The sequence below is a fragment of the Chelon labrosus genome (genome assembly GCF_963514085.1).
Source record: "Chelon labrosus genome assembly, chromosome: 3".
Classification (NCBI taxonomy): domain Eukaryota; kingdom Metazoa; phylum Chordata; class Actinopteri; order Mugiliformes; family Mugilidae; genus Chelon; species Chelon labrosus.
Window position 1 is genome coordinate 23,504,497 of NC_140339.1, and position 272,851 is coordinate 23,777,347.

At 40.1% G+C, this 272,851-nt stretch overlaps 17 protein-coding genes and 1 pseudogene across 21 annotated transcripts; 11 read left to right on the forward strand and 7 right to left on the reverse strand.

Moving 5' to 3' along the window:
- Positions 1 to 23,619: 23,619 nt before the first annotated feature.
- kif7 (kinesin family member 7) lies at positions 23,620 to 35,748 on the reverse strand. Of its 2 annotated transcripts, none has more exons than XM_084540801.1 (20): positions 35,670 to 35,748; positions 33,393 to 33,785; positions 33,020 to 33,217; positions 32,525 to 32,924; positions 32,092 to 32,439; positions 31,050 to 31,230; positions 30,792 to 30,944; positions 30,513 to 30,671; positions 30,185 to 30,330; positions 29,836 to 29,957; positions 29,571 to 29,711; positions 29,276 to 29,481; positions 28,907 to 29,104; positions 28,646 to 28,771; positions 28,283 to 28,459; positions 27,972 to 28,187; positions 27,661 to 27,867; positions 27,264 to 27,462; positions 25,184 to 25,345; positions 23,620 to 24,865 (listed from the first exon to the last, which is right to left on the reverse strand). In XM_084540801.1, the coding sequence occupies exons 2-20, from the start codon at positions 33,721 to 33,723 to the stop codon at positions 24,477 to 24,479; spliced, it is 4,059 nt and encodes a 1,352-aa protein (XP_084396927.1). In that variant the 5' UTR covers positions 33,724 to 33,785; positions 35,670 to 35,748; the 3' UTR covers positions 23,620 to 24,476. The 2 variants fall into 2 exon arrangements, with proteins under 2 accessions (XP_084396927.1, XP_084396926.1); XM_084540800.1 differs by having other exon boundaries at positions 31,038 to 31,230.
- A 5,769-nt stretch (positions 35,749 to 41,517) lies between these two features.
- LOC311485736 (fibulin-7-like) lies at positions 41,518 to 47,153 on the reverse strand (the record flags this gene model as incomplete). Its single annotated transcript, XM_084541329.1, has 8 exons — positions 41,518 to 42,077; positions 42,250 to 42,385; positions 42,697 to 42,834; positions 42,941 to 43,126; positions 43,914 to 44,039; positions 44,641 to 44,811; positions 44,910 to 45,069; positions 47,085 to 47,153. The coding sequence occupies 8 exons, from the start codon at positions 47,151 to 47,153 to the stop codon at positions 41,714 to 41,716; spliced, it is 1,350 nt and encodes a 449-aa protein (XP_084397455.1). The 3' UTR covers positions 41,518 to 41,713.
- A 2,633-nt stretch (positions 47,154 to 49,786) lies between these two features.
- LOC311486147 (C-type lectin domain family 18 member A-like) lies at positions 49,787 to 59,958 on the forward strand (the record flags this gene model as incomplete). Its single annotated transcript, XM_084541908.1, has 11 exons — positions 49,787 to 49,910; positions 50,561 to 50,799; positions 55,676 to 55,909; positions 55,993 to 56,090; positions 56,211 to 56,332; positions 56,415 to 56,522; positions 56,653 to 56,745; positions 57,153 to 57,259; positions 57,388 to 57,517; positions 57,657 to 57,753; positions 58,339 to 59,958. The coding sequence occupies 11 exons, from the start codon at positions 49,787 to 49,789 to the stop codon at positions 58,454 to 58,456; spliced, it is 1,470 nt and encodes a 489-aa protein (XP_084398034.1). The 3' UTR covers positions 58,457 to 59,958.
- A 19,329-nt stretch (positions 59,959 to 79,287) lies between these two features.
- Positions 79,288 to 119,150, forward strand: LOC311509358 (heterogeneous nuclear ribonucleoprotein C-like 1). The gene is made up of 7 exons (XM_084574530.1): positions 79,288 to 79,391; positions 83,956 to 84,034; positions 110,483 to 110,533; positions 113,792 to 113,961; positions 115,014 to 115,127; positions 116,284 to 116,441; positions 117,364 to 119,150. The coding sequence occupies exons 1-7, from the start codon at positions 79,370 to 79,372 to the stop codon at positions 117,400 to 117,402; spliced, it is 633 nt and encodes a 210-aa protein (XP_084430656.1). The 5' UTR covers positions 79,288 to 79,369; the 3' UTR covers positions 117,403 to 119,150.
- Positions 119,151 to 119,966: 816 nt separating this feature from the next.
- uraha (urate (5-hydroxyiso-) hydrolase a) lies at positions 119,967 to 121,669 on the forward strand (the record flags this gene model as incomplete). Its single annotated transcript, XM_084574568.1, has 4 exons — positions 119,967 to 120,020; positions 120,778 to 120,917; positions 121,024 to 121,159; positions 121,329 to 121,669. 4 exons carry the CDS (start codon positions 119,967 to 119,969, stop codon positions 121,416 to 121,418), a joined length of 420 nt encoding a protein of 139 aa, XP_084430694.1. The 3' UTR covers positions 121,419 to 121,669.
- Positions 121,670 to 121,916: 247 nt separating this feature from the next.
- pdcd5 (programmed cell death 5) lies at positions 121,917 to 124,935 on the forward strand. Its single transcript, XM_084575047.1, has 6 exons — positions 121,917 to 122,080; positions 123,401 to 123,441; positions 123,739 to 123,800; positions 123,886 to 123,977; positions 124,069 to 124,140; positions 124,215 to 124,935. The coding sequence occupies exons 1-6, from the start codon at positions 122,015 to 122,017 to the stop codon at positions 124,260 to 124,262; spliced, it is 381 nt and encodes a 126-aa protein (XP_084431173.1). The 5' UTR covers positions 121,917 to 122,014; the 3' UTR covers positions 124,263 to 124,935.
- Positions 124,936 to 125,902: 967 nt separating this feature from the next.
- Positions 125,903 to 130,713, forward strand: mvda (mevalonate (diphospho) decarboxylase a). Its single transcript, XM_084575046.1, has 10 exons — positions 125,903 to 126,120; positions 126,326 to 126,396; positions 126,749 to 126,863; positions 126,959 to 127,105; positions 127,473 to 127,672; positions 127,789 to 127,863; positions 128,018 to 128,236; positions 128,589 to 128,704; positions 129,683 to 129,791; positions 130,080 to 130,713. Exons 1-10 carry the CDS (start codon positions 126,045 to 126,047, stop codon positions 130,158 to 130,160), a joined length of 1,209 nt encoding a protein of 402 aa, XP_084431172.1. The 5' UTR covers positions 125,903 to 126,044; the 3' UTR covers positions 130,161 to 130,713.
- Positions 130,714 to 131,750: 1,037 nt separating this feature from the next.
- Positions 131,751 to 134,319, forward strand: cyba (cytochrome b-245, alpha polypeptide). The gene is made up of 6 exons (XM_084541853.1): positions 131,751 to 131,864; positions 132,107 to 132,176; positions 132,729 to 132,803; positions 132,902 to 132,985; positions 133,123 to 133,204; positions 133,559 to 134,319. Exons 1-6 carry the CDS (start codon positions 131,807 to 131,809, stop codon positions 133,742 to 133,744), a joined length of 555 nt encoding a protein of 184 aa, XP_084397979.1. The 5' UTR covers positions 131,751 to 131,806; the 3' UTR covers positions 133,745 to 134,319.
- A 1,192-nt stretch (positions 134,320 to 135,511) lies between these two features.
- Positions 135,512 to 153,816, forward strand: tcf25 (TCF25 ribosome quality control complex subunit). The gene is made up of 18 exons (XM_084541594.1): positions 135,512 to 135,847; positions 137,629 to 137,775; positions 137,874 to 137,945; positions 138,226 to 138,350; positions 139,196 to 139,261; positions 139,338 to 139,420; positions 140,131 to 140,261; positions 140,409 to 140,508; positions 142,788 to 142,881; positions 143,019 to 143,111; positions 145,829 to 145,934; positions 146,034 to 146,193; positions 146,299 to 146,386; positions 146,478 to 146,636; positions 146,880 to 146,970; positions 147,342 to 147,421; positions 147,517 to 147,592; positions 151,252 to 153,816. Exons 1-18 carry the CDS (start codon positions 135,623 to 135,625, stop codon positions 151,417 to 151,419), a joined length of 2,064 nt encoding a protein of 687 aa, XP_084397720.1. The 5' UTR covers positions 135,512 to 135,622; the 3' UTR covers positions 151,420 to 153,816.
- A 2,997-nt stretch (positions 153,817 to 156,813) lies between these two features.
- On the forward strand, positions 156,814 to 158,119 carry mc1r (melanocortin 1 receptor; the record flags this gene model as incomplete). Its single annotated transcript, XM_084540896.1, has 1 exon — positions 156,814 to 158,119. The coding sequence occupies one exon, from the start codon at positions 156,814 to 156,816 to the stop codon at positions 157,789 to 157,791; it is 978 nt and encodes a 325-aa protein (XP_084397022.1). The 3' UTR covers positions 157,792 to 158,119.
- An 8,407-nt stretch (positions 158,120 to 166,526) lies between these two features.
- On the forward strand, positions 166,527 to 177,167 carry def8 (differentially expressed in FDCP 8 homolog). Of its 2 annotated transcripts, none has more exons than XR_014698992.1 (12): positions 166,527 to 167,151; positions 168,412 to 168,534; positions 170,390 to 170,484; positions 170,592 to 170,741; positions 171,653 to 171,794; positions 172,328 to 172,492; positions 172,799 to 172,926; positions 173,858 to 173,971; positions 174,257 to 174,337; positions 174,821 to 174,956; positions 175,092 to 175,201; positions 175,455 to 177,167. XR_014698992.1 is itself a non-coding variant. In XM_084542005.1 (12 exons), exons 2-12 carry the CDS (start codon positions 168,426 to 168,428, stop codon positions 175,546 to 175,548), a joined length of 1,329 nt encoding a protein of 442 aa, XP_084398131.1. In that variant the 5' UTR covers positions 166,527 to 167,151; positions 168,412 to 168,425; the 3' UTR covers positions 175,549 to 177,167. The 2 variants fall into 2 exon arrangements, 1 of the variants encoding a protein (XP_084398131.1); XM_084542005.1 differs by having other exon boundaries at positions 174,821 to 174,961.
- An 874-nt stretch (positions 177,168 to 178,041) lies between these two features.
- LOC311510114 (mitochondrial inner membrane m-AAA protease component AFG3L1-like) lies at positions 178,042 to 186,292 on the forward strand (the record flags this gene model as incomplete). The annotated part of the gene is made up of 17 exons (XM_084575059.1): positions 178,042 to 178,323; positions 179,737 to 179,827; positions 179,955 to 180,014; positions 180,110 to 180,228; positions 180,706 to 180,855; positions 180,949 to 181,023; positions 181,699 to 181,823; positions 181,935 to 182,193; positions 182,326 to 182,463; positions 182,683 to 182,836; positions 182,922 to 183,029; positions 183,883 to 184,008; positions 184,099 to 184,209; positions 185,026 to 185,141; positions 185,268 to 185,468; positions 185,648 to 185,842; positions 186,065 to 186,292. The coding sequence occupies exons 1-17, from the start codon at positions 178,096 to 178,098 to the stop codon at positions 186,290 to 186,292; spliced, it is 2,484 nt and encodes an 827-aa protein (XP_084431185.1). The 5' UTR covers positions 178,042 to 178,095.
- A 2,023-nt stretch (positions 186,293 to 188,315) lies between these two features.
- Positions 188,316 to 199,359, reverse strand: dbndd1 (dysbindin domain containing 1). Its single transcript, XM_084541615.1, has 3 exons — positions 199,274 to 199,359; positions 194,400 to 194,537; positions 188,316 to 189,569 (listed from the first exon to the last, which is right to left on the reverse strand). Exons 2-3 carry the CDS (start codon positions 194,467 to 194,469, stop codon positions 189,415 to 189,417), a joined length of 225 nt encoding a protein of 74 aa, XP_084397741.1. The 5' UTR covers positions 194,470 to 194,537; positions 199,274 to 199,359; the 3' UTR covers positions 188,316 to 189,414.
- Positions 199,360 to 205,458: 6,099 nt separating this feature from the next.
- LOC311509870 (lysosomal protective protein) lies at positions 205,459 to 211,030 on the forward strand. The gene is made up of 11 exons (XM_084574919.1): positions 205,459 to 205,780; positions 206,386 to 206,497; positions 206,577 to 206,714; positions 206,803 to 206,961; positions 207,077 to 207,168; positions 208,667 to 208,751; positions 208,830 to 208,970; positions 209,074 to 209,213; positions 209,785 to 209,947; positions 210,032 to 210,121; positions 210,208 to 211,030. Exons 1-11 carry the CDS (start codon positions 205,611 to 205,613, stop codon positions 210,289 to 210,291), a joined length of 1,374 nt encoding a protein of 457 aa, XP_084431045.1. The 5' UTR covers positions 205,459 to 205,610; the 3' UTR covers positions 210,292 to 211,030.
- A 145-nt stretch (positions 211,031 to 211,175) lies between these two features.
- On the reverse strand, positions 211,176 to 219,076 carry slc38a7 (solute carrier family 38 member 7). Its single transcript, XM_084574920.1, has 11 exons — positions 218,538 to 219,076; positions 218,067 to 218,120; positions 216,682 to 216,826; positions 216,047 to 216,191; positions 215,838 to 215,936; positions 215,601 to 215,658; positions 215,396 to 215,510; positions 214,934 to 215,081; positions 213,332 to 213,531; positions 213,191 to 213,242; positions 211,176 to 212,870 (listed from the first exon to the last, which is right to left on the reverse strand). Exons 1-11 carry the CDS (start codon positions 218,790 to 218,792, stop codon positions 212,768 to 212,770), a joined length of 1,374 nt encoding a protein of 457 aa, XP_084431046.1. The 5' UTR covers positions 218,793 to 219,076; the 3' UTR covers positions 211,176 to 212,767.
- Positions 219,077 to 220,356: 1,280 nt separating this feature from the next.
- On the reverse strand, positions 220,357 to 229,061 carry got2b (glutamic-oxaloacetic transaminase 2b, mitochondrial). The gene is made up of 10 exons (XM_084541785.1): positions 228,888 to 229,061; positions 225,224 to 225,380; positions 224,659 to 224,787; positions 224,515 to 224,574; positions 224,263 to 224,424; positions 223,663 to 223,767; positions 223,362 to 223,512; positions 222,629 to 222,794; positions 222,392 to 222,542; positions 220,357 to 221,560 (listed from the first exon to the last, which is right to left on the reverse strand). The coding sequence occupies exons 1-10, from the start codon at positions 228,968 to 228,970 to the stop codon at positions 221,438 to 221,440; spliced, it is 1,287 nt and encodes a 428-aa protein (XP_084397911.1). The 5' UTR covers positions 228,971 to 229,061; the 3' UTR covers positions 220,357 to 221,437.
- A 5,225-nt stretch (positions 229,062 to 234,286) lies between these two features.
- Positions 234,287 to 245,268, reverse strand: LOC311485732 (calretinin-like; annotated as a pseudogene). Its single transcript, XR_014699919.1, has 11 exons — positions 244,866 to 245,268; positions 240,226 to 240,302; positions 239,683 to 239,772; positions 239,337 to 239,417; positions 238,317 to 238,373; positions 237,792 to 237,869; positions 237,617 to 237,672; positions 237,493 to 237,532; positions 236,681 to 236,734; positions 235,287 to 235,358; positions 234,287 to 235,128 (listed from the first exon to the last, which is right to left on the reverse strand). The product of XR_014699919.1 is annotated as a calretinin-like (transcript).
- A 15,139-nt stretch (positions 245,269 to 260,407) lies between these two features.
- On the reverse strand, positions 260,408 to 268,180 carry cmtr2 (cap methyltransferase 2). Of its 2 annotated transcripts, XM_084541797.1 has the most exons (3): positions 267,795 to 268,180; positions 264,362 to 265,621; positions 260,408 to 262,469 (listed from the first exon to the last, which is right to left on the reverse strand). In XM_084541797.1, exons 2-3 carry the CDS (start codon positions 265,610 to 265,612, stop codon positions 261,414 to 261,416), a joined length of 2,307 nt encoding a protein of 768 aa, XP_084397923.1. In that variant the 5' UTR covers positions 265,613 to 265,621; positions 267,795 to 268,180; the 3' UTR covers positions 260,408 to 261,413. The 2 variants fall into 2 exon arrangements, with proteins under 2 accessions (XP_084397923.1, XP_084397924.1); XM_084541798.1 differs by lacking the exon at positions 267,795 to 268,180 and having other exon boundaries at positions 264,362 to 266,051.
- Between the last annotated feature and the right edge of the window lie 4,671 nt (positions 268,181 to 272,851).

Consider the following 272,851-nt stretch of genomic DNA (forward strand, 5'->3'; position numbering starts at 1 on the left):
GGATGTTTGAACCGTGTGGTCGCTTTCTGAACATTCGGTAGTAATTATGCGAATATCATCATTCCGTAAATTTAAAATATTATAATATATATAAATATATATATAATATAAATAAAATAAAAAAAACAATGTCGCAAAGTGCTCTGCAAAAAGCGAAAGATGCAAACCAAGTTACAGGGTTAAAATCCAGAAAGCAGTTTCATAACTACAAGGACTTTTGGTGTGTGTTTTATTTGCTCCTCCTACCTCTCTCGCTTCAACAGTTTAAAAACATGTAACTAAACTGAACCTTGTGATGATTCATCCATTTGTCTGCCAATACTAAGCTGAACATCTCCACAAAGCTTCGGTTCACTCTGTTTAAGCAGGGTTATCATATCAAAAAAACAACAAAAAAACAGATCTCAAACACATACTGTCTGTCTCAAACAGGTTTTGTTCTTTACTCCACAAGGTGGAGCTACAAGGTAATAAATACGAGGATGAGGAGATTTTTCTCTCAGAACCTTGACAGAAGTTTCAGTCCTCCCCCTCTGTTTTTAAATACTAAACACTTGGTCATAACTAAGCTCTGAGAAGGGTAAGATGAAGTATAAGACTGGGTGTAATTCGGCCCAAAGAAATTTAAGGATTAACATTAGTAAGTGTGTAGTGCATGTATTTAATTAGTACACACAAATGTACTCCATTTGTGTACTCCAGCCGGAAAAACATGAAACATCAGTTTTGCCTTTAGTCATCCTCACTGACTCATACTTTGGAGGATTTGCATATTAACACAACTGAAATTGCTGCCACGCATATTTTAAGGGAAGACACACAGTAACAGTATTGGGCAATTTTTGGAGATTATCCAACTGATACTTGATTTACTGATTGTTCAATGCAGCTTCCAGAGCAGCTTTACTGACTGTCACCTTAATTCATGTGAATCTGAAGACCCAAGACTCTCATGGAGTGTAAGGTTTGAAGGCCGCTTACTTTTCACAGTTTGGTAAAACTGATCCTTGAATGGTCAAGAAATATCTCCATCTCTGTAACAGTGGATCATGGCTTCATTTTGCCTTAATGTGGGAGTTTGGAGAGTCAAAGATCGTTAAGCTGGCTCCCTTCATGTCAGGCTTGTTGGCCCCAGGCCCCGGACCCCAGGGCCCAGGCCTCTGGTCTCTCTGCTCTCTTTATTCTGATGGTAATGAGGTCTGGACAGGCCAGTCACTGGGGTCACTTCCTGACCAATCACTGTGACAATAATGAACTCTAAACACACTGGGTGGACATGTGCTTTGTGCTGGTTTTACTAGGCTGGCTGGTGTCAAAGTCTTTATTGAGTGAAGAGGTCTCTAAAAAGGTATGACAGGGTTAAACAAGTTAACTGTGGGGTTAAACACCGCTGGGTGAATCCTACATGGTGAAACACCTGGTGTACTTTAGCTTTACTTTATGTAGCATTTGTTTAAAAAAGATGAGGTAATAGGACATTTACTGTAGTAGCTTTTTCATGAATATACAATACATACTGGTGCCTCTATTTATTAGGCAGCAGTCCCTTCATTCGCACCTGAGTGAGAGACATGAAACAACATGCGGTAAAGGGTGCAGGCTGGAATCAAACATACACCACTACAGTGGGGGACTATAACCGTCCCAGTTGCTCAACTACATGAGCTATTATTTAGTTCATTTTTGACAGTTTACACTGTCATCAGTGGTGCATGATGTTCTTCCAGTATCTTGCAGGCAAAATAGTTTGAATTAAAAATCATGCCACAACAGTCAATACCAAACTGTTACATAAAAGCACATGAATATTAGGAAGCTCAGAAACTGTGACAGTCTGAGATGAGAGTTTTTATGTTGAGAACAAGTTCCAGCAGGTGAGAGACAGAGTCTCAGAGATGTGTCTTTTAAATCACTGTGCTGACAGACCTTGCAGGGACCTGATGCCAGAGGAGAGTAAATGCACCTCATCTTGTGAATCATATGACCCTGGAGAGAGTGTTTGTGAAACCACTTGGTCCGCTATTGTCCTACTGAGACCGGCCTCCTCTGAAAAGCTGCGGAAACCCTGTAATCAGATTAAAGGTTGCTGGAGAGGGGAGGAGGGATTTTTGAGGAATAGTGAGGAGGTCGTGGAAGTTCTCTAATCAGTACCTGCCATTGAAGTGCAGAAGAGGGGCTAAATAACGCAGCAGGAGGGGAGGCGGGAGCCAAGCTGGAGGGACAAATTGGCCTGTTGTTGGAGGGGGATAATGGGACAATGAGGGAGGGGTGTATAATCAGTGAGTATAGAGAGGGAGAGAATAGGTGCAATGGGAAAAGGAGGAGACTGAGGAACTCCAAAGGCAGTGGCCTTGTCCCATCTTGCCCTGGCAATTATATCACCTTTGTGAGCTGATTGGAGCAGGCTGCAGAGTCCATCTGGGCTCATAGATGAACAGAACAACCTACATTTTCTCACTGTCCTCGCAAGTGATATCGGCAGGCCACTGAGAGAGATTTGAGAGGCTCTTGTGGTCTAAATAAAACTCATCAGCGCACTCCTTAAAAGGCTACAGGCCTTCAAGAGGTCCATGACAGCTAATTGCCACATGACAGTGACAATCACCAGCCACATCTCTCTGCTTTCTCTCAGACGGCTTCATTTTGTAATCTCATTTCAAAACAAGGCTAGTGGAGTTCATTGCTCTTTAGGACAGTTGTAATTTAAACAGGTTGAGAGGTAATCTAACCAATAAAATGAAACACCTCACTGTCCTGAGCTCGTAAAGTGAATGTCATATCACAAGACACCCCACTGAGTGCTGAGCACGGCAGTCTCTCCATCGAACCCTTTCTGTCATTGTGATCACTCATCAAACGTCCGTAGCCTGAACACCAGGCATCACTAAAGACCAATCACTACTTTTTTTTATTCACTTGACAAGAGTATATTTGTTGGGGTCAAAGGGGAAAATCTCAGGGGGGAAGACCTTTCTTGCCAGCAGTGACGAGGAGGAGAAGCAGAGAAATCACTATTCATAGCAGGGGAGTGCTTTGATTTGGGCACAAAGGCCACTAGTTCCCTGCCTCAACAGAAAGACGTAGAAACCAGAGCTGGTTTAAAACATGTGTGAGGGATCCAAACTGAATGGTTTAGCTCATTAGGAGCACCTGCCCCAGAGCTCTGATAAATGCCTGAGACATAAAGTATTTCTCTGCATGTGTGTTCCTTCTTGGCAATATTAGCATCTAATTTGACATGTAAAGACTACAACTAACAGTTATTTATTTTTTTTCTTTGCATAGTAAGAATCATAACAAACTGTCCTTATTGTATCTGCAAGAAAATGTCTCTTTACCAAGGACATTCTGGTTGGTTTAACATAATTTAATTATTAACCATACTGGCAGAAAATGCAAACAAATGAATTCTGTTCTCACTGATCCAAGAGAAATGTCAAAGTTGGCTATATCAGTTCTAGTTGCATTGGCATCTACTTTTTTCTTTGTGGACTGAGAACTCCTCTCTCCATCCGATGTGAATTTGAACACCAAAGTGACAGTCTATCACCTTAAGCAATGCAAAAATAGTTCCTACAAATGTTTGAAGGAAGTATCTACAGACTTTTTAAAGTCTCAAGGGCTCAAGCCTGTATGCACAATCGTTGTACATAGGTGTGGAGATGTTCAGGGATAACACAGAAGGGCCCAACCATGATATGTGATGGTGCTGAACATGCAAGACCTTACCAGCAGAAATTTAGTTTGCGTATCTCAACTTAACGTAGACACTTATTGTACACTCACAAGAGTAGATGCATAAATAAAAGCATAATGATTATGTATGGAAAAGTGGAAAGTGGAAAAAGCTACAGGTCGCTAACTGGAATATTTGTAGTGAACAAAATTATGTCTGTAATTCCATTAAAAGTCACTCTAGACAGTTGCCAGGTTGTTACTGTGTGCTCAGGTCGTGCACAGTTTTGCCCTAAATAAAGGTTTAACGTAACATTCTTCTTTGTCAGGAAAAGACAGATTCTGCTCGTCCACTTTTTAAAATCTTAAAGATCTGTGGACTTAATTTCATTTCTGTTGATGACTGATTGCTCTGCCGTTTGTTCTTTTGTAGCGAGAAATGCATGTCAAAGAAAGCATGCAGAGCCATGAGAACAAAAATGCTTTTGTGAGAGAAAAATTACCATTTTCTTAAAGTTGTATAAGAAATAGCACACAGACAAATATGTTGTCTTTTTCTTTCTGGTGCATAAAAGCAAAAGCATCTCTCCACACTATTCAGTCGATCATCAACACTTCTAATGCGAGGACAAAATCTTTTATACTTGTATGACATTAGCATACCATTTTCAGTTTTTTCACAATTGGCATTTCTATTTTTCAAAGGTGATATGTATCTTAACGTAACAGACAATCTAACGTCTAACATTCAGCAATGCCAAAACACTTCATACACAACAGGGTGAACTTTGGTAACAGGAGGGCGTTGACAACCTTTGTCGCCCGTCAGCAAACGTTTCACAAAGCAAATTAAAAAAACAGAATATCATTATTTTTAAATCTAGCTTCAGCTAGCTTTATCTGTTTATTCACTTTGCTATTTTTGAACAGAGTGGTTCCACAAATAATAACTTCGATCGATAAAAAACGAAACTGTAGCTTTTTATTTTAGTATTCGTACACATATCAGACAGCGACAAATAGGTCTATAGAAATCTTATGTTACCAGTCAGCCTTGTCTTATAACATGTAGCCATAGCTCATGTTCTCTCTTGAATCACACCTCAGTGAAAGAATCTATTTGTCTGATCATGTCGCTGATCATAAAGGAAGGAAGGTTCGCCTCTCGTGGTTGAGGAATGCGTGTGAGGTGGAATGAAAGGTGATTCTGTCCTGGGCGTCAGTCCAATCTGTAACTACAAGACAGCAGCAGAAAGTCACATTGTTACACACAATTGCAAAACACTGGAGTGCGCCTCTCTTGCCCTTCTGTCCACACCTGCCTCAAGTTTTCCCACAGGGGTCATTGAGGAATCAAAGAAGGCTATGTGGCGCTGCTACTCAATGTTAGGAAAATAGTTTTTCTCATTTAGATGTTAAATATATAGTTGCAGATTATATTACAATAGTATAGAGACATGACAACTGGTGCTTTGCTTGTAAGAAAGAAGCTTAATGAACTAGCCTTTGAATGTTTTAACTGCTGTTGTGCTGAAGAGTTTTGAAAAAATATTAACTCAGTGTGGAGAAACAAGTGTTAACAGTAAAAAAAAAAAAAAAAAAAAGGAATGCTGATGAGACACACTGACAGAGAGGGGGCAGTAATCTCACACTCCACACTGCGACAAATGCAAACGAAGGAGGGAAAGTCGTGGAAGGAGAAAAAAAAGGAGGGAAAGAGGGGGACAGGAAAGGTGGGGAGAGCAGTGATTCTCTTGGGAAGGGAGGGTGTTTGGGTGAAAAGCAACAGCATATGTATTGTTGGAGGCCCTGACTCGCCACCCTGGAGAGCTCCCTGTTCCCACGGTTTGCTCAACAAACAAACGCCCCCCACCACCACCACCACCGCCACAAAACACACACACACACCACACACCACCATGCTCCCGCACGCAGTGGTGATGTCATTAATTACCATCAAAATGAGCATGACAGCAAGCAAGTGTGCGTGCTTCTGCCAGTGAGGCTTTGTGTGTGTGTGTGTGTTTGGGTGTGTGTGCGTGTGTGTAAGAGAGAGCGAGGGAGATGTAGGGAAAGAAAGAGACCATTGTCCGTTGTGAAATAAAGAAATCTCCACTGAAGCATTGTAAATGGAAAAGGCAGAAAAATGGACCAGATTCTGGGATCTTTGAGTGAGAGCTGGGCTGTCACATCTCGTCAGAGTCTCACAAAACCTGACGCGCACACACTGGCCAGCGCGGCTACAGAGACACACTGTGGCCCTGTGGTTGTGTGCTCTCCTGATGAAATTCAAGCCTCTGAGCCTAACTGGCACAGGGAGCTCGGTTCTTAGTGTATGTGTGTGCACGTGGGTCTGAGTTAAATTTTAATTGTTTTATAAGTGAAAATTAAAAATGGTAATTTGACATCCTCTTTACAGCTGGCATTATTTTTCTTAGGTGTAAAAATTAAATTGTTGGGTTAAATGCCACATTTGGATCACGTTTTGCATGTAATCAGCCGCTAGAAACAAAACAGCTTCAGTCTTATAATGTAAATGCCAGTTTGTTTGTTTGTCTTTGTTCTTGTGATCCAATGTCCTCTTTATCGACAAATTAAGGCAAATTCAAGACCAGTAATTTAATTTGCACCTTTGCAAATAGTATGTTTATATACAGTATACAGTAAATACAGTACTGACTGTAGGGCTGTACCGTGTGTTTTTTTTTTATTCTGACACTAAAATCTGTTATTTCACTCGGCAGCCTGTAGATGATTTATGTCGTATCGTGATTCTTTTGTGATTTCTCTGATGTGTTGGCACTTTTAATTTATTTGCAATTGAACTGGCAGATGAACTTCATGTTGAACTTGATGCCCTGTGAGCGGCCTGAGGTAACACAATCATACGTATCATATTTGACTGTGGATAAAATCACCAATGAACCATGGCCAATTAAGGAAAAAATACTACATCTGTGCTAAGAGCTATGTGAGGCCCTGAGGTGCTTTGAGTTTAATGCTAATCTCAATGTGCTAACTTGCTGATGAGGTAGGAGGTATGATGGTGTGTTATCACTTTTACTAATTTGCACCAGAGGTGCCGAAACAGGGCATTAGCTTTAAATCATATTAAAACCAAAATATTAGACAAACTGACATTTTTATGTACATTAATGTCACTGTTCATCATGAGGGGAGCAGAGGTATTACATTTACTAGCAATACATCAAACAGGTATTTTGGTTTATTTGAAATATGCTGCCAATACAAAGCTCCTCCACTGTTTTATATCTGGCATGGTGATATGAGACAATGCTGTTTAATACTGTTGGAAATGTGGGATAAATTAAAGGATTATCTTATCTTATCTTATTTCAGTATTCATCTATAATTCTCTGCAATGTAATACATTTATAAAAATACACTTATGAGAAAATGATCAGATATGTGTGCTGTGTGTGTGTGTGTGTGTGTGTGTGTGTGTGTGTTTGTGCACTACACTGATCATTGTATGGCCCATCATTAGAGATCCTTTGGTTTATTTGGCAGAGTGGGCCTCACTAAGCTTTGGCTGTGCAGTGAACCAGACTGAGGACTGAGAATATTGTCGAATGTGCAGCCATAAATGCATGGCATTCCACCTCATCCAAGTTTGCACAGATAATTGCTACCATTTGATCTCCACTATCTGAAAAGAAGCCGTGTTAATTAGAGGCTTTGATTAGGACGTGAAGGGAACAGAAACAAATGTGTGCTTTGTTGTCCTGCACAAATCTCTCCTCTCAGGGGTTTATGCATCTGCAGAGCTGGAAGGCCTTTGTGTCCGAAACTTTGATGAGGTCCTCGTTTCATGACCAGTCCCATCTCTGTCTTTGGGAAAATATCCAACCACTCATCAGTTGTCCCAAAGAACTCAAACAATGCACTGCATTGACGACATGCAATGGACGGTTGAAAGTTTTTTACTCCAAGTGTTAATCTAATGTTTGCATGTGACAACTTTAAATTCAAATTAAAGAAAGGAGCCTGGTTTATTTTATTTTATGTATTTATCTTATTACATTTGAGTCACAAATTGGAGTCCTCTGAAGAACAGACATTTTAAAAAACAAAAAAAACCAAACAAGAAAGTCTTGAACCTCTCAAGCTTTAAATACACATTTTATCTGCAGGTTGATATTAGTAAAGTTCCCTCTACAATATTTTACCCATTAAATCTGCCACATGTGGAAAACTAACAGATAGAGTAGGTATTAAAAGCCGACAATGACACAAAACCAGTGTTACAAGTGTTACAAAAAAAAGATAAATCAAAAACTAAAGGCAACCCAACTTCATAGGTTCTGTGTTCAGACAGAGAAACTGCACACACCTCTCTTCACCTGATGTGGCCTTGATCGAATCGTGCATGCTTCTTCAAGAGCTTACGAAGCATCTACAGGTTCTAATTTTTAAAAGGCATTACTCAAATGAAGGCTGTCTATCTATCAATCCGAAGCTGATGAGAAAACTGGTCAGGAAGGCTGACTGGTCAAAAGGCCGACAGGAACGTTAAAGAACTAACTGCTCCACACATGTGACAACAAAAATGTATAATCTGTCTGATGAGACCAATATAGATGTGGTTGCTCAACATTTTAAAGGTATGTTTGCCACAGGAACAACACAGCACATCAACAAAAGAACATCATATCCACACTGACGTCTGGTGGTCTCACTGTCCTAATTAAGGTCAATTTTGGCACAGAACCGTTTTAGTGTCTGCTAAAAAGCTGAAAAAGAAGAGAACCTTTACACTTCAGCAATAAAAGATTGATGTTTTGGAAAAGCCCTGCCAGAGCCTTGTGGGAAAACTTGAGAAGGGCTGTCCACGGGAGATGCCCTCGTAATTTGACAGCCTTTTAATGTCTTCGCAAAGAAGATTGGACAAACAGTATATTCCCAGGTCGAGATGTGGCAAGATGATACAGTAGGCTCTTGACCAAACAGACAGTGCTCTAATAAAATAAAACGATGCTTCAGCTAAGTATTAGTGCAGGTGTGTGCTCCCTTTAGTTAGGGTGTTACATTGTTACATTGGTTTCCAGTGATTTTGCACAGTTAGTGATTTTTATATTAAATATGCAAAGAGTCATAACATGGGTTACAAGATAATATATTTAACTTTTAACTCAGTTTCTTTGTCTATATGTATTAAATAAATGTCCCGAGGATGGACAGAAGCCTAGTTTAACCAGAAACTAAATTGCAGACGCTTGAATTTAAAGTAGATGAATCCTACTCCCTATTTGTTAAATGAAGTAATCACTATAGTGGTTTACAATCATAACTTTCATCTGTACAGATAGATAATTGGTTGTATCGTGGACACATCTAGTTTTTTCATGGCCTTATCTATCTGTGGGAAAGGATACAGGTATGCGTGAAGGCTATAAAATGATGGAGCACATTATCATTTATTTCCAGCAGGTGGTGCCACAGAAACAGGCTGAAATGCACATTTCCCTCAGCATAACATATTTATTTTAATTTCACTCTACTTATTCAAAGCTTAAGTATTATACTGTCTTAAACTTATAGGTATGTGCTGCTTAAGCAACAGTGATGCTCATTTTTATTCCTCTTTTACATTTTATGAGTCCATCTTCATCTTAGTCGTACTTTTATTCCCATGGGCCTCATGCGAGAATCAAATGCTTTTACAAGTCTCAGCTGCATTTTCCTAAACTGCAAGTTCATCATCCTGCTAGAAAGATAATATTATAATGCACTACAAAGTCAAAAGATAAGGTAAGATAAGATAAGATGAGATGGGATGAGATGAGATAAGATTTGTCACATGCAGTTATACATAGTTCAATGCACAGTGAAATTTATTTTTGTACCTGCAGCCAGTAGTAAAAGTAACAGTAAAACAGTAATAAATGCACATAGCACACAAGGTAAACAATAGAAGTATAGATGTAAAACTGAGAAAAATAAAATAAAATATAGACTGTAAACTTGAAATGTAAACTTAGAGGGGATAGCTCGCATATACATACATTTACAATATTAGAAAGCAGCTATGTGACTAAAGTGCAGTGGTGCAGTGGTATTTAGGTCCGGTTCAGGCTCAGAGTTGAGCAAACGGGTGGCATGGGGATAGAAACTCTTCTTCAGCCTCTCAGTCTTTGTCCTCAGACAGCAGAAACGCCGGCCTGATGGCAGCAGGGAGAAGAGAGAGTGTCCGGGGTGACTGGGCTGTTTCAGGATCTTCTTGGCCCTTAACCTACAACGTTCAGTATAATGTCGCCTCATTACAGGGATGCATGCTATAATAAGATATCTACAGTATCTCCTCCAATGCAAACTCGGCTAAAGCGGTTGTCTATTTGAACTGCTTGCACTGTAGGACAAGCACACATTAATTCTTTTTTAAAGCTTTTTTAAAATTTAATATGAAATTACTTTTCTTTTTAAGTACATATAAAAAAGAATATAAGCTGCCCTGGACTCCCACCGTCAATGGCTCAATGAACCACAAAGGAAACTTATCATATAAATATCTCTTTGTTATCAGTGTTTCCAATATACACAGCAAGTTGACTTCTGAGTAAAGATGAAGCTATTCAAAGTTTTTATGGTACAGATTCCTATATCCTAATAAAACAAATGGAGAAAAGAGATGTGGCAACCCTTTTCAAACACCAAAGCTGGTGGATAATCAGGTGTAAACATGATTCAATTTGGCTACAAGCAAATAGTTTACTGTAAAGAGTTGAAACAATAAACTGAAGCCATGTGGCCTCTTGTCAAAGTCTGTCAAATAATTTGTGTGTTATTTTCTTTTATTTCTAAATGTCATCTCAGGAAATGAAACATTAGTGTTTACAGTCCACCTACATTTTCTGAACAATCAGTTATGTTGTGTACTCCAGTAAACAATGACTCAGTGAAATGGCATTTTTCATTTACAATCCAGTCAATGCTGCAAGCCCATGAATTTAGTTAAATATGTCTTCCTTATCAGTGCACGATACTCTTGTCATACATGTACTAAAGCTGCTAAAAAGAGCTAGTTCTGGTTAAAAAACAAAAAAAATATATCTTATTTTTGTTCATACTATTTAATCCTATTTATTTTGTCACTTTTTATTCGAGCTATCCTTTTTCCAGATCTTGACCTCAGATCCTCCGCCGCAGGTCTGACTTATTCTTGTGTCAATATAACGAAGTACCAAGTTAGCAGGAACCTGAAATAGAGGATAAATAACTTGCTTACATAAAAATGTATGGCTCCATGGTGATAATAAATATAAGTTCATTATTTTATCACAATTAAATTCAGTATAATTCTTTATATACAGACATGAAAGGTACAAGTTATAATGAATGTAATAAATGCAAATCTTAGATCCTTTCAAACATTTTTGTCCTATGTTAACATTTTATCTCTATATGACATATAAAGTTTTAAATATAAAATATACAACATGCTGGTTGAATATTGGTGGCCTGTTTTCATGTTGTTCCTCAGCTATCTGTCCTTGGTGAGAGTTCCTTCTTTCCTCTAAATAAAAAGAATGAACAACAAAAGGGAAACCTTTTTCTAATTACATGAAACCAAGGCTTATTTAGCTGCTAAAAAGGAACTTGTAGTGCCACAGCAGCCCCTTAAATTTAGCGCTGAGTAGCACTGATGAGGTGAGAAGCAGAGAATGCCTAAAACAAACTGTAGAGGAGCTCCAGCAAAACAGCCAGGGGCTTAAGATATATTAAATTACCATGATTGGGACTTAAGGCATGGTTAAAGCCTGTTTGAGAGGCTGGGGAGCCTCAAAGCAGAGCTATTCATGTCTGGGGAGCTGGGTCAATAGGTTGGGGAAGTTCACAGGACCTGATTCCATTCTTATGCAAACACGGAGAACAAGACCTAAAGCTCACTGAGTTGGAAGATATAAATGACTGGACAATCATCTGCAGCCCTCCACAGACACAAGCCTGGACTACAGCTGCCTACTCGTCATTCATGAGGCAGAGCAGAAACGTCTGAGTTCACGCTAAACGTCTCACTTCCTGCTGACAGTGAGGTGTACATGTTTTTCTTTTTCTTTTTTTTCTTTTTTCATGTAATGTCCCTGAGTGACAGATCTGATAAAGTTTTACATTCAGGCCTGTTTCATGGAAAATGTCACCCATCATCCAGATTCATCTAGAAGCAGAGTAATGAAAGGAAGGTTGCGATGATAATAATAACAGCACATAAAGGTAGGCTTTGTTCTCTACAGTGCAGCCTGAATTATTAATTTCTCATCTTTGGTGGGTAGTGTGATCCTTAACACAATATACAATATACAGCTATGCAGATCTGATGACTGGTAGAAATTTTGAGCAGAATTAATGAATGGATACACGCCAAGAGCCATGAGCTAGAGCACCTGCAGCCTGCAGCTCATCCTCTGATCAACTGTCTGACACAGGCTGGCATGCATCACACAGGCCAGTGGACAGTTAACGTGCTCCAAGACATCTTATACACATGTTTAACATCCATCATTAACACTGATGTGCTGCTTTAAGAGTGTTAACAAGTCTGGGCACTGATGTTGCATTTCCACTTTCTTTTATGAAAAATATTCAGTCATAAGTTGCTGAGAGAAGTGTAACTGAAAACTTGAAATTTTCTTCATAACTGTTACCAAGAAATATTCCCTCATAAAATTTCAAGGAACTGTGTTAGTAATGAATGCATACATTTACGTAAATTAACGATTTAAAAAGTCGGAGAACAACAATCCTATATTTATGAATCACAATTCTTAACTTTTAGAGAGGATTAAAAACTTCAGCTCGTGGTTTTCGCCGTTTGAGGAGACATGGGCGGAAATGGGCGACATAGTTGCTCGTTATCGTCAGAAGAACACACACGTGTCTGTCGGCTTGTGTCGGGTCAAGTTGTGTCCCGGGAGAGTAAAAGGTCAAGACTCTCTGACCAGCAGCAGACAAGCGCTCTCCGGACGTCCGATCTTGAAATAGCGTAGTGGGAGGCAGTTCCTCCTCATCAGAGCAGCAACCTGACCCAACATCTGCGGGATCTTGCGAGATTTGCGTGCGCAACAGTTGGTTTAATTGCCTGTCTAAATTTGAGATTAGCGCTTTGGGGACTCGTTGATTTTTAATCAGATTGCATGATGGAAAAGACTGAAAATAGTCCTTCCAAACGGGTGAGTGGCTGGATTCAGTCTTCATTCGTAAACCATTGTTTTTGTACTTTTACGCTGCCATTATTCGTGTTTTACTTGGCTATTTCATTATTGTGTCATAGGGTACATTTACAAATACATTAAAAAACACACATTGGACTCAATTAATATATTTGCCAAAAGCAAATTTTACTGAACTGTTAATACACCACAGTATGTTTTGTAAGCATGTTCGTCTCCTGTCCATCATCACCTTCAGTCTTATGTGCCTTTGGGCCAAAAACGTGCAGCGGTTGTTTGGAGTCGACTGTCTCTGTCCAAGGTGCTGACAGAAACTTTAGCTTCATGAACTGTTTCGTGTCAGTAAATAATGACAAGAGACATTATATATATATATATGGACCATTTTATTGAGTCAAGAGCGAACACGTTTCAATTACTTTGTTTTGACAATCTCAAATGTCATCTGAATAAATTATAAACGTTGAATAAAACGTTTCAAAAATTTCTTCGCAAAAAAGTGCATCATCGTCACCATCATCATCGTCATCGTCAAAAAACTAAACAAAACAAAACAAAAAAACAGGCAAACAAATATATGCAAATGTAGAAAAAAATAATTATTAAAAATAAAAATGCATTTTATAAAACCAATCTTAAAAAATAGGAACTTGAAGTAATATAATAATAATGGTGAATCAGAATGACATTTCTGTAAAAATTTAAAAAGACATGGGAGTTTGTTGGATAAAATTTCTGAGTTAATTTTACTTCTGGTCAGTGGAATCTGTACTAAGTTGTATTTGCAGGAAAGTTGGCCCTTGACTATTCAGCTCTTCAGATCCCCCATGGCACAGCAGCTTCAGCATCCTTTTGGTCTTCCTCTAGAAAAATAAAAAGACAAAAGCAACACAGGAAATTAAAATCAGGTCAAAATCAGCACAGATAGCTGTTGGCGTATAGATAAACAACAGTCGGGTGAAATTATGCAAACTGCTCTTAACATTTACACTATTCTTTTACTAGTTGCATCACCCCAGTGTGTATGCAACTCTTGTCAGAAGGTGGGAGCTTGCATGTATGATCAGGCCCTTGGGCCATACTGCTGCCATATTCACCAAATTATATATAAAGAGGTTCCTGGACAATTTAATCCCACTGGGAGACATGCTAAGGCCCTTTCTCTGTCAATTTTCACCCTCTCTCTTATTCAGACCTCCTCTTTCTTCCTGCTGATCCACAATGCTGGATTGTGCTTTCCTTTTTTTTCATGTTCTCTCATATCTTTTCTCAGTATGGCTGCCACCCCAAACCCCTCAGACAGCATGCAGTTTATGCAAATGATCAGCCTTTCATGCTCAAAGTTGAATGAGACCTCGACAAAATCTCCGCCTCTCCCTTTTCTCTGACGCACTCATACAGAGTAACTGAGTTTGAAAATGCACTCAGAAATAATATTTGCCAAAATCATTCTTCACATTTAAGTTTTTGCTGTTTTAATTAGAAATATTTTACTTGATTATTCAGTGCAGGTGGTATAGTGGGTGAATTTAGAGGAGACTAGAACAAAGAATTGTGTGTGTGTGTTGGAGGGATGAGGTAAGGAATGATGTTAAATGGTGGACGGATGTAAAGGATGCAGAGCAGAGTTAAGAGCTGATCGAGGAGGACTAGGAGGACAAGGTTAATCAGAGCATGCAGGGTGTGGGAGAATGATGAATGTGGAATTCTTGGTGTTCCCAGGGTCTGGGTGGTGTTTGAAAGGCCTGAAGGGGGTGACTGTGCCCAGCTGTTGGGGGGATCCTGAGTTTCTCTCTCTCTGACAGGCTGTCCTTTTCACCAGCACATAGCCGGGCCGTCCAGCCCGCTGCCATAACAACGCCCCAGCCCCTCTGTCATAGTAACGCCATGCAGTCACCACAGAGGGAGAGGGAGGGAGTTTGGGGGTGGAACGACAGGAGTGAATGAAGAGTCGAGACGTTTCTACCCATGTGAACTTGAACTTGACTGACAGACTGAACGACCGGCGGGGGAGAATGGAAATCCACTCCTGAGAGATTTTGTTCTGTGATTTAGTCAGATAAAATACTTTTGTGTGTTTAGATGAATATTAAGACTTAGTTTTAAAAATTATTTATGAGGTTTATTGAGATTAGGTCATTGTAATAATAAGAGTGTGATGGTTAATTTTTGAGAACATAAACTTTAACTCAAGACATTTTAAAAAAAACACTATAATTTTACCTGTTTCAATAATGTAAAGCTAAACTGAAACGATAATGCTTTAAATTGCTGTTTAAATTGAATTAAAAATAATGTAAATATTATAAGAAACTACCCCAAAATCTACTATATACAATACAAGAATACAACACACAATAATAATTAATGATGCTACCAGAGAAGTACTAATAAAAATAGTAAAATAACAAAAATGTTTTCTTCCTTTTTACATTATGCCATCTCATAAGTTATATGCATGGTGTCCTTACATACACACATGCACAAAATATTTTACCCACAAATCTTTTGTAACACAGATTTTGATTTCTCTAATTCCTAAGACATGGAAAAATTGTCATCGTTCATCGTCTAGCTGCCCCAAGGTCGGTGTCATGTACTTGTTTGGTCCAGCCTAAAGCTGATGAATGGCCACTGGTCCACATCAGGGGTCTTAGCCGCTCAGACCCACTCGACCATGGGAAAAAGGGAGCTGTGAAAGGTCCCCTGTCGCTGTTACAAAGCCAAGAACAAGCCATAGCAGGATAATCGTGTTTATCCCCAGATTAAGACAGGATCGCAGCTGCGGTATCCTTGTGGGGGGAAAGTAGGCTGCGGGGACGTAAAACATACAATGTCTTGCCTTCAGGAGAGCTCACAGTCATCCTTACTCTCACCAGAACAAGGCCGTGATTATACAGTAGTGGGTTTTCCAGTAGAGGAACAACCCTGGTCCAGACAGGACAGTCTCTCAGTACCAGTACCTGTGTAGATGAGGGTCTCACTGTGTTGTTTTTCAAGTGGCTGAGACTCTCACATGGGCCCATGACGAGTCTTCACTTACCAAATAAAGCACACCTCACTCAGATAGAGATCATCAGAGTCTGTATTTGGATCTTCCTCTCTACTATGCTGCCTGCCTCTGACTCATGGCAACAGGAACTGACCATCCAACCCCACAAATATAGACTAAATATGATACCAATCTCAGCTACCTCATAACAAAGCTCAAATCCAGCCCATATCATTTTTATGATTGCTATTGTGTCTTGTTGTATCGCAGTTATTGTCAATTTACAGGTAAATCTGACCTGTATTTGTAGGTTTTTTATTCACAATGGAAAGTCACTCTTGTATTATATATATACAATATATATATATATATATATATATATATATATATATATATATATATATATATATATATATATATATTAGGATAAAAAGGATTCAATATACACATTTGACTCAAAGTCCTCATTCTTTTCCATTAACATTAGCCGTAGCATGAGAACACACATTAATACACAGCCATATCACTGAGACAGAAAGAGAGAGTCAGTGGCAGACATAAAGAGGCACAAAGACAAAGGGGCAACATTTCCAGGAGACACTGTGTGGCTGCTGTGCTAATGCTGGCATCTGCCACTGTCTGGTCTGGACTGTTCCCACCTCAGTGCACATGGTTTAATGCAGCGGTCTCTCACATAATGTTGGGAAAAAGAAGTGGCAGACCTTTGTCAAGTGCGCCTTTCACAAAGCAGCCATTGTGGAGAGAAGCCAGGATCTGAATTATAATGTGGACCCTGGCCACTGTTTACCAACAGGCCAACAGGTCTCCTGCAGCTGTAATGCACAGCAGCAGCCTGCAGACGTGGAGAAAGCCGCACTGCTCTTTTACTTTCCATGTGTATAGGTGTCTTAGGCACAAGTCACTTTTTGTTTGTCCACTACAGATCTGAGAGCCCTCAAAATATATCTCAAGGCTTTCTCCAGTCATGTCAGATATTTAACTGCCATGAATTACTTTCACAAGAGGAAGATTTTGTGATTTTTTTTTCCTTGAGTGGCTACAAATGAATTGTCACCCACCATGTAATAATATTATTTCAGGAACTAGAAAGAATACATTATACCCATTCAGATCTACAAATCAAACAGCCACACGCAGCAACATTTGAAACAGAGAACAATATGGTTTATTAAAAAGCTAAGAAGCAGGGATTTACACATGTGCTGTGCCTTCATACTCCTATAATTAGCCAGCTTTACACCGACACCTCCCCCAAGCTGCATGTCTAATTACAGCCTGGCTTCTAATAAAGGAACAGTTCCCCTTTTATTTTTCAAGCAGTGGCACTGACTATTACAACCAATACTTGCCTTTGACATACGAAAAACACCAACAACACAAAATCAAAAGGCATGTTTCAACAGCTTTTTACCTCAACCATTAATATTAACACATGTACAGTCACTGAATATTCTGAAATTAAAAATGTAAAAAAAAAATAAAATATAAAACATTTATTCATGACATTTAGTTTAAGTTCTATGAATCTTGGAGGAAATGCTTAGAAATTAATACTGTATAATCAGAAATAAACTGGGAGTTTTAGGGAAAATTTGCCGTTCATATTCAAATTTAAGACATTATAACACTGGGTTAGACTCATCTCTCTTTAAGATTGCTAAAATCCCTTCTTATGGACCTGGTTGGATGTTTTTCTATTCATACTTTTAGTCATAAAATGAAATATGTTTATCTTTCTTCTACTTCATATGCATGTGTCTACAAACACAGCATTTCTAAATCAGCTTACGGATAAATTATTACATGAACAGCATTTTATGAAAAATATGGAAATAACTGAAACAGGATTCGACTTAAATGCCTCTAATACGAGACTACCTTTTTATTTAGACGACTTTTTTCTTTATAACTCAAGCATCCCCCTTGTTCCTGGAGGGACATGCTGGATGCTGCTGCTGCGCCTTTAAACAGGCCTACTCGCTCTGCTCTCAGTTTCTATGCAATTATGTTAATATGCAGAGCTTGTCTGCGTCCTATTCATGATCGACCGGAGTTGCGTGTTTGTTTCCTTCATTTTACGTCGGTGCCAAGCTTTCAAGCATTTTTTATTTTTTTTTGGAGCAAACCTGCTTCATCCCACACGCCGTGGTCTGACACAGAGAGCAGCAGAAAGCGCTAATGTCGGGTAAATGTTTGTTGCTGCCCCGTCTGTTTCAGTACTAAGAACAAAGCTCGCCGTTTAGTAAGTAAGCCCCCCTATTATCGCGATATTTTAAACCAAAACAACCCAAGTTGATTTCCCGTTTTTTAATTACACACACACACTTCTAAATCATATTGAACTGTAGGTCAGTGGGCCTTATAGTGTCAACTGACATGTCTCACATAAATTTTTCTTTTTATCAAAAACATCACGAGAGGAAACAAAAGCAGGAAGAAGCTCTTAAAAAGGTGGGAAAACTAAAAATAAGGAGAATTGAGCTGTTTTTATGACCACAGCATATAGTGCAGTGTTTTCACGGTAATAACAGATGATGGACAAATTGGTCTTGTGTTTGAAATGAAGGGAACAGAGAGACGGTATTTTTTCTATAGCTTGTACCACTATTAATTAGTCATTAAGCCATAGCCTTTTTATACAGGGGCCATGTGATAATAAAATACATTGCATTAGCTCCCTTAACTTTTTTTTTAATGTAGCCAATTTCATTTGTATTTATTCATTATTATATATCTTATTTTTATTCATGTTATATGCTATATTTTATTTATATATTATTAATTCAGCTAAAAATGTTCCAGATTTTTCTGTCACTTTGTTGCTCATCTGGTCGTTAAAAAGTCTTTTCATCCATGTTGAGAGTGCTAACTTGTGTATCTATATATCTGTGTATCTGTGCCTCTAATTATTATTAATATTGGAAAAAAAAATAAATCATGTGTCGGGTATAAGAAAGACTGATGAACTCATTAAGATTTTACCAGAGCAGGAGACTAAAGGCCTGTGTTTTGGCCTCTGATTTCATTCCATAAAAATCAGTTCTCAGAAAGATGATAACATGTTTCTGCTACATTTTAAAATAGCTACACTTTAATTGAAAACATTTACAAATGCAGAGTAACAATATATTGGACAATTTAATTATGAGATTTATTTATAAGCATAAACAATATATTAAAGCCTTTAAAAGCATAAACTGTTATTTGTTTTGTACTTAAATGTATACCCTTCTTTTAGATTACTTTTTGAAAGAAAAAAAAACTGACTTAAATTTCTCTTTTTTAGCATAGAGATGGCAGGACAGTGACAGTTTGAATCACCTGCATTTTGTAAATTATATGAATATATATATCTTTTAAAGTGTAAACTGGCAGGCTAACTCAAGATCACAGAGATCTCAGGTGCACGTTATGGTCCAGCAGCTAATCACATGTTGTGATATTGTCAGACACTGAATCAATGACGTATCCACTCTCTGTTCAATTACAGTAGCGGCTACATGTAGAGTGAGTCACTGAGTGACCTTCAAAAGGCCAAAGAAATGTGACCTCCCTAAGTGAGATCACACCAGAACGGAGACTTGCGACAGGAAGACTTGAAGACCGTGCTGACAGACAGCTAATGATCGACCAATTAATGCGGCCCTGCTTTGTGCCAACACAACCATTTTATAAATACAGTAGGGAGATACTTCAAGATGATTCCCTGGGTTTCGTCACAGTCAGGAATGACTTCTAACATGCACAGTCCTACATTTACTCCTATGCTTTAATCACAGGAGGAGGATTTTCATTCAAGTTTTTTTAAAAAAGGTGTTTCTTTATAATAATTTTGACAGTAAAAAAATGTAGTCCGTAACATGAGCAAAGGGATATTTGGGCTCCTTTCTGTGTGACATTAGGTTTGACAGTTTTGACCAGTTTTAGAGATTTTTGGGATTGGTGAGATTATGGTAAAGGAAACTTTATCAGCTTGTTTTACACTTTTATTTGCAACGAGGAGCCTGCTGAAAGGAGTTCATGTAAATTTTACTGGAAGTGAGGGACAACTCATGTATTCAGCCACTCACATCACATTATTTTTCATCACTCACACGATATGATCAGATCCACAAGAAAAATTTGATTTGGCGTTTTATAAATTTTGGCAAATGAAAAGAACAATATATTTTAGCTTATAACAGATGTGAAGTAGATTCAAATTACATAATTAAAGATTTTGGGTTCAGTCAAAGCCATATAAGCGCTTAATGTGGTAGATAACTTGGCCTGATGAATTGATGTAACATTGAAGATCTAGAGACTTTAATGGAAGGACAACTTGACACCAAGTACTTGTTGTTGCACTTACAACAAAAAAAAAATATATTTTAGATATTTAACTTTTCAGTTATATATAAGAGAATATCTGTTTAGTTTAGATAATTATTACCATGTCGTCTGAAACCACAGTTCTGTCTTTAGACAGCTCACAAAGAGTAAACAAAAATATCACCAAAATATTTGAGCTTATCAAAGGAAGTTTTATTTGTGTCTTGGCTTATACATGTAATTGAATATGGGATAGTGTTAATTATTGAGAGTATAATTATTTCTGAATGTTCTACAAGAGACCAAGAAAGACTGCCTCATTTTAACCAGGCCTGCAATTTAATTTATTGAAATAATTAGTTTGGTAAATGTCAGAAAACTGACGGGCACAGCTTCCCTGAGGTCTGAGATGATGTCCACATGATATTTATTTTGTCACACCATATTTAATAACACAAGAAGAGTTGCACATCCTCACAAATTTGGCAATATTTGATTGAAATATAGCAACCCCGTTACCAAAATCATGCTGATTCTATTTCTGTCAATCTCAAGTAATTGTTGCAGCTGTAACTGTAAAAATAAAATGCCAATAGTCTCAACAAATGGTTAAATTATTTTACTAAAAACTGTTTAGTTTGCCTTAACGTACCTGAAAAGACAGCATGTCCTCCTGTAAGGGTGTTTTTCTGTCTTGTAAATGCAGGAAGCTTTGGAGGTCATTCCTACTTTCGGTTATCTAGCTTTATGATGGATGATTAACACTCATACAGCTAGATAACCAAAGACAGGAACAGGCGCCAGTGTTTACCACAGCAGCATAAGGTACTGTAAGCCTGCGGCTTCCTGGGAACAAAGAGAATGATTATGATTTCCATGCATGTCTGACTGCTTCAGCTGACAGTTGTGAACAGAACAGTTAATAAATTAAAAATCTCATCCCAAACTTTCTCTCATATGACTATTCCAAAATGATCAAACACTTTATTTTTTCATCTTATTGATCGTTCTAGCACTTATTAAATCCACACCAACTACGTGTGTAACGTGGGGTCATACTGCACTATAGAGTATGTGGGCATTCTTAATGAACCTTACTTCACCACTTACCCATGTTGCATCATATTATCAGATATAGGATGTAGCCTATGTGTGCCTGTTTTTGTTCCTGCTGCACTTTCAAACGCACCCTTGACTCAAAGATGATGTTCGCCCATCTTCCGAGACAAATATATGCATAAAGCCTAGATGCTGTAATCTATTAAATGTGATCTTTGAATAGTTTTTGTTAATTTTACAGCTATTCATTGCTGCATTCTTCATTCGTATAATTATTTCATTATGTCAGGTATATGTTTACTGAATGTTGACTCTGTCACACTAGAAAAACATCCATCGATTCATGAAAAACCCATAGATCACCATGTCACATATCTACAAATATATATTACAATCTAAACTCATAATGACCTCACAATGACCTCACGCTTCTCTTTGTCAGTGCGTCTGACGTCAGTTGCTTTAATTGGGAAATAGATGCACTGACAAGGCTTGCGTCATTTTCTAGAAGAAAACACTGATAAATGGCATCACTATTATCACAGATTCTTTATAAAAATACATATTAAAAGATGGTTAGATAGCCTCTCCGCTGTGCTTACGGTCAAACTTTAAAGAAGCAAGAATCAGTAATAAATCTGTCATTAGAGGGTGTCAAGTTGTCTTCATTGGCTCAGTAAATTTGGAAGGTGTGTGAGGGGCAGCAGGCCTGTAGCTTCTTTGTCACAACACTATTCTTATATTCAAGGTTAGATATGTGTTCCATGTGTGATTCTGAGGCCAATAATGTGGAGTTTCTTGTTCCAGTGTAGATATAACTCTATTTTTGTCTATTGTTTGTTGGTCTGACGATGAGCCCCATTATTAGGCTTGAATATAACAGGGTTGAATGAATGCAGACTGTGAACCTCTGCTGGGTGAGAATGAGACAATTAAACACCCTCGTTAAATAAATATATGAGCAGACCTGATCTGAGGAAACTAATCAAGACCATCGAATCCAAAAAGACTCACTTTTCATCGATACCTCCAGATTTCATGGAGACTAAAACATCCAAATGTGCCAACGAGAGTGGTCGGCTGCAGGATCATTCAGGCTCCAGATGTGCCGGACGCACTGTTTGACGAACAGGTGAGAGCGCGTGGATCAGATCGATAAATCCCCCACCATCTGCCGAGGCTGAACGGCGGGCTGAGGATGAGAGATCCTCGTTGAACAACGTGTTTGTATCCGTGATCAGGAGGTCTCTGGGTCCACGCTCAGATCCCCGTCAGACGGACGGAGATGCGGGATGCTCTGCAAACGTGGCCCGTATCCGCCGAGTCCAAATGTGGTCTCCAGCCACCGGTCCTGAGGCTGGGATGTGTCCCCCTGACAGACACCCCAGTGATCTCCTCTCACCTCCTCTCTGCCTTTTTTTCCTCAATGCTTCCTCCTCCCTTTGCTGACGTCACGCACGCAGGTCGCTGAGAACCAATCACTCTCCCCGTGTTTGAGCGCGTGCGTGTTTTGGAGGCGCCACATGATATTGGGGTCGCACTGTTTAAAATCTGGTCTGTGTTTAATATAGAAACTGTGCTTAAACAGAGAAAAAAGGCTCAGGAAATCAGTTTAATTACTTTTTTTTTTACAATTAGTCCAAAGCCAGTTTTTGTCACGTGCCTCCTATAAGACCTATTAAATTGGTTGTGTTAATGCCAAGGGTTACATTGTTAAGAACCAAATCAGGCAACAGGTTGATCTTATTTCTCTGAGGATTTAAAACAGATATAACTATTCAGGAACTATGTCTGACATCCCAGAACCTACACACATGTTGGTTTTTCCTGCACCAAAAGCAGGTGATGGATTATCATCTATTACCCAATAATTAAAACAGTCATAAAGAACTGGCGAGTGTCTAACTTCAGCGCCCCCCAGTGGTAGTAAATCTGATCTTCATTTGCATGTGGTTTAATCCTCTCTGACTAATTGACACATTTTACACCATTTTATACACTCCAACTATTGATACATTTTAGCCACAAATGGGCTAAAAAACCCAATAGTTTTTAATGTATTTTCCTGCAGACATACAAGCCTACGCTTGTATGTCTGCTAATCTGCTCATTAAAGATTTGCCTTGAAGCTGCACGAGAGGTCAAAACTTCACAGGATTATTCAATATAGAAAAAAGGCAGCAGGCTGTACTGTATGCTTTATAGACCTTGTGAAACAATAGTCTCCTGAAGGTGTTTTCAGAGTACATTCACAAAATCTTTATTCCTGATTAAATAAACCAGGGTCATGAACCTTTTAAAGCTGGACCACCCCTAAAGAATACATTTTCAGACCCCATTAAGGACACTTGTTCTCTGATGGCGTCTCTTTAGACTACTTTATTTTTACTGTCCTGGAGGTGTGCAACTCATACCGCTAGTGAGTTGAATGGTTTAATTTTCTATGAGGATGGAGCACACCTCAAATTAGTTCCTGCCAAGAATCTGCCCTCTGTTACACAGGAGAGTCCTGAAACCGGCCTCCCCTCTTCGGAAAAGTTGTATTTTCTGTGTTCCAAGGATTTCATGCTGCTCTGTCTGTCTTGTATTCACTTTACAAGCCGCTTCTCCACTGCCTACAACACTATGCTAGTTTTATAATGAGAATTAATGTTACCATTAACATCTTAAACAGGTTTGTTTTTTTAAAGGGAGAGATATTTTACAAGGAATAAAAACCTGACTATTAGAGAGGAGTCTAGAAATATTTTAGACACGCTGTTATACTGCCATCTGGTGCTCAGATTGTGTCTGTCCACACCCCTATCTCAGAGATGCGTTATTCCCTGTACTCCATTGCAGGAAAACACCCCAGGCCACCAAATAGTGAACATTTCTCCATTACTGCATCTAAAGCTGTGGAAGTAATTAGAGCAACGTGGAAAATATGAGGATGTGCAGCCTTGACTTGAACATAAGCCACATGAATGTAGAAGGCAAAAACATTTTAATAGAAAATATCAATGAAGGCCAAAAGACTACACGATTAGAATGATGCAACTGATTTGTACCTATCAACCTAAAAACGTACATTTGACCTTGGTGAAAAGTGCTTTGTATAAAATCAGTGGATATGCATTTAAAACATTTTAAAAAAGTAAAAAACTGAAGTACAAATACTAAAAAGTCTTTCAGAAACCACAGAACATAAATCTATGTGAAAGGTCTTGAGTTGCGCAACACATTTACTTTCAGACAGGATTTCTCCGTACATCGATTAATGCATTGCCTGAGGTCAGTGGTCCGACGTTGAGGCTGGAGCGACGGGATTCCCGGCGAGATTTAACCACAGGCAGGGATGTTTGCCCACCCCAGGACCCCATACCAGTTTGAACTACACGGTTAAAAGAAACATCCCCAGCACCCTGAAGCTCCTCCATGACAGCAGGTTCTTCAGTGGGGAGAGAGGAGCGTCTCCAGGTGGATGGGAGAGGGGTGTTCACCAGTTCCCGCATTTCCTCCCTGGACCTAGAAGGTCGGTCAAACTGAGCCGCCCCTCTGCTTCCTGTGTTGTCGTCATGACAGCGTGTCAGCTTTTCCAAGCTGCCAACATTTGCAGGTTTACCATCAGATGGCACGACTGAAAGACAGCAAGCTCAGAACACTTAGAAGTGCTATTTAACAATACTACTAACAAACAGCTATTCTGGAAATTAATTAAAGTAAAGACAGAGCAAATAGGCCAAGGCCAAGCAAGTATAACAGCTAAACAGCAAAGTAAAGAAAGATAGCAAACGTGGGTTTGCCTCATTATTGCAACACAGAGCTGAAGGAAATCAAAGCAAATTTAAAGTAGGATTTAAATAGAAAGTTCAAATAGTTTCTGTAGCTACCAAGTCATGGCATCATTTTGCTGCAATATCTAAACACAATGATTATCATGAGAATAAAAACAAACCTTTAGGATGCTCTTTTTGTTGACTGGCCGAAGCACAGAGCTCCCTTAGCTTGTTGCTTAGTTCCAGATTAGCCGCTTTGTAGTGGTTCAGCTCCTTGCTGAGGTTATGGATCCATCCCTCATACTGCCGCTGCCGTCCTGCCAGGCCCTCATCCATTTGTTCTGTTGGGATGGCAGGACACAAACATGAGTAACCGATAAAAACAATCAAACAAATAAGTGAATACCTTTTGTGACTGTTGTTTTAATCTAGTGCAGACCTGGGCATGACACGGCCTGCGGGCCGTATACGGCCCTTTGGCTGACTCTGACCGGCCCGCGTAAAGCTTGTCATTTGTTTTCGACAGAACTTTTTTTTTTTTTTTGCGTGCTGTCCTAAGTTAGCATGCTAATGCCGTGTTAAACACACTGTTATTTGGCTATCGGACACTTTCAGTGTGTCTGTATGTTAGCGTGTATGTTAACAGACTGGTGTTTAGCTGCTGCAGTGATGTTGTCATTTATAGTAAGTTTTCTGTCTGCCGTGTGTGCTACCGTGGAACAGTAAGCTTTAGCCCGTTGTCTGCTAACTGGTCTGCTAACTGGTTACAAAGACATAGTGACGTTGCTAACCGGTACATCGTTACTTTGTGTCAGAATCTCCGTTAACGTATTTTAGTATTATTGGTCCACCGTATGAACTTCAGAGCGCCGCGCTGCCGTACCGATACGCTGAGCGGTTGCCAAGGCAACCATGAGACTCTGACAAGTTTGTCAATAAAGGTGGGAGGATGAGCTGATTGACGTTCCTGCTTGACGCACGCAAAATAAATGCGGGTCAGTTCTGATTCTGATACATCCAGAGGTGGACAGAGTATACACCTTCACTACTTGAGTAAAAGTACAGATACTCCTTGTCAAATATTACTCCAATACAAGTAAAAGTAGCTAAGTCAAAATATTACTTAAGTAAAGTACTAAAGTATGTGCTTAAAAAAATAATTAAGTAAAAGTATTTAAAAAGTATCTCAGGAAATACAGGAAAGGAAAGTAGCTTTATTGTCATTATACAATCCACTGATGCGATTCAGCTACAGATATGTTTATAGCTCAAAAATAAACAGATAAAGGCAAGAAGCCTCAGAACACAGACTCAGCTGCATTCATTAACAAATGCAATTTCTACATATTGTAGTTACATTTGAACACATCATGAAGTATATTTACCAATACCTAAACATTTATTGTAACATTCAGTTTTGTAACATTGATGGATAAACAACTTGTTGGCTAGTTTACTTACACTTATATCATGTATCACAGCCAAAAATGAGCCGGATAACCCACATACTCAAAAACTGTACTTAAGTACAGTACTCAAGTAAATTTACTTCGTTACTGTCCACCACTGGATACATCGAAAATATTATCTTGCGGGCCGCATACAATTATGGACCTTGAGTTTGACATGTGTGGTTTAGGATCGATTGAGTCGAATGAATGATCATTTATTTAATATACAGTAGTATTAGCCAATATAAATATTATATATGGTCATTTAAAAAACAAATCATACTAATAGATTAACAGTTAAATAACTAAATAAATTTTGTTTATATTTTAAAAGTTCATTGGTACAGATTTCATTAAAGATTTAATTAACTGCACTTTATAACTTAAATTGCCCCCTGGGGACAAATAAAGTTTTCTGAATCTCAATCTAAATCTGAATAATAGAATGTGTTCATTGTAAAGCATTTCAAGCTTTAAGTATGACTAATTGCTATCTTGATCATCCCTTTACTAAAAACACCAGCACAAAATAAAACATACCAATGTTGCAGGCGCAGGTTTGAGTTCAGCCTATTGGCACGGCCCTCCAAGATATTTACGATTTCTCATGTGGCCCCTTGAGAAAAATAATTGCCCACCCCTGATCTAGTGTATACTCTGGCTTCAAACCTAATATACTGTATATCCAGTGTAGATCATTGAGTAAGGAATTTATAATATATAGTCACAGATTCTAGAACACACATAGGCAACTTGTTTTTAGAGATAGTGTTTTTACTTTTGTAAATGCTCCGTGTATGAACCTCACCTCGACACTGCTGCAGTAAGAGCTGCACACTCCTCTCGTGTTCCTTCTGCTGCTGTGTAAGTCGTCGATCTGTGTCCAGTTGTGTGCGATCGAGGGCATTTTCCAACCACTGAACCAGCCTCTGCTGCTCATCTAGTTGCATTTCCAGCTCAGCCAGGGCAAGCTGCAGCTTACGCTCCTCCTCACGTAAAGACACCACCTACAGGACATGTCCACATAAATGCCGTTCAGGATACATGCTGATTCATACAGAGTTCAGTGTCACCTTGCGTGTTCAGCTTTCTTATGAAAGGGCACAATGCAATTAAACTTTAAACTGCATAGTAAAGTAAGCAACCAGCCAAAAATTAGGACCGCCACCATTGTCCATAGCTGATGTTTTGAGTGTTACACCAACCTTGTCAAAGTACTTGCACAGCAGAGCTCTCGTCTCAGAGGCGGACAGGTAACTCAGCTTGGCCATGAGGTTCATCTCCCACTGGGAGAGCATACTGGCAGACGCCCTTAGCTGTCTCTGTCTTTGAGTGATGGCTTCGTTCTTATACTCAATAGCTGCATCCAGAGCCTCAATTGCCTCGTCCAACTGGAAAAGGGTTCGCTCCTCCTGGTAAAGTCAGAGTGAAAAGATGGGCTTCATGAAGATGTGAACAAACAACAACATTGCTGACAACCACATTAAGGCACTTAAACTACAAAATGATATCTGACCTCAGGTGACAGCAGGTTACCCTGCCGCAGCTTATCGTCCAGCTCAACTCGCTGTTTAAGCAGTGAATCTTTCTCTTGACGTAGGTTGGAGATCTCTTGACGGATCTGTTGGGAGTCTTGAGCACTGCTGCTGCGAAGAAGACCATTCCTCTCACTCAGTTCTCGCTCTAGTGTCTCAATACGTCCAGTTAGAGTCACCAGGTCTTTACTTAGGGCCTAGAGCAAAGACAAAATTGAAAGAAAATCTACATTTGCCAGTTTCCTGTGTTTAATGTGTTTTAGTGTTTAATTATATATTATGTATACATTACCTGACTGGAGCGCAGTCTCTTGGTCTCTAGTCCGCTGCGTTCCTGTAGCAAGGCTTCTTTCTTGGCCAGGATTTGTTCGCGTTTAGTCAGCTCTCCCTCCAAATCTTCCAGGCCTTTCCTTTGGTCTAGTACTCGCTCCATTTCCTCATCCAGCCAGCGCTTTTGTTCCTCAATCTTCTGCTCACACAGGGTCAAGGCACAAAAGCACACAGACGTACAAGAACAGGACACATCAGTCAGGATCACTATTACTAGTTAACTTTTAGTTAATAGTTCCAAGTTTTTTATATTAGATTGATCCACCAAACTTATTTAAACAATCAAAATACACACTTAGTACATTTTAGACCAATCTCTTCTCACCTGTTGCTCTTCTAATGAGATGACAGAGCCATTGCTGCCACTGCGTCTCTGCCTCTGGAAGGCTGCGATCTCCTCTGTCTTTATCTTCAAAATCTTCTGCTGCTGCTCATTCTTTATTTCCAGTTCCTTCAATAGTGGCGGGGAGAGAAGATAAAGGTGAAATACACTTATTCCCCACTAAAATGTGGCATTAATACTTGTTCAACAAAACTTTCAGTCATCACGTATAACTGACAATGTCTGCTTGCCACTGAGCAGTACCTTGACTCTGTGAGTTCTTCGTTGCATTTCGGTCTCCAGACGTCGTTTCTGTTGACTTTCCTGACGCAGGCGCTTTTGCAGCTGCTCCTGCTGCTGCCTCATAGACTGGACACTTCTCTCCAGCTCTAACACACGGCGTTCACTCTGAACAGGAAGGTTGGCAAGACGAGCAGTATCCCGCTGACGCTGACTTAGTACCTAGTATTTAACCAGAAATATTTTTCCATTGGAGTTGGAATAACAATAACATCCTAGCTGCACAAAAATATTCTTCCAGAAGTCACACAATTCAACAACTTTCTATGAATAGCTGTTAGCTTCCTGTGTTTTGCACTATAATGCATGTGTTCAGAGGTGTGACAGTCGAACCTGAACTTTGCTCTGAGCAGCAGCTATCTTCCTGCGACATTCCTGTGCTCTGGTCGTGTCTGTTGTGCTGATTTCTCTCTCTTGCCTCTCTAGATCCTGCAGCTGCCGTTGGGCCTCCTGGAGCTCCTGTCGAGCCTGCACAGCTTCGCTCTCCAGAGCTGTGATCTTATGGCTGTACTGCTTGTTTAAGGCTTGAGCATCCTTACCTAAAAAACACAAACAACTGAATGACAAAAACACAGCAGAGAACATCTATTTGGAAGACAAGGAGGGGTAACGTGATTGAGATTTGTACCAGTTTTCACCAGTTCCTTGATGAGTTCTTCTTTCATGCGGATAGTGACTGACAGCTCCCTGATCTTCTGCTGTGCCTGAAGAAGACCCCACTCAGAAACACCTTCGAAACTTTTCAGACTTTCTCCAGTACTGGAATTGGCTACAGAGATTTGAGAGAGTGCACAAGAAGTCAGTGAGGTGGTATAATTAATAGAGAAAGAGAGAGATTTGAGGCAATACCCCAGATATGCCCACTATTTCTTCAAATACACTGCTAGACTTACATGCTTTTCTGGCTAAACAGGGACGTCGGTCTGGTTCAGGCAGCTGAGATACTGGCCCTCTGCCACCAGCTGCTAGTCCTCCTGACAACATGTCCCTTTTTGTCCAGGTCAGGTTTACCTGCCTGATACAATCAGGGCAATACAGTATATTACTTCACACATAACATGAGTGCCAGAGCAGTCAAGTATCAATCTGTAACATAGCTGAATTTCTTTTACACTTTTTTAAAGGTTTCAGGCTCTGGGTTCTGTAAATCAGCTTGAGATTATTTTGATTGTGAAAGTTAAACTCAGTTTAGACAGTGCAGGCTGCAAATTATGATTTGATATGATTTGAAGAACAACATACTTGAATCTATCCTGGCTAAGGGTGTAATGATACCACTCTTTTTCCCTGTGAAGAATTTCCGCTCCTCCCAAGGTGTCAATCTCCTCATAAAATTTCCCATCCTGATCAACACATGGCCCATTACCAAGGTGGGCCACTGGACTGAGCTGCAATCACACAAATAAACACACAGAACAAGACTTTAACAAGCTGCAGCACATTCTGTTAAATCGTTTATAAATTAATTTCAATCTGTATGAAGATGCTCAGAGACCAAATAAGTTCAAAATGATGCCTTTCTGGGCATCTTAAAGAGATTTCTGAAATAGTAGCTCTGCTGGTTGCTTACCTGTCTGAATGTGCCTCCATTCTGACTGCGCTGCACGGAGCCCATAGGAGCTGTGTGGGGCCGCAATTTTAAATTTAGGCCTAGGCCCATCATCCCAGGAGTAGAAAGCTGACACTGCAGGTCTGCTATCAGATCCTGTTGCTCCTGCAGCTTATCACTCTGAGAGAGAAGGAAAACAATCAAATCAGGAATATATCAAGTCAACTTTGTGGTGACTTCACAAACGAAACATCTTTAAGCTCTAAAGGAAAAACCACAATTAGTAAAACTGTGCCTTACTTGCTGCTTGTATTGCTCCATAGCATCCTCCAGAGCTGCTAGAAAGTCTGTGTTCTCTCTCTCCAAACGCTGGATCTGTGACTGAAGATCCGCTATACTGTCTTCTTTTTCACAGTCCTGCTCATGGCTCCACCTCTCCACAGATTCTGTGTCCTAGATGATAAGTCATCAACAATTTAGTACTCTAGCTACATAAAAGTTGAAAGTAATCCTCAGTAGTCACTTTAGAGAGCAAAAGAAATACACCTGGTTCCTTACAGAAGGCCTCCCTCTCCGCAATGCAAGACTGTCCTCAGTGGAACTGTTCTCGATACCGCTGTCTGGTCCAGAGGCAGTGGTCAGTCCGCTTCGTTCCTCCTCCACCGAGCAGAGCCACTCCTTCACTCTCAGACTCTGTTCTGCAGTGAGAGCACCTTCACTTTGCAGCTCCCGCAGCAGCCTGTGACAAGTCAGCACCACAGAAATTGAAGGAGACTCTAACCACTAATGCTTCTAAAATTCTAATGATTGTGTCAAAAGGATATCTCACACTGAGGATGACTGTGGACTGATACTCAGTCACTATATAATTAAAATGCATGCTTTTAAGAAGTGCTTTATATGCACTATACATCAAGTGAAGTCAGCTCCACCGTGGTCCAAAAACTATAGTTTCATAATATTTTGTGTCTAGGCAAACATAGAATAAAGAATGTCCTTTAAGCATGTCAACAAGACATAAATTAAGAACATTTTCTTAGTCTGGCCTTTTCATTCAACTTCATGGTAAATTGAACAATGATGGCCATATTATAATATCAAAGATTTGGTTTCAGTGTATACACCAGCGAATCCTCCTAACAACACATCCTTTTTGGTTAAGGTCAAATTCACATGCCTGGGCAGAATCCTGGGCATGACACTATGGTCACTTCACACATTAAGAGGTGCATAAGAGCAATTATATTGACTCTTTACAAGAATAACCAGTCTGTAATGTAGCAGGTTTGTTTAAGAACATCTTCATATCTGGGTTCTGTTATGTATCTTGAGACAATTTTGATTATTATAATAAATATAGTTGAATTTATAAATTTAATTTATATGGTGAAAACTGCGAGTTATGATTTCTATAAAACAACACACTTGTTTGTTGTTCATTCACCAATAAAACGTACCAAGAAATAGTTGAGAAAATGCAGATTTTCATAACAAGACATTTAAAAATTATAAAATGTTTTACATCATTTTCTAATTTCAATTAGTGTTAACTGATCTACTAAAAGACGTAGTTTAATTCCATTAATGAATGTGCGTTAACCTGTAAGCGGTGTCTGTGCAAGTCCTATAGTGAGCGCTCTGGGCTTGCAGTCTGCTGATCTCTCCCTCCCCGAGTCGAGGCCTCCTGTTTGGATCAGCGTGAGCAATGATGCGGGTCTCTGAGCGTTGGCGGTTTTCGAGGGCTCTGCGAAGGGCCTTGATTTGTTGCTCCAGGCCCTCCACACGATCTGGCTCACGTTTACAGTTGACTGTGGCCCGGTTCTGAATGTTTCTGGCTCTTGTGGCATAGTTTAGTGTATTCAGACTCTCATCAAAGTCTGAAGAAGATGGGCTGATGCATGCAATCATTAGTGTTTTTGAATTTCCTCCCAGAGAGTCTTTCAGTATCCTAGTAGAAACAAAGATGAAAAAAGTAAACCAAACTAATACTGTGAAACAATGTTTTGTTCACTCAGTATGTTAACTAAATTTACCTTGTTATTTTTGAATCTCTGTATGGTATGTGAGAGCCTTTCCTCTTCGGGTCCCCCAGTGCCCCGATAACATTTCCCAGAGCCAGAAGGCCGCTGTTGATCTGGATACTCTCTTTCAGTCTCTCTCCAGTGTTTCCTGTCTTTAAGATGCGCTCCGACCCTGCCAGGTCAACAAAGTGGAACTTGGAAGACAACATTTGTGGTCCAGAACTCGTAGCAGTCCCATAAAGGCGAGAGCTTCCCCGGCGCTGATCCATGTACACAGTAAAGATGGTGTGTGACCGGCTGGAGTTTGGATTCATCTGAGTTGCACCAGTGTGCCTGGCTGTGTTTCCTGACTCCAGTAGACTCAACACTTCATCAAGACCTTCCACTTCACACTCCTTTACTCCGCACAAAACTATCAAGACACATATACAAAGCCTTTTAAATAAGGAAAATGCTTCAGAATACAACAACAAACAAAAACAACAAACATGGTGGCGTACTGCATACCAATGTTGCCTTTATCCTCCCGAATGTGAATGTCCTTGCTGGCAGTCTCCACCTCCAGTAAGTCTTTGAACTCCTCTTTGTAGACCTCTAGATAGGAGACTCGGACAGAGAAGTCTGTGAGGTCATTTTCATCTAGCAGTTTGAAGACATCTGCAACGGCCCTGGGGATGATACCCTGCTCCTCATCTCTGAAGGAACCTGAAAATACAGTAAAACCGACTATGGCATGAAACTGGCCTCGTAAAAAAGACTTGAATAGACTATAGCGCAAATTCTTTCGGCAAATCCAAAAAATCCAACTGCCGTGTTGAAACTACTTACTAATATCTGAAATGAACAATGTTACATAGGCAAAAATAAATAAATAACTTACAAATATTAGCTTCTCCAATGGTGTAAGTCTTGCCTGAGCCTGTCTGTCCATAGGCAAAGACTGTAGCGTTGAAACCTTGGAAGAAGGCATCTATGAGCGGCTGAACAGACGCAGAATAAACCTCCTCCTGACAGCAAGATTCTTCAAACAGGAAGTCACAAAGAAAGTGACGGTCGTGACCCAGAGTAACCCGATGCAGTTCAGCATCCACGGTGATACAACTCTCGTGGCAGTGCAGAAGCTCTTTAGGCAGCAGGGGACGCACTCGAACAGCGACTTGCACTGCTGAATAGTCCCCTCTGCCTTGGCCACCGGGCACTTTGGGAGACATTTCTTCTGCACTGTTACAGGCCTTCACTCTTCCTCTGTTACGTATTGATCATCTTTGGGCAACTAGTGGGAACAGAAATCGTCTGTCATGTAATTTGCATGTTATAAGATCATTAGTGAGGATGTGACTGATGGTGTGCTGATGCTACAAACTAACCTTGCAGATCAAGCACAGATTTCTTTTCCATTTTATATGACAGCAGGTGTGATTTAACTGAAAAACCTTTATCACTAAAGGTTTACTTTTATAAATTGGTATTATTATATATAATTTAGGCTGGTCCAGAAAATTAAATACTAATAAATTATAAGTATGCAAAGAAATTCAAACAATTCAATTGTCTTAACAAAGCTATTACAGCCAGACATAGATGTATTAACAAAAAAGGAAAAATCTCTGATAAATGACAAATTGAAATAGTTTCATAGTCTTTGCATTTATTCACAAAACAAGTTGCATAAAACCTTGGTCACAAACCATAGCCACAGTGCTGTTGAAATTGCAGACAACAGCTGCCCAAAGGAAAGTGAGAGTATTTATCATGTTCACATTCTGCTCATGGAAACTAACACTTCCCAGAAGTACTTCTTATTAAAACCCTTACAGCGTGAAGAACTCACAGACCTGTGTAAATATAAATTTTACTTTAGGTTTTTTTTTTTTAGCTGCATTAATCTCCCAGAAGTGGTATGTAATAACTGAAAATCTGTAGAAACTTTTAATTTAATTTTTGATTAAAATTTTTTTTAAAAAAAGCTCTTTAAAGACGCAAGGACCAGCCAGTAATACTTTCACTTGCCAGTTCATTAGGTACACTAGTGACAGCAAATGCATCCTAATATCACAGTCCTGCACTAAATCTTCATAAAGGTACAACCATGTTTTCATTATGGAGGCTGTGGTTTGTAGTACTATTGAACTGTGTTGTGCCAACACATGTTTCTATTATTTTGACCACTTAATTTCAGTCAGTGGGCTAGACTAAATAACAGAAGCAATTTGTTTATGTCTGAAGGTTTTGTTAGAGAAAGGAAACTGGACTTGTAGAGTTTCTTGAAGACGTTTCATTACTCATCTAAATAGCTTCTTCGGTTTTAAAGGACTGGTGTTTAAATATTTGTGTTTTGGATACGTTTGTGTTTAATTCAAATCCAGTTTAACAGCACCACAAACGACATCATCCAAATTGATCATATAGTTCATTCACCACCTTTTTTTTTTTTTTTTTTTTTTAACTGTTGTTCAGCATAAAATAAACATAACATTTAGTGCATTACTCCTACATTTGACAGCATTCATTTTCACTAGTGTACCTAATGTTCTGGCAAGTGATAGTAAGTGACCTGTATTCTGGCACAGCTCACATAACAACAGTTAGTTAGCTGGATCAAAACAGTTAGCGGTGAGCTGTACATGCAGCGTCGCTTTGGTCAAATAACTCGGGGTTAAACCAACGAATTAACGTTACACATCGATTAAAAGTAAAGTTAAAGTTACTTCATCTGTATTTTGTCCGTGCGGATAAGCCAGCGTGTTACTGCCGTTGTCTCGTGCAAAAAAGAAAAAAAAGAAAAAGAAAAAAAAGAAAGACGTTAACTTGGGTTGACCAAGTTAGCTGGGTAACGTTAGCCAGCTAAGTTAAGTTAAAAGGTAAACCACTGTTAGCAGTGACTAACGAGCACACAGCAGTCCGACCTTTTCTCGTTTTCTTGCTGAAATGTTACACATCTTCCTGGAGTTCACACGGTCCTTTGGAGTGCTTGTTTTCCTAGTTAACTCCAGCTAGGCTAAAGCTAGCCAGAATCGGCGAACTCTAAAACATGAGGATGAGGAGGGGGACATAAAGATGTGATACCATGTGTTCCCGTACAGACTGAGGAACGTTAAATCGCATGCACTGGTTTAGGTAAGTACTCGTCGAGCAACTAACAGTTAACACAACTTACTTTGATGTAGCAGAAGTTACACCATGAATTCAGGATAACACTGGTGGAGAACTTTTTTTTTTTTTTTTTTTTTTCCTTTGGAGAATGGAAGTTGAGGGGCAGTCCAGAGGAGGAGCCCGGAGGTTTGGGCTGCAGCAACGGAAGCATCACTACAGAGAGGTAAAACAATACATACATAAGAGTACCTCAAAAGTTTAATATACGTGATATAAGGCAGGAAATATTATTGAAAGATACTTTTGCTGACCACATCCACATGCATTAAAAAACAGTATACAGTAGGTCGCCTAATTACCAAATATATTTTTAGCAGATTTTACAATAATATACTAGATGTTCAACATAATCGTTGTTCATCAAATGACCAATCTTGTATTGTTATTGCAAATAATCATCTGCCTGATCAATACCAGTACGTAACTTAAACCAGATCTGTGTCTGTTTATACTGACTGAAGTAACTTACGTATACTGATTCCATATACTGGCACACATGTTTTTGTCCTTTCCATGTTTTTGACAATTAAATTTCAAGTATGTTTTGTCTGTAAACGTACCTTCCTGACAATGTTTGTTAGACAAGGAGAAATAGGTATATCCCATTATTTTTTACACCAGCTGTATTCAGTGCAGCTGAAGATGTACTTAGTTTTACAGTTGGGAAATCTGACTTCTATGGGTTGGAAATCAGAAAGTGTATCCAAGTTCCCAAGTGTCAGTGAATGCAGCATAAGTTCATGCAAACCCAAATGATTACCTTTTATATACAGTCTTTGCTGAATACTTGTCATGTAATGTGAAAGTGTAAACTTCTGCAATGCCCAGCAACCAGATAACACAAGAAAGATAAACATCCATCATAAATATCAAAGCTTTTATCAATGAGAGCGGCTCAATAAGTATACAAATATGTGTATGTCAGTCTTCAAGTAGCCTGTACAGTATAAATACAGAGAACAATGTGAACAGTAATAAAAAAAAGACTAAGGATGTCAATCAGTATGAACACCCTTTGTGGCTACAGTGTAGGCACACCAACACCCATTAAAATGCGTTGTTTGTTCCATTGCACTAGGACCTGAACAACAGTATCATTGTATTTGTAACAGGTATGTTGTGATGTTTGTATACCTACAGCATCAAGTCAAAACATTTTATTCTATCAAAATGAAAGATGGAAATAGTTTATGGACTAGTGGTTTGAGTGGCAGACTTGGGCCTGTTGGGTCACTGGTTCCAATCCTGCTATTAGTATGGCTGAAGTTCCCACTGGGGGCTGTTCCTGGAGTGCCACACAGATGAATGCTATTAACCTTAATACTATTATTTTTTTTTAATTGTTTGTTTAAAGATTTGTGATTTATTTATTTATTTTAGTTTTGTCCCTTGATTTTTTTTTGTGTGTGACAAAAGCTCTGACATGCAGATTAGGTTAGTCCTATACTTGGTAGACCTGTTAAATAGTCCCTGCTTTATTCTTCATGATACACACGCCAGTAAGAAAGTGCAGCAGTGACACTTCAGCTCATGGATTTGAAATGTAACACTGACTTTGAGGGAAAATGCTGTCTCTCATTTTGGATTTGAGGATGTGTTAAATTGACAAATGAACAATGTTGGGTTTGTAGCTGTCCTGTCTTCAGCAGTAGTCTGACTATGTCTATCAAGAGATATTCATTTTCATTTTACTGAAGTAAGCATCCACACTAATATAGATCTTTTTTGAGCATCACATTTCGATTAGGTTGTACGAGTAGCGTATTCACAGCAACTAACATCATTATAGCTCCTGTACAGCATCAGTGGTTTTGTTCTCTATAGAATAATTCACTCAATGAAGAGAAATATGTGGTCAGTCAGAGAGAGACTGGCCAGTGGGGGAAAGAATTGATCCCTCAGTTGCTGGTTTTATAACCAGATTTTATAACCATTTTCTGCTGAGCAGAGCCTCATGCTTGCAGAGCTCCCATAAAAACATATTTGGCTTTTATGGCATAATATGGATTTACTCAAAAAGCCAGCGCATGATCTTTTTTAGGTGCTGGTAAGAAGATATTGACAATACATTGTCCAAATTAAAACCAAACAACCCTTAACCTATTACAGAATAAACGAGTAGAGAGAGTAAGTAAGCTTCTGCTTTCTAGTATTTTGGCACTGAAATCACAAGCTTCATAAAAGTTCACACCCAATTATGACTTTTTTTCTGGAAATCATCACATGATCTGGGATTGAGTGATATAACTGACATTTGTTCGAACTCTAAATTTCCTCATTCCGCCTGTTCAGTGCACAAAGTGTCTCCTGAATTGTTTCTTAAAACTCCTTTTCATTCTGTGTCATTTAATTTGGGTGATGTGGGGAAACTTTACCCGATTAACCAAGTAGGTAAATCAAATAATTGTGCTGTAAAGATAAACATTCATCATAAACATCAAAGATTTTATCAATGAGAGCAGCTCAGTAAGTATAAAAACATGTCATATCTTCAAGTGGCCTATAGAGATCACTGTGAACAGTGATAAAAGAAAAACTGAGGATATCAATAAGCATTAACCTACAGTGTGTACAGTGCAGCCACACCAACACCCATTAAAATGGATTGTTTGTTCCATTCCACTAGGATGTGTGAACAAAGGTGTTTTATTTGTAAGTGTGAACAGGTAACACAGTGGCGTTTAAAAACAGAAGTAGCAAGCCTAATGAACAGAGTAGAATATTCAGCATTCTGCTGTCATCAGTATTCATTAAATGTGACTTTCCTAGTGTGTGTTGGTTACACTTTAGTAAGCTGTATTTTAGGGGCCTATATTGGAAACACATGCAAAACAAATAATAATTTACTTGATTATAATTTCTCATCAGCTCCAGATGTATGAATGTAACCCATTTATTTCCATCTCAGCAGACTCACTTTTTCTTTCTTCTAAAATCTAAAATCTAGTCTTGTTTCTGTGATCCAATATTTTTTGACCCTGACATTTTAAGTCAGACACGCTCTTTAAAGTTATTTTTCTTCCACTATTGAAGTCTTGCTATTCATTTTTTTTTTTTGCTAAATAATGCACAACATAGAGGTCATGAATTACGAGGGCTTAGTTTTGCCAGTCATGTTCTAACTTTCAGTACTGAATGCTTTACACCATCAGTTTGCTGTTAATTTAAGTACACCAGTCTTTTAAATTATACATAGTCAAACAGTCCCAAAGTTTAATTAAAATTAAAATGTAACTTTTTTTTGCCCTTAAGTTCTCTGCTCGTGATGTGACAATATGAGAGACTCCAAAGTAATGAAACCACAGACACTGAGGCAGGCGGGAGGCCTTGCAATCCACCCCTCTCACCCCGGGACACAAACTCTTTTAGTCACTTCCATCTGGTTCAAGGCTGCAGTCCATCAGGACCAAAACCTCACACCACAAGAACAGTTTCTTCCTTTCTGTGACTGGAATCCTAAACAATCACCCCCTCTCTCATGCGTCTCACACACGCATGGACTTTTATCCACCAGCATGTGTCAATATACAATATGTTACATTAACACAGGTCACACCCACAACCTGTCTCAGTGTGTTACGTTACTTCACTTTGTTTGTTAATGCACAAATCATGCACATTGTGTATTGTTCCTTCTCTATTTGAAACCAGGTTTGTTCCGGACTTTATTTTTTTATTTCATTTAGCAGAAACAACGGAAATACTTACAGGACATCTACAAAACGTAGACGCTTATGTACTCTGTGTGTTTATCGGTGTGCTGAGTTGTGTACCTGCATAGTGAATCTGGTGAGGGTGGGGAAGGGGAGATGGTGAGAAAATAAGTAAACTTGTAAATAAATTAATGCAGGAAAGACAGACAAAAAGGATAAAGACAGAACATTGCAAATTTGTGATGGATATAGTGGGGATAGTATAGTAATTGTAAAATAATATTTGACATATGGCATGACTATGTCGATTTCTGAACTGTGAACAGCAGGGGGCAGTGTTACATTATAGTTTGAAATTGTACATTGACATACACAGGTTTTCTTTTGCAGTGACGTATACAAGATTCAGGTACAACAATAAACTAACATGCGGGTCTTTGCCTAATTGATCCATCGTATTCTTTGGGATTAGAGGCTGTCACCATGTATCTTCACATACTCCCAGTTTAACCTTAATTTAATGTAACTTAACCTTAGTGACAATCGCAGCAGCTATAGGTACTACTGTCTGCGATCCACTCTCCCTCCCTCCTCCCATCAAACTGCATGTCCGTGTTGAATGGCCCCAAGCCAGACTGAATGAGTCCTGCCTGTACTCCCTGGAGCCTCAGCCGACCCCATCACTCCCACCTTTGTTCCATTAAACTCAGATGAGATGGAGACTTTTTTTTTAATTTTTAATTTTTTGTCAAAACCTATAACCCAAGCTGCTGTCAAAGTGAAAATGAACAAGAATGAAAGTGAGCATGCTGGTTTCCGATGACAGTACCCCCTGCCACTGGACTCGGATCAGGATATTCATTTCAGTCATTTTCTTATCTGCACGGTATGAGTCAGCCACACTGGAGAGATCTGGCGGAGCTGGAGGAACGGGGACAGGACGATGAGAAAGTGGCTGTAATATGATAAGGTTACGAAGGGGAGGAGAAGAGAGGACAGTGAAGTGGAGAGAGCAGACAAAACATCAGACCGAAGGCCAGGTGCTCCCACAGGCCAGCTTCCTCAAAGCCCAGTTTGTAGATATTTGTGTAAGCAGCTGTTATGCACCAGGCCAGACAATGCAGAAGTAACACACAAGAACAACAAGCTTCAGATTAGTTGAGGAGGGTTTTATTAGGTGCTGGAAAAGGGAGCTTTGACAGGACAGGAGGAGTTTGGGTGAACTCTTAAGAGTGAATCATCACCTCTGGTGGATCCCTGAGGGACAAACACAAGGAACAGCTCTCATTCAGTGCCCCTTTAGCCTACCCTTCCATTGAGACAGAGGAGGGAGAGACTGACTGAGGAGCAGTGAGAGGTCTATTATGTGGTGGTAATAAAGACAGCAGTTTTTAATACAGCCTGCACCTCAGCCACTGGCTTACTGGCTGGCCTGAATTGTCTTCTATTCAATCGTCTCTATTCATCCATCACTCTGTCTGCCTCACTATCTCTGTGCATCTTTTTTCCTTCACTCAGCATGCAATCTTAGTTTAGGATCCTGTGGCAAGAACTCCCTCAGTGGTGTCACTGAGCCTTCTCTGCAACTAAAGACATCCTGTTACTCTCCAGTGAAACTACTCTCTGTCTACTACATTCAGGTGCAGTTTGGTGTGTGTTCTTTTTGAGAGAAATTTGTGCAAGGAAGGAGTAATAGATTGATGTCTTCCCTTAAACTCCACTAGTTCTCATGAAAGAAAATGATTGCACTGAACTTCACTTTCAGGGTGCGTGAGACGCGCAGATTTTCAGTGCGTACTTGTTTTGAATTGAAGTTATTCCTGCACTGTAGGGACACAGTGGCTCTTTTCACCAGTCGATCTTTGGCTGGTCTGTTTAACAGCGTTGCTCTGTACTGCCGGGACTGAAGTGTTAAACAACCCTTCCTTACATGTATCACTGCCTACAGTATATCTGACTGCTGTGATTGCTTATTTCAGAAGGCAGAGAGGGTAGAAAATGTAAACATCAGATTAGACCAAACATCTTTCTCAACACTTGTATAAATTGACAAATGAAAGACAAGAACTTTTAATGGTTTACATGACGTTTAATGACCGTACTGGAGTCAAGATTAATCTAGTTCTATTACCAAACTAGTACGCACACCAGAATATAAATAAAACATAAAACATAGTAAAGATGATTACAATATCTTCACGCATTGTGACACATGTGCAGTATGTTTACCAGAAATGTCAAGATAGCATTTACAAAAATAGATCTTCATTTTAGAGTGTATTGTCTTCCTCTTTGCCTGGCCCAGCTTATTATTAGAGATGTCCTCCAGTCAAGTGCTCCTTTGCCGTTCCAAGTCTTCTATAATCATCATCTTTGGCCAATACTCGCATTCTTTTTAGAACTCATACTGGGAAACAAACATGGTGATTTTGGTGATGTACCTCCCCAGCTGGACTCGTCTCTCCAGCTCACTCATCTCCACTTCGGCCTCCAGAGTGGCAGGGCCCTGCACGGGGCTCACCAGCATCAGCTGACCCGTCAGGCGGTCTGAACGCTGGACTGTGAAGTGGCGGCGAGCTTGCTTTCCCCCCAGCAGGGAGAAGCGAAGCGTGTCACCTATTGGACGCAAAGCTGAGACTCTGAACATGACGCGAGGAGCTGACAGGTTGGACACAACAGCCAGGTGGTGGTAGGAGAAGGAGTTTGGGGTTTGAGCGCATGCCTTGTTGTCCACAGGGCAGGGGTTACGTTCACAACGCCTGGAAAATAATACATGAGAGCTGAGGAAAGGTGATGCTAAAAGAATGGATTCAAGTGAGAGACTGGAATCACACTACTAATACTGTCAAGGTTCGCCGCTCACATGAACAAAATCATTATGATTTGCACAATGGGGAGTGGCAGTAAAATCATGTTAAGGATAATACTCACATCGGCGACGTCTTGACATATGTAGCATTAGGGATCTTGGGGCAGTCAACACGAACACACTGGAAACCACCGTACGTATTAATGCACATCTGGTCCTTTGTGCAGTCGTTTTGTCTGGTGGCACACTCATCAATATCTGTCAGGTTAGAGAAACACAGACAGCAGAAAAAAATGTCATTCAGACTCAAGATTAATTCTCACTTCTTATCTGGGGAACTGGAATTGATGACATTATTGATGTAGTACAATTAAAAACAAAAACTCCCCTATGCTGCTTATATTTATGATCACCCAGGGAAAAAAGTTATTTACTACTGATGGTACTGATATTTGAGTTTTATTTTGAAATCCACTCTATATCAGCAACTATCCTGAGAAATACTTTGAGTGGTGCCTAAAAGAAAGTGAAAAGTGATGTCAAAGCACAACACAGATAAATATATGCACCTTTACAGCTGCGTCCATCGCGAGTCACGTTGTACCCAGCAGGACATGAGCAGCGATATCCTCCAGGGGTGTTGACACAAGCATGTAAACACAGTCTCCCGGCCTGTCCATTATGGAACAGCTCACATTCATCTATGTCTAAAATGCATGACACAAACACACACATTAAACAACTCACGAGGAAACCTTATATCTGTTTCAATTTGTCGTTGTCCTTTGATTAAAGGGCAAATATTAGGTGTACCAGTGCAGATGTTGGTGTCTCTTCCAGAGATGGTGAATCCTGGCTCACAGGTGCAGTGGGTGGTCCCCTGCACTAAACTGCAACGAGAAGGACGGACAAAGGGCCCGGTGGTGGCAGCTGGTAAGGTGGCAGCAGCAGCGGTGGCTGGGGAGGAGGCGGCAGAGGTGTTTGTCATGGTGACAAAGACTGAATGAGGAAGTCAGAAGAGAGCAGAGGTAAACAGATGTGGTCTGCTTCAGAACATGTTAGTCTAAACCATCGGCATATTTTTGCTAATTTATTCCCCATATCTACCCTGGGTTAAGACATTCATTCAGGTTCAGACTTCATTTATTCAGCTGACAGTATGTGACAAACGTTACTGATGCACTGACGTGCGACAGTATCAGCTTTAAGAAGAGAGTGACTGGGTTGTATCAGTGGCAGCAACATGAAGCCGTCACAAATATGCAGGTATACAATATTAGTGTACTTGTCAGTTGATAAGGAACAACACCAACAAAAGAATATCAATACAAACTCTGCTGTGGCCTCTCAGACTGCTCATTTAACTGTAAAATCTGTTACTTTCTAAGTTCTGAATTTTAAAGCTTGCAACAAACTGACTGTTCGTTAGCAAAGGAATATTAAATGAAAACCAAACTAAACTGGGCCCGAGAGATAAACTCAACTACATCAGGAAACAGGCCGCTGCCTCTCAGGCAGCACTGCCCGGACTTTTAGGCTAAAATCCAATAAAAACCACTCTGTGGTATGTAGCACTGGCTTGCACTGGCAAGCCAAACCCCTGGTCAAAGTCTCCTTCAGCAGACTCAAAGGATTTGGATACTGGTGTGTGAAACATATTTGCCTTCTGAGGTACTTGTTTGTTGCAGTATACAGTATATGAGGATCAAACATTCCTGGTATATGAACATCAATACACATCTCCAACACATGTGTGTGGTCCCAGTATGAAGTGTATTATACGTACATGTTGGCACAGGGCTTTGACAGGTAACTCCAGCCCAGCCTTTGGCACAGACACAAGAAAACTGGTTCACCTCATCCATACACGTCCCACCGTTCAGACAGGGAGAGGATGCACACTCATTGATGTCTGAGGGAAATAGACAGACAGAACGTTATTCAAAAGAACTCTGGTGTTTGAAACTTGTCAGAGATACAAGGACAAATGCAACTCAATAGCTTTGATGCTTGAATCTAACACATGACATCATGACATATGGATGTATTAGACAGAAATGTGAGGAAATAATGGAGAAAGGGTTAATGTTGGGTGCAGCAAAGTGGGGGGGAATCCACATCTTGATCAAACAGCCTTTGAGTCGTTATCTCAAAGACAGCGAGCTGTCAGAAAACATAGAGGTTGGAATATCACATGTCACAGCATTCAAAAAGCTCACGAGACAACGACCAAAGTACATAAAAAAGAAATATGATCATGGGTCACATATGAATGGTATCTCCGTATAGAAAAAAGTTGGTGACATGCATGATGCACAAAAAGAGGCATGGGTAGAGAAAGCATGAGGGTACAAAGGGGACGATGACAGCATTGTAAAAGTGATCTGAGGGTTAGATAACAGGATAGTGAAGATTGGGGAGAGGAAGCAGAGAAACACTGGTGGGAAGACGATGAGGAGGAGAGAGTGGAGAAAATGAAGCATCCCGGACGGCGGAAGACTTCAGGCTCTCACCCTGGCAGGAAGGTTGCTGGCCGCTCCAGGTCAGGCTTTCCTGACAAAGCCTGGTCTCTGATCCGACAAGTTCATAACCAGGGTCACACAGAAAGTGAACCTCATGGCCTACGCTTTGTGACTTGCCAAGTTTCCTACTATTGACAGGTGCGTCCAGTTTTGGGCAGGTACCTGTTAGAAGACACAGACAGTGATTAACAAAATAAAAAGCAGAGCAGTAGATATTTTGATATTAAAACATATCAGTCTTTCTAGGGGTTTTTGCGTACTATTGATGGCCTTTGTGGTCTGCTTCCCTGCGCTGCTCTGGAGTAAATTAATTTTCTTCTTCAGGTTGCGAAGACTCTGCAGATAAGAGGCTTCATGGGCTGACAGAAGCTTCTGGACCTGCTTCAGAGAACCTTGTATTTCCTGCCTATTGGGACAGTCCTGGAACAAAACAGAGCAGTTCACTAAATTCACAAATATTTAGAAGAGCAGATCCCAATATTGCAAGTACTTCCATTCATCAACCTCTGAAATGTTTCTTAATGTTGCAACCATCCACAAAAGTCCCCCAAACCTTGGGAGCGCGTGGTGGACTATCCTGTCTATAATATGAGTGCTTGGATTCTGAAAGCTACAGAGTAGCCGAATGTGCTCCCTGTGGAATTCATGAATACAGAAAAGCTGTTCCTTTGGCTTAGAAATCAGCTAAAAATAAATATTTATCAACATAGAAAACTCCCCAAAGTGAGAAACCATAAGACCACAAGCCAGTGATGTATTAGAACTAACTTTTATTCATTCAAACTTTTTCACTTAACCCATAAAAAAATGATGAATATCTTTGTTTGTTCACTGTTTTAAGACGTATGATTCTATCTACCATTAAAATTTCAGTTCTTCCTTATCAGATTAAATTAAAATTAAATTGCGTGTGTGTTTTTTTATGTGCATATTAAAATTCACATGGACGTCTGATTCCACAGTCTAGCTACTGACTTGTTATATTCACTTGTGAAATTGACAGTATGCTTATTGTGGGATTAAAAATTCCCGTACAAAATGAAATCATAGTTGTATTTGTAACCAAAGCAGATGCTGCTTTAGTGCATGTAAGCTAATAAATGCTTAGAAATATGTTTGGTGAAGTGTTCACTAATGTATTCACTAGCATTCATCTCACTAGGTAACAGCCAAGATCCTGTAACTCAGTCACAAACACAGAAACAGTGTATGTTTGTGATGTGGTTTGAGGTGTGATCTCATGCACATGGTTTAACTCTTCTTTACATAAAGTTATGCAACTACCACAGTCATTTTAGGAAAGGGGACCATATCAAATGGTATACATCTTAGATTATGAGTAATTACTGACTCAGTTTGGGGCCAGTCAGTCGGTTGCAAAATCCCTCTGCATAAACATCACCTGTGTTCAAACCTTTTCATTGGCTGGAAGGCAGAGGGAGTGGCACAAACATGTTTTCGGCCTTTTCCCTCATTACACTCATTCATTGAACAGCTTCATTCTCCACCTGCCCCTTCGTCTCATGCATGTTTTCAGGCAACCAATTAGCGTTTTCATCCAGGAGGAGTTATGTAAGAAGAGTCAATATTTGTTGAAAACACCTTTCTTATTTAGACCGGAGCGTGGTTTGGAAAGGCTTCAGTCGTTTGTGGGGGTGGTGGCTGGTGTTTATCATGTATCTGTCAAAGGCCTCTTTCTGTCTGTGCTAGGCGACATTTCACATGGCTTCATGTGAACTGGGTGATGTTACCACAGTGTGGAGTCATGCAGTGCTGGAGCACAAAATTACACTACGGTCCTATTTGATCTCATCTTATTTGAACAGCATGCACTTATTCATACAACACATACAACACACATACAGTGTATAAGAGCTAGACCATCATACTGACATTACTGCAGGAATTTGATGATGGTGTTGCTCGTTTCTCAGTAGAACAAAAACAAATACATGCACAGACAGACATGCATGCAGAGTCCTACAGAGAGTCGTTCACAGAGATGCAGCTTCATGGAAATGTTTAACAGGTTTGCAGTGAAGCACAGCACAGATATAGTGAGTGAATTCACTCACTGCAGCCTCTGGGATGTTGTTTCTCAAGCTTGCGTGCAAAGTAGGTGCGACTCAAGGTTTGCTCTGTTAAAAAGTTTCTCTGTGATGCCAAGGAAAATCACAGGTCCTACTGTGATTTTCCTTGGCATCACAGAGAAACTTTTTGTTGTGTACTTCAGAACTGAGGGAATGTTATTTGGATTTGTGATGTTATGACTTTTAATGCATACATGATCACTATCCGACACATATACTGATCAATAACAGAACTTTAAACTTAAAATTATTAAACTTTTGGAATAATGTCATAAAAATGAGTAAGGCCCTCTGCTGTGAATCAAATGCATTCATTCCCTTATTAATTAACACTGCGCCACTTACCTGTCCAAAAGCAGGAGGGAGTGAACAGAAACACAGCAATGTGATGACGATCCCTGCTGACGCAGTCATGTTCCCACTAATACCAGTCCAATGCGCAGTCGATAATCACTTTTCAGTTGCGTTAGAAATTGCAAGCAGTGTGCACTTGGAGGGGGCAGCCTTCAGAGTGTGCAGGGAGTCCGGGTGAGAGAAGGAGCACAGTCAGCAGTGGAAAAGCTTCAGTAGCTAAATGTTGCGAAATGCTGGGTTTACTCTTGAGGAGCCAATCAGCGAAAGACATCTGAAGAAAAATGTGACCACATTTTCGTCCCTTAACTTACACTTGGTCTTTGCTCAAAGCAGCTCAATGTCTGAGAGGATCTACAGAGAAGCTGTGCCCTCTGCAGGAATTTCTGCATGTGTGCATTCCTGTACCGTGCATATACGATAGCTGGACTTAACAGAACAACAGATTATTCTCACACTCTGGCCTGTCAGGGTCATTTTGATGAGCGCAATGATTTGTAGCTGTAAAAACGTTAAATTACCTATTTTTTTCTTACCATTTAACACTAATAAATCTGTCACTCATATAATGCTAATAAATTGGCTACATCAATTAAAGATTTGTTGATGTGGGAAGAGGTACAGAAATTTCCAATGAGACATTTTGATCAGGTAGGTTACATATGTCCTGGCTGACCACATTCATTAATACACAGGATTAGATGTTACAATCCCTTGTGCCAAGATCCCAGGCAAAACACATTTAGAGGCCCCGTCCAACTGAGAAACCCTAACAAACCTACGGTCATGTGATATGACGATTAACCTACAATCTAAATTAACTACGTAAATGCTGCTGGCTTGTAGGCCCACAGAGCAGCACAGGATAATTCAAACATTGTGAAGTATAAACTAACCTAATGCTGCTGGCTTGTATGGCCCACTCAGCAGCTAACCAAACAAAGAAATATCACTACCAACCAACATGAAGACATCAGATACCTCGCCTAGTCAACAGCAGTATGCAAGGTAAGCAAGTTTTGTATAGCTCTTTGATTGCAGTACCTTGTGAGCTTCACTCTGCTAGATATCTGTATCATCTTTTCAGTTGTGTAGAAAGTGAAACTGCAGAGGTGCTACAAACAAAACTGTCTTTGTGGGAAATTTAAATGAAGTGGTGAAAATATGGTGTGTAGAAAAACGTTTTTGTGTAGATGGATTTTTGTTTCCAGTGTGTACAGCCATGGCAGGAGGTTTCAAAGTGTAATGTGTATTGAGGACACACTGTGATAACAAGGGCTGCTATGAGTTGGATTTACCTGAGGAATCATCTTAGCGAGTGGCAATGTTAGACAGAGCACAGAACAGACTGTGTGAATGGCTGTCATTTGGCTCAGCGGGGTCACACAGTCCTGAACAGATGCTGCAAAATCAAAGAGATAAGGAATAACTGGACAGCCTGGGGTCTGAAACCTCTGTGGGAAATACATGCAGCCCAGTGGAGAGTGGAGAGGTGTCAGAGAGAAAGCCTATTGTGCCACGCTGCAGTCATCCCCAGTCACTGAATCACCCCACAGTGTGGGTATCATGAGTCATGCTTCCTGTGGCGGGTCCATAAAAGAAAAAAAAAAAAACCATTGTCACCATATCCAAACAGGCACACAGACAGCTCCATCCTGGCTTTTACGTGATACAAAAAAGTTCTGCCACCTCATATTCCGCTCTAATAAGTGTAAGAGTACATCATGCACACAGCTCAGAAATGAAGCTTCAGCTGCAGTGACTCATCTGAAAGACAGACATCGGTCCCTCAAAACCAACTTCCTATCAATAACAAAGATGAACACTCATGTACGACCCAGTCATAGTGGCTGAGCACTCTTTTTGTCATTAAGTTGGAGAACCCAATGTTTTTCCTTCACTGTCCGCTAGTAACTCCACTCCTGCTGTCAGTGGTGGAAAGTAGGAAAGCTACTCAAATACAAGTTTGAGACGATTTTTGTAATAATATACTATTGCGTGTGTGTGAATTTGTATGTAATCTATCGTAACCCAACACATTTTTTATTTTTTTTCCACTGGAAATAATTGTTTTTTGACTTTACAACTGCAGACTATGATTTGGCACAAATCAACAATCAGCTTAAAGATGCATTTAAGTGTGTATTAAAACACAAAGTTACAAGAGTAATACTGATGCAGTAATAAAAATGTAACACAAACGGTGCACTTTTGCAATAAGGACGCTTAAACTGACACTCTGCTTCCACTGCTCTTCTGTTGTAAAGGTTACCCTGTAAAGTGCATTCATTATATTTTACATTTACTTCCATGGACAAAACTAAGTCTTCTTCTTCCTTATGCATCTGCAGGGATACGGTATGTGAGTCTTTTTCTGTTATCCAGTTTGCTCTCACCTGCATTGTAAAGCAGAAGGGCAGACATTGTTTTCTATTTATTTTTTTTAACATTGCTTTAAAACGAAACGTGCATAATTAAAAAATAAATAAATAAATAGTATATTAAAATACTGAGTGCATTCTTCAGCAAGTCTGCAGTCCAGGTTTGAATTGCGACATGCGCTTTGCAGCCCGAGGTGCAAACTCTTAAGCCAGTGAAGAGAAAGGAGGGGGAGGAGGAGGGGGAGAGAAGGGAGGCAGGATAACTGTGAGCAAGTGGCCACTGTTGTGGAGGACGATCCAGTCCAGGAGTTCACAATGCTGTCTGTAACGGCTCCCCGGGGTTTGGACCTGTTCGTCTTATTGTTTCTTCTGGCCCCGTTTATCTCAGCGAACCGGATCGTGGCAGAAGCACCGGACCTCCAGAGATTCCCCACCTCCGGTAAACCACGCAAACACGCTTCACACTGTGCGCAAGTCAGGTGGCCACGAGGGACAGTAATCTAGTGAAGGGTGATTTTCATCCGTTTAAATACTTTGGATTCATTTATTTTTTCTTGGTGTAAATGTAATTACAGCAAATAAGTCTGAGAACTGTATAAGTGAATTTTTTTTTTTTTTATGAGTGAAAGGTTTTATGAGTGAAAGTTGTTGCCTCATGTTGCCAACCAGATGGAAATAATTTAAGCTACAGATGTGTCTGCTGCTGCCAATATTATTCTGTGAATGCATCCCCTACCCAACTATATGTAGAAGTGTACCATCACCTTCACACATTTGCATTTTGATGGTATGTTACCAAACATGGGGCAGAATTATGATCCCTTTGTTTTATAAAGTGTTCAGATCCACTAAGTAACTTTATGGTCCTTACTGAAGCCAGATCCAAAACTTTTTAAGATTTATTCCCAATAGTTTGAGTCATTCAATAATGTAAGGATCATTTTAAAGTAATATAGAATTTAGCATAAATCAGAGGGCAAAGAAACATTCATTTATATATAAATATTTAACCCATACATTGGACATACAGTATGTTAAACAAGTATAACTTCTACTTTAAAGACTTGATTTGTACATTTGTAACTACATAACTACACTGCCACATAAAGCTACCTGTCACGCTATGTCTCCGTCTCGGACATCAACTCAAACATCCCACTAGCGCATTTGCATTCTGTTGCCACAGCAGCAGCAGACAGCAGTATATACTAACCGAGCATTTGTGTTTCCTTCCAGGGCTCGGGGTGAGGGAGCACTCACAGATTGTCGCCCAGCACAATAGACTGCGCAGCCGGGTCAAGCCCATGGCAGCTAACATGCAAAAAATGGTTTGTGGCACCTATTGTCTGTCTTTTCTGTGCATATTTGAATGGTGAGTTTGCCGTGGCCTAAATGTGAGCTCAGAAGTATCCTTTTTCTTGACAATTTGCAGCTCATGTTAAAACCTGGAAGCTCAGGTTTACAGTACATATACAGTAATCACACCAGGCTCATAAGCAGTCTATTAGGAAGGTTCATTTAAGGCACATAGCACTTGGTTAAGGCTGGAGAAAGATTGTTTTTTGCCTTAACAAACCCTTTCAAGACAGACATTTTAAGTTTTTGCAGGTATGTCATTTCCACTTAAGGCAGGTCCTGATTTTATGAATGCTGTTTCACTGTCATGCCTTACGGGGACAATTAATCTAACTGAGCCTTCATTAATAAACCTGTACCTACTGTAACAAGTCAAAATTTCTGCCATCAAAAAGATTTATACTTAAAAAGTCCATATGTTCATTTATATTTATCCCCAAAGGCTTTTTTTTAAAAAAAAAAAACAAAAAAAAACCCTCCATTGGACAAACATCACAGAATACAGTCAGCAGGAGCTTGATTTAGGGAGAATTTAAAAATTCATTAAGTCTCTTCATCCTAATCATCAGACCTGAGTGAGATCTGAAAAACTACAGATTTATATATTCTGCCTGATCAGAATTTAGAGGCTAAAAAAACAACATGATAACTGTGAGTCAGTGCTGCAGCTCTAACAAATTTGAATGAAAAGTATGATCAAAAAACATATCTTGATCATGTAGTTTAATCGATATCCTTCTGAGTTCAAACTAACTTCCAGCTCCCATTTCAAGGCCAAAAGAAAAACAGCAATGAGGATGGTGTCAGTCATACTGATCAGACATGCATGGATGCGAGCCAACAATTTTAAAAGGCTTGCAGCCCCAACATTTAGTGCAGAAACTTGGCTTGTTGCACACAAAGTCCTTAATCAATAAAATGTGTTTGGTTCTCCCATGACAGCATCTACTCTATGACCAAGACGGGCACTTGAGTTTACGTTGGTCCTTGAGTAAATATTCCTGTTTTCCAAACTGAAATCACGAAACAAAGACATGAATAATAATGTGTTTTGGTTGAGCTTCCTTCTTCTGCAGTGTTGGTAGTCTTAGTAGTGTGAAATGGCAGTGTTGTTTGTTCTGCTCTCTTGCAGACTGAGTGATAGCGTCAAACGTAAGGGTGAAGCCAAAATCCATTTGCAGTGCACAAAGTCTTGTGGCCATTGCACATGTGGCCAACTGACACCAAGGAGTTTGGTTTAAGACAAATACAGATAAACAGCATTTGTTTGTCACTAAGCACAAACACACATAGTTCAAATCTAATTGCCTATTCTGAATGTCATAATGATAAAAAGGCCGGGGAGTCACAGCAAGGTGTTGCTGGATGTCCAGTAATTCTTGACATTAAATTTGGACTAAGGTATTTCTAATCTCCCTAGCAGCTAAACATCAGCTCTAAACTGTCTCACTATCTTAGTCCATCTATTGCTGTGCCATACGCTACTTATCTGCACCACTGTCTTACCTGCATGTGATTATGACCAAGAGGTAATGACGGATTATGAGACTCACAATGCACTAAAAACCTTGTGGGCCTAATATGAGATTTGTGCCAGGGCAAACTGTCACTTTGTCTTAGATTACATCCTCAAAGCCCGACTGAGCCCCTTTCTTCGACTGCTCCTCAGCCTTGGAGAACTGTTCTCAACTGATAAGGCAGTAATGAGAAAAAGAGGACGTGGATAATCATTCTGCATTCACAACCCTGGTATTACAGGTAATTTCCCTGTGAAAACCCTCGGAGGAAGCTTTGCCGAGCTGAAGAGGCATATTAAAGAGCTTTACTGATAAACGTTAAAAGGCTCAAGGCTTCGGCTGTGTTTGTGAATATCTGAATAGGGGTTTTTTCCCCCACACAGGAATGAACCACTAAGCACTGTGGTGAGATTGTGTTGAAGTGATTATCATATAGTCCTTTAGGCTTTTCTCTTAGGGTGAGATAAAATACTAATATTTCAAGAATGAATGATGCTCCTCCTTTTCTCTCCCAGTGCCCCGATTGCAGGTTTCCTTTGAGCTCTGTAGGCTAAGAAGTATTATGAGGTCACATCATCGCTCACGAAGACAGAAATTAAAGTTCAGTAGTTACTTTTGATATGTAAATAATGACCTCTGTTTTGGAGATATTATCTTACTAATCTCTCCCAGAACTTCCCAAGCTCTAACACCTCATTTTAACATCATTAGGCTTGGAGAGAGCTATTCTTCAGAACGTAAGAAGAAGCTTCACAAAATGATCTAAAAAGATGTACGTCCATATAGAGGTGTTTGATGGTGCCACAAAGAAGGCAGAGCCGTGTACAAGCACACAAACTGTTCATGCTCTTAGTGAAACAATCACATCTCACAGCTGATACAACATGACATGCTATAAAATGAAATAACTCAGATGACATATTGCCCGGTGACCTTATACCCCTCTGGTGTCAGGAGAGCCTTTGGCTGGCCGACATCAGAGAGCAGAGTCAGCAGTGAACATAAGGGCCCTCAGATGTTTCTCAACACTCAGTGTCAGACCTGGGATGACCTCTGTCTTCAAAATGTTGTTTGAATCAACCATCTTTACTTGACAGCACAAACGCAAAGGTGACATGATAGACAGGAGCATTTTTATTAGAAGAAACTGAATATAGTGTTTCTAAGTATGAGTTTACTGCTCTTATTTGTCAGATTAGAATGGAGATGTCAAGGAGTGAGTTCTCTTTCCACAGAGCCTGCCGTGTTACACCACCAAATATCTACAGTAGGCCAGATTGGACAAATCAAATACTGACTCTAGGGTGAACCTTTTACATTTTTACCAAGCATCAACCTCTCGAGCTCCTCGCATGGCTGCTTGATGGTGTTTACGTGAATGAATTGCCTCATTCCATAAGTGATGCAATCCCCATTAAATTAAAATTGCCAACTTCAACAGAAGACATAAACATGTTTACAGCCTGGTACAAAAACACTTCTGGTATCCATTGTTAGTTTTTCCATTCAAGACAACCAGTTTTTTTTTAATATAACTCACCCATTTAAATTACGTCTATATAGGCTTAATTAAAAGTGTTAAGTTACTTTCGTTCTAGAGACAAACCCACAACATCAAAGTTCAAGTAGTGTTTATTGTCACTTCCACAATACAGTATGTTAATAAAAACATACAGAGGTGTGAAATATTGGCATATGGATAAGCTTCTGCAATTTCATCAGATTTATTTCCATCCAGTGTTGCATTCATTTTTCACCAAGATCTTGTATTGATGATGGGAGAGTCTCTTTCACAATCTGAGCCCCACGAATCCTGGCATTGTCATCTTGGAATATGCCTGTGCCATCAGGGAAGAAAAAATAAATTTTAGGAATAACCTGGTCATTCAGTATATTCAGGCAGTCAGCTGACCTCATTCTTTGGGCACATAATGTTGCTGAACCTAGACCTGACCAACTGCAGCAACCCCAGATCATAGCACTGCCCCCACAGGCTTGTACTTGAACTAGGCATGATGGGTGCATCACTTCATCTGCCTCTCTGGACAGTTCTTAACCCAGTTTTAGTAGTTTCTACAATCTTCTTACATGTTTTCTCTACTTGATGCATGCCGATGATTTGACCCCTCTCAAACAAACTAACATCTTTTCCACGACCACGGGATGTGTCTTTCAACATGGTTGTTTAATAATAAGAAGCTACTCATTGCATCAGTTGGGGTTAAATAACTTGTTGCCAGCTGAAAGATAATCGCCCATGCACTAATTATCCAATAGGAGGACGTACATATTTGCTTAGTTAAATCCAGGTGGCAACTTTTTTTTTTTTTTGACCAGGCAGCGTAGTTGTGCAATATTTGTTGTGCAAGTGTCCATCTCGGCTGAAAGTGGCTTGTGCAATGTTGGGAGTTTGTGGTTGTATGGGTTAGTGAGTCTTTGGAGCAGGGAGACTGTTCTGATGGTCTAAGGAAGGAAGCTGTTGCTGAGTGTCATTGTCCTGGCTCCAGAACTGTTTTCCTGATGGCATAAGGGAGAAAAGGTTGGGTGGTGGTGCGAGGAGTCGCCATTCATTTATTATTAAGTTGAACCTGTAACTCCCTTCATATTGTTGTCCTTTCTAGGAGTGAGAGTACTAGTTAATTGAGTGAAGTTGCAGGAAACCCAAACCTGGTGCCACTTCGTGAAGTGTTTATACTAGTGTAGCATACAGTGAGTGTCAGTCTGTGTTTGTAGGACAGTCATAGACTGGCAGCACCTCTGCCTCGTACCTGCTGTTTGCTACACTTTGCTCGAAGTGTGTAAATGAACTCACTCAATTCCTAACTGTTTTTTTTTTCTAGTGTCAGTATCTACAAAGAACCAATATGACTGCTATTCCAGATTTGAAGTGCAGCTTAAAGTCTAGCAGACACCTGTAATTTAATGATTGAATGAGCAGTAATGTACATTTCTTGCTTTATATTCAACATATAAAACATTTCCAAAAAGTAAAAATGTCCTGAAACCTCTGCTAGAAATGTCTGGCAGCTGACCAATGGCCTTTAACAACGGTTGTCTGTCCACTTTCACTTAACTGACAAGAGAAAGAGTTTTAAACCTCTGACCTTCTTAAACATAATCACTATAATTAAATGAACAGATAGATGCTTAAAACATTTTCTGAAACACAAATACCATATGTAACTCTAGCATTAGCTTCTGCTCTCAATCACGCTGATTAATGTGAGGTACTGTTGTAAAAGGTCAAATAATTCAAATAACTTCTTCGTACGGTAATTGTTAAAAATGAAAGCCTTGCAGCCATGCTATTAAATAATGTTTTTATCCCCAGGAGTGGAATGAGAAGTTGGCCGTACTTGCTAAGGAGAGGGCCACACTGTGTCACACAGACTCCTCCCCTACACACTCCTCATCTCTCCATCACGTCGGCTGGAACACACATCTTTCCGTTTCCGGTGTCGATTCATTCTCTGACATCATCGACGGATGGTTTGAGGAGGGAAATTATTTTCTCTACTTGAGTGGGCAATGCAGAGGGAATGCCACCTGTCAGCATTATACGCAGGTCAGTCGGTGGTCAGTCCTCCGTATACAGCTGATTTTTACATTAAAAGAGTTGATGTTTCCAAACCTTCTGTCGTTTTGTAGCTGGTCTGGGCTACTTCAAGTCATCTGGGTTGTGCCAGCCAGCTGTGTCAGAGAGGCGGACACGTCTGGGAGATATTTGTCTGTGCATATTACCCTGGGTAATAATTACACATTTTTCATCCCAAAATGAAAATGTACTTATGGATTCACCTGCTGCTCATCTAGATCTAGTCAGATTGCCTCTTAGTGTTCTGCAGTAAATACTCGTTTTGCTGTAGGGGTAACTGGGAGGTGAATGGTCGGCTGGTGACGCCCTATAAGTCAGGGCTATACTGCTCCCTCTGCACCTCTTCCATGTCTGGCTGTTTTAGACTGTGGGACCATATAGGTGGATTATGTGGTAAGATAGCACACACACAAACGCACATATCAGATTTCCAGATGTTAATTTTGCAACCCTCATGTTTGTTTGTCGTCACCAGAGATTCCAAAAAACCCATGTCGAATGAGCTGCGGTCAGCACGGCCATCTTAACGTCTCATCCTGCAAATGCAAGTGTAATCCGGGCTTCACCGGACGCTTCTGCCAGGGTACGGCTTATCACCTGCTGACATTCCACCGTACATATTTTTATCATCCTCCATTAAATTGGGTGTATTTTGTGCAATTCAATATAAAAGAGAGAGCGGAGACGCACGTTTCACTGTGTCTGTTTTCCAGTTCGGTGCAGTGTGCAGTGTGTGCACGGCCGTTTCAGAGAAGAAGAATGCTCTTGCTTGTGTGATGTTGGCTATGGTGGTGCTGAGTGTGCAGGTGAGTGCAGTGTGCCTCGTCGTGTTTTTATACACTTCAGCGAGTCTACTGTAGGACAATGATTGGCTTCAGGTTTCAATAGCACGAACAGCCACACACATACTGAGGAAATCAATCCGGCTGCTGCTACATTCTTTATTTATTTTAATGGACTCATTGACGGCTGCATCGAGGAACATTAGCAGGGATATGAAATTGACTATGTGTTAAGTGAAAGTAACAGATTTACAGTTCTAATTGCTCATTTTCTTTTCTTTGAAATCATATCTTCTGGTTCAGCAGGCAACAAATTAGTAAACTGATTTAGATTTGTTACAATGACGGTCCCAAACATATTTCTGAAAATTTAATCCACGTGAGCCAAGCAGGATGTTGTCGGTGTATTCTCGTTGCTTTTGTCCCAGTAGAGAAGGTGCAGTTTCCATTTGATCGCTGTGATGTGGTGATAGATGGAAACTGCTTCATGGTGTCTTCAGAAGCTGACACCTACTATGGAGCCAAAAGTCACTGTCAGGTGAGAGTCAGGTGTGTGCTACCCACTGAGAGAATGGGACAAACTTTGTAGCCTTAGAACATCGTAACATCATCACGCAGAGACTTTTTCTGCTCTCAGTTTGCACTTTTGTTTGCTGAAACCACCAGGAACTAGGGGGAATTCTGGCACAGATCCACAGTCAGAAGGTTCAGGACATCCTGGCGTTTTATCTGAGTCAGCTGGAGACAAACAACGAGGTCACTAACACTGACTTTGAAACACGGAACTTCTGGATAGGTACAGCCTTGTGTCTTGGACATAAATAAATGTTAAACTATTATAATGTTCTGTAACACTAGACAGCTTTACCAGAGAAGGTTGTTGTTTTTATTAAGTGATGGTGCGTGGATAAACCTACTATCTTTCCACTCCACAGGTTTGACGTATAAGCCTCCGGCAGACTTATTTCGTTGGGACACAGGAGAGATTCCTCTATTCAGCAGCTTTGCCTTTGGGCAACCTGACAACCAAGGGTAAGAGCCATTTAGAAACAAGCACTGGCTACTACTGGGTACATCATAAACAGAGACAGCTCAGTGCAATGGATCTGAACAAACAGATAAGCTGAAAGAGAGAAATGGCTTTCTTCTGTGGTATTCAAGACTGCTACAACAAAATCAGAAAAAAGTTTAGTATTGTGCTTCGTTTTGAAATTAGATTTAATTTTTAACAAGGAAAGACTAAGATGTTGGCTGAGCTGCAGCCTTCACCATCACCACTAGATGTCTCTCTATTTCTCTCTGAACCTCCCTCCTCAACCTATATAGTTCCAGTTTATCCTTTTTTTCCCACACTGTGCTTGCAGCACATCTCACTGAGCCAACACTAAAGTAAAAAAGAAAATCTGCTCTATACAGTCTAGATGATTTGTTAGCCTTAAGCTTAGCTACCATAAAAGTCAGTCTGCTGTTTGTGTTTCTGCTTCAATCTAGCAAGTTGATCATAAATATTCAGAGATAATTTTAATTTCCCACTCAGGTCGGTGCATGCCAGTAAACTCTCTGTGCGGGGCGAACCCTTCATGAACTGTTACTCACGGCTTCTCTTTTTATGTCTAGTTTTGGAAACTGCGTAGAGCTGCAGGCATTAAGTGCTTTTAACTGGAATGACCAGCGCTGTAAAACCCGGAACCGATACATTTGCCAACACGGTAAGGCTCTCTCAGGGATAAGGTGAATGAATGTGTGGATGGGGCGAAGGTGGGTTTCTGATTACTCAGTGTGATCTAGTGGAAATTCCTGCTCGGAGGCAGTAGCACTACTGTTTGATAAAGGCTTTTGCCTTTTTCTGTCTAAAATTATGTGCACAAAAGCAAAACCGTTCGACCACGTCTGTAAATGAATTTTATACCATTTGAGTATAATGTCTTCTATTGCAGCAGAATGTCCACAATTGTCTTGCAAGGGAGACTGGATTGTCCTCTCACATTTCCCTCAAAACTTGGCATTACACTGTCTACAAAGCACCAGCTGCTTTGAAGCAGAAAACCTCCAGGCTCTAGGCTTCATGATGAAACACATCTGTCTCTCCAAAAGACCCACGGCCATGGCCAGTTCCTTTTGTGTAATTGATATTTTTGGACATTTTTATCCACTTATTGGAGGTGACAGTAAATACATTACTGTGACATTGCAGTCCATAGTCTGCGTTTTTGTCTCTGAAACAACGTGGCACAAGTGCAGAGTGATTTGATTCTGGGTTAAGCAAATATCACTAAATGGAGATTTTGTATTTGTGATTGTTTTCTCCTTTTTCAGCTTTACACCTGCGCTTTAGAGTCATTATTTATGTAGGCACTTAGCATTGCCTATATCCCAGTGTCTGCCGCTGGTAATCACTGCAGGGTGAAGTGTAAAATGTTAATCCTGTGTGTCCAATACTGATGCGAAAACCCCACTGGAATCTCCATTTAAGCATGCCACTCAGTCTAAATCAATGGCACTCAGTGCTCACCATCAAGAACCTTTGAGCAATCAATATACTTCAGCTCCACAAAGGCCTGCAGTGTTTGGACACCAACATTGATCGTGAGGAATGAGATGGTGGCAGGTGTTTAGTTTTGCCCACTTGAGTGTGTCTTTGCAAGTGTCTGGTGTGTAATCTGGTATTGATCACTCGTAGCTAAATGACCGATCTGCTCTGAATGTGGTCAGCGCTGCTAACACGCTGTATTTACAATCTGTTGTTTGTAGACCATTCACTGTCTCCCACTTTTTAGCCTGTGTTTGTGTAAAACATGATTGGTAAATAATGATTAAGAAGGGGCTTGGGGGTTGGATTGTATCAATAGTTATTCCTAAAGTTGTATGGTCATTAACAAAGCTAAACTTCTATGAATGCTCTCTCTCAGTCAATAGTTGTCTCAGCTCTCCTATCAAAGTAAAATTCCACTAAAGCAACAAAGAATAAAGTTCAGCTGATTATATGCGCACAGAGCTTTCCAGCCGACAATGCCATGTTGTGTTAATTGGTAATAAAATGATAAATGGGTGTCACACAGCCTGGGGCAAACACTAAAGTGTGTGCATGTGTGTGTGTGTCACATTAACAGCTTCTTCACGGTCATGTTTTTGCAGATTTAGAGGACAACTGCAATTTCTGACACAATCCTTGTTTTTCATACACTCCACAGTTTTTCCTTTTTCCTGTTTTTGTGCGACATACTTAATTCCCAACTATAGGAGTCAAAATTTGCAAGATGATTATCCATCTTATGTCTTTTTGTTCGTTTGAGTCAATCCTGTCTAGTGTCTGGGATGGGAGATAAATGTCGGCGATGTTAAAATTTGAGTATGTATGCATCTATTATTTCAAATAGTCCTTCTCACCCCAGGCACCACCTGTTTGACCTCCTCGTCCCTGACAACTCGTGCCACCAGACAACAGTTTCTTCCCGAAAGCCATTCAGTGCCTCATCGAACACACCTTAAAAGAAAATCCTGTGCAATAAATTTAATATTTATTATGGTCTTGGTCTGTCTGTGAATGGGATTGTTTGTGAGTGCATCTTGTAGACTATTTTATGTACGTTTGTATTTTTTGAACACACTGTTGTGGTGGGTATTTTTTTATATCTTTCTATTCTATTCTATTTTATTTTTTTCTGTTTCTGTTCTAGTGGACATCTTCATGTAACTCTACAGCCTAGTATTTGTTCTATAATGTGTGTTTATATGTGTATTTCACAGCTGCAGAGCACATTGCCCAATGGGACGATGGCACGTGACCTTGATCTCTCAAAGGGAGGAAAGAGATGTGCGGTACTTTCCATGTTTTGTTACTCATTGTACATGGATCCTTGTATGTACGATGTCTACTGTACATGTTATTGTGAATGAACTATTGAAAATAAAAAAAAGGGAAAGCTGCTCATAGCTGTGATGATGTGCTGCCTTGAAACCATCTGTGGACAAAAAGCAGCAGCAAAAGAAGGGGCAAACAGTAAATATGTATTGAAGCTCAGATTGCCTGCATATTCTGGAGCCTATCCCAGCTGTCATCGGGGTACACCCTGGACAGGTCTCCAGTCTATCACAGGGCTAACACAGAGAGACAGACAACCATTCACACTCACATGCACACCTACGGCCAATTTAGAATCACCAATGAACCTAACAAGCATGTCTTTGGACAGTGGGAGGAAGCCGGAGTACCCGGAGTGAACCCACGCAGACAGACAATATTCATTTGACCTTAAAATAAGTAAGAGAGAAATCCAGAAAGAGCAGAGAGAGGATAAAATCAGCCACAGAAGGGGCATGTGAATTACTTCTACAAAGGATAAGCTGTTATGTCACCTGTGCCAAACCAGTTACAGCGACATAAAGAATAGCTTTCCAGTAAGCAAAATATAAATACAGCTTTATTTCTTACCCCTACAATGTGATAGTTAGAAGACGCTGCAACAAATTTGGCTTTAAATGTTATTTGAAATTACTTCCTGAATACACCTCTGTAAATAATTATGGATCATCATGTGAGGTCAAATTATTTTGGAAAAGAAAAAGCAAACGGTGCCTGACTTATCTAGTTGTGGTCTACTGGACTCACTGGTCTGGGTAATCACAAAAAACTTTGGAAGGAAAATTACATTTAGTGAATTATTTTTTTAATGACTTTATCGTTGTCTTAATTTTTTCTTTATTATTATTTTTTTAATTAAAACAATCTTTCTCATGATGTTCTGCAGAAACACATGTTAAATTCCCGTGATGTTTCAGGTTTTAAGGAAAACAAATCTGAGCTTAAGAGGGTTAAAAATAGATCAGTGACTCCTGTTGAAGACTATCTACTTCTTCGAGGGGAATTTCCTGCCTATGTTCAAACCTGAATTTTGACACCACAGATGGCGCCACATGAATTTTCTCTCTATGCGTGGTTTAAATGTGAAACAGACCGTGAGACTCAGAGGTCTGACTCCATGCTGTCCTCTCAATGATGACACACTCAGTATGAAGAGAAAGTTTAAAGGCTGCATATGATGGGGGCTAACTGTCCTTGAGTTCCACAGAGTTTATATTAACACGTTTTATATTGACCCTCCACTGGTAATGTATACAGGACACCTATATGGACATAAACTCAGAGCTTCTTCAAACACCTGCCTCATTCTGCATGCGCAGCCCTCATCCTCCCAGCACCTGCAGATAAAGCTCCAACAAGGACGTTTGGGGATTAGAGAGCAGTGAGGGTGAATAAGGCTGGCCTCACAGTGTGTCATTAAGTGACATCTGCTGTCTAGTAAACTTTTTTGCTGATGTGTTGGTTCATGCGTGTATGTGTCAGCCTGGGAGTGTGCAGTGCATGTGTGAAGCTTGGCCTCATATTCGTTGCTCGCGAAGCTTCTTGCTGGTCTCATGGTGCCCCCTGATAAGCTGGTGCTGCAGAGGGTTTCAGAATGGTGCTAGTGGCAGTGGAATTAGCTTCCATTGTCATGATAATGACAGTGATACTCTTGCCCCTTCCAACTCAGACCAGCCATTGTATGGAAACAGGAATGCAATTTCTCCTGCAGCGGCAACCGACAATCCTCAATGAGAGTGAAAGGTCCCTAAATGACTCCCCATTCAGACGAGGCTGAGGGGCCAGCAGCCAATTAAAGTGGGAGCAGCAGAACAGTGCCATTCCAAAGACCTAAGGCTGTCTCTAAACACACACATATATACACATTAGTTGCTGTATTTTCCTTTTGACAAAGAACATCTAATCCCCTAAACGATTTTTTTCCTTACAGACCCTATTCTTCAGGGGCACAGGCAGCTTGTGCTAAATAACTCAGAGGTTTATTCAGCGCGGCATGTACACAGACTCAGGAACATGAGTTACTGATTGGAAAAAGCCTTAATATTGGTGCTGGGGAAATGTGGGACAGATTTCCTGAGCAATGTGGAGACACTCTTCAACATCATCCATCATGGTTAAATTCTTTGGTGGTGTTTATGGTATCAGACAGTCTCCTCTAGGCATTTATCTGGCAGCTGAGGAAGAGTCACGATGGAGGGTGAAGAGTTTCCAAAGTGTTCACTCTACTGAGCTGTGAGTAAAATGAATGTGTGCTGCAGGGCTCTGTGAGCCTTGAGCTCACAGAGCCAGAAGAAGCCTATTGAGCCATATTAATCTGTTTTAAGCAATGCTACTAATAATTACGAGTCGCAGCACTGACAACCATTCAGAGAGTCTCCTTGAACTAAACTGCTCCCCTTGAATGCCTCATTTATTCTACCGCCACCTTCGCTCCCTTGCGCCTTTTGTTTGTCTCCACTGGTTCATTATAAACATTTTCTCCACTCTACAATCTGAAAATGATCTGAGATACTTTTGCAATAAATGTACTTATCTGGTTCCTCATTTGAATGTTGACGTTCTGCAACACAATCTTAATCTTTTTGTTACTTACTATATCCTCCACCTACTGGACTATGCAGTCATCATCAGCTCACTACTCCTCTTTGTGCATTTTGTCAAGAGGAAAGTTAACATACAGCACTGTTTGGTTAAGGAACTTAACAAAAGTTGCAAGCTGTTCAAGAAAACTGCTGAGACTGAAAGAAGCTGAAACATAAAAAAAATCACATTTTCACCAGCCAGTGGGTGTTGGCCTGGGTGATACTGAGATGAACTAAAAGATGGTCTTTCCTGGCGAAATAACAGCAGCCCCATCTTCTGACCTCCTCCGACCAACTTCTGCTAATTATCAATATAAGTAGTTATAACACTGTATGAGCTGGTGACATGAATTAAACCAACATTCGTATCTTTTATAAATATCTGCCAGTTAACATCCTGTCATTCAGTTCTGGAAAACTGGATTTCCTTCTGACATTTCCAGCATGTGAATGTCAAGAAATGAAATGACTGCAAAGCTGAAACAACGCAGTCCTCAACGGGAACTTAGAGCGATTTGATACAGGTAATGTCGGTTCTTAGCAGCAGGTGTTCAAGCCTGGGAGCATATTATGCATTCTAAGGTGGCATCAGACACCAAGTAGAAAATATCTAGCCATCATATGATATCACAAGGCAGGGGTTTAGATGAAAGCTCTCATACGGCTGCAATCAGTCTCCAATTATGGCTCTTTACATCTCAATGAGGAAATCCAGCTGCACTGTAGGGAACTGATGATACAGGCGTAGGAGTAACCGTGTATGTTTATGAGGAGAGGCGGATGATACTTAACAGACGGAATTGCGAGGGGGTTTCTAATCATCAGAACAAATCAGGTAAGGACTGCACTAAGAACTGGCTTTATAGTCTCACCTGCTAAAGGTCTGTGTTTACCATGAAAAGAAGTGAGACAGTGTTTTTTTCTTTGTCACGCTCCTTGCAGCGGTTTGTGAGCCCTAACATTAGCTATTTCTCCTCGGACGATGAATTGTAAGCAAATACACAACAACATTAAAAGAGACTCTATTGTGTGGGTAAGATTGAACCGCGATTATAAATTCAATTAGTTGTCCGAGCCATTCATTCTTTTCTAACTTCTTTTCTAGCTTTAAATAAATCAAAAGAATGAATACAATTATTCATTTATAGAAAAATAAACATAAAACATACTTATCAGAGTTTCAGATAGGAACGCAGTTTAATTTTACATCAAACCAATATTCAGTCTAGTCAGAGGACTGCATTATTCTGCCCATCCTCAATCACCATTAAACCGTTCTCAGGCCTTTATCTATGGCATGTTTTCTCTCTCTCTCTCTCTCCCCCCCTCTCTCTCTCTTTGCTGCCTTCTTTGTCTTTTTCATTTTCTCCTTTCAGTGCAGTCACTATTGAGCAGCCCACAGCATTTGGATGCAAGATGAACTTTGATAAGAGTTAATGAGAACGCAGCATTGTGCAGGCAAAGAATGGCTCGGGCTGCACTCAAGAGCCCCCTCACCAGGAAATGGACTGTGAAGAGCCACAGTCACCCACTCCTCCAGGTTTGGAAGGGGGGGAAGGAGAGAGGGAATCAGAGGAGGCCGGAAAGATTGTGAAAGACTGGAAATAGAAGAAGGGGAAATTCAGTCTGAGGTGTAGAAATGCAGAACAGATCAGTGAGACGGGGTACAGACATAATGACAGCTATAGGACCTAACCTGCACACAAAATATGCTTTTCTTACCAACTGTATGTCTTACCGTTTACATGTGAGCAAACTGTGGGTTGTGCACGTAACAAAAAAAAGTATAAACTAACAAGAATAACAATCGTCCTATCATAAAAATAATTCTCTATATTTTTGTGGTTATGTATGGTATTGTTTCCTTAAAGCTGAACACAACCGTCTCTAAAAATGCTCGTCTCCAGTAGTTCCTCACCTTGTTGGCGTAGAGTAGATGTGTGGTTAGAGATGGGATTTTGGACCTCTCTCATGGCCAGATGCAAAGACAATTATAGCAGAATTTTCTTTGTGGATATATTAAAAAGGTGCAGGTTGGGTGGCATTCACATTTAAACTAGTACTAGTATCCAACTATGCAGCGGTACCATTTTTCAGTGTTTTAAACTAATTCATCAATCACGATCACAATTTCATCTGTAAAAGATAAGTCCAAACGTCTCAATTGCAACTATAAATACATCGTACACAGCAAAATTAAACCTCATGCTGCTTAAATTGAAGCATTACTACTGACGTTACCTCATGGCTTCCTTCTCTTGTCAGCACTACCACACCGCGTACATACACTCCTGATCAAAATTTTAAGAATTTTAAAATTGCAAGAATTTACATTTTGCACTGTTGGATCTTAAGAAGGTTCTAAGTAGTGCTTCAAAATGCAAAAAGAAGAAATGGGAGTGAGACAAGAAAAAAAATTGAGTAAGCAATTTATTGCAAACAACCATTAAACTGAAATAGGCTGTTCATCAGCTGATCAAAAGTTTTAAGACCACATCTCAAAAAAACCCAAAAACCCCCTAAAACAGAAATAAAATTTTCAAAAAAGGACTCAGTAATGAGTAGCTGCCCCATTCGTGTTAATCACCTCAAAAATTCCTTTTCGGCATGCTTGATGCTAGTGTTTCCAGGAGGCTAGTGGGAATGTTGCTCCAAGTGGTGAAGATGGCTTCACGGAGGGCATCCACTGTCTGGAACTGGTGTCCATTTTTGTAAACTTCCCTTGCCATCCAACCCCAAATGTTCTCAATTGGTTTAGATCAGGGGAACACGCAGGATGGTTCAAAAGAGTGATGTTATTTCTCTGGAAGAAGTCCTTTGTCAGGCGGGCATTGTGAACTGCAGCGTTGTCCTGTTGAAAAACCCAGTCATTACCACACAGACGATGGCCTTCAGTCATGACGGATGCCCCCTGCAACATCTCCACATAGCCAGCTGCCGTTTGACACCTCTGCACAACCTGAAGCTCCATTGTTCCATTGAAGGAAAAAGCCCCCTAGATCGTGATGGCACCCCCTCCACTGTGCCGTGTAGAAAACATCTCAGGTGGGATCTCCTTGTCATGCCAGTGACGTTGGAAGGCATCAGGACCGTCAAGGTTAAATTTTTTCTCATCAGAGAATAAAACTTTCTTCCACCTTTCAATGTCCCATGTTCAATGTTTGGTGCTCTCGTGCAAACTCCAAACGGGCAATTTTGTGCCGTTGAAGGAGACGAGGTCTTTGAAGACGTTTTTTGTTCTTAAAACCCTTCTCTCGCAGATGCCGTCTAATGGTTATGGGACTGCAGTTGGCACCAGTGACAAGCTTAATTTGGGCCGAGGATCGTCCCGTGTCTTGACGGACAGCCAATTGGATCCTCCGGCTCAGGGCCGGTGAAATTTATTTTGGGTCTACCACTTGACTTTTTTTTCCCATAACCCTCAGGATCTTTTAAGAAGTTTAAAATGACTGTCTTACTGCGTCTAACCTCAGCAGCAATGGCACGCTGCGAGAGACCGCGTTCAAAGAGAGAAAGCTTTTTTGCCTTTGCCATCAGGAGGTCATGACAGTGTGGGTACCTGACAGAAAATGACACTGAATCCACATTTTTGCGAAGATTTGGGCTTTTAAAGGCTGTGTTCTTAAACTTTTGATCAGCTGATGAACAGCCTATTTCAGTTTAATGGTTTTTTGTAATAAATTGCTTGCTCAAATTTTTTTCTTGTCTCACTCCCATTTCTTCTTTTTGCATTTTGAAGCACTACTTAGAACCTTCTTAAGATCCAACAGTGCAAAATGTAAATTCTTGCAATTTTTCAAGTGGTCCTAAAATTTTGTGTACTGTTCCCCATAAATAGTTACAATTCATGTACTATTGGTTTCATGCTAAGATAACAACTCCTGAATACCATTGTTGGTAAAGAATCGCAAGTAATAATGCAAATAAGGGCAAAGTGTCAGCCAAGACAATGAAAATATGGTCTCTTATCTTCAGCCAAAATAGTTAGTAATCACTAGTTGATTTCAGTTGGTCTTATTTAAAATTTCTACGAAATATGGAAAATTCCTCCTTTTTTTCAATAGTATTTATTTTTTTGACTAGGTGTTTCCTCAGCTTAGACGTGGTGTCCTGGATGGCTTCACATTTCACATTGCTGATATCGCAGTAATTGTGGAGATGGTGTTACGTTTTGAAAAATGTATCTACTTGCACTAGTTGCAATAACGTTCGAATCACCATGGTCCTCCACATGCACTCATAACTACAACATTTTTAGCACCGAATGATTTAACATGAATATGTAGTTAGATATAGTGGTAAAGTACAGTTCCAAAACTTAGTGTCAACACAATGGATTTCAATAAAAATTTAATTTGTGGTATTCTTGGATTCAGAGCCGTAGCACAAAGCTCAGTGTAATTGTAAAGATGCACTGACTGTTGCTTTGGAAACCATGAGCCAGTCAGATGTCATATTTTGCAATTATCAATTATGTAGGTTGAATAGATGTTTTATTCTATATTCTCAGAGAAGCACAACACTGCAGACCTTTTCTCAAACATTTTCCAATATTTAGATTTCATGCTGTTTCCACTGACAACCAGGAATGGCTAGTAACGTGCTCCAGCACCGTTTCCTTGCCAGGCATCATGTGCTCATAAGGCTGAACAAACTTTTCTTGCAAATGAAACAAAGAACAGTTACAAACGGAGTTCTGAACAACTACAACTTCTGTTTTATCAGTCTGTCTACAACAATGTGCCTGTATGTTTTAATTGGGTGTGGTGCTATATACGGTACTCTCTTTATAAAGTATTCTCTAATAACAGACACTAAGTGCACAAACATTTGCTTTTTAGTTTTCTTCAATTTAACTAGTAGTCTGTTATGAGCTCTTAAAGCTGGCTGAACAAAAACAAAATAATATTCATGATTTATAGTTCAAAGAACATATATAGAATTCACAAAGACATACTTCAAGAATTACAAAACAGGCTGTGAGTGTGCCCTGAAATCTAGTTATCTTGAATATGCTTTTTTACATTTGTGAAAAAAGATCAACAGCACTTATTTGCCTTAATCACTTTCAATAGTGTCTTTTGAGATGTACACAATCTGCTTGATCAAGCTTGAACGGGGAAGCAATGTTCACTGATGAGAAAGATAACTCACAATTAACAGGCTATATTTTATAAGTGCTCACAGTAAAATCTGGAGTAAAGTCTGGCTCTGCAGAAATGCATCTGTTGGAAATAGCTAAGGCTGCGTCCCTGGCCGCTCCCAATCGCCACTCCTCTGTCCATGAAACCTGCTTCTTCTCTATGAGGAAATTCTCAGCTAGACTACTCCCCCTTTAGAGGGAACAGTTTCACAGAAACAGACTTGGCAAACTACAGACAATTAATGTGTTTCTTATATGATCAAGTGTATTTTCCAAATTGCATGTGATCTCATTTATTGTGTTCAACAATAATCTCATTTAAATTGATTTGCATAAGAAGGCCTTCATAAAATGAACTCACTCAAACAGATTTCCCATCATTGTGTTGCGATGCCAATCAAATCAGGCTATGAGAATTAAATAGGCATCTCTTTATACAACTTTAATGGAGAGAGATGCTGCTAGAAGAACAAGATGCAACGCAGTATAAAACAAAGTGAATGAGCAGGTGGTGTGACTGGGGAGCTTAAAGAAGAACGACCAGCGAGAAGAGTAAAATGGGGACATTTAAAAAAATGAATTAAACATAAAATCAGTGATAGTGCTTGAAAAAGAAAAGGGGGAGAACGATCCAAACGGCAAAAGAAGAAAAATTAGATCAAGAGGCAAAAGAGTGGAACATCTCAAGAAGGCTGCTGATAAATGAATAAATAACGAGTGGAGAGAGGAGAGGGCTTCTCTGGGATGTCATATCTTAATTGAAAATGACAGCTTCAATTAAAAATGTAATCATTCTGTCCGTTTTCTAATTAAAAGCGAAACGACTGATAGTTTTGACTCATTAACTTCAAAGAGTAATGCGGGCTGACAGAGTGGGGGGAAGTATATCATTTGCTGAATGGAGAAGGAGCGAGCAGATGAGAAGCGGTGCAAAGGATAAAGAAGACCGATGCACAGGGTAAGGGTAATCTGCTGAAATGTCTCTCAGTGAGAGAGATGTGGTCAGTGGACGAGTGGTTAAAGAATAAGGAAGAGACACAGAGCGGCTTCGGCCAGGGAGCAGATTAGGAATGATGAAATGTATAACGCTCAGCGGTACGTGACAGAGCATCTTCATCACTACTGCTTTTTTGAACAAATACAACTAACACTCTTACAAACATTCCCTCTTAATAAGCTAAATAGACACGTACAGTCATGCATGATACTCTCTTCGTGAGGAATCCATTTAAAGTCCAACACAAACATGGACGGCTTTTTGCTGCATGTTAGCCTGACTAAACTGTGAGTTAATTGTATTCAAACTTCCAGACTTGTGCACTTGGTAGTCTATACTTAACAAGTTCAACAGACTCTGAGGGATGCAATACAATCATTCTGTAACTGGAACATCAGCACACTTGATAATGTCAGTGAAATGCATTCTGGGATATCTGGCTGTCCTTTGTCAACACCACAAATTACCTCCTGATGCGGGTGGGGCAAGAACACAAGCATATTGAGGAAGGCATATTGAGAAATGCCCAGTGTCTTGAGCTGTTCTGAACAAAAATATGGAGTATTGCCACACACATACAGTATATGGACATGTGGCTTTAGTATCTCATCAGAAAAGGCTGTCTGACCGCAAGATAAAGCATTGATCATATTCTAAATATCATATACACATGTTTTAGGTGACTAAATATGGTTTGCTGCTGATCCCGTCCATAGCAGTTCATTGCAAACTGGAGGCATGCTGACCAGTATCTACTGCAGGTAATATCCAACAACGTCAACAAAAGGCAACTGGACTTTTCGAGTTTCGTGAAGGCATTTTGCCACTCATCCAAGCAGCTTCTTTATTTCTAGACGGATGGTGGGGAGTTGGGGTATAAATGGGAACATCTGTGGGTGTTATCCATGAAGTTCACATGATTGTTAATGACGAGATACTTACCTATCTCTTTACCTATCTCTAACTATCTCGTTAAAACTGATTTATGTGGTCCACGGCAGTGAAAGCACCGAATGAACATCAGTTTGACTTGGAACAACAATAGTATTGATTCTGAGTCATGTTTCTCTCTTCCTGACAAAATTAAGTCCACGAGTTTCTCTTCTCTATGGTCTGTTTTGCTTTCTAACAACTTCTTAGGGAAAATTATGGCTTGGTTTAAGGCTCCACAGTTTGCACCAGCCACCAGCTAATTTCCCTGCCTGGGGCTAGAGGTAAAAATTACATTCAAATATTTGTGATTGCTGCTAATATAGTTCTCTCACTTTATACCCGAGTGGTCGTAACACTGATCAAATGCCAGGACATACTATAGTACATGACTCCATCACCATTTACACAGCTGCTAAATTCAGCACTAATTCTGCATACTGATCAGTGCAGTAGTGCATTCATTGTGCTGCTTGTTCAAGCTTTTATGGTCAGCTGAGTAGAAAACTGGCTTATGCTTGCTCAGAGATGCTGATTACTGGTGCTTTAGTTTACATAGTCTGTATAGGTGAACAAACAAATGAACAATTCATCATTTTCAAACCAGCAGACATCCTTTTAGTGTTTAGTGGTCACACTAGGGAACACAGTATGTGTGATGTTTGATGAATGTTACGGTTCAATATCGTAGTTTCTTGACACATATGTTTACAGCCATATCATGAGCAGTTTGGATAAAGAAACCCCATCAACTGCACAACAATACCACAGACAGGCACATAATAACTACGCATTTGCGAAACTGATATGTGACTACCTTTTCTGCTGTCACTGGGTTGTATCGCTACTGTTTAGGCGTCCCAGTAACGTATCAAAAGCATTAGTCTTGGCCTGTCTTCCACAGTCTGGCAAGAACTCAGCAGACGTGTACTAACACACTTTGATCGCCACAAAAACGCGTGTTATCAGACAAAGAGGGATGCTGCATCTCTCTCTCTCTCTCTCTCTCTCTCTCTCTCTCTCCATTCCTCTTTGATTTTTCAGTCCTAGCACCATTAACTGCCAGCTCTTTATCACATATAAAAGGAGCACATTGATTTTTGCTTTGCTCTTTAGAATCCATAGTTGCAGGAGAGAGGAAAATAATATTATAAACAAAGCTAAGCTTCTTATCTTAACTTACTAAATGTAAGATTATAGAGTTCAGATTGGTTCAGAATAATTTAAACTCAGCAACATTTGAACAGATGCTTATTCAGCCATGGCTTACTGACATCTACTTTTACTGTATGCTAGTCCCCAAGCTGCTCCCATGGAGCAACAGACTTCTGACAAACCTGACAAATGATATTTGAATGACAAATAAAATCATATTATATACATTCAGCAAGCAAGGGATATATTTCCTCTGTGTTCCATGACATCCTTCCCTGAAAGAAGTAAAACTACTTAATACAACTTATTTACTTACTAAAAGTATTATTTAATCTCAGTGTGTGTTTTCCTGAATGATAACTATGGATTGCACTAAATCTTAGCTTACAAAGGTTACGGTATTGATGGGATCAATACAAACAAAATGCTTATTTTTTCGTCCTTTTGTAAAGCAACAGTCAAATAGTGAAATCTTTATTATGTCTTGTGTTACAAATTCAAGGAGACGAGCCAAGAACATTGTTAACCCAGTAGTAACAGGAGTATGGCCTTCACTTTCATTCTATATACTGTGCTAAGGTCACAACCTCATCTCACTAAATATCAGAAACCTGCTGCCCAGCAGCATCTGCTCAGCTCATTTGCACTCGGTCACTTATTTCCATCAAACACAGATTGAGTGGTGTATCTAACTTGCGTTTTGCAGAGAATCTCAAAGGATGAACTCGAAGATGTGGTGAAGTGAACAGGTGACAGACTAATCTTGGTTTATTCTCCCACAAGGGATCTATGTGGAGCCTAAGCTGTAGCACTTGTATTTGTGTGCTGGTGTGTCACCAGCGTCTGTCATTATGCTGCTAAAATGCTAGTCGGCTGCTAGTCAGCTATGTTGAGGTTCTTCATACAATGGTGACTGGATGTGAGCAGCTCATGTTGGCATGAAATTAATAAATGTTGAGCAACAATTACTTTTACTGAAATCACTGCAATACCGAAGAGAGAAGACATTTGAGTAGATGTGTGTAGAAGGCAGAAGGAGGGAGAATATTCTGAGCTTGTCCAACCACTGAGATATGAGTACAACGTAGCAGCTACATTGGGAAAATGGCTTCCTGTTCTGGTGAACCAAAAGACAATCTCCTGAGAGATACAGTTTTGGTTCACTGTCACTGCTATCTTCGACCTCTTTTCCAACTGCAACAGGAACATGTTTGGTGCAACAACAGAGTTCACAACACAATTTAAAGTCATTGCTTATTTCCCTTTAGAGTTCATTTAGGCCATCTACAGCTAAAAGAATGGTGAAAGTAGATATGTTGCAGGATGCATAAATTGCTGACATGTTTTCCATTTTCCAGTTTAAATCAAATACAGTTTAATTGCCCTGACTCCTGATTTAATTTTATATACTGTATGAACGTAGGGTTCTTTTAGTCCTAGTGTGTAGTTCAGTATCTGGGAGCGTTTGTTCCTCACGTTGGTTCATTTGAGATGGTGCGAACACAGCAGTCTCACTCCGTTCCTGAGCAAATCAACCGAGCTAAGACCAGTTACACAGGGTGGTCTCAGCCCGCATGCTAATGTTCCCTAGAGTGATTCTTTTGCATTGAGAACACAAGTTACCCATGGACCGATACAATTAGGTAGTTATATGCCTCCAGAGCTTTAGCTATCTGGCAGCAGCAGGGTGTCAGCATGTATAACAACAGTATTTTCAACATATAGCCAACATCCTCGGTCAAACCAAATATGTACTTAGTATACAGAACACTGGTAGATGAACCACATAAAAGCAAATTTTAGCCTATAGGGTCACTTGTTCTAATCCTCTGTACATTCATGGCTTAATGCACCTAACCCCTTCCCACTGCTCACTGCTCTCTGTGTGTACAAATGGATAGGTTTAATGCTGAGGACAGTTTCCTTGTTTGTGTATATATGTGTACTTGGTCAATAAAGCTGATTTAAATCTGTATTGGTGCCTGGTTGGTTGAGAGATTTTTTTTTTCATCACAGTTTGGCAATCCAAGTGAACAAGACTATCCCTGACACAAAAAGATAGGGCCGTGTGGAGGATGATGAATGGCGCTGTTTGAGAATGCTTCTCAGTTCAGCCACACTCTGCATTGTGTCTGTCTCACTGCAGGAGACAGGGAAAGAGGGGCTAATGCAAAGTTAACCGAGTCTGCGATTCTCACTATCTCTGAGCATAATTGAATCCGCCTTCTAATTACTCATCAAAGGCTGGCCAATATAAGTTGGATCATCCTCTGAGGAACCTGCTGTGCTCCTCGTCTAGCCAATTTCCTTTGTTCAATACATCACAGGTCTGGAAACAGCATACAGTCGAGTGTGTGGTCTCTATCCGAGGGATACTCCAGAGAGAGACGACCTCGTCCAAAACTGAGATCAAAGTGGACAGAGGACACTCTTATCTCTCACATTCGAGTTCCTACCAACAAAGACACAATCTAATTCCATGTTTTACATCACTCCACATTGCCCTTCATTTATCAGTAAATGCACCAAAGAGATTGTGCTCAAAAATTGTGTAAATTCTCAAGCTTCTCTATCTTTTGGGATAAAAAGAAATAATATCAACAATAAGACATTTCTGTCTGAATCCTAACTGATAAAAAGACAACATGTTGCCAAATAAATGCTTTTTAATGAGCAAAAGAGTGTTTAAAGATCTGTAGTTGAGGGCCAAAGCTGAGCTGAAGCCATGTAAAATGCATAACTCGGTGCAGGCCTCTTTCATCAGTTAAATCTGGCTGCCGTCACGCTTATTCTGCGCTTAGAAAAATTGCCCGACCTGATGGAACCCCTTTTGATTCCTTCACCACTGATCACACATACAGTACATGTACTTGCACATACATAAATATGTAGACACACAAACCACTTTTGAATACACTTGCATCCACTCTCAAACAACACACTGGCTCAGACCTGGACTACTGTATAACTTGGTGTTCAATTGAGTTTGCGGGCCCGGTAGCAGAACATAATGAGGTTTTTACACTGAGAAACTCAAGCGACAGAGAGTGGCGGGGTACAGGGGGGCGGTGTTGGGGGGGAGTCAGTGGGTGTGACACCAAGACAGAAGGGGATGGAAAGAGAAAAAGGCACTCAGTGATAATGTATGAGCTGTCTGCGGTCTTTCATGGTGGAGGAAAGAGAGGAAAGTGCACTGGTGCATTTGAAAAGAAGATTATCACGTCAAGATACAGTAATACCTCGCTGAACGCTGATTTTCATTGGATATTTGTGCTCTGCTCTGTCTGTCTGGGTGTGAACGCTCGGAGGTCCTAATCAGGAGAAGAGGGTGAGTGTGGTATGTGACTGGCCCTGAGGCGTCTCATCAACAGACAAAGATAAATTCAGAAGTGAAATAAGCATGAGCTGTGTTTCATTGAGCCACACCATTAGAATCAACATATGTACCATGATCAGTCCTTAACGTTATCTTATTGTAACGTACCTAGTGCTGAGAATTATCACCAAGAATAGCACCTCACATCAGTTTTCTGGACTGGTGTAGTGGGTATCACCTTGCAGGGAACTTGCTGCTTTTTCAAAAACATAAACAAATTAAAGTTATTCCAAATTAGCGATTAGCTCGTGACTATAGCATTTAGGTGGCATTTAGGCATTTAGATGAAGAGCCAGATATGTCCCCCAAGAGACCAAAGGCAGAGCTGTTTCTCTGTATCTGCTGGACATGTAAATAAGACTTGCTGACAAGTTTGGAAATGGAGAATCTGCAGGGGTGACACAAAGAGTGTGCAACTTGTTACTGTGACTCTTTGGCCAAAAAAACAAACACAAAATGCATTTCAGACAATATTAGCTGTAGAATTTACGTGTTCATTAGCTATTGCTTTTTTTTTATAGGAACTAAATATTATTAAACTACTGTATATAACTAACATAACTGTCCTTGCAAAATGTTAATGTGTCAGTAGTAACCATTTTCTAAAGATAAGAATTATGTTTTTGGTCAGCTGACAACATATGTTTCACAGTTTTTGCATACACTTAGAATAAAGCTATGAAAAGAAATGCATTTTGACTCATATCATACATAAAATGGGAAACTGGAATGAGAAAAAGTACAGAAGCAAGATGTAGGTGAATACACCAAACTGAAGGATGTGTTTCATTTGAAAACAAGCAGGTGGTCAACATGCCCAGAAGCTAATAACATAGAAGAGAAGATGAGCAGATGGAAAAAGAAAAGCAAACTAACAAGTGGGAACTAGTGTCTGCAGTTTCATTCCATTCCCTGTTATTAACACTGTTTGGTCACCTGTATCTGCTGCACATCATTGACATTCAAGAGTCGAAAGTTGGAGCTCGCTTCAAAATTGCAAGAATACATCATGCCACCTGACGTAAGGATCTAAGTTGTGAGTCTAGCACTGAATTCTCAGGATCCATCACACAGACAACAACATGTGACTTGCCTTACTACATTCTTGTTTTCATGCAGGTAAAGTTTCTTTCATTGTCATTAAAAGCTGACTACTAAACATTAGCGTGGCTACCTTCCTCCTCATGAGAGTTCATCAACTGTGTATAGCCCACAGCAAATGCCTTGGTCAATTTGTCAGTTGGCTAAGCACAGCTTGAGGATGTCAGCTAAAAAAAATCTTTCTGCAGGTCTATAGCTGATGCGGAAGTGTTTTTTCTATACACAGCCTTTTGTGCCACTACAAAACGCATTAATGTTTCACTTTCAAAAGTATCTTCAGCCTGAATATTTTTGTTCCGTATACATCCCTTTAGTTAATTTCAAAACAATATTCCTCATAAAGTTCCTGTGTATCAGCTCTAGCTTGTCTTGGGCTTATTTGTCCACGTCAGCCGTAGCCCAAGGCATTATGCTTTCGGGTTGTTTGTCTTTCCACCTTGAGAGAACTTTTCCTAACGTTGCATCCACTTGAACTGATCAGACTTTGGTGCTTAAATGTCAAGGTCATTTGGACCCCACAAAACACATTTCTAGCCACAACTCAATAATTCATATCCTAATTATAACAAAATGTATCCACTTCACTTAGTCTCGCCGGATGACAGGCAGGATAGGAGGCCTGCTGTTCATCATTTCAATTCAATTCAGCAGGATTTTATTCTGTTTATAAAGCATCAATAACAATCCACATTGTCTTAAGACACTTTACAGAACCCAGAGCCTGAAACCCCTTGAGAATCACTAAGGTGAGAGCAAGGACAAACTATTTTTAACAGGAGGAAACCTTGAGCAGAACCCAGCTCATACGGGGACCCCATCTGGTTGGATCCTCTGTTCATCTGTTAGTCTATCACAAGCTCATTGGTTTTGTTGATACGGAGTGACTGTCGCTGCACCATGTGAGGAAACCCTCGATTGGTCTTCTGAATTCTGTACAAACAGTTCCTATGAGAAGACATCCGGTTTCTCACTAGAAATTTAAATAATAATGTGAATAAAGTGATAACTTCCACTTCACTAAAAAATACACTTAATACTATTTATCAAACATGAATTTAAATTGCAGTTTACACTTGGCAGCTGGTCAGTGGAGGCCTACCACCACAAGTGGTCATTCTAGTTTTCTACCGCACATTTTCTAAGCCTGCAGGATAATTTTCTTTCTCTTTACTTACCCCTACCTTCCCCTCAGCCCTTTCTGTTTAAGTCAGACCACTGGACTGCATCAAGCCTAGTTCTGCTCCACTACCTCTTTCCCTCCCCACTATCCCGCTCTTGCCTCCTCAGCTCACTGCTGTTAATTCCTCTGATAGCTGACAGTGAGCACAAACATTCTTATTATGAGAGACTGGATGAAATAAAAACCTTGAACAAATAAAGATGGGGATATTCTGCTGTCGAGAAAGTTATGAATAGGGAGTAAAAGTATCTTCCTATGTGTGTTCTTAGATATATTATCTGATGTCTTGTATGTTTAACATGCCTGCAGGAACAGTCCAGGTCTTTGCTGCAATTTTAGCAGTGGCCACAGTACATTGTGAACTTCATGTGATCAGTAGTGATCCTCGGTTCTGTTGGACCTTAGGGAAAGCCATACATTTGTTTCTCCCACCAGACCGAACAAGGTTTATAGTTGTCATTGCAAAGTATACCAAAAGCTAGCCACCTGGGCTTGCCCTTGGTTTACCTGTAAAGCTATCTGGTCCGGAAAACCTTTTTGCCATGCCGTAGAAAACTCTGACTAAAGCTGCATATGCATTTAAAACTAAATACAAGCGTCATCACAATCAATTCCATTATTCACAAGGTGTCTTCCTTCTTTTTGCGTGATTTATGTGTGTGTCAGTCGGGCTCAACCAAGAGAAACTGGTTGTGGTAAAATCATCACTTTTATTTTGAGTGTTTTTTTAGACTGTTAGATTGCTCTGAAATAGTTTTTTTTTTTCTCTCTTTCTTTTATCCCGCCATAGTTTCTACAGGAATTGTTTCCTGGATGTGTGTCAGTTCACAATGGCATGACCGTACAAAAAAATAAATCTGGCCTCTGATGCAGATCTAAAGTTGCAGGTACAAATATTAAGCCTGGCTTTAAGGTTAGTATACACACTGCGTGACCAACCATTCAAAGTATCCTGTTTTAAGGGAGAAATGTTTGTTGGACTACAGGAGATTTTTGTAGTACTGTGAGTTTGCCATAAATAAATGATAGTGGTACATTCTCACCTTCATCTGGAATTAAATAAAAAGAATAACAATCAAAAAGCTCTTTTGTTTTACAAAACACATACACTACTACTTTGCACACCTCTAAATTAGCGCTTTCGTACCTTTGAGACTGATGGCCCTGGGCTCATTTAGCTGCTTTTCGCAGCGCTTGGAATACAGTTATCCAAGGGTTAACGGTTTAATAATGCAATTGTGCCTGGGTTAAGTGTAGTGTGAAAAGAGGTAATAATCATTTTTGAGTTGACTAAGATTAAAGTTTGGCTTGCAGCCAGTCTTGCTCTGTGTTGGTTGTTAAAGAAGCTAATTAAGCCCGCATGAAAGCCCCTCCTCGGCAGGAAAAAAGATTAAACGCCCTCAGGTGTATTCTCTCTCCAAATACCACACAACAAAAATGGAACAACAATTAGACAGCATTGCAGTATGCTGAAAGACGCTGCTAGGTGTGTTGTCAGATGCTGTCATCATTGTAATTAAGATCCCAGTGATGGAAACTGCTGGGATATGTGAAAATAATGACATTACTATAGTTTTAATAAAAATCATCCGTCTCTTTCTCGGTGTGTTTACACGTGGCTGACCTATCTAGAATGATTTAGGTCCAGTGTAGTGATAAAGTCACGGTCTGTTTTCAGCCAGTATTTGCATATTAGTTCATCAGATACCCTTGCAATTAACCCCTTTGTCTCACGATCACACTAAGGAGAATACTCTTCTCTTTGTGTGACGTTACAGATTATCGTCAATAAATGCATTAATGATTCTGAAGGTTTTGTTATCGTTTAGTTTTTTACTGTTTTGGTCAATGAAATGTGAAGTGCACAGCTGTGTCTTTAGGCTTCTGCTGTTTGACACATGCGTTGAGACACACACACACATGCTCTCACGCTACAGCAGCTTCCTCTTTGCCTGGCTTGAATTTGTAAGCCCTGAGCCCCAGCCAAGCTCCTGTTGCTGAGGGGGAACCAGCTGCACACTCATCCAATCCTCCTGCCAGTGTTCCTGCTAATGGAACAGCCCAGCGCGCCCCTGTCCACCCCTTTCACATGAAAACATTTGGTATATCCCATTGGTGCTTCTCTGGCTGGTTTGTCACTGACTCAGTAGTATCACAGCAGTCAGCCAAACGGCAGCCTGAACATACACACAGCCAGCACCACGCACACACTAAGAGTGAGGACACAGAAAAAGAGAGAGAGAGAGAGTTACGAGAGAGAAGCAGAGAAATCCTCGGCTAGCCCTTCCACTCTCAGTCTTCTGGTTGGTTTGCATCCCTGATATGACCCTGTTCAGCCCAAGATGTGAGTATACCGGAGTGTTTTGCTGAGTGTGTGTGTGCAAGTGTGTGTGTGCCGGGGGGGGGGGGTTGTATGTGTGTGTGCATGTAGCGCAGTGTTTCTGAAAGACAGTATTTTCCACTGTGCCTCTGATATCTTTGCTCTCCCCCTGCCATATTTAGCCGTTCCCTCTGCAAGCCTTTCAGCCTGTGTTTGCTCATATCTGCACCGAAGCCAGGGTTTCTCCTCACTTGTGCCCCAAAGCTGTTTGGCAAGCTGGACTTAATGATGTAAACATCATGATGCATTAAGAGGTGTTACAGTCAGTTTGACAATTTCAACAAAACCTGTGAGGTACTTCAACGAAGCTGAACTTGCTTCTCACACTGGCAAGGTCAGCACCTGAGACAGAGATGGCTGAAGGCTTTATTGTGTTGTAATTGCTGGTGATGTGTTGAGCAAGCATTTTGTTTTCCTTTTTCTCCAGCCGTAGAACGAATAGTGCTTTTATGAACTATGAGAGTACTTAAGCAGGCGTGCAGGCAGAGCGGCTACATCTTCTCTCAAATTCCACACTAGTTCAGAAACCGCACTCAAAGCTACATGTCTGTAGGGAAAGCAAAGGCTGCAGACAAGTTAAGCACAGACGGAGAGACTTCACAGTGAAAGTGAAATTCATCTTAAACTGCCTCTGTGTGATGTGGGCTTCATAACTTCACCCATGAATCTGCTGTATCTCCCTTAGTGTAATTCAAGAGCTTTCACCTTAATCCGCCTTATGTGTTGGCACTGATGCCTCTGTGATTACACTCTGTGTAGTCATGAGAGTGGAAACTAAAGCTTCATGGTTGTCACTTGGCTCTAAGCCTGACCTGAGGTGATATGCAGTGTGAGAAAAGAGTGGAGCATGTCAGCCCACCTTTAGATGTCAGATAGGTCTACCAGAATGTTGATGTATTATTAACCTATCTGGCAGTGTTCGTATAAAAGAATACATATGCAATAGATGTAAGCAAAGAGCAAGATGTTGCAACAAACTGTGCAGATAGTTGAATTATTTGTATAAGTTGAAGCCACTTGGATGAATACAATCAGTTGAATGCAGGTAAGGAAAAAAGACAGGTGAAGTAGTATTTTATTTTGACAATTTTTTTTTTAAAGCTAAGATGATCGAAAATGACACTGAAAGGGGAAAAGAACGAAACAGGAAGAAAATCCTAACAATATTTTACCACAGCGAAAAAAAAAAAAAAAAAAAAACTGCCGTCAGTGTTGTTTTGTCAGTCTATCAGACCTGTTAAAGCGAAATCCATTTTGCAGTTCTAATTTAAATGATTGCTGAAAAGACGTTCAGTCGTACTTGCTCTTTTTTCGTCTTTTGGGGTGGAATGCTTGAGAAAGGAAAAACATATGTGAGCAGGATTACAGGCACATTGTCTTGTGTTTGAAATATCAGTGTCCCTCATCAAGCAGTAGTGACCTATGTTGAAATTATTTACGTGTTTTAAATGTTGAATTGGGTTAAATGTAAAAAACACATAAAATAGTCAAGGATGCAGTTTAACCCACCAAACAGCAAATTTAGTTATGTTTTGTTTGATGATGAGTTTTATAAAACTGTGAACCATACACACTGTGCACAAGTTCCCCTGTACGTGTGTTGCAGATTCTGCAACTGCGTCGATGTTTCATTGTTAGCTTTTAAACTTACATACCTGGATCCTTATACATGCAGCTAGTTCAGTAGAGATGTCTTTGCAGAGTGTACAGTGATGCGAAAGCACAGATTCAGATGTGCTTTGCGGTGTTAGAGAATTCAGACACTTTAGCTGGGTGGGTGCTGGCTGACTGGAGACTTGAAGGGAAATCCAGTCAACGCAAGCGCTCGCCACAGCATTTCCGCATTGTTGTTGTGTAATTTTCTTTCCAGGTAGTGTTATTAAGCCAGCATCCACTTTGGCTCAGTACGAAGCGACAGTCTGGCACTTAGCCATGACATCCTCGGATACAAAGAGCAGTGACAGACTGTAGGCTGTGGCAGACCGTGAGGCTTTATAACTCATCACATGTGACCTTGCCGTGTCCTCTGGTGCCCTCTGCTCTTGTTTTACTGTTTGATTTCTCTACCTGCCAATTTCAGCTGGAATACCTCTGGCTTATCTCTGAGTCCACTGGTTTGTAATGACAATCAGGTCTCATGATATTAATGTGATATGCCACCCATAGTAAAGCTACCATCACCATACAGGCATATCAACATAATGAAGAAGAAAACAAGCAATTGGAATTACAATATGATCAGTCAAATACAAGGAATTAGCTCTCCATATATTCAAAAGTCCTGTCGCATTTTGTAGTTTTATCAAGCGAACAATGCACACGGAGGAGTGTGAACCACTACACTCAATGCAGATATACAGTAATCCTTTTTATGATTTGTCCATGTTGGAGGCAAATGTTTTACTTCTCATTTGTTTTAACTTTTCAACTAAATCTGATGAGAAAAATAAAAATGAATGAAAATAAAAATACAAATGAACATATGGTGAAAGACAGTAGTACAATTGCATGCACATATGACATGTTTTTATAGAAGTAATTCTTGACAAATATTGCACATTAGTAAACATGCTCCCCTTGTATTTGCATTGGATTACCTTCATTTGGCAGACACTTTTACCCAGAGAGACTTAAAGCTGCAGTGTGTTGTAAATGATTTAGTGGTTATAAATGCAGCGTAGGGTCGATTATAGTAAATTGATAGAGATAAACTAATTTTAAAGGGAAAATGTATAATGTATATTGCATTACAACAGCAGTCATCAGGCACCATTATCATTGCATTCATCATTGCAGTCAGTCATTACAATTACAGAGAGTAGACTTGGGTGTTATGAAAATGTGGTGTTAACTGTACATGGGTCTATGTGTTTAAATAGATTATTAAGTGGGAGAATCCATGTGAGGTCCAGGATCACAATCATCAGTGATATCTCATCTTTTTATTTGAAAACATCCATAACTGTTGCAGAACTGCTAAAAAAAAAAAAAGCAGTAACCTAAGGAAACGGTGTCAAAACAGAAATTCATCAGTCACGAAAACAACAAAACAAAAACGATTCGAACACATGTGTGGGCATGTGTGTGAAGCTCGAGCTGGAGAAGCTGTGACTTATAGGATTGTGTTTACCAAATAGCACTCTGATTACCTCCTGAGGTTTTGCTCCTGTTGTGCGAGACAACTGTGCTCAGCAGCATCCTCCCCTCTCTTCCTGTGAAATGGCTTCATCATGCAGTCAATCATGCAGTGCTCATGTTGCTCAGCAGACGCATCATAAAGCCCAGTTTTCTCTTCCTGCCACATAACACCAAGCCTGTGTTAAGATCAGTCCAATACACTTTTTATTTTTTTAATGAGGTGTAAATCTTTCATCCTCTTTCATCCTCTTAGTGGAAGAATTTCTTTCTAGTTCGACATTTTGAGTTATTTTGGATCTTAGAGGCTACAGTACAGTCTAAATAAAACATATCAACAAATATACCCGACTGTTTGGCTACACATATTTTAAAAAAGGTTCAAATACATCATCTTTTGAAATTATTTTAATTCCATGAAATATGAGGTATTTAAAACGCGTCTTTATATTTCTGTTTTGTCTGTATTCCTCATATCTTGGGGATGTTTGTAGTTTACCGAGTTTGTGTGAACAGGCAAAGAAGAGTTGCAGTGCTGGCTGCAGAGAAGCCACCCAGCAGGTCACTGGTTGACTATAAGCTGTCAGGAAATTATCCTTGCTGTGGGAAGTAAAGGCCCATACACGTGTCTAAATTTCTTTTCACACATTCAAGCCCATACTTAATTAATTGTAGCTTCCAGCCATTTGACAGTCACGCTGTGTAAGTGTGTGTGCAGCTGGCCCAGTCACACTCCATTCACCACCCATCTGTCCATGTCAAACCGGACTCCCTTCCCCTCCTCTCCCCTCCTCTCCTCTCCCCTCCTCTCCTCTCCCCGTTTCTTTTCTTCTTTCCACCTGCTTTTTCCTCCTCTCCTTTACTCACCTTTCGTAAGTCAGCGCCAACCAACCAGCCACAGTGCCAGCAGTGAGCTCTTGGCATATCCTGTAATCAAGATGGCTCGTGGGTATGGAGGTGTTTGCAGGAAAGACTTGCGAGAGAGAGAGGCAGAGATGAAGTTTTTCAGATGGGGCTAAAGCTGCACCATGCTTCTGATGCACCGTTTCAGACGGGAGACAAAAATGGAAGCGAGCCGCCAGCTCAAAGTGGCAAGAGTAGTCAGGTTGTGAAGGAAGATGGATGTGAAATCAGCTACTGTCAGTCTTAGCTGGCACTTTAATCAGGATCTTGTCAAATGATGTCAACGCAGACTTTAGACTTCAGTCAGTTTTGCTCAAATAAGGAGTAGTTTAGTCTTTAGTTTAGTTAATCATCTGAACGTTCTTTTCGCTGTGTATTTTGGACTCTCCCTTGCTTCCTTGTATTCCTCCTCATCCTTGTTTTGTTCTCGTGTTTTACTGCTCTTCTTTACTATATCAGCACACAGCTAATTGGTTGCTCTTTCATGCAGACATGAGCATGAGTGGAGATTTGAAGTCAAGCCGCTCTAGGGCAGCCAGTAAGAGGACCAGCAACGCCGCCGCTTATGGGTGAGTATGACCTTCCGCTCCCTACACAGTCACATCCACAGATGCTCTCCTACCTCCACACATTCAGAGATAATCATGCCTCTTTTATGCCCTTTATCTGTAACTCAATGGTTGCACCTCAGCTTTCCAATCAATGATGCATTATTTGTTATTTGCTTCATACCAGCTGCGTATGTAAGCCGCTATTGATTTTAGCCAGAGGTGCTGTCTCCATCAGTCAATGTTTTAATCTATCTGTTGATGTAGTGCACACATATGATTGCAGCTGATTACTGGTTATTGCTGGTGGTTCAATGCAGTGCTGTGGAGCTACACTAAGGTAAACAATGTGCTTAGACGGCTGTAGGAGGGAACGGAAGGCAGTGGGAGGGAAGACAGTGTGTGGGCTTCATTCACGGCTTCATTACTCTTAACTTCAGATCTCTCCTTGAACTGCATCTTACTCACTCTGGCTGCAGCTCTGTGGTCCCGAGCTCCTTTAATGAGCACAGAAAGTGCTGTGAGTGTAGATTATGGTTTTGTAGCTCTTATTCCACTGACTCTAGTACTGCATGGTATCTTACATGTCTACTGGAGGTCCATATGTTGTCCTTCGTACAGAATGATGTGCAAACAAAAAAAGCAAAGCACTCAAGAGACGTCACAAAATCAGAAAAGAAAACATTCATGGAAGCTGGCAGCATGCTGCGTTTCACTTACACGCAGAAAGATGATACTTAAAAGGCTGAGAATGCTTGAATACTGCTGTGAAATCAGAACGGGGGTCGGAATTTATTATGTCGATTTGCACGGAATATGTTGGAGCTGCGCAGTGTTTCCGTTCAGCCCCAAATAGGGCGGCTCCAGCCAGACATGAAAACATCTGATAAAGCTGCAACAGTGTGGGAATTCTTTAAACAGAAACCTAATAAAATAGACCCTTTGTAAAGGATCTAACCGCCACAGCAGCACAACCACCATGCATGAGCACCTCAACAGAAAACAGAGGGGCACAAACAAGGAGACGGCATCATCTGTATTTGAACAACAGTGAGTTTTATCTGATTTTTAGTTGGTTGACAGTGCCTGTGAGTCACCGTTTTGTCAATGTGTTGGCTGGTATGGCGAAAATAATACTGAATGGATTAATCACCATTGTTTCAGCCCTAATCCATACACGCTTACAAGGCTTTGGAGATACTGTAGTGCTAGGAGAGACATTCAAATTGAAGCCAGTGGAGTATAGCTTTAAAGCATAGTTTTAAAATACTTTGCAGGACCCTTAAATTCTAAATAGTTTAGGAATGCAAACAAGGATGGAAATGAACATCAACAGATGTAATAATATTGAGGCCAACTTGTTGTTCCAAGCTGAATCAGCAAGTCTCATTATTATTCCGTCGTCTGTGCTCCACATATGTTTCCCGCCCCACAATGAATACTAACACTTTCCCATTCAAGGCAGCTCCGTTCCTGCACCTCTGTGGGTTTCATCATATCGTGCAGTAGTATGCAGAGGCGTAAATACTGCAGTATGGGCAGTTCTGTCCCCAGCATGTCCTTCAAAGCACTTAATCCAGCTCTCTGCCTGTGCTCCCTCTGACCAGCTATGCCTAAACCTTAAACCCCCGAACATTATTTGCCCATTCCACCATGTATTTATTCAACTACAGCATGCAGCCATGCATTAATGAGGTTAGTCATACAATACACACACACACACAATGACTAACTGAAAATGGAAAACACCTGAGGTATCTGCACTGAGAAAGTCTGATATAACCTGCCTGATATATCACAGACATGACATGGACTTAAAGCAGACCAAGTTGGATTTCTGTGCCCATTTTAGGTTTTTGGACGCGTCCACTTGGCTAAACTCAGTGACCCTGTCCAGTCTGTGAACACAGAGAAAATAAAAAAAGACTGAGACTCTACAGCCACACTAGCATCTCTCTGGGGCTGTACCCAGACGTGCTTTGAGCTAAATATTAACATCAGTTTTAAACACACAGGGGCAATGCTTAGATGGTCATGTTAACCAAGTATCATGTTAATCACTGTTGTATCTTAGCATATTAGCAACATTTTCTATTCTTTTTTTTTTTTTTTTTTTTTTTTAGCAGTGCAGAATGTTAATTTTCCGTATATTTGCTACTAACCCAAAACACTGGACAGCTGCCACCCGATGGTGGAGGTAGACAGGAAATATAAGGTCAGTTCATCAGTCCTTGACTACGTATTTGAAAAGGTGTATTTTAAACAAAACCATGACCTTTTCCTACGCCATTAACAAGTTTTTTTTATACATAGTAAACCTAACAAAGAGTTGTTGCTGCCTAAAACCAATAAAATGAAACAAAAAATGAATGGTCTCTGTCTCTTGGATGGTAAGACTGAGAATATCTCCAACAGTCCAACTTCAGAGATAGATTGTTTAGATGTTTCTCTCTGCTGGTTCTGCACCTTCATTTGCATTGTGTTCAGTGTCAAGTGGCTACTCAAGTACATAGCACAGGCATGTAAGATACTGCCAACTAAAATATATTATTTTCAAAGTGGTCTTTGTCACAAACAAAATTGATTTATGTCCATGGACCCCAACCAGTAGGTTAAATTTCATGACTATTTCATGAACAATAGAGAGACTGTGTTGAATAGTCTCATGCATATTGTGTGAAGCTGCTTCCACTTAAAGGGATTCAGTGGGCTTTTTTTCATGTTTATTGGAAGACAGCGTGTATATTTCCAATGCATACCATAGATTTAGAGCTTTAGGGAAAAGGAAGGAAATAAATTGTAACCTGATCCAAGTTACAACCTTTTCCCAGAAACAGAACCTACAATACAGCTAAAGTCACAAATGTAAATCATGGCGAGACAGCTAGCAAAAATCTTTTTGTCCAGACTCCAATAATCCTGCTCTGTGCTGCTGGCAGCCGTGTGCCCTGTCTACTCCCTCCACCCACTGTTCTCACAGAGCTGGCCAACAAACACTTCTGCCTGTGGCCTAGATTACTTTGCGAACAAACTTTCTAACCCATGTCTAAGATGCTTAATCAGTGTAATGCAGCACCAACACATGCACGAGCATTTCTGAACTGTAACTTAAAGCTTGTCAAGCTTAAAAAGAAAAGTTCAACCTCCATCTAGAGCTAAACTAAAAGAAAAGCCTTTCATGTTATTTCTTTATGTAGTCCAAGTAATTTCTTGTCTCATAATAACAGGTCTGTCTTTTCGCCTCCTCTTCCTTTCCTTCCACTGCCACTCTCTCATATGTCCTCCCCCAGGCCATTTGCTCCAGAGCAACCCTGACGACATATGGGTGTTGTCATCATTTATCGTTCATACTTCCTGACTGTCACAGGTCCCCTCTAGCTTGTTGAGCCCCAGCTGTGGAAGCAGGGATGGGGTGGAGCGAGGGGAATGAATTTCACAACCCAGATGCTGTTGCTGCTGCTGCTGCTGCTGCTGCTGCAGCCAAGCCCTCTGTGTGCTCCAGTGCACTCGTACAAAGGCTCATTCTGCTGTGCTGTATGGCCATATATAGGAAGGCTCAGGTGCGATGGGAAGGGTCTCGTAGGTGTGTGCAGGAGTATGTGAGTGTGTTTATGTATAGATTTAACCTATGACTTATGTTGACGTGGTCAACAAGAATAAAATGCTCCTATCTCTCCGGCCTCCATGATTCATTGGGGCTAATTTTCTAATTCATTCTTGATGATCTTGATGATCATAAGTACCCTAGACTGTGTCCATGTCCTACAATGCTCACTTTACTGTCTGCTCCAGTTTGCATCTCTGTAGAGAGAGGAACGAGAAAGGCACAGAGGGAGGGGAGGGGAATGGCCTCAACACTGAGCTGCAAAGTGTACTGAGCATCTGGTCTCTGGTATTTTTGTCAGCTTTCTCCATGCGCTTCATTCTTTTAATATTCTCTCGGCTGTATTAATTATCGGAGGAGCTGGTCATAGAGGAGTTTGAGTTTGAAAGAAAACTGCCTGCACTACAGGCCCATCTGTTGTATAGGTTCAAAGAGTCTGACGGGGACGTGGGGAGGTGGATATGGGTGATTATTTCTCCTATCTGTCCAATGTGATGCACAGTGAGACACAAAGGATAATCTGATGGGAGATATTACAGCAGTGGATAAGAGGGTGGCGGGAAATCGGACATGTATGTTGTATTTCTGATTTGGCCTTATCTTTATTGATAAGGTTGCACTCATCAGGGTAATTGCTGAGAAGGCGTATGTGTCATTATTATGAAGGGATGTTAGGGAAGAACAATGATTGGGCTTAAACAGAAATCTGGCAGTTCAGGTTCATTTAGACAAGCCAAAGATGAACAACTAAATCCACACATTAAGATCTGCCGCGGTTTACAGACTTTCTTCCTGTAACAGATCAAACGTCCTATGCTGGCTGAGTTGTGTGTGGCTTGTATGAGGCTAAATAGTCTTAGCATCATCTTAGCATTTGTTTATTATTTCATCAGGCTTTGTTTTACTGATGCTGCCATGTTCCTTAAGCTCAGCTATTACTTTAGTGCTTGCATCGTCACCATAACTAATAGAAATAATGACCTAAACTATTAAAATAAAGCCGGAGGTCATAAACCAGAATTATCCTTTAGGCCAGATGGGGGATAACTTGTAACCCTACAGTGTGCAGCCTTTTTTTTTTTTTTTTTTTTTTTTTTAATCTTCCTCATCTCATTTGTTCCCATGCAACACATGACACTTGTTTTGACAGATTGTATATGTGTATCTAGCCTGAGGCTTAGTTGGCTGACATCTGTAAATCCACCACGAGAAGAGAAACAGCAAAGGGCAAACAGAGGCAATCTGCGGTAAAGGAAGCAACGGTTAAGTTCATCCATTTTTATGAACGACCTCTTTCTGCTGGATATTTCTGTGACATCGCTCTTGATTGTCACAACACAGCTGACTGCCAGCTGTTGTGATGCCCACCCAGAGCTAAATCTGTACACACAACACTGCGGCAGTTTTATTTAAAAAAAAAAAAATGACACTTAACATTATTTAAAAACAGAGGGGACCATATTGCACAGGGACCAGCAAATAATAACTCAGGTTTATTTATTGTTGACGTGGCAAAATAGCATGCTGTTACTTGATTACCACTTACAAAACTTGATTACCACAACCCCCTACCACCTACTCACTGCGATGTGAATTATGCACAGGTTGTTCCTCATACAGTGTGAGCCGTAGACTCTACATAAAAAAGGAACCCCTCGTGACATCTCCCATGGGTAACCTGAAGAACCATCCTCAGTGTGGTGGCTCCAGACACCCCACCTGTCACTCAGAGCGGGTATGCTCTTAATTATACATACTAAGTTTAAGCCTTGATACAGTTTAAACTCCTTATCTAACAACAGTTGTCATAAATGGGACAGTTGTCTATAGAGACCTAACAAGGCTCTAAACATGTTCAATAAGTTGGACATTTTAACATAAAAGTCAATGGGGACCAACTCAGTTTTAGAGTCAGCCTCAAGTGGACGTTCGAGGAACTGCAGTTTTTGGCATTTTGTCGTCCTCATCGTTTTTCACCCTCGGAGGTTGCTTCTCGTTGTGAGGTCAAGAGTGGGCCTTTGTGATTGTGTGGGTTAAAAGTACAGTAAACATCCTGAGGACCACCAGGACATAAAAGCCGCGTGTTTGCTGACTTTGCCAGGAGTCAGGGTGGCTTTTACAGTTGATAGTTTTGCTAACCGTATGTTCAGAAAATCATTTAACGACAAAAAAGCTGGGGAAAATATGCAAGGAAAGAAAAAACTCCTACCGCAGCATTAATTTGGTTTGCGTTGTTCATTTCTCAGTATACTCCAGTATGCAGTGATGAATTTCTCGCCGTTTAGTTCCTCCTCACGAATAGCACAGCCGTTCTGCTTATGTCTGCACATTGGTAAAATTAAGTTGATTCAAGTGTGGAGAGAGTTATTCGCCTGTGTGACTAATATATCAGTGTTTCATTGTCAGTAGTGATGTTATTCTGGCAAACAATGAGCCCAGTCAGCTTTCATGAATTACTGACAATAAACAATAAACAAATCTAGGTGCAGAAGCAGAAGAGGTGACACACAGAGTTGTCCAAGAGGGGTCCAGGACTGGATCAAACTCAAATGAAAAATACTACAAATAATGAAATCTTGTGCAGTAGCGGGCTCTAAACAAACCACTCCTTGATCCGCAGACAGTGTTTGGAATAACGCCGTTTAAAAGAACGGCGTTAGGTAACGACGTTATTTTTTCAGTAACGGGGTAATCTAACTAATTACTTTTCCCGTCGTTACAACGCCGTTAACGTTACTGGACGTTAAATGCGGTGCGTTACTATGCATTGATTGAATAAACTGTGTAATCCGAACGCCCCTCTGGCTCACCGCTAGTGAGGAGGTGGGTTAATAACGAGGTAAGCGATTATGATTGGCTAAGGCAGAGTCATGTTTCATGGTAGCCAATCAGAGCCAGTGTTTTTACACACATGCCAGCACACGCGCCACACACACACACACACACACACACAACAGCTAAACAGAGATTCGATGAAGCAGCAGAGATGGCGAGTCAGGAGCAATCCGAATAAAAAGTTGGCATTTTCAAAGTGGAGATATAAGCACTACTTCAAATTCATTTTTAGTTTAGTTTAGTTTATTTAGATCCCCATTAGCGTTTGACTTGCAGCAGCTATTCTTCCTGGGGTCTTTCCATCATCATGACATCTACAAAGCATTAACACACAACACATTAATACATAAAAACAAAAATATATTACCTGCTCCTACATTGAACCACCACAAAGTATGAATATCAGGACCCAATTTACAAATACACAAAAAATACACAAAAAATAGGCTACTGATGGTTGAAATTACATTCAAAATAATAATCTCTTAATTTCATTTTAAAATTTACCATATTTCTTTGTTGTGTGACATCATTTGGAAGGGCATTCCAATCCTTCATGGCTCTATATAATACCGTACCTTGAGAGAGTGCCCTAGGTAAGATAAAATAACCTCCAGCAGCATGTCTAGTGGAATAATTATGTATGTTTGAACTAAAAGATAATTTCTTATACAAAATGTATGGCATTTTAGTTGTTATAATATTTCTGAGAAAAACCATCAACAAATATGACATTCTATGTTTAACCTCTAGCCAACCTAGACTGGCATGCATACGACATACATTCGACCTTGTTCCACACACAAGTGCAACACGTGCTGCTTTATTTTGTATCCGTTGCAGTTTTCTGATGTTAGTTAGTGAGGTATTGGACCAAACAACTGCACAATAATCCATATGAGACAGAACCAGTGCTTGAATGACTTGTTTAGTAATTTGTGTTGTTAGATATTTAGAACATCTCCTAATCATTAAAAGAATGCTTCCAATTTTGGTTATTATCCTCTTAATATGCATATCCCATGATAATGTACAATCTATGACGACTCCTAATAATTTCACCTCTTTAACTTGTTCAACCAATTGATTACCAATCATGACATTAAGCTCTGGACTTGAACGCAGCGAATGGTTTGATCCAATAACCATGCTAGTTGTCTTTGACACATTCAAAATTAATCTATTACAGTTAACCCACTCGGAAACCAACTTCATTTCTTCACTTAAATTTCTATTTAATCCATCAATATTTCTTTCAGCTAAATAAATTGTTGTATCATCAGCATACATTGTCATGTGAGCTGTTTTCAATGCCAGAGGAAAATCATTGGTAAAAATTGAGTACAAAAGAGGTCCAAGGCAACTTCCTTGGGGTACTCCATGTCTGACTTGTTTTAAGTCTGACTCACTTCCATTGAAATAAACCATTTGCCATCTCTCACTCAAATAACTTTTAATCATTGACACAGCTGATGATGAAAACCCATAATGTTTCAATTTTGCCAATAATAATTCATGATCCAGAATGTCAAACGCTGCAGAAAAATCCAGGAACACAGCTCCTATCATTTTCCTTTGCGTGATTTCATTCCACCAGTCATCTAACATTTGTGTCATAGCTGTAGTTGTGGAATGTTTTTCCCTATAAGCATGCTGAAAATCCGTGAATAAACAATTATTAGAAAAATATGACTGAATTTGCTCATACACAATTTTTTCCATGATTTTACTCAAACTAGGCAATAAACTAATGGGTCGACTATTCGACTCAGAAAACTGCAACTTTTTATTTTTTGGAATTGGTATTATTTTTGCAATTTTCCATCCTTGTAGCCATATATTTTTAGTCAAACATAAATTAATTATATGTGTTACAACTGGGGCCACAATACCAACAACAGGTTTCAATAACTTTCCATCAAGAAAATCAACCCCAGGTGACTTATTTTTACAATTCATTAATAATAACTCAACCTTCGAAACTGTAACAGTCTTGAAATCAAATATACATTCTTTACCTTCCATTATTTGGTTAATTAGTCTATGTGTGTAGTCAGTGTCACTATACTGTACAGTACTTTTTAACTTGTCAATTTTATTAATGAAATAATTATTCAAATGATTAGCAATATCCTTGGGTTTGGTCAGGAACTCTCCTCCAGTTTCTAAGTAAGATGGTGAAGACTTAGTGTGGCCCTTAACTAAAACATTTAGTGTACTCCATAATCTTTTACTATCATGCTTCATTTCCTGAACCATATTATCATAATATTCTTTTTTCCTCCTCCTGTTTAACTTTGTAACAAAATTTCTTAATTTGCAATAAATTTGCCAGTCTGATTTAATACCAGATGATAAAGCAATCTGTTTTGCCTGATCTCTTTCAATCATATGTTCTTTAGTTTCTCTGTCCAACCATGGTGAGTTAACAGTCCTCACTGTGGCTTTCCTCACAGGTGCATGTTGATCTATAACACCAGTTAATGTATCATCAAAAACTTTAAAGGCGGCTTCAGGATCTTCAAGCAATAGAATATTTGATATCTTAGCATTTGAAACATCTCTTACGTATTTTTCTTCATCAAATGCTTTAAATGACCTTCTCTTGATTATTCTTGTCCCTTCTTTGGGCACCTTTGTTTTCCTGACTATTGCAATTAAATTATGATCGCTGCATCCTATGGGCATAGATATAGCTTTGGAGCAGATCTCAGGTGTATTTAAATAGAGATGATCAATACAAGTGGCCACTCTCCTGCCTTCATTATTAAAGCTAATTCTTGTTGGTTTATTCATTGCTTGGGTCAGTCCTGAAGCTGCACATGTATCAACCAATGTCCTTCTCATTGGACAGGATAATGACTCCCAGTTTATGTTCATATCTGCCATAAAATATACTTCAGAATTAGTACAACAGGCAGAGTCAAGCATTTCACACATTATATCTAGGTATTCACAATTAGCACTGGGGGGTCTGTAACCACATCCTATAAGTATAGGCTTGAGATGCTTTAAGTGTACTTGCAACCAAAGAACTTCAATATCAGTTTGCATTAAATCATGTCTTATTCTTACAGGTAGGTGGCGCTGAACATAGATGCAGATCCCACCTCCATAAGCATTTCTGTCTTTCCTATAAATATTAAACCCCTCTATCATCAGTGATGTGTCCTCAAATGTAGCATCTAAATGCGTTTCAGACACAGCTAAAATATGAAAATTATTTGATAAGATTATGTTCTCCACTTCAACTAATTTATTTCTAATACTACATATATTTATATGGGCCATTTTTAGGCCTTTCCTTGGCAATTTATGTGACATTAAACAATGTGTACATTCTTATCAGTCTTGATTCAATTTCAGAGCAGCAAAAAATACATTTAACATAGGAACAAATACCCACACATATTAAAAAAACAAATAAGTTCACGCTTTGTATTGCCATTAAAATTGTACCACTTGTCTGTCCGTGAGAAACAGCCAGCCTCCTATGTTGGCATTTAAATAAACTTAGTTCTGATTAATCCTCCTTTAAATCATACAATCATATCACTGAGTTGATAAACTGCAAATGCATTCGATTAAACTTAAATTTCCTACCCTTAATAATCACATATAGTAATAATCATAACGGGAACCACACTTATTTTGATATAGACAAAATCATACTTTCTTTATTGATCACCCATAGTTTATCCAATCTTAAATTTAAACCATCCAAGTTTAGGCAATCATTATATAACAGATGTGTGTTCTATTCAGTCTGTGTTCTGCATGCTTACCGCACAAGTTAACTGTCTTTCTTTTTTCAGGGTAGATCATATCGAGTCCATCTCCACATTGCGCACCAGCTGCGCTCACACTGTTCTCCACACTCCGTCTCCATATTACGCACAGTCTGGTCTCGCATTGTACACCATTCTTCCACCCTCAGCGACCTCGCATCCTCTTGTCTAGTCTTGTTCTCGTATTCCCGTATTATTCCATAAACTTGACCCAAAGTCCCACCATGGATCCAGTTCCTGTCCATTGCTCAAACACACACTGCTTCATGAGCTTTCTCCAGCATCCGTCCACCTCGGCCTTTTACTGCATCTGCAGCGATGGTTTAATCTTTTCCTCGAAGAATTTCTCCGCATCATTAACTTTCTGGAAGATCTTTTTCTCTCCTTTGTGGTCAAAGGCAAGAACGTGCATGTAATGTGTACATTATGTCCAGGAGCGAAGACTTTGTTGACATGGATGTAAGCAACTCTAATTTAATGAAGCATCTCACAACGACTCACGCATCTACAAAGCTAGTGGCCAAAAACACCGATACCTCCACCACAGATGATAGCTCGCCGTCCACTAGCAAAGAAGGACTCGGAGCAAAGTCCTCCAAGCAGCAAAAGCTAGATCTTTATGCCTCACAACAAAAACCTATGACACAGGCTGAAGTCAACCGTATGATAGGCAGGTATGTTGTTAAAAGTATGATGCCATTATCTACGGTGGAGGATGATTCATTCCGAGCCATTATTGCTAAAATACCTAAGAAAGCAGGGGCCTGTACAAATTCTTTGACACATAGCAACTTTTCTTTTTTTTTAACAGTAACGCAAATAGTTGCTTTCCCTGGTAACGAGTTACTTTTATTATAGAGTAATTCAGTTACTAACTCAGTTACTTTTTGGAACAAGTAGTGAGTAACTATAACTAATTACTTTTTTAAAGTAACGTTCCCAACACTGTCCGCAGATAACCCACCTACTCTGGCTGCAGCTTAACGTTGCAATTCTAACTTTTCTAGATCATATACTCCAACATGCACTCCGACACTTCAAGCAGTGAGTGGCCAGGAGGAGAGAGTAGTCTGAACATTTCTCTTAAGCTTTTCATTCTTCTCACAACTACCTCTGTTTCTTTCTGAGTGCGGAGAGAGTGTGACTGACTGACTGAGTTTGGGACCATGAATGGCAGGCATATCACTGTGGTGACAGTTTTCTCCTGTGCTGTGGCCAAAAACAGCCCACTAACTATTCATCAAAGCCTACTGTACCCTCCTCCTTCCGCTTCAACGTCAATTTTCCAGCATAACAGCTATTTTCATTTTTTTTTCTGTCCAGCTTTTCCCTCTTCTTTGTCAGCTTTGTCTCTGCATGGGTGCACAGCGGATTGTGCCGTTTGCAGGCCCGCTCCTGAGAGATGGCTGGGGCTGTACTGTAGGTAAAGGTCAGTGCAGTCAGAGGTGGATGTACTGCCTGAGAAAAGGTCAGTCTCCGCAGAGAAGGAAGGAAAGTGCATCTGCTGGTTTCAGGGCCACTGACAAAGCCTCTGAGACAGTAGGGAGCAGAGAAGATAGGAGACAGATTGTTATGAAGTCGGGAGCGACGGGGTGATGTGGTGGCTGCGGACATGATGTTCGATGGAGATAAGGTCATGAGACAGCGGTGGCAACACCAGTGGTTCAGGACACGATGGCGAGAATGGCCACGATCCCATGAAATAAAAATGTGTTCTAGTTGTTTCTGTGTGCGTGTGTGTATGTGTGTGTGTTGGTTTACATCCATATATTCTGTGGCTGTGTGCATTACCAAGCCAGTTGAATTATCTGTCCTGTCCTGCAAGCTTATCACTCTACCGAGCTTGGCCCCTTCGCTAATGAAGTCATCTCTAGCCTAGTGGTGAGGCAGGTGGAAGAGGGAGAAAGGGATCCATGAATAAGATATGATACTAAATAGGTGAGAGGCAGGCAGGGTGTAATAAAGAGTAACAATTGTAAAGAGGACAAGTGCGAAACAAGCGGAAGAGAGAGTAGTACATAGAAGAGAAAAATGTAGGGAGAGAAAGAAATAACAGCAGTCAGGGAGAGTGAGGGGTGAAGAAAGCAAAGGAGAGAAAGCAAGTGAGCACTGCACTGCGTGTCATTGGCCCCCTGGCGTGAACAATCCATCTCAAATTGATCTTCTAGCTCGGCCCAGCAGGGCATTCTGAATCAATCTCAAATTGATCTCTGTGCCAGAGGTCGGGAAAACTAGCAGTGGAGCTTATCAGAAATATAGTAGTGCTGGGAGGATCTGACAGGGAAACTTATCACACTGCACAACAGGAAATGGGCTCTGAGCCCCCGGGGCAGCGAGAGGACGAGTCTGCTCCCGATACACACCCAACCCACACACACGTAGCCACACACAGTTTCAATGTCTCTGCATGTACCCAACACAGCAATACACTGACACATACTCCCCAATGTTCAGCACAGTACAGGGAGGCTATACTGTGCATAGACAAACACACTCGGGCAGGTTCACACACACACACACACACACACACCCACACACTGCCCAGGCATCAGTACACACCTACAGGCTACCTTGACAAATACTAAGTTTGTCTGAGCACAATATGTCAATATATTTTAAGTTAGACAGGTGAAATTTGAGGCCTGGAGCTCTTAATGACTTATAACACATTTAAGGTGTCCTCAGTAAAGCAGTGTGAAAGGCCCGGGGAAGGACGATCAATACCAGCTTGCATTTAGACAGTCGGTCAGCTTAGGGGAGCAACCCGCCTCTCCAGGCCCAGTAAAAAATAAAACTATAGAAGAAATTGCTCAAAAGTGACCTTCACCAGTAAAATTCCAGTCCAGGGGTGTAGGAACACTTTATAGATATGTCTCGGCATCTTAAGGACACTGAATTGGTAAAAGTTTGTAGACTCTGCTGCGCTGTTAATACTGTATAGTGCCAGCATTCCCATTTATGTTTCTAAGAGGCTGTGGTCTTTGCAGGGCTGTTTCTTGCTTTTCACTGCTGCTTTGAGTCACCAGATTGAAGCAGACAGCGACTTTACGGAGCACGACCAGGGACCAGAACACACAGAAAACTTATTCTAAGTTTATTTTGATGACTGAGGGACCGGCAAAACGACAGAGATAGGATGAGGGGAGCAATACAAGCAGTGAGTGACTGAGGAAGTGCAGTGGAAGGAGTGATGAAGGGAGGGGTGTGTTTGAGCATGTCAGCATTTGGGAGGCAGCAGGAGAGGCTTTTCCGTGGCCTGGACTGGAAAAGCTCTCTGTCAGCACAGAGGGGTAATGGGGGTTAGCAGGAGGAGATGGGGGAGTGAAGATGGGCAAATGAGTATATAAGAAAGTGCGAGTGTGTGAGTACAAGAAGTACTAAAGTGAATCAGTGACCCCAGCGACTCTTGATTACACAGAAACAACCACTGACACATACTGACATGTACAAGTACATGAACCAAGCTTATTAATTCCTTCTTTTGAAGCTGACATATTTGGCTGAGAAGTGCGCTTTGCAAAACAATTTCAAACGCGTGTGTCAAAGCTCAAAACTTGCAACTAGAAGGTGTCAGAAACAACCTAAAGCATGGCTTTATCTTCTGAAGAATGACAACAACAGACACAATCTAAAAACACATCATTAAGTCCACTCAGTGCTGTGGCCTTCCCTTACAGTTCCCAGAGGACACAGTCTCATGACCAACTAATACTAATTAATGGTTCAGCAAAAAACCTTATCAGGGACATGCACACGCACCCTTCAAAGTCACCTCCTTGCAGCTTTACACTCCATTTATTCTTGCAGTCTTACCTACAGATGAATGGCCCTCTCATGTCACACCCGCACATCTGTCCCACATGCTGGCGTTTTTTATCAATCAGAGGAGTATCAATTAACTGCATTTATTCTTTTACCTTAACCTTAACTTCAACCACTATGTCAAGCTTTACTCTTCACTGCAATAAATACAGCCCTAAACCTATATTTTTAACTTGAAAGGTGACTTTAATGTTCAGTTCAGGCCAAAAGCAAATTTTCATCTCGCATGTTTCACACATATTTCACTGCTAAACCGTGCAGACTGTAAGCTGGGCAGCTATGGCACACCAGTTGTGTATATGGGAGTGTTCCTGTATTTGTTTGTGTTCAGCTCAGACTCACCACAAGCTCCAGTGACTATATACCTAAAACTGTACATGATTTATAAAATCAATTTGGTTATTTTCTATTAGTCACTGTGCTGTAACTGGTACATGTGTGCACAAGTAATATGCATGTGTTTTTTTTGTGCATCCACAAAATGTGTCTATCTGTTCCTAGTTCTTTCTCTTGTTTTCTTGCGGTTCTCGTCTATGTACATTTGCGAAGCAGATTCAGAAGTGGGCATTTTTCAAGTTGACACATTTGCAGTTGCATCTCAACTCAGCTCTTGCTTTGCTGGCCAATTTGGCGCCCACTTGCATCTTTCAGCCGGGTTTACGTGCACTTGTCACCTTTTAAAATTCAGCTTGCGTTCTGTGTGAGAGCACAGTAAGAGCTCAGACTTGAACTTCATGAAAAATCAATGAGGAAGTTGTTGATGGATAAAATAACAGATGTGGCAGTGGTCTAGTTTTTTGGGGCCAGTGCACAAAATGAATTACTGGACAAATTAGAGTAGTTTATTACTGGAGATAAAGAGGACAAATCTGTTACTGGCATCAGTCAACAGGTTTTCAGGGAGAGCAGCAAGGTTAGTCAAGTCTTCCAGTCTTAATGTCTAGTATGTTTTTACAAAAGCTTTGTACTCTTGTATTGTATAATACTGTATGCAGTAATTGCATTTTGTAACATTTTTGGACAGCCTATGTTTGGCCATTCAGTTCTTCAGTATTAGCCCTTAAAATTGTGCTAATGGCGTCTTTTCTAATGTTTCTCTGAGTTTGTCTCTTTTTATTTCTCTGCCTCTTTCGGTCTCAGTGAGTGAGGCAGGTACAGGGAGGTTGTTGACAGATGACGGCTGATGTTAGCTGAGGTGAAAGTTAAGTCCAGTGAGGATTGTGGACTGCACTCTGAAGTTGACTCAGAAAATGTCAGTCTTGTCGATCACAGTTTAAACCAGAGATGTCTCTCACGGGGGTCTTTCTGAATGGCATCGTATTATTTGGCCAGGATACCCTCTAGATGTGCACATCCTCTAGTGCTATCTGAGGTGGAAGCTGACTTTGTTTGCTGCATGGCTGAATGACAAATTGTAACAAGACCCAGATGCCTACACACACTGAAAGCTTTTGTGTTTTTGCTGCATTTTTGTGGCAGCGTCTTGTCTTTTTTGCTTTTTTCTTAGCGAGACAGCAGAGCAGTTAATTTTAGCTCAGTGTAACCATGCTGCTTTGCCCTTCATGCAGTTGAGCCCAAATGACTTTTAGCTTTTAATTCTTCAGTAATTTCAGGACAACAGCATAGTTCAGGACATGAAAACGATGCAGAGGCTTGACAGAGTTGAAAGGGCTGGGAGGATTAATTACTCCAGGCAGCCTCGGGTAACCTTTTTACTTTAAGTTGGTTCTGACGGGGGCCTTGTTAGAGAAAGTGTCTTGATATCTCTGCTCCTCACACTCTTAATGGGTAATGTGAGGTCTCTGTGAGTGCCCTGGATGTCACTTGTCACCTTGCCGTGTAATGCTACTAATTAGCACTAAATATCCTGATCTCTGAAATATCCAATTACTGCTCCCAGCGAGACCCTGAGCTTTTGATGAATGGCACCAACTTAAAGCAGTTGGCCCTCCTGGAGAGAAGCCACACATATGCATGTATTCAGAAGAGCATGCACTGCATTACTAACAGGCTGATGACATGTTCACCAGCTGCTGCACTCTCCATCATGGGTGGTAATTCAGAAACTCCTTTCAAAGTTGGTAAAAAAATAAAAAAATAAATAAGGAGCCTCATTTGTTCATTTCACTAAGTGTTGAGTTGGTTGAGTTGGGTACAGATGGTCTTAAGTCATGCAGAAGAATCGGACTTATCCCACTCCAAACACTCAGCCTCCAGGAGGATTAGGCCACGCTGTCGACACCGCTGAATGTTTCTACCTCTCATACCCATCGAGCTAAATCCACACTTATCTACATATGCACATATTTGCGGTGTGCGTACCTACACCCACATGCTGAGCACGCACGCTCCCACAGAATTTACCCACATAGTTGGAGATCATACTGAATGTCTTCTAGTGATTAAAATTCACAGGTTGGAGTTTTGGGATCTTTTATTTTTAGCCTTGCTTTGTATTTCTAGGTTAGTGAGCAAAGGCCATCTCATCAGGCTGGATTGTATGAAGTGTTTTGTCTGCAGTAAAGTTGCACTGTTATTCATTTATTCATGTTACTTGCCAAATGAGCTGCAAGTATAAAAGCTGTTTGGACTTTTAATCACAGTAAACATCTGTGCTGTAAAACCAAAGACAGATTATGTTCATCTTTCATTTAGGCTATCCTAAATGAGGATCTCTATAGTTGTCTTTAGCTGTGTGCCATTAAGGTTTAATGGTTGCAAACTGATGACACACTTTTCTGTGCCTTTTGGGAAAACATTGAAAAATAGTTTCCCTCATGACTTCACACAACAAGTAACAGTAATAGTGAAGTTGTTAGTTTTCACTGGTAGTGATGTTAAAAGCACAAATAATGCATGAGAATCCTTCCCAGCTGACCCTCTGCTGCCGGTCGACTAATCAAACCATATCACACCTCTTTCCTGATCCTACGAGCCCATCGTATCAGTCAGGAATGCCCACACCCTGACAGCTGCAGGAGAATCTGACTCATTCCTCCCAATGTCACCATCCTCATGGTCTCGCCCTCACATTTTCTCACCCTGTGCCCTTCATTGCATCCACCCTTGTTTCAGAGCTCTGGAAGGGTGACATTGCCTTTTGCTGCCATTTGAGTGTTAGTTTATCACTGATGAGTGCACTTATGAGAGGACATGCATTCTGATGAACAACTGGAGCAGAGGGAGGAGTCCTAGCTCCTATACTACACTCATTATTTAGTCCCAGTAATGCATACCTGTTGGTTAATGTACTGCCTACTATCATCCACCTCTGCTCATGGTTCCTGTACAGGATCTTATGCAGTGTATTCATAGAGAGAAGAACAGATGCAGCAGCACAAGAAATGTCGTGAGAGTGCTGAGACAAAGACAGGTCTCAAGAAAAGTAAATTTTGTTTCTGACACTCAACTTAAACAATTGAGTGTCAGAATGTTTTACAACATTTGGCTTGTAAAAATCTTTAGTTGGTTGGTTCTCACGTTCACTTCTCCATTGGAATGAACACACTCAGTACCCGCCACTAGTCTCCCAAAGGACCGGAGCAGTGACGAAACCCACTTGACACCAATGACACAGATTCTTGTTTCTGAAATGTCTCTGCTCAAACCTTATGTGCTGTCAGCCCTTCAGTGCCATCTGACACATAACCCTCATCTAAGTACTGCTATTTTTCAGAGTGAACACACTGCACTGGGGCTGTAACTTAACCTTGATGCATGTAGGATATGAATTTAAGAGTCTCTTGAGTAGCTCAGGCCTGTAGCTGTATATCACCATCCTGGAGTGCGTACAGTATATCCAAATAACGCAGACCAGCGGGCCAAGCAGTAATGGATGTCTTTGAGCATATTACACAGTGATGTGTTATTGATCGGCTACTATCCAACACATGTCATTGATTAAGGCAGCGGAGTGTGTGATCTCTGAATGTCTAAACAGGTTCTCGGGAAATAATAAAGACGCTGTTTGTCAAATGATGGTCTTCCCTAAGGAAGAGTTGTGAAAGCTGCTGTGTGTGAGTGTCATGCTGTAGGCTATTTTACAATGTGATGTGTTTATTACAACTCGCCTTGTCACACTGAGCCAGTTGAGTTATAGATAAAGCAACCAGATGGATGTCAGATGGAAAAAGTGATGAAAAATAACAAAAATCCATCACCATGAAGAAGCCTTACTGGTTTATTTGAAATATTAAAAGCTAAATAGCTAAAAGTGTGATGCATGTATATACTGCACGTGTCATACAGAGACCTGTAGGAGATGATTGCTTCGTGTCATTAAATTATTCATATGAAACCATCTGAAATCCAAACTATCTAGCTCTGTGTGCACATATGAGTTCATATGAATGTGTGCATGGGAAGAACGTTGTTGTGGCTGAAGCATCACTGATGCATTTTACAAAAAAACAAGAGCGACTTAGAGAGATAAATTGTGAATGTGAGCGGAATGTAGAGAACAACAGCGACAGTGATTAAATGAAAGGGAAAGAGGGAGTAGATTAGCTCAGTCCGTCCTTAGAGAGTGTCTAAGAGGGCGAACGAGCTGCCAGCACTCCCTTCATCTTCCCCTCCTCCCCATCAAAGCGTCTCTGCTCTCATCTTGATTGTACTCACCCTTTACATCCCATGGTCTCTTCTCTTCCTCTCTCTGTCTCTCCTCTAATTGTCAGTCCACGAACGCAAATGTAGTTTTCTCTTCTTCTTCTTTTTGGCAGAGAAGAAGGAAAAATCCCTCTACGCAGTTGTTACACACAGTAATCTTATTTCTTCTTGACTGCATGCTGTTTTCAGTCTTTCTACGTAGGTGTGGGCTGTGCTCCAATGTGCTCTCTCTTGATTATTTTGCAGGGTTATGTTTTCCATATATTTCACTAAACTGAGTAGGGGGCATGTTCAATATTGAACGACTGATTATTATTATAAAGTAACAGACAGGGTTAGTGGACTCTAAGGCTACAACAGACAACAAGTAGGGTTAAAAAAATCTTCAGCCAGGTGGGATGTTGCCATCAAGAAGTTGTCTGGTACTCATGAAAGAAAGCCCGGAACACTACAACATAAAAATTTTGGAAAGAGCACCTGTGAGCTGCTATTAACACTACAATCTCACTTTTCCAATGTAACTGCAAAACATTTTCAAGAGCTGGGACATTTTCTACCCTGCAATTTATCAGTCTGACCTGAGGTTTCCTTAGTTGGATTGTTATCGTGGCACTCCTCAGTCTGACATGCTGAATACGACAACTTCCTTCGACCTTTGCCTTCCTATCACATATGATATGGAGCTTTGGGAGTCAGCCCAGAGACTTCAGAGGGCAATGAAACCTAAAGGGAACATAGAGAAGGCCCATAATCAGCTAGCGATTTTTCTGCTCAAGAGTAACTGTGTGTTGCTATTAATGTTATAATCTTACTCTCTATCTCTCACAGGTTTCCTCCTGCTGGCTTTTTATCTGCCAAATCAAAAACATTGCCAAAGCTATAGCACACATTAGTCCAGAATATGGTAAATGGTAAAGATCATTTTAATGTCCAAGCTTTTGGACACAGACCTTGATCAGATCATGACACATACTACATTATTAGAGATCTGCCCTTGACATAGCTTTGGTTTTAGTTCATCAGAGGAACTTTGTTTCCTTTTGCATCATGATGCAGGATTCTGATCACAAGAATTTGAATTTGAAATTTAACTGAAATATCTGCTTTGTGTGCAATGTGTAAATGCACTGTTTTGAACCAGCTGAAGGGGAACTACAGTCTCTTGACTGAGGCGGGCATGTAAAGTGTTACACGAATCTAGACATGCAGTCTTAACATTTTAACATTATTTAGTCTCATCCTGGAATTATTTCTTAACAGGAAAAGTGCATGATTTAGAATATCTCCATTATGTGTTAAAGTGAGTTAAAGAAAGTGGTATACTACAGTTAAAGACAGGTCAGCCCAAGCAGCTCAGTTTATATAAACTGTTTACAGTGGAACATCTTTAGACAATTACATGTCAGGCTGGTTCATGGCAGATTTTAGGTTGAGCAGCGGATTGATTGGCTGCAACGGGCATGCAAACCCAGCAGTATTTTCACATTGAGGAGAACATGGCCAACTGGAAGCGTACAGTAACGTGAATCGCGGTCTGACTACATTTGCTCATAACACTGTGTTACAACAGGTGAGGTGTGACAACAGCGGACAACACTGACACACAGTGTAACACAATGAGGAGCTTATTACCACTATTAAAATGCAGACACAGACATAACACGAGACTTAGCCTTCACAAATGACAACTTCGCATGTGAAATGCCTTCACTCGTTTCACGAGCCATAACTTCATATGTTGATGAATTTAGTAAACTTGTTGACCTGGTGTTGCTTAAAATTATGTGGAGTTCTCTATACTGTGTCTTACTGGAGGAGTTGTGGTAAAGAGAATAGTAATAAAGTTTTGTTTGATGAAGTTGCCAGCGTCAGTAGTTGTTAAACTACTAATAAATTAATTATAATATTGAATTAAGACTACAATTGGTAAAGTAGGTTGAGTTTTGCTATCGAAACAGAAATAGAGCTCACAGGGAGTTGTTGTTTCTCTCATTTCAAGGTTATGGGAATGTATACGTGGTGGCAAGATTCAGTTTATCATTTAACTCTCAAGGGTTTGTTACTGGTGATAAATGTGACACTGTTGTTTTGATCTTCACTGGCCATGATAACTGATGTAGGAACCCTGCAGAGTTGATTTAGGAAATACATCTAGTGTATTGGAATAATCTGTCAGGCCAGTAAGTCATGAAGATATCTTCTTTTAGGATTTTTAACTAACCATGCGTACTGCCTGCTCTGCTCAGAAGATCTGCTGGGCCAGTCAAATCATTTGGGTGAGCTTTATTCTGTGACATGAGCCCTGTTGAGCTGATTTTGTTTACAGCTAAAGGACAGGTTGGTGGTGGCAGGACTCTAATTGCACGCCGGGGTATTTTCTATTTTTTTTCTCTATATCAGTTGAAACATGCCCCTTAATTAAATCCAAATGTCATGATACCAGACTTGTATTCTGATAAGAAATGACCAGACATAAAGTCCAGACAAAAATCTAGCTGCATGTCTGTGTTATAGTGTATGCTGTGACTGCACTGTGTTGAGATTCACCATCTCTTAGGCAACAGCATTTTTTTTTTGTGCCATCATTTGTATACATTGTATAGACTTCAGCAGGATTTCAGCCGCCCAGTCTGATAACTAAATAAAGGACTACTGACAACGTTGTGAACTGATTGCACAGAAGCTTATTGGACAAAGGAAGCAATGATTATTCGTCACCAAAGATGTCACCACAATCAAGAAAACAAGAATCTCATTTAAAGTGTCACTTTGATTCATTGCCAGTCAGATTTAAATTGCGTCTGCCAAGGTTCTAAATCAATTGAACTCCATCTCAAACAATTCATCTCACACGGTCTGACACGCACCTTCAGGGTTTTTTCGTAGAATCTGTGAAATTCCGATATTTTCCTGCTGTCGGTGGGGGTCGAGAGTACATGTTGCAGGAAATCCCTGAGATGCTTTGTTCACAATAGCAGCTTGTTTTTGGCCAATGCACACAAAATCACATGAGCACACACAGGCACGCTGAGGCTAAGATGATTTATAGCCAGCCATGTCTAATGGATTGCTTTGGCACTTGAGAAATTATGAAAAGAAATTAATTAGCCTTTAGTGACCCTGCTGTCCATCTGCCTCTCTCTCTCTCTCTCTCTCTCTCTCTCTCTCCCTCTCTCTCTCTCTCCCTCTCTCTCCCTCTTTCTGTCTCTCTCTCTCTCGCTCTCTCTCTCCTGGCTGAGGCGCTTGGCTGCTCACTTTGGACGCGTAATTACAGTCTAAATGGGCTGTGCTTACCTGTCGCAAATTTGTCTTCACTAAATCACATGAAAACACCTATGTCACATCATTAGCGTACCATGGTGACATTTGAATGACCCAACCATCATTACAAAATGAGTAACCAAATATTTATTATTCAGCCTTTAGGGGTTAAGTAGCAGCTAATTTATGTGCACCACCTTTGCTGTAGTGTTACACTGCAAAATTGTTACACTGAATTCTGTATGGTCCTTTAGTATGGCAGACTTATGATTCGCTGTTAAATGAGGTGTTGCAGAAATAGCTCACAGCTGGCAGAATGAAAAATTGTACTAAATTGAGAAAATATTATATTAGCTTAAATAAATCTTAATATTGCAAAAAGGTTTACGAAAGAACTGATTTAACAGTTGTCATTTAACGGTTTATTCCTCTGCTAGAGGGTCCTCTAAACACCACAGTCAAACATAAATCAGTGAATTTCAAAGCAAAAAAACGAACAGAAAGTGAACAGCAGCTTAGTTCCCCCTCAGCGCAGGCTTTGGTGAATAGCTGTTATTTTCTTTCTCTCTTCTAGCTGAATTCACTTGGAGAACAGAAAGCTCAGCTTGGCTGAGAAGCTGCAGCGTTACTGCTTCTCTTTGTCCTCCGCTGTCCTCTTGCCTTTCAGTGTGCCCTTAGCTGGTGCATGGTGTAAAAGACAAATACACTGGCAATGCCTTCTGGATTGTGTCTTCAAATGCACAAAAATTATGTTTCAATTACTCTGGCAAAATGAGACAAAAAAAAAAACATGTAGATCTTCTCCATTTCACATGGAAGGCAGTCTTTAATTTGCTTTGCATTTTTGGCAAGTGTGCTGTTCAGACATGAGCACTTGTTATATAAATTATTTTGTGGTTCCCCCTCTCCTGAGCTCTGAAAACCAGCTTGTATTAGACGGGGAAGAGCCAGTGAGAGTAATGCTGAAAGAGATGTCCACACCAAAATTAGTAACTACGCATCAGATCTGCTCAAGCACACAGTTGTGTATAATTCTTAGCGTGTGGAAGTAGTCTCTTTAGTGATGTGCTGAATACAATTATGAGAATCTCCAACCACTTGACTGTCAGAAAAGCAGATGGCAGGGATGAAAATATGTTGAAATGTCCCCCCAAAAAAAATCTAATATTGTTTAACCGATATTGGTAGCAAATAGTCCACAGTGTGTCAGATATGAAATTACTTATATTGAATATAATATTTTATTACTACGCTGTCTGTATTTGCAGTGTTTTGTTTTTTTTTGTTTTGTTTTGATTGCTTGCAATAGAGCGTCAGTAAGGTGTTGACAGTATTGAAAGTAACAGGAAGCAGATGAAGTGTATGGGTAAAAGGCCAAGAGCTGAGAGTCAGATTTGGGGAGCAGGATGATGAAGAGATGAAAAATGCAACTGGGGGCGTGTTTATGCACTGCCTTGTAATCCACAGGATCTTGTAGTTATTATTGTAGCATTCTAACTTTTATGTGAAGCTGGTGGGCTGCAAAAGCAGGGGGCAATGTGGGAGTGTCAGCTAATTGTAGTTAATCGCTTGGCAGCTGCATTTTGCACCAACTGTAATCGATTTAGAACATCTTAACGCAGCCATGTGTAGAGGGAATTACGATAGTCTGGCAAAGGGAAAATGAAATTCCGAATTATTAATTTGAAACCTGTAGAAGGCAAGATACATCTGACTTTGCAGATATTTGGTACCAGAAGAAAACGGGACTGGACAAGCTTGTCTTGGAGATCAAAAGTCATAATGATGATACAAAGGTTCTTTGGTATTATTTGAATGAAGTGGACCAATAAATGAACCAACAGCAAACACTAAGGGCGTATTCACACCAGGAAGGTCCGTTAGTTCACTTGCTTTGGTCCGGACCAATTTTTTTTTTCTTTTTTTTTTTTTAGTGCGGTTCGCTTTCACACTGTGATTAATTGCAACCGGACCAGAATTTATAAACAAAAACACATGTGCTAAGGTCGTTCAGCCATTGGCTGGTAAACGTATAGGCGGGGTAAAGAAGGAAGCCAAATGTCCCACGTAAATAGGCTACAATGGAGACTTTGCGTACTGTAGGTCTACTTGTTATTATGCTAGCAATATGGTTTATAAACTGAGCGCTGGAATCCCCTCTCTCTCATTTGTTTACTAAAAATCTTATATACTTCTGCATTTTTATGTGTTTTCTCCAGCATTTGAGATATCTGGACATCTGCCCAGATATCTAGGAGGCAGCGTGTCTCCTCAGAGCTCGGTTAAGCCACGGCTCATCTCTACCTAACCTACCTGCGTTTGTTTGCTTCACGTGTCTCTCTCTGTTGTGTGTGTCACTGGGCTATCCTACATTTCCCATAACTAGTGCAGTGCCCGTCGGAAGTATGTATTCCTATAGTGGGAGCTGAAGAAGATTTTTCAGTTGTGACCATTGTCGTGACCCATGTCTCCTCCCCACAAAGACACCTGCCCAGTTTCAAATCAGCGTGCCACAGACAGACAGACAGACACAAACTCACCAAATAAGTTAAAAGAAATTCTTGATTTATAGATAGATGATCAAATCACTCATGTTTTGTCTGTAAACTGTAAAATAACGTTGAGTCTCCGTTACCATGGTTACCATCTAGCGTTTGAGCCAGCGCAATAATTTAGAACTGTCATCAGGCAACTGGAAATATTAGAGCGGAGAAAACCTATTTTACCGATATATTTTACATTTCTTATCCAAACAACGTCAAACTTAGCAGTGCACATCTTCGTGCCCGTAGCGAGACACCTGCCCAGTTTCAAATCAATCGGGCCAACGGTTCGCGACATATGCGTGCCACAGACAGACAGACACACAGACGCTTCTTGATAGATGCGCGAAAACTACGGGAGCTCGTCAAATCCAAAAAGGTAGATTTTTGCAACTTGGGTCGGATCGAGGTCGGGCTGCTTTCACACCATAAAGGAACCGCACCAGGGTTCGGTAGGAACCGCTCCGAGACCACCTCCTCAGCTGGGTCTCGGTCCGCTTGTTTGGTCCGCACCAGAGTTCGAGTGATTGTATTCACACCAGTCAAAAAGGTCCGAACCAAGCAAGGAAACGAACTTGAGTTCGTTTTAATCGAACTAAACAAGGCAGGTGTGAATACACCCTAAATTAACAGGTGCATCTAAAAGAAATTCACTTTTATCAGGGTTTAGGTGAAGGAAATTAAGATACAGTCTTAGTGGCAACTAAGCGCACATAAAGACAGAAACACTGATCTATGTCTCATCTGACCCAGAATGAGACTAATGAGAATTATTCCAAGAACAAACACCTGAAAGACTCCACATGGCAAAAGAGCTGAAGAGGACACATGATTATTGAAGTATCTATTATTCAGATAGGTGTGAAAGCAGTCTAAGGCTGCAGCAAAGTGCCTTCCCATTTATACAACCTGTCACATAAAATGGTTTGATTGATCGTATCAACAAAACAGTTAAATCAATTCGCATAAGAATATTCGTCTTTGTCAGTATGCATGAAAATTGAACTCTTAGTTATACAGTCTCAGTTCTGTTGGATAAAAATGTTGTTTTGGAGCTTGATCTATAACTCTAACTGGTTTGAGACTGTTTTGTTTTTGGAGGTTTGCTTTGTAAAGAATTGGATGAACTCCAATTTAAAATAGTACGCAGGAAAGTAGTTCCCTTCAGCTCAACAGTTTTTCCCGCCTGCAGCATTACTGTCTTGGTTCTGGAGCAGTTTGCCATGTCATGTGTTGATATGAGTTTTGAATCAAGCTTGTTCCATTGTCCATAGGGGGTCCTGTTTTAAAGCATTATGATGAGCTATATTTATTCAGTACTGATTAAGAGAAATGGAGAGAGTGAGGTCAGTGTAAATAAAGAGAATACATGACAGGTAAGTGGAAGGATGACGGATTGAGAAGAATGAGTCAGGGAGAGACAAAGAGACGGAGGGAGGGTGAGTAACATGGAGGGATTATCAGCGACTCTGTGCAGGGATTAGGGAGGAATGCTGAGGTCTGACACACCAGAACGTGATCTCTCTCTGGCTTAGTGCTACTTTTCTTTCCTCCACTTCCTCTAGCCGCTTCCACAGGTATACACCAGCTACCAGTCCATATTAGTTCACTCCTGTCACATCACACACCTGCCTCTGATTCTCTCATACACACTCTAAAACACATGCCTAACAGCTTAATTCACCAAGCACACACATTGAGGTGTTCAGTGGGTGGTACAGTTGGAACACAATTCAGTTTCTATGGATTTTCCACCCTGGATGCTGCTGCAGAACAAATCCATCCTTTTTTTTCTCACTGACTGGGGAACATGAACGCTGTATTCTTGCCAGATCAAGTGGTTGTACCATATAACTCTGTCGAGACTCACGCGCATTAACACACCGCCACACCAGCCAAGCATGCTGTTTGTTAAGTGAAATATGTGATAGCTCCGGTAAAGTGAATCGTGTAGCTTCAACAAATGCCTTATCGACCGCCTCCTCTGACTCTTTCTCCATCTGTCCTACAGATCTGAGTTGGACTTGGACTATGACAGCTATCACGAGGACTACTATGACAGGTAGTGTGAGGAAACTATGCATGGCAGCTCACACACCTTATTGCTTGTCTGTCTGTCACAGGAGGTTAAAGGAAGAGGCGATAGTGGATTCTCCATCCTGACTCTCTCAAATAGACTCTGGTCACCGTGTCTGTCTGTCACACAGCTGTCAGTCATTCTGACTTTGCTGACAATGCAGCCTGCTACTACTCAAAAGCCAGGAGCAGACACACACCTGCAGACAAAACAATGTGCGACCATATACTTTAAAATATCTTCATCCACAAATACAGACAATTGTACACATAAATGCCCCCCAAATTGTGGATATGTTTGGTTTTATTTTAGAATTTGGTGAGAATCTATTTTATGAGTAAGAGTTCACCTCAGTCAGGGAAACATAATTTGCTTTAAACTGCATCCATCCAAGGTGAAGCAATCTTGCTGAATATTCTTTTCTTGTGCTGTATGGCACAGATCTGATACATACATTTGTTATCAATTTCAAAACTTCAATAACAAGTTTTATGTTCCGGTGTTAGAAACTCATATTTGGAACAAAATGGAGCGCTAAAAAACCCTAAACTCCAACCCTAACAAAAGTGAATTTATAGACCACGTGGTGTTTTAAGTACAAATCTGTGACAATATCACTATTGTGTCTGGCCATTTTCACTCCAGTGCTCTCTCTTACATTTGCGGCTCCTGCCAGCTCGCTGCTGACAAGCGTACTCTCAAGTTCAGTGCTGCCTCTTAAGATCACTGAAATTGAGTATATTGTTTGGGACTTATCATGAACTCTTGGCTCAGCTCTTGGTTTCCGGCGTGCGCTTTTACTGTAAGTGCAGCGGTTAGGCAGACGAGGTAGTTAGCAGAGCTCCACTCTGAACGGCTCTGTATTACTGGTCATCCACTGAAATTGTTGTGGGACTTTCCTGCCTCCCCGGGCCTCACTCATAAACACTCCACTCAGCACATCTGAATAAAAGGAGTTTGTCACATTGCGCCCACACATGCAGAATATAAACCTCATACTATTGCTTTTCTCGCACATATCGATGCTCAGTTGCTCTGAGTATTAACTGCCACCTTTTCTTTGTTTTATTTTTTCATTCGGTTTTCCTTGCTCTGCATTTTTCTGTCTTTGCTCAGGGGGAAACACTCACCGCTGATTTTCAATTTGTTTTTAACACACTGCGTGATTATTCTCCATGCTGCTGGCTAGCACTGCTGACAGCTGTGTATGTGTGTTTGCAACTGACAATGTCTGTGCGCATATTTATGTGTGCATGGCCTCCGGGTGTGAGCAGTGTAGGGACTCTGTATGTGTGGGTGCGCGCACGTGCATCTTTTCATATCGGTGTTTGTTGTTTGTGCACATCAATATGAGAAAAAGAGAGAAAATGACTGTTTTTGTCCGCCGTCCTCTTGTGCAAACACGAAAGTAAAGTGTCTTTCAACACACAGATAACAGCTCGAGCTGACAAAGCTGCTTTCTGTGTGGGGTCTAATCCGCAGAGACAAACACTCTCTCACACACACTCACACACTTTTCTGTAATCCTCACCTGACTCCCTCATTGTCTGAGCTTCCATTCTCTGAGATGACACTTCAAAGCCGGTGTAGCAACACATTGTCTATGTGCCCCTGCAAACTGCTCTGAAAGACTTTAAACTCCTTTAAGTCTTTGGTCTCTGTGTCTCCACACACGGACAATGCTCAAAGCCTCTAATCTCATACACTTATGGTGGCCTAATACACTTCATCCTTATGTGACATTGTGATGTGTTTGTGTGTGCCCCGTGGATGTGCTAAGAACACAGTCTGTGCAGAAATCTCTGTATCAAGTAGGGGGGCTTCACAGTGTAAAACAGTATAGAAAACTTCAGGAAGCCAGACTGTGTCTGTCTGACTGACTGGCTAACAGCTCAATCTGTAAATCTACATTACCATCCAACTCCAAGCCCTTGCAGCTGACAGCTTGTCTCCCTGTTGTTGGCTTGTTATATGCATACAGCAGAGGAGCTTTTCTCTCTCCTGGCTTTGCAGAAACCGTTCAGGCTGTGCTCAGATTGTTCTTGATCCAGAAATATCTTAACTGTGACAAGATCAAGTTGCGTTGCTGTTGCACGGAATTGTAATGTGTACTGTATTATTTTTTATTTGTGGTCAGTAATTCTTCCTTGAATTTTAAGTTTTAAGGCTGTGGAAGTGAGTCTATTGATCATTAAGGGATGTTACATACACAAAGGAACAGAAAGTAGACATAGATTTTGATTTTCCTGCCTCTCACACACTTCTTGAGCATTTGACCAGTGACGATTGGTTGGTTTTGATATCATAGCCAGGTTTCACCTGGTCACTGGGTCAGTGAGTGTTGAGGCCATTCGCTTTTTCAATCACAACATCATTTCTGTTTTTGCTGAAATGCACACGCACCAACACACAGTGTCGTTTCTGTAACCACTATAGAGGTTGACTGTGATACACCCCCTGTCACCAGCACTACTAGCCTGGCGGGGCGCTATTGATTGGCCCTGACAGAACCAATTACGTTCAGTGACAGATAGAGACATGGAGCTGTCCACCGGGAGGAGGCTAGAGAGAAAGTGAGATGGTTTCACTCTCTCTTGTTCTTGATAGATAGAAAATAAAACACAAAAGGATATAGAATAAAATATATATTTATCTATCAAAAGCATAAACAGCTGCTTTGCTTCGTATCTTTAAATTTTTGCTTTTCTAACTTGTTTTATCCCTTCAGAAACATGTTTCAGTTAGTTGCTTATGGGAGTGACATTTTTGATACTAATGTCAAAATCAGATCTTGTTTTAATAGATGCTAATACTGATTTTTTTTCTTAAAATAAAAGAACAACACGACTACTAACCTGACCGTTCCGTGTTTGATTTTCAAATACTGTTGTTGATGTTCCAATTTGAGTCTAGTCCTAGTTGCCCTGAGTCAATATCCAAGTGAAGGTTAAAGTGGCCTTTTGAGTATGAAACATTTAGCACTTGTTGGTTGGAGCAGGAGCTTTGAAAGCTTTGCTTAGAGACTGTGGACAGCTTTTAAAATTTTCACAGAAAAATAATCCTTTGTGCTGTCCATCTACCTGCTCAGTCATTTTGACCATCTACTTTTGAAGTTGTCTTTCATTATGACTACTCACAGACTGCACTCACAGAGAACTTTCGCACAAAGAGCAGAAGCATGACAATCTGCACAGATATGGTAAAGATTAATTATTCTTGAAACTCTATCTGCTTCATTTGCAGGGTGTATGACTACCAGCGTGTGCCAGCATCCCTCTCTCCTCTACCCCTGGGACCCAGTCTGGCCAAGCGATCCCGTTCCTCCTCTTACTCCTCTGGGCACAGACGTAGTCGAGACAGAACCCATTCCAAAAGCTCCAGAGCTCACTCCACTAATTCAACCACAGCCAAGTGTGAGTAATATGAAAGAGTTGCAACTGAGATGTGATTGCACTTCAGCTGCTCAAAATGGTTTTTATAAAAATTGCATGTCTCTTGACTGTCGTTCTGACTCTCAAAGAAAGGTATATTTAGAAGGTGCAGGTTTTCATATTTTCTCTAAAGCTCTGCAATGTTCAACCTCTCTGCAGTTAAACTTAAATGCTTCATATAGTAACATAATTCCCCCACTAAAAAGGGGCCAGACCGTATCAGTGTATTCTGCCCAGAACTGCATGACATCTAAATCTATGCTTCAGTTGCAAATCTAGCAACTCGAGTCCAAACAATTCTCCCAGTAAAATTTTGTTGGTTGGGTAACCTTGGGTTGGCCTTCAGGCATGGGTGGGCTCACAATAATAACTAATAATTCATGTGTTCAGAGGCAAAGGAAAAGTCTACAACAGGGACAGTCACTGACTGCTAGCCAAGCACCAGAGTTGAATGTGAGGAAAAAAAAAAAAATCTTTCTTTCTCCCTTTGGCTGGGCTTCCTCCAATTTCTTTAACGGATAAACCACCACTGAAAAAGACCCTAAAAACTGAATTCTAAGAACTGTGATTGCCCTAAATATCTGTGTTGCAGACACACAAACAAAGATGTGCATTCATCAACAGTTGCTGTGTAAACTAAGGAGTCTGACAAGTCCCAGCTTCTGACCAAGCAGCACATGTAACCCATTGTAAAACTACTACCACACTTTTTTTTACACCTTCTTTGTAACGCAGTAGAAATGATAATCGGAAATAACAAAACACTTCAGATTTTGTTACGTTTGAAGCTCTTTTCCCTCTCCTAGTCTTTATGCTAAACAGAGCAAATTGACTGCTGGACGTAGCTTCTTCAGTTTTACTACTTTTGCACCGTATGTATCAGTGCTGAACTAATTGTCGCCATTTGTATTGTTCCAGTGTTTTCACCCATTTCACCACATTGGCTGGAGAATATTTAAAACTCTCCCTAAAGATTTTTCAGGTTGTGTTATTTCCTAATGTGACTTACATTTTCTCTCTCCTTACCCCTGCAGTGGGGATGGAGGAGTTGCAGGTGATTAAAAAGGAGCTGACTCTGATAAAGACACAGATCGATGGGCTGCTTGACAGTCTTGACAGGATGGACACACAGAGGAGTGACCACAAAGGTGAGACGCTCATTCAGAAACACAGTGGAAGCAGATGGATGAGAGATTGAATGATAGATAATCTATTCGCGCATCAAAATCATTTTAAGTCAGACTCCAGCTATATGCCGCTTTCAGATTTCTGCTTGATTAACTCCTCCAGTCACAACCCCAATCAAATGATTCAGGATCTGTGCCACAGGGGAGACTGGGGGTTGGGAATATACTGCATGCATGGAGGCACTCCCGTTTCACCTGACAAATCAATTATTTTCCTCCTGTCAGGATTTTTAAGTTGAATTTGGGGTGATATCAGCTAGAATGGGGTGGGGGGATGGATTTATTGTTGTGAGCATATTATGGAAGATGCTGAACAAACAATGTGGTCGAAGTAACTGACTGATGAGGCTTCAGAAAACACACAAATATTCAGGGACTGAACGGCAGATCACCACAGCTCATAGAGGAAAGTGGTGCTGCTGCCCTCATGTGGACATTTGACTGTTACTGTACCCGCCTACACGGGCAACAGCCCAGGAAATGAACAGAGTGGAGCTTTATTATCCTCCCTAAGGAAACTGCTTTAACTGCAGCTTTAATTAAACTGATCATAAACTGATACACAGTTTCCTCCACTCATTTGGTGCAGTTCACCCTCCTCTGGGTTCCAAATCCACAGTAACTGCTGCATTAAGATGTCTTGGACTAAAGACACGTTGAACCTTGTAGTCACTGTCATAACATCAAGAGTGTATGTACATATATAAAGTGTGTTTAAAAGAAATTATGTCATGGCAAACCTGCAGTTTAGCAGCTGTGGATGTACAACTGCAGATAACTAGGTGTGCATGTGAGTGCCCTGCAATCCACTTTGAATGACCTTGGGCGATTGATAGCTCTCATCTTCATATTAATTTATCTCCGGCTCTACTTCATTCCCCTGTCCCTCACTATCTAGCCCTGCTGTCTCTCACCTCCCTCTCACTATCTCCACATCTGTCCTTCATCTTGTCACTCCCACTCTCTTTTTCTGTCCGTCATCCAGCTCAAAGTCAGCGAAATGTCTTTGACGCAGACAAAACTGAGCATTTTCTCCACAACACCGTCCAAAGCAGGGCCTTAAGCTAACATGAATCTCTAATCTCCATGCGTGCATCTGTTTATGTCTGTGATCTAGGGTCTCCCCTGAGAGAGGACAGTCCAGCTGGCTCGCCGTACGCCGCGTCAGCCAGCAGCCCAGAGCAATCCCTCTCCTCCCTCTCCCCTCCCAGTTCCCGCCATCGAATCCACAGGGAGAGCCCTGGCCTGAGGGAACCTGATGATGACCACCACACGGTAAATGCACCTTTTCTGGAATGACCACAAGGTGCATCAGCAATTCTTCGTTGTCCTTAAAACGTACACTAATTTCCATTGATATTATTGAGACTCATAACTGAACCTATGTGCCAGTGAAAAAAATCAAATGTCTGTGTTGACATTTTTATGCAAAATCACAAGCTGCCTAAGTAACTGTCCCATCACCCAGTTACTTGACGTACAGACGGCAGTTGCAGCCAACACAACAGACTAACTCATGAACTTACACCTGTGTTATTAAGTGGTGTGATATTTTTTTTTACGTCTGAGAGGGTTACAAGGGAATATGTTGATCTCCGAACAAACCAGCGGTCATAGTTCTAGCGTTATAAACTGTAATCAGCTTTATTTGCCATGTATATACTGTATGTACACACATACAAGGAATTTGCTCTTAGATTCTTTAACCCATCAAACTGAGCACACTTGGAGCAGTGGGCGGCACTTTGGAGGATTTTCAAATGCTTGCTCAGGGCACCTCAGACACATAGTAGAACAAAACACTGACCTCACAGTCCTAAAGCTTCTTCTTTAACCACTGCGTTTACAAACTGACAGAGGACTGACAAAGTTACACAGACAACACTGTTTGAATCAAGTGACTTTCAAACACATTATCACTCACCGCTCTAGCTGTTGACAAAAAGAGCAATGCACAGATTTTCAAGAATTTCACCTTTATTTCCTTAATTCTTTTTATTATTTTAGCACTCACTTTAGCAAAACAGACACGACGATCACATGTTTCCATCGTGTGAGGTGCTTGGACACAAGACTCCACTACTGTGAAATCAGGTTATATTTGCGTAATGAAATATTACTGAGTCATCCTGAGCTGGCAGTTAATGAAGTGCCTCTTTGTTTTTCTCTCGCTGTCTGTCTTACCTGTCTGTCACAGATGAGCAACCACAGCTCTGACCCTGAGGAGGAAATATAAGGGATATGAGGAATGAGGAAACGTAGAAGAACGTGGATGAAGTGCCAAACATGGAGGAAGAGAACATAAACCACCAAGCTCGCACCCACATCAGAAGCTCCACGTAGGGTGTACATATCAGATAGCGCAATACATTGAAATGAATTGAAGCATCTTCTTTTCCATGACCCAGAAACACAGACACAGTCGGCTTGCACTCAGCACACCAAGTACACATGCACATTTAACTGACAAGAATTGGCTAGGCTGGCCTGAGAGTTTGAATGATCCTATCTAGATAGTAATTATAAAGGACAGCTGGAAGCACAGAAGTGATGTTAACCTACCTACTTGAAATTAACCTCTTCTGCAGTGTGAGTAGATTTGCATGGACACCAGTATTTCAGAATTACTGAGGTATTCATTGGTATTAAGTGAGAGAATACAATTCACTGTTTAAGCATTTTCTAACCAGCTTACCAGCTAAATTTATCTCGTAAGACTTTTCTGCTGAACACAGGCATCAAAGTATACACACAATGCTAATTTGCATTTTATATAGCGGCGATCAGAGTGTTTCTGCCGTCTCAACGTTTTCTCTAAAGAAAGGAACAACAGAATAATATAACATAAAAGGAAAATCAAAGCGTTTAGTCTTCTCTTTTAAAATCTTGTTCTGAAACCACTTTTACTTAGATAATGCACAAACAACATGGAACCGGAAATATTAATGAAGCATGGGCTGTTAGGAACTAACTAACAGTTATTTTGTTACACTTTTTCTCTATTGTGTAGCTCTAGGATATCAAAATGAAGCTGGATAATCCTTCAGGAGATGAAGTGTCTGTTTTCTGTTTGTATCAGTATTATCATTATGCTACTTCAGAGAGTGAAAAGCTCAGAACGACATGTTATACCCTGTCACACCTTTCAGAACCACAAGTACTTTCTCTGCTTTAAGTGTATTAGAGAAATCCTCTTCCGCTATGTATTTGGCACTTTAAGATGTGCAAAGGCCCAGGTCAGTGTGTAATATTGTGTATTATTGTATACTTTACTGTAATTGTTTAGCTGTCTGATTTTAACCTTGCTTTAGGACTTCTCATGTGTTTTTTTAAAAAAAGACAATAATAATGTTATTATACTTCCTATGGTGTTACATGTTTTTGTTTGCATTCTTAAGATAAGCCAAGTGGAAATACTCATTGTCACAGTAGTAAAAGTATTTTCATATTGAGTACAAATGCAGTTTGTGGTGTAGTGTTTTTATTCTGAACATCTCCCTGATTGCTTAGAGTCCGCTAGAATGGGCTGCTGTATCATGAAATTGCATGTTCCAGTTCACGACACTTCCCTTCGTCAGAGGGTTTAACCAAAGGTCAGTCTGAGCCTTGGGAGACTGGGACAGTAACAGCTTTCAGGGTAACTGTATGTGATCCCATGATACATGAGCTGGAAACAGGCTCAAGCTGCAGCATTTTCCACCCAAAGAAAGAAGCCCATGCCGCAGTGAAGAGAAATGTAAACTACAGTGTCGTAATTCAGCAACATGGCTGCTATGCAGTATAGAAACAGGTAGGAAGACACACATTTACCTCAGACCACTGTTAAGAGTTAAGTATAATCTTTCCAGTCTCTCCTTAGCTGATCATGGTATACTACTGATTCACTACACTGGAAGAAAGTCTGAAAAAAGCCATATATAAACCTGCAACGTCTCTAACACCAGCTGTCTGTCTGGAATGAGAGATGAAAGGGACTGTTTTACAGAGCTGAGTCCAAACAGACATAAAATGTCATATACCAAATTTTAGTTATTTAGTTTAAGCCATGGTACATTCTCATTTAATAAATCAAGTTCAGAGACAGCAGGCTAATCTCCCGGGGCAGGTTATATCCAGTCCTAAAAATTCTTATAATTCTTTCTCATAATAAGATCAGAGATTCACATTAGGCCCATTGTTGGACTGAGATGAAATATCAGCATGTGGTGAGTACTGGAGTTTAATGAGTGAGAATCAGGAAAAGAAAACGCTCAACACTCACCATTATTAAATTTCATACAGAGCCATGCTGTCAACAGTTAGCTCCAAAAGATATTATGCTAAACACTCAGATATGAATTCCATTGGAACAGAGGGCTCGTTGTTTACACTGGGGTCCAGTAAGAGTACACGTCAGTGAATGAACTGGTGAAATTCAAGAAGGACGTTTTACTGTAAGTTGAATACCGATGTTTCATTAACCCTGGCGTAAACCATACTTATGCCAGAAAAATAAAAAAAGACTTTTAATACCATTTGATCTGCATAGACCTCGGCCCCAGAGCAACCCACTCCAACCATCCACTTCTACTCAAGTTCAAAGTGCTGAAAACAAAGCGTGATAAAAGATGTTCTTGCACAACTGGTCTTCTGTTGACAAAAAGATAAGCTCATGTGTATTGAAAGTCATGCTGAACAGGACAGAGTGCAGCACTTCCCCGACAGTAACGTGATAAAAATCTGATGCTGTTAAATAAAGCATAAAATTGCATTTTTCGGTTAAAAGTGTTGACCCAGTTTAGATTTTATATATCAGTGCACATGAGTGCATTCAGGCTGCAGCAACTGAAGGGTCACATTGTGCCTGCAAATAAGGTAAGCCCAAAACTTACATTACATGAAGTAGCATTATATATTTAAAATATGTATGTATTGTATCACACACGCGAGTTTTATTAACTCTGGCCGAGGATACAATGGCCACAGTCAACATGCCAGAATCTGAAATAGTAAATAACTGGTTTATGTGGTTGTTCAAATTTGGAAAATTTTCTAAAATTTTATTGACCACAGCATTTACTGTTTTAGTGAAGTTAGTTGTAAACTAGTGTTTTCTGTTCAGTTGTCTACGGTTTAGACTTTACTGATTTCATTTTTTCTCCCCACTTTTTATAATATGAGGGTATTTGAAGGCAGCTGACTCAGAGATTTACTATATTACTGATTATTTAGTATAAAAACATTATTAATATTAGTATTAAATGTAGCTTTATTGTTCTGAATGGCACTAGCAAGTACTACACATTCTTTTAATACATTCATTTTCTCATTATTGAAAAGTTGAACCTTTTGTAACCAATGGAGATAGTAGAAAATACATTATAAATAATATTATCCTACGCATCAAAATGTTTCCCTGTGCCATATTTGAACACGGTTTCATTGCTGACTGTCTGAAAAGTTTGATAGTGGTCCTAATAACTGTGATAACTAGACCAACATGAATATGTATAGTAATATATATTTTTAGCATGAATAAAGCCAAAAAGTGTTTTTATATTATGGTTTAATGTGATTTCTTCAGAATAAAGTTTACATCTTTAAAATGTTGCTTCTTGCATCTATCCCGAAGATCACGTCAATGGCCGGCTCACCTAGTCCTCTGACCACTCATGTGCTGAACATTGCAATGGGGGTCCCTGGGTCAAACATGGCCCTCAGCCTTTATCAGCAGGACCCCTCTACTAGTGCTTGGGATTTGATAACCACTGGGTAACAACCTAAAAAATCACAAGACCATCAAGAATAACAGTGAAAATCTCAAATACTGTAAAAATGCATGTCAGTGTTAACAGATCTTCAAACTTATGTTGAACAGAACTACTAACAACGATGGACGTTGCCCAGGACTTATCACACAGCAACTCTTTACACCTGGTGTGTACAAACTGCATTTTGAGACTGCTCAGTACTGGGCTAGTATGGGACAAACTTCATTTTACCCCTATGTTGAGGTAAGGAATGGCTCAAAATTGCATGTGTTGACATCTTATCATCCTCAGATTTCATTCTCAGGCGGACTGATGCTTTATTTCCTTGTGCTGCTATCATATTTTTGTAACACAATTACAGAATATGTATTTCCTATTTAACAGGCTGTACTTTTATTTTTATTTTTTGCAGATTGTCTTCACTATAAGTGACTCAGGACAAAAGTACCATGTTCCTCTGCTTCTGAGTCGTTTCTCTTACAGTACATACAGAGGGAGCTAGAATTCAAGTCCACTAACACATCAGCGGAAGAGGCAACTCCACCAAGAACAATGCTCCATCTGAAAGACTGTAATTTTAGGTAGCAACGAGTGATCAATAGGCTTATACATTTGTTTGTCTGTTTTTGTTTTTTTGACAATTAAACCACTCTTTATTAATTTGCTTACTCTGTAATTTAGTCTACAATGTTTAGTCTAATGCCTATTGCAAATCAGATTGTGCAGTGTCTGAATTATTAATTTCAATGTCCAAAAAACAGTCTTTGTTCACTTACTGACTTAAAAATAATGTATGTAATTAAAAAATTCTGTTACATGTACTCTGTCTTTTTCATTGTTCTCTTGTAAAACTTAGTTAAATCTCAATACAATTGATTGACTGATTATACTGTAAAATGAATATTTTATTTTCTCCTACACGATCCTGTCTGTGCTCGATTATTTTACTCTGAGTGTCCGATCGACTTTTTTTCGATGTTGATTACTCTCCCCTGAGCTAGGTAGGGTAGGGCCTTCCTTTTGATGGGAGTAGTAGGATCTTTATTACGCTAGCTCATCCTTTTTCAGTCTTTTGCGTCTACGTTATCGCAATAAACTATGGCAGACGACGAATTAGAGGCGATTAGGCGGCAAAGAATGGCGGAGCTACAAGCAAAGCACGGGGTAAGGACTGAATGTGAGCAGGGAAGCGTGTGTGCGCCTGCCTTAAAAGGAGATGCTGAGCTCAGTATGCTACGAGCTAATGTAGCTAAACCAACCGTCTTCACCCAGCTCGCAAACTTAACTGTCACTCAGTGGATAAACAGAACTCACTCATGAGAGTCATGTTTAGTGTAAATGAAGCGCACTTATCGCCACTGTCGCACAAATCACAGTGGTAGCTAACAGACCGGTGCTAGCTTTGTGTTAAATATAGTCAGTTCACACCCCTCTAGCGTTTAAACGTTAACGTGGTTGACCAGCAACAGCGAGTTATTATGTAGACAATGGACTCTGTTAAAACTGTACAGTACTGTATATACTGTGTTAGACACAATAAGTATATACAGTGATGCCTTCAGCTGGCTGAGGACATCTTTATTTCAAAATGTCTAATTATGTCTGGTACATAACTAATATAAGCAACTGATTTGGAGCTTTGGAACAACAATATTTATATTGGTGTCAACCTCATCAATGCAGTTTTGGTTATGCTTTAATACTCAGGGTTCCAGATACTTTTCCTACCTCAAGTAGGTTGCAGTACAGTCATTTCTTCCTTTCTTCCCAAGGAAAACACAATACCTTATAAGTTTGATTTGGTTTTAGGTAACATACTGTTATTATGTACGTCATTGTCTGGTATACAACAAAGTAATATATCTTACACTCACTTGCCATTTTCATTAGATACAAATGAGAAAACCGGTTGAATCAACAGCTCTCATAACAAATCCCAAATACCGTAACCTAGACTAGGATTTTGTGCAGGTTAGTTATATTGCATTTGTTTTCACTAGTGTACCTAATGAACTGGCAAAATGAGTATATTTCCCTGGTGTTTTCATCAGTCTTCCAGCCGTTATCAAGATGGAGACAGACATTCAGTGTCAAAACATTTCAAATAATAAAATATTTTAACTGAAACATAATCCTATGCAATCCTTCACCTACTGCCTTGATATTGACTAAGTAGAGAGTGATCAGATGCACTGAGTCAGTTCTTCCAGGCAAGTTTAACAGATTTTTAACCAAGTGGGATTCAAAATGTGATACTAAAAAAGTAAATGTGAGTTTTTAGCAAGATGGCCATGGGGAAACCAATAAATGTGTGTGCTGGCAGTTGTTAGTTATTATTAATGTATTTTAGTATCTATTCACATTGCAAAAGTAGGGGACTAGTGGTTGAATGAAAATCATTTTTTTAGATTGTGCATCTTCTAGTTGAATGCAGAAATACATCCTACAGTGTATTTGATAGTGCTTTCTCCCATATACTTTCAGGATACTTCAAATAATCAACAAGGAGAGGAGGCCAAACAACGGTAAGATGTGTAATTTAAAAACACACAATTATAGTGACTGTAATATATATATGTATACACGCACACACACACAGAGCTACTTCAAATCCATAGTAAGCATTTTTATTTCTTACAGAATATAAGTGTAAGAATATAAGTTATAACCTCTATATGACATTAAACTTTTCAGCATAGCTGTGGGTGTAGAGGCTTTATAGTTGACTAAATGTGTATTTCAGTTTCATTTTTATTGGTCTCACTCTTGACTCCAACCAGTTATGAATATTGAGTAGTTGTAATAATACATTTTATTCACAGAGAATCTGATATGAGGAACTCTATATTGGCTCAAGTTCTAGACCAGTCTGCCCGTGCCAGATGTAAGTGTCCTCTTAGATTCATCTTTTAGCCTACTGAAATTTTCCAGTGGAAATTAATGATGTCCTCTTATTTCCTTTCATTCAGTGAGCAATCTTGCTTTGGTGAAACCAGAGAAGGCAAATGCAGTTGAAAACTATCTCATTCAGATGGCTCGTTTTGGAAAGTTAGGAGGAAAGGTAAGAACATAACCTGAAATGCTTGAAGCATTGTGTATTGATATTTGTTCACGTCACAGCAGTGCAATAAACAGGGTTTCTTTGTTGTTAGATTTCAGAGTCAGGCCTGATCGAGATCCTGGAAAAAGTCAGTCAGCAAACAGAGAAAAAGACGACTGTCACAGTAAGTCCCACTGAAATGTCAGATCATTTTCAGTCACTTGGTCTTGTGCGGTTCTAATTCTCGGTGTCTGGCAGTTCAACAGAAGGAGGGTGATGGACTCAGATGATGAGGACGATTACTAACTTCAAACAGGAGCCCTGGAATGAGTCAAGGAGGCAGGAGATGATGTGCTTTACTGGGACTTTGACCTGTTTGCTAGATCCTGGGATGCCACACGAGCTTCTGTGTGTCTTTGGAAACTACAAACCAAGCAGCAAGAACAAGGACATTTGGTTGATACTGCAGCATGTGGTGGGGGGTAGAATGCACACAGTGTCAAAGCTTTTCTTTTGCAACGGATGTTGCTACAAATTATACTGCTTGTGTTGTACCACTGACAACTGATGGCACTGTTGGGCTACTCCAGTCCTTTATTCTCAAAAGTACTTGTTTTCTTCTCCCCTTATTTCAACCATAAATGATGTTCTTCAAACATAAGAAGCTAGGCAAAATGCAAAACAAGCTGCGGCTGATGCATTTTGTCTAGACTGTTCATACAACATCTTGTTTTCTATTCCAGGTTAAACTATTGTTTGGCTTTGGATCTTGGATTTTTTTCTCGTTGCTGATATGTATCTTAAATGTTTACATAAAACTTTAAAAACAAAATAATAAGTACAAATGTGCTTTTTTCTGAGATGATCCTATAGCATATGAATAAGTCTTCATGCATCCATTTGGGATTTTACACTAAGTGGAAAAGAAAACATTTGCAGTATCAGTACACAGACTTGCCGTTTCTGTATGGATGAGCAAACATATTTTTGCTGATTCACTTTAACATTTCACATTTTCAGTTTCAGAATTGTTAATAGATTGCCAAATGTATCCTAAAACTTTTTAAATAAAATCAAATGAGGTATGTGAGAATATTTTTTTTAATCTCTAATAACTTCTTTGGCATGACCAGTACCCCAGAAGATAATAACCAAGCTTTCCCAAAAAAAAAAAAAACACAAACAGTATATTGTAGAGTAATGGGCCAGAGTTGAATAATGAAGGAAATGGAGTTGTGCAAGAAAATACTTCACTGGATTGTAAATACTAATGGTGTTTAAGGGGTGTCACTGCTCAACGTGGAGCTAAATGTAACAGTAACTTTGGTACTTTACTGCATAGTAATGTTTGTATTGCAATGTGTTTAAGTACTATTCTCAAATGAAAGACATGTAACTGAGTTTAAAATGCAAATACTCAAGTGATTATCAATAGAATAGAATAGAGTGTTTATAAAAAAAAGAAAGAAAAAAAAAGGTCGACGAAGACAGCCGAGACGAAATTAAGGTGACTTAAGGTCCCCCTACGGTGCCGAAGAAGTACTGGAATAAAAATAAATAAAAAAGTAAAGGAAATGTAAAAAACTAGAATATATAAAAAAAAATGTACAAAAATATTTAACATGACATGATCTCATTCACATTATAAGTCACTGTTATTGCACATCACTTGAAATGATTGCACTTGTCAACTCATCAGCTCAGCTCACAGGTGCAATACTTACTCTTTGTTACTTTCCCTACCCTGTTATATACATTTCCTAATAACTTGGATGAATCAACACTACACCTGCCATACAGTGAGTCCAACAGTTGTGGGTTGGCCCACGTCCTTGCCCCATTTCGAACGACCGTGGTCAGATGACTTCTCATTGGCTATTCAGACATCCACAAAACACGTCTTGACACTGATTGGTTAGTAGGAGTGGTCACATGTTCAACCCCAGCCAATCGGGTAAGTCTACAAGGAAACTCCACTGTTAGGTTGATTTAGCTACACTGTAGATGCGAAACACGAGAAGAGCCCTGAACAGTCTAAGAGCAGTCAGGTAGTGTAACCTGTACAAACGTCAGTTTATATGCAAAGCTATGCCTGAGGAAACTATGGACAAGCCAAATATAGTTACGTGCACTGCTCCTGTGAATATAGCTGTCATTAAGTACTGTGAGTATGACCTCGACTTCAGTTTATGTTAGCCTTGTTAGGTTTGGATCCTAAATCCGCTTAAATCAACCATGTGTGTGTTGTCTGCTCTTAAATTGAGTAGCCTACTGTAGTCAGTATATTTATATTGTTTCGTAGTATCTGGTAACAGCTCAGTTGTGCATTGCATAAAGCGTATCTTCTTATGTAAACGTATCTTTTTCAGGGGGGAAGAGAAATGAAGAATTAATTCTACCCATTAACTCATCTCTGAGCGTCACGCTGCATCAGGACCAGGTATTTGACTAAACAAGAGACGGTTTATGAAGTATATGTCAGCCCTCTTACGGTCCTTGTCAAGGTGGTGTTTGCAGCTGTCCTTAAACTAATGTGTTCAAAGAAGACAGTCAAGTTGTGTTACTGTTGTGTGCATTGTGAAGTCAGTCCTCCAAACTCAGGAAACACCTGTGAGACATGGTTTCTACTTTCTGAATCATTGCCAGATATCATATTCATTCTGATTCAAGTTTGTCTTGATGATGGGTCTCATAAATGGTGGTATAGCTTGTATACCTATGTCAAGACTTTAAATCTGTCACTACATTAGTGGTACGGTTTTATAGCTCTGCCTTGCATTACTTCTGTATAGCTGAAAACAACCACAACAGTTGCAACCAGCAGATCATTTCAGGAAGATCGAATATGGCTCAATGGCAAAGAAGAGGACATAACCCATCCAAGACTCCAGTCCTGTCTGAGAGAGAGTGAGTTCTGGCTGTTTTATTTTTCCTCTCAAAACCATAGAGTTAACAAAAATGTTGAGTGGAGAGAGCACAGTGTCATTTGTCTCTGTGTTCAGTTCGACGACTAGCACGGAAGAGGCGGAATGATGGACACCCTGGTTTGGATTCGACTGGTTTGTCACACAAAGTCCACATCTGCTCGGTTAACAACTTTCCCACTGCGGCTGGACTCGCCTCTTCAGCAGCTGGATTCGCTTGTCTAGGTGAGAGAAAGTCCAGTGTTCAGTACATGGTTGAAAGCACACTGGTCCTGGGCTCTTGGGTTTTCAGGCTCTGCATTCTGTAAATCGTCTTGAGACAATTTGAATTGTTATTGACAATATATGAATAAAATTAAAGATTGAACACAAATTTTTTGAAAGGCTAACAGCTTCTTTTCAGTATCGAAGTCAGTGTGAATTTCTGTGTTATTTTAATTAACTGCATAAATATTATTTGCTAAATACAAAACTGTAAAATGTTCTGTTTTTCTTGTCCCATCTAAGCAGTGTTGTCTACTTTATTTGCTACATCTACACTTTATGTCAGTGTCTTTTTCCTCTCACTCACTGGGTTGTCCCTGTGTTTTAGTGTACACGCTGGCTCGGGTGTTTGGCGTAGAAGGAGAGCTGTCTGGGATTGCTCGTCAAGGCTCAGGCAGTGCATGCCGCAGCATGTATGGGGGGTTTGTCCAGTGGATCATGGGAAACAAAGACGATGGGAAAGACAGTCTAGCCCAGCAGGTGGAGCCAGAGACTCATTGGCCTGAGCTCAGAATCCTTGTTTTAGTGGTAGGTCTGACCGTGCATGTGTGAGACAAAGTGAAGACTGTATCTTTATTAGTGCGTAACATGTGTACTTTAACTGAAATGAGTTGAAGTGTTAATGCAGGTGTAATTTGTCACAGGCTAGTGCCGAGCGGAAGCCCATAGGCAGCACCTCTGGGATGCAAACCAGTGTACAAACAAGCTGTCTATTAAAGGTACTTTGCTCACCCCCTTTCATGCATTTCAATACATTAACATAACTCTTAAAACTATTAGGAATCAGGATGGTATGGGTTTGCGGTTTATTTAAATCCCGCTGATTAACACAGGAAGTTTGTGTACATCATGTGTGTGTGTGTGTGTGTTTAGCACCGCGCTGAATCTGTCGTCCCAGACCGGATGGACGAAATGATTGCAGCAGTGCAAAAAAAGGACTTCCCTGCCTTTGCTGAACTAACCATGAAGGACAGCAACCAGTTTCATGCCACCTGCCTTGACACATACCCTCCCATCTTCTACCTCAATAGTGTCTCTCAGCAAGTCATCAGCTTGGTGCATCGTTATAACAGGCATTACGGGGAGACACGGGTGAGCAGTTTCACAAGTCTCTTGCTGAGAAAGCAGAGTGTTTTAATATGGTGTGTCTTTAACGTATTTGGACAGCTGTGTATTTACCCTACATTAAGTATCTGTTACATTTACAGGCTTAGCAACCCTCTGGTGATAACAGAAAGTAAACTAAATTTTATTCAGGCACAGTAAATTTCTGTAAATAAAAAAGGGAAATGACATTTTGCCCTTGTTAGAAATTTGCGTGAGTTCATGCACCTGAGTTTCTAAGAGAGGTAATGAAACTTGTGAGGTTTTTTTTTTTCAAACTGGGGAACAGGAAGACTCTCCCTCTTTATATGACAGTTATGGTCTGTTTCCTTCCTTGAAGGTGGCCTACACTTTTGATGCAGGACCCAATGCGGTGATCTTCACTTTGAAGCAGCATGTTCCTGAGTTTGTCCAGGTGGTTCAACATTTCTTCCCCCCAGAGACCAACGGAGAACAGTGAGTTGGTAGACCCCAGACATTGCTGTCATACAAACGAATATTTTTTTTAAATATAAAATTGAGTTACATATATGGTTTTCACATACAGTGGATTCTGAAATATCGCATTTACAAAAGTCTTCAAACTACCTGCTGTGGCAGTCAATATTGTAAAATGTCTCTAGACCTAGAGATATGTAAACTACCGTACTCAGTTGCTTAGAAAGACATACCAGAGGTCTTACAATTCACACATGCATGTCAGGACAAAACTTAAGCCATGAAGTCCAAGGAATACGTTGTAGACATTGTTCAGCTCTTAGTGTTCCCACAGTAGACTCAATAGAGTAAGAAGATTAGCACTACAAGGAGTCTTCCCAGAGTTGGCCATCCATTCAAACTGAATGATCAAGCAAGAAGGGTCTTGGTCAGGGAGGCAAGCAAAAACCCAATGTTTACTCTAATAGAGCTTGAGGAGTCCTCAGCAGAGATGAGAGAACATGCTGGAAGGTTAACTACTTCAGGAGAACTCCATTAATCAGGTCCTCATTGTAGTGCAGCTAGACTGAAGGCTCTCCTGAGCAAAAGGCATATGGTAGCCTGCATGGAGTTTAAAGAGCTGAGAGCACGAGGTAATGATTCTCTCATCTGAAATAAGTGCCCCGAAGAACCAGATGTGCAAAGTCGAGAATAACCCAAGAAGAGTTAAATCTACTGATGCCATAGAGGAGAATAATCAAAGTCATAAATTAAACATATGAATAACTTTTTAAATGAGAGATTTAATTTTTTTATTTTTAAATCTTAAATCGTTATTGGGTGCCGGATGGAAATCTGCAAAAAGTGAGGGGGTCTGAATACTTTGAGAATACACTGTAAATTCCAGTAAATAGAATGAGTGAGTTAGTCTTTATTTAAAACTATTGAATTACTTTTGTTTGCGTTCAACCTCTTTGAATTGTGTCACTGAGTTTTCCTTCCCTCTTCCTTCTTCAGCTTTATTAAGGGTCTTCCAGTCAACCACACAGCTCTGTCCGAGGAACTGATACAGGCTATTGGCCTAGAGCCAGTGCCAAAGGGAATAAACTACATGATTAGTACCAAGGTAAACACATAAATAAAATTTTGACATCCTGCACAATATATGTAGGAGGAAGAGATGACGTGTCAGTTATTACAGTTGTTACAGGAAGAACCCTAGAGAAAATCCAGCCTGTGTCATTTGACTGTTTTATTTTACGTTTATAACGTACGTTTATATTTATGTAGCTCAAACTTTTAAATTGAATTCAGTGTTTGTTTGTATGACTCTTAACACAAACAGGACAAGTCTATTCTTCGATATAAAAGAAAAAGTTGAAATAAGTCAGTGACATGATTTCTCTCTTTCAAGGCTGGACCAGGACCTTGTGTTGTTGAGGATCCCACTCAGCACCTGCTTTTGTCTGATGGCCTGCCCAAGAAGATCATGTGATGCCCTGTAGCTCAAAGAGTTCTTCTGAGGAATAATTCAGATTCAGATTCAGATTCAGAAAACTTTATTTGTCCCCGGGGGGCAATAATGAAGCCAGTGCAGCAAATATCAAATTCACATCAGTCATATGCAGCTAGTTTACAAATTTTACAAATACCAGCAAACTAGGCACCTCCCTCACAATCATGGATACTAGTATGTCCCCCTTCAAATATCAAACTGTACTGGTGTCTCATTTCATCTCATTAAAGCATATTATTCCTGTATGTTGACTACATTTCTACAGGTGCAGATGCACATGAGCTCAACTCTCAGGAAGTAAATAAATACATACTCTGGCCTTCAGCAATACTTGGAGCTATAAAAACTCTTCATCCCTGCAGCTGCCCTTGTGCTCTCTGACTTATCTGAGCAAATATGTGTTTATATGTCAATGTATTTAAGGAGGGTGTTATAATTGTGGTTTCCATCTTGTTAAAATTTGGAATTTACACTATATAGATATTTTTTTGTGAATTGTATTGCACAAAAATAAAATATATTTTAATCCAGATGATTTTCTCATGTCTATTGCGTCATTTCATCTTCAGATTCAAATATGCTCATGCATTAATTTTTCAGGCTCAACCGTGAAAAGTAAAGAAAAGAAAATCCCAGTTACAGACACAATATGTCTGATATATAATGTAGATATAGATATAAATTACTTATTCATGCACCACCCACATAGACCAGACCAGGCACCCCCCGCCCCATAGCAATGACATTCCTTGATGGCAGCAGCCATCCCCAGCAGGATGCAGCCTGACACAGACACACACACACAAAAACACTTTAGGAACAACTCAAAAAACATGAAGAACAGCACAAGGTGTTGACCTGGCCTCCACATTCCCTAGATCGATAACTGATCAAGCTGCGTGGAGATGGTCTTATAGCCTTTAACTTTAACACGTTTGTTTATATTGCTTGTCTATAATTTTCTTTCTAATCTCCTGAGACAACCCTCCCCTTAGCTTTCTAGGGGTACCATCCTTTTTGTCCAGGCCAGTTTCATTAGTTTGTTTGTTTTTTTTAAATTACTCTGTCGAACCTCAATTCAAACTAAATGTTTGATTTTCGTTAGCTGATTTTCAGTAATTTTTATTATTACTTTTGTCAGTTTCAAGCTCAGTGACCACCGTGGGTTTTTCTTTCTTTAACATAGGGGTACCAATTTTGTCCACGTGTGTATGTAGAGAGACAGAGTGGTCGAGAGAGAGAGAGAGAGAGATGTATAGATCTACATATAAATAAATCAAAGATATCGCCATAATTCCACTGGAGAAAAACAGTCTAACTTTATGATTACAGCGCCCAGAAAAACTCCATGCAGGCTACTTCCCTGACTCGTTTGTCTGTATTATACCTGTCAGGTAAGTTGGACTGGTTGGTCCCTCCTCTGCCGCGGTGCTACAGTTTTATTATTATCTTCGGGAAATGACGACTGAAACGGGGACTGGCTAACATACGGCCTGCCTCCTCCCAGTCTGCACATCTCCACACCTCACACCACGTAAATACTCTCTCTTCCTTGTACAGACTATCAGATTCGTGAGTCGCCGCCTGAAGAGTTTCATCGGACCGCAGAGAGGCTGCTGAGCACAATGGGGAAAATCGAGTGGGCAATGTGGGCCAATGAGCAGGCTCTGGCTTCAGGCCTCAGTGAGTATAAAACCTTTGTCGACAATGAAAAAGGGTATTTATCTGTGATTCTCAGAAATCAGTGAACAGTCATTTCAAATGCAATGTCTTCATGTTAAAATGTTATTTTGACCTGCCTTATCCGGTTTGTTCAGAAGTCAATTTTGCAAATAATTTTAACTTTGAAGATTTCATTTGCTTGGAGGCATAAAATGTATGTTTGATTTTTTTTTTTGTTTTACCTTCCTGTTTTCTCCTTTCAGTTCTCCTCACTGGAGGGATTGTGGGTGTGAGTGGCTTGTTCAGAGGCTGGCAGTTTGCTGCGTATTCAGTGTATCCTTTTAACTTTATATTCAAAAGGTTTAATCTAAACAAGTGATGCTCATGTTGTCTCTTTTTGGTGTCTTGGTTTGCTTTTAACTTTCCTCTATTTTTATGGTTGCATGTTGTGCAAGAATTTCCAAATCACGAGCTTAAGACCACAAATGCGATTTAGAAAATATACAGTAAATGCCTGCATAAAACAGTAGTGCTGTGTGTACATTGATTTTAAATTATGTCTGTACGCACAACAAATACAGAATTTATTTAAAAAATGATACGTCACACATACACTGGGTTCAATGATGTGGAAATCATAATGGATTGTTTTACGATATAATGGCCTGAACCACTTCAGTGTACCTGCAAAATACTTTCTGTGCTTCCTTCTTGTCCTTCCTGCTAAATTTGCTCGTGGTCACTAATAATTATTTTTATTCTCGTTTATAACTGAACTGTGTATTTATATCTTTATGATGTATTTACAGCCTGTAGGGCACATAAGTTGCACATAAATAAGTAATGTTATTATTATAACAAAGAATGGCCTTGACAGTTAACTAGTGCAGCTGGGGTGTTTGTGTGTCTACTTGAGTATCCCAGAAGCAAGAGGGCCAAAGGAACAAGTGTAGAGAGAACGTAAGTGATGCTGTGTAATTTAACACTCTTTAATGGACAAGTTGAGTTGACTGGCTGCAACGCTTATTGCTCATTCTTGTGTCTTGTTTTCTCTTCAGGGGCCAGTACTGCTTCACAGTGTGTGTAAAATCCTTTGGACCATTGACAAGGAACTACTATGTCAGGGCATTTTTGCATGCAGCGTGAGTTCATTATCTCAGACACTTTCCTTTGTCAAACAGCATTCCTTTTATTCACAACCACCCTCTCTCTCAAAGGGTTTGTGACTTGTCCGTCTAGTCTTTTGCCCTCAAGATCAATTTGTTATTCCCTCCATTAGAATCTGTGTGCCTGGAGGTTTTATGCTGGCAACTGTCCTTGGATGTGTCTGCCTTGGCATCGCCAGCCTCATCTACCTTGCAGTAAGTTGGCAGATTTTGATGGTCATGCCCTTTTTTCCAGTCGAGCAGGTTAAACATTGTTAACTTTGACGGAAACGAGGAAATGGAAACAAGGAGGAAGAGAGTGTTTCATTACTGGTAGCACTGTTGAGACATGGCCCTGTAGTTGAGAAATCTGACCAGTTAGGGGTGTGACTGACTTCAACAGCTCTAGATTTGTCACAGGGTTATAAAGCGTTTCTAAGCTTACTTCTAAAGTAAGCACACAAACGGGAATGTGTAAGATAAGGTCCCCTTTTTAATCTTATTGTTGTTTTTCATATTCGAACAATAACTAACTTCATCTTACTGACTTGTCCTCTTCCTGCTTTCTAGGCAGCTATCCGAGGTGAACACTGGGAGCCCATTCTTCCACGGAAGGAGACCAGGAAGCCAGTTGCAGAGAGTATCAAGAATCCTCCACAGAATCCACCACCAAGACCTCCTGCAGAAGTGCACAAGAAGATAAGGGACCTGGAGGGAGCAGCCTATGACAACCCCATCTCTGTTAAGGACGAGTAACCAGCCCCATCCTCCGTATCTCAATCAAAACCAGATACAATGAGACTTGTTCTGTGATTCTGAATGAACGAATAGTTTTCTGAAGTTTAGTGAAGCTAGTGGCTGGGCAGCATGTTGGGTACACACCTTGTTACTCAGACTTACAGAGGAGAACAGCTGAAGTGAATCATACTTAATTCTGTAACAAAAAACACGGCACAGAAGATAAATGTGAATGCTATAGCTGCTAAGTGGCAACCACAAACAAACATTCTGAATTTAGACGACTATACGTATGTTGTCATTCTAGTAAATGTTCAAACAACCCTGTTTTCTGTCCCAACCACCATGTCTTTGAAGTTGCATCCATATCACTGTGTTGCCATGAATACAGTACTTTTGAGTTATGTTCTTAATTCCTGTGTATTTGTGTACTTCTTGAAGGTAAATGATCCTGCAGTACTGATTAAACAATACTGCTGGATAGGATCAAGTTTGATATCAAATAGACATATTATTTTGTGGCTGTATTTGTTACATCTTGTAAATAAATCCCTGATATCATTAAAACATGACCTTTGTACTTTCTTATTGTACTTTACAAGTTTCCTCATTATTTCAAGAATAGACATTTGCAACTTCCCCATTTCACAGAAACACCAGAATTTCATTGCCTCAGAATTTCCCTTTCTCATCTCAAGCTTTTTGTTTTATCTCCCTCGCATTTTTGTCACCATGCCATCCATTATTGACTTGTCATGGAAAAAATGTAAGATTTGATCATTTGGTCCAGGTTGTCAGACAAGTTATACGCACAGGAGTATAACTAGGTAGGTAGGTACGTAATTATCTACTCAGGTCTCAAGGGTTTTGTTTGTTATTTTTTCTTTGTCTTTTTTTATTTCACTGGTTACAGTTGACCTGCTAAGCAGCTGTGAGATAACCACAGAGGTACAACGGTACTTCCTCGTTTTAGTATGGATTCACTTCATTGTTATTATTAAATTCTTGTTATGAATGAATGTACTTTATTGTCATTATAGATACAATGAAATTCTGTTTGGCTACTCTCTAATCCTCAACAAAGGACAGGAGACAGAAAAAAACCCTAGGTAAATAACACAAAAGTAGAATAAATAAGCGAATCAGAGCAGCATGTCTTGAATACAGTCAGACTTTTTTTTTCAAGACAGTCATCAAACCCATTCAATGTACTTTTCTAAATTCTGTATATTTTCATGCTTGCAATACTGAACAATGAAAGTCAGTCTTGAACAGGCAGTTTTGTTTTGTTTAACTCTGCCACCCCCTGCTGCATGAAAGAACTACAGAGTAGGTTAACTTATACGTCACAGCTCACACACTGACTGGTTTCACGCTACTTAAAACAAATGCTGATAACAAACATTTTCATCACAAAAAATAATTGTGACAGGATGGCATAAATACAGTTTGTCCTGATGTTTTGATTTATAACTCGTGCTTATTTCTATGCACAAGGTATTTATCTATATGGCTTGAAATGTGTATTTTGTAGGATACATATTGTTTATATTTAGGTATTATTTAAATACCCTATGTAGCTTCTTTAACTATTGATTCTCTCACCTTGGCTGTACATTGCATATCGTTTTATTGTTATATTAATTAGTAATTTAACAACAAAGAAAAAGTCACTGTAAGAAATAAATAAATAAATAAATAATAGTTATTGATGCAATCTCTCATCCATCCTGTGGGGGGCACTAACACACTCAGTGGCGTTGAAACAATAGAAGAAGAAGAAAAACAACCCAATGAAATTCTCCCTCATTCCATTGGTCTGCTGTGTTTGTCAGCTAAGAAAAAACTATTTTGATCAGCAATATTGACGTGGATGCGACTCATGAGCAGTGGGCCATGTCTACTCGGGCTCTGCGAAGGCTCAAAGGGAAACAGCGGGGTCAGGAGGCCTTGGACCTCGCGGATCTAACTTTAGGTGACAGTCCGGAGGAGGAACAGGCTGAGGGCGAAGAGGAGCAGCTGGACACGGCTAATGTTGCTCCCCCGTCTGACAGTAAAGGCAACAGCCGAAAGGCAAAGAAAAATAAGGCTCAGAAAAACGTCAGCAACATTTATGAACTGGTAATGAGCAAACTCCGCCTCACCTTCTATGTTTTCCACGTAACGTAATGCTATCGTGTCTTTCTGACTGTTTTCTGAACTGTTTACAGTTAGCTTTCAGTTGACAAACCCTGCATGCTAAAACAAGCTAGCCATGTGTCGTTAGCTTACTTCAAAGATTTTTTTTTTTTTACTAAACTCACCTAGATTACATTACACTCTAGGTTAATGTTAGATAACAAGGTGTGTGTGACATTAGAAAATTGTTAAGAAGCAGTCTGCACCATCAGTCTGAACGACAGAACAGCTCCTGTGATGTTTTGGTACCACACCGTGTTTGCTAACCTTTAAACTACAATCATAAAGTTACACATTATGAACGTCTCCCATGTTATCCTTCTTGTTCTAGTTTAATAAAGGTCCGTCTAAGATTAATATGGAGGTTAACATGTGTGGCCAGCAGTCACAGTTTGGATGAGACAAAATAACGTGGAGCTTATTGTGATACATGTTTAATTATATATATATATAATTAAACATAAAATAATATAACACAATATAAAAAGGGGGACACTTGATTTGAAAAGTTATCAAATTAATTTAGTTTTGTTTTTGCTTTATTATTTCTGATGCCCCATTATTAGATAGATAGATAGATAGATAGATAGATAGTTTCTTTATTAATCCCAAACTGGGAAATTTCTCTGTTGCAGCAGCAATGTACAGGCATTCAACCATACATAAATATAACAAAAGCTAAAATCAACAATAAAAATAAAATAAGTATACACAATATTAACAAGATTATAAGATAAGTGAATAAGTGAATATTAAAGGTGAATATTAAAAAGAAATGTTAAATTAGATTGCAATGAGGTGTACTGAATATAGGTAAGATTAAAAATTTACAGCCATTTACCCAAAACAAACATGTGCAAGAAAAAAAACAAAAGTCCAGAGTGTCATCTGTCACACACAGGCAGGAAAGATTTCCTGTAGCGTTCTTTGAGACGGAGAAGGTGCTCCGTTGTCTGTCTGTTGTGTGGTGGAGAGGGTGGTCAGGGTTATCCATGATTGATAACAGTTTGTTCAGAGTCCTCCTCTCCACCACTGATTTAAAAGTGTCCTGTCTGCAGCCAATAATATTGCCAGCCTTCCTGATCAGTTTGTTCAGTCTGTTGGCATCACTGGCTGTGATGCTGTTCCCCCAGCAGACCACAGCGGAGAAAAGGGTGCTGGCCACAACAGACTGGTAGAACATCTCCAGCATCTTGCTGCACACATTGAAGGACTTCAGTTTCCTCAGGAAATAGAGTCTGCTGCAGCCCTTCTTGTACACAGATCAAGCATTTAGTGAAGTTATGTCTCTGCGGTGTAAAATTCTGAGTTTTGATCGCCCTGTAACATCTGCCTGAGTATAGCAGTTTAAAAAGATAAAGTCCTGGATGAGGTGGCACTTTGAGGATACTATGGGCTCTTTTGAGGAAGCAGGAACTGTGTAGCTCTTCAGCTGATGGGTGATGAAGAAGAAGATTTAATGCAAGACTGTTATCTCACAATTCATTCTCTAGCATACCTAATGAACTGGCGGGGGAGTGTATCTATGCAGTTTAAAGGAACATTAATTCGGATATCGTATGAAACTTTAAATCTGAGCTCTGTAATTGTGATTTATAAATGTCATAAGCCTTTCATCATGCACATTTTTTAAAATCCTTTTTCTTCATGTTGAACACACAAAGTATGTCTCTGAAATGATGATTGTAGCACTGCTTTAACTAGTAACCTCACATCTTTACTAGATCTGTGATGCAGACATTGACGCAGAGAGAGTTTCCCCAGATGAAGAGGCCGAGAAAACAGCCAGAAAAAAAACGAGCGGCAATGAAAAGAATGATAACAGAAACACTGAGAAACCAGATCAGAAGCAGGAGGAAGTGCCCACTAAGGTAAAATATGCAATGTGAAATAAAGTTCTTTTCATAATCCTTCTAGTTTGCTTAAATGTTGTGATCTAAATTTAATCTGTTGCGCCTTTGTTATATAGTCAACGTCTGGAGACAGAGTTAAAAAGAAGAAAAAAAAGAAGAAGGCAAAAGTGACATCAGAAAATGGACGGGTAAGTGTCGAGAATTTGTCTTGTTTCCCACAGCTTGTTCATGCTGGGCCTTTTGTGCCTTTATTCCACCTCATCGTTCTTTGTGAAAGATTTGAAATTCACACTAAGGAGGGGGTCTTCTTAGTGGCATAATAGTGTGCTGTCTTTGTGAAATGGATTAATGTCTTGAGAGCCACACACTCACAATATATACAACTGTAATTCACCTTTGAAAGCAAGAAATTGTTAAATGTCTTACTGAGTTAATTGTGTTTTTTAACGATTTTTATATTAATTTCAGGAGGCAACTACAGAAGATAACATTGATTTACTGTTGGAGAACCTGGAGCAGTCTAATGGTTTGACTTTGCAAAATGAGGATTGCGGAGGCTCAGATAGAAGAACTGTGCTACACGTGGAGCACAGGTAAGGACACCAACTTTTCTCATGCAGACAATATACGTAAGTTCAGGTCAGATATCCTTTGTGTCATTATTTCATCTTTCAGACTTTATTTTTACCCACACTCAAAATATTTGTATTACTATGTAATTACAATACTTATTATGTTGGGTACAGTCAAGCATGGTTCAAAGTTTTCATACATATTAGTTAATCCTTTTAACTAGATATGCTAACTTGTGTTTGGTACCTTATTTACTCCAATATTTATTTATGTTATTCCCAAATTCCACCACTGGGTGGAGCCTGGCTCACACATGAAAAACAAATTCAGTGGAGGCTGTTGAAATCAGTGGTTGAACTGATGAATCAGTCAAGCATTTCAAAAAGTTAAAACATGTTGCAATATGTTGCACATTCTGCCCCAGAAACAATGACATTGGAGCAGGCGTTGTCCGTTAGCTGTCAAAGACAAATCAGCTGTGTTCCTGGCGAAGCGTCTGTTTTCAGTAATGGTACCACAGCGGTACAGAGCCCGCAGTTTGTGCACTTGTTTGGCAGATGAGTGGCCCCAGATAAATGTGCATACTCTGCACAGCTGTTATGTTGATGATGATATGCAGGAGATCTCTGATCTATTTCACTGAAATGTGCTTTCTGTGTAACTCACATGAGCCCTATTTGCCACTCTTGTGGGTTAGAGAATACAGTTAATCATGTAAAAGTTGGCTTTGCTTAAAACAAGAAAAAAAAGAAGTCTGAAATATCTATATTGAAAGATGTTTTCTTTCAAATGTATTTCTTCACTTTGTGCGCATTTATGTTCGTCTGTTGGAATTTGAAAGTTGTTTTCTGTTTAAATTCATTAGGAACCTCAACCCAGAAACAGAGCTGAAGAGATATTTTGGGGCTCGAGCTGTTCTCGGTGATCAAAGGTAAAAAAAAATTAAAAAATATGCAGTTAGGACAATATCTGTATACAATATATTCTTGTGCTTGTTCTTCTGTCAGACCTCGACAGAGAAACAGGCAGTTTCACCGTACCACTTGGATGACAAGTCCTAAGGACACCTGGCCTCGCTTCAGCCGCCCAGGTTTTTATTTATTTATTTATTTATTTATTTATTTATGAAACTGTGTGTCAGTTTTAATTACTCATCTTCATACCATGACACTATTGGGCAAACATAAAACATCAATTACTTTTACACAACTTAAATCTTGCCTGTGGCTTGAGATGTTTTTACAATGAAATCTGTATGGGTTTTGCGGTGTCCCAGTGCTCTTTTAGATTCATACACCAATCAAGACACTTTTAATGACCGTTTATTGGATTCATGCAGTATAAAGTCTAAATTGTGCAAGGATAGAACAGTTGTGTATGTTATTTGCACGTGTCCACATCTGAATTGACAAAGCAAGAAAAAGAAAATTTGAAAAGGACATATTTATTGGTATCAAATGATGTATTAGTTTAACGCGTAATGCAACACATTATGTCAATTTGGAGCTCTTTATACTTTCAGTTTTTAATGTGTTGTACATAAAATCAAACTGACAAGCACATTATAGCCCTAAGCACTTTTAAATATTTCTTCACCTCGTGGCCTGATGGAGCACAAGCATGTATTCATCAGTGGTGAGAGCTACATACTACCTCACTGGCACTAGATGTTCTTGTGGTACTGACGTCATTGCAAAGACTGCCCGATTATGAACACACTCAAAGTCACCATTGATTTGTTTCATATATACTTTCTGTTAAGTGTTCAGGTATTGGTAACTCTGCTTGATGTCTCCACAGGAATCTCAATGGCTTTACTGGAGTCGAAGGATGGTGTTCAGTACTTTACCTTTGAGCACAGTCGGGACTACCAGCAAGTACAGTTCAAGTTCCTGGATGCTGTTGAGTCCATGGATCCCAACAACATTGTGGTACAAAGTTCATCTTCTGGTTATGTTACTGAGCAGGGCATACTTGCACACTCCGCCACACGACTAAGTTCATGAAAGCAGCACCCTATGTATGTATGTATGTACTTCCATCAATATGACCATTATCTCTTCCTCGTTTCTCCCCAGGCCCTGCTGCAGCTTAACCCTTACCACATTGACTCCTTACTGCAGCTTTCGGATGTCTGCCGAATACAAGAGGACCAGGAGATGGCCAGGGACCTCATTGGTAAGTGTTGTCAGACAATTACTCAGTGATTCCCCTGTACACAATCACAGCCTGTAGTTTATTGTTGTAGTTTATTCTCCGACAAGGGGTCTATGCAGAGCCAGCACTGTAGGCGGCTACGCCGGTGTCAGCGTTTATACTTGGGTCACGACCACACTTTAGTTAGGGCGCATAAACACATGACTTGTACCGCATTCACTGCAACACCTACATCGCAGAACGCATTTGAATAGATGCTGTGTAGCAGACGGACCATCATTGGCCTAGCCGTATGGCACAGATCTGATGCTAAACCTTAAATTTTGCTTTAAAGTGACCTCGCTCCCCATCATGAGCCTTCTCTCCTACTCTCTGTCCTCACACATAAATCCACAATTAAGTCGTTCTCATTCACACTATTTTCTGTTTCTTTTGTCAGACAGCAGAACAGAGTCGAAGCTGGTTACATGTTCACTAGTCGTTTCCAAGCTGCTGATTTGCGTCACTAAAACACAAGACACATAAATTAAAGAAAACGGTTGTGCTGTGAAATCTCTCTGTGTGAAATGGTCGCACAGAGAGAACAACAGAAGGAATGTCTTCCTTATATTTTGCTGTCACACAGCTCACAGCCTCCAATGTTTAGTGCAGTTCTCAGAGCAGAGTTGATAGAAGTCGAACCCACTGTCTGATATTTGAGCTTTGGCCTTCAAAGATTCAGGATGGAATGTTGGACCAGAGTTTGGTATTTCTGTCAATATTAAAACCAGCACTGATGTTTTTCCTTAGTTTAATCATATTATTGTGTTCACCCCTCAAAAAGCATGTTTAAGTGTGCAGTACCTGTTTAAAGCCAGCCTACAGTGTATAGGTGTATGATGATGATTCTGATGACTTAAAGTTGTTATCCAATATTACACCTAAAAAAGATTTGCCTCAAGGCTGCTTCAACGCTGACGTTTTCAAACTAAAATAGAAGCTCACTTGATTGTTCTTCAGAACAGCCAGTCATGCTTTTCTGTTTTGGCTGGCTTAATACACAATCCCCTTCTGTTTCAATTGTATCCTTTTTATAGACAACAGACATGAAATAATACAGTCCCTCTACAGATTTAAGTGCAAGTCTGTTTTTTATCACGACTAAGAAGACCAGACATATTTACTGAAATATTTTTTGTTGAGTGCATGAAAATAATTTTGTTGCTATTAACATTTGAAGGACTGTCATGTTGCTGCAGAGTCAGCTTGATTTCATTGGTATTATTGATCAGTTTTAATCATATCAGTGATATCAATATCTATCAGAAACAAATATTATATATGACTATACACCGGTCAGCCACAACATTAAAACCACTGACAGGAGAAGTAAATAACATTGTCCATCTTGTGACAATACAATGTTCTGCTGGGAAACTTTTGGACCTGGCATTCATGTGGATGTTACTTAGACATGTACCACCCCCTTAGACCAGACCAGGCACCCCCACCCCATAGCAATGACACTCCTTGATGGCAGCAGCCATCCCCAGCAGGATGCAGCCTGACACAGACACACACACAAAAATGGTTTAGGAACAACTAAAAAAACATGAAAAACAGCACAAGGTATTGACCTGGCCTCCAAATTCACTAGATCCCAAACTGATAAGTATCTGTGGGATGATCCACAGAGACCCCTCCCCTCAACCCATAGGACCCAAAGGCCCCCACTAACAACATTATGTTGCCAGACACCACAGGACACCCTCAGAAGGTCCATGTCCATTCGCTGATGCGTCACAACTGTTTTGGAGGCACAAGGGAGACCTACACAATATTAGGAAGGTGGTCATATCTGTCAATATTGATTAGTGTGGACTACATTTGTGTTTAGCGGAGAGATAATCTGAACTATCTTTAACTTACAAGTCAAATTCATGTTGCATGCAAAGCACAATGCAAGTTTTATTTTCACAGTCCCCCTCCTCAACAGCTTCCTGTATCTAGAAGAGTTTATGTCAAACGCTAGAGGGATAATTTAACAAAGGACATCTGTCTTCTTCCTTGTGTAATTAAACTGCATGCTATCTGCTGAACTTTAACATAAGCCACAAAGGTAAGGCAGGTTGCTTTCAGTTCTGGCATTCCTGCCCTGGGATGATTTGATTGTATGGGAAGAGAAAGAAATTTCTCCAATATTTTATATCAGTGCTTACCGGTGTTCGCCATAAATGAACACGTTTTTTCTGTTTCCTCATTGAGAATGTTGTGCCTTTTGTCATGGATATAAATGAGAACTATGATTGTCTTTTTTTCAGAGAGGGCCTTATACAGCTTTGAGTGCGCCTTTCATCCTTTGTTCAGTCTGACATCAGGTGCCAGCAGACTGGATTATCTGAGACCAGAAAACAGGTTGGCTGGCTCTTTTACCCCTCCTTTTACACATCTTGCTTTTGTGAAGCATCAGTTGCAAACTAGACAATTGTTTTCAACTTAAATCATATTTTATGGTTCCAGCCATTCAGTAATTCAATAATCCTTGTTTTCAGAGCGTTTTATCTGGTCCTTTATAAGCACATGATTTTCCTGGAGAAGAGAGGATGCCCACGGACTGCTTTGGAGTACTGCAAACTGATCCTGAGGTACGATAAGAAACACTTGATGTGGAAAAGGCGGGCTATATACACTATATTACCAAAAGTATTCGCTCACCTGCCTTTACTCATTCTATGAACTGAAGTGCCATCCCATTCCTAACTCATAGAATTCAATATGATGTCGGTCCACCTTTTGCAGCTATTACAGCTTCAACTCTTCTGGGAAGACTGTCCACAAGGTTGAGGAGAGTGTTTATAGGAATTTTTGACCATTCTTCCAAAAGCGCATTGGTGAGGTCACACACTGATGTTGGTCGAGAAGGCCTGGCTCTCAGTCTCCGCTCTAATTCATCCCAAAGGTGTTCTATCGGGTTCAGGTCAGGACTCTGTGCAGGCCAGTCAAGTTCATCCACACCAGACTCTGTCATCCACGTCTTTATGGACCTTGCTTTGTGCACTGGTGCACAGTCATGTTGGAAGAGGAAGGGGCCCGCTCCAAACTGTTCCCACAAGGTTGGGAGCATGGAATTGTCCAAAATGTTTTGGTATCCTGAAGCATTCAATGTTCCTTTCACTGGAACTAAGGGGCCAAGCCCAGCTCCTGAAAAACAACCCCATACCATAATTCCTCCTCCACCAAATTTCACAGTTGGCACAATGCAATCTGAAATGTACCGTTCTCCTGGCAACCTCCAAACCCAGACTCGTCCATCAGATTGCCAGATGGAAAAGCGTGATTCATCACTCCAGAGAACGCGTCTCCACTGCTCTAGAGGCCAGTGGCGGCGTGCTTTACACCATTGCATCCGACGCCTTGCATTGCACTTGGTGATGTGTGGCTTGGCTGCAGCTGCTCGGCCATGGAAACCCATTCCATGAAGCTCTCTGCGTACTGTACTTGGGCTAATCTGAAGGTCACATGAAGTTTGTAGCTCTGTAGCAATTGACTGTGCAGAAAGTCGGCGACCTCTTTGCACTATGCGCTTCAGCATCCGCTGACCCCTCTCCGTCACTTTACGTGGCCTACCACTTCGTGGCTGAGTTGCTGTTTTTCCCAAACGCTTCCATTTTGTTATAATAGAGCTGACAGTTGACTGTGGAATATTTAGGAGCGAGGAAATTTCACGACTGGATTTGTTGCACAAGTGGCATCCTGTGACAGTTCCACGCTGGAATTCACTGAGCTCCTGAGAGCGGCCCATTCTTTCACAAATGTCTTGTTTCACAGTCTGCATGCCTGAGTGCTTGAATTTATACACCTGGGGCCAGGCCAAGTGATTAGAACACCTGATTCTGATCATTTGAATGGGTGAGCGAATACTTTTGGTAATATAGTGTAGTTCAAAGTGTGAAAAAAATCAAATTCTTCTGAGAGATTACACAGGCTTCACTAAAAGACCAACCAAGTTTTTACATTGATTACAGTCGTCTTTTTATGACCAACTTATCCACTCAGATGGCATACATTCTCTCTGACCAGCTATTTATTTCTACAGAGAGAAGGAAGGTGGGAGTTTAGACACCGTTTGTCTCTGTTGTGTCTTTATTTTCTTTGACATCACGTTGAGAAGTATTGCACATGATCACATGGCTTGCAAGCTAAACAAAAAGAACTCTTACTTCCCTAAATAACATAATCACCACATCAGGAGTCATTAGACTTGCATGATAGTCTTCAAAGACCCAAAAGATTGTTTTTACTCTGCCAGCAGTATCTCTGTTCAGGCACCTTCTCACGTGTGTGTGGGGAGGGTGACTACTATTCAAAAATGTAATCCTTCAAATTATTCATGAAGTTAAATATAACTAAACACGTATTTTGTTCAAGGACTTTCAAATGCACTACTTTCTTGCTGACAGGGGTGGTTTCTCAAGACATGTCAGTGCTTTTCCTCTTTTATGAAGGTATTTAACAGTCATATTTGGGCCAGTGTAAGATAAGTTGTCTAACCCTGATGACACACATGATAAAATAACTTAGATTTGCATGGTGATATAATCCATCTACAGTCCGTGTAATTGTTTTTGCGTCATGTTGCATAAAGCCTGGTATAGATGCCACACAAAAGGCTGTCTACTGTAGCTCCGTCTTTGCAGCCTATCCACATAATGTTCAGCGTTTATCAAGGATTCTCATCAAACCCTGACTTCCTGACCTTTTCCTAACAGTTATGGTCTGGTCCTTCTGTAAACCAGCAGTGTGGGAATAAAATCTGATGCTTGTCCCTCCAGCAGTTCTTAAATCACTGTTTGCTTGAAATGTGATCAGTAACAGAATCTTAAAAAAAAAAAAAAAAAATGCAATCCCAGCTATTATATGATTTAAAATAAAAACAATGCAACAACAATTATATATTTATTATCAAATTTCCTGTACTAACTATGTATTTGACGGAATACCAAAACGTAGTTAACAGTTACTGTCGGTAGCCATTTGTGCAGCAGGCTGACGACTTGCAGCATGGATGGTCAGCTGATTAGCTGCTTCAGTGTTTACTCAGAACATCTAACACAGCTATGGTGTCTTGGTCCCATCTGAAGAGTGTGAAGTTTTTAATGTAAGATAAATGTCAGCTAAGCCAACTGTGCCTATATCCCTTAGGGGTTAGGGTAAGTCTGCACATTGTCTCCAGGTTGTTTTTAAAGGCCCACCCTAGAGAGTGGGAGGAGGCTTTTAGTTGTATTTTGATTCAGATATTTAATGAGTATCTTCTTTTGTCAAGTGATCATCTGCTTGTGATTTTGTCTGCCACCCTTATTAGTTTGGACCCAGACTCTGACCCGCTGTGCATGCTCCTGCTGATTGATTTCCTGACACTACGTTCCCGAGAGTACCGGTCTCTCCTTCAGTTATACCAGGACTGGGAGGTAAAGTGTTGTGTTGTGTGCAATATTTATGTGTTTGCCCGTCCCTGCCAACTCTTCAGTCTGACACAGAAATTGTTATGTATTGTTATTCATTTTCAGGTACACAGAAATTTGTCTCAGCTGCCAAACTTTGCATTCTCCACTGCACTTTGCCATTTCCATCTCAGTCAACAGGAGGATATGGATCCTGAAGAAAGTGGCAAACTAAGACAAAAAGCTGACGAGATGCTGCAGAATGCTCTCATCATGTTCCCTGGAGGTTAGACTTTTAGAAATGCAATAGTTCATAAATACGAAGTATAAATATTTGGCAGATATTTGATAGTGCATTTTGTTTATGTTGCTGTAAATATGTTTTCTACAGTCTTGATGCCCTTACTGGACCTGTGCACTGTACAGGCCGATGCCGCAGTCACCTCCCATAGCTTCTTTGGCCCAAAGAGTCAGATAGGGTAATGTGTACTGTTGTGTTGCATAAACCAGCATGACTGCAACACATGTTTTTCTCTAATACTCAGCTCACTATACTTTCTCTGTCTCTAGGCAGCCACCGGCCCTGGCTGAACTGACAGCTCTGTATGTGGGGAGAACTCACAGCCTGTGGAGGGAGGCGGTAGTAATGGTTTGGTTGGAAGAGTGTGTGAAGGAGGTGCTGCGTCGAGTTGATGCCAAAGACCCTTTAGTGGAGGACTGCCAAAACAAGTAAGATGTCAGCTTTTTGCTCTGATGCCACTAGTTATAGTCACACTACAGACTTTCATTAATTACTAAACTAATGACGTCAAGTGCTGAGGATATGGAGCAGGTATTTACTGGGAAAATCCTAAGTGGCTTACATCATGACAGAGATTTGGTCACCAGTGTAATGGGTCTTACCTCAGTACTTCAGTTTCCTATAGTATTGACAAAGTTGCCCTCAACACCTTCACCATTGTTTTCTTCTAGGAGAAAGCAGAGGTACCAGAGTGCCCCAAGGAACATCCATCGCCACGTCCTCCTCTCTGAGATCAAAGAAGCCACCTCAAGTCTCCCTCTAGTAAGAAATGGCCGGCAACCACATGTTATCTGATGTCAGGGCTCACAGACAGCCAAGTGCTGGCCCAGTGATAGTCCATCATAATGGAAACTCGCTTAACTTGACCACTTAACACCTCTTTTCCTTCTCCGTGCACACTGGAATTTGGTGAAGTTGCGCCAGAAATCCTGACAATTATAAGAACTGTGCCATACACACGATCCTCCCAAAGTCTTTTTGGTGGGACATCAGACCTTGTGACTCTTTCCAGTAACTTGATTCCACATCTGGCCTTTTAAGTATAATCATCTCTGGAGCGTAAATGCTTGTCTGCACTCATGGATCTCTAAGGGATTGTAAAGTCACACATTTAATTTGTTTATTATCCTCAGGAGGTAACCACTCAGCCTGTGATGGGTTTTGACCCTCTTCCTCCGCTAGACTCGGTGACATCGTATACCCGACCAGAGAGGTAAAGAAGACCCATACATGTGTGCACCTGAAATTTTGCTGTGTACAAAACAAACGTGCTTACTGTGTGTTCTCTGTGGTTTTGATGGCGTATAGGCAGCATGTTGGAGCCTCCAATGAGAGTACATTCTCACTCTTTTTCCGATCTTTGCTGCCAAACTTCAACCTTCAGGTGAGTTGCATGGATCAGGTGAAAGACCTACATTACTGTCGTCTTCCACGAATTTAAAACAATATTTCAGTGGTTGCAAAGAGCAAAACATGCATAAAACCAAAGAGCAAACACTGTTGATGTAATCAGTGGATATCTGCACAGACATTGAAGAGTGGATACTAAAGAACCCATGGTTTGCATGTGGAGATACCATGTGATAAACAGCTGTTAAACCTTGCAAACAAACCTCATTTGTCTCTTAATTTATTTGTGAGAGTGCACAGAATTAGTGAACAAATCACCATAAGTTACCATGCTCCAAACAGTGTCGCCTGATCCAGTGATATATTTTCCTCTTGATGCTCACATTTTTCTGCAGCCTCAGAGTTGTTTGATGTTGTGGAGTTTACCGGCCCTAATTACTTAAGGAACACAAAGGGGTTTGTCTCTGCAGCATTTGAATAACAGAGGAGCCAGAAAGGCTTAGCTTTGTCACCAAAAGCAAAAAAAAAAAAAATGTTACGTGGAGGCGGGTCTTTTAAGACTGACTAGTGTAGATTTTAATAGCCTCATCATAACTTATGATTTGATGTATTATTTTGAGTGCCTTCTGTAATTATTGTGGATGGCATCGGTGTCAAATCAGCGATTACAACTGCCTGGAGCAAAGCCTCATTCAGTTTAGCTTTGACATTTGTTTTTTTTTTCTGGTATTATTATTTATTATAATTTGTGCCTATGCCCTCTTTCTGAAGCCACTCTAACGAGTTTTTATGACAATCGTATCGCCTCCAAAACTGGAGATGTGATCATATAATAAGCCTCAATTCAATGCTCTAATGAGAGATTAGAAACACCACCCACTCTCCCTCCAAAAAGCACAGTGCATCTCAAACCCTGGTTTTCTGTTTAAGGATTACAAAAATACCACACAGATAAACCCATTCAGTAGTGGCTCCCTGCAGGGCTAGTAGAGCCATCTGAACGAGTAAGAGATCTGGGAAAGCATTTTAACACACAACCTTGACTGATGGAAGATTTCCTCCAAGGACCCATGGTTACCCTAAGGGGATGACAACTGCAAAATATCAAAGAAGGCATATGATCTCGTTACAGTTAATTCTGTTCACCATTTCTAAATGTGTCAGTTAAAAGGAATACAATAGTGACATTCATATAGGCCTAGTGCAAAGTTGTTTGTGGGCCTTTGCTTTGCTCCCTCTTCACTAATAATAAACTTTGACCTTTATATTTATTCGTTAAAATGTACAGGATCTATTTTATAAGGAACCCTCGCTGAGCGGTTTTCATCTATTTCTACAAAATTTCATTGTGATATTTTGAGGTCTATAACCACCTCACTTTACAGCTGTTCCAGCAGCATACAGTATATTGCAGTAACTTTATAAAAGAGATGTCACGTAAAAGACGCAGACATCAGAATCTCTGGCTTTGTGTGGCTTTCAGTGTTTATCCTCGTGGACTAAAGTGTGGCCGCCGGGGCGCAATGTACATTATTTTATGTTTGAGACATTTAAAATAAAGTAGGGAATCCTGTGAAATCTTTTTTTTATCAAAAAGTGATCGTTACTTTGAAGTTCTCTAAACAATATGTCTTCATAAGTTTGAAAAAAATATTTTTTGAGTGTAGGAATTCATAAGTTCATATTGAAATTTGTTTAAATGTCATATTTGAGGTTAGGGGGTTTTATCACATATAGTAAACCACTACATTTTGTCACAAAGTTGATCTAATCTTGACCAATCATCCTTGATCTTTATCCTCCACAGCAACAAATCAGTGGTTTCCCTTTACGCTGATTCATTTCATATGGTTTGCTCACTCTTAGTTGCCACAGTATGGACTGGGAAGTTTGTATGAAAGAGAGCAAATGTGCATAAAGACCATTTAACATCTTGGCCAACATCTTCTGATGTGGTGAAGGACTGAGACATAGTTTTAGCACTTTCAGTCTAGTGAAACCTGATGTGTCCATCACTTCTAGTTCTCCCTGCAGTTAACATCAGGTGTGTTTTACAGTGTTTCGATATTTCAAAATGTCAGCTCTCACTGCTTTTTAAGTGACTGTAGACAGAGCTGCTGTAGATCCATACATAATAACAGTAGCAGTATTGTTGGCATTTGTCTAAAATATGATTAGATATAGACAATTATCTGAAACAAGATTTTATTTGATATGTCGAGAGAAATAATCTGCATGTAACCCCTCTACAATGAGTAGCTCTCTGAGAGGTTTTGTGCTTATCCAGAGGGGTGACAGGCAGGGCGATCAGACTCAGACTCAGTGGTTGTCACGTATAAGGAGTGTGATTTTAACAATGTAGAGCTCAGTATTGGAAAAACACTACAATAAATTACCACACAATGAATCTTGTATTTTTACAATTAGTGATTTTCTAACAACTCTTTGATAACTTATACTTCGTTAGCATGCACTGACATCAGCATCAGTAGAAATCAGTAGACAAATTTGTTACATACACTTTTGTTGATGTGTGATATGGAAGTTTTCTTTGGCATAGTCTATCTGGTGCTTGACTTTTTGGGGCTATGTTATTCTAGATGCGTATTTGTATCTAGTCTCGTGTCTAGTCTATGTCTATTACTGCTGTCCCAGTAACGTTAGATGACAGCTGGGACGCACAAAAACACTCAGTAAGATTAAATGTCCTGATGAAACCTGATTTGGATGTTGATTACCATGGCAACAGTTGTCAGCTGTAAATGTGGACATGCCTTCATTCCTACCATTGGGTTCCTGTAATGTGACATGGACACAGGGGACAAACATGTTGTACGGACGGTGATTTCATCAACCAACTGTTTAAATGTAGAACGCATGCACCGCTCCAATCATAAAAGATGAGCTGGGTGTGATATACATTAGCATTATTTAAAGGAAAAAAGAGATATTCAAAGGCTTTTGCAAAAATTAAATTGTACAGTATTATGGAGTAAAAATGTCAGGTTTAATAAAAGACACTACAGTAACCTAATTTTATGACTTTAGAAGAACCTCAGTGGTAGTACAAAAAAAACATTGTGTTAGATAGCAATGTACAGTAGTGTCTACATAATATGGTTTTGGAGCTTTGCCACAAGGATAAATATCACTGTGTTTTTTCACAATGTCTACTACTGCTGACTAATATAGATTATGTCCAAGCCGTCTTGTTCCTGTAAAAGATGCTGCTGGTAGCACATTAAGCACAAAATGAGTCTGGTGTATGTCCCAAAAAGGGTTAAACAAGAGGCAGCATTAGAAAATGACCAGAACAGTGTGTTGTCAGGAGATCATAAATGTCACGCATTTTGTCTGTTGTGTCATTGCGTGTCAGTGGGTAGTACAAGCCTACAAGCCAATCCCTGCCAGACGATTAGACATGTGCTGTATATGGTACAGCCACCCATAAAGTTGATGATCTTGTGAGTGAGCTATATGCTTAACCAATGTGCCAAAGGCATGTTTCCATCAGGACAGTTCATCCCAACCTAATCAAGTTTTCCACTTATAGAGAGGAAGAGATACAGTATGGATAAAAGAAATATAGTTAAAACTGAATAAGATAAACTACAAAGCTGTTCTTTGTGATACTGAAGTAGAGTTATGTAGTATACAGTATCTAGATTAAGTGATGTCTCCCTCACTATTAAGGATGGACCAAGGCAGGAGGACGGCCTAGAAGTGGCTCGAGCTGGTCAGGAGCTCAACCAGGAAGTCAATCGCCTGATGGTGGCAATGAGGGACATGCTGGCAAACATCCGGTTTCAGGAGCCACCAAGAGAGGACAACCCGTACAGAGACGATGAGGAATGGGACTGAGACGGAGGTGGAATGAGTTTTGAATGAAGAGGAATAAAATAGACACTTAAAAAATTAAATGCTGTTTATAATTAAGAAAAGAAGAGATAGAGTGGGACGTCTGAATAGTATTTTTATTTTTTTTTCTTGGCTCTCTGAGTGTTTTTTTTTTTTATGTTCACAAACACACAATTAACTGTTTTATGAAGTCAGAACAAGGCTCAAACAGCTCTTATGTTTAGGAGACATTCTGGGTTAAAGATTCAAAAAGTGGCGTGACAGCCCCAGGGAACTATTTTTGCAACAGAAGAGTAAAGAAAGATTTTATTCCCACTGACCTGGTCTGACAAATTCTGTCATTTAAAACAAACCTAGGGGAAATCAGTTTGGCACATTAAAATCTGTGTTAATTATCAAAGTCTGAAAAGGTAACATTTTAAATCTTGCTTTGCTTGATTATTAAAACAATGTCACAATCATACCCTCCCTTTAGGGCATCTTTATTTAGATAAAAGTGACTTTTTAATTTATGACCTTCTGTTGAAACACATTCTTCAGAACACAAGATAGATTGTGTGTATTTTCACAGGGATGCTGTAACATCTTTTACAAACCCACTCTTTTATAAATGACTGCATACATCAGGACTTTTTACCAAATAATTAGCTAAAACAAAAATACAGGAGGAAAGCAACACTTGTTAGTGAAATGGAACATATTAAACACTTGACTACTAAAAATGAAGCAGAGAATTGCATCACTGTATCTTGGGAAACTGTATATTTAGTTATTTCTGATTGCACAAGTAATCACAAACAAACCTTAGTGAGATCCTTATGGAAATGAACTTGATTCTACTGTGGCCTGTTGTGGAGGCATTCATGAGTGGATGGCTCCTCAGTTGACATATTTCATTTTAGAGCTTTTATGATTGGATCTAATTCACACACGACTGTCTACAACAATGCAACTGGACTTTTTTTTTTACGTTGTTTCTCTACTAAACTAAACTAACGTAAATTCACAAAGCCAGTTGAGCTGAAGTCCTGTTGCCTTGTCTTAGCCTTGTTTCAAATTTTACCATGACCTGCTAGTTTACCAGAGGTGAAGAGGGGAATGGCTATCAGAGGATACGGAGTAGCCCACAACCCCTGCTGGGGGGTAACCAGGGTATTTATAGTTCTATGAATTCATCGTCACATTTCGGAAGAATGAAACTGAGTCTTTGAGGCTCTGAAGAAAATTTTTTGATGCTCCAGGTAGAAAAGAAACTTTGTGCACAGAGGAGGAATTGCATTCGAAACAAGAAAGCAATCAACTGTGAGGACAAATATGGATTACCACTGAAGTGTCCTCGTTGGTGAGCACTGAAGGGACTGTCAGTGTACCTATAAGTCTTTGTGTAATTACACTTATTGCCAGAGAGGGGAGACACATTGTAACTTTAATCTTTTTAAAAAATAACTTTTTTTCAGATAATCATTTCATTTGAAAACTGCAGTCTGGAATAGGCTCTGATTCTCACTTACATTATTGATTTACTATTCTTCATCCTGTGTTTTTTACTCTTATGTAAATCATACCATTACTGCTGGATGTCCGTAGCTTTCCTGCTCTGCTATGCTCCCTCACTCTATCTCTCTGTTTGGCAGTGATTCTCACATTTTAATTTGAGCTGACAAGCTCACCAATATTGAATTATTTGTGGCTTGTTCGACCCAATAAAACTAAAGAAAAAAAAACTCCCACTGGTCTGCTGCTGTCTATCATGTTGCGTTCAGGCCTATTGTATGTCAGGTGTTTTTTAGGTTTTGTGTACTCATGACTACACTGGATGAAAGCTCCTGCGCTGAACCTGAAACCTGGGGATATAACTATATTCTGCCAACAAATTATTTAGCATTTGTTTATTTCTTCTCCAAGTCTTTCACTCTTTTGCTCTTGTCTTCCTGTTTTTTCAGATAGTTCTCTTTTAGGTAAAATGCTAAGAATCTGCCTCCTCGTGCTCATTTTTCTTTCTTCTCGTCAGACTTTTCAAACTAAAACAATGTACCTATCACTTTAAGCCAATGTTTTACTGTACGCTTCACCTTTCTCTCCTTTTTCCTTTTCAGCCTCCAATAGTACGCTTGTGTTTCAGCATAAATGTGAAATGTTAAACACCCAATCTGAATTCTTCTCAGTCAAATAGAGGACTCAATTTGAGATAGTGAACAGTCTCGACTTGTACTGTAGCTGTCGTACACCAAATCCGTTGCTCAGTGAGCCACATGATGTGGGTGTCTGTGCTTGATGGTCAAATAAAGTCATTGTTTGTAGTTCACCTGGAGCTATGGTTGAGGTTGTGGGAGCATTTCATGTGATCCTTCTGCTGTATAGAAAGGCTTTCACACGATGGCCTCCAACGGAGCTGGCGGAGTCGTAAATCTATAGGTATTCAAAATGTCAGCATGCCCTCAGTCTCTGAATTTAATAAACAGTGTAATAAAAATATTTATTATAAGCCGTTCATTTAATTCATGATTAATCCTGAAAATATGCAGATTATTTGGTCAGGCTAAGGTGAAGTTTTCAAGTCACCGAACAGTGAAAAAAATTATTTAATTAATTTTATAATGACTTCAAGTAAAGCGTCAAATTCTCACATCTGAGAAACTAAAGCAACACAGTGTTTGGTACTTCTGTCAAGGGAAAAAATGTAGTTGATTAATACAGGTCCTTATAAGGCATTGTCTTATATGACTGATCACAATCACTGGTCACAATTTTGATGACATCCATGAACAGAATTTAAAACTGTGGGCTATAAATCTAATAGGGTATTTTATAAAGATCTCTTAAAAAACAAAACTATCTGTTAAATATGAATTGTGCCATTGTATCATCCTTCTCAATCCTCATATTGTCATAAAATACAAATTCATCAGTTAACATTAACAACCTTCTTTGCTGCGGTTAAAATTCAGAAACTTTAAATGACTGCAGTTATTTATACTGGACCGCTCAAATTCACCTGTCATGTCTGTGTATTGTAGCAGAAAATGGTTTGAGATATCTTGTAACACCACATATTCCTCACTATGTCTGTGATTACATGCTGATCTATAGGGAAAAACATGAACATGAATAGTCTGCTGTTTGGTCTTCTCCTTTAACAACAGTTGCAGTGTTATCCAAAGGAAAACAGCTCAATGAGTTGTTCCACATGTGTTTTTTTTCCTTTGGGTCAATGACACTGCATGTGTCACAAGTTTTAAAAGCTGTCCCACCTATGATTTATTCAGCTTTGCTCTTTGACCTGACCCACACACATTACTGTACAGTAATAGATGTGTTTATGTTTATCAAATCACCTCATATTAAGGTGTCTGGGCTTGATAGCCTCCAAATGTGCTGTCATTTGGCTCAGGAGAACAATCTGTTCTGGTTAACCTTGTTAGCATTGCCACTTACATATTGACAAAACAAGACATGTTTCTATGACAACAGGACATTGTTAGTGGGGGCCTTTGGGTCCTGTGGGTTGAGGGGAAGGGCCTCTGTGGATCATCCCACAGATAATTGATCAGTTTGGGATCTAGTGAATTTGGAGGCCAGGTCAACACCTTGTGCTGTTTTTCATGTTTTGTTTTTTTTGTTTTGTTTTTTTAGTTAAACCATTTTTGTGTGTGTGTCTGTGTCAGTCTGCATCCTGCTGGGGATGGCTCCTGCCATCAGTGTCATTGCTATGGGGTGGGGGTGCCTGGTCTGGTCTAGGTGGGTGCTACATGTCTAAGTAAAATCCACTCAAACGCCAGGTCCAAAAGATTCCCAGCAGAACATTGCTTTGTCACAAGATGGTCAATGTTATTTACTTCAGTGGTTTGTCAGTGGTTTTAATGTTGCGGCTGATCGGTGTACATAGTACACGGGGCTGTGAGATTCATCACAAACTGTGCATATCTTTCTCACCATTGTGTCTTATACACGCCGCCTTAGCCACTGGTATGTTTTTATTTACAAATCCATTCTTGGCATGATTCTGACATATTTATCTTCTCTTTTAAACTTCAGATGTGGAAAATGCAGTTTCCGTTCTAAGGACGTGCTACAATTTGTGGTTCCAAAGGTACGGACTGAATTGGGAAAGACAGCTTTTAGGTTTTCTGCTCCTGCTGCTAATCTCAGACTTCAAACTTACTATGTCTGAACAAAAATCTTTTGAGTACTTTGTCTGTCTGCAAATGACCTTTTCTTTGTTATTTTATGTTATGTGTTTAAGGTTTTTCCTACTGAAACTGTTTTGCTGCCACACTTGGCCAGGTCTCCCTTGTAAAAGAGATTGGTGATCTCAGTGGGACAAACCTGGCTAACTAAAGGCTAAATAAATAAATAAAATAAAATATGTTAAACAAAAGCAGGGCTGCGGACTTTCTCCCACATTTTTTAGACTGAACATTTTTTAAGGAATGGATTTCCAGCAGCATAGTTCACATGTGGGCGCTTCAGTCTACTTGAAAAAATGTGCTGCTATCTTTAGGAAAGGTCTTCTAGTTTGCATTAAATGGGAAACTAGGTGCACATGGACATTGCTCTATAAACGTGCTGGTGGAGAGGTTGTATCTAATCCAATCTTTATTATTATTATTATTATTTATATATATAGATACAATTCAATTGTACTCTTTATTTGAATAAGCCTTCTAAGAGTTTACAGATGAAAAACTAGAACATGGAAGAAGTCAAAACATCCGCTTCGTGCATTACCGAGACATGGACAGGACCGCAGCCCAGCTGACGTCTGTGTGAGAGGAGGAGTCGCCTGAAGTCATTCAGAATCCAGCATCCCTTTGAGAATTGCTCAAGCGACTCACTCAAATTTTCGAAGTGAGGTACCAGGCACACGTCTCTGACACCACATTGCCCCGGACGGTCTGAACTAATGCGAAGGGTCTGAGGGATGTGAGTATCAGGAGTAGCTACCTTGTGGGAGTAAAAATCTTGACCTACGAGCTCAAAGTTTTGTTGCAGAAGGACATTTTATGGATCTCCTTGTCTGACAGGCGGCACCGACAGGAAAGAGGAAGACTTCGGTGAGGAGAAGAACTTTTCACTCGGACAAACCCATCTGCGCCGCGTTTACTTGATTTCCCTCACCCAAAAAGCGATAATTGATTATTGAATGGCTGAAACAAATAGTATTAATAATTCATCAAGCTTTTCGGGACGCCTTTTGGGCATTGGACAGTCAGTGTGTTGATGGGTTTATCAACTAAGCTGTTTGGATGAGTGGCTTGATTTTTTTCAACTCGCTGGGAGGCGACGTGTCCAAGCCAACGAGATAACTGATGAACCTTCTTTACCCAGTTTGAACCTGCGATGCAATAAAAAAAAAAAAAAAAAGACAACCTGACAGTTATCACATAGAAGTCGGACATGGAAATGACCAACAGGTCCCTGCATTATCCCTCCCTCCTCCATGTGGAGCTCAGCCCTCTGAATGACTTTATGGAAGACAATGAAACCAACTCCACAGTGGGAGAGCGGAACTTGTTGGGCTGCGTTCAGATTCGCATCCCCCAGGAGCTCTTCTTGGCTCTGGGGCTCATCAGCCTGGTGGAAAACATCCTGGTAATTGTGGCCATCATCAAGAACCGCAACCTGCACTCGCCCATGTACTACTTCATCTGTTGCCTGGCCGTGTCCGACATGCTTGTCAGTGTCAGCAATGTGGTGGAGACAATATTCATGCTGCTCAATGACCACGGCCTCCTGGACGTCCACCCCGGCATGCTGCGTCACCTGGACAACGTCATCGACGTGATGATCTGCAGCTCCGTGGTGTCATCGCTCTCCTTTCTGTGCACCATCGCTGCAGATCGCTACGTCACCATCTTTTACGCGCTCCGTTATCACAGCATCATGACCACGCAGCGCGCCATCATTATCATCGTGGTGGTGTGGCTGGCCAGCATCGCCTCCAGCATCCTCTTCATCGTGTATCACACCGACAATGCTGTCATCGTGTGCCTCGTCACCTTCTTCTGCACCACTCTGGTGTTTAACGCCGTGCTGTACCTGCACATGTTCCTCCTGGCGCACGTGCATTCCCGGCGCATCATGGCCTTCCACAAAAGCAGGCGCCAGTCCACAAGCATGAAGGGAGCGATTACCCTCACCATCCTGCTTGGGGTCTTCATTGTGTGCTGGGGCCCTTTCTTCCTCCACCTGATCCTCATCCTCGCCTGCCCCACCAGCTCCTTTTGCAACTGTTTCTTCCGAAACTTTAACCTTTTCCTTATCCTCGTCATCTGTAATTCTCTCATCGACCCGCTCATCTACGCGTACCGGAGCCAGGAGCTGCGTAAAACCCTTCAGGAGCTGGTTATGTGTTCCTGGTGCATCGGCGTGTGACACCGCGCACATTCAGGAAGAAAACCAGAGCGAGTCGAGCTATCCACGCTGACAACTGCTTCTTCTTCCTGAATGTAGGCCGAGATTATGTTTGTACTGGCAGGTGATGTCCGTCCAAGATTGTATCCCACATAAAGACTTTTACTTGTGAACTGGCTTCACTGTGATTTTTGGTTTGGTTGTTGTGCTTCAATTTTCTGCACTGTGAAACGTCTGGACATTAAATGGTTCTCTTGCGTAACAGGAATGATAGACTTCCTTAGTTCCGAGGACACCTGACGCAAATTATTATTTGTTTCTTTTTAGTATGTAAATATCGGGTTTCTGATTTTTTTTTTGTGATTTCTTTGGATGTCAAAATATGTGACCTGCTTTAACTCTCTGTTTGGATTTTTTTATTTTTATTTTTTGTTTTTTAAATAATCCTACACCTTTTTAAACACCCACATCACCTCAGAATTTGGATTCTGCAGAAGCGTTTATTTAAAGTAAACTCTTTGCAAACCAGCTCTCCTGTTCAAAACTTATTTTGCTGTTGATGTCAGAGTCCAGTGAGAATAATACTGAAATCACTGCGGCTAAAACCAGAGGTGCTAATAATTCTTCTGGTGCAAAAGGAATAGAAAAGACGAGAGGAGAGCGTGCCAGTGACCATTAAAATGACAAGAAGCAAGGCTAAAAATGCTTTCTTGGTGGACTGGTGTGAATTACTCCTCCTAAAAAAATATTTTTGGCCAAATTACTGGGAAAAGAAAATCACATGAACGACCTCGTTTGCTCGTAGGCCTGGGGCTGGTGGCTTCAGAGCGCTTATGAAAGGAAGTTTATCAAAGTGGTGTTTCTAGAGGTTTGTGCGGTTCACTGAAATGTGCTAAAAGAGGGGGGTTTGTACGTGATTTAGAGATTGGTTTTAGTTATATAGGTCAAATATGGGCCAGGTGGCTTGTAGGGAAGTTTTGAAGAAATATATAACCTATGTTTTTTTTTTTGTTTGTTTGTTTGTTTTTTTAAATCTCTTCTTACACCATATACTGCAGATGCGTAAAGTCTAGAAAACCCTTTAGAGTTTATTAACAATTTCAGATAAAATTATCCTAAAACAAGAGACAAGAAACAATCTATGGCTTCGGGATTTAAAAATTGTAGTTATTTACATTTTTCCTTATATTTTGGTTGCAATCAGATGTATTCATTGACCTGAGGTATTTGCTGTATGGGGCCTACACGTTAGACCCTGGCCACTGAGTCACTGGCTACATGTGCATTTGGTGCATATTTTCCTCATTCCAATTCTTCTCAAGGGTTCGTTTCGCGGACATTTTGTTACCAAATGGAAAAGACCCTCGTGTCCCATGATCAAGCTGTCCGCCAGGACAAACATGATCAGATTTTCCTATTTAGATGGTCATGCAGTGTGAAATGTGCACACTGTCAATAACTGAGGCTGTTGTACACTGATTTTTACTTTACTGAGTAACGCAGCTGTTATTTACGCAGCTGCCACGGTTACCAGTACATGTAGTCCTTGATGTTTTTCAGGGTCGTTTTTATTTTTTACCTGTTCTGTTTCGTTTACATGGTAGCTATATTGGTTTTACCATAAGTTCAGCACTTGCTGATGTTTTTTTTTTTTTTTTTTTTTTTTTTTTTTTAATTATTATTTTTTTATATATATACTGGCGATATAAATGCTTAAAAATAAGCTCAATGAAAGGCATGTGAGACTTCGGTATATCGCCTGAGACATGATTCAACACATATTGTAAATGTTGTGGGTGTAACTAACAAACCACTGCTGCATGCATACCATGTAAACTTGAAAATGTGTTAAACCGACTGTGTAATCACTGAAATCGTTTTGCTCGTTGTGTTACTCGTTTGTCCCAAATAAAGGGGCCAAATCAAGAGCTTTGGGTAAATGAAGAATACCTATTACTGACTGCTCCTCTGATGTGTTTCCAATACTTTTCCTCTTATTATTGCGATCGTACTGTTGAATATTAGTAGGCTACTCTTGGTTGTCACGTTTTTATTTGGAGACCAACTGGACAAACAAAACGTTCCATTCATGTGCACGCTAATAAGATAAGAAGCTGCAGTTGCCCCATTAAATGCAGTGAGAACCGTTCTAATCTGTTCTATTACCATTCAATCATTCTATCAAATATACCAAAGGAGTGAATTAATACACATGGGGTGAGATGTAAATGTATTAAACCGCCCTTTATATATGGTGAACTCATTCTAAACTCAAACGTATTTACGTGCAACATGGACGCCTCGCATTTAACAGTGATGCAAACCAACATAAGCTCTCAGCAGACAGTGAGACCATTGATGTACAACACAACAGAGGCGTTTTTGAAATGTTGCGTTTTCAAACTCATGATCAAGTTCAGTTGCGGTGCTGTAAATAACATCGTTGAACAGAAGGGGACTTCCATTTGGAGAGAAAAAAAAAGAAATTATAAATCACCATCCTGTCCTCAAGGAGGAAATTAAAAATCTTAATTGTTTAAAATGATTCCACGAATTTCTGGCTTAATTATAGTTCCCTCACATGGGCATTCTTGGGGAAAATACATACGATTTCATATTCTTCAGCTTTGTACGAGAGAAGACCAACAAAAAGATGTTTGTGACTGCCTTTAATATATGCAATCAGATTCTTCATACTTACTTTCTGTGTAATTTCATTCCTCACTCTGCTTACATTTTTTATTCTGCATCTTTTTGCCTTAATTTTATTACATGCAATCTGAACTTTTGGCATAGCCTTTGCTTTTCAAAGGACTTCTGTGTCTATAAATAAATGATCATCCTGATCCAATAATAATTTGCAGGGAAATTGTCCCCATGGCTTTGAAATTTGGTTGAGTGTTTTTCTATTTGTCCATCTGTCTCTGTCCCACTAACCCAATCTCAGAGTCCATGAGTCCAATACTGAAAGAAGAGTGCAACTTTTTACAGAGGTTTTCTTTTTTTTTCCTTTTTGTCAATCAGATTACTCTCCTAAACTCACTTAAGCAAAGGCCCTTGGAAGCATTTACTCACTGTTAAACCTTAACATTGCATATTATATTTTTATACATGGAAGCTGAACTACACTAAGTAAATTCCTAAATTTAAGAAAAAAGTCAGATTTTGTCCTCCATAATATGCATTTCTGTTTGTGATTCTTTTGACTTTAATTCATGTCCAATATATCACTGTCTCTGTACAGACAATATTTAGTATATGAGTATGTTCATTTGTGTCAGACTTGTGATTCTGTCATAATAAATGACCAAACCATATTTCTTATCTCGATACAAGTTTTGTACATCTACACATTTAATGTCTATATTTGGCCAGATTTGCAGAACAACCTAGAGATAAGGACACTCTCTCGTATTTGAACTTGACTGCAGTTGTAGTGATTTTCAAAATGCTCTTGAAAACTTTCCATCACCATCAGTGAAATAAATGTTATAAAGAGTGTGTAGATATATACATACTGTAAGTAACAGAGCAGAGACAGGCATGCTGTAGACCTGCTGCTTTACTGTAATTATTACTGATTACCACAAATGAGGACAAAAGTGTGACTGTACAATTTGCAGGGAACATCATGTTTACAGTTAAGGTTAGGGTTATGACTTTCTCACTTGAGCTACACAACACAGCACTGTTCACACTTAATCCCCAGGGCTCCCATCCAAACAGCAAACACACTCTAAGCTATAATGATTCAGAGTTATCCATATGACCAGACACCAAGGCGCTGATCACCAGGGTTGGATGCTAATATCTGATTTTGTAAAATAATAATAATAATAATAATAATAAAATATCCCTACCCTGCCAAATAACTGAAAATACTGCTTACTATAAAACTGAATTAAACTGTTATAAAAATGACATTAATAATGCCAAGAGTTGGTGCAGTTTTCATTGTCTTTAATTCATTTAGATTTTGTGTTTTTACAATCTTTTTTATTCAGTATTTGACATCTTCCTCTTTGGACCATATTCATATACAGTATGTATACACTCTATGCATTAGACTATTATCTATTATCCATTTGCTAATGTAAACTTATTTAAGAATGAGCTTACATTGTGCACTGACCTTTTTTTTAGCTCTATATTCTCAGCTACAATCATTTCTGCTGAGGCCCACTTGGATAGAAACATAGAGTAGATACATATACGCCAAGTGTGCTCCTCATTTGGAGACAACCAGTTGCTTTTTCTTCTATGTTGGATAAACATTGCGACATATTCAGCTGGCGTAAAGGACCACCACACAAAATACAAATGTGGAGCAGCATCTGGAAAATGTGCCTGACAATAATACATCTGATTACAAAGTGAATTTGCCGAATTGGATATGGTTGCTGTGTTGAAGGGCCCTGTTTTGTTTCTTTGCTCTGAGTCAATCAGGGTAGGGACACACATGCTTCTCGTAGATTTTTATGAGTTTGTGATGATGCAACTTTAAAATAATGACGACCTTGCCAGCGTCTGCAAATCCTCTCCTCAGAACTAGTTAGTTGGTTTCTGGGTTGAAGGTCAGACCTGTTTTAATCTCAGTCAATCTCAGATTAATCACACACACAGCAGCACTACACGTGGGTCCATTTTTTAATCTTTTATTAATCGCTCATATCGTTAACCTTATAGCATAATTGCCTAAGTCATTTTTTGGCCACTGTTGCGATATCAATAAAAAGTGCCAATGTGCTTGTTAAAAATTGTGTTTTTTCTTGTTTTCCTGAAAACGTTAAAATATGACTTAGGCAGTTATGCTATGAGGCTAACGATATGTAAATTCATGCTCTGCATTAAACTCATCCATGATCACACACAGCAGGGAGCTCACTCTGAATAGTGGGCAGCCACACATGCAGGTGCTTTCTATAGATACCTCACCTGTGGCGGTAGAAGGCTATTCTAAACAGTGACCTTACGTGGTGGTCCAATCACAGTCCAGTAGACCAACCTGCTGAACATCTAACAATGAGTTCAGTGGGAGAGGTTGTCGCACAGCACAGTCTTCTAGCACCTGTAGCTCTGAACTGATGCACAGATGGGACAACATTCACACAGGCATTAAAGACTGGTCTACTTCCCTCCTCCGTGTTTAAAAACCCTATGAACAAGGTGCACAGAGGTCATTTTATGAAGATGTTAACTTTGAATGTGTTAGGGATTGATGTTTTCACCCCCCACCCAGAATGAGAGCAGCCTTCAGAAGAAGCATAAAGTGTTCCAAAAATGATGACCAAGCAACCGAACTCAGAGCTCTGATCACTTTATTAACAAAAAAAATATAACCTGGCAGCAGAAGCCATCTGGTTCCAAACCCAACCCCACAAGAAAAAAAAGAGACCCCGGCTAACTTAACACCCCTCTTAAGTGTAGACTAAACCATCTTTAAAGGAACAACGGTAGAAATGAAAACAACCAAACCTAGAAACTACAAATGTAAACAAGTTTTTAAATTAAACGCTTTTAAAATACATTAACTTCAAAACAAATATTTTAATCTTAGATTAATATTAGACTTAACAAAAAGAAAATACAAAAGAGTGCAATCCCAGTGTCTCCCCCTCTAAATCCTAGATGGTCCGGTCTGTATTGGAGGCACCTGGTGTCTATGTGGCGTTCAAGTGCGCTTCTTGAACACCACCTCGACCAGAACACCTCCAAAAGAGAAAATGGTTAAAAAAAAACACCAATACCAATAAAATAAACCCTGGAGAAAATATATTAACCAAGTCAATGTATTAAACAGCTCCATATTTAGGTAACAAATATTAACTAAATAAAAAAATACTAAATAAAAGTAAATATGCAAATAAGAAAGGGCTGACCTGATCAACAAGTGAGGGAGTGAGTACAGCTCCCTCACAGAATGGTATTAACAAACTGACAAAGATCACTCATTTGCATAAATTAGTGTAGTTAGTCACACATACAGACATAGAGCAAAATCAACTTCCATTTTTACTATTTGACCTTATTATTATTATTATTATTTGTATTTTTTGTGGGTGTTTTACTGTAAACTGTGTTAAATTAGACACAAAGTGCCAGTACTTCTGTTGTGTTTGAAGTGGGTTGCATGCTTAATTAAAACACTGACAGAAGATCTATTTATGAATGAGAACAGCAAATTATCAACTTGCATTTTACACACTGGAAACAATCTTCACCAAAACAAGGTTGTGAAATAGCTTCATGACTAAAGAAGCCTTTCTTTTGAAGTGACATACTGTTATTTCATAGAGTGATGACTGACTGAATCACCTGAAGCGAAAGCAAATGTATGAGTGAAGTCAGATAAATGGGTCAGATAAGCGTGTCATTGCCCTTTTATGTTTTACAGCCAATCGCAATAACGAATCTCACATTGCTATTAACCCAGTTCACCTGTAACAATAGTTTCTGTTGGTGGGAGGGTGCTCCAGTGGGGCGGGGCAGAGTGTTATTGGACATGAAGCATGTTTCTTCGAGGCATTTTCAGTCCTGGCCATAGCTTTACCAGCTAACAATAAATGGCTATGATGTTCAGCTAACATGGGCACTCGTAAACAAAAAAATGAGCATAGAAAAGGGGATTCATACTGTATGTACTGCGGATGTGCAGATATTGCAGGAGGAAGGTAGAGAGAGGAAAATGAGAGAGAAGAAGAGAGTAGAGGACGGCACAGTGGCAAGGTGGTGAAAAAGCAGGGTACCGAAAGAAGATACAGCAAGTAGAACAGGACAGAACTGGAGGTGCTATTGATAAGTACCAGAACAAGATGCTGACTCTGGCTACCACCTAGCTAGAGGAGATGTTATTATAGCTGGCATAGCCAGACACAATACAGAATATGAGACAGGTAACACGTCATTTGAGTTGTCTGATGGGGTGTTTAAATACACCTGCATGCAACCAGTCAGACATCTAGTCAAACGATTTGATTGGCCCGGTAGATCCTTGCTGGAGCATAATCAGTTCCCAATGGTGTGAGTCCAGACCAGCTTTAAAACACAAAAACTTTGTGAACAGAGGGAGTTTGGGCTGGCTCTTAGGTTAATGTTGACCTAGCCACACATAATGTTAATATCTTTTGGTGTCAACTTGTCAAATACATTTTTCAATTCAATATTTGTTCGACTTTTCATTGCATGAAATTGTTACTGTGACACGGCAAAAACAATTACCGTTAGAATTAACTATGAGAGTAACCATCCGTTACTCTCATAATCCTAAAGCAATTGTGCTTTTGATATTTCTAGCAAACTTAGACCCATGCCAATTTGTTAAACTATAATTAGAGCCCATGCATAGCTTGTTGATGCTCATGAACCAGAAGACGTCCATCTGAGCCTCCGTGACCTTTTCTTACTTAGACTATTAAAATAGACAGTCAGACAGCACTCACCTTGTAAAACTTTTATGGCTGGATGTGTTGCTTCCTTTCACATTCTGCAGACATGGAGCAACATCAGCATTTATATTCACTGCTAAATTTTCCTCAGTAATTATTATTATTACACTTAATTATGTTTTCCTGTAAACAGTGACACAAAGTGGTTCTCTTGTTTTTGAAGTGAGTCACATGCAACAAGAACAGCTCAGAACAGAAGCCTTCTTTATGAATGAGGAGACAGTGCTCTTTAGACAGGATCTCCCCTAGCTAAAGACATTTTTGCTGAAAATCTTAACCTACTTAGCCAGTTGCTGTGGTTGAATACTACTTTGGATGTATAGGCTTGTGGTCATTTTCTTTCTTAATAATAACTTCCTGCTGTGGTAGTTTTAAATGGAGGAAGGCTCATCTCATCTCATCCCATCCCATCTCATCTCATCTCATATAAAACAGGAGTCTATTATAGGACTACAGCATAGGGCATCTTTACTTAGCACCACTCTAATGTTAAACAAATCTTGATTAATGACTGATGCTTCGTCTGTGTCTATTTCGTCTCAAAGGCTGCTTATTTAGGAGAGAAATTCCTCTTCTTATCTAGGAATCTTTACACTTATTGATTTGTCTTTTCTATGTAGCCTATAACCATTCTGACTCTGTGTAATGCTCCAGTGTGAGCTGCACATGATCACAGCTTCCAGGAAATGACAGAATGTTTGACCACATAGGTGGTTTCACCACATGGTGAAAACGTGTTTACTATGAAAACCAAAAATAATTACTTAAAACTGTTAATGGAATACTGTTCTCAAACTACTAGCAGACATAATATAAAAAAAAAGTCTTGCAGTTCACAATCCTTTTTATATTTTTGCTCAACAGGGCATTGCAATGACCTTGTACTTTTATGGTATTCCAGGTTTTAAAAAAGGCAACTGGACTTGTAGAGTTTTAATAAAAACAAGTCCAGTTGCCTGGAAAACTTTTTTGGATATACCATGACCTGGATGACCGAGAACCTTCACAGACATATTTTATGGTATTCCCATAGAACACGCGTGATGCATTTAGTTGTTAGCCAAACCAATGCAAATGGACTGGAAATCAGACTGGAATTGATTAAATCCATTTTCCCCTCTATTATATATGCTCATATTTGCACTGAAATGTAATACGGACATTTTACTATTATGCTAAAGATTTTCTGTGTGGTGCTCAGATTTACAGCAGCAGCCATTTGATAATTTCCTACACAAGGAATGCTTCAGATGCCACAGACACCTCTTTGTCTGGAAATTTTCAGACGGACAGAAAGCCACTTAAATCATAATTTGATTATTTTCACTACCAAGTTTATCTTATGTTTTGCAAGAGAAGTTGTGTGAAGTTTCCTGTTTTAACAGTTTATCAGTTTGTAATTAGGCCTATTATTAGATGATCTATAAATTAGCTGCAGTACAAAGGAGAAGAAACTTGTATCCACCATTGTTAAACGGTTTTTGTTTTAAACGATGTTTCGTTATCTCTGAGGAGATGATATGGAAGGTACCTGGGTCTCCGCTTAAAGGGAAATAGACGGAGGGTAACGTACGTTTGTTTTCAAAGTAAAAGCATAAAACACTATTTTCATGTAACTGTAAGTTAACACAATTCGTTATACAACAGATCCATAATATCCAAATAGAAGTACAGTTTTCATAATGCGATCTATATTGATTACTTATATTAATCGCATACAGCTATTTTATGTTTTAATATGATTTTGTTTTGAAAAGCCTGGCGGAAACGTGTATTTTAACAAAAAGTGACTTGACATTTTTTTTTCCCCTCTGATGCTGCTGATGACCGGGACAAAACAACACTGGGGGAACTGTTCATTTCAACCATTATCGTCGAGCACAAGCTATGTTTCATTCCTGCTAGTTCCCTGTTGATAAATACGGACAACAACGGGGTAAGCCTCCAAGTGGACCGACGGGTATAATTAGCTAACATTAGCATAAAAGCAGTGGACGATTGGCTCGTTTTAAAGCTACTTAGCTAGCTAGCGTTAGCTATGTGTTGACATTCTGTGTTGTTGATGTTGGTTTGCCATCTTATGTGGGTAGCTGTAGGTGTAATTTATTTTATGCCCTACTTTACATAGCAGTTGAGATGTACCGCTTAGTAGAGGGGCTGTCAACAGCAACCCTGATTGGTTATAATGAGGTGAGGATTTCTCGGGCTGGTTAGTGTTGACGATGTTTCCTGTTTGACCCAGTGTCCTGATATCAACCATGAAAAGTTTAAACTTGATCAATAGTCTACTGTATCATCTGACAATTATTTACAAATGTCAGTGCGGTCAATTTTAGTAGAGCACACACTGATTTTATTGGGATGAATGGGGATTTGTTTTTAAGCCGTTTTAATTAACACACACACACAAAAATACTAACATGATGTATTATTTCATATGCCACACAATGTTGTGAATTAATAAAAAGGTGAATTCAGTATTCTCTGTTATCGTTTAGCTGTTTTAGGATCTGTTGCAGACCACCATCAAAAAAAACAATGTGCATGTGAACCAAAAAGGGATCACAGATTACAGCTTGCACATATTGTTCATTCAGCCCATGTCACCAGTCTTTGGTGACTGGTTTTAAGAATATACAATTTTACAGTGAAGGTCCAGAGAAAAATTAGACGGATATGCACTTTAATAAGTGAAAGATCCAGGCTTTCTCATTTTCTGTCTCATAAGTTACAGTAGGGTATCTAAACTCTTTTTTTGGCCACATGATATTTTGATTATGTTTTTAAAAATCATTCTCACACAAGTGTCTCCAACTGGCAAATGTAAACATACATCTCTAATAGACTTATGTAGGACATATAGATTTTACATATAGAGTTAAAAGGCACATGTACACATTTGTATTAGGTTCTTAAAATAAGAAACTGCTACATGTTCAGCATTTATTTTGTCAATTATTTTTACTCTTGAATCTGCCCATGCCCTGGGTTCTCTGACTGGGAATTATATTCACTAAAGAGCAGCAACAATTGAGTTGTGGTGAGAATGGAAATGCACAATAGGCAATAACCAAGCAGACGCATTAGCCAACTAGCTTCTTCTAAAAGGCAGTCTTCCTGCCTGCATCACTTCATAAACACAAGAGAAGAGAATTCAACCATCCACTCAGTGTGATGTCTGTCTTGTCTTCCTTAGATGTAGCCAATAAAATGGAGTATGATGAGAGACTTGCACAATTTCGCCAAACCCGCCTCAACCCCTTCGACCGTGGAGAGGAAGAAGATGGTCCCCAAGGAGGCAAAACGCCACCGCAACACGGTGAGTTGAAAACGTGACACAACCATCAAACGTAGATTATAACCTCACTTTAAGGTTGATTACGTGTAGTTCAGTTCCATGTTGCTTTTTGATCAGTCTGTTTCACCCTACAAGTTATTACTAATGAACATCTACATCATTTATGGGAACTCATTCTCTGACACTTTTGGTGACTCATCGTCTATCATGCTTTTCATCTCTTATCTTGATAATGTGCACATTTTGACGTTTGCTAGGAGGTGCCTCAACTCTGTTGTTGAGAATATGGCTAGTTTATTAGATTGTAAAAACATGCCAGTTAGTTTGGGATATTATTTACTGTAAAAATGTGCAAATGCTCCCAGTCTCTAGTTTGTTGTGAGGAGGCTAAAATACTCAACTCTCCTGGAGTTTTTCACTTCAGGAACATGAGGATAAAGACAAAATATTTAGAGATATTGGTATAAATGCAATATAGTTTATATATGCTGCAGTGGGTGGTGTTTTCTGATATCATAGTTTCTGTTTTGTCTAAATGTCAATGTGTTATTTGCAAATATAAACTGGTTTCCCATGTAATGCTATAGATAATTATATCATCATCATGCCTTATTTGCTGTATAAGACATTGATTCCCTTGATACTTGGCAAATCATGTAGTCGGGTCGAACAGTTTTCATGTAGTGTAGATCATACATAAACAATGGACACGTGGTACTGTTGTGTCTATAAGCTCATGGAAAAGGAAGTTGGAAATGATGTAACTGAACCACAGGAAATAAAAAAACTTGCATGTGTCGGCAGTATGTTAGTAACACTTCTTGTATTTTAGGATTTGGGAGTCACACGCCTTTTTGTTACATTTCAACCGTTTTGACAGACAAGACCGGCACACCGTTAGCTTTGCTCTGTTTTCTTGCTGCTCTGAGAAGCTGAACTCACTAAACATGTTTTGCTTTGAGGTGCACACAGGTAACAACAGCATTTATCGTCTGTTTTCAGTAAGGGCAGGTTTGTTAAATGATGTATCGTTTGAAAAGATAGATCTTAGCTGTTTCAAATTTTGGTCCTTTTTTTCAAACTGTTCATATAATTAAAGCATAAAAATAGCTACTTAAATATTTGTGTAAGGAATGTGGAAAAAAAAAATGGAGATTTATCAAAATTTGGGGAAACTTACTAATATATAGCTTAACATTCAATAAATGAATGAATATACGCTATGTAGATATAGACCACGTTTAAGCTGTACAATGTAGGAACTAGTTATACATATTTATCAAGACCACTCAACACAACAAGCCTTTTAAGGACACTGTATTAAGTTAGTCTTTATTATCAGGTTATTTCATTAGGCTACACGCTCATTAAAACTGCTGCTCACATGCCTGAATGAACTTTGAACTGACAATCATTGTGACTGTCTGTTTGCACTCAGTTTCATAGCTATTCATTTGGCATGCATCTAAATCAATGGATTGACAGTGCAAACATTTTTTTTCTACTGCATGTGGACTGTTGCTGCTGTCATCGGTCTTTGTACTAAATGGCGTTTGACCTACATGTGCTATGTGTTTTAGCTTTTAATTCCTGCACTTCCCCACTTCAAAGTTCAGTCAGAATTTTGAGCAGCAGTTTTAATGGCACAGTTGGCGTGTGTCAGCTGGCTTGGTTACATATTACCAGAGCTGACAATCACCGGTGAATTCTTTAGTTGTCCGTTCAGTGCTTTTGTCCTTGTTCAGGATAGGGATTGGCTTGGGTGACTGTAGTCATGTGTATGAAATTAGCATGCACGACTGAGTGCACCTGACAGAACATAGTGTGTGTGCTTACAAGAAGACCAGTGCTTCATGCCATGTCTCCCTCTTTTTAGAAACTAAACCTGAGCTGTTCTCTGGGACTAGAACCCACAGTTCAGATCGAACCATGGACCTCGGCCTAGCTGAGGACCACTTCTCCAGGCCTGTGGTGAGTAATGCTTTGTTGACAGCAAATCATACTATTGTAATACTGAATGTGCTGACGCAGAGAGCTTCTCCTTCTCCTTCCTTGTCTGTCTACACATGTTATAACAGGGTTCCTTTGTGGCGTCAGACATTGAACAGCTGAAACTGGCCATAGAGGAGTGTAAGAAGCTGATCCTGGAGCTGCCTGAACATTCAGAGAGACAAAAGGACACAGTGGTCAAACTTATCCACCTGCGTCTCAAACTTCAGGAACTTAAGGTTGGGACGGAGGAGTGAATGGAGAAGCGGATAAGATGTTGGGCAGTCAATATAAAATATCTGCACATAGAAATACTGTGTATCAGTGGAGTATATTTTTATTTATGGAAAGGCATTTCCTGAATTACATGCTACATTCAAGGGCATTTGGAATTTGTAGAATTCAGTGGTTAAGAATAACCTAATAAGTACGATAAATTAGGAAGGAAATTAAATATTATTTTAACCAACCTGTAGAAGTAATGCACTTATGTGGTCAGAGAGATACCTGGAAGATTGTCACGCTGGGATGTTCATTTTAAAAGTCGATGACTGCGTACACCGCACACATGTCAAATAAAGGCTTTGGCTGCTTTAATTTTAGCACTTTTGACCTCTTAGCTGTTACCGTTAGATAAATGAGAGAAGCTCACAGCAGCAGTGACGCACAAAATTAACTTCTTGACTCTCTTCTGACTATTGAATGACACCTTTAACCATATATTGCATAAATCAGGAGTGCTCATTCAATTCCTTAGCTTGGTTGTCGGCATCCACATCATCTTTGTGCACTTCTGTCTTGTTGAAGAGCATCATGTGAAGCAGTTCAACGTTACATCTATCGCTGCCAACTCTATGGAATGTTCCCAGAGCGTTCTGTGTTATGTAAGAAGACGGTTTTGTTGCCACCTGATGCAAATTGAACAAACAGGTTTTGTCTAGACTCTAGAGGATAGTTATGGTTTGTGCTTCAGGAAGGATCATACGGTGTCAACAGAAGGAATATGAAAACATTATGTTTTTATGCTGTGTTACGAGGTTGTATAAGATCATCCATACAATACTTGTTGCAGTCATCCTTTACAGTTTTACATAAATGGTGTAATAGCCATGTTGTTGGTGGTTTTGTTTCATTTTTCTTCCTTTAAAAGGACCCAGAGGAAGATGAGCCGAATCTGAGAGTCCTACTAGAGCACCGCTTCTCCAAGGAAAAGAGCAAAAGCGTGAAACAGACCTGTGACAAGTGTAGCACTATCATCTGGGGCCTTATCCAGACCTGGTATACCTGCACAGGTGAGATGCACTATATGTGCTGCACGGATACTAATTTGTTTGTACTAGGGCTGTCAGCTGATTAGAACATTTAATTCCCATAGTTAATGTGGGATTAATTAAAAATTCCTCACACATTGTTACTGCTTCATGGTTCCTGAGTTCCCAAACTAGGCAGAGCTGAGGGTCATTATCACTAAAACTAAACATGTGTCAAAAACATTAGTGGCATTAACATGAATGTGAGTTAACTTGTCATTAGTACCCAAACTGTGCTGGTAACGGATGATGAATTCTTTCAGACATCAAGTATCACACTAGCTCAATCCAAATAGACTTAGTTTTCCTTCCAAACCTTAAACCATAGCCTCACAGTATGATACCCACTGAATCAAACCGTATCGCGTATTCTCTTAAAGCATCACATTCATACTACTCAAATGTGCTTCTTTGAGCAGACTCATATGAGAGACTGTCCTAACAATGCTATTGCTTGTCTCATCATTCATTACCATTATCTACCATAACATTTGATTATCCCTTTCTTGTTTCAGGGTGCTACTATCGTTGCCATAGTAAGTGTATGAATCTGATCACCAAGCCTTGTGTCAGGTCAAAGGTCAGCCACCAATCGGAGTATGAACTAAGCATCTGCCCAGAAATAGGTCTAGACCGGCAAGACTACCGTTGTTCAGAGTGCCGCTCACCTATTTCTCTGAGTGAGTAAAAATTGACTGTGCATCTAAACAAAATCAAATTAATGTATAAAGTGAGATGCTTTGATTTCAAAGACAGATGTTTTGCAGAATACTGTATGAGGAAAAAGCTGCACAAAATCTGATAAACTGCCACAAGTCATGTCAACTGGGTGTAGGTTGATTTAGTCTGTGGACTACGAGTTTGAAAATTGAAACAGTCTGTTGGCCAGCTGCTCATGAGCAACCGCTAGTGTAGCATACGTCAGCAGTTGAGTTGGTGTCTGATGATATTAGATTTGACCCTACGGTGTCACGTTTATTGTGCAGGGGGCGTACCAAGCGAGGCCAGACAGTGTGACTACACAGGCCAATATTACTGCAGCACATGCCACTGGAACGACACAGCCATCATCCCAGCTCGAGTCATCCACAACTGGGAGTTTGAACCACGCAAGGTACCAGCATGTGCAAATATCTCTTTATCTTTTCTGAATCAGCCTGCCTGTGAGACTCTCATCAAGGAGACAAGCAGGAAATGAGAACATGATATGGGTCTGCTGAACAATTTGAACACTACGGTTAAATTATTCTCTGTCACTGTTGAAAAAGACTCAAATCTGCAGTTCTTATTTTTCATTCCTAAATGTTACGTCTAAACACCACAATCACTCCGACTTGCCAGTTCATAAGGTACACTAGTGAAAACTAATACATGCTAGTATAACAGTCCTGCATTAAATATTAGTTTCATGGCTGCTATAATGTTCAGTTTATGCTGAAACTGTCAGAAAGGTGAGAATTCAACTGTATGGTCATTTTGGAAGATGTAGATTGAGGTGCTGTTAAATTCTATTGAATTAAACACTATAGTGAATTAAACTGTGTTGGTACAACACAATTCATTAGTACAACAAACCACAGCCTCCAAAATTACAACACAGTTGAATACTGAATACCATAACCTACATGAAGCTTAGATTTAGTGTTATAATATAAACGTGCAGGTACAGGTAGACATTACAGCAGTCAAGTCAACTCGCTAGTCATGAGGACTACTGGGCCACCACTAAAGACATGTCTCTGTGACTCTAACTTTATCAAGTTTGAGAAAATCAGTTAAGTGGAGTCAGATTGATTCTGTCATCAGTAACATAAAATCACGTTACAGTGTCTAATAGAAATATCTGTTTATGAAAGCCAGACTGCATCTGACCTAATTTCATCTAAGGCCAGGAGGACAGTTGTGAATCCGATTGTATACACTGGTTTATGAAAGCTGTCCATCAGTGCAGGTTTAACCGTTGCCTCACATCTGTCACTGAGCTTGGTGGGTATTTACAGCCAGTTTATGTTCTGACACTGTGTCTTTTTTCTTTTTTTTTTCAGGTTTGTCGCTCCTCAATGCGCTACCTAGCACTGATGATACCACGACCCGTGCTGAAGCTGAAGGAAGTCAACCCGCTGCTATTCAACTTTGTGGAGGAACTGGTTGAGATCAGGGTGGGTAGCTTCACTTTTTTGGAAGCAGTAGTTAAGACCTTAAAGAAATCTTTCTGAAGTAGTCTCAGTTTTAATCTGGATGTCCCTTTAAAAATAACTTGTCTTTGACACCCTGATAATTGTTACAGTTACTCTGCCTGCCCTAGCACATTATTTTTGGATCCATGCGATGTTAATGACGCAACTTTGTTTTAAATACTCCTACCACAGGGAGTGAGACAGAAACTGAACTCTGCATTAAGTTAGACTGAAATGTGTGTTTGTGTTTGGCGGTTTTCTTCACAGAAACTTCGTCAAGATATTCTGTTAATGAAACCTTACTTCATCACCTGCAAGGAAGCAATGGAAGCTCGGCTACTACTACAGGTTGGTATCTATACACTAACTATTTAACACAGTTTAAGTGTCTTCTACTGGACATTGGCAACCTATAAGTAGTCTATTGCAACAGCACCACCATGTGGTGGAAGTGGGGAGTGTTGCACTGAATGGAGAGGTTGTTAGTATACAGTCTTTTAGGGCACTGTATGCATTCCTGCCAACATTTTGATTAATTTTTTTAAAGGCAGAGTAGAGTAATAAATACAGAAATGTGCTACAACTGTGGGCACTGGTGTACTAGTGTGTGACAGTTTGTTTTATTGTTGGTTCAAATTGTATATTGGCACAATTTCTTTTAATTTATCCTTAATTTATTTCAGAACTTGGCAATTTGTAGCTAAAATTTATTTTCATGAAAGATCTGAAAATAATGTTTTAGTTTTATATACTGAACTGTTAAGTCTTGTGTTTTCAGATGCACCGAATTATTTGCATTTAAACGTTGTCCGCTGTGTCTTTGTTCTCCAGCTACAAGATCGGCAGCACTTTGTCGAGAATGACGACATGTACTCACTACAGGATCTGATTGACATCTCCAGCGGCAGACTCAGCTGTTCCCTCACAGAGATCCACACCACATTTGCTAAACACATCAAACTAGACTGTGAGGTGACTGTGGAATTGTCTTTGTCATATGCTGTACCTGTTTATTTAACACACAACCAATTTTCTACGCATTATTTGTTTATTATTGTACTGGTTTCTCTGCCCTTTTGTTTTTGCGTGTGTGTATCTGTAGCGTTGTCAGGCCAAGGGATTTGTGTGTGAACTTTGCAAGGAGGGAGACATCCTGTTCCCTTTTGACAGTCACACCTCGGTCTGCCACGACTGCTCTGCCGTCTTCCACAGGTCAGTCACCACGGACCAGTCCAGCTAGTCCCTAAAACTTTGAATTTCTTAAATCTTCAGCTCTAAATGTTTTGAGTGCAGCTGCTGGTGACGCTAAAGACATCCAGTTGCTTGGCTAATCTAACGAGATACCTTCAGAGAAGAAAGGCATTCAAAACCAAAGCATTACAATCAATTAACACATCCATATGTACACCATTAATACAGTCTATTATATAATTAATTTATTGATGTTTGTCGTCTGTCTCTTTAGAGATTGTTATTATGACAACTCCACAACTTGCCCACGATGTGCCCGAATGACCGACCGCAAGCAGGATGAGGAGCCTGACCTGAAAGAAGCATAACTCTAGAAAGGGCAGCCTGATGTTACTGGATGTTGCACTTTGCCTCATGATCAAAAAAAGTCTGATCTTAGTGTTAAAACTAGCTTCTCATCTTTGTCCTTGTTTTGTGTTTATGCTGATGTGTCTTTGTTTTCGTGTGCACTACATTAAGAAGCAGGGTACTTAGAAACCCCACATGGAGAGTAATATAAATATATATATTTTTATCAAACTTTTTGCATTCGTACCTAAATTGGATGTACTGAACACTGTGTGTGTGTATGTTTCTCTTTTGCGTGTGCGTCTGCTTGTGTAAATGAACTAGTAAATTCCCTGTATAGAAAATCCACCTAATCAGTAGATGAGTGAGCATGCAGCAGTTTTATATCAGCTGTTACAAGCCTCAACTGCATTAATTTATACTGCCAACTTTAAGGTTGCCATAAGGATTACAAGGATTATAACTCCAGTGACACAACCACAAAATGATATCAACCAAAAATTTGCCTTTCAGCTCCTAGTTGTTATTTTAGTTTTTATAGTAGAATCTTGTGCTTCACTAAGCCTTTATTTCCAAGCATCTGTTCATTAGGTTATAAAAAACTAAAAAGTGCATAGTGCTGAATTCGTTTACTGGAAGATGTGGATTTAATCTGTTAAACTATGTCATTACTAAACCACTTCCTTCTTCTGTTTACTTACAATCATAATCTATTGATCTGTTTAACATTTCATTAAGTCTTAACATAGAGGTTTTCAGATCTTAATGCACTTTTCATTTTCAGAATCTGATCTGATCTGCTTTGAGTCGGTAATTAACCACCCTGTAAATCATAAAAAAATATGGCTTGTAATGGTTCAACAAAAAAAATCATAGAAATCATAATTTTAAATATGTACTAACATATGTAATCAAAGCATGCATTACCAGTACAGTACATTTTCTTGTAAAGAACCTTGTGACACTGAAACAAAAGATGACTGTGGGAGTCGTTAAATGTACTTTCTCTTTATTGAAAGCTGTGAACGCATTTCATACTGTTCTGTTTAGTGCAGTGTAGCAACTAGCCGTGGATACTCCTGGACACTGTGTGCCTAAGATGGTCAGATTACAGATGTTATCCAGACATCTTAGTATCATCATGTCGGTAGTTTCAGTCTTAATGTACCTGTAGGCCATTTTTATCCAACAGTGACAAATATGTTAAGTGGCAACTTTGGCGATGTGTAAATGTTTATTTAAAGTATTTGTTCTAAAATAATGAGTTTTGGCTGTGTTATCTTTCAGCATGATGTACTGTACACATTTTTTTTTTTTTCCAACTAATGGACATAGATGCTGTTGGTAAAAGCCATGTCCTGTTGTAAAACATGAATAGTGCATGAATAAAGTTCTGTAATTCAACTAACCAGAACAAAACTCTCATTATAATAAACCTCTGATCCGCATCAGCACATAGCAGTGATATTAATATTCCTGTGACTTTCACTCATAAGCCACTGTGCTTATAATCGGTTCCATCTGTATGTGTACGTCTACTACATGAAATGGTTTAATGTAATTATTACCAAGCTGATAGTTGTTAAACAGCAGGAAACTTTTTGAACAGTTTGTGATGTTGGGAAACATCTGCAGTATTAAAACATAAACCTATAAAACAGGCCTAAAATAAAACTGCAAGAACATGTTCCAAGAAGTAGATGAGTCAAAATGTTAATTGAGTAACAGAGTTTGAAAATTTGTATTTTATTACATTACACATATTTGTATGTAAATACAGCATGGTCTTCTAAATGCATTTCCTTCTTGCTGTGGAGAAATACAGAACAATCTGTCATTTTTCTTAAATTGACAAAATCACCTGTTAACAAAACTGCCCCATGGTATTGTTCTCAAACTCATAGTTGTTAGTAAAAGGCAACCTTCTGAATTATTTGTGTTCCTGTGAAACATCTGCAATATCAGCAAATACATAAATAAAACAGGCCTGAACTATCCAATATATTTCAACTCATAAACCTACAAGTTTATGCTATAAGAAGTAGTCAACATGTTACTTTGTCTAAACGATTCTGAAGTTTATTTTAATACATATTTTACTTGTTGACCATACATTTTGTTAATTTAGTATGCTCTTATAAATGCATTTCCCTCTTGTGGAATATACGTGGAATAGGGGACACTGTTAAATTGATGGCCAAAATAATCACCTGTTAACAAAATAATTCCCCAAAATATGCCAAAATGTTATCACTGCTAGTACTTATTTGCATTTGAACCGTTTTTGATGCTGTGAAAAAATATCCGATATATTTCAATTCAATGAGAAACTGACAATTTGAATAACCCTGCAAGAAATATGACAAAACAATTACATTATTCAAAATATATTTGTGTAACAGGCTTTGCATATTTATGTAAATGTATTTGCTGAGCATGTATTTTTTATAAAATCTAATATGACCATATAAATGCATTGCCAAGTGCTGCTGGGGGGGTCAAGGAGATAATAATGTCATAATATAACATCAGTGCAACGTTTGCACTCAAAATCTCGCGAGACGACGATGATAATTGCTGTTGGGTTCTCTCCGGTGCGTCTTGATGGCTTGCTGGACAGTGGTCAGTGGGGACAGTTCATCAGACAGAGAAGCTGCTCCAAAGCCGCCGACGGGATGCTTCTCCTGTCTGTGGGTGTCGGGCCTTTTCGCAACCGGGTCCTGACAGTTCGGACGTGGAGCCGAGACTTGACAACTATTTCAGCAACTGTTCGCAACTGTGGGACACTCAAGGCGGTAATGACATGTTTTTGTTAATATGTGTTTTTTTTTTATTTATTTTTTTTAATAATATTAAACTTCTTGAAATTAATATTCTCAAAACAGATCAATCCTAACTTTTTCCCCTTGTCAAACTGATTATCCATGGTTTGCAGGAGCATGATCCCTGTAACTGTGTTGGAGGTCTGTCGTGGGAAGGACAGTCTCCATCAGTGCAGGCTGCAAACCCTGAAACCTCTAAACAAACAAACAAAGTGCAGCAGCACTGTTTGTGTATCTTTCCTCAGCTGTTTGTGCTCTCATGGAAGATAATGCCGTTTATAAATAGGTTTCCTCGGTTTCATAATGTTCTTTTTGGAGGGGGTGTGTCTCACTTCTTGTTGGGGGAGATAAGGAAAGACCCCAGTGGAGCGTATGCAGTTATTGTTTAAAACAACATGAAATGTGCATGAAATTGGTAAAAGTAGTGGACCTGTTGAAATGGGTGATTATTTTTTTATCTTTGTCTTTCCTTAATAATAAGATGTAATATTAGTTCTGTGTCTGGGCCAAGTTATTATCAATACTTGCTTCAGTGGTAGTCAGTGAAGCAGAGGAAATGAACTTCCAGATTGAGTACTTTCACTTGATGTTTTATTGAGTTCAGATGTACTTTGAGACACAGTATATTGTTTGATTTGTGTTTTCCGTTCAGAGGTGGAGCTACACTTGTCCTGGACTGAACAAAGATAAAAGCAAAGACATCCCACAAGTTTTCCCTTAATTAAGCTCTTCCTCAATTTGTTGTTTTTTCCCCTTGGTCAGATATGCATGGTTGACAGAGCCTGACTGTTCATATCATTTTACGCTGATATGAAATAAACTGTTACATAAAATTACTGACGCATAAACTTCAGCGCTAACTATTTAAATTCTCATATCTTTTTATTTGTAGTTGACATAGAAGCATGTTTCCTCACAGGTAATTTGATTAGAGCAGTTGTATGGTGGATATCATTTAATTTTAGTTGAATTTAGTTAAGGCTTTCATAATAACTGAATCATTATCTATTAGAGCCAGATGACAGACATGGAGGTAAATGCCAAGTGAATTTTACAACTGTTGTCAGAGTCATGTATAAGTGGGTTATCTATGACGGGGCTGTAATGAATTTATGGAGTTAGCTGAAATGTGACACAGTCCGGTGTGTCCAAGCTGTAATCAGATTTCAGTCATGTAAATAATGTTGAGAAAAGCCAGACAGATTTCTGTCAGTAACGTGAAATCATGAATGCATGAGTGGTTCACAACACCCACAGGTACTTATATTAGTTTTTTCTACCATTTTACATTAGGTGTAGCCTTATGCTGTTATCTCTTCTTTAAACTCATGTTTTTGCCCCTGCCTTCTCTACTAATATATTCATCATAAGGTATTTGTATTTCAGAAGACATCATACATCCAAAGGAGACGGGGAGGATTATATCAACACAGTTTCGTACTCACTCGGCTAATGAGCTCTAACAAGCCACCAAAAGGTGGAGTATCTCCTAACGCTGTTACATTACATAATGAAGCTAAATGAGTGCACCCAGTGACCTTAAACTGAGAGCGTGAGACGCATCATTACATTCTTCTCTGTGTCTGTTACTGATTTGAATCTAGGTTTTGAAAAGTTTCCCCCAAGGAGTGAAGAAAGTACAGGCCTCAATAAATCAGCTGGAGGTGAGAAAAAGGTGTCACATTTACTAGCGGCACCATGCAAGTCATGTATTGTTAGCTCTGCTGCAGTGGATGATTGGTTGATTGTTGCTGTTTAGATGAGGAGGCCAAAGATCAAGAGCGTCGCAGAAGAGAAGGGAGGGAATCAAATGACGATAGGGACGAAAGACGAAGAGGAGGGAAAAAGGAGGAATCCCACTGGTGGACGCGCTTTCAGGTGTGACTCATGACCTGAAGTTTATCAGTCATCTCATCAGGTTCTCATTAAATTGTGTCATGTGGTTTTAAAAGTAAACTGCAAGATAAGATAAGATAAGTTAAGATAAAGAAGAATGACATGATAGATTAGTAAAAATCCCTACTACTGTAATATTCTTCTGACATACTGGTCCACTAGGATTAGGTCTCATTCTTCTAAATCTCCCTCTAATACTGATCATCTTACATATTCATTTTTTTCTGATCTAAATTGTTTAGGTTATGCAATTGTGTAAAAAAAAAAAAAAAAAAAAAAAAATTATAAGCTATCATCCAATCATATCAGGCAATCAGGAATATGCCGTAGCGCCCTTGTCACACTGCTGTTGAAAGAAAGCTCAGTTCATCTCTCAGGCAGCTTCAGGATGCTCTCAAAAACTAGCTAACTCTAGTTAGTAACTAACTCTCCTCTCTCTTTCCGTTCCTTATCCAACAGGATGATTTTCTCTTGTATAAAAAAACATTCCAGAACCTTGTGTTCGGTGCAGCTGGCATGGCGTCTGCATTCTTGTACTTTCACTGTAAAGAAATCGGGGTCCAGATCTCCTGGAAGGTTTTTGTCCATCACTTCTTGAGCAGAGGCTTGGTGAGAGTGGCAGATATTGTTTTAGATCATCCCAATCTGTGTTTCTCTTGTCTCCAAACATGTGAACACATAGTGTTTGTGCTCTATACACAGGTGGGCCACGTGGAAGTTGTCAACAAACAATATGTCAAAGTATTTCCTGCGCACGGAGTGAACACATCAGAAGTGGTGCGTGACACCATAATGCTGTTATATGTACAATGTTTGGTCAGTCCCAACGCTGGGCACTGATAACGTAATATGATCATTGCACATAAATACAAATATATTTGATTTCATGCATTGACTTTTTGATTGGATTTTTATGACCAGGAATAATACTGAGAAGACTATGAACTAAAATCAACACAATTTTATTTGATTAAATCATGTTTCCTGTGTGTTGTTTTTGCTCAAATAAAATGGTTTGCTGGAATTCCTAAAACTCAAAATTAAGATAGATTCAAGATTCAAGATGTTTATTGTCATATCCACAGTAAAAACAGCACTTTAGATCATACAATGAAATTCTTACTTTGTAAGGCTCCCTTACAAAAACAAGACAAGAAAGAATATAAAAAAAAACAATAGACTAAAACAAGGTGCCTAGATAAGATAACTGATGTGTTTTCTTACTTTTCTTCACGTCTTCCCTTTAACCAGTGTTTTGGTTTCTGAATGACTTGAATTTTGAGGAAATGATAATAACATCTTTATCATTCACTTGTCGACTTCTATCTTGTGCAGTGTTTGTATGACAGCTGTGTGCCTCCCCAGGCGGGCTACTGTCCATTTGGGGAACCAATTATAATACAAGATAAAATACGCTATATGTTGTACATTTGAGTTGTCTTTATGTTTCAGAGCTATTTGTGGTTCAACATTGGCAGTGTGGACTCATTTGAGCATAACCTGGAGATGGCTCAGCGAGAAATAGGTCAGGACTCCACACAGAAAATACCCATACTCTATAGCAGTGAAAGTGACGGGTGAGAGAATCAGACCTTAATATTAAAGCAACTTTTATTACATACTGTTTTAATCATTCGTGTGCTCGTGTGGATCCTTGGGCTAATTGAGGTTCTCTTTCCTACCCATAGGACGTTCTTTTTAAATGTCCTACCAACTTTACTTCTGGTTGGCTTTTTTCTGTTTGCCATTCGGCAAGGACCAGCAGGTATGGGGAGAGCAAACCCTTTCAAACTAAGTAAATCCAAAGCCAAGATAGTGAAAGACAAGATCAGCGTGCGTTTCGAGGATGTTGCAGGCTGTGACGAGGCCAAACTAGAGATCTTGGAGTTGATCAACTTCCTGAAGAATCCACATCAGTACCACAAGCTGGGAGCCAAGATCCCGAAGGTGTGTTATATTATTGTAATGGAGGAATTGTTGTTATTAAACACCACCAACAGATTTAATGCACTTTAAGTGAAACTCCACATTAGTAATCTGATCTGTAATACCTAATGTAAGCAACATCTTTGTTTCCAGGGTGCAGTGTTATCTGGGCCACCTGGAACTGGGAAGACCTTGCTGGCTAAGGCTGCTGCAGGAGAAGCCAACGTCCCTTTCATCACAGTCAACGGTTCTGAGTTCCAGGAAATGTTTGCTGGCGTGGGCCCAGCGAGGGTCAGTACTGAGCTAAAAGCTCAACTCTTCAAACTGAATGATTGGTCACATGTCGATCATGCTCCTGTTTGGCCAAATCATCTGTAAACACAACAATTATTTTGATTGATGAATGTTGAAGATACGTTAATGCAAGCACTGCATAGTAGCACTGACAGTAGCAATACATTTATAAATGTGATTAACCACGCGACTTCTCTCTGCTCTGTCCTATATTAGATAAGAGACATGTTTGCCACAGCTCGAAAAAATGCCCCTTGCATTCTTTTCATTGACGAGATCGACGCAGTTGGCAGGAAGAGAGGCAGAGGGAACTGTGTCGACCAGAGTGAGCAGGAAAACACCTTGAACCAGTTGCTGGTGGAAATGGATGGTGGGCAATCACTTTTAGCCTTTCTCACATTCTCGGTGCAATATTTCACAATCTCTGTTTATGCTAAATGTTTTTGTCATGACAGGATTCAACAGTAGCACTAACATCATCGTTTTAGCTGGGACCAATCGAATTGATATCCTGGATCCAGCTCTGCTGAGGCCTGGACGCTTTGATCGACATATATACATAGGTAAAGTATAAGCTCTCATCTGAGGACTGCCTTCGCATTCCAGCTATCTTGTCTATCTTTGGTGGTTTATTAAACACACGTTGATGCATAAATGTATTACCACCACAGTTATTTACCACTGCACACTAAATGCAATTCATCTGTTCAATCACACGCACGCCCAAGCTGTATTGGTTTTCTGCCCGCTTTAGATTTAGTTTGACCTTTTTGACACATTTCCATAAAAACGTACTTATTGTCTGTTAAATTTAAGTCAGTTTTTCCTGTCTGTTGTGTTTGTATGTCATTGTAAGCATCTGTTGTATACTGTAGGCTTTTATCTTGGTTAACATGTTTGATGTCTTTCTGCCTGCTAAGATCTAATTTACTTGACGCCAGCACCACATGGTGGGTGTGCAGGGCAGTTTTCTCTCTGACAGACAGAATGATTAGATAACTGGAGAGATGGGACACACTGCTCCTCTTTGTGTTGTTTAGTTCCTGTCTTCCCTGTAGTCTGTCTGCTGTCACGGAAAAACAACTGCCACTCAGGCTAATTAATTTAATTGGTAATTAGATGTGTTCTTCACACACTTTCCTGCCTTTGTCATCCCCAGCTTTCAAGTTTAAAATATTTCTATTGAGAATGTTTCACAGTAGCTTATTGAAAAAGGTACTGTATAACATGTAGAGTACGCCTATGTAATAGTTGAATAATCTTCTGCACGGCCTGTTAATGTGAGATCCTCATGAAGTTCGGAGTCTGAGACAGAGTCAGCAAACTGTCTGCTTTAAACACAATGGCTGCATGCTTAATGTCCCAGAATGCACATGATATTAAAATCCCTGACTGCTTTCTTTGTCTTTTCCGCAGGCCCACCAGACATAAAAGGCAGGGCGTCCATCTTTAATGTGCATTTGAGACATCTGAAGTTGGACTCCAGTATAGATGTAGAGGCTTTGGCCAGGAAGCTAGCTGCACTAACTCCACGTTTTACTGGTAAGAACAGGAAGTTCGGACAAGTGCTCCATCAAGTCACCAGTGGATCTAAAAAAAACTTTCATAATAGTCTCTCTTTGTGTGTCTCAGGAGCACATATTGCTAGTGTGTGTAATGAGGCCGCTCTGATAGCTGCACGCTACATCAACCAGAGCATCACTGTTAATCACTTTGAGCAGGCAGTTCAGAGAGTGACTGGAGGTGAGTTTAACAACCACAGGTACACACATCGGAATGGATAGATAGATAGATAGATAGATAGATAGATAGATAGATAGATTAATTAATTTTTCACCAACATCTTGTATTGATGATGGGAGAGTCTGACCACTGCACAAAGCCTTCTCCAGCACATCCCAAAGATTCTCAATGAGGTTAAGGTCTGGACTCTGTGGTGGCCAATCCATGTGTGAAAATGATGTCTCATGCTCCCTGAACCACTCTTTCATCTGATCCCGATGAAGATGAATCCTGGCATTGTCATGTTGGAATATGCCCGTACCATCAGGGAAGAAAAAATCCATTGATGGAATAACCTGGTCATTCAGTATATTCAGGTAGTCAGCTGACCTCATTCTTTGGGCACATAATGTTGCTGAACCTAGACCTGACCAACTGCAGCAACCGTTTGATTTCACCAAAACGTTTTTGCCAATCACAATCACTCAGGATTTTTTTCCAACCACATTCCTTCCTGGAAGACGATGCTTCACCACTATCCTTCCAGTTTTTAATAATGCATTGGACAGTTCTTAACCCAATTGTAGTAGTTTCTACAATCTCCTTAGATGTTTTCTCTGCTTGATACATACCAATGCTTTGACCCTTCTCAAACAGACTAACATCTTTTCCACGACCACAGGATGTGTCTTTAGACATGGTTGTTTAAGAAGTGAGAAGCTACTCATTGCATCAGTTAGGGTTAAGTACCTATTTGCTTAGTTAAACCAAGGTCACTTTTCTCTTACCTGTATCCACGCACTGTTTACTTTATTAAGACATCCTCCTTGTTTTCAGGTCTGGAGAAAAAGACTCCAGTTCTGCAGCTGCCTGAAAAGACTACCGTAGCGTATCACGAAGCAGGGCGCGCTGTCGTTGGCTGGTTCCTCGAACATGCAGACCCACTACTTAAGGTATACAGTCCATTTCTACCCTGTTTTCACTTTTCTGCAGTCTTTTTTCTACAATCAAACAAGTATATCTTCTAATAATTGTAGTCATTCAATTATTTTTTTAATTAGACTGATGTATTCCACCAGGTGTCCATTGCTCCTCGGGGGAGTAGCTTGGGTTATGCTCAGTATCTCCCTAAGGAACAGTACCTCTTCACGCAGAACCAGCTGTTAGACAGAATGTGCATGATGCTGGGCGGTCGAGTAGCTGAGAAGGTGTTCTTTAATCAAATAACCACCAGGGCACAAGATGACCTCAAGAAAGTCACACAGTCAGCCTATGCACAGGTAATCGCTACAATTTAAAACATGCTTATTAAAAAAGAATTGTGTCGTAACCAAACTAAATTTTACCCAGAAAACACAACTACTGGTTATGTGCTGTGTTTTATGTATAAGACATAAGACTTTACTGACTATAAATGTTGAGTTCCCTCTTGGAGCAGTCATTTCTCTTCACATTTTAGGTTGTGCAGTTTGGAATGAATGAGGAAGTGGGTCAGGTTTGCTTCGACCTCCCTCAGCATTGCAGCGTACTAACAGGAAAGCCCTTCAGTGAATCTACGGCCCAGCTTGTAGACCAGGAGGTCCGCTTGCTAATAGAGGCTGCCTTCCAACGAACGCTTCAGCTCGTCCTGGAGAAGAAAGAAATGGTGGATAAGGTGCGACCACTTTCACTTTGCAGAGATTCATGTCAGAGACAGCTAAAGCAAAGTGGATGATGCATCTCTTTTGCATTTTGTGTAAATCCACTTTCAAAATCTGAATTGTCAGTACATGTGATCTCAAAGTCTCCCATCAGAAATACAGAATGCATACCAATGATTAACTGATATAATTTACTGAATAAAATATTCTTTACTATCACTGGCCATTCATTACAGGTGGCGAAACGTCTTTTACAAAAAGATTTCCTCGACAGGGCCGACATGATGGAGCTGCTCGGACCTCGCCCCTTTCAAGAGAATTCCTCATATGAAGAGTTTATTGAAGGGCTGGGGGAATCAGAAGAGGACACATCGCTAAAAGAAGGGCTGAACGACTGGAACAAGAACAAAAGAGATGAAAAACACCTGCAGAATCAGCACAACAAATCAACTCTTTACCTGTAGATGAGGCATCAAGGTGAATATTCCACTGAATTCGTTTCTCTTAATGAACCTTGTAGTTCAGACTATAGCCTGTCAAAAGTCTGATCATGGTTTATTTCACTGACCTTCATGCAGTGTGCACTTTTTTTGTTGTTTTGATCTGACCAGACTTTGGGACTTATATTTTGCCAGATGAGCCGTCTAATCTGTTCCTTCACGCTCTAGTGCAATCTTGAAGTTCAATTATTTTGACAAACACTACAAATAAATAGTAGTCATGGGCAGTTAAGTTGTTAATAAGTATTTATGTATTAGCTAGCACACTCTGCTGGTATCAGCATAAGGGACAGATAAGTTAGATTTTATTCTGAGGCTTGTTTTATTTATCCAACCTTACTCGGTTTCAACATGTTTGCTGCTTCCATGTGGTTGAGATTTCTACAAAGTAATACATTTATTAAGACAAGTTGGAGTCTCATCCAAACCTCCTTTTTACTTGTGACTAAATATGTAATATGAGTTTTATCTGAGTGGGGAATCAGCTTTTTCTGATATATTGTATCTACACCGATCAGGCATAACATTATGACCACCTTCTTAATATTGTGTAGGTCTCCCTTGTGCGTTCAAAACAGTTCTATCAGTGTTGTTAGCGGGGGCCTGTGGATCCTGTGGGTTGAGGGGAGGGGCCTCTGTAGATCATCCCACATGTTTTTCAAGTTTTTTTGACTTGTTCCTAAACGGTTGTTGTGTGTGCGCTTGTGTCAGGCTGCATCCTGCTGAGTATGTAAGTAGGATTGCTATGGGGTAGGGGTGCCTGGTTTGGTCTAAGTGGGTTTTACATGTCCAAGTAACATCAACACGAATACTAGGTCCAAAAGTTTCCCAGCAGAACATTGTGTTGTCACAAGATGGTCAATGTTATTTACTTCTCCTGTCAGTGGTCATAATGTTGTGGCTGATTGATGTATGTCATAATATACTTTGTACTTTAAAATCTTTCTTTAAACCATTATGCAATGAAGACTCATGTCTCATGTGTCTCATTTAACCTCCGTAGGCCTGGTTCTCATTTATTAGTGATTATGTTTTGAAATTAGGTCTATGCTCATATGACAGATCTTACATATGTCAGTGGATCACATGCAATTGTTGCCATATTTTAAAGCTTGTATCACATTCGTGTGTGGCCGTCTTCTTCTCAGTACACTGTTTTTGTTTTAATGTGTAATGTCAGTCGGTTGAATGTTTCCTTATCACGAGCTAAGCAAGTTAAGCTAGATAACGAGTCATGCAGCATTCTCGCTTAACCTGTTTGAGAACTATTCCTTAAAGGGAGGCAACACACTGTAATCTGAGTGTTTATAGTGTCTTAATTATTATGCCAGTAGCCAGTAACAGTAGCACATGATAGCTGGTTGGATACTAGTGTACTGTATGTGTTTGATATTGCAATGTTGTGCCTGCTCGACTATGTATTATTTTTATGATTTCTTTTTATATGTCACAAAGACAAATAAAAGACAGATAAGAGATGGTTGTGATGAGTATTAAAACATTTTTATACACCGATATGTATTGTTACTGGCTCTTCTTATAAAAGCAATTTAGTTTCTATTAATGTCAGTGATAAATACGTTTTATTCTTCCATTATTAGTTTGCAAATGCATTTTAGTAAGATTTAAGCAACCTTTGCAAAGCAAGCCTTAATTGCCTCTGAAACCTTTGCACTGCTCTGGGGTCTGTTTTCCTCCTGCCTTCTATGTAGACAACACCGTGTGTACAAGATAAAATGTGAATCTTCACCGGGGTGATTTTCTAAACCAAAGATTTGTATAATTCATTGTAACTACATACTTAAAACACAGTGTATGTATTGTAGTGTTTACTGTGTACACCATAAGATACTGAATGTAGTAACAACACAAACCACACAAATACTTTTCTTTGTCTTTATTTTTCTTCCATCCCGTTCCATCCACGTTTGATTCATCCATGTCACAGCATTCAGAATTATTGGCACTCCTGGTGTAGACAAGCTTACACACGACAAATAAATCAAGTACTCAGCTATCCCCTTTGTTGACAAAGGTAAGAAATATTGCATCCAAAGTGAAATCCATTATTTGAACAGTGATTACAAAATGATTGGCACTTTGTTGTGTATGTTTGGCATCCACGCAAATCCACCTGTCTATGGTGGGAATTCACCTTTGGATCACTTTAATTATCTTAGCAGCAGCATTTGTGGCAGCCTTAGTTTTTTATAAAGATAAGGAAAGTGAAAACAATCTGAACACATTTTGAAAAAAAGTGTTTGCGTATGGAAATGTGTATTGCTTACAGCTGCTACTTGGTCTGTTTATCTTTCGAGTCATCTGAACCAAATGCCAATAATTCTGGAGGGTACTGCAAATGCAGTCTAGTGAAAGAAGTGCAAGTTTCTTTATGTAGGCGTCTAAAATAACAACAACACACATTCCTCGTTAAAATGGAGAAGGTAGGATCGGTAGATCTGAGCCTCACTGAAACCCACATCCTCCGCTCAGGTTCATTTACTTAGCGGTGACAGAAAACCCTGTCAGTTTAACAAGCAACATAATAAGTCTCAGTAAGCCCCAGTGAGATTTATTCTGAACAACCCTGGTAATTGAGAATGATTCCTACTGTTTGAATATCACATGGAAGGTCTAGCCTCGCGTTGTGGACTGAGCTTTTAGTGCTAATCACACTGTGCGGGCCCACCCTGAGAGGCTGGAAGGGTGAAGGGGGTGTTATTCTGCTGGCCTCATACCCTGTCTGTCATCCAAAAGAAGAAAACAAAACTTAAAGTTATCTGGCAGCCCACATTGGATTTAGGAAAGAACTTTTGCATGGAAAACACAATGATTGCATGTGTTTGTGTACGTGTGTGAGAGAGGGAGAACAGGGAGAAAGGAGGAGAGTGTATATATTGCACGTCTCTTTAGTTAAAGTACAGAGCTCAGTGTCCAGAGTTCAGCCTGAACTCACCAGCACCATGAAACTTTTTGTGTGTGCACGGTGGCAGATGGAGGCCTCTTGGTCCACTTTGTGTTACCACTCTGGCTGTGTGACTGGCTCTGGGTTTCCTCCCTGTGGTCCGCCCGTCTCGTGTCAGATATCACGGTTGCTTTGGCCTTTCCAGCTTCATTAAGGGCTCTGCGGTGTCTGAGTCACTGTGGTGCTTTCTCTCACGCGGAGGCTCGACTTTGCTGCAGCGTGTCCACGAGGGGGAGCGCATGTACCCACCTCGGGGCAGCACAGGCTGATGAGAACCTGAGAAACAAACACACACAACAACTTACTACTTACTAGTCTGGTCAGATACAAATAGTATACTGCAGTTTTTGATTCATACATTTTGAGCTTTAAAATATAATTGTCTTAGTGTTTGCTGATAAGCAAAAGTATATTTACAACAGAGGCTTTGAAAGACACAGTAGCTGATTGCTTTTCACGAAAAGTAATCAAGCTTTCAGTTCACACCTGCACAAATACATACCGGCCACCTCAACATTGTCAGGACTCCAGTGATTACATTCACAGCTAAGATGGAGTAAGAAACTATTTCCTCACATTTATGATATCTATTGTAAAATGATCCAAGGGATAAAAGAGTACTTTTCATACAACTTAAAATGTTATCCTTTTATACCAACTGTCTTTGTTCTATGTTTAGTTTTGTGTTTTCCGTTTCATTCCACTTGGTGGTGATGTTGAACCAACCAGGAAGAAAAAAAAATAAATCATTATAGGGAATGACTTGACTCTGCCTTTCACTGCCGATACCGGCCTATTGTCAAGTCCCCTAACGTCATACTCAGTACCTGGCTTATATATCTCCCCTAAGTCACATCCATATCTTCACACGCATTAAAGGCAGACAGACAAAGAGAGAGAGAAAAGGGGAGGATAAAAAGACGTATTGATCTCAGGTGATTGATGGCGTCTCCACTCGATTTTTAATGAGCAGGACGGCAACCTCCAGCAGGAAGGAGTTTGGTGCCGCATCCCTACGAACACCTGCTGGTGACTGCTTGTTGCATCAATGCAGTTATAAAATAACTGTGCATTCAAATTTTATTTGTATAACTGTCTGTTTAATGCATATATTCTGTCATTTAATGACTGAAGAATAAGAATTCAGGAACATGAAATGAAGCACACACAGAGGCGGCTGTTTGTACACACAAACCTCCCCACAATTTAAATAGTGTTTCCCCTTTTGCTTTTCTCCTCTCTGTCTCAACATGTCGAGCTATGGGTGTACTGTGCTATATTGCTTTGCTGCTGGCTACAAGCAATTTGCTTCTTCACTCCTCAATTTGCTGCATAACGTAATGTTTCTGAAGTACTAAATGCTCCTGCAGGTGTCTTGTGAAGACACAAGCAAAACTGTCTCTTTCAGCCCATTTAAAGGACGCAACCCTTGATTTATTTGTGGATTCTAATCCCAGCACAGCTCAACCAGTGTTTGTGAAGTAGGGCAAGTATTTATCAAAGATCTGTAAGGCCATTAAAAGCCTAAAGAAGCCCTAAAGGGAGTAAAGGAGCTGAACTGGAATCAGTGACACTTTTATAGAGACTATGAAATGTGGTCTTCTTCTCCCAAAGCATAATTCACCACAGAATGACATAGAAAGCTACTGCTGCTGCTGCTGCTACACTCCCTGTGGGCTAAAACTTAACACATTATATGCTTCATGTGTAACATCCACTACTTGTTCCTAAAATAATTCCCTGCTCTAAATAAACTCCTATTACTTGACTGTGAAAACAGAACAGACAAACAACAGCATATAGTCTGCAGTGTCATCAGTTACAACTGTGTTACTGTTCCAGCAACAGACAAAAGGAGGCCTGTGGTAGTTTTCCAGGGATGTGGGTAAACTTTATGGTTCATCAAGCTCATATGAGAGTTAAACAAAGAGCAGACCTCAGGCTGGACATCAGCCTTTTGTCCTGTGTCTCTGGAGCTGCACTAGAAAGAGGCGCTTAATGAAAGAGATTTTCATTTAAGTAAAATTGAATAACATTTTGTATCAAAACGGAATTAGGATTTAAGATGCCAACAGTTTTGGAGTGAAGTACAGTAACATGGGACAATGGGGGGGTCAACAAAACAAACAACGTGTATAAGTAATGTGCAGGAGGAGTTATGATATGTGTTTTTGAGGACCAGGCCTTGTTTCCAGCAGGGGACAGTGAATTATTCAGGAACCTACATTTAGCATGAACCCACTCACCCATCCTCCTCTCCTCTCCTCTCCTCTCCTCTCCTCTCCTTCTTTAAACTGCCTCTTGAACTCCTTATGCACTCAGCAGTTTCCCATATACCTAAGTATCCCAGCTCAAAGCTACATGACCCACATATGCAATGCACTTAAACTTAATGCATCACAAAAGACAATAATATTGCTTAAATTTACAAAAGTGAAATACTGAGAGAAGGGATACCACTCTGGCCTTACAGAGGTAAATATATAGCATCTTATTAGATGGACACTTTTATCCATAAAGAAAGCCCCAGTGCTACTGACCCTGGCAGTCTTAGGCAGCATCCAAGACTAATTTACACTACGTGTTAAAATCACCTTTAAAATGTTCCTTTTAGAATGACACACGGCTCCTCCTCTTCTGTCTGCCCTGCTATCCTCAAAATGACCCATTTTGCTAGTGGATGATGTTTTTACATGACTGTCGTACATCAGTGTGTATCCTCTGTCTGTTTTGTTAACCTGTCATGATAGCTGTGTGAACAGTGGGTTTTTGCAGTGTGCTACCTGCTGAGCTACTTATGACATTCTTAATTAAAAAAAAAAATAATAATAATACCTGAAAACTTCCTATAGAAACGGCTGTTTCATGTGTTTAATCATTGAGACTTCTGTGAGTATTACCACTATTCAACAATATGCACTTGGTATACAGCCGTCTCAGTGGTTGCATCTGTCTCAAATTGTTTTCCTTCCTCTGTGCAAATCATACCTGAGGCAGTTATGGAGAAAGAGTTCACAGGTTGACAGTTTTTGGAAGAGGTACAAAATGACAAGTTTCATGTGAAAAGGTTGAACACTTTTAACTGTGTTCTCAAATGCCTGAGCTATTTTTAGTCATAATTTATGCAGGTAAAATAGAAGAGTGAAAGACATAGTACTCTTGAGGAGAAGTCTCTTGGACTAATTTAGAGGGTTTAAAGTGTGGGGAGGTAAATGTAATACAATACATAGAGGTTAAATAATGTGTTGTTGTTAGAGACTTATGTTTTATCTTTCAACTTATTCTGCGCCTCAGATCTTCTTAGAACCTCTGAGATAGTAAATTCCCGTTCATATCACTAATTATCACTGAGGGACAGAGAGTATCTATGTTTTGCAAAGCTGTAAGACTGTTACTTTCACTGTTAAAGTGAAAGTGATCATTAAACAAACTGATTATCTAATCCTGGCAAAGTGTGATGTGATCCCAAAAAAACACATATCTCAAAGTGTTTCACTTAAGACAGTAATTGAACTGAACTTAAGTATGATGATGCCAGGTCAAGCTTGTGACAGTATGAAGGAACACAGGATTGTCACCTGAATCTGAAGGTCTCCAAAGCTATGTGAGTTAGAATTCATTGTTTAGGTGTTAATTTTGATGAGTCATAGCCAAGAAACACTCCTAATAAATAATGAAGCCCCATAACTGCTGGGTGTATAAATGGATGTATAAATGTATAAAATGTATAAAAGGTGATCATATGTATGTTAGTGTTGACAACTTGTTTCTGCTGGGTTCTGAAGTTAGTTAAGAAGCAAAGGAAAATATATTTTCACACATAAGATGCACTCGCCATACATACCTGTGTTATGGAACATTAGCAATATGCTGTTGAGGAGGGAGGTGCACAGTAAAGGAAAATCAAGAATCATTCATTAAGTTTTAAGATCGCTGTGAGAGTGATTTTATGTCCGATCACATATAAAGTTTCCTCCTCCGGTGCTGTGTGTTTCAACCCACAGAGTCAGATAAACCAGAATTAAGATCTTTGCAAGCATGCATGTCAGCCGCCTCCTGTTTTAAACCTCTCATCTATTTATTATTGAGAAAACAACTGCATTTTACACTTCTCATTAGCACTGCCATTCATAGAAAATACAGTCATTTGCAAGACCTTGTCTAAACTGGACCTATAAATGGATCGAAACGCTGTGTGCATGCTGAGAGGAGGGCGTGTCAAAGGAGAGAGTTCACTGCACACATGCAGGATGAGGCTCACAGGTCATAAATAAAACATGGGAAAGATTTTGCTTCCTTTTGCAAATTGGTAGAAAGATGTGTAAGCCTTTTCTCCTGTACCTGCTGCAGTGACACACTGTGTAACACAGTTACACCCATGTAATGCATTTGAATAACTGAGCTAATATGGGAATGGTTTGATGACACTTCTGCAATTCATATTATCTTGTTCTGGATGTTATTAACAGTCACTTTAAAGGCAACTTATTTGTGACACTAAGAACAGTGTTCCTGATGGGTCCTTGAAGGAGTCACATGACATTTCAGACCTTTTCAGACCCTGCTGGGCCACAACGCATAATGCATTCCATAGCCCCTCATCTGAAACCTAACCATGACCATGACCTTTACCATAAAACCACGTCGTAACAGATATAAAGCCTTGAAGATGGCCTTTTAACCTGCATCTAATCTTATTTCAACTTTAAACCAAGTCTTCATACAAACCTGTAAGGATTTCAAGGATTTGTAAGGAGTAATAAAAGCACACACTCATAGCCACTTAATATTGTATTTTTCTCACTCAAAATGATTGTCTTTTTCTTTTTTACCCACTCACTTAGTAATTTAATTGCATTTATTTAATATCATACTGAATGCTTCTCTCAAAAATCAAATGACGCACTTGAAGCTGCAAAGGGCTGACAAACCTGTGCACGAGCTATGGAACAGTAGATGTCTGCACATCTTCACAACGCACTTAAAAACTCCTGTTTACACACTGAAACTGTAGCTTATAATCATTAAATGCATAATTTTCTCCAAAATCCTCTGGTAAATCTATGTTGTTTTTAGATAATATGCATTTCATTTTAGCAGGCCTACCTGCTGGAGACTCATTGTGGTTCTCCTCATCAGAGTCAGCAAAAACTTCAGCCAGTTCCTGGTCAGACATGTCCGTCAGCTCAGTCAGATCCAGGAGGTCGAAGTGCACCTCTAAGGAAGACACACTACTCAGTGGTTCTATGAGGCAGAGAGAGAAAATGACAACCTTTTAGTCTGTTGAGAGGTTTGGATATTGAATTTATTCACAAATTTCTGCTGCAGCAGAAAAGCCACTCTTTAAAAGAAGTGGTGGATGAAGTGCTTACATTTTGTAATGCTCAGTGAAGCTGTTCTTAACTCTCTACTCATCAGATCAATAGCTGGCTGCAGTATTGTTGTAAGATCCACTTCACGTTTACTCTTTTATCCACTTTTATTTATCTGGCCATCTCTTGTGAAGTGTCTCTACTTCAGCCACATTTCACATGGCTGTAGATTTCTTCCTCTAACTGTGAGCTTGCTGCTGTAGTCAGTGAGTGTCTGCGTGTCGATGCAGGAGGTGACTAAAGAACTGAAACCAGAGCTGAGTGGAGATGAAAATAGCCAGTTCTTTAACGCACTGTGATCTCCATTTTTCTCCTGGGTGTGTGGCACCTGTTCATTTGACTCTCGAGCCAACAGGACTCTCTACTTCTGCTCAAAACGGGGTCACATTCACACATGGTGCATATCATTATGCCTGGCTTATCATTTCTATCAGTCCACCTCCAAAGCTGGAATTTTCATGTGATGTGTGCAAAATAAAATTTACTCAAACACTCAAGTGATATACATGCACAAGGCACGTCCAAGAACATCTTCTTGTCTCAGCAACACCCATGTTAGGAAACAATTCAGTGTAACAGAGCCAGACTAATGTGCCATTATTGTCGCAAGGATGTCTGGAGACCGCACTAGAGCAGATTGAGATGTGCCTGCAGTTCCTTGTGGACTGCTGGATACCAGACTGCCATCCAAAGTCAAGTCTGAATGAAGCACATCACTGGCTGTCCGTGGGTGTGTCTCTGTGAAGAAAGCGATGGGTTGCCTGACAGGCTGAAAGCTGTTATTAGCCTGCGTTGTTTGCATGCTGTTTTCCAGGCTGTTTAAGGCTGAAGAAGCAGAGCCTACTCTCCTGCTGCTCTTTGTCTGATGCTACATTTAATTCCCTGCACCATCGTCCTCCTGATATTGATTTCTAGAAGGCTATTCATCATGCCGAGGCAGTGGTTGGTCATTGTGCCATGTTTGAAAGATATTAAGGACACTCAACAGCAGAAATGCCAGGAGGTACGTGGAATGAAAATAAGGAAGCAGGGACAATGGGAGAATACAAATGTACATAACTATCAAGTTGAAGTCATCAGATGTGGGTTGGGTTCAGCCAAGACACAGCAGGTGAACAGGGTCAACATATTTATTACTAAATACCACCATGAAACTTCAACAGTTGATTATTTCTAATAAAACAATTATATTTTTGTTTTCTGCATTGGAAATGTGGTTAGAAAAGCCCAGAACAGCTATATGAATATTGGATAAGCATAAATTCAATACATACGAGAGTCAACGCTTTCTTCAGAGAAGATCTCTATTTTTGATCTGACTCCATGAATCAGAACTGAGCGGTATTAGAGAATGGATGGATGGATGAATATATCACAAACTACTGTCAACAGCAAAAACATATTTTTTTAGGAGTAAAATGTTAAATAATTCATGTTATGAATCATTTATGAACAAAACCTTCCATAGAAGGCTTATGTACACCATACCTGACATCTGGCTCAGATATGAGAAAGACATAGGTTCTGAGAAAACAACCTGAAAGACGTTGACTGTGAAATTTAATAATTAAATCAAAGATACCACTTTGTCAAAGCAGTTTAACTAACAGATTACATTCAAACTACAGTTGGAATTTTATGATTTAATATGCAAATAAGGTCTTACGCTACTATGCAATGCATATTTAAAATGTAGTCCAACAAACACATTTGGTGTTATTCATTAATTTATTTTCATTATTTTCATTATTTTCCTTGTATTTACTTCCTGTTTTACTATGAAAGGATCCCTCATCCTGTGTCTCTCAGTTGGCGTAGTGTCCTGTGTTTTTCACCTTGTGAGCTGTCAGTTCTTTAGTTTTTCTGTTTCCCCTTCATGTTGGCCTGCATGTTTCCCTGGGTTCTGACTTCTTCTTGGGGCTTTTCTGGACATTTTCAGTTGCTTTTTCCTAATGATGGATTATCAGTCATTTGGACCATTCTTGAACATAACCTGCTCAAATACAGTAGCACCTTTTGTTCTCTGTAATTTTTTTTTATTCACTTTTGTTTCTCATCCTGGCTCAGTCACCATGTCTCTCCTTTTTGTTATTAAAAAAAAACAAAAAAAAAAACATTACAGTGGAAGCCTAAGGGCCACCGTGCTTTACTTGATTTTGGGACCAGCCAATTCCCCTTTTTAAAAAAAACCATTAACCTCTGCACCACATATGAATATACCACAGCAGAGGGAAGACTCTGCAGTCATGTATTTCACATCCAAAGCTTTGATCATGTTTCCCTGTTTGGCAGTAGTTTTTTATATCAAGTGGAGAAACACTTGAATGTATAATTACTGTGTAGAGAAAAATATATTGTTGGGAATATATTTTACTTTTCCTTCTATCTTCTTGTTTACTGTTATCAACCTTACTGTTATCTAGAGGCACCGAGAGGCATTTAAACGTGTAAAAAAAAATGTGTGGGCGGAGATGAACAAAAAATACGGAGAGGGAGGATGATGGGAGAAGAGGAAGAGCTGAGGCTAGGTAAGAAGCTTCATGTAAAATAAAAAGGGTAATGGAGGGGAGAAGAAGTAGATGAAGAAGAAAAAAGAAATCCTGTTAAATGAAACACTCTTGACGTTTTCTGCTGTTATTTTCAATTGATTAAAATGTTATTCCAATTCTGCAGCGCTTGTTTTTATCCACCTCTCCCCCATCTCTTTTTTCCTCTTCCACACCCTTTCTCCTTGAATAATTGATCAGTGCATTTTCGAACTCACGGCAGACACACACTGAAACAACTGCCTCCATCTCGGAAGCCAATCAGCAGAGCTCTGAGATGCCAGTGGGGAAGACTGACAATGGAGAATTCATGCTGAGACGAAAAAACTGGGGATTTTCTGCCTAGAGCAAATGTAAAAGACGACCGCCTCCTCTCAGCAAGCATACAGGCTGGTGAAATCATATTCCTGTGTTCTGTTTCATTTCTCTTCTTGAAATATGTTTTTATGCTTTTAGAAAGTGTTCAGCGTGTGTGAAATGAAAGTCTTCGAAGGAGGGAACAAAGAACAGGGAGGATGGTGAGGGTTTGGGTGAAGAGATAAGAGGTGATGTGCCGGGTTGTATCTGTATCACCCCCCTCCCTCTCTGGCCTATCAACGCTCTGAGGTCATCAGGCAGCCTGAGATTGTGATGATGACTGCACTCTGATGGACTGAAACTGAGCTAACATGTGGTTTCTCTACACATTACATTCTTTGGTAGGTGTTATTCTCCTCCCAGTGACTGAGCATGCAGTCCATAAAAACTATTTGACACAGTTGTTCATGAACATTGTAATGTGTTCCAGTTATTTTTGCTAATGGGCCAATGAATGAATAACAGGCAGGTCTATATTTTTAACTGAAAATGCATACACAGCTAGGTGCAGACCTGTGAAGGCTTTACTGGAAGTTCATCAAAACCATCCTGATGAAGGCTACTTAGCTCAAAATGTTTCATTAATGCAGGAAAAGAGTTTTGAAACTTTAGTTTTGAAGAGAATAAGCTCTGCCCAAACTTTAACTCCGGCGTTCTCCCCTGTAACGCTGCAGATTTTCTATTAAAGTATGAGCAGTCACCATTTATGGCAGCATATTTATCTGTGCATCTACCTGTACAGCATTTTCCTGTTTTTCTGTGATTTATTTCTTGCAAACTAAACAACATTTTGATCTTTTCTGGGACATTAGGCTGTTTGCTCTGGGCCTAAAAATAAATGTTGCAGATGACTCAGGAGAAACTGTGGTTCTGGAAAAAAAAAAAATAAATAAATGCAGTACTGGAAGTTTTTATTTTGTTATTCTGGGTGAAACTGCAAAGTATTTCTGCAGCTATGTGCGCAAAATCATAATCAACTTTTTGGGAGAGATAGGGTTAACACCATTTTGTACATTTTCAAACCAAATGTGATGTTTCTGTCTGTTGGTCTTGGCTTATCTTTCTTTCCCTCTACTTCTCTTTTTGTCACATAGTATTAGCTGACCTGCCAGGTAGAATGAGTTTATGGGTTACATTAAATCGCAGAGACACAGACTTGAGCCTCTGGATGAGCTGTCTCTCTGAAAAAGTGTTTAGTTAGTGAAGCAGATAAAGGCTGCCTTGTCACCCATGTAGCCCCTGTATCTGTCTCTGGGTTTCTTTGGCCTGGGAGTCTGGCACGTACAGGGAAGCCTCTCAATGGGACTGATGCACAATGAGTGCTTTCAGTCGAAGCTGTGGTGCAGCGATCTTTCAGAATGTGCGACTCAAATAACTCAAATCCTTCAGTGGGATATACGTGTGAAATTATATGTGTGTGTGTAACAAATGCTTTAGTGCTCCAGAGACCTGTGGTATGAGATTCATTATCTGTTACCAGAATTAACAAATCAATCCAGCATTGATTGCCGGTGATAAGACTCTCTTTAACAGATCAGGATATCCTCTGCCCTCCTACCTTATCTCCTTCATATTGATCAGGTATTTTGCCCAAGGCACTTCCCAGCCATAATGAGCCTCTAACACCTCTCTGCTGCCAATGAATATTCATCACTGTTTCACATTCTTAATATTGCCCTCCCTTCACCTTTTCCCTGCTACTTACGTCTCCTCTCAGTGATGTGCAGCAGGCTAGCAGTGTGTCCTGACAGTGTGCCCTCCTCGTCCCCTGACGGGTGCTGGAACAGCTCCTTGGACAGGTCACCTGAGCTGGACGGCTTCAGCAGCTTCTGGATGTCTTTATTGGGCTCTATTATCACACAAAGACCAGAAACAGAAAGTGAGCAAATAAAGCAAAGTGAGCAAATAAAAAGCATAGATAATGATTAAAGGTTTATATCAGAGGAGCAGCTCTGGGACCATAAGGTCACAGGTTTGCATCCCCCTGCTCCCCAGGCAGAGCACAAGTAGCAGTGCATTGCTCCAAATACACGCTGCTGTGTGAACAAATGGACGGTTTAAATGCAGAGAAAGAAATTCCTCATGAGGGATCGATAATCTTTTTTAGACTTAATATTATTATAAATGAGAGGGAAAAGGATACTTAGAGATATCCAGTGCTGAAATAACATTGTGCTCACTCCTTAGCCTCTCAATTGCTTGTCTTTTTGTTCTATTATAAACTCTTCTGCCTGCGTTCACACAAGCTTTTAACAAAGTCTGAAAACAGAAGGTTCTTAAAATAGCGTCCCTTCACATTTGGGAGTGTGCATAAATCGTTTTAACCTGATCAAGGTTAAATGTCCACCTGTTTGACACCACTGAAAAAACAGTGTGGCCTACGTGGAGGCTGAGTGGAGGAAAAGACAGGTGTAGAGAAGTGTGATACACTCACTAGGAAGAAAGGAAGAGGCCGCCAGTATTTCTTACAATGCTGGATGTAAGATAAAACTATTCAACAGATTTTAGCCACCTTTCATCTATCCATTAGCTACACATGCTTTCTTTTCGAGGGTTAGAGGGGCACCAGAGCTAATCGTACAGAAAAACACAAGAGGAGAAGAGTGGTGTGTCTGTGCAACATTTAGGAGAAATTATCTCCATATAGTTATTTCATGATAACATGCAGAGTTGATGCAATACAGTGTGGGAGTATTAAGCAGCTTCCCGCGGGCCTGGCCAGATGGCTAGTACCATTTCTACTTGCACTATGTTCCTAGACAGTTAAATTTCTTATTTCAGATGAAAAGTGTGTTGAAACGTGTGCTACAGCCGAGGCGAAAGCAGAACATGATGGATCCTCATTGCACACTCAGAAGCACAGTGTTCATTGCTGACTATTGATTTATTTCCCCAGTGAGGAGCACACAAACTGATGGCTTTACCTCTGCTGTTATAATGAAATGTTGGTTCAATATTTAGACCAGCAGCTTTGGTTTCCATTTCCATCACTGTCCTCAGCAAATACTCACTCTCGATCCATCCATCCATCCATCCATCCATCCACTAGGTACACTAGTGAAAACAAATGCATTCTGATATAACGGTCCTTCACCAAATCCATCCTCTTGAGTGTTGTGACAGGCGTTAATTCAACTGTTTCTTTTGTTTGTGGTGCTGTTAAACTCTATTGAATTAAACACAAAAGCATTTCTGTTATTTAGTCTAGCCCACTGACTAAAATGTTGTTATATATATAATAGAAACATGTGTTGGTACCACATAAAATAATTCAACAGCGCTACAAACCACAGCCTCCAAAATGAAGACACGGTTGAATCAACAGCTCTTTATGTTATTTTAAACAAATGCTGAATACTTTAACCTTCATGAAGTTCTGAATCTGAGTCTGGCTTCCAGTCACAGTGTTCATCAGTGACAGGCGAGAAGAGCTTTCAAGAAAGTGGCAATATTATCTGCAGATAAAGCAAGACATGTTTACACAGATGTCCCGATGCAGCCACCACCTGCTGAACTATCTGTGAAGAAGCCAGAGTAAATAATGAGAATACAAGTTACAGCCAGCTATCACACATGTGCCCGTTTCAGGATGTGGCTGCCCCTGTCTGGAGCCGTCAGCTGTGACAATCTGTGGATCAGTTAGCAGACAGGCAGATGGAGTGGGAACCAGGGGGAGGGAAGATGAGAACGATGTGCTGAACGACCGCCAAAAGTCGAATCAAATTCACTGTCTCCGCTTAATAAATCAATTGTCGTTTGCAAGCAAGAAAGATTTCTTAACACCATTTCATACAGTTTCTTTTTCTCTCTTCTGTATCTTATATGTTCTTTTATTCTGCATACTCTGCAGTAACAGATTTACATGCACATTTCTCCAATGGGCCAATGAATTACTGTGTATCACACAAGGGTGACTTAAGAACACAGTTCTTCTCTATGCTTTATTGCGTTTTCTTCTAATCCTATACTTAGCACTGGAACTGTTTTCTCCTGTTTTTTCTTCATGCAGAACTGCAAGTGATTCACAGCAGTGGCTGTGTCTGCCACTACACAAAAATCCAAAGGTCACAATTGTACCCAGCTCTGTAAAGCATAGCAATGATGTTCAGTCTAATTCAATCACGTCTTAATGAACAAATAATATCCCAATTTGTCACAGGCAGGTAATTTTAGCTGTCTGCATGCACTGCTGATATTCTGTAAGTAAACAATGATGAGTGGAACAAAGCCAGAGCAGGCATCTCGCATTTGGAAAAAAAAAAAAATACAATTACTGTGCGTATCTGCTGAAATTGCAACTTATAATGGCTACAGAAACATTGTTTTACCCCGAGGTACTGTAGAGTAATAGCGGTTGAATGTTCAGAGGCTACTGCTTTGCCCCACTTTGTACATTATGAGTAGAATTTATCAAAGCTAATGTAATAGTCTGTCCCACATGGGCATTTTATTCAAGAGTTGGATGTGCATGTATATAACATCGCTGGAATACCATCCCTTTGAATGACACAGTGGCATGGAAGCATTGTTCGGTGCTGCCACACAACACACTGCACAGCTGCTATGGTCTTTACACAAAGGCCATATGAATCCACTACTGTTATACAAATTGTATTTGATCAGTCCAGTTTTTTCGTGGTTGACCTGTAGTGTGTGGATATAATAGGACCTTTAGTGTGAAACAATGGGCTAAACATGAAGGTTAAATGTAGAAATGAACCCTCTGACACTGGGTCCCAGCTGAAGTAGGGTTACAGATTATAGATAGAGTACTGCATTATTTAAATGTTACACATCAGTGATTAACCCTTGACTAGACCACAGTTAGCCACTCATAAGACAAACATGATTCATTGGAATTATGGTCCAGCCACCCAGCAAGTCTCCAAGTGCAAACATAATGATGCATGATAACTGCAAGCAGACTATTCACAGCACAAGTCACTTAAAACAGAAAAAGACACTTTGCAACAGTCGTGCTCAAAGCTGTGGCACAGAGAAAAGAAATAAAATGGCTCTTACCTGGGCTCCCTGCCCCTCCCTGTGCCTCCATGCAGCTTAGCCAAGAGAGTCCTGCTGTTCACCACACCAGCATCGGAGAGTGGAGGAGACAAATAGGGAGGAAAGATGGGAGAGGCAAGGGGAGTGTGTGTATGTCTGAGTGCATATGAGAGTGGTGGGGGTGGGCGGACAGTGACTCTGTTCCTCTTTCTTTTTGGTCCGCTGTTGTTCCAGATTTCCCAAACAGGTGATTTAGGTCTCTCCGCTCACACTGTCCACCTGCTCTGCTCTGCGATCAGAGCTGTCTGAGTACTGCACTGCCTCACAGAGCGAGTCCACCACAGAGAGAGAGGTCTGGGAACAACGACATCGCAGCAAATTTCTAAGCCACTTGGTTTAGTAAGCGCAGCATTGTGAGGCTTGGCTTGGTATGTACGGAACACACAGAGACAGAGAGAGAGATCCAGAGCAAAAGGGGGAGAGAAAGGGAGGGAGGGAGGGAGGGCTGAGCTGGCAGCCTGCCCAGATTGAGAGGGAGAGTGGGGTGTCAGGGAGGGTTATGGACTATCGGAGGGGGAAACGTGTGCGTGCGTGAGAGTGTGTGAGCTTATTTCACTTTCGTGCACATAGAATATATACTTGTATTTGGTCAGTACATGCTATGATGTGTGAATATAATTACAGCAGATACATTGTCTGTGATACTTAATGGAAAAGAATCCTATACCCTCAGTAAAGCAGGGCATGGTGCTCTGGTCTCCTGGGTGAATACACTGGTTGAGCTCGCCCTCTAGTGGCAGGATCCGATGTTTGCAGGTGGCCATGTGCTCATGTTCAAACTACAAGAAAGAACTAATATACAGTACAAACATCAAGAGACTGGATTCACAGCAGGCCTTCTTCTTCTATGTCTCTGCCACAAGACACTGTACAAGAAAATAGCAGTAATTAAAACTGAACAGAAAGCATTATTAATAACCTTTGTAACCTCCAATACACAAATGCTATATGAGAATAGAGCCATATTACACTATATGTTATTAGATTAATTACATTATTAACATTTAGTATTTAATTAATATATTTATTATTCAATGAATTGAACAATGGCTGAAAACTGATTTATTTGAGCAAGCCTCCGATCCCTGCCATCAGAACGCTGCTTCAATGGAAAGATACAACTGAAGAAAGAAACTCTCATTATTTAAATTAAGCAGCATGGTAAACACCACCAGTTTGCATAAATTTGTCTTCATTTTACATGATTTTTTCATTTTCCAAAATAAGTCTAAATCCTCAAAAATATATGTTTATTTCCAGGTTTCCATAAACTATATCCTCCTCCAACCTCTTGTTCTTGATTGCTTCACAAGCTAAAAAAAATAATTTTCATAGAATCAGCAGGTTCTTAGATCACAATAATCATTCTGGGGTACCTCCATATATCGCCCCACCATTATTTAATAATCAACAGTTTGGTAGGGTAGAAAGTAACACACCATCCTGGTTGGAGAACCAGATACACGTTTCATACACGCAAACATGTGTATGAAACATGTTGCAGCAGACACCCAAAACTGTCTGCAGTGAGCAGGATGAGAGAGCAGATCCCTTCCTCATGACACATCCCAGTTGATGAAAAGAGTGCAATGGTTTTGCTGGCACCATTTCCATCCAATCAGCAGTGATGAGCAGATTTACTGAAGTTGATGTCCACTCAGTTGATGTCCACTCAGTGAAATGTCGTCTATGGGTTCAGGGACCCTGCAGTGACTGGCGTGGATCCAGGTAGCTCTCTCAGCCACCTTCACAGCTGTCCTCATGGTGAGGAGAATTTGGTTCGGTCGGTCGGTAGCTCTCTCTCCGTGTTCCAGTCGTTCAGATCATGCAGCTTCTTATCTGTGGCCTTTTGAAAATCGCCCGTCACCTGTTTGTGGATATCAGAAAGCAAGAAGGACAGGTTTTCACAATATCACAGCATTTTATCCTGACACTGACTAATATGACTGCACCCATTTCAACTCTGATATGACTCTAATGTCAGTTACCAAATCGAACACTACCTCAAATATGTTAAAGAGTCCCTTGTGTATGATTTTGCTATATATATTTTTTTTTCACATCAGCCACATCAACATTAGTTAACAGAAACACAGAGAAGATGCATAGCAAGATGTGCATTAAAGAAGGAAATCTTTAATTCTATCTATAAATCTGTTCTACATGGAACAACTGTGTATCCTTTCTTGTCTGCTCTTTATGACGAGGGTGTGTTGGAGAGGTTACACTATGTTTATCCTGCCCACTTGATGGAAAGTGGGAAAATTTGTCACGCAATATGCCTTCATGTCCTTTACTGCAGGTTTGTGAGCCTCAGTGAAAATTAAGAAAACACTGCGGACACACATTACAAAGTTGATAAACCTAACCGAACAACATGAACATGGCAATCTGAAACAATCAAAAATTATAAATAAGTAATAAATTCCCTACACGTTTCCTTGAATAAGCCCACGTTTACCCTAAAAAATAATACGGACAAAAAAAAATCAGTACATGCAGTTAAAGATTCCTGCTTCTATGTGTATTCCATTATTATTGTGATTTATTATTGTGATTGGTGGTGCATGTGATTTCCTTGCTATTTTGTTGTGTTTCCATTCAATTTACTATTTACTTTCATGCCTGGTTTCAGGCTCTGTTACACTAGTTTGTACCTTCAGTGTAGGTTGTTAACGGGAGGAACGTGTTGCAGACTTTTTTTTTTTCTTTTTTTTTGACAGGAGAGATATTGTCGCTGTAGGGTATTTTTGTCTGTGTCTCGGCTCCTGTCAACATTTTTTTAACAACTTAAAGTCACGCTGCGGTCACGTGACCGAACGCAGCAGTCATATGACGTCCTGGTCTGTTTGTTGCATGCGGAGCTACAGCAGAGGACGTTAGGGGAGCCCTGAAGTGAATTTTTATTTTGTCCTAACCCGACCATAAGAGCTGTTTAGTTCATTTTTTAATATTTCGTTTGACGTGAATGAGGCTCAGCGATGATCGCAGGTGGGTTGCGGTTGTGTTTGCTCGTCGTCTTCCAGCTTGGTTTGCGGGCTGAGTACGCTCCCGATGAGGTGACCGAGCTGCCTGGTATGACGTTCAAACCCAACTATCGACAGTGGTCAGGATACCTCCAGGCCCGGCCAGGAAAGTTTCTCCATTACTGGTAAGGAACTGCTACAGACTGGCAGTGGTTGGCTTTCCTGTCTAACCTGGTCCCATATCTTTTTGTTGGACAAAAAAAAAAAAAAAATTGTTGTGCCGGTCAAACAATGGATGGCTTTAGCTCCCATAGAGGAAAATATCATGAGATAAGTTATTGCAGCTGAATAGCACTGCAACTGTATGTAAAATGAACAAATATGTCGTTTCGTGTAGACCTGCACACTGATTAACTGGTTGGACAAGTTTTAGAAAGTCCGACACCTCTTCATTTAGGGAAGTGAAACAAGAAAGAAAGCTAGATAAAGTGGTTCATCAATAAAACTAACCACATGATGACTTCCTTGCACTGCCGAACATAAAACTATATGCAAGCAATAAAAGTCTTGTGATTGTGTTTGGGTCTGTGGTGCACAGGGCAGGACTGCATTCTGAGCTTGGATCTTGTACTATAAACTTGTTTTATTTTGTATTTTTAAACAGATGACTAGTGAAAAGAATCTTTTCTCATTTTAATTTGTAACATAGTGTGCAGCAGATTAGAGGCATGTCACCTTTCAGTAGATCAGTCCGTATGGAGGACTAATTACTGGTCCTGATCTCCTGCAGGTTTGTCACTTCTCAGAGGGACCCAGTCAAAGACCCTCTGGTGCTCTGGCTGAATGGGGGACCCGGCTGCAGCTCACTGGATGGATTTCTGTCAGAGAACGGACCATTTCATGTGAGCATGCTCGCTATATGCACAACTACACGCGTGAGTTAAACAGACTGAAGACGCATTCTTGCCTTTGTTTTTTCAGGTAAATGACAATGGAGCCACACTGTATGAGAATCCATTCAGCTGGAACAAGATTGCCAACATGTTGTATCTTGAATCTCCCGCAGGAGTGGGATATTCCTACTCTGATGACAAAAAATACGCAACTGATGATGACCAGGTGAGCCCATTCTGTTAAATAATCAACAGTATTTATTTAACACCTGAAAAACATAGTGGATAAGCAACCATGTCAAATGTTCTCTTAGGTCGCTGCTGATAATTACAAAGCCCTGCAGAGTTTCTTTGCCAAATTCCCAAACTTCACTCGCAATGAGTTCTTCATCTTTGGCGAGAGTTATGGTGGAATTTATGTTCCAACGCTCAGCCTTCTCGTCGCCACAGGAAGTCCCAAAATGAATTTTAAGGTGAGGTGCTTTATGAAAAACAAGTGACGTCATTCCTAGTCTTAGTCATACGTACTTCCTGAAACATTTTTAAAGTGTTAGAAACATTTATTTTTGGACATTCGCTTCTTCTCAGGGCTTTGCAGTGGGGAATGGTCTCAGCAGCTTTGCCCTCAATGACCAGTCTTTGATCTACTTTGGTTATTACCACGGCCTCTTTGGAGAAGAGTAAGTGGCTCTTGACAGAGATTGTTTGCTTTGCTATGAGGGAATTTACGCAAATGCAATGCCAGCATGTAGCCCAACACACAACCTGCATAACTTTCAGTTCATCTTTGCTGCATATGCCTAACCAAAAATGGCCCTTGGTGGACCATGAGGTCAAATACAAGAGTTCAGAAGTCTATATAATGTGGAAGTCTGAAAACTAGACAAACAAGGCGTACAGCTGCATAGTGTATATGTTCACTCAGAAGTTCATTAGGTACACTCGTGAAACAATGCATTCTAATAAAACAGTCTTAGCTCCATGACTGTTATGATGTTCATTTTATATTGAAACAGTGTAAGAAAGGTGCTAATTCAACTGCATCATGATTTTGGATGATGTAGTTTGTTGTGCTGTTAAACTGTGCTGTTGAATTAAATGCAGCGGCGTTTCTTTTATTTAGCCTTGCCCACTGACTAAAATGGGGTTGTCAAAATAATAGAAACATGTGTCAGTACAACACGACACAATTCAACAGTACCATAAACCACAGCCTCCAAAATGAAAACGTAATTGGCTCAACAGCTATTGCAGTCTCAACAGGGTTTGAGCGTGATGACACAGGAAATATTACAAAAGCACATAACTTCACATAGAAACGTATAAAGACTGGAGAGAAGATATCATCAGCCAGATGGCACATTAAGACAACAAGTACGTTTCATAGTGCCTACATTTATTTTGTAGTGGCACTGTAGTACACTGCTGCTATTCACCTTCTAAAGTCATTGTAACAGATAACCAGTGATGGGAATAACGGCGTTAAAATAAACGGCGTTACTAACGCTGTTATTTTTTTCAGTAACGAGTAATCTAACTAATTACTATTTCCTCCGTTACAATGCCGTTACCGTAACCAACAGTTAAATGTGGTGCGTTACAAAAGCTGCGTAGGTGGTTTTTTTTTTTGTTTTTTTTTACCTCTGGGTGGGGTGGTAAGCCAATCAGCGCCAGGGCAGTGTTCAGTTGGGCGGGTGTTGTTTACACACAAACGCGCGCATAGCAGTATCACACAAGCATCAGAGATAGTCTGCAGCAATGGAGAGTTCAGAGCATTCAGAGGTAAAGTTGCCATTTTCAAGGTGCAAGTATAGGCACTACTTTAACCTCATTGAGGTAAAAGGCAAGAATGTACACGTGAAGTGTACATTATGCTCAGAAAAAAAATCTAATTCTTAGACGTATTTAAACATATTTTTTTAAAAAGTAATGCAATAGTTACTTTCCCTGGCAACTAGTTACTTTTATAGTGGAGTAATTCAGTTACTAACTCAGTTACTTTTTGGGAGAAGTAACTAATAACTATAACTAATTACTTTTTAAAAGTAACGTGCCCAACACTGCAGATAACCATGTCTCATTTTAATGTTTTGCATTATGTGAAGTGAGCTTCTCATCAAACCAAGGTATATGTTGCACATATTTGATGCAAAGGTTGTCGCCATATTTTGTGTGCAGCTTGTGGCGTGATTTGAACAAAAATTGCTGCAGCAATGGAAGCTGTAACTTTCACAACCCCACATCCAAGGACTGCAAGACTGTGGTATGTGTACGCTAGGTTACAGTATTCAGACTTCCTCTTGAACGACTGATTCAAATTTAACTTCCTCTCTTGTTTCAGGTAAATGTGGCCTTCGGTATTGTGTATGATAGCGGACTTAATGCGTATGCCCTCTACTTGAATTGTGAGGGTCACAGGGGCTATGCGAGGACCATGAGTCATCTGTTTAGGAACTTCAGGAAACACCCACACACTCACAAGGTGACCGTTTCCCCAATGCAAACAAGTATTGCTTGTTCACACACCTGTGCTTCAAACACTTCCTGTTGTCTTGTGATGTTAATGATAAGAATCTGAAATATAGTTTTCAGGTGCAGCGACACCTTCTCTTGGTGAAGTCCCTCCCTGCATCAACAGCACAGCTCAGACGAACTGGCTGAACAGAGGCGATGTGAGAAAAGCTTTACACATTCCAGATACTTTGCCACCTTGGGACATCTGCAGGTACATGATGTTCTCCCTGTATCTAGTTTTTCTGAAGAAGTTGCAGTATTCCAAAGAAATCATCATATCAACCAAAGACAAATACATTTTTATATTTTTGATCTGAACACTATATTCACTTACAGCCAGAATTCAAACCTTGATTGGCCTGTTGAAAGCACTGTTCCTCAAACAGTGTGCAGATTTAGATTTAGATTTGGATTGCTGCAACAGTTTTTCTTTTTCCTTTTAATTGTGCTTTGAGAAACCAGGAATATATTTAGTTGAACTGAAAATAGTTTTTGTCATAAAAGGAGCAATGTAAGGCAAATTGTTTTGTGAACGAAGAACAAAATATGAGATCGAGTTCTTAGAGGAAAGTAATCATATTGGATTATGATTCATCAACATGTGACAAAGGATAATTTACTTATCAGCAAGTGCACGAAATAAAATGATCATCCGCCCTCTATATTTCACATAATGGAGAAGTTTGAGAGATTTAAGAGATTATAAAAATATTAAGTAACCTGTACGTGGAAGTCAGAGATATGTTTATCATGATAATGATGACGATGTGTTTTTGTTGCAGTGATGATGTTGGAGGGCAGTATAAGATCCTGTACTTAACAGTGAAGGATGTATATCTGAAGCTGCTGTCTCTGGGCCTTCGGGCGCTCGTCTACAACGGAGACACCGACATGGCCTGCAACTTCCTGGGAGACCAGTGGTTTGTGGAAGACCTCGGCATGAAGGTGGCTTTTTTTTCTACAGATCTTTGGTTCTTTTCCCTCTGCTAGAGGAGTAGCTGCTAAACTGCACTAATATCTTCTTCCTAGGCAACGACCAAGTACCAAACCTGGATCCATGATGACCAAATTGCAGGTTTCTATCAACAGTTTGGAGACATCACTTTTCTGACAGTTAAGGTAAGGATTCATGTGTTTGCATGGCTGTCCTGTTTAACGCTGGGAACATACTATTTTAAAAAAAATACTGCTTTGCTCTGTTTCAGGGTGCCGGTCACATGGTCCCTCAGTGGGCCCCAGGTCCAGCTCTCCACATGTTCCAGTCTTTCATTACAAATGGCACCTACTGAGCCTTGATGGACACTGTATTCTGTAGTACATATCCTTTGTTAAACATTACATTTTCTCAGGGTAAATCATCTGAAAGGACAAAAGCACTGTTGTGGCACTTATTTGTAGTATCGATTCCGTACTTCAGTTCTGTGCTGAATCCTTGGACACATATGTGGTGGTGGCTCTTCATTAGGTGAAACAGCCTGTTTTTAATTGTGGTCCTTTATCTAGACTAGATCTGAAAGGGGGAAACCACATGACTCATAACTCCAGAAATAGCTTGCAGAACTTTAAAGGGAAATAAGCTTAAGCAAAAATATTACTGAATACTTGGTTATAAATCACTCTTGTCTTCAATGTCACCGTGAGCTAGTGAAACACTTTTAGACAAAGGTCTGACTCAGTAACAGACTACCCGCCTCACCAGGGAATGATGAGTTAAAAAGGGGGGCACTATGCATCCTACAGCGTTCACACAATATTAATGATATTGATGTAAAAGTGTATGCTCATCCATGGTTTAATAAAAATCAAGTGTATTGAATTCAAAGGCAGAATCAGAAAAGCTCTACCTGTCCAGAAGTTTAAGGTTGCACTTTGTATCTTTTGAAGCGGTTGTTGTCTGTGGCACTGCTTCATGCTGTTGTGGTAGAAGCTTTTTCTTTTAACTTACCGACGATGCCCAAAATGCCTGGATCAAAACTCAAACTCAATTTGTATACTTGTTTTTGTCTTTTTATTAAATGATTTTTTGAATGCAGGTTTTCCACATTTATTCGCATGCCTTCATTGCAGCTTACTGATTTATAGGTTCCTAAAACATTTCTATTATAAAACGTCATGAATTCAAGTCACCTTCTATGAAAGACCGTGGGAACACATGGTGAAAGTGTTCATCTTTCCTGCCAGAAAACAAAGTCAATCAGTGACAAATCATATATGCAGCTGATGAACTCATGACCAAATAAACTGTTGTCTGCAGCACCAAAAGAGTAAGAGGTAAAGAAATTGCACTGAAACAGTTAAGCATTAAACCCAAACCAATATATATATATATATATATAAAAAAAAACTATTTGTATTACAACACTGATTGCATGAAATGTTAAAAACACATTAATAAACCATTACATTCAGAATTATATGAAAAAAACTCCCTTATACCTTCACTGTCCCTCAAAAAATAAAACGCATTTTATATTATTGGGTTACATAAGACAGGAAACACAGGGCTTCCAAGGCTAGAGTTTCATCTGAATTATAACTCACAACATCCTTATTAGTTGTATTACAGATAAATTACATAAAATGATTTTGGTATCTCAATGACTGAGCTATATACGTTAAGTAGGCAAGAATTTGGATATTGGGGCATTAAAAAAAAATAAAAATAAAATATGGTCGTACTTTGGTTTTAGGCAAACATAAAATTTCTAACATCTCATTCTCAAGCTTGAAACATTAAGTCTGCAGTTTGACTCCTTTGCAGTGACTCCACTGTGTCTAGCCCGTGCATCCAGACATTTTGTGCAAAATGAATGCCGTATAGGTTGCTTTCGCTTCTTTTGCATACCTGCATAAAGACAGTATTATATGTCCAACTCTTGCTGTGAAGAACCAGCACTCAAGAGCTGGGTCTTCACCTCCTGAATATGGAGGTGCTGCTCGTCTTGATCAGCCCGCAGGTAAGCCTCTCTAGAAGATAATTGTTTTACACACTGTCACTTTGTCCTTCAATCTAACCACACAGCCAAGTGTAAAACCACCTTCATACTAAGTCTACTTAAAAAAATATAAAATCAGCAAAACTAAAAATAAATAACTCAAGATTAATTTGATACATTAGTGGTATCACATTTGAGTGACTTGGAGGTAAATTACCAAACCAGCTTGCACTGCAGAGCCCTGTAATTATGCCGCTCATTAAATATGCAGTGTTGATCTAGCGCTCCATTCAGTTTTTCTTTGGACAACAGAAATTATCAGTAGTGCCAATTTAAAGAGTGAACCTGGATTAGATTATCGACCTTGTCACCGACAACGCAGTAAGTCAGTACTCAACGACGAACCTGTACTTTGACATGCCAGTCAAAATACACAAATTGGTACAATTTCATTATTAAAATCAATTTGACTGTAAGACCTGATGCGAAGTCCCTCAGCCCTTGGAAACAGGACAGACATGTGTCACCCACACAGGGTCCAGAGACAGGACAAACCTGTCTCCGGGAAGACAACACAGCCAAAAACATAAAACATGCCATTAAAACTTAAAATAAAAGTGTCTGAAGTCACTCTGTGGTCTTTTGTGACTCTGATTGGGGAAAAACGCTGTAGAGCTTTGGAGCGGATGATGCGACAAGCCATAGTGGTCTTCTCTTTTTTTCTTTTAAATGAGTGTCTTGAGGTCCTTCATCTCATCCAGAAGTCCAATGTAGCAGCAATAGTCTGAGAACCCCCCGTGTTCATTACTGAGGACCGTGCTGGTTCCTTTTAGCTGACAACATCTTGATAGATGGAGTTTGTCGTGGTGAGGCCAAAGATGAACGCTCCCAGTGTAACCATGACAACTCCGAGGACCACCAATCCATGCCAGCTGTAAAAGAGACCATAAATGTTGAAGACAAATCCGATCAAGAAAGTTTGCTTGAACCTACATTTAACACCTTTATGCTGAAATAGAATCATGTCCCTAAAATAAAAGTTCATCGTGCGATAATCAGCGAATAATGCCCAATTGCACATATATTTAAGTAACCGTTAATGATCACTGTTTCCCATAGCCACTCTGTTAAAGTAGCATGCAATCACACACACAAGGAGAGCATTTCCATACAGGACCACTCACCCTACTTAAATCATTTTTAGAATATTCTACAGAAACACAAAGACATCCAGGAATGAGAAGCTTCTCACCTTGCGGATCGACTGTCCGTCTCTGATAGCTTGGCTTGCATCAAACACAAACCTGGAAAGAGAAATTGGGACAGACATTACAGTCTGAGTCACAAGAACTGCACAGAAACCCAAAATAGTGCCAATGATGTGCAGCATTACCTGGGAAGACAAAGATGAAGCAGGCTGCCAGGCCTCCGATCAGCGAGATCACGCGACCGATGTCTGGGATAAAGAGGGCGAGGACGAGGGTGACCACAAACCACACGAGCGTCTGCAGGATCCTCCTCCACTGCTCACGACGTACATTGACCTCCACCTGTTCGCCTTGGAAACGCAGCCAAAGTCCCTCTATGACTGCCCTGGAAGATCAGTGATGATTACAGCAGAGTGAAGTGAGGAAATGCTCCATAAACATCAAGGAATCGTAAAATACAGGAAAGTTGTCTGAACTACACAGTTTCATACAGATTCATAATAATAATCCTCTGCCTTTCTTTCTACAATTTCTGAAAGGTCAGGACAGCTCTAAGAACAATATGGCCTCTAATAATCATGATTTGATTTGGACAGATCACATCTAGCCAAAGCAAAATACATTTAATATGATCATCATGTCTGCTGGCAGTGATTTAGACTCTTTAGTGTATCTCTGTGCATCAGTCAAAGCAACACAAACAAAATGATTTAATGTAAATACTTCATCCACAAGAAAGCACAGATGACTTACAGTTTCTCTCCTGGCAGTGATTAAATCCTAAAAACTCATTTGTGTTGTTAGGTTCATTTGGCCTTTTTATGTGGTAGTGGAGAGACAGGAAGTGATGGGATAAGAGAGAGGGGACCACATGACGAGAAGGGTGCAGGTTCAACCACTACAGTGACCAAGGAAGCTTGCAGGGGGAGGTTTTTCTAATAAATATAAATCACTTCATGCCTTAAAATGATTTGCATGTAACGCTACACAAATCAGTTAACATGGAAACCGATTTTTAAGGAGTGAATTTTGCAGGGTCGCCTAAAACTCGATGAGGTTATAAGAAAAGCAATAACTTTGTAATACATCAAGGTCTCCTTAGATAAAAGTTATGGTTTGAACTTACTTCTTCATTCATAGGTTGTGTTAAACTATGATATGAGAAAATGTTAATAAAACAAATAAAAGATTAATGGTGCAATTTGTGTATTTAGTGATTAGTCAATAGAATATTTAATTTTTGGAAAATAATTGACTGTTGAAGCTCTAATCAGAATGATAATAAATTATATGGATCTTTCTCTACAACATTAGAAACATAATAATAGTCAGCATTAGTCTTTGGCTACTTTATCCAATGGCTGGATAAATGAAAGACATCTAATTTATCGTAGGCCCAGTGATTGGTTCTAACATACTTTACATATATTTGTTACATATGAAACCCTGGCTGTCTGAATCAGTGTTTTTGAGGCCATCATTGTCTCATCACTACAGCTTCATGGCAGAAACGTTCAGCCACAAAATCTTTACAATAAAAAAAAAAGTTAAGAGACATTCAAGTTAAAAGCTAGATACTAAAATAGGTCAAATAGTATCTTACTATTTAGGATGCAAAAATGGGTCAACGTTAAAATGCCAGGCTAAGTTCTTACCTTGATCGCAAGTCAATTCATTTTAGCGTTTGTAAAACACATTATTAATTGATCATCATTAGTGCTTTTTTTTAAGACTTTCTTAAATGTCCATATCAGTAAAAGCCTCAGAAAAAAACAAACAAATCTTACCTGCCACAGAAGTGTAAAATAGGGTAGGAGGTGATCACGCAGATGACAATGAAAGCTCTTGCGATGGCCACAGCGATGTCATTAGAGGGATAAGACATCAACACATCCTGGCTGACGCTGGAGCCGAATGTCAAGAACCCACAGACGCCTGATAATACACAAAGCACATCAAGCATTTACGTATTGACAGCCAGTCACAAGATGCCGGACAGACCTACACAATAGGTGTCTTTTCAGCATAATCTAAATTAGCATTTTAAGAGTAGAACTTTATATGTGAGGCATGTGACATAAGCTAGACACATTCTCTGTTTCAGACAAGTGTTAAAGTCTAGTGTTATCACTGTTACTCTGTACATGCAGCTTCTTAAGTTGATACTGAAATCAACTTTTGTGAGACTTGCATCAGTGTCACGGGTACTGAGTACACACTGATGCAACCAATGCACACGTTGGCTATACCTGTTCCTGTGTAAACAAAAAGGCAGATTATCATGCTGAGGGTGACAACAAGTCCCCAAGGTTTGAGCTCTTTCCTCCTCATGCTGTTGAACACCGGCACGCAGCTGACATGGCACTGTAGAGAGAAGCAAAGGGATCAATATATGGGTCATGAATCATAAAGGGCGTATCATCTTAAGATCTCAAGTAATACCAAATGAGATACCTGGAAACCAAAGCATATGGTGGGCATTGCATTGAAAACTGCAGTCCAGGAAGCAGAACTGTAACAAACACAATGATTGAGCAACTCAAGCAAAGCAAGGTGACGAGGATGCAGATGTTTCTTCATGAATGAGTTGATGGACAGTGCCAAAAGAATTAGCAGAACGTTTTCTTTGTAATGAAGCTGTTAGCTGCACAGTGTGTGAGAGCAGTGTCACGGAATGTGTACGAGGCTCACCTGCTGGGGACATAGCCCGGCGTCAGTTCTTTATCCGGCCAGATGTACTTTACAATGATCACGACGGTGACATACCAGGTTCCCATCACACTCAGGGCACTACATAGCGAAGAACAACAATTATCATGCAGGGTAATGGGTAAAAAAATATATATATTTTAATTCTCACAGAAAATAAGCTCTAGACTGAGAGTGAAGGAGCTCTGTACCTGGCATACTTCTGAAAGCCAATCTCTTTTGGGATGGAGAGAGGAAGAATAACCACAACTGCAGTAACTACAATGGTAAATTTGCGGTCAGTGTACCAGGGGCCGCTGACTAAACCATCTGGTTCATGAGCCACTGCAGCGATCACTGCAAATAAAAATAGAGAGGGAGGCAGTGAAACATACTGATGCTGGAGGAGGGTTCTGTAAACTGCTGTACACATGACATATGTGGATGGCAAAGCAGATGATTAAAGTCACAACCACTTCATTCACTTCAAAAGACCAAAAGGTCACCAACAGGCCGGAGTAAATTTTCTACAATGTCAGCATGTCAGTGCAAGGAAATGCAAGAGTGGGTCACATGAGAGGCAAATATACTGAGTGGAGAAAAAAAGCTGAGTGGTGTCCTCTTTGACGCTCTTTGCCCTCGTCAATGATGGCACTGCCTTTTTAGAAAGCATTGCTGCACTAAACATCTTCCACTGTTCAAACATGCAGATCACAGCTAATTAAAAGGACAATAAGACAAAGTCCATGTAACTGTACATTACGGAAAATAAAACAGTACCAGTGGTTTGACTGTCAGAGGTGAGGGGAAAAATAAGGTCAATGACTTTCAAACTAGTCTGACTTACAGCGATCCAGCTGGTCTCCAATGACTATAAAGAAAGCAATGCAAGTGCCAAAGGTGTAGACAGCAATCGCTACTTCACATATGATGCCTGTGACTTTCCCACAAGTGGCTCGAACAACCTCCTGATAGGTGCCCTCATTGCTGACCTGAATAAAACAAACGGATTATTAAAAACGTGACCATGCGGTACATTCAGCAGTAAATAATGTATATATATTTGATTTATTGTATTGTACTTTAATGCTTTGCTTTGGCAATATTGTTTTTTTTTAAGAAACTTTCATGCCAATAAAGCCCATTTTGAATTTGAATATAGGAACTGACATTTACAGACAAAATACATTTCTCCCATACTTCCTCCGCCACCACATAATGTGATATGTTTGCATTAAGACAGATATGTGTGAACAGACATAGGCCCTGCTCAGACCTGGTATTAACATGTGTAATGTGTGGATGGACCACAAGTGGGCAGCTTAAAGTGTAGAGGTGAATGCACACAAGACACATTAAGGACATATTTGCTATCCGCATGCTGAGACCCCATTTGGAGATTATCTGGGCTGCTTGTGACAACATTTATTCAGCAGTGTGAACACGAGTGGGCATGAGGCGCATTTTGCGAGGTGTGAACACAGGTACTACTTGGAGCTGCCCAGGATGCAAACAGGTCCGATCAGGGCCAGTGAATATCCAAAAAAAGGAACTGAAGAAGCTACTCGGATGAGTGGTGGAACGTCTTGTCAAAAAACTCTTTTGGATACACCATGATGTGGATGACGGAGAACCTTCACAGACAGGGCCAGTGAAATTAAATTGGGGCTCACTAAGTCTATGAAGGCATGCACCTGCACTCGATGGCTGTCATGTTCCCTTTAGTCTCTTTTTGCAATATATGCATGCACAATTTACACAATGTCTGTCTGCATCTCCCTTGAGAGCTGGGTTAACTTGTGCATGTTTTACATGCCCTCATCTTCACATTTTCCATGTTTCAGGGGGCTCTTTTCAGTCCAGCAAGTTAAAACTAAAAGTGATCTTTCTTCATACAAAATAAATCTATTCGTATGAGTTTTTGAAGACAGCTGGATATACCGTTGATGGTTTTTGCCTTTTAAAGCCACATACTGATGATATTTCTGAGTCAGGATGTTTGTCATCCATAAACTACGCCTATTCAGCTGACTCAGCTTTGGCTGAGTGAGTACATGTCTGAACAATTTAGGAAGTGAAAGTCTTAAGCTCTGTGCAAAGTTCTGCCTATGGTCAGAACTAGAACCACAGAACAAAGAAGCGTCAGCGTCATATGGCTACAGAACAGGGCGGAGAAGAAGAATAGTAAGAGAAGTAAGAATAAAGACATTCAAGTTCTGAAACAACACAAACCTGGGAGCAGTAGCCCAGGACCACCAGCCCACTGATAATGAAGATCAGCATAATCTGAAACACAAAGAACCAAGCAGCAGCACGTTATAGTAAACTGTCTATAATAACATTTGTGTTGGTCATGAGACAAACAGAGAAGGCAGGTGTACATTCAGTCAGCTGTTAACAGCTCTGACATTCAGTTGTGAAACTGGCTTGTGTGCGCTGTGAGCCAGCACTTGTTCAAGAAAATTTCACTAATTAAATAGTAATTTTAATAAATGACCTAAAACACCAGCTTCTTCTTATGACCGTAAATGTTTTCAGCATTAATTAAAGCCAAGCCCTTCAGGCCTCAGGTAACTTCTGAACACCTGTCCGCATTTTGAGCATTTACCATGACACATTATGAATATTCAGCTAATTATTTCAAATTAAACCGCATATTTATAGTCTTGAAGGGATGGGACTGGTAGAAAGGAATCTCCTCACCATCTGAAGCAATACTCCTGCAGTTACTCCTCCAGCCATATTGAAGGCCGCAGGGAAGTTGAGGAGACCTGCTCCCAGTGCTGCATTCACAACGATGAAGACGGCCCCAAGAGACGACACGCCTCCGCTCTGCCTCCTGTCGGTCTCAATATGCCCGACAGAATCCACACTGGGGCTCTGCAAGAGCCAAGCCCTTTCTCCAGAGTCATTACTGCCAACACCGCCCCAGTCTTCAACATCTGTGTTGATCGCCATGAGTGGACAGGAAGTAGTTCAGCCTCAGCGGCCTTACGCACCCCAGAAAGGTAGTCTCCAAGTGAGATAAAATTAGATACGAAAGTCTGGGTGAAGGGAAAATAAATGACCCAGCTGCAGTTGAATGTTTATGTCCAACGCCTTAAGTTCCACAACAGTCTGGAGACAGCTGACGTTTCTCTATTAGTGAAGGAGTGAAGATAGAGCCATTTGGTGACCAATCTGGAACAAAACATTGCTTGCATTTAGGCCAAGTTGCATTGGGATACAACAACTAAACAGCATGGTATCACTTAACATATAAAGTACATAATAAGTAGAAGAAAAGAGTAATGAAACTTGTAGTTGTGCATTACTGTAAAACAGGCTGTTATTTTGGTCAATACAACACATAGTGTTTGAGAAAGTTATCTTCACTTTATTTCATGCATTCCTCAACAAGAACCTGCACTACTATGGCAGTTTCTAGGTAGTGGTTCTGATGAACCAGTTCCTGAGTATTTTCACCCCACAAACAACCAACTACAACCAACAGCCAGAAATGTGAACTAGAAATTGGACTAACAAAACGGTCATATACACCAACAATGCTACAGACCAGGGAGTGGTAAAAGAGTCTTACAGTTTAAAAAATGAGCTTCAGATTATTAAGATTATCAATGTTTCACAAACTATTATTGTGTTACTGCTTTTAAAGGCCTGTGCTCCACAACAAACATAAATCTCAGTTTAACTGTTTACAGAAACTGAATCAGGAGAATAGAGGAAGGAGGAGATGACAGTGTCCATCTGACCGCGATTTAAATTACAGATTACAGCTATTTCACACAGACTCACCTTCAGCTGGATACAACAAATACAAGTAATTCTTTTAATGTGATTGGATTAGTGTCTTTCTTTTCATTAAAGTAACAATAGCATTTGTCAACGCAGCTGTGCCCTTTGTAATTGTGCCCTACGGTAGCTAGCTAGCAAACGATACATCCAACCAAACGCCAAACACAGCTAAGCACATCATCACCAAAAAGACAAGATTAACGCGTGTCTAAATTATGTACATTCACCATAGTGTCTTCGCTGTTATATATGTAGGGATAAATGCTGACAACTCGCCACAATACCTTCTAGCTCCACCGCCGGGAATGACTGAGCCCTGCCGTGTTTTTAACCTATTAAAAAAAAAAAACGGAGCATGTGACACTTGGTCACGTGACATTTTAAACGCTTGGTTTTGTGGGTATTGTAGTTTGTAACTATTTTAAAGCTTTAAAAAACGGTAAAAAATGTGTTGACTGTTTTTAATATTTGATTTGAAACTGTGCAAACTTAATGCCGACACCCAAGTAATTTATTATCCCTGGTGAAATGTGGTGATCTGACTTACTGAAAATTTATTTGAAGGAGTACAATACAAAAACATGGGGGTGAATTGAAATATAAATTAAAAAATAATTCTGTAACTTCATTAACTGCAATGAAGAATAAGCCAGTTTTAGACACATGAGACGAGGTAAACTGGACACAAGAGGGCAGTTACGGGAAAATAAAACAATAGAATAGATCATTACTCTATAATGATTTATTGTTTGTTCAATACAGTACATTACCAATGATCCATACTTAATGACAGAATGCAAACTGCACATGGCTGCAACGTGCCAGGTGTTTCTGAAGTATGAGCAAACCGGGGAAGTCCCCGACATTTCTAAAAGCTGTCTGTATTTCACTCTTAATAATGAACCGATTCATACAATGAAATGTGTTGTCTGGGTGAATGAGCAGCATGTGCATATTCCTGTGTTCACCCCAACCAGGTAGCCCACACAGAGAGAACATCAGTACTGGTATCAAGTACTTTCTTTATGAACATTAATAAATGGGGCATTAGATTTATCGCTTGTCCATACTCTAGTTTTGGCTTGTGTGCTTTAAAGTTACAGGGATTAGAAAAAGAACCAACTGAGAGACTTAAACCAAATAAGATTCACAAGTCCTAGTGGAAAAGCACTGAATGCAAGGAGATCGATGACCAAATTCCAAAGAGAGATAACAGAGACTAAATTACAACATGCTTGATTAGTTTAGATGAACAACATCAACAGAAAAGTGATAACCTGATTGCCAAATTCCTGTTGATACAATAAAGCCCGATGACAGAGGTCCGTCACATCCTGAAACTCAAACAGTGCCTTGCATCTTATAAAGTGCTACAACTCCACCATTATAACCCAACAAAATACTCATTTTCTACAGATTTTACAAAGCAACAAAGAACTTAAAATTAACAGACAGTCTACCAGTACCCCGATGTTGGTTCCTTGGTGTTTTACAGTGAGTGGGCCCTCAGCAGATAAACAGAACACGTATAGGAGATTAATAATGCACAGCCAACAGTTGATTCCACATAATAAATAAGTGTGTTTTACAATTTAGCAGGGAAGCCTGTTGTACGGTGAAATGTAAAAAGAGTCCAAACCATTTAACAACAGTAGCCGTCACTAGTTAATGATGAAATCCAATCAAGAACAAGTTTAAGTAAATATTGAATCTAAAGGTATGATGGAGGAGACAGAGAAAAAGTGACACGTGAAGCTCCTCTTCATCACTGTTCCTTTGATTTTGTTGCTCTCCCAGCAGGATGCACTCTACTTGGTGACCGCATGGATCCCCTCAGCCAGGTAGCCTACGTTCCCAGAGGACACACCAGCCATGGAAATTCTGCCATCCTTGGTCATGTACACTGAAAACTCCTTTGTCAGGCGCTCAACCTGCCGGGGAAAAAGTAACATACAGAACTCAAAAATGAGGCAGGGATGGCAGGATTGTAAACCATCGTCAATGCCTTTTTACTGTTGATAAAGCAAGAACTTCAAACTAACATGAGAAAAATGTTTAAGACTACAAAAAAGGGGCTTGGGATTAAAAAGTAAATCCTTGACTCAACAACCTTAAAAACAGATTTACAATATATTAAGACTGAATTAGAGCAGCTCTATGAGATTTTAAAGAATATCCATGTTGTCCGACAAAGCTGACTTTTTCTTAGTTTCAGACACTTCTTTGTAAACTGCCTCGCTGTTTTCAGCGTTAGCTGTGCGCTGTGAGCTCACAGGAATGCCTCAGTATTATGGGAATCATGCATCTGTGCTGTAAATGTGCAGCTAGAGCAAGCAGCTGGTTAGCTTATAAAAAAAAAAATACTTGACACAGGGAAACAGTTACAGTAACTGGTCGCTGAACAAAATTAATTAAATCCATCTAAAAGCTCTTCTAAATGCTGCCATTGCTCATTTCCAACGTTGCGTCACTAAATTATAATTTTTTTGCCCATTATCGCTACAACTCTCTGAATTTCATTAACAGTCTGTGGTCTCTTGTTGCCACATCGCTGCTTGTATCCTTCTGTGTGTACGCTCCTTTACAATTACACTTACTCTAACATACAGTATTAGCTGTTAACATAATTTAATAAAGTTGGTTTGATTTCAGGAAGGAACCATTTATAAAAAAAAAATAATAATGTGTTTTAATAAAGAATATATTTATCTGTAATTCTTTGCAGTAAAATGTCATTGAAAATGTGGATAAAACCTCAGTACCTGTTCAGGTTTGAGGCCTGTGAAGCAGAACATCCCAATCTGGTCAATGACGTGCTGCCAGTTGTGGCTGGAGCCGTGCTTCTTCAGACCGGCCACCAGCTGCTCTCTCATCTTAATGATACGGTTAGCCATGCCATGGACCTCCTCCAGCCTGGGAAGAATGAACACAGATAAGCACAGGGTCCACACTGTACATTTGGCCCAGGTGAGCATGTAATTGCATCTAAAAGCTCGTACCACAGAGACCGCAGGTCAGGTGTGTTGAGAATAGTTGTTGCAATTCTGGCACCGTTCATTGGTGGGTTAGAGTAAATGGGTCTGATGAGGATCTTGAGTTGAGACTCCACCCTCTTTGCCTCCTCTGCGTCGTTACACACTACAGTGAAGCCTCCCACGCGCTCACCTGTCAACATCAATATACACACACGCTGAAACAAAGCGATTTAGAAGGAGAGTGACCTACTCATGCCAGGAACACTGGTAATCTGCTGATGGTTAAAATCAAGTTGAGTTAGACTTTTGAGAAGGATTCAAGATATCCTTAATGTGTTTAGGCTTAAAACGCAAGCATAATTCAAATAACTATTTATTGGTGAACTCAATATATTGTAACTTTTAAACTCATTAGGCTATTAATGAACATAATAAATTAGGTTTGCAGTTATATGTGAAGGTCTCAGAATGTCAACAAGGGTTAGGGGGTTATGGTTATCTCTAATCTCTTCAAATATTTTAAAATACCAAAATTTAAACCATATATTACAATTTTATACTAGATGCTTACTTCCATTGCTCTGAAAGTATAAATATTTATTTTGATAAATCACACTTTTACCACTGGGTGGCAGTAAAACACAAAAATAAACATGCTTTACCTGAATTGCCAATACAGTTAATACTAAATCAATATGCACTTGTTGTCTTTATTAATATTTATTCAAGAAGAGCCCTGTACTAAATTGTGACTGACCATAGAGTCCCATGTTCTTAGCATAGGACTGGGACAGCACGATGTTGTGGCCCTGTTCAACGAAGTAGCGCACAGCCCAGGCATCACGGTCGATGTCTCCGCTAGCAAAGCCCTGGTAGGCCATGTCGAAGAACACCAGCAGGTTCCTTTTCTATGAGAAAGGAATACTGAGTTATTAGTTTCAAGCGAACACAATTAGCTATTCTGCAGTGCTTATCAATTGTGGGTTTTGAACTGTCAAAGATATAAAACAAGATATTTTATCAAAACATAACAAAATCTCATAATGACGTTCACTCACCTTCACAATGTCAGCCATCTCCTTCCACTGCTCCGGCTTGGGGTCCACACCGGTGGGGTTGTGGGCGCATGCGTGCAACAGGATAATACTCTTCTCTGGGATTTTCTGTTACATTAAAAGGGTTTCAGATTATCAACCTGCAACACCACACCTACTACAGACTCTCCTGGTTGACATTGTTTCCTTCTCTGATCCACTTAAATTAAATAAATTTGGGGCAAAGATGAAAACTGAACAGTAAACAGTAATAACATGAATGCATCTGTTCTTCAACTGTAAATTAGTATTAAATATAAAGACATGGGAGTACTGACATAACTTGAAGCTTATTGAAGAATTTTGAAAAGATGTACAGGACTGGATTAGCTGGACTGACAAATAAATCTGCTTTCAATGAAGTACGGTTGAAGTTAGTACTGAATTTCCATGGACTACATTTTACTCCACCATGAAAGGCATAATCTCATAATATATTAAACACAATACAATACAGAAAAAGATAGAGTCCTTCAATCAGACAGTCATGAGGGGATGATGGTTGCAAAAAAAATCCTTGAAAATGTTAATCATTTTCTCACATATTCCTCATTCATATCTTACAGAGATGTCCTCCAGAGCTCCTTTGAAGTCAAAGCCGCAGGTGGCGGGGTCATAGTATCGGTAAGCTTTGAGCTGCATGCCTGCATCTCTGAAGATGGGTGTGTGGTTTCCCCAGGAGGGTTTGGGCAGGTACACATCAAGGGGGCCTCCATGGAATCGAGACTGTAACAACGAAAGACGTGGTGAGACAGCCAGCATTACCTAAATACATTTTTTTTTAACTAATTTTGTGCCACTACAAGAAGCCCTCACCAAAAAGTTGGCTCCAATGCGCAGAGACCCAGTTCCTGAGATGGTCTGCACAGTAATGTTCTGTTGGGACAAGAATACTGCTGCACTGATTTGGACTTAAAACAGTCAGGACTGATGTGAACCACGTGGGATTGGTAAACTTACCCTGCTGCTCTTCAAGACCTCATTATCGGCACCAAAAGCCAGCTGAGCACAAGCCTTGGTAAATTCCCCAAAACCACCAATGGGAAGGTACTCTTTATCCAGCTGTTTGGCTGCAATCAAAGCTTCTGCCTAGAGAAAAAGTGCAGAATATCACTACTTTGTACATCTGTTATTTGGTCATCTTTTTTTTTTTTTTTTTTTTTTAAAAAGCAAACAGTGTTATGACAATGCAAAATTATGTGCTTTATTCTACATTACGCTGAATGCTAAACAAAAGTACAGCACAGGGAGAATGTCACCATGAGAAAGATCCTGAATCACAACAACCTTTAAACCCTTCTAACACCCAGTTAAAATATAAACTGTCCAACCCCCTGACCGACCCCTCAAGTTTCTAAAGACCTGCTTAACAGGCCACATGGTCTCATAATTCTCATAAACCGAGAATGACTGATAATACTGCTTCCCTTCTTTGGGTGAATGGCGTGGGATAAAATCACTGTCTGAATTTGTCAGAAAAATGTAGCAGCAGTGGATCCACTGGAGAATTTGGTGACAGTTGTACCTTGCGAACACAGCTGAGGACAAAGGGCTTTCCCTGGTCATCCCTGTAGGCTCCCACTCCCAGGTTCATCTTCTTGGGGTTGGTGTCCCTCTTGAAGGCCTCGGTCACCCCCAGGATGGGATCGGGGGGACCCATCTGCACTCCACCCCACCATGAGCTGCAAAGGCACCAGATCAACAGTCATGAGGAGGAGAAGAGTTCATCCATGCATACTAACCTGACAAACTGATTTTCTGTTCATTAACACTAATGGACCTTCACATTTTATAGGAACTGCTGCCTCTGATGTTTTCATGGCCTTAAGTGACACTGGTGACACAGTTGAATAAACCATGCTTCTAAAACATGCTATGGACTTAACGCTTGAGCTTAACCCCTCATGTGACCAGGGGATACGCCACTGACGTGGAGACAGAGGAACGACGCATGCTCAGTGGGCACAGGTTTCATGAAACAAATATTGTAATCCATTCAGAAGGTCCAGGGTCCAAAAACAAAAGTAGAGGTTAATCTGGGTCTAAACACAAGCCGTCTCTGTAATAACTCCCACACTCACTAAGTCACTAGTCCTGCCATAATTAACCCTCAGTAATTATCTCATTTATTTTTTTAATTAATTATGGCAGAACGTAATGTTGTTCATTACGTCCTGCCTGCCAATTTTATTTCCTGATGTTTCATTAATGCATGCTTTTAATAGTATTTACAATGGCATTGTAGGATGTTCTGTTTCTCTTTTTCTTTTTTTCTTTTACTGGAAAAAAGACAATTAAAAGTAAGATCATTCTTAAACATTCATTGGTTCTGTGTTATGAAATAGTATGAGTAGAATTATTTTTATAATTTATAATGAACAAACAACATCTACTACTGTAAGTGTAGAAATTACAGATCTGTGGAAATACCTTATTGGAACTGAGTAATACTTGCACTAAAAAAATGTCAAAAGATAAAAGGCAGTAGTGTGAGTAGGCCACGATAAAAGGCAGCAGTGTAAGCTCCATATCAGAAATGTTGAAGTCTGATCTCTTGACCTCAGTCTGACACAGTTAACAATTTATTATGCACAGTGGTGCAAGCTGTGTCAGTGGATCCAATCCACTTCAGACTTGTATAATATAACGTGTATATTAACATAGCATGAGTACACACAGAAGTCTTTATAGGGAGTACCACTCCTCATCATTAAACATTTCAGCAGTGATGACTGCTTTTATCTCTGACTGAATATCTGCACTGCTAATTGTGTCAACAACGAAGAACATCTGAACATTATTGACCGCTTTGCAACTGGCTATTTAGCTACCTTATCTATGTCGAGGATTGTTACATAATAACTGCCTTGTTGTTGCCTTTTGTACTTCAAAATAAACTGGCACATTCTGCCACACATTTGCTTGATAAGTGAAGATTGTGACTCTACTCCACTTAACTCCTGCCCTTACTCACATGTCATTGTCTCAGATTTCTTCTGCTTTGTAAACCCTCCAAATGTTGGTGCTAAATTTAGGACAGCACACTTGCAAAGGGCAAGAGTCTGCAATCCTCCAATATTAAAACACAGATTACGTTGAGTTATAGCGTTGTAATGACTACACTCATTGAAAAACATGTTTACTGCACAAAAATAATGGACTGTGACCTTGGTTAAATAAAAAAGGCGTGTATGAAAGTGCTAGATGAAACCGTGCAGCTGTACCTTTACAACTATTTATAACAAAAATTACCTTTGTGAAAACTATAATGTCGATACTGTGTCAGAAAAGTACTGTCAATGTACTTCTGTTGTAGTTATTGTATTCCAGATGTATCACTAATCCCTATACAATCACTTGCCAGTTTATTAGGTACACTGGTGAAAATGAATGGATTCTAATACAACAGTGCTGCACTAAATCTTCCTTTATGAAGGTTCAGTTTATGTCATATCTGGTAATCTATGTCATCATTGTGGAAGATGTAATTTGTGGTGCTGCTAAAGTGTTGAATTACTAAATTACTAAAACTGAGTTGTCAAATTACAACATAATATAATTAAATAGTACATCAAACCGTAGCCTCCGGCTGAATCAGCAGCTCTCTGTTATTTTAAATAAATGCCATAACTTTCATGAAGCTGAGATTTGCGCATGACTGTTAAAGCTGTAATCATTTATTCATTTTTACTAGAACATCCAATAAACTGTCAAAGTGAGTGCACATGAATTCTGTCACGTACAGGGATAAACGTTATATACTTGTGAAGTTTTAAGTACTGCAAAATCTGAGAGTTCTTTATTTAACAAACGTGACATGAATGTGGCCATTGTATTTATATTTTAGTTTAGTCTTTTAAGTAAAAGACAATATATTCAATGTCTGTTGCAACTAAATGTGGTTTTCAATTATTTAGCAATTTAATCTGACAGTATAGTATTAGTATACTATACTGTCTCATATTGCCTGCATCCTGAACACAGGACCTTTGAACATATGAACTTCAGCGTTTGTATAGGGACCAGTAAGAGGGGAGTTATCTGTGATCAATAGACCAAAGGCCTTGTTGGCAAGTTAAAGACGAGGGCAAGGTTATTGGGCTCTGAAGGGTACCCTTTATAAAGTAACAGCTTCTGATACTAACCTCTAACATTAAATAATAACGCTTGGATGAAGGCGCTGGTACTAGTGTGCCTGAACATGAGATGACACAAGGAGGGGAAAAAAACTCAGAGAAACACCCGCGCATACGGAAATAGGAGAACACCTGCTAGCAAAACGAAACCTACACTTACACTTGTGAAGATACAATGAGAAGCTGAACAAAGCAGGTATATAAAGTTCTTCATTAAGCAATCTTCAAGTACAACGGCTACACGTGCACTAGTTCAAGAAAACAAAAGCGCAACAATATGTCTAAACGAGTTTGTCCTCCAAGCATGCTGTGAAAGGACACGCCGGTAGCTTCATCACTGGAAATAAGCCAATCAGCGATGAAAAGCGGAACACGGCAGCAAATCACGTCGTGCGATATCTCCAACTACGACAAGTCGGATGGATCAAACCTCAAACTTTACGTGGGATGTAGCTCAAACGCGTTCATATAAATCCTTAAAAGTTATTTTGAAATAACCAAGGCCAAATGGTTCATACTGAGTTAGCGTTAAATTAAAGTTGCGTTAATTTAATAAGAAACTGTGTTTTGCAGAATAGTAAATTAGCTGGCTTCTTGTTTTCCTCCAGACATCAGTGGCTGCTGTCCGGAACTTGTGCAACTGCCACTCCAACGTGACTTTCATCAAGCCTCACTATTAGCAACACAATGTTACAAATCTGTCTGAAGTCAATGTAGTGATACTCGGAAACGACGTCTAGAGTAACGTGAGAGTCGGAAACCTGCAGACCAGAACTAGCTACTGTCACAGATGCTAACCTGACAGCACAGCCGGGCCTGCTAAAACCATTTGACCCCTATCTATGATTAGCTCTCCAGCTAGTAGGCTATACAAGTCACATAGTAACGAAGCTTCCACGTAAACTTAGCAGAGTCGTTAACCTTAATACAGCGGGGTTTTAGCAGGTTGAGTGGTCGATAAAATGTGACATTAACCCAATATGATACGGGATCTCGACTACTTTAGTGCCCTAATGCCGAGTTATTTTTGCCGAGAATATCATGGACATGTACCTGTTGCGGGTAGACAGAACTCCCAGGGACGGGGAAATGTTCCCCAGGCAGTAGATCACCTTGTTTGACTTGAGCAGAGCCATTTTAGCAGCGCTTGGGAGCAGAGCCTTGTAGGATGTGGATGGATGTGAAGGGCAGGCGCGACGCGCGACGCACGGCGCTACGGCCTGAGTACGCGCTGACGTCAGAAGGCACGAATGTACGTCGTCGACGCAGTAAACCCACGAAGAAGAGCTGGGATCATGATCACATTGTTAATCCCTGGTCTGATGGGGATCATGGAGAGGGCTGCTAAACAGCAGGGAGAAGAAAACCACAAACATTAACACACACAATAAAAGCCACCTGACTGACGGTGTGGAGCACTCTGTGTTTCATGTTACCAAAATTATACACAAATTATACCAAACAATACACAGTAACATAAAAACAGTCCACAGAGAGGGCATTCACAGCTTGACCTTCTGACACTATTACGTGTGTACAAAGTAATACAAAATAGTGGCATTAGAGTACAAGTCATTTCCAAATTAGAAATAAGAAAACAGGTCCATTTATTTTTGGACATACCATTCTTCAATGCCGTCCATAGTTTCCATACGTTCAACAGTCATGTCCTGCAATGGTTCTTGACAAAGTATTAAAAATGAACATTTTATTTATATTTGTAATTGCTACACCTTTCCTACACCAAAGAATTAAAGCTTATTCAAGCAGCTATTCATCATCTGCACTAGTTTAGTAACATTAGGTAGCTACTGCTTATTGTTTATGCACTGTAAATTGCTCACTTTATCTGTTTTTGTCATATGCCCATCTCCTTTATTGTAAATTATGTTATGTTACAGTTCCTGTTTATAGTCTACTCACATTTAACGAACAAATCCATCTGTATAATATGTTCATAGTACCTCATTCAATCATTATGTATATCCTGCTCATTCACCTGTATATATGGTCTCACTTGTACATAGGTTTTGATCTATAAATAGTGTCCATATTACCGCACTATTTATGCCACGTGCACTTAGATGCTAAACTGCATTTCGTTGCTCTGTACATGTGTAATGACAATAAAGTTGAATCTAATCTGATCTGATCTAATCATACAAATATAAGTTCATATTTTGGAGAACAGCTAAAATAACAAAACATGTGTCAGTTTCCAAACATACGATGGGACTAATTGTATAAATACAATAAAAATACAAAATAAGTTGGTTGAAGTGACAAACACAACGTTTTTGGTAATGGTTATCTTGCTGTAGATTGCTTCTTTGCAGATTTGATTGCGTCCTAAAGTAGAGGCATTCTGTAGCTGCTCCATAGTCCACTTGAGGGCGATATCACACATTAAATCGTCTTTTGAACTGCTGCTACCGTCACGATTTCTCTACGCAGGTTTACTTTCTAGTAGTCTTGGTCTTCTATTCACTATGATGACAGATTATACCAAGATGGACTTGCACCTGCATACAGAACAGATTTTAATATTAAGTTTCTGTGGCCTGACCACACTCTGACAATCAAATGTGTAATTGTACGTCACCATTGGCAAAGGACTCTGCTATATTTGACTCAAGAGGAATTATCAACTACTATTAATGATTTACTTTCTTCATTTAACCAAGCACAAGCTGTTATGTTCCAGTGATGAACATGAATGTTGTTTTTTTTAATCAGTCTTAGAGGTTGAGGAGCTTCTGCAGTAAGTGCTGCATCAACTGAAGAGGAGATGTCATACAAGTTTGAAAGAATAGCTGCTTCCATGTCTCGTTGTCTGTGTGGAATGAACTGTGGCCTGGAAGAACATCATACAACAGAGCCTGGATGTCCGTGAAATGTTTTCCTGCAACTTGACAGACAACAACAGCTTCTACTGGCACACCAACAGAGTAACAGGGCAGGACGTGTTCTTGGCTTACTTGTGGCACTGTCTGTGCATGGAGATATGGGTGTTTCTAGCAAACCCATCATGTCACTGAGAGGAACACAGACAAGACAGAAGACAATAGCTTTTATAGTTTCCAGCGTTTATTCAGGTGCAACATCAAAAGGCCTGACCTGTTTTCTTATTGGAATAGATTTTAGCTGTATACTGAACGCCTTAGTGATGGTACTGTAAGCATGTCCAAGTATTATAAGTTGAAGTTGATATAAATACACTCCAAATCTTCAAGTATTTCTTAAATACTAGTTAATCCTAACCCCAGAGCAGAACTTAAATCCTTCTACTTTCACCCATAACTCGCTTGGTTGAAAGGAAATGATGACAGTATAATATCTAGTGACAAAGAGAAGTTAGAGTTTGAGGAAATGCGGGGAAAATGGAGTGGAGCTAGAAGAAACATCAAAATGGAAAACGCAGCAGGAAAAAAAGCAAGGAAAACTGATTAGAAAGATGTAATGCTGAGAGATGTTTCACAGTTTAGCTTAGATTTGAACAGAATTTTCTGAAAGCACGTTGTGCAGTATATTCTATATGCGCACAAGCAAGACTAGACTGTTTTTGTTGATGTAACTGTAAACCCCTTATTTAACCCTCGTACTTTCACACACACTGCAGCACAACAGCAACTCCAGCCACTCCTTTGACTCCTCTGTGAGGCTGTGGGTTAATAGTTTGTCTGCTGTGATGATGAAATGTGAAGCAGTGCAGAGAACCATTAGACATTACATTTTCTTTCATTAATCAACTCCAGTAATAATACTTGGCACGATGGGAGCTAATGGTGGATTCCGTTCCATGTCGCTATTTGCTGTGATTTATAACATCTAGTTCACAAACATTACAATTTTTGCATCTATTTAGTGTGTTTGTGCGTTAATACATTTAGTAATCTAACAAAAGACAAACTTCACATGCTTCTTTTCTTTGTTCAACAGAATAAAATACTGAAATATTATTCTACATGAAAAAGCATAGACGTAACAAATAAATAACTAAAGACAGACTGTGATCATATTTGTGACAGAGGAAATTCATGGGAAGGTTTTAAAGTAACAAACCTGCTGTTCAGTGTGTAATGTTTGTGAAGTAACATGAATCATCAACATACAATACATAAATACATAATAATAATAATAATAATAATACATTCTAATATTCTTAGAAGGAAAGACACAGGTATTATTACTGATGTGGTGTCTTCAAATGGAACTTGTGAGATTGTGTAACATGGGATGTTGTGAACACAAAATGCTTGACGAAGTGGTGAAATCAGCAGTAAGTCGTGAGAACAACACAGCTAGGCAACTTTTGAAATCTAGAATATACCAAGGCAAACAGTTTAGCGACGACTGGGTAACATGATGCAAATGCATAAAGAAAAGAAGAGGCAGTTTTCCTAAGGCATATTAAAACATTAAGAAGAAAACTCTAAATGACTAAATCACGCCATATTAAACTATCATCCACCTACACCACTTCTGAAAACATTAGCAAACATGTCACAACTCACGAACTTTGACCTTACCAAAAACTTCCACAATTTTGTGACTACCACGAGAGGGCGCTGTTCACGTGGACCTCATTTGAAGGCAGCATGGTTCATTGAGAAGTTGAGCCATGGTCAACCTTAGTGTTTGTAACGGTGGTGTTTTAGCTTCAGTAACAAATCAAGATGTCTAGTGTGAAAATGATCCATTAAAGTGTCCCAGTGAGTCACGGCATTGAGCCAGGACCCTGAAACTGAAAAGGAAAATATTACATCTTTATCTTCTCATTAGTACAATGACTTACTGACTGAGTTTATGTAGTCTAATTCCCACTTTTATTCCAGTCAACCTTAATTTGAGCAGAGGCCCAACCAGCCAGAATAAACCAAACGCACGTGATGGTTAAAAGGCCTGTAACCATGTTTCCCGAATTTGAATATGTATATGAGCTTCTGCAGTGGCGATTATCATGGCACCACATGGACCGTCAAGCTGCAACGAAATAATTACTTAAAGGTGCACGCTTTGTTTGTTATTACTAGTTTCAATAGTTCTGTAATAATAGTGTGACTCAAAAGAAAAGGCATGCAACTAAAAACTGGAAATGGATTATTTGCATAAAATGACATTTTCATTTATTCATTTTCTCCAGCCGCTTGTCCTCTGGAGGGTACCTGGAGAGAACCCACGCAGACACAGGGAGAACATGCAAGCTCCACATAGAAAGACCCCAGTTGGCCCATGGATTAGAACCCAGAAGCGTCCTGCTGCGAGGCATCTGACCATCTAAGCAACACTGTGCCGCCCCACATTTCCGTTTAGTGGCCATTAAATGCTGCAATGTGGCTAATGGGTTTTCTATGTTTAGAAAAGAAAATCAGCAGAAACTATAAAAATCCCTATTAGTAGCACCGATTTTTCTGCGTGTGGTATTTTGGAAGTACTGTACATGTGACTGATAAGAAATAAAGAAGAAGAAAATCACCTGCAAAAGATATGTGTTTGTCCTCTCTGAAAGGTATCACTGCAGACAGTCACATGTTTTACAGCAAGTTAATCATTTGTCTCCTCAGTCACGGATAACACACCATCGGGTAGAACTCGACATAAAACAGCACAGAGCCTGCTCTTAAATTCATGACCACTGTATCAAGAAGAAATGAAACTGTGTCCACTGTCACTGTAGTGTGTGTGTGTGTGTGTGTGCAGCTGTACAGTGTCTAAGTAACAGTGGGAACCTCATCTGCTTGCTTCATTCCTCTCACTGAGTGGGTCTGATGTGTGTGAAGGAATCAGAGCAGATATAACTCTTTTTCCTTGATGTCAGCAGTTAACAGTTTGGTCTACAGCCCAGTGTTTCACTGTGCGCCCCAGTGTTCTTCTGTGGGAGTGTGTGTGTGTATCAGTGTATAACATCTACCACTTGCAATGAAGAGGTGAGCGCTAGATTGTTTTGTGTGTGGTGCAGTGGTGGCATGCGTGAAGGGACGTGCTTTACAGATAGTGGGTTTAATTAAAAATGAAAGGGTTGATGATTAATTGATGGAAGGTAGACTGTTCCATAATGCTTAAACATAGGGGTGTGTTGACTCTTCCTCTATAGACTGTCATGAAACATGGCTACATTTCTGAGTAGACCAGGACAGCATCTTTTATGTTATTAGTCAATGATGAGAACAGATAGTCCACATACAGTATAATCTAAAAGACAGATATCTTGACTTTAAAATGTGACAGATTATCTGTTCTATACTGGAGACGGTGTTTTGTCTGGTGAGGTGCAGAAACTCAAATACATGCATGTGGATGAAACGGACATTTCAGTTATTTATCAGTGCAAATCTTTGCATGTGTTTTCTCATTCTGTGCTGTCGCAGGCTCTTATACACGTAGGGACGAGTGAGATGATCGTCCGACTGTGTTTTTGTTGTTCAACCCTCAGCTTGTCTTACTCCACTCAGTTCATCTCAAAGTGGCTCGAATTCCTCGGAGACTCTATAAAAAATGGAGCAGCAAAAGAAGCACTTTTTGCATCACGCTTTCTGTTACCAGGAGATTAGAAAGTGAAGGTGGAGTCAGCGGAGAACACAATCTTGGTCTGAACATCTGAAAAGACTAAACAAACCTTTCACTGCAGCAGCAGCGACACAGTTGAAATTATCCCCTCGACAGCTGAGGTGCAAACGAAAAATGGTTTCGATGCTGGTGGGATTTCTTGATACAAGTGACTAACTGGGACAAGCGTTGTCACGTTATGTTTATTCATTCTCTCAGTAATATTTTTAATAGAACAGTACAAGCCTCATCAAATAAAACAAGCTCGTAATAAATAAACAGGTAAAACAAAAGTATTCATTTTAAATTCAGTGGAGAGGAACCTATTCAAATATGAGATGAATTTAAAAATACAAATGCATATTAAAAACGGGAAGTCAAATAAATAAAAGCACAATATACTTCTGTATTCATTGCTATATGCCACTATGGAACTGCATGTTAAAAAAAAAAAAAAAGAAGTAGAAAGCTAAAACAGCAGGGTAAGCAGTACACTTTGTGCTCTCAGAAGCACTTTTGTCTTCACTCTAAGTGGTGGAGCGAGGTTAAGGGTCACACATGCACCAAGTTACATCAGGAGGTAAGAAGGAGGCAACAGCAGGGGAGGACTTCAGGGTCCCAGGCAGGGAGGTCACAGCGCAGAGTCCCGACAGAGGACGATCTCCAGCTCGGTGCGGTACAGTTTCCCTCCATCAGACAGAGCCATGATGCTCTGTTTGTAGTCCACCAGTCCGGTCGAGTCCACGTCCTGCCAGAAACAGCGCAGGTACGTACAGTCAGTGGGCACAAAGTGGTCTATACTACACTCTGCAGAGACTTCTCAGGCAGCTACCCCATCTCAGTTCTATCTTTGGCGATAAGAAAAGTAACCTGAACTGATAAATCAATAGGCTCACTATTCATTACCATTTTGTTCTTGTCACAGAGGTCCTTCAGCAAAGCATCCAACTCCTGCTCATCAATATGCCCGTTACCATCCTGGAGAAGAAAGGAAACACAAGAGGTCTGAATTATAGGGGCACAAAAGGTTTTCAGCATGCTAAAAGGCACACAGTGAGTACACTGCACCAGCAAACTTTAGCAAGCTTTGTGTGCCACAAATGAATAATTCATTCTAAACACATTGTACAGTTTAAGCAGATATGGATGCTATTAGTTTTGGTCATACACCAAGGTAGAGATGAGATCACTACAGTTATTACAGATGGATGTCTTATGTGCTTAATTTCATTCATCCTATACTTTTTGAGAACAATTTAGTCAAAACCATACATTTATTCAGCAGATATAGTGTAGTTTGGACCAACAGACCAAATTTCCTACCCTTAATCATTAATTACTGGCTTGAAGTGGGCCGATACTCACAGGTACACAGTACAGACATTTTAGCCTTGGTGTATTATGATCTCAGTAACGTCCCGTGCATAACATCCCTTGATAGCTGCATTACCCAAGGGCAGGGCACGACTTGACACTCTCCTGTTCTCATCTGCTTGGTTTTTCTATGTCAACGGCCAGTCTATGTAATATATTACATTAACCTTAGGCATGGTTCAGGCACTGCAACAGTAGTGTAAATCTGGCTTCATGTAACATTAATGGCGGCCTCCAAAAGGCAGCAAAGAAGACATAGAGTCAGAAAATTACACAATAGTGTTTTGAAAGTCAAATCCTACTCAGTCTTCATCGCACCACACTAAAGCTTGTGTTTTGCCAGAGGGACAACTGGACATAGAGCAAAGTGAAGCAGAAGGGATGTGTGACACACTGAATGTAGGGAGAAGAGAAAGTATCCAGGGATTTTACTGGAAGTATTTGAAAGCATTGCAGCTGGATCTGGATGACAACACACTAAAGCTAGTGTAGTGACTTTGTCTATGCACTCTATTAATGATTGATATGGTTGAAATATAAAAAATATGAAATTGTGATTAACATTTCGTTCCCTAGAGCATGCAGCCATACTGTCATACTATCAATGTCAGTGAGCTATCACTTTGGTCCAGAATGAGCTTGACATCTATGAGATGGACTGGTGTGAAATTTTCCCAAGAGACTGAATCCGATTTGCTTGATCTTCTCTCACTACCATAAGGTTGACCTTTGTAGTTGAGAGGGAAATAAATCAATAACTAATGAATGGATCACCATGAAATTTACTGCCAATATTCAAGGTCAGTTAGATGGATGTAAGCATGCTGATGTGTGCATCCAGCTGGAGTATAGCTTCACAGAGGCAATAGCATGACTGTTGTTCAAGCGCAACACATAGCACAGACACGTAAACAGGCTCTTTTCACCTTATCGTAGATAGCGAAGAGGGAGTTGAATTCTTTAACAGTGAGCCTGATGCCCTGCGTATGAGAAAAGGAGAGGAGGAAAAATAGTTAGAAACCGATGGATGTTTCTCGAGAGCGGTAAAAGCCGCAGCAGATCCAGAACTGATATTAATCCATGCAGATTATGATAACTGGGACTGGAGTTGAGTTAATCCTCATCAGACAGACTAATCCCTGGTTGGAAAGGAATTGTTGATCTCTCTCAGACCAACATGTACATATGGTAACATACATGACATAACACATGTGGGGTATCTATCAATGTAAAATAGCATTGTCGCTACAAATGTTGAGCTTCAAATAATCAAAACTGCATGACATAGATCTTCCATAAATAACATCTTCTAGGTATGAATATAAAACTGTTATAGTTTTAGCCTTAAGATGGACTGCCAACCTGCCTAGGGTGTCTTTTGCTGACAGTTAAATGGGTAACTGAGTATTGCTAATGTTTTGACATTTTTTTATTTAACTTATTTAACTTAAATGAATTTAAGAATATAAAAGAAGTGTTTCAAACACATAAGAGGAGGTTATTATGTTTTAAAAGAAACTTTAATGCTATAGCTTCTAATTCCTGACAGACTTAACATAAGTTACCACACATTTGCGGCAATGCTCCATATGTTCATTGAGGACAAATAATCCTCTTGCAGCGTATCCAATAATGTTGAATTGTACTATTCTAAATGTGCAGTGTTGTCTGACTTCTCTACATCAGCTGGATGGATGGGACATGAGGGCTTCTGTTGTTTTAAAAAGCATAATCTGACCTGGAACTTCAGTAGGAAATTCTCCTCGACTGGCAGCAGCCTGTGGAGAAACATCTCAGGGTTATCACTAAAGGAAAGTTTAAAAATGTTCTAAACAGACAAATAAAAGAGACGCAACGCTCACCTCGCCATCTCAGAGAGGCCCAGCTTGCCGTCACCATTGAGATCAAACATCTTCAGCTACACAGAAAGCCAATTAACAGGGACGTTATCAGGACGTGTTAATCACAAGTTAAACATTCAGGGAGCTTAAATGAAAGCAGCTGAGCAGATAACTGGGCTGCAATGCCGGCACTCACAATTGTCTGCGTGTACTCATTGAGCTTCTTTTCATCGTAGCTTCTGTTGGCCCTCTTCAGCAGGTCTGACAGGAAACCCTGAAGAGATTAAAAAAATAAAAAGCACCACAGTCATTGATTAGTTCTGATTGACATTCAGTGATAATAAGGAAAACAGATGGAGGAGATGTAGACTTGTTTTCAGATGTGTTAGGTGATTTTGTTTGTCACACTAAAGCGAGACGTTTCAATAAAGTGAAAAATGTTCAAGTACAGGTTCAGAGCAGTTCAGTGTGTAGAGACACTGGCACCAGGTAGCACGACACAAAATTTCATTAACCATTTGTAATATTTACTGCCTTTCATTTGCTTATACAGCCGCAAAATTGCGGAAAGTAAAGCAACAGGAATCAACTGTGTGGATTTAGATATCAGTGTCTTCACATTATCGATCATGTAACAATCATGTGCGCGGGCATTTTTAACATTGCAGATAATTGTACGTATTAAGGTATTATGATTCTATAATAATTAGCGGAGTGTTACCTTCAGCTCGTTAGATTCAATGTATCCGCTGCGGTCAGTGTCATACCTCCGCCATGCCTGCAGGAGAGCATGCATCAGGTTAATCCATAGGGAAGGTAAAAGGGTCATATACACTTATACAGTAACACGTACTAAAGTGAAGAGACACAGTAGCGTCGCGTGACATTGTGTAAATATAGAATTTGTCAAAGCCCTTATCAAAGATGGATACTTAAAACCCCTCGAGCACTCGCTGACTTTCCTCCGCAGAAAGCTGGGCTCCATTCATAATGCATGGAAGTCTGAGAATAGCTTTAACACACAGAACAGCCTGAACATCACACCACTGAAAGCCCTCCTAAAACACAGTATGCCACATGTGATTGTGTGTGTGGGTTATTTTCAGTGACAGTGGACCAGATGGTAAGTGCCTCACGGTTTTCACTACTGTTACTGTTTTCAGAGATCACTGGAAGCCGTTTATTTTAAAGTAACCGATGCATTACTTGTGATATTGGAATAATATGAACAATTTTCATTTGAGATATGAGGAGAATTTACATTAGTGTCAGGAATGCCGTTGGGAATGACTTTGACCTGAATCTAAAACAGTTTCCAGGACCGTATCAAATGTTTTGTGCGTGTCTGAGCTCCTGACCCAGCATCCAGGTTTGAACAAGGCACACCCCTACAGCACTGCTTCCACATGAAACAGGCGTCCTAACGTGGAACAGAGAAAAAATAAATTGTGGGACAGATGAACATGCATCCCACAGGACAGACTGAGAAGGCACGGTGACTCGAGGCATTTGTGAGGGAATTTCACAGCTCATTTAAGTCAGTGAACAACATTTCCTCCAAATATTAGGACTCCAACAGGAATAGAAAAGGAACATCACCAAATTCTTTACACTCGTTAAACACAATGGCTTGGGATAGGCTTGAAAACCATAGAAAATCTACGGTACAGAGTTATATAAGAATAGTGGATGTATGTCAGCAAATGAGGTGAGGGATACAGATGAATGTACACAAACTTACTGCCATGAACTCAGCACTGGATCCAACAAACTCTCGGAAACAGAGCAGGAAGTTTTCTTCTGTGGGCAGAATCTGAGCCAGCTGCAGAGTGGTAAGCAAAGACACACGAAGATTATTAACTGAATATTATATATGGTTTAAACTTTGTATTTATATGTATGTGTATGTGCATATATGCATGGTTTATTTCAACTTTTTTGACCATTTTTAACTTTATTAAATAGGTTCAAGGTGAAGAAGGTCACAGGTCAATAGACAGTGACACAGACCTACTTTGTCTGATGTGTCTTCACCAGTTGTCCACCACAGGGCAACTGAGACCTGACTGATTTTAATTGGCTCTCACCTCTGACATCTCAATTCTCCCATCAGAGTTCTTGTCAAATTTGGCCATGAACTCCTTCATCTTTTCTTTGAATGTAGCCTGTGAGGGATCCTGCAAACACATCAGATCACACCATTTAAAATACATAAAGTATGTCATCCCAGTCTTTTAAGGATTACACTTAAAGAATATTAAGCAGCTCAGCTTTGGATTACTACCTTGTTAATGCTTCCGGTCAATATGCTCCTATTTACTCTCTGCTCATGTTTAGGCATTCACAGCTCTTGGTTAATGTTGGCAGAAATAGTTCATACATCTCAGTCACGTAGACACTCCCTATGTTAGAATAAATACAACCAGGAAACATAGTCCAGGTAACACTTAACTTATTCTTGGTCAAACTAATTCGTAACCTAATTTCCAAAGCACAAGGTTGTTTGGATGACTGTAAATAATGTATCCTTTTTTTATTTTGTCAAAAGATGGATTGAAGGTGAAAGTCAATGCATTCACCCGTGTCACCCACAATACAAGAGTTCCTCGGGTATTCAGGCTCACACTCACCACGCCTGCTCCTCGTCTTGCAGTCTCCAGCTCTTTGAAGAAGTTCTCCAGCTCCTTCCCTTCAATGTAGCCGTTTCCTGTGGCGCACCAGAGCAACAAAATTAGTTTGGCACAAATGATGTTATGAGGCTTTTAAGTCACTCTGAGCTTTGTTGACTGTTTTAAAGTTTGATTAAAGACTTACGGGAATGATTAAAGGTCACCAAGGGCTTTGGAACAGTCCCCAAACCTCAAGACTTAAGTCCTCTGTGACTGAACCCAAGTAAGCAGTTTATAGGATTGTGTAAAGAGTATATGTACTCGCTAACATCTGTACTGTAAATAGTTTGACTGTTACTAATTCGATGCTCCTGTCCTTCAAGTCTTGTTCCTGCAGCTCTGCAGCACTAGGAATTTAGATCGCCAGAAGTTATATCATCTCTGCACAACTCAAAACTCACTTTGACAAGATCGGCAGAAACAAGTCTGTGTCGTGAATAAATTCCATCTTCACATTCAAATGTCACAGGATAAATTGGCATTTAGCTGCATCAGGAAACAAACAGACCTCAGGAGTCAAACGCAGTTGAATTGTACGATGTATAATGAGTGTTTTCTTGCCTAAAAGGGTTAAAGTGGGCGGTCAGATAGATGCTTGTTGGGGCATTCTGTCCCTCTGCCTGGATTTGTACCACTTATGACAGTCACATGACCAGGCGTGAGTTAATACAATAATTTACTCCACTGGTTTGCCTGCAAGTCACAGGGCAACATATAGGACATTCAGCGTTCTCTTTTTAATCATAAGAATGAGTCCCATCTGTCTACAATCCTGGCTGTGGATTGGGGGGTTTTGGGCATATGAAAATGGATGCTGATAAAATTGTAATTTCCATTCAGAGTTAAACACAGACGTACAGAATAAAATGTAGAGATTCCCCCTGCTCCCTCCTTCATCTCTTAATCTCTTATCCTCTCATCTCCTTTCCTTTTTGATAATTCACCTCCCCCCTTCCTCGCGTCTCCCTGCCCGGCTTCATTTGCACACTGTATTTGATAGGTGCTCCATGTCACCATCTGTGCTTTGGCTGAGCTGATGTTTTAGATATAAACAAATCAGTGCATGAGCACAAAGCTCAGGGTGAAGAAACAAAGCAATGTGATGCAATTCAATAAAGGCAGGGCGGCCTAAGATTCATCCTCAGTTCAGTTTAGCTCTGCTTTCTTATCAGCGGTTAGCCCTGAAACTGAATGATAGCTGAATTACAGATCAGCACCACAATCTGTATCAGTGTGTGTTGACAGTGTTGATATGAGAAGGATAGTTTTTACCAGAATTTAGAACAAACATCCTGGCTATTAGGAATTGTAGACTCAAGTCTGAAAAGTCATACATCAATGTCCAAAAGTAATGGATTGACTAAGAGGCTGATGTTGGCATCTAATTTGAGGCACACAGATTATACTGCTTATGATCGTATGTCCACTGTTTATTCATGCACTTGGGAATTTACTTAGATAACTATTCATCATTGCATTAGTGTATGCTTACAAATTATTTTTCTGCATTGTGGCCAGGGGCTTAACCTCAATCAGTATTAACTAAACTGTGTCTGCAGGAGAGGCAGTCATGCAGACAGGGTTCGATCGTATGTGAGATGGGAAACATCTTAGTGTGCCCAATAATATCAGCAGAGAGCTGGGAAGCGATGTATCTGAGTGAGTTCTCGTTGACCTTCAAGGGCATAGAAACGAGTGAGAGAGAACTGGTGTTTCCTGCTTGTGTTTCTACACTGCAGGTCAAATTCACATCATTAATCACTTTGTACAGTTACAGTATTATATTTGATTAAATTTGACGTGTTGTCTCATATTTCTAAATTAAGTTTTATTGTTTTAAACAAATTGCCTAGTTATAGTGCTAGCACTCCTCTCCTGATTAATGTCCAAGCTGATATAATGTTACGATATAAATAAATGTAGTATGTCAGGCTGGAAAGGAACAAATGATCATGATGAAGTATGCACGCTCAAATCCTGTGACTTGTGAATCCCACAAAAGTAACTGCATTCTCAGTTCATTGCGGCTCACAGCCAGAGTTCAGTTACGATCCAAATCTCAGCTGTCACATGGAGTGCACCACTGCACACGGAGCAGATGCAGTCCTCTCTCTTTTCAGGCAAACTTCTCAGCTGCTTCAATGTCACCTCGACAACAACTCATCAGGCAAACTCATAATAGTGGATAACTACAAAAGGGCAACTTCAAGAAGAGTGACTTTTATTTTTAGGTGTATGGACAAGCCAACATGAGGGGCTACGTGCTGGATGAGTTTTTTTTGTTTGTACATTTTAGTGGAAATGTGTTTTATTCTCTGTGTTTGAGCCACAGTGAGGCCAACTTTTCCAACAAACGTGGACTTCTGCTTGTTTCAGTTTTCGCTGTAGTCACTTGGAGGTACAAGAAAAAAGTCTGTTGAAGCCATAATCCCCAAATATATATCACCCAACACGTCCCCAAAATGGACAAGTGAGAGGAAGATTTAGTGTTAGTGAGTAACACTAAATCTGTGAGGAAGTAAAAACCTTTATCCCCGTGGACTGAACTTTTTGTTTCCATGACTGATTCATTCTACCAGTAACGTCATCCTCCAGCTCTGACAATAGCAAACTCAGTCGTAACCAAAGATCATAAAACCTTCGGTGGAATTATTATCTTAATTTGGTCCACCTCTAAATGGCCCCACCACATTTTTCTACCATCAGATGATGATTTTACCAAGCATGAGGAAAGCACATGTCGGTTATGCTGTGATTCCACTCAGTATGAGGCGGGTAAGCATCGCAGCAGAGCCGCTGATGGAGAGCCCTGAACAAAGGAGCTGCTTGAGGATGGTGGTTTTAAAAACAAAGTCAATGCTGTTCTGGAAACAGCCATTAATCAGTTTTCCATTTGTTGTTTGCTCCAATAAAACACCCCAATAAAATACATCTACAATCTTCTGATTTTCTCCCCTGTGGTCACTGGTTAAGGTCTGAACAAAACTGGTTTAAGATCAGAGAAAGACACTAGCCATGGATAACATGGTGAGGCTAGATTGTGGAAGCCTTGTGGGACACCACAGTACTGTCAGCCTACAGTGTTTGATGAAAATGAACTGATTTTATCAGCTGGAGCTTGAAAAAGGTTGAAGAGGTCAGAGCTTTTTTTCTGAATGGCTTCAGAGATTAATCCTTCAATTGAAGCTGCAACATGAAAATCAGTAAAGCTGGAGTAGGTCATAGTAAGAGACAAAGACGGTGATAGTCAACAGCTTGGTGCACCACACAGATAAATAACTAATAAAAGGCTTTGTGGAGTGATGGAATCTAAGTACGTACATTTACTCAGCTTCTGAATTTTATTCGAAAATTTTCATTTTCATGTTACTGCAGACCTCTGCTTCAAATATTTCCTTTTCACTCCACTGAGGTGACAGCTAGGTTACTTTGCAGATTTAACAATAAAATATAAATCATTGCCAACAGAGCAACAATAATACATTTCAGTACTGAATAATCTGTAGGTTATTTAGTTGGCTTCTAATTTGGGTCCTAAATAATAGACTATCACAATTTCTTGTATCAGTCAAAAACCTGGAGATATTTAATCACCCAAGACTAAGAATCAACAAAGACTAACAACTCAGAAAAACTGACTAAAAACTATTTTTAGTATTTTTCTATAGGAAAAGAAAAATCGTAGATTTAACAACACAACAGCTCTATCCAGTCCGGCTACAAGATTAAACAGCTGCACATATGTTCATGGGTCAGTAACAATAATCCAAGACTAGATAATAAAACATTTAGTTGTACATTTACAGCTAGTTACTTTTACTTTTGAGTCTGAGTATTTGCATTGAGGAACCACACACACACACACACACACACAGCAGCTCCAGTTCATTCCCACCCATTAAGCTCTTTGGGTTCAGAAGCTCCACCCAAGAAGAGTCAGGAGAAAACACCTCTTCACTCTGGGCATCTTCTCTCTCTCGCTCTCTCTCTCTCCTCTCTCCTCTGCATCTTTTTCCCCCTCCCCCACTTCATCTCTCCTTACTCTCATTCTTGCAGCCTCTCTCCCTCCCCCTCTCCTCTCACATCTTTTTTTCACTCTCTCTTCTCCCTCTTTTCTCCTCTCCTCCTCTCCCCTCCGTAACTTAACTCTGATGCAGTAACCCTGAAAGTCAGCGTAAATCCACTGACACGTTTCTATTTCGGCCCATAAATGATGCTCGAGGATGTCAAACAAAAATCACACATTCAGTCGCCGCGCACGAAAATGGTCAATTAAAAGTAAAACTATTAACTTGAAGACTGACATGCTAAAAGTTTCATTGACCTGGTATCCGTTAAAAATTTAATTGATTGAGTGAATAAATCATTTTTCTCATCTTTCTCTTTTGATATAACTGATTTAACAAGTGCTTATCTTATTTGAAAACACATAAGAGGAAATTTAAGAAAAAGATGTAATACAGTAAATGAAAACAATTCTATTCTCAATTACTATTACTATTACTATTACTATTACTTTCTTCATTACATTTTAGCTTCTAATAAATAACATTTGAACTTTCATTTAATTTCCAGTTTATCAATCACTAGAGCTTACTGACCGTCTGCGTCAAAATGTTTCCAGATCTCGATGAACTGCGCTGCGGTGAGATCATCCAGGCGCAATTGGGGAGGTTGCTGCGCTTGGGTTGCCATCTCTGCTGTTTCTGCCTCCTTCAAGTCGTCTGTGATAGTCAGAGGTAAACTTTTCCCGGTGTTGTCCTCCTCGGTTCTGTGGGCAGCGCCTCCTCAGCCTGAGCTTTTAAACCACCCGCGGCGTCTGCACTACGTCTGTCCGCCGCATGGGGGCTCCTCGACAGTGAGGGGAGCCTCCAGGCATCCTCACGGCAGGAGACCAATTACAAGAGGAGGAGGATGGGGGGATAAGGCTCTCCTGGGCTTTGCATATGAGTTACCATTAACTGCTGTCCATGCTGCTGGTTTGATAGCAGGATCATTATACATCCTCCAATCCTGCTGCTCCTGTGAGGACAAAATTACATCAAACAATTTATTCTACAGCAGGGCGCCCCGCTGGCTCTTCTAGGATCTATGTCATCACTATCTCTTCCCATCCTGCATCTCCCCACACTGTGAATTGTCAGATAAAGCCTGGGTAAATCAAATATCGCATTCTAGGGCCCGCAACACCTCAGGAGGAGGAACTCAGTGCAGTGATGTGCATGTCATGCTCCAGTAAAGGCAGTCTTTCCTTCCAAATCACCACTTCACTCTCTGCTGAGTTTTGAGTTCAGATCAGATGTGACTACACATTCCCTCCATTCTTTAATTTTACTTTCATCTCCTCCCTCAACCTTTCACACCTTCCATAACTCTTCCTGGCCTCTGCAGGTCAGTGGAGCACTCATTCTCCTTGGCCAATCGAACACATACTTGGCATAAATCCAAGCAGCAGCAGCAGCAGTTGCTGCACGGCCACTAAATCACCAAAATGCATTTGTTCGTTCTGCAGGACGAGTATACGCTTTTCTCATCTTCCCTTCGTGCTGTGGTGCATCTCCCTCCCCGGTTTGGACCCCACAAGGTGGTGTGAAGGATGGATGCTGTGGCGGGTGGGGTTGGGGGGGGGGGATGCAGAAGAAGGAAAAGACACTTTATCTAGTCCCTGCAGAGCTGTGTGCTGCTGATCAGAGCGAAATGGGAGAAAAAGAAAACAGACGGAGAGTTGAAGAGGACAGATAATAAGTGTGTGTGAGTGTGTATACGTAAAGCTAATGTGTATGTGTGAAAGACAGAAAGAGGGGGTAGGAAAAACAGAAAGAGCTGGGTAGGTTATTTATAGGAACTCCTCTTGTAAAGCTTAAACTGTATGAATAATAATTAGAGAATTTACAGGATTTGTTTGCAGAGCTCTGAGAGGCTTTTTGTTGAAAGTGTTGGATGTAAAGTGACGCCATGAATAATGGAGAGGTGTGGGATATGAGGACCATGATGATGGATAAGGCACAAAGATGTTAATGGACCACTGATCATCTTTAATATACAATGCAAAAAACGTGTGATGTGAATGTGAAGTTGTATGCACACGTGATGAACACACGGACATGTCTCACACACAAATATGAGCACACACACAATTACATTATGAAACTGGATCAGGAGGGCTGTGGCGATTCCAGTCACCGTACATTTTGTCGACTGCAGATTATAGATAATTATGCAATCCTGTAAATGGCGTATTAAAAACGTCATATGAAATTAGTTAAAGTGGCTTAATGTTGATATTTAGTGTGGAAAGTGACATAATGAGGATGAGGAAACGATGCAGACTGCCAGGTGTTTAAGAGGCTTTTCGATTCACTTTAAATTAATTTTCTGAAAGAAAATGTAGCATCTTTGGTTTAATGCAGAATTATGCAGGATCAAGAGCACAAATCCTGCTCCAGAGTATACATAAAAGTGCAAATTCTGGTTGGGATATATTCTTATTTAAATAACGTCATATAATGAATGGTGCTGTGAGCTAATGGTTGTTGTAATAGATGAGCATTACCTTCACTATATCCTCACAGAGATAAATAAAATATTGTAGCTGTCTCCACGAGGAAACATAAAATAAAATGAAATCTTCAGTATCAGATTTTCTACATTTTCTTGGCCATTGTGTGAATATTAAGGTCACAGTTACCCACTCTGGCATCTACTGTGCAACGACTGAATGAAGCACTGGGTTTTGTAGAGTTGTGTCGTCACGCTGTAATGCAGCCCCAGAGGACGAGCATCCTATTCATTTAGTTACAGACACTGACATTAATCCCAAGGAAGCACAGATTCAAGAGTAAGAGCAAGAGGCAACACGAAAAGTAATACTTTTAGAGTGTTTCATTTTGGGGAGCGCCGTTTTACTCGCTGAGAGGTTTATACGATAAGACTCTTGTGGTTGAGGAAGCCACGGAGGCTGGAACATACACTATATTACCAAAAGTATTCGCTCACCTGCCTTTACTCATTCTATGAACTGAAGTGCCATCCCATTCCTAACTCATAGAATTCAATATGATGTCGGTCCACCTTTTGCAGCTATTACAGCTTCAACTCTTCTGGGAAGACTGTCCACAAGGTTGAGGAGAGTGTTTATAGGAATTTTTGACCATTCTTCCAAAAGCGCATTGGTGAGGTCACACACTGATGTTGGTCGAGAAGGCCTGGCTCTCAGTCTCCGCTCTAATTCATCCCAAAGGTGTTCTATCGGGTTCAGGTCAGGACTCTGTGCAGGCCAGTCAAGTTCATCCACACCAGACTCTGTCATCCACGTCTTTATGGACCTTGCTTTGTGCACTGGTGCACAGTCATGTTGGAAGAGGAAGGGGCCCGCTCCAAACTGTTCCCACAAGGTTGGGAGCATGGAATTGTCCAAAATGTTTTGGTATCCTGAAGCATTCAATGTTCCTTTCGCTGGAACTAAGGGGCCAAGCCCAGCTCCTGAAAAACAACCCCATACCATAATTCCTCCTCCACCAAATTTCACAGTTGGCACAATGCAATCTGAAATGTACCGTTCTCCTGGCAACCTCCAAACCCAGACTCGTCCATCAGATTGCCAGATGGAAAAGCGTGATTCATCACTCCAGAGAACGCGTCTCCACTGCTCTAGAGGCCAGTGGCGGCGTGCTTTACACCATTGCATCCGACGCCTTGCATTGCACTTGGTGATGTGTGGCTTGGCTGCAGCTGCTCGGCCATGGAAACCCATTCCATGAAGCTCTCTGCGTACTGTACTTGGGCTAATCTGAAGGTCACATGAAGTTTGTAGCTCTGTAGCAATTGACTGTGCAGAAAGTCGGCGACCTCTTTGCACTATGCGCTTCAGCATCCGCTGACCCCTCTCCGTCACTTTACGTGGCCTACCACTTCGTGGCTGAGTTGCTGTTTTTCCCAAACGCTTCCATTTTGTTATAATAGAGCTGACAGTTGACTGTGGAATATTTAGGAGCGAGGAAATTTCACGACTGGATTTGTTGCACAAGTGGCATCCTATGACAGTTCCACGCTGGAATTCACTGAGCTCCTGAGAGCGGCCCATTCTTTCACAAATGTCTTGTTTCACAGTCTGCCTGCCTGAGTGCTTGAATTTATACACCTGGGGCCAGGCCAAGTGATTAGAACACCTGATTCTGATCATTTGAATGGGTGAGCGAATACTTTTGGTAATATAGTGTATTATATTAAACATTAATGTCTTCTAAGTAAGAAAAAACACACCGAATCCAGCGTTACCTTCATTGAATGGCACATCTCTGATTAACCACAGGGTCAGAAAAAGTCAGCTGTTAAATTAACATGAGCTACAACAGCAAGTAGCAAACACTGGTGAAAAAATATATGTCACTAAATGAACCTCTTACATACAAACCACCATTATACCAGTGTGTGTGTGTGTGTGTGTGTGTGTGTGTGTGTGTGTGTGTGTGCAGTGTAGTGCATTACCCATGTTGAGCGGATATAAATCTGTTTACACAGTCACAATGTGGGGACCAAATGTAAGTAAATCCTTACATTTTAGTTTGAATTCACAGTTTCAAAGCTTAAGGATTGGAGCAGTGGTCAGGTGAAGTTGATGTGAATTGATGTTATGTTCTGTGGAGTGATGGAAACACGACTGTGTGCGTGAGTGTGGCAGGACAGCAGCTGCCCGATGAGCCCCTCACTGGTGTTTGGATGCACTCAGTAACCTCCAACATGCTGTGGTTGACTCTCTCTGTTCCTCATTCTGGTTTCTGATCTACTATCGGCACGCAAACCAGCGAGATGACCCACCTGGCACGATAATTGTACCTAGCATGAAGAGATTAGATGCAGAATCAAAAAATGTAGTTTACAGAAGAGTGGTCAGAGTGCCTGAGGAAAAGGAGAATTACTAAATACTGGAGAAGATGCAGCATCTTATTATTAATTTGTCCTCTCTCCTAAGATCAGCTGAACTTTTGCCCAGCTACAGACCCATAAATGGGATTCTGTTAATTAGCTTCAGTGATTCTAAATAAACGCAGTTTACTTCTTGATCTTCAAATTACAAAATTTATTTGGAAGGACAAGATTTCAGACAAAGGCCGTACTTAAGCTACCATTACACTTCAACAGAAATGATCCTGGGATAATCGAATTGCAATTTCTGATGTTGGATTAGTGGGACTTTGTGCAACTATTTGTGTTACTTTCCTAAATCTACCATCAGACATTTAAACCTATTATCACAGAGACTGGACAGCTTTCGAAGGATATCCATTAATATTTGTTGTTGGTTTCGCTGTTGTTTTGCTTGTCAGACAAAATTATTTCTGTAATTTTTTTGTTGTGTAAATGTGCAACTTTATGAGTGGCCGTAGTAATATTTAGGCACACCATGGCTGGCCTTTCACTCTGGCCCTTCAGTGCTCTTTTGGGAATTTTTTTTTATTAAACACAAACCTTTTCATTTTAAAAAATGGGCGGACAGCTTGTCACAGACTTATTAATTTCTAGTGCTATACCATGCTAACATCAACAAAACTAGATCTTTAACAGTTAATTTAATAAAACTGGCGCTAAAACGATTAGAAAACAAGTTAAAAGCTCTGATGATGGGACCTGACAGAAAGTCATAGGACATCAAAACTATGAATGTCTCTGCCAGATATCATGACAATATATACAATGTTAACAAGGGTTGTGCGACTTTGTTTCCACATTAGTTTGGACCTGAATTAAAGTGTTGAAACACCAAAGTCACACAGGAGTAGACCTTCGACTCCTTTATTCTGCTTGGAAAGGCTTTGAGGAGAGAAATATTGCAGTTTAAAAAGTCTGGAAAAGTCTGTGTGAGGGAAAGTTAAAGCAGTGTTAGTTATCTAAACATTGTGTACATTTAAAGTACTATTAATTATTTTATGGTGGCCCTTGTGTGAGGTGGTTAAAATATATTTAGCTGCTGACCTTGTCTACAGTAGCTCATCCTGCGTTACAAGAATGTGACTAGTACCTCAGTCAACCACACTTCATAGAAACCAAACTATACCATCAATGAACTGAGAGGTACACTTTAAATTCACTTTCTCATGTGCAAGGCAGCTGGGATGGTCGGGCTGTTGCAGGGCAGTTCATGCTGAGGTGGTGCAGAGAGATCAGCAGTGGTGTTCTCATTCAAACACAGCGCTGTGTGGCTTCATTCCACCACCACAGAAAAAGATACACATGACGGAGAAGCAAACAGAGCTTTAACGGCCGATAACTGTGTGCTGCATGTTCACTCAGAACATGGTGCTTTAGTCTTGCACTTTCACATACAGCAGGCAAACTGCACACCAGAGACGGCTCTTACAACATGCCTGCATCTAATCTCCAAATCCATTATTAGAAAACATAAAGGCACGTTCAGCAGATCACCATTCCTCCGAATGTCCAGGAGGTAGTCCAATCAGTTCCGTGTGGATAACAGTGCAATGACCCCTGTAGTAGTTTGTCTCACCTGTCATCATTAGCTCCACGGCCACATCAGCACAGCCTCTCCAAACCTTCACTTCCTCACTAAACCTCCAACAAGCCTCCCTCTTGTAGCTTCTCATCATATAATCAGGAACAAACCTGAAACGCATCGCTGGAATAATCATTCACACCAAGGTCCTCGTTTCTGATGTGATACCACTGAGACAACAGCTTCTGAAGCTGCATAATTACATGCTCTAAAGGATAGTAAATACCAAATGTGCATATTGTTGCTTGGAATGAATATCACAGTGGGATTATTTGTGTGGAAGTGTGCATGTAGATCAAATTAGGCTTTCTGGGTTCGACTGCCAGAGATTTGCTTCGGTGTTAATATGGTTGAGCAGCAGTCAGAGGGGGAGTGTACGATTTGTGTAAATTAGAGTGACAGGGTGCCTCATCGCAGTAATCAGCCATTTTTATCAGCTGCACCATGTTGACTGAGCAACTATAGAGTACAACCATCCGAGATAGAAACTGCTGGATTTGCCACGGGCTGGAAAACCAATACTGAAAACAGATAAAGCAGAATTCAATGTTGGGCCTATTTGGCAGATTCTGTTGTGATTTTGTTCCGCAGAACATCGCAAGAGATAAACACCTTACAATGACAAAAATGGCGTCATCGTTTTCCTGCATGCCATTTCTACAGGCAACAAAAATAACAGTGTCGCATAAAATAATAACAGCAGCTCAGCACCATCGTATTGCGGCCTTGTTCAGAGATAGGAGCTGAACTCGCACAATGTGACCCAAACTTCCTCATGGGGCATTTCACAAAGGAGGTGGCCGTTGAGCTCGGCAGCCAGCTTCTCATTTTAAAATAGTATTTCTGACGGTTTGTTGAACAGATAGAATCTCCCTGTAAGCAAGCAAGTCAATGTGTTCTCCTCCTTCCATGGGGAACAATTAAGACCCTGGACCTCAAGAGAGAACATTCTCAACAGCAAAAACAACCCCACCATGAGGAATAGTGTCACCTGAGACAAGAAATGATAATTTGTCCTCATGATGCAATAGCGAGCCCTGTGGTCACAAGAATTGAAATTCAGGCAGAAAATACACTACCGGTCAAAAGCTTTAGAACACCACACTTTTTTCAGTTTTTCCAGTTTTAAAATTATTCAGTTTAGTGTCTCATTGCGCTCTGAAATGAAAGCACGGAAATAAAATAAGCAATTTGAGTTGAAAAAGAAATCATGGAATCAATTTATAGACCAAAATGTATTCTAAACTTTTGACTCATCAAAGTAGCCACCTTTGGCAGATACAACAGCTGAACACACTCATGGCATTCTTTCTACAATAGAAATCAAATATTCTTCAGAAAGTTCTTCCCAAGTCTGTTGCAGAAGTTCCCATAAATGTGTGGCACTTGTAGGTTGCTTGGCTTTCACTCTTCTGTCCAGTTCATCCCAAACCAGCTTGATGGGGTTTAAGTCTGGAGACTGTGCTGGCCAGTCCATGTTTTCAAGCTTACCATCTTGTTTTTTTTTTTTTTTCTGAGGTAGTTCTGGCATTGCTTTGACTTGTGTTTTGGGTCATTATCTTGCTGTAGGATGAACCTCTGACCAACTAGGTGCATACCAGAGGGTATTGCATGGCGCTGCAGAATGCTGTGGTAGCCACTTAGGTTCAGGGTGCCTCTCACTCTGTACAAGTCACCGACCCTGGATCCAGCAAAACAGCCCCAGACCATCACACTTCCTCCTCCATGTTTGACAGTTGATGTCACACACTGTGGAACCATCCTCTCTCCTACTCGACGGCGTACAAAGATCCTGCGTGATGAACCGAAGATTTTAAATTTTGATTCATCAGTCCATAATACCTTCTTCCAGTCTTCAGAAGTCCAATGGCAGTGTTTCATGGCCCAGGCGAGCCTCTTTGTCTTATTCTGGCATCTTAACAATGTCTTTCTTGCTGCAACTAGTCCTGTCAAACCTGCAGCTCGAAGTCTTCTCTTCACAGTTGAAACTGAGACTTGCTTACTACGACCACTATTAAGCTGTGCTTGAAGCTGTTGTCCTGTGAGCTGCCTATCACGCAAGCTGTTAACTCTCAGAAACTTGTCCTCTGATTCAGTTGTGGCTTTGGGTCTGCCAGACCGCTTCCTGTCAGAGTGTCCCCCAGTTTCTAAGTGCCTTTTGATGGTGAAGAAAACTGTACTCACTGACACCTTGACTTTCTTTGCAATTTCCCTGTAGGAAAGACCTATATTTTGTTATGATGTAACAAAGTGTAACAAGTGTTATGATGGTCTGTCTCTCTCGCCATTTTTGTAGCAACACACTACTTTCTGCAGTACAATACTGTTCACCTGATGCTCATGAGGGTCTGGTACCACAGTGTGTTCCAACACTGCTTTTATGCAGACAGGCTGGGTTGTAAGTAATCAAGAAAAGTTGGAACACCTTTAGGAATTAGTAGCACCAGCTTTCAAGGCTGATTCAACCTTCATTGCTGCAGTACTTACCTTTGTACCATTTCAAGCTATTCATTGGACTTGCATGACTTAAATTGCAAAAAATAACTGGAAAAATTAAGGTGTTGTAAAACTTTTGACCAGTAGTGTACATATCGGGATTGTTTAAGTCAGGCTGGAGCAAGATGGTGCCTTTGAATTGGGGGTGTGTTTGCCATCTATGAACAACCTATTATTTTTTAATAAAAAGTAATATATTGTGGAGGTGGATGATGACTTAATGTATTCAGGGAGAGGAACATGTTGATATTTCCTTTGGCTTCATATTTTAGGTATATTTCGGCAAACCTTTCCTGGACTTTAGATGTAAAGACCAGAGATGAGGCCAGAGGAGGGTCGCCGCAGAAGTTTTAAACTAAAATGACAGCTCACAGCGACTGGGAGGGACATATTCAAAGATGAACACAATTGGCTGATTGAGATCGTTGCGAGATTTGAATGGTTAAACTGGAAATTCCCATGGTCAGCCGATTAGAGACACCTGAAGAGTGAGTGAACCTACTCTGAGTTTCCTAACCTCAAGCTCACAGAGCTTATTTGAAGACAGCAAGAGTTAGATGAAACCATTAACACCACTCTTATTTCTAATACAGATGAAGGAAGGTACGGCCAGCAGCTTCTTAGGCTAGCTAAGTTTACCACAGAGATGTTACAACACGTTACTAAGGGCAGACACAGCTGCACGTAACCCGACGACCACCAGTTTGTGATGATGGCAAAGAGTTTCGATTTAACCTTACTGTCCTTTGCTCATATTTGCAGCAAAATACTTCTTCATCTATGTGCCTGACAAAACCATAACCCTAACATCTGGGATTAAAACTTCTCCAAATATAGATTTGTGACTGTGCAGAAAGTCATCAGAAAATATTACAGCGTACTGGCATCACTGCAAATGTTTGAACATCTGACACTGTTTGTGGTGTTTTTCCAGCAAATGTCACACACATACACTTTATAATTGAGTTAGAGGCTCATGTCACTCCCCAACCTGCACCCGGCACCCTTAATGATCTACGTTTTTTGGGAGAAGGAATATGAATCAGGCAAACGTGGATCATGCACACAGAGGGAAAACCAGGAGCTCAGCACTGTGATGAATCTCCGCATGTCGACAGGCTTCTATAAACAAAATGCACTGAAGCACAGCAAGTCCTCCCACATGCACATGTAAGGGCTCAGTGTGCATACCTGGCCAAACATATCTCTGAGGGGTGTGTGAGTGTGAGTGTGTGTGTGTGTCTGTGTGTGTGCGTGTGTGTGTGTGTGTGCGCGTGAACATATTGAACGTCAACAACAAGTCTCCCTGCGGCCTGATTTGTGCCCTCGGCCCCAACTTCTGCTCAGGCAATCCTTTTTATTGAGCCAGTTCAATTCAGCGGGTGAACAGAGGTCTATTGATGTGCCTTCAAGCAAAAAGCGAGAGACAGTGAGACAGAGGGTGAGAGAGAGAGAGAAAGTGTATGATGAACTACACTGGCAAAGAGCTTATCATCAGCTATTGATTATATTCGTATATATTATAATAACTCTCAGTGAAACCCATCCCAGTGATTGCAAGTGTTGAAACAAATTAATTAAATTAAACTAAAACCAATGTGGCCCATATGGGACATAATCTAGCTGCCAAAACATGTGTGACCAAACAAACACAGCAGCAGCTCCTCACACTCTGTGCTCCGGCAGCTGCCCATTTGAAGGTTTGGCTCCAAGCGTGTTCATATTTTGGACAGGGATTGACACAATGAGCTCAAACTGCAAGCTGTTGGCTGGAATTGCAGGCCAGGCAGGTTTTAATTATGCCAGATTAACATTTTAGACTTTTTGATTTTTTTCCTTTAACACACCCACCTTTACAGAGGAAAATGCAGACTCACACTTAATGTAAAGTTTCTCTATTGTTAATGTGATGTTAATTCCTTCCTTCACATATGTAGTACCACATGCTTTAATTTATTTTTCTTTAAAGGAGATTTAAAAAGTCCGGTCCCATATTTCACAGCATGAATAAATGCAGATAAATCCAGTGGGAGACATTTGTCGACGAGCCACGCACTAACACTTTGACTATGCAGTGTTTGCATTGGTGCTTATGCAGAATCAAAGCAGTGATTTCTGTTTCATGCATCCACATCCTTAGCTCTCAGTAGTCTATATGACATACTCACTCCTGGAGAATATACTGTACTGATATACAGTACAACATGTAATATTTTCTGATATGAAATCATTTGTATGTTTACCTTAAATGTCAAATTGTTCCTGTCTGGAAGCATGAAATTAAATTGTCTACACAGTTGATTCTCTGCCTTAAGATGAATTTCATCTTTATTTGATCTGTAAATGTTTTTAACACATACTTCATTTTGATTGGTGGGCCTGTTGGCAAAAACGGATCCCCAATATGACTTAATATTTCATCGCAAATTGCCGGTACAACCCGCGACCAAATCACGCTGATCAATATTTGTGGTCCTAAATTTGTTGGTTTGGCCAGGGTTGGTAACAGCTGTCTGAAAGGTCACTTTACGAGAAGGGATTTTTATCATGAGTCTGGTATTCACACTTCCTCTGAGTAAAATAAATCACTGTAAGAGCTTTTATTTTTATACGAGAACACTGAATTGCTTAGGACCAAGAACTCCGGTTATTAGCTGAGGGGAGGGGTTCTTGTTTGTCTTGAAGCATTTGGGAATTGGCCCGTATGGACCTTATGGTTATTATATTGCACACAAGAAGAACTAAGAAAAATAAATAATAACTGATAGTTCCGAAAATAGATGATGAATAGCCTGATCACAAGTCACACAATTAAACACAGAGAAGGAGACATTAAAGAGATTTGTTTCCAGTGTGACAGCAGCTCCATATGTGCCATCACACATTAAGATCATGTATGACAGAGGCTGTGAGTCCCAGTTGTTGACTGGGTTTCCCTGGTGGTTGATGATAGTGAAAAAAGCAGGAACGCCTGAGAAGAGACTTCAACTAATTAGCATTTTAAGAAGACAAACCCAAAGACTGTTGTGCTTTAGCAATAAATCTGAGACTATCCAAGATGATTTATATATTCGGCCCTTAAAAGCAACCCTTAGAACAGGAACTAAAATGCAATATTTCCACAAATCGACAAAGATTGACACTCCAATTCTGGCCAAGTGTCAAAGGTTAATTGGCTGCAGTTGTTTATGAAAGGAAAACACCTGCCACATAAAGATTTGTGACCCCAAGTCCTTTTCTCCTCTGGTGAGTTTTTAATTTGTCCCTACAGGCTCCTAAGCTGACTCCACAGGCTCATATAGAACTCAGACTTTACATGAATACAAGTGGGTTTAATGAATTCATTTCACATATTGTTGACACTGACATTATAAAAAGGAATGGTTTTATCTCATAAGGTGACTTATTTAAAGTCAAGCCATGATAGATTGGGTAGGTTACATCGTCACAGCTGTTTACTTCGGTAAATTTTAACATCTCCACTAAAACTGCAGAAAATAGCTTAGGGTAACTGTTCAGCAGAGGGCTTTGCTTCGGGTAGTAAATTTGAAAAGCCATCGGCCAAGACAGTAACTCTACAAGGGGCTGTGAGGGGCTGTTTACACAAATTAAAAAGATTTTTTAATTTTTGTTCATGTCCATACTGTAAAAGCATTGCTTGCATTAACCACGCCAGATTTGAAATGCCTCATATCTCTTTCTCTAATTGAGAGATTGATCTCTCTTCTGTCTCTTTCCAGATGATCCATCTCTTGTGTATGAGAGGGGCAAAGAGGGTTTGTTTCAGACAACAGCTGCAGGAGGAGAGAGAGCGGCTCGTTTGCGTCGCTGCAGCGTCGCTGTGACAGAGAGCAGATGTTCCCTGTGATTGCTTAGTGTTGTGTTCACTTCTGCCCTGGTCCTCGTTGTGTTGGAGACAAAATATAACTGTCATCCTCAACATTCATCCTGCACCGACTCCAAAGTCATCCAGCCTTTAAAAACATCAGTGTGCCAACATGCTAAACACGACAATGTTAAGCTGGAACATGTTCACTGTGTTTACCATCACTGTTACTTCTGCTTGTAAGCAAATTACACAAAGTATAGCTGAGGCTGGTGTCAATGGTTTTTACAAACCAGAGGGAGAAACTAATTATTGATGATAGAGTGAGATTTGTTTCCATCCAAACATTTTACTTAAAACTATTAATGAAATCTCATGGTGGTGCTAGTGGCCTGAAGTCATTAGAAAACATTATCGGGGGACCACGAAGAATTTTAGACGGGAAAAAAACAACTGTTTCCCCAAGTTTTTCATATTTACTCTACCCGCACCAGACAGGTACTGATCTTGTCTGCATTTCCCAAAATGGTCCAGCTCTTCCCTCAAGAATGATGACTTGACATTAGATTCGGACTCTGCTGCTGTGACCTTGTGTTTACTTAGGACCTAAAAGTAAAAGACTGATCAGGTTTATCCAGGTAGAAACCTGTAACCATATACAAATTAACAGTCACTGCAGGGTATGCACTGCAAAACTTTTCCGAATAAATTTAATTATCAGGTCTAAAACTCGACAGGAACAAGGAAACAATTCACAGAATAAAATGAGGCGTTGAATAGTCACTTTGTTTTGCTGGGGATGTTCAGAGGAATGCAAATACTTTTTTTACTGCAACCCATTTCATTACTGTCACAGATTAGCGATTGCCGCTACAAAGCGAGACTAACAAGCAAGACAGCTTGTCTTAAAGAGAGACGAGAGAGAGAGAGAGAGAGAGAGAGAGAGAGAGAGAGAGAGAGAAATGACTGACTGAGCTGATTTCCTCTGATGAACACGTCCTTCTCTGAGGGGAACACTACCCTCCTCTTCACAAGCTTTTTCCTGCAGAACTGTTTTTGTTACATAATGACTGCTTCACTTCACCTGTCAACATCTTTACTCTGCAGACAGAAAAGCAAATGGAGAGTCTCCATTCAGCAGTGATTAACAAACAGAAACAATCAAGGGGTCAGCGAAAGATTCTGCTCCACATCGTTTCGTTGTGTCTACAAGTTTACTATTTTTAATGCCTCTACGCTTTCATTTGTGTTCATAAATGTTAGCTGTGTATGAGTTTTGTATTCATTTAGTTATATTAATATGATATTATTCGTATATTCAGTGTGCATTTGTTTTGTTTTTTGTTATATATTGGACTGAAACATCTCACAGGTCCACATACAGTAATGCAAAATAGTAAATCAGTAATCAGTTAGAAAAAACTTGAACAAATTCAACTTGAATTCAAAGCAGCTGATCGCTTCATCCACACAAACTGCACAAACTCACGGCTCACGGAGCACACACAGTGGTTTGTTGTATGAGTGTGAGTGTGTGTGCATGCTTACACAGAAAGGACATGAGTGGGACAGGACAATATTACACTGAGGAAGGATTAAATTCAAGCTACACAATACAACCTAATCCCACTCACACCCAGAAACTCTTTCTAGCACTACCTCTTCATGGTTCCATTTGAAAGCCTCACACTGTAAACGGTTATTAACTGCGTTGCGTTTTTTGGATGAAAAATTTGTGGAAAAATCTCCAAAATCAGTTATTTGTATGGGTCTCATTTGAACTGTAAGTGTGCTACCTCATCTCGTTTTTAACTGTAATCCAGAAAATGAAAGCCTTATAAAGTTAAATGTGGTGAGTTTTGTGTGACAACAGTATTTTTCTTCAGTAGATTCAGACTCAGATGTCCTTATTAAGTTACGTTTGTGGGTATCTGTGGGATGTACTAGAATAAGCTTGATGCACAGAGGCCCCTCCCCTCAACCCATAGGACCCAAAGGCCCCCACTAACAACATTCTGCTGCCAGACACCACAGGACACCCTCAGAAGGACCAGGTCCATTCTCTGATGAGCTGATGAACAATTGTTTTGAAGGCACAAGGGAGACCTACAAAATATTAGGAAGGTGGTCATAATGTTATGCCTGATGGGTGTATATGACTATTATTAAGTCCTTCTTGGAAAACAAGTGATTATAATAATATATCATTATTTGCACCCTTTTTATCTGTGTAAATGTTAAATATGATACGTATTTTTATTATTATTTGAATGATATATAGCCCTGCGATAGACTGGCGACCTGTCCAGGGTGTAATCACAATCTTAAATACCTACAATGTGTGTACAGACATGTGAGAAATCATTCATTCATTCATCTGTAACAGCTTATTCCTGTTAAGGGTCGTGGGGTCTGCTGGAGCCTATCCCAGCTGTCATCGGACGAGAGGCGGGGTTCTGTATTCTGAGGAGAATTAAATTAAATCCTTTTAAAGCAACTATTTGGTATTTATCTACTTTCAACTTTCAGCAGATACGACATTAGGAGATATAATATTCAGATAATACTGATAATAGCTTCCTCAGGAAGTAGAGTCCAATCAGGCCCTTCTTGTACACAGCATCGCTCCAGTCCAGTCTGCTGTTCATGTGGACTCCCAGGTACTTATAGTGGTCCAGTACTTCCACCTCCAGGCTCTGAATGGGGATGGGCTCCACTGGTGTCCTCTTCCTCCTGAAGTCAGTGACCAGCTCCTTGGTCCTGTCCACATTCAGCAGTAATTGGTTTGCCTGGTCTCCCATCAGTGTCCTATACTCCACTCTAATACACCCAACCACTGCAGAGTCATCAGAGAACTTCTGCAGGTGGCAGGACCCAGAGCTGTCCTGGGAATCAGAGGTGTAAAGAGTGAACAGAAGTGGAGACAGGACAGTCCCCTGTGGTGCCCCCACATTACTGACAACAGTATCGAACAGGGAGCCCCCCCCTCCCCCAGCTGCACAAAATGGGGCCTGCTAGACAAGTAATCAGCAATCCAGGAGACAGTGGAGGAGATGACACCCATCCTGAGCAGCTTCTCACTCATCAGAAAGGGCTGAATGGTGTTAAAGGCACTAGAGAAATCAAAGAACATGATCCTCACAGAGCCCTCCGCCCAAACATTACAGGCCAGCTCCACATTAATCACTTATAGTTCATGCTGAAACCGTTCTGTAGGAATCCAAAAAACAGATGAAATTAATGTCACGGTGCATCTAAATTCTTGAGCAGCAGAAAATTATTAAAATTAATCAAGTTGTTTTTCAGAGCATATTTTTATTAGTTTTGTGAGAAAATAGAAACAGATTCTACAAACAAAAAATTACAAATAGAAAACAGCATTTAAGAAGATGTACTGTTGGTCAACACTTCCTCAGCTGTGCAGATCATGATCTATGAAACTTTTCAGGGCATTCGGACTGTCCTTTCATATGAGATTAGAAAGTTTTTCTCACCAGACACAAAAGAAGAAAATTAACTGGTAAACTGTTATTTGGCTATTAGCAGCAGGAAGGCTGATAAAATATATCCCCAACACTTTGGGATGAAATAATGCGTTGTTGCAAGACAACTTCAGGGTAAACCTCAACACCTGTATCTGATAGGAGGTTTGGTGCTGAAGGTTGGACCACTGTTTATTCAGCCTCCTCCTTCAGTCACAGATGAGTTCTGCTGTTTGAGAACTGAAAATAATCTGCATTGAAAGTTAAACAATAACTAAGATGATTTGTTGAGACATAACTGAAAAAAATGAAGGCTGAATTTATTTAACCTTGGCAACCTTTATTTTACCAAACGTAACTTCTCCCCAGTGAGTAATAAAGTATTTCTGATTCTGATTCATTGAAGCCTAGCGAATACATCAGCATGGTAGATATTATTGATCTCCTTCATATACAAAGTTACACACTCGGAGGGCACTAACTTATTCAGTGGCCAACTCTAAAATGTCCTGTTGAAAAGGAAAAGGAAAAGAACGCAATTAAAAATAAACTTGCTAGTGACACACTTGTGGGTAATGTACGCAGCAGGTTTTGACAAATCAAAATCATGTATGCAATAAAGGATATCTCTGTTCATCATTTTTAATCTGTCCATTGAGAGTCAGGGAGTGTTACAGGAGCGTAATGTTACATAAGACGCGGACTCTTGACAACAGCCAGCAAAAATAAGTCAGTGACTAACTGCTGGGTAGCTTCAACAAGAATAATTGTAACATAATGGGACAGCTTCTGACATGATAGCATGAATCCCAGAGTGACAGCTCACTAAACTGTACTATAACTGCATGAGCAGATGCAGCTTCCGTTGGATGATTTCAGAGTTCATGGTCCACAAGAACTCAGTCAGTCCTCCAGTGAGCAGCTCCTCCATAGGGACAAACTGCAGCACCTGCCTGTCACCTCCAGAAGACTGATTTTTAACCATGTCCCCCTCTCCTCTGAACAACTGATTCATGCGAGTCTGGACATCAGTGAGGAACGGGAGTATTCGGGCAGCAGCTTCAGGGCAGAACCCAGCGCACACAAGCACAGTCCCAACCACACCAGAGAGGGGCGGACACCTGAACAAGACCGAGCAAAAACAGGCGTGAAGGCAGAGCACAAGAGCCGCAGTGACACGGGTGAGGGCAGAAAACACAGGCAGCAGCATCGCATCCCCAGAGCTCAGGGTCTGAAGGGAGAACATGACACAACTTAAGAGCTGCTGCTGGTACAACGGCTCCCCATCGTGCAGTGAGATGCAGTCGCTTTGAGAAAATGAAGGCTCTGCAGAAAATGTTAAGACTAAATCCCCAATTTGGCTCTCACTGTCGCCCCAATCTGAGCAGCTGCCAAACACCAAACACTGTTTATTCTTTTTGATCCCCGCATTGCCGGATTTGAAGGCACAAAGACCTGCAACCTCAGACAAGATGGAGGCTGTGGAAACTGCATAGCAAGAGTCACAGGGAGGTACACGTGTCCAGTCCACAGCTGTTTCCTTCAGGGCCTCGTTCAGGTGGGTTAGCAGCCCTCCTTCACAGAACGGAGAGTTTCTGACTGCAGGAAGCGCAGCCCCAACAATAACGGACCATGAGTCCACGTCACAGCTGGACATGGGCCCTTCCAGCACGCAGCCTGCCAAGACGTCCACGGTGCAGTGTCTCTGTATCCAGGAGGCATGGCAACCCCTCTCAATACGCTCCCTCCAGCTCAGGGTCTGTAATTCCCTGCGCTCGTTGAAGGAGCCTGTTTGCTTCTTCTGTCCCAGAGGTCGGCCCACTGACACAATGCAGCAGGCAGGACTCACGGTGTTATGAGAGATCCACCGTCTCCGTGGAAGAAAGATCACCTACACACAGAAACACCTGATCAGCTTCAAATGTGGACCTCTTGAACATTTTTTGCTGTGAAACCTGAGGCCAAATTAAATGAGCACAAAAGGCAGACCAGATAAACTCACTGAGTAGTTACAGCATCGTATGTGTTGCTTTTTGTTCTGTCGTATAATCACAAACTAAACACATTTAAGTTATTTAAACAACTATTGAGAGACCAGCTGTCCTCTGGTCAGACTATAAAGTAGTGGTGAAGTGCAGGTAATTAAAGCACAACAAATTATTGACAATTTTTTAATTTGGCTTCATCATGTTCTCTGTGCTTGTTAGCTAACGAAACTGTCCCTGTGGGTTCTGCCACCAGGGAATTTTAATAGGCCTATAGGTTTGAGAACATTTATGAAGTCTTTATGTGCTGCCAGAAAGAAAGTGAAAGCCTCTTTTTCAGGCAATGAATATTTATAATATATCAAACATGGGCCTCTTTTCAGTTGCTGATGAGTCAGCTCAGATCAAGACTACATTTCTTCCTTCTGGCTATTTCTTGTTCCATATATGATGTAGATATTTAAGACTTGAAACTAAATGTTGTTTCTCAGGACTTTTAAACTTGATGAACCATGTCTGCATGCTAGTAACTCTGAGAGGCTGTACTTACAGTCGTGGCGATTCTTTGAGGTTGCTGCTAATGTCAGCATGCTAACAAACTCACAATGACAATGCTAACCCACTGATGTATAACAGCTTGAAATAATCACTATCTACTCTGCTGCTTAAACATTTCTGTGCAACTCCAACATTTTGGATTTTCATACAAGTCCTGAAAGAAGACAAAGAGAACCCAATCAAATAAATGAAACATTGACTATACCAGCAAATTCTGAAGGAAAATGTCAGGACATCTGTCTGTGAGACATGTAGAGACAATGACCCCAAGCACACAAGTCATTCTACAAATGTATGATTAAAAAAGGACAAAATTAATGTTTTGGAATGACCAGGTCCAAGTCCTGACCTTAATGTCGTGAAATGAAATGTTGTGGTAAAACCTGAAGCAAGCAGTTCATGTGAGGAAACCCACCAACATCTCAGAACTGAAGTGGTTCTTTATTGAGGAATGGGCTAAAATTTCTTCCGGTCACTCTAGGCGATTGATCAGCAGTTACCAGAAACGTTTAATTGCTGTTACTGCTGCACAAGGGGCTCACCCCAGTTACTGAAAACAAGGGTTTCCATACACAGATATGTACAAATGATTGTTTTTCTTGAAAAGGTAAATGCACAAGTATAATATTTATGTTCCATTTGTTTAACTGGATTCTCTTTGTCTTTGTCTGCTTTAAGGACTTAAGGAAAATCCACATTTTCTACATTTCTGCATAAAAATTATTATTACATTGATGTAGAAAATTCTGAGAGGTGAAAATACTTAAGTGTACTGTAAGTACCATAGAGGCTGATGGGAATGCCATTGTCTTTGGACAAAACTAAACTGTGACCAGATAATGGCCCCAGATGAAGTTATGGGACCACCAATAAGATTACAATTTGTCCCAAGAGAAACACGTCATTCAGAATCAAAAATGTCAAGTGCACAGTGGCATTAAATGACATTAAATCAAAAGTTGGAGCATCATCAGAATTGTTAGGTTTTAACCTCAGGGGTCAACGAATGTCTGAACATGAATGAATGTCTTAGTCTGGACCAAAGTGGTGGAGTGATTTTAAACAGTTCAGACGATGTTTAAAAGATAAGCCAAAGTTTAAGCTGAACCTCATGGACAAAAAAAGATAAGTACCGTTAAATATGATCGAAACCTCTACAAAGGCTATTAAGAGGATCTTTAGGTTTTGTAAACTCAGTTGTGTTAGCTGTCTCAGTTATCATGTTCTGAAAAGATCTTACCTGGAAGCGCTGCAGGTATTCGTGAGCCACACAGTCCCTGATGTGGTCGAGCCGCTGCCTCTGCTCAGTGCTCATTCCTTCAAACAGTCGCAGGTTTTCTGTGATTGTCTCCACTTGCAGCGAGTGGAAGTGAAAGCACACTTTTTTGTGCTGTTCCAGAAACGATTCTGGGATAACAGATCGTGGGAAAAGTGCCTCTCTGTCGGCCAGATGTGGTCCATAATTTCGAATCAATTTTGAAAGCAGGGGCCTCACCGCCTCTTTGCCGTCATAGTTCAGGCACACAACATAAACCTCAGAGTTTCCGGCTTTGCTGGTGGCGGGCTTGAAGACGCTGACTGAGTGGAAACAGCAGTTCAGCAGGTAGAGTAAGCAGACAGAGGAGTGTTCATACAGGGTGAACATTTTCAGTACAAAGGAACCACCAGGACTCAGGAGCAGAAGTGCAGATGTGACCTCACAGTAATGCAGCGACGCCACCAGCGCCTCCTGCTCATCAGGGTTCTCCTGACAGTCAAAACTTCCATCTGCCGTGACCAAATCAACTCTGTGCATGTTTGACACAAACACCTGTAATTCCAGCAGGTGTGTCTGGAGCATGATGTTGCCTGTGTTATCTGAGCCAAAGAACCACCATGGCAGCGTGTTAGCGATTAACCGATCATCTGCGATGGTCGTGCTTCCGCCGTTGGCCTCGTGGTATGGGTTGAGAGTGTTGGCAACCCAGCTCCAGTCACAGTATCGTGTGGACTCACTAGTTTTGATGTAGTGGTTAAGAGCAGTTATAAAGGCCCCTGGGGCTTCACACAGGTGGACTGTGTTCAGCTCTCCAATCTGAAGAGCTTCCTCTGGGAGAAGACGAAAGGTTCCCAGGATCTCGTAGAACTTGCACCAAGCCTGGGTGCAGATCTCTGCGTTAGCAGCAGAACGTACGGCAGCGATCACTTTCCCGGCGCGATTGGTGGAGTTGGTGTGCTCATGCCACACCTGTACGTTCTTGTCACTGAGTTGGTTCTTCACTGCGTTCAGCGACGCCTTCAGCTGCTGCAAACGGCAGTGCTCCTCTGCTGGGTGTCTGAGAGCAACATTTGGGTCGGGGACGCACCACTCCCCACTGGATGGTTTCACATAGACTTTCACTTTGCTAAAAATACCTTGTATCTCAGCCAGTGTTTCAGGGTCAGGTGCCACCATGTTGTTAAAGGGCTGCTGCTTGCTGACTTTCCTCCTGGTCCCATTGCCCGAGCTCATCCTCTAAACCTGTTCAACATGAAGAGTTGGACATGCACTTAGATTAGAAAGAAACCCTTATTCATTATCGATACCACACAACACAGATAGCTTCAATTTTACTTTTTTACAGTTACATTTATACCAAGGTTCAGCTGTGCAACCCTTCATGTTAGTCCTACATGACTGGTGTTGAAATGTCGACTTGTTGTATTATAGTGCTCTCGGGCCACCAGGTGGTAGGGTAAGTACTAGAAATTACCTGATCAACAACAACAACACAACTATAAGTTTTGAGAATAACAAAATTCATGCAACACTGACTGATATTTTCCAGTATTTTCAAATGACAGCTACAAGCCACGTTATGTTAAAGATTGCGCTATGAAAACCAGCTCACAATGAAGAACGCCTTTTAAATATCCAGGTCAGTCTGTGATGGTAAGACCTTTAACCAGGCCGTATGAAACACCATCATGGTCAAAATAACAATCCATGTGTTATTGAGTAATTTCTAATTTATCACAAAAATCATTTACAGTCAGGATCAAATTAACAGAGGAAAACCCCAGCTCATGTGCACATGATTTAGTGGGCAGCATGAAGTATTTCGGGGGCATTTCTTGATTAGTCTGTGGTGACTCACTGATGAATGACTGTTTATGTTATACAGCTAATGACAGGACATTCATCAGTTATTTGTCATAAATCATACTGATACACACTGCTGCTGTGATTGAAAGTCAGCTGCTTTGTGAAGTAATAATAATGGCTTCAGCTGTTGTTAACATGAACTAGAAAGAAAGACGTACTGATGTTACTTTTATACAGGCAAGAGATTAAGCAAGAGACTCTGCGTCCTGCAAAGATTATATTAATTAATCTGAATTAATCAATGTAGATAAGCTGTGAGACACCAGCTGCTATGAGCTCAAAGCAAAACCCATACAAACAACTGAACACTAGCTTAGCATTAGTTACATGCTTGAAAGCTTAAAATATTTAAATAAAAGTTAATATATGTGCCAACTGGGACATCCAGTGAACCAGTTGGTACATATTTTAACTTTTATATTTAATATTTAGAGCTGCCAACTAAAACTGAGGCTATAGTCCTCACTACAGAGGCAAAGGTTTGATTCCAGTCTGTGTGCTTTGCTGCAAGTCACACCCCCTCTCTCACCCATTACTTCCTGTCTGTTTTTCTTGTTTTATTTTGTATTAAGAAAAAACGCAGATGATCATCGCTCACAAAAGTACGATTTAACAACATAATTAACTGAACTACTGAAATCCTTTCTGCTTTTATTCCAAAATAAGCAATTACATGAGGACACTTTGGGCTCTGTAGGTTCCTATGAGGATAGGTGTTGCAAGCACTAAAATACTGACCGGAGAAGAGTAAAACTTGATTGTACACTCACTTGCCACTTCATTAGGTACACTAGTGGAAATGAATGCATTCTATTATAACAGTCCTGCACTAAATACTTCTTGATGAATGTTATAATATTCAGTTAATGTTGAAACAGTGTCAGAAACGTGGTGATTCACCTGTATGATCATTTCAGAGGATGTAGTTTGATGAACAAATGCTCAACGAACACCATAACTATAACAAGATTAAGGCAGGACTGTAACATTAGAGTACATTTGTTTTCACTACTTCAATTAATGAACTGGTAACTGAGTTAATAAGTACAATATTTGATTTATTGCTCATTGAATTACTGCCTAGCTTGAGTTACAGTTATTGCTACATCACAGACATTTTACCATCAATCGGAACCTTAAAATTACAAATTCTGAAAACTGTCGAAACTGGATGTCCCATTATGGACAAATCCAGTTTGATCGTCTGTGTCCTGCTCAGTCTGCTGCTCCTGTATGCAACAGTGATATGAGGGAAACCCATGACGAGTGAGTGTATGAATACAACTTTAGGGCTGTATCCTGTAACCGGCCTAAACATAGCCTTGTTTTTAGGGTTGTAGTGACACAGAAAAGTCTTAATTAAGAAAACACAAGCTGTTTATCATCACCTGGCCTAAAACGGGACGCTTACTACAGAGAAGAGTTCAAGGAAACGTTGTGTCTCTTAAAACCCGTAAATGTATTAATTTTCTCAAACACCAGGTTGAAGTCTATAAGTGTTTCCGAGGAATGTCTGCGTAACACATCTGTGTATCGATAAGACACATACCATCTGAGACAACTTCACAACTTGAGCAGGGACTCACCGGACTACCGCTGCCGTAAAGTAACCACAGAACAACTTTATCACATGACCCAGAACAGCTCTGCGCATGTGCATGGCTGAGTGGGCGGGGTTTCTCTTAAAGGGACATGTAGCAGCCTTGTCTGACTCTCGGAAAGACGACGATTTATAATTGACTGAGTTCGCAGTAAGATGTGAACTACTTTGCATGTAAAATTTTATCTGGTATACTAAACAGTATATTTAAAAAACACTGATATTGGAAGATGATGAGTTTTTTGGGGGGAAAAAACAGAGCAGATGCGAAAAACACTTGAACAGGAAATTTACATTTGATTATTACAATTTAGTGGGCGGCACAGTGTCGAGGTGGTTAGCACTGATGCCTCACAGCAAGAAGGTCACCGGTTCGAATCCATGGGCCGGCTGGCCTTTCTGTGTGGAGTTTGCATGTTCCCCCTGTGTCTGCGTGGGTTCTCTCCGGGTACTCCGGCTTCCTCCCACCATCCAAAGACATGCTCATTAGGTTAATTGGTGACTCTAAATTTGCCGTAGATGTGCGTGTGAGTGTGAATGGTTGTCTGTCTCTGTGTTAGTCCTGCGATGGACTGGCGACCTGTCCAGGGTGTACCCCTGCCTCTCGCCCGATGACAGCTGGGATAGGCTCCAGCAGACCCCCGCGACCCTTAACAGGAATAAGCGGGTATAGAAAATGAATGAATGAATGAATATTACAATTTAATTCTTCCTTCTTCTTTAATGCTTCATATATAGTTAATTAGATAATAGCAAAAACACATTCACACATGTGAATCTGTGATCTATATTGCTGTCACTGATTCACAAAAATCCGTGGTATAGTATTCTGTCACGTTATGGTTGTAAATAAACTGTATACTACTGGATTTACGTGTGTGTGCGTGTTTTGAGCCAGATTATCTACGGTGGTCTGATCTGTGCCATTATGTTATATAATTATTAGAAGTCTTTGGAGTGTGAGCTGATGAAAACTGAATTTTTAAATATTGTTGTTGTTTATGCAGTTTGAGTGGGCACATCACTGTGTTTGCTTTACACCCCAGTCTATTTCACATGGATAACATCCTGCTCACTGACTGTGCAAAGTTAATTGTAGCTGCAGAAAAATAAATTACTAACTAAAAACAGCACACTCATTGAGTGTGTCTCATTCATAAATAATGGGCCTTTGGGATATCCACGTGCAATTAGGACCCAAAATGGTGGGTGTAAACATTTTTTCCATCTAATTAGGCACAATAACAGTGGCATCTCTTGTAAAATTAATGCATGCATTGAGGAGTTATCTTTCTATTTATGTCACCACTGTCCAAATGTAGTCTCTGAAATTGAGTTTCACATTGAGGGAATCAGTCAGAGCAAGCAGGTGGACATTGACAATTATACAACAAAACTATGAAGAATAAAACAGTATACTCCAAAGTCTGAGGTGTCCTGAACAAGTTAGTGTCTCTCCATTATTATCATATATACTGTTACTCAGTAGTTAACATGTTGTACATCTAAGATCTTTATTTCTCATACTTTGGCTTCTAAAAGATCAGGAGGTGTTTTTGGTCTCAAAATTTGCTGTTTTTATGATGTGATGATTTTTTTTATTTGTTTGTTTGATTTGTTTTTTAGTTTTTTTTTTTTTTTGTCTGCACAAACCAGTTTTATCACTAACCATATCAGTAGATTTGTGATGTACTTGACATTCATGTCTGGTCTGTATTTTTGTTACTTATCAGTATCAGCCATGACGTCACTGATCTGAGGGAAGTTAAACAATGCAGCAAGAAAAAACGATCCTAAAACTAAAACCAAAAGATGAAAACACAATTACAGCTCACAGCATTCAAACAGTCAGAATGTAAAGATTATTTTTGAGAATTGTTTTATTATGGAAAACTGCTGTTTTTATAGGGTGTGTTAAGTCATTAAAATATGAAAACAACGCCTTGGGGGCACAAGTAATGTGTTTACAGCATCCAAATCACATCGAGCGCATATACAGTATCACAACTGGTATTAAAGAAACTGGGATTTTAAAGGTCATGTGTGACTATAAAAAATAATTAAATGCTCTCCGCGACTGTGTGGTTTCATTCCTAAAGGGTATTCACTCTCAATCTTGAAAGATATAATAAACAGGAGGTGAAAGAAGTCATGTTGTCAAAGGTCCCTTATATATTTAGCAGTTTCCGCTCTGATCATAACATCCTAAAACTGTGACAGCACCGTCAATGATTACAGTCCATTCATCATGTGTCACCACTACCCTGTCGATGACGCTTCTAGGGGTGTCATCAAAAGCCAACGTCTTTCCATCTTTGCTACTAACAGAGGGTCACAACCAACCACCACAGTGAACATAAATGACTGGCTGTGTTATACTCCATAGGATGACTGTCTCATTCTAAATTAAAGCTTTATCTATTTTTGTCACTATCAAGCATGAGAACTACAGAAAAAGCAGTCAGACACATCTGACATACAGGATGACTACCATACGAACTAATTCATGCTAACGTGGCAGCAACTGCCAGTTAATTACTCTGATGTTCCACTATTTTTACTACCTGGTTCCTAACTTTGTCGTGCATTTGATGAGCAGGTAACTAGAGCTGGTTTGTAGGTGTCCATCAGATGGGACTGTCAGAAGGTTAGATTAAAGGGTGCTAAAATGTAAACTGGGAGGCAAAGTGGAAAAGACACTAGGAGCTATAGCTAAAGAGGACAGGGACAGGTGATAAGAGAAGTGTCCATGGAATTTACATCCAGCTGCAGTTATTTGATGGATTGTCATGAAATTTACTATGATACTGGTCTGCATAGGAGGTTGAAGATGTATGTATTCATTAAAAATATCTACTTAATTTGTCTTAATTTAAAATTGAACTTAGCACTGGATGAGTTGACATGAGGATGAATTGTAAGAACTGTGATCAGCTTATATTTCATTTAGTACCATCCTCAGGACAAAACTTAAATCTCCATTCAGAGCAAAACCTGAAAATGAATGACATGACCATCAGCTTCATTTGTACCTTGTTTACTTCCACAAACAAATGTTAGCACTCTAGCAGCACAGTAGATGGCAAAAATCTGTATACTAGAATTGGCACTGCAAGCAAGTTGATGTTACCATCAAATTCAAAGCATGACCGAATAACCAGAAATCTGCTAGCACGGCTGTAGACAAGACAGACAAAACATTATATAGCAGCATCTCAGCAGCAGACAAGAAGAGACTGAACAGACTGATGAAAAAGGCAGGCTCTGTTTTAGGCTGCCCTGGTGAGCCTGTGGAGGTGGTGGGTGACTGGAGGATGATAGCAAAGGTGTCATCCCTGATGGAAAACCTATCTCACCCCCTCCATGGCGCTATAACAGCACTGGGCAGCATCTTCAGCAGCCAACTGCTGCACCCACACCGTGTAAAGGAGCGTTACTGCAGGTCCTTCCTTCCTGCTGTGAGGCTGTACAACCAAGCCAGAAGCCCACATATGTATAAACTCTATTGTTCTTGATTTTCTGTTTTTTTGTATTTATTTGGTGTTTACTTTTTTATCTATTGTGTGTGTGTGTGTGTGTGTGTGTGCTGCTGCAACACTGCAAATTTCCCCACTGTGGCATAAATTAAAGGATTATCTTATCTTACATAAATGCAGGACTCTGATGCGTTCAGAGAGATATTTCTTTGTTTAATTGTTCTTGGACCGTACCAAACTCTAACAAATATACTCTGTTTCTAGAGCTTTATCTGACATCCTTTGCTTATGTCCAGTTTCAACAGGCATCAGAGCATTCGAGTAAATTGCAATAGATCTGTAATAGAACTTCACAAAAATAGGTTAATTGCACTTTTAGTATCACAAGCAGGATGTAATGTTATCCTGATCTGCAGCACACACAAGGTGACAGAGGCCTCTCCTTCACCTTAGCTCATTGCCGCTGCAGCGATTATCCCGCAGAGTTCATTTCGGAGGTCAAAGATTTGCTGTCACCACTTCAATAAACGCCTAGTAGCACTATGACAGATGCATGTTATCTCCATCATGATGATCTCAGCCTGCTGGGCGCAACCTTGATGGAGAAAACGGGGTCACACATACATGCAGACAACAATGGCATGTCCACGATATAATGTAAACTGTGAGGCGCACACAGTCTAATAGTGAACATCACTACTCTTATTTGGTGTGGGGAAAGACACAGGCAGTCAGAAAGCTGTCACTTATCTGCAAATTAAACAAAAGCTAAATTGAATTTTTTTCGTTCTGAAGGAATGAAGATTTCAATCAGTGTGACAGAAAGCACACACACACGCACAGTAACAGAAATAATATGCAGCCATCCGTTTTCATTTAGGCCTCCTGCAGATGCTCTTATCAGGAACAATTAAACGTTTAAAAGGGACGTTGTCACAAATTGCAAATTAATTAATTATCACTGGGAGAAGCTTACTGTACATTACAAGTAATCTTTCAGTAAGGACGGAGCTACAGGGGACAACATGATAATGAGGGCTGGAAATTATCTTTCAGAGGCGGAGGAGAATGAAAGGATGATCTAATGCACAGAATAATGGATGATTTTAGCCATGCTGCCGGCGTTGCACGGAGATGGCAATGTCAGTCTGACAGTCGCTCAACTGGTCGACCACTTTGGACCACACTGAAAAAGATCAACAATGGGATGCATGAAACCCATTGTATCCAGACAATATGACCTTTTTAAAACATTGATATTTCCTTTCACCAGCGGGTAAATGTTTCCTTATGTCTAGGAAGATGTCTCAGCCATCTGACACCAGCACCCAATGTTGTACAGACATTCATGGTCTCCAAACAATATATTGTTGAAGTAAGCCAATGTTTTTGTGATCACTACTTTTGTATTCAATAAAGCATTTTCATTTAGTCCGATATAAATTATGCATGTAATCACATAATGCAAACTATGGTAACAGACAAAGGGAGATCACCTTGACCTGCAGATTCCTTATGTAAAGAGAATAG

What these genes read in the sequence shown, in the direction of transcription:
- LOC311509358 (XM_084574530.1), top strand. Translation starts at nt 79,370, where the DNA reads ATGACCCTGTTCAGCCCAAGAT. An exon ending in AGCAACGCCGCCGCTTATGG is followed by an intron (nt 84,035 to 110,482) that starts GTGAGTATGACC and finishes TCTGTCCTACAG; the next exon opens with ATCTGAGTTGGACTTGGACT. An exon ending in CACGAGGACTACTATGACAG is followed by an intron (nt 110,534 to 113,791) that starts GTAGTGTGAGGA and finishes CTTCATTTGCAG; the next exon opens with GGTGTATGACTACCAGCGTG.
- def8 (XM_084542005.1), top strand. Translation starts at nt 168,426, where the DNA reads ATGGAGTATGATGAGAGACTTGCACAATTTCGCCAAACCCGCCTCAAC. An exon ending in GACCTGGTATACCTGCACAG is followed by an intron (nt 171,795 to 172,327) that starts GTGAGATGCACT and finishes TTCTTGTTTCAG; the next exon opens with GGTGCTACTATCGTTGCCAT. An exon ending in AGGAACTGGTTGAGATCAGG is followed by an intron (nt 173,972 to 174,256) that starts GTGGGTAGCTTC and finishes TTTTCTTCACAG; the next exon opens with AAACTTCGTCAAGATATTCT.
- pdcd5 (XM_084575047.1), top strand. Translation starts at nt 122,015, where the DNA reads ATGGCAGACGACGAATTAGAGGCGATTAGGCGGCAAAGAATGGCGGAG. An exon ending in TTGGAAAGTTAGGAGGAAAG is followed by an intron (nt 123,978 to 124,068) that starts GTAAGAACATAA and finishes CTTTGTTGTTAG; the next exon opens with ATTTCAGAGTCAGGCCTGAT. An exon ending in AGAAAAAGACGACTGTCACA is followed by an intron (nt 124,141 to 124,214) that starts GTAAGTCCCACT and finishes GGTGTCTGGCAG; the next exon opens with TTCAACAGAAGGAGGGTGAT.
- LOC311509870 (XM_084574919.1), top strand. Translation starts at nt 205,611, where the DNA reads ATGATCGCAGGTGGGTTGCGGTTGTGTTTGCTCGTCGTCTTCCAGCTT. An exon ending in GTCCCAAAATGAATTTTAAG is followed by an intron (nt 206,962 to 207,076) that starts GTGAGGTGCTTT and finishes GCTTCTTCTCAG; the next exon opens with GGCTTTGCAGTGGGGAATGG. An exon ending in CACGGCCTCTTTGGAGAAGA is followed by an intron (nt 207,169 to 208,666) that starts GTAAGTGGCTCT and finishes TTTTGTGTGCAG; the next exon opens with CTTGTGGCGTGATTTGAACA.
- dbndd1 (XM_084541615.1), bottom strand. Translation starts at nt 194,469, where the DNA reads ATGTCTGACCAGGAACTGGCTGAAGTTTTTGCTGACTCTGATGAGGAG. An exon ending in CCACAATGAGTCTCCAGCAG is followed by an intron (nt 189,570 to 194,399) that starts GTAGGCCTGCTA and finishes TTTGTTTCTCAG; the next exon opens with GTTCTCATCAGCCTGTGCTG.
- got2b (XM_084541785.1), bottom strand. Translation starts at nt 228,970, where the DNA reads ATGGCTCTGCTCAAGTCAAACAAGGTGATCTACTGCCTGGGGAACATT. An exon ending in GCATTGGAGCCAACTTTTTG is followed by an intron (nt 224,425 to 224,514) that starts GTGAGGGCTTCT and finishes TCGTTGTTACAG; the next exon opens with TCTCGATTCCATGGAGGCCC. An exon ending in AGATGGCTGACATTGTGAAG is followed by an intron (nt 223,513 to 223,662) that starts GTGAGTGAACGT and finishes CCTTTCTCATAG; the next exon opens with AAAAGGAACCTGCTGGTGTT.
- cyba (XM_084541853.1), top strand. Translation starts at nt 131,807, where the DNA reads ATGGGGAAAATCGAGTGGGCAATGTGGGCCAATGAGCAGGCTCTGGCT. An exon ending in GGCTCTGGCTTCAGGCCTCA is followed by an intron (nt 131,865 to 132,106) that starts GTGAGTATAAAA and finishes TTCTCCTTTCAG; the next exon opens with TTCTCCTCACTGGAGGGATT. An exon ending in CAGTTTGCTGCGTATTCAGT is followed by an intron (nt 132,177 to 132,728) that starts GTATCCTTTTAA and finishes ACAGTTAACTAG; the next exon opens with TGCAGCTGGGGTGTTTGTGT.
- tcf25 (XM_084541594.1), top strand. Translation starts at nt 135,623, where the DNA reads ATGTCTACTCGGGCTCTGCGAAGGCTCAAAGGGAAACAGCGGGGTCAG. An exon ending in TGACATCAGAAAATGGACGG is followed by an intron (nt 137,946 to 138,225) that starts GTAAGTGTCGAG and finishes TATTAATTTCAG; the next exon opens with GAGGCAACTACAGAAGATAA. An exon ending in GTGCTACACGTGGAGCACAG is followed by an intron (nt 138,351 to 139,195) that starts GTAAGGACACCA and finishes TAAATTCATTAG; the next exon opens with GAACCTCAACCCAGAAACAG.
- slc38a7 (XM_084574920.1), bottom strand. Translation starts at nt 218,792, where the DNA reads ATGGCGATCAACACAGATGTTGAAGACTGGGGCGGTGTTGGCAGTAAT. An exon ending in GGCTTTCAGAAGTATGCCAG is followed by an intron (nt 215,937 to 216,046) that starts GTACAGAGCTCC and finishes TTCGCTATGTAG; the next exon opens with TGCCCTGAGTGTGATGGGAA. An exon ending in ACGGACAGTCGATCCGCAAG is followed by an intron (nt 212,871 to 213,190) that starts GTGAGAAGCTTC and finishes TCTCTTTTACAG; the next exon opens with CTGGCATGGATTGGTGGTCC.
- kif7 (XM_084540800.1), bottom strand. Translation starts at nt 33,723, where the DNA reads ATGTCTCCCAAAGTGCCCGGTGGCCAAGGCAGAGGGGACTATTCAGCA. An exon ending in CTGCTCAGAGCAAAGTTCAG is followed by an intron (nt 29,105 to 29,275) that starts GTTCGACTGTCA and finishes GTTAAATACTAG; the next exon opens with GTACTAAGTCAGCGTCAGCG. An exon ending in ACAAAAAGAGCATCCTAAAG is followed by an intron (nt 24,866 to 25,183) that starts GTTTGTTTTTAT and finishes GCTGTCTTTCAG; the next exon opens with TCGTGCCATCTGATGGTAAA.
- mvda (XM_084575046.1), top strand. Translation starts at nt 126,045, where the DNA reads ATGCCTGAGGAAACTATGGACAAGCCAAATATAGTTACGTGCACTGCT. An exon ending in TCACGCTGCATCAGGACCAG is followed by an intron (nt 126,397 to 126,748) that starts GTATTTGACTAA and finishes ACTTCTGTATAG; the next exon opens with CTGAAAACAACCACAACAGT. An exon ending in CCAGTCCTGTCTGAGAGAGA is followed by an intron (nt 126,864 to 126,958) that starts GTGAGTTCTGGC and finishes CTCTGTGTTCAG; the next exon opens with TTCGACGACTAGCACGGAAG.
- cmtr2 (XM_084541797.1), bottom strand. Translation starts at nt 265,612, where the DNA reads ATGAGCTCGGGCAATGGGACCAGGAGGAAAGTCAGCAAGCAGCAGCCC. An exon ending in AATACCTGCAGCGCTTCCAG is followed by an intron (nt 262,470 to 264,361) that starts GTAAGATCTTTT and finishes TTCTGTGTGTAG; the next exon opens with GTGATCTTTCTTCCACGGAG.